This window comes from Pseudopipra pipra, chromosome 1, assembly GCF_036250125.1.
Source record: "Pseudopipra pipra isolate bDixPip1 chromosome 1, bDixPip1.hap1, whole genome shotgun sequence".
Lineage (NCBI taxonomy): Eukaryota > Metazoa > Chordata > Aves > Passeriformes > Pipridae > Pseudopipra > Pseudopipra pipra.
This window is the reverse complement of record NC_087549.1, coordinates 72214967-72503324: the sequence shown is the minus strand read 5'-3', so window position 1 is coordinate 72503324 and position 288358 is coordinate 72214967. Positions and strand designations below refer to the sequence as shown.

At 38.0% G+C, this 288358-nt stretch overlaps 4 protein-coding genes across 12 annotated transcripts; 1 reads left to right on the top strand and 3 right to left on the bottom strand.

Annotated features, from left to right (window-relative positions):
• Window positions 1–13330: 13330 nt before the first annotated feature.
• MTRR (5-methyltetrahydrofolate-homocysteine methyltransferase reductase) lies at window positions 13331–45522 on the bottom strand. Of its 6 annotated transcripts, none has more exons than XM_064660956.1 (16): window positions 45332–45522; window positions 44540–44669; window positions 41551–41732; window positions 37778–37931; window positions 34788–34905; window positions 33499–33871; window positions 30601–30723; window positions 28827–28980; window positions 25260–25348; window positions 23511–23691; window positions 21942–21984; window positions 21313–21499; window positions 19125–19243; window positions 17539–17631; window positions 17272–17451; window positions 13331–16333 (listed from the first exon to the last, which is right to left on the bottom strand). In XM_064660956.1, exons 3-16 carry the CDS (start codon window positions 41692–41694, stop codon window positions 16189–16191), a joined length of 2103 nt encoding a protein of 700 aa, XP_064517026.1. In that variant the 5' UTR covers window positions 41695–41732; window positions 44540–44669; window positions 45332–45522; the 3' UTR covers window positions 13331–16188. The 6 variants fall into 6 exon arrangements, with proteins under 6 accessions (XP_064517026.1, XP_064517045.1, XP_064517036.1 ...); XM_064660975.1 differs by lacking the exon at window positions 45332–45522 and adding an exon at window positions 45068–45271; XM_064660966.1 differs by lacking the exon at window positions 45332–45522 and adding an exon at window positions 45072–45271.
• A 9-nt stretch (window positions 45523–45531) lies between these two features.
• On the top strand, window positions 45532–53112 carry FASTKD3 (FAST kinase domains 3). The gene is made up of 7 exons (XM_064661018.1): window positions 45532–45624; window positions 46133–47593; window positions 48661–48746; window positions 49331–49493; window positions 50613–50682; window positions 51951–52065; window positions 52826–53112. Exons 2-7 carry the CDS (start codon window positions 46162–46164, stop codon window positions 52922–52924), a joined length of 1965 nt encoding a protein of 654 aa, XP_064517088.1. The 5' UTR covers window positions 45532–45624; window positions 46133–46161; the 3' UTR covers window positions 52925–53112.
• A 2930-nt stretch (window positions 53113–56042) lies between these two features.
• CFAP90 (cilia and flagella associated protein 90) lies at window positions 56043–64253 on the bottom strand. Of its 3 annotated transcripts, none has more exons than XR_010431982.1 (4): window positions 64028–64243; window positions 59931–60047; window positions 59703–59834; window positions 56179–56356 (listed from the first exon to the last, which is right to left on the bottom strand). XR_010431982.1 is itself a non-coding variant. In XM_064661057.1 (4 exons), exons 1-3 carry the CDS (start codon window positions 64202–64204, stop codon window positions 59750–59752), a joined length of 375 nt encoding a protein of 124 aa, XP_064517127.1. In that variant the 5' UTR covers window positions 64205–64253; the 3' UTR covers window positions 56179–56356; window positions 59703–59749. The 3 variants fall into 3 exon arrangements, 2 of the variants coding, with proteins under 2 accessions (XP_064517119.1, XP_064517127.1); XM_064661057.1 differs by having other exon boundaries at window positions 59931–60043; window positions 64028–64253; XM_064661049.1 differs by lacking the exon at window positions 59703–59834 and having other exon boundaries at window positions 56043–56356; window positions 64028–64237.
• Window positions 64254–71155: 6902 nt separating this feature from the next.
• Window positions 71156–285497, bottom strand: ADCY2 (adenylate cyclase 2). Of its 2 annotated transcripts, XM_064660924.1 has the most exons (25): window positions 285187–285497; window positions 265184–265381; window positions 219547–219708; window positions 181536–181685; window positions 147556–147704; window positions 146170–146281; window positions 144998–145125; window positions 138839–138997; window positions 138357–138489; window positions 137851–138027; window positions 136482–136525; window positions 134060–134140; window positions 129301–129370; window positions 126242–126339; window positions 119812–119896; window positions 108644–108781; window positions 99771–99890; window positions 95275–95459; window positions 93729–93813; window positions 86051–86209; window positions 81612–81758; window positions 80369–80476; window positions 78185–78299; window positions 73160–73284; window positions 71156–71931 (listed from the first exon to the last, which is right to left on the bottom strand). In XM_064660924.1, exons 1-25 carry the CDS (start codon window positions 285412–285414, stop codon window positions 71779–71781), a joined length of 3309 nt encoding a protein of 1102 aa, XP_064516994.1. In that variant the 5' UTR covers window positions 285415–285497; the 3' UTR covers window positions 71156–71778. The 2 variants fall into 2 exon arrangements, with proteins under 2 accessions (XP_064516994.1, XP_064517003.1); XM_064660933.1 differs by lacking the exon at window positions 219547–219708.
• Between the last annotated feature and the right edge of the window lie 2861 nt (window positions 285498–288358).

Sequence of the window (288358 nt, the reverse complement as noted above, 5' to 3'; positions counted from 1 at the left end):
TTGTCAGCACATGGGCAACCAGATTTGTTACAGCTGTTTGTGTCCAAAGATTTCCTGAAGAGCTGTTTTGTGAAATGGGCCTGACTCAGGTGGCACACAGTTGCCAATATCTCTTACCAAAGAGAAGAGAAAAGAGTTCTGCTTTACCTCTAGAACATAAGTTCAGTGATTATGAACAAGACAGTCTTCAAATAGTAATTCTAAGTAGCAGAAAACTCCTAGAAGCAATGACAAGCTTAAGACTTACAGGCTGAAGCCTTGACCTTCGAGTAGAAATTACGACTCAGGTGGGATATTATTTAAACACTTGCCTTTGTTCACTGATCCTCTGAGGGAAAGAAAAACTGCAGAAGATGCTGCTTTTCATAACATACTTGACTTTTCACTAGAATAGTATGACTGAATGTCTAAGAGGGCCTTTTTCACATTAGGACTGCTAAAGTGAAGATAGCCATTTCAAGGACTCTGAAGTTTCAAGGCTTTTCATGGAGTACTTGAGGGAATATTCAAGAACAACAGAGGTCTTCTAAAGCTTCAGGTTTTGCACATAAAATGTTACACAGATTAACTTGAGTTGTACGCTGCTAATACTACAGTTGTGTGCAGAGTATTTCTCACTGTTTCATTGACAGATCAAAATGCACTGGCTCAAATAGGGTCTGAAAAACACAGCGAGAAAATAAGAAAGGGGGAAATGTCATTTACGAATACATTTGCCATAAAAAATAAAAACAATTGAGAAACACCAAACAAATAAATACGAAGTTGATGGATGTCTTCAGGTTATTTAGTGCCAAGACTCAAATTTTGAATTTTAGCTAGTTTTGCTGCATTTTAAAGACGTGCAATCATTTCATTACAATACAGGCAGAGAAATATTTAGCCCTTCATACCCTCAGAAAACTCAATTTTTTTTCCCATGTATTAAGCATGGGTTTTTCCTAATTCTAAAGGTGAATGAAAGCAGCATTATAAGCTTTACCACAAGAATTATGCTTAATACCTCCAAACCTAGATTTTTGTAAATAAGGGAGAACACCTAATTTCCCAAGTCATATTTAAATAAGTTTGGATTATCTGAATGCTTCTGAGTTTTAAGGGTAATTTTTCTTCAGAGTCTCAGCCCAATCTCCTACATTTCAAGGAACCAAGTATGTCACTTTCAAAAAAAAGGATACATGCATATGAAATTTCTCCCTGCTCGATGTTGAAACCTACAGAATCGTACACTGTACAAAACTATTATCATGAACTTGATTTAAGTATCTGCAGAGATATAAGCCTTAACAATTATACTTGGTAATAAAATAGATTGATCTATTTAGAGGGAATAAAACTAGAATGCATTTTAAATACTGGAATTTTCTTTCCCAGCTCTCAAACTACATGTAGTGAAGAAGGTACTTCTTTCTGTAAACTATCCATAGATTTTCTGATATCACCAATTGCTTTCTTCTTGTATCATCCAAAACCATAGCTGAGGAGATAATGGGATCCACTATAAGTGGGTATTTTCATTTGTTTTCTTTTTTTGTTGGATTGTTTCCTTTTGTTTTTTTTTAGTCAAAGTTAGAAAGCATCTGATTTTCCCATGTGTCCAAAGAAATAGGACTAACAACTAGTCCTCTGATGCTCTTCTGCAGAAATTTCTTCCACAAGACAGTGGTTGATTTTGATGTCTTTGCTTGCAAAAGACTTCAGTCCTGTTAAGAGCAAAGACAGAGCTCTAAAAATGTTACTGAAGACAGACAGAATAGCCATGTAATACCAGGGAAGAGGATTCAGACAACAATCTGATGCAGACTACACTTCTTCTTTACTCAAAAAGTGGAAATACAATCACATTGTAGGTGATTTTGTGCTCTCCTGTGTGAGAACAGGAGAGGCCACCATGGGTTTTGTTTGCCAAATGAAGGTGAATGACTGATGGCTGCCTTATTTCCCCCTCTATCTCTGAAGTAATCTCACTGAAAATTATGATCTTGCAGAGTGAAAGGGCTGCACCCTTGTATTCATCTTAGATGGATCAGGGCAGATTAGTTGAGCACTGAAGGAGCTCCAAGCACCTGCACCATAACTTTGTGCAATAGCAGGGCTGGCTCTGATAGAGGTCTCTTGGCCAGCCTGGGCAGTCTGGGAGAAAATCAAAGTACAGGTCCTTAAGTCCCTCGTGCTGAAGCCTGAACAAGCAACATTTTTGTTTTTGAAGAATTAATACAGGCTCAGATAGTCTATACCACAGAGATTTGATTTTTTGCATGTATGTTTTTAAGTACTTCATGAATTAATAATGTTAACAGGCAAGTACTGTTGTAAAGTAAAAATTATACCATCCTTCAGCTCCAAGGAAATGAAGAATTCCCATCATTGTGAAACCTGTTTAGCTGTTTTTCTCTCAAAATAAAAAAAAAAAAAGGTCAAATAAAATAGAGAATATCTGGTATTTCACCATTAGTATTTTCCAGTTTCCCTAGTAAAATGGTTCAAATTCCAACCCTCAAGGGCCTTAATGAAATCAACACTTTCTTTGCTTTTAGAGGTAAGGGAGAAACCTCCCCAAAGTAGAATCTGATGATACTTTACTTCAATAACAAGATGAATATTCAGTCTTTTCTTTGTTACCTGTGATCTGGAGAACTGATCCAGGGTGATGACCAGCCTTGCAGCTGGTCAATGGCAGCACCCTGCTGCAATGGCAGCACCCCAGAGCTGCTTGTCTTCATTCAAAAATAAGCAGAAGCTCAGAAATGAAACACAAGTTATTAGTAATTTATTCAATTTCATATCTCACTTTTTTCCTCTTTTTTTTTTTTTTTTTTTTTTTTTATAAGGATTAAAACAAAAACATTGAAAAATCAGGTTGTTGAAGCCAAGTTGGCTTTCTCATTTAAAGAAAATTACGTTATACTACCTTACTTTATTAGACAGGTTTTACCCAACCTGCTATGCATCCTTAATGACTGGATTCAGAAAACCAAAGCAACACAAACACACATACAAAATCCTTTTCATTGGCTCTCACCAAAGAATCAATAAATGTAGATAAATAGTCTTAAAATTTGAATGTTCAATTGCTTTTGTGCAGCAAGTACATGCTTTATTTATATTTACAACAAGTATCATGCCAGGCTGTTTTGCCTCAGTACAATCCTGCAAACATATATCAAATGATACAGATAGTCTGTAGCCATCTAATGGCACTCAGGAGGCATTATAAAATTGTATCAAAGTTGATTTGTTCCTGCAGTTTGGAATTCCCCACAGGAATTCCCTTCCTTTCTGGGAAGAAACAATGTTTGTCTTAGCATATTCATACTCTTCAGCAAACCACTTTCTTCATAAAGAAAGAAAAATCATAGCTAATTCCATCAATTAATATAATGATGAGGATCCAAAGTCGCCTCCATTGTGCTGTATTGTTCTCACATCACATTTCATTACAAACTATCATTAGATGCAGTTTTATTAACATATCCCAATTCATACATTATCATAGGAAACAGACATGTACACTCACATGAACATATATTGTGATAAAACAATTATCTTCATTCCCATCTTCAGGTGAACTGAACACCTTTTCAGAGAGTGAACAGTGACACTGATCAGTTGGTCAATTATGTCTTGTCATTTAAGAGACAGTATCTCCTGACAGTAGAATTCTGAAAAGCTCTCTGGCTTTGTCCTTTCCTTTCTTACCATAACGTACCATGCTACCCTGCCAAGCCCACAAAGTTGGTTGTCATTATGCTGCATACTTCTACCCACGTATAGCAAAAGGGAGGGTCCCTACTTCAGGTGGTTGCCCTGGTATTTAGACCTAAAATTTTGACCATGCAACACATGCCATGCTTGTAGGCTCATAAGATAATTTAAATTGGAAAGGATCTCAGCAGGTTTCTAGCCAAACTTCCAAGTCAAAACAGGGGCAGCTACAGGTCAGGCCTTTATCCTGTCCAAACTTGAAATAAACCAAGGAATGAAGACTGTTTCTCTCTGGGCAACCCGATCCACCACATGACACCACTCACAATGAAAAAACCCTTTCCTTATATTCTTCCTGAACCTTTTTTGTTTTCACTTATACCCCTTGTATTTTCCTCCCATTATGCAACACCACTTTGAAATAGCTAGATCCAGCTTTTGCTGAGTCATGAGACAGCTGCTACAAGTGCTGAATGGAGGGGAATAATTGCTTCCCTCAACCTGGCTGATAACAAAAACCAGGTAAGTGTTGGGCCTTCTTTTCTACCAGGGCACACTGCTATCTTATATTTAGCTTGGATCTTTGCACCATTGTTTTGTGGGGAGTTTTATCCACTTCTTTCCTTCACTTGTTTAGCTCTTTATCTTGACTGATGAGTTTTTTCACTTTTTTGTTCCTCATACTCTTTCTCCGCTCCTGCTGGGGAAGAAGGATTGTGTGGTGCTTAGCAGATGACCAGGGTTAACCCTGGTCATATTATGGACAACAGTGCCAAAAGCCTTGCTGAAGTTAAGGTAAACAATATCCACTGCTGTCTACTTATCCACAAATTCACTTATATTATTCTAGAAGGAACTTGCATTGGCGAAGTATGATATACTTTTGTTAACTCCATGCTGACTTTCCCAATCAACTTCTGTAGGAACTTTCTGTGGAAATGTATTCCAAGGAGACTTGGTCCATGATTTTTCCAGAGAACAAAGAGTGGTTAATCAGTCTGCCACTTCTGTGGTTGTTCTTTTAGTCTGCATTGAAGCCAGTGCAAGATTTGCTATCCTTCAGTGACTGGGGATCTTCTCCACTCAACACGTGAAAGATGATAGAAAGTAGCCTCACTATGACAAAGTCTCTCAGCACTTTTGGATGCAGCCTGTACAGATTTCTGGTCTTGGATGATTTGAACTCTCAAGTAATTCCTGACCTGATCTACATTCATGGCTGGTAGTTCCTTCTCTTTAAGGAGAGAGGCCTGGAATACACTGTTGGTGAAGACTGAGGTAAAGCGGCAACTGAATATGTAAACCCTCTGTGTTTCAAATGGCAACAGAACATCTGCCCTACTCAGAAATGGGCCACATTTTCCTTGCTCTACAATTTGTTCGTAATTTAGAGTTTTCTTGACAGCCTCAACATCCCTTGCAAGCATTAATTCTTGATGACCTTTGACTTTCTGTATAGAATTCTTACATAAATGGGCAAGGTCTCTAAAATCCTCCTTTGTTGTTTGTTCTTGCTGAAAAACAAATCTAACACATATTTAAATACTAAAGCAATAAGAAAGAGTGGGTGGGAAAGGAAAGAGAATAAAAGACAACCAAATAAACTCAGATGCTAAAGTGCTAAGGATAGGGTCAATTTTCTACATGCACCCAAGACAATTAGAAATTTAAATAATTGAGCTCACTTGAAAAATCCTTCCAAGATCTGGTATGTGTCTGACTTTGGGAGAGCAGAAAGACCAATGTTCATAAAGGTTACCCTAAACTAAAGCCCAGCCAGGCCCAGAATTCCAGCTCCCAAACTCTTTCACTGCCTGGCTTCTGAGTAATTTTTGCCAAAAAATGCAAACGCTACAGTTAAGCCATACTAAGAAGTACAGATCCAAACCTGGAACAAAACCACGAGTTTTGAAAAATAAGTTGCTGCTCTAAAATATTTTCAAAATCATTGATGGTTTGGTTGGAGGGGTTTTTTTACATCTTATTAACACCAGTTTCACTACAAAAGATAGCTCTTTTAAAAAAAAATTAAACAGAGCATCAAGACTGATGAATCTCCTTTATAAGATATGACTTTGTGGCTGTGCTAGGAATTTGCCTTACCTTCTGTTGGAGACCAAATCTCCCATAGGTCAGTAAAAAAGATTTCTGCTACAAGAGTTTTAAGAAGATATTTAAGGCCTCAGTCAAAATATATCATAAATCAAGAAGTCTATCTGTCATTGCTTCTGAAATGAAGCTAATTCTACCAGCCAAAAATGATAAATAGAAGTGCTTGAGTTAAATTTTTTAAACAGTCTCTAGACTTTGCAATCATTTTCAGCTCTTTTAAAACTGTTCTGACCTTAAATCAATGGACAGTCTCATTTTGCTTTCTCTCCTACTGCCTTCTTTTAAAATGATCTTTTATTTACTTCTGGATGTGATACTTTAGACTCTCCTTACAAAGGTCATCAAAATGAGTATCTCTTTATGTGCACTCCGCTTGTCTCTGTATAGTACAGATGCTATTGAGACATGTCCACATGAGCAGAAATACTGCAAAGAAAACAACCACAAAAATAAAGAGAAAAACTAGCTATAGCTTCTGTGTTCTTTCTCTCATCCAATCAGTGAAAGAAAAAAGAAAAAAAAGAGTGGACAAGTATATAGTTAAAGGCAGATAAGTGCAACAGACTGAATGCAAAAATTTGCAGAAACCGCATGTCAGGTACTAGCTAGACTAGAATGCAAACAACAGTGGATCATAGCAATAATTATTCCTTGTGGCACAATGAGGATGGGATACTACAAATAACATGTTTGATCATCTGTAATAAAGACACAATGGATTTCTTTAAGGCTTCATCCTTAACATTCTGATTTTTTTCCCTGATGATTGCACAACAGACTTGGGTTACAGAGATTGTGCCATCCACCTGCAATCCGATATCCAAACAGAAATTTCTGCTGATTGACAGCATTATTTGCTCAGCAGTTCCATCCCTGTTCACTTTTGATATTCATATTTTGCCTTATTTTGAATAACGATTTCCTCTAAAGCAACTAGAATTTTTCCCCCTAGTAAATCTGTGCTATCCTTAGTTTTTTCTTTCTACAGGATAACATCAGACAGCTTCTTTTAACATCACACAGGCTGCTTTTTCCAAAAGCATTTTGCCCTTTTCATCCTTCCACACTTCAAGGAAAGTAGCTATTACAAACACCATCAAAATTATTCTCTGGTGCTGCAGCTGGTCATGGTCCTGGCAATGAGTGATCAGTGATGCAGTCTTCATGTAACAGGGCAAGAGGGAAGCAGGAAGCTACTGTTCATATACTCAGGAGTATGCAACATGGGGACACACTTATTCTCCTTAAGAGATCAAAGAAATTACTGAAGGCAGGTGCACATGCCACTATCCAAAACACTAGCTCACCAGGGACGTTAGTTGGCCAGGAAACACTCATCCTTCAAAGCAGGTGATTGATTGACTGTGTTAGTTCAGCACATTTCCCATATTGCTGACTTTGGTGGAATTTTTATCTAACTTCAACCACAAACTAAAGCTGACTGCAAGACAGCAGAGTCCGCAGCAGCTGACAGCAGTGAAAGCATTCTCTGCATCCTCAGAAGTGCACCTGTGGCAGAACTGTCTTCATTGTATTCCTCTGCTACAGTCTTCTAGCGGAGATAAACTGGGCAGTCTGTCTCAGGAAAGCCACTGTGTTTACTACTCTGAAAGATGCAAGCAATGAATCACAGGCATCCTGTCAAGGAATCTTCTCAACCCTAGAATGAAGGAGACAAAAATGTGAGACTGAAAATCAGGTATACTGAAAACCAATACTCTTCAGATACATTATACCTACTTTAATGATCCTTCTCCTCCTGTCTTAAAAAAAGGCTGACTGATATGCCATGGGCCAATTCACAGCAAGAGAAATCTTTGTATGCTACACTGATCATTGATTGCTTATTTGCTGGTTTGCCTGAGGATGACTTCCACACACCCCATCTGGGTGATGATAAGAAAGAGGATCAACATACGTTTTTCTGTCATCTTACCCATGACCAGTGCTGGAGGCATGTATATCTTGCATGTATGTTTCTTCTTTCCCTTGACAGGAGATTTTTTTGAACTAGAATTAAATAAATGCAGAGGAAGACACGAATATCTGCATCATATCCACTAGGAGTTTACCAGTATCAGTGCTAGGAAAAAGAATAATATTTCCATATATTTCTCTATTCTGAATGGTCTGTCAGAGAAAAAGAAAGGCATATCCTCTGCAGAGGACAACCCAAAATCTTCAGAAAGTCCATGGTATAAATTCAGAGACAAAAAAATTAAATCAAATAATTAAAGAAAAGCAAAAAGTTCCTCCATTGCTGACTCTTGGCTTCTTTACACTTTATTGCAACAGAAGTTTCAAAAAAGAAAGACAGAATTCCAACCTCGATGCTGCCATTGGAATTACTACCATAAAACAGAAAAATGCATGGAAAACAAAATATGTGCATAACTACAGGGAGTTGCTAATTACAGAATCACAGAATCAATTAGGCTGGAAAAGACCTCTGAGATCACTGAGTCCAACTTATGACCAAACACCTCCTTGTCAACTAGACCATGGCTCTGAATGCCATGTCCAGTCTTTCCTTAAACACCTCCAGGGACAGTGACTCTACCACCTCCCTGGGCAGCCCACTGCAATGCCCAGTTACTCTCTCTGTGAAGAACTTCTTTCTAATGTCTAGCCTAAACCTCCCCTGGAGCAGCTTAAGACCATATCCTCTCATCCTGTTGTTGGTTGTCTAGGAGAAGAGACTGACTCCCACCTGGCCACAACCTCCTTTCATGTAGTTGTAGACAGTGATAAAGTCACCTCTGAGCCTTCTTCAGGGGGGCAGAATCACCTTTGGAAGTAGATATGTTCAAAGCAACTAGCTAGAAGGTAGGATAGCTTCTAGCATGAGAAACACAGCCACAAAAATGTGCAGAGGAGAGAGGAGAGGCTGTCAGAGGAATATATGCAACTGCAAAAGAAGACAAGCTGATGACAGAAGTGTATACCTGAAGGTGCAAGAACAAAGAAGCAAGAAAGAAAATAAGAAATTAGGAGAAATCAGCTAAATCTTTTCGAAGATTCCACATGTTTACATGGTAGAAAAAGATCTCTTTAGTGCAGCTTTTTCACACAATTAATGGTGGGAGTTGACACTGAGGTATCTGACATGAGATAAATTGTTAAATTGTAATACTATATGACATTTGAAAAACCTTGATTTACAGTGCCTCACATGTATACTCAGAACTACACAGAATGTGAAAACTAGTTATTTAACAAGAATTATATATTTTTGGCAATTTTATAGATTTTAATTAGAAAGTAATTTAAAGCAACTGTGTTGCTCCAAGTAACCACAACTCATCGTTGAGAGGAGTGAGAACTTCATGGAGGTCTTTGGCAAAATGAACCAGAAGTCCTATGAGTAATTTAACTGCTATGTTATTGTATATGATAAAACATGTTGCACATACAAGGTAATGACAAATAACTTGTGAAACAGTTAATTTTTCTGTTTAGCCATCACCAGGTCTTAAATAAAAGAATTTACAGAGTCCCTCATTGATAAGAGCACATGGATTCAATATCTGTGTCTCACTTATTTCAAAGTATAGTATTGTGGGTTAGTCATGGTTGGTTTAACCATACACTAACATGTAATTTCTACTTGAAACTTTCAGAGTTGTCTACCCTGCACATCAACATTGCAAGTAATATTAACCATTCTCTTATGCATTAGAAATTTAATTATAAGTCATCATCTGAAACTCACAATTACCTGGATCTCTGACCAGATCAAAACTGACTATCCTCCAGTTCTGCAGAGTCTGAAAAATAGCAATGTAATAATTCTTTGCACAAGGCCAACTATAAAAATATAAAACAAAATTTGTTTTATTTGGCCGGCCGGCATGTAGACTTTGTCTTTCTGAAGCCTGCATACATCCTTTTTTGCAGCCTGACTCACAGTAAGTCAACCAGTTTGTTTTTAATTTAGCTCTGCTGAGGATGAACTTGCCCAGATGTACTGAATTGCTGAAGTTCATACCATGCCTTGAATATTTTCTTTTAGGGGATTAATCTGGCTTTGGCCCAAAACAAAGCAGGAACACATATCATATGTAGTCACATACCAGCACTTAAGATGCTGCTGCTGAAAATCTTACAATGGAAAAATACTGCTGCACTTCAACAGAAAGTTTTATTAGGAAACAAATGTGATAATTTTTAACACAAACACCAGGGAAAGGGAAAAGGCTCTACTGGATAGACTGTAGCAGTGGTCCATTAAATCTCCTCCCCCTTCCAAATATGTGTAATATTGAACATTTCAGAAAGCTCTCTCAGGAAAACAAAGTGCAGACCACAGACCATCACATAATGCTGTAGATATCAAAGCCATCAAAAAACACCTCAAAATCCCTATTGTTCAAGCTCTGAGTAACCTCTACAGGAATTCCTCATTTGCAGGTTTCCTTGGAGAATATCTTTTTATTCGCTGAAGCTCAATTCAGAATCTTTCTATCTGGGTGAAACTATACTCCGTATCAGAGAGGTGCTAGCAGTCAAGCTGGAGACAACCACTTGCAAAGGTCACTTGCAAGTGAGTTTCCTGTTGGCTCTGTGCTCCAGCCTGTCAGGGCCCCCAAAAGGGCAGCACAATCATTTTGTCTATCAACCATTACTGCACCCCCTGTTCTGAATCATTTGCCAAAGTGCTGAACCAGCACTTTGCCCCCATCGTCCAGGTCATTAATGAGGATGTTAAACAGCACTGGATCCAATATTGTCCCCTGGGGCACAGCATTAGTGACTGGCACCCAGCTGAGCTAATCACAACCACTGGAGACCAGCAGTTCAGCCAGTTTTCAATCCAGCCCACTGTTACTTCTTTAGTCCCTATTTCATCAGTAAGACAGTGTTAAAAGCCTCACTGCAACTGAGATCAAATGATATCCATTCCTCTCCCCCGATTCAGAAAGCCAGTTTTCTTATTTTGAAAGGCTACCACATTGGTCAGTCACTACTTCCTCATTATCCATGATGACTAATTTAGGTCACCAAATTACCCTCAGAAATGGTTTGCAGGGATCAAGGCACAAAGCTGACCAGACTGTAGTTACTCAGATCTTCCTTCTGGTCCATCTTGAAGTGACATTTGCTTTCCTCCAGCCCTCAGGAACCTCTCCTGGTTGTCATGACCTTTCAGAGATAATCTAGAGTGGACTCACACTCTACACACTGAATACATATAGAAACACTGGATAATAACCAATGCAAAAAATACACAGTTTCTCTCGTTCCCTTCTCATTGTATTTTGACAGCAATGTCAGTTGGTAATATGCAACTCTACAAAAGCCTTTACAGTTAGTGAGATTAATATGAACTAGATCAGTTGTATTTCTTCATGTGTTTGAAAGCCCCTAGCATGCTACAGGCACTGTAAGAAACGATGAATGAGAGAAATAAATATTTCCACCATATCTGTACAGCAATTTAGAGATTTATGCCCTCCTTTTTATTTACCATTTGTACATTCATGCATTTTTCTTTCTCTCTGCAAAATGAAAAAGTAAGGAAAATCCTATATTCTTCTGATAGCAATAAATGAATAGAGGGAACTACCCAGCAGCTATTTTTTTTTCTTGGAAGTGTTAATTTGACACTTTCTGAATAAAGGTCTACATATATTTTAATAGTAAAATACAGTTGTGTAAACTGAAGGACACAGTTATGCAGACAGATATTTCAAAACATGTTATATCTGTGGAGCAAAGACAGAAACTACATGGAGATCTTGGCAGTGCATGTATATCTATACTAATCAATCTACCTATATTTAGATTAAGATATATACATGCATCTGCATGAAAAAAACAAAGATGTTTTACACAACCCATTAAAAAAAAAGTAGCAGAACAACTACTGCTGAAAGAATTATTATCCCCATTGCCTATGAGTTCTGAACGGACTTCCGTAGGAAGTTTTACAAACATAACAAATGTTTCCATTTACCTCAAAATGCAATACTCTCTGTGTGCAAAGCTGTAAGACCTTAAGAAACTTGCCCATCGGTAGATAAATACAGCCATTTCTACTTAGGAATTAGCTTTTTTGGGGGGAGTTTTTCAACAGTAACTTAAAGTATCAGTGCATTCTGCTTCTCATAGGAACAGATGTTTTAAAAACCAACTTGTGTGAAATTCTTGGGCATCCAATAATTTATTTTAAAAATGTTACAGGATTCCTTTCTCCCTCTCCCATTTGTGTTTGCTCCAGCTGTTCTTAGGTAAGGAAAATGTAAACATTTACTACTGTCAAGCTGTGCTTCTGGGGCTTCTATTGGCAGCAATGCCACCCCCTTCCAGCATGTGTAAGAACTGTAACATGAAAAAGAGATTCTGCTCTTAAAACAGTGTCTTCTGAGAGCCACGAGCTGTTGACTGCAGTTTTGATAGCTCATATACTGCTCCTTTTTCATCCTTACAGAAAACAAAAAGGAGTGCCAGTGACATAAAGAGTGGCTTATTCTAGAAGAATCTGTTCCCACCAAAAGAAAGAGAGTGCTGTACTATCTTAATCTCAAGAAGCAGTGGTCTGTAAGAATCACAATCAAGGAGCCGGCATTTAACTGGAAACAAGGAGTTTTTACAGACACATGGAATGTACAGATGTACACACGAGTGCCTGTTTCAACATCTGCCTCCACCTAAAAATGCTGAGTAGTCACAGCACTGTAATTCTGCTTTGGTTTGGTGATGTTCATAAATCAAGGGCAAATGACACTGTTTTCTCACAACACCTTAAAAACTGAAAACATTGAGGAGAAAGTACTGGAAGTAGCCCTATTGATCTTCTAGCAAGTTACAATAAAAAGCATTAAAAAAAAATAAGGAAAACCAATCAATCATCCAAGCAATACAGTTAAAAGCAGCTTAGAAATGAATACTTCTGACTGATGGAGCCTTACAAAACTGCTGTTTTCAAACCAACAGTAGGACCTCTTTTTTAATAAGCACAATTGGCTTGGAGTGCTTTGTCAATGTGACAAACCTTTTCCACCACAAGCAAAGCATTTATTCAAATGCTAATGAAAGTGAACGTAATTTGCGGTGGTGCTGAATCAACTTTTCAAGACTGTAATTTGCATTTGTATAAAACTATGATTCTTTCAATATGAATTATATTTGAGTAGGGTTTCGAGACTAAACAAATTGATATACTGTTTCTGCCATCAATTTAAAAGCATTTTGATTTCTTTATGCTAGGCAACTTTAATAATACTGAGCAGCTTTTTATATTTACACATTTTCTGCAACTGGAAAGCAGACTCTAAGATTCATTAAAATAGTCTACAGGTCTTACATTAAACCATTGTATCAACTAGCTCAATTTTAAAATCCAAATCAATTGCTCTCATACCATTCAGATTCATCTCTCAATTCACCATAACTGTCCAGGGCCATTTCAGCCATGTAATATTCTTCCTATAACCACTAGCAGGCATGCAGTGATTCTCCCATTTTTATTTCTTCAAGACACCCCACAATCCAGAAAAAATATAAAATAATATTAAAAATATTCTGTTGTTTCTTATTATATAATCACTGTCATGTCTGAAATCAGACTACTGGATTCAGTTTTGATCTTCCCAATTCAGATGATGGATGGATCCACAGAAGGAGTAATAAAGTTTCCATTTGAAGAGCAGGGAAAAATTTGAAGCTGTCAGGTTGAGATGACAAATCACAAAGGTACTCAGAAAAAAAAGATCCTTTTATACAAAGGATATCCAGTGAAACTGAGATCCCAATAAGTTGGTTGTGCAAAGCCATCAACATACCAAACTGCTAAATGCATGAATATAAAATGAGAACACAGTTTTTTACATTACAGAAAATAATAGTTGCAAGCACGACTTCATGGGAACTGAAAAGCTCAAAGTTGAGTTTCAGGCAGGTCATTTCATATCTGCTCGCTGTAAGTGTTCTTTTATTCTTCCTTTAAAAAAATCAGCTACAGAATAAGGGACTGAATAGATATGGTTTCTTATGTGGAATTTCACACTACGTACAGCTGCAGCTGAATCTGCCCATTCAAACGGGAGATTTGTGAGCCAGAAACATTTAAAATTATTTATGGCTTGGTGCTGACCAAGGTCTTAAAAAGCTCAGAGTCTTCAGGTACAGGCATCTCCTACGCTATCCACCATGGACACTACTTTAGCCAAGCATGGAACCTGGCAAAATACTTCTATCCTCAACAGCACAGAAATACTGTCATCTGGGGAGCAGTTTTAATAAGGCTACAGGATAACATTTAGATAAAACATACAGTGTATACTTTCCATATGGTTTATGTGACAGCACATCTTTGTATAGCAACAGTAATTGCTATTAGGTGACATAAAATATAACTGCTGGAGAAGAATTTGCATAACATTCAGGGATGGTTTCAAAAAAGTTAGCATTTTTGGAGTACAAAATACAATAACTCATAGCACAGTAAGCCACTAGTTAATGGAAGACTCCACATAAAACCTGCACTGCTGTCACTAACTTGAGCATTTTATCCATCTCCTGCTCTATGCAGCAATACAAATGATGGCAAAGAAAACAAGCAGGAAACTGAAGAACACCTAATAAGCAGAAGTAAGGTGGTTTTTTTCATTGCATACAGCTTGATACCACCGACAGCCCCACACCAACACGTGTCCCACCCACCCTCACCCCCACATTGCTGACACCTCTTACACACCAGCCCCATGACAGAATTTGTGTAGAGCACAGTGGGACCTACCGCTTCCCACAAAGTCTGAGGCTTAGCTTTTCCATTTCACTAAAAAAAGTTACTCAAACGTATTATTAAAAAAATACCCCTGCATTTTTGGGAAGTAACTAGATTTTCTGTGACAGTCCAATTATTGAGGAAATGCATGAGAAAGATGGATCTGTAAGATAATTAGCAGCACAGAACTAGGAAAGACAGAAGCTCAAGGCTCTCTTCATTTCCTTCTTTACATTAGGCTCTCAGATAGAATAACAGAAGCACGAAAGACAGAAAGGAAGAGACTTATGAGAAGGATTTCTAATTACAGCACTGATAAGACTAATTTCCTCTTTACTAATACAGTTATTCTCCACTTCTGGTCACAAAGTAAAACTGGAATGCAGTTAAGACAAAAAATGTGGCCTTGAAGCTTAACTTCCAAAGGAAACAAAGAGACAGCAAAACACTACACATTCCCCAGGAGCAACAAAAAATACAACAAGGCTTATATGTCAAACAGATTCAACAAGCACAGCACACAACTTGACCAATTAACTAATAATCACTAGACAACCACAAGACTTGGAGTAAGTGATGTGGTTCTGACTATGTGTAAATCAAAACAAAACAACAACTTTTCCCAGGAAAAAATGATTTGTCTAAAATATTCTCTCATACTTTGTTTTTATCCTTTAAGGATGACAGGGAACTGAGAAGACAACATGGATATTTAGAATTTAGAAAAAGCAGAGGGAAGAGATCTGAAAAGAACCATGAATAACTTACACTTTTACTCTTCCACCTATTTGTACACCAAATGTCCCTTGTTAGAAAGATCAGACACTTGAAAAATATGCTTTCAACAAATTAATTTGGCAGTGGATTGTCACATGGGCAACTCCTTTCAAAACGCTGTATTTTACTATGTCTTCGATTTAACAAAATTAATTTAGTAATCTGAGAAACTATTTATTAAGCAACCAAATTCAGCCCAACTGGTTGAGTTTGCTCATAAATTAAACCACAAACATTTTAGAGACAGGAATGAAAACACTTTCAGGAAAATCTAATAATGATAGCACAGAGTGTGGCAAACTTCAAGACACAAAGTAATGATGTCATGAAAAAGCTAAGTATTAAAGAGAATTTTGGAGCTGAAATTCTTCAGTAACCTTTTGGCAGTTACTGTCATTGTGCGAGCTGAAAAAATATAAGTAGTCTCAGGAAGCATCTAGGAAGTATTCAAATAAATCTTGGCAAGTCAGTAATGTATTTGATAACACACAGATCACTGTGGAACATATTTACTCTGTAGTTTCATTATGTGTACATTATAGGAAAAGATACATGATGTAATGTCAACATATAATTATGCTTGTACAGGTGCAGAAGATTTTAATTTATACATTAAATTAATCTTAAAATGAGAGAATCAAGGCACTGAGACAGTCCATTATGTAACATCTCTAAAACCTCAGACACTTCAAAGGCCAGCCTGGTTTGCTGTCATTTAAAAGGTTTCATGTTCCTGTTTAAAGGTCAATAGAGAAAGTTAACATTTGTGTAACTACTCATAGCACTTCTGACAATAACTTTTAGTCAAAAGCACATGTGTGAAAAGAAGTATTCTGTGTTACAAAGGCATAGGAAAAGCTAAATATTTAGCTCCACACATCCTGTAAATAGCGTTTTTCTTCTCGAAGCATGGCCAGGATTTTCATTGCTTCCAATCTGTCAGCTTCCATTTCCATGCTCAAAATTTCTACTACAGCATCGCTTACACCATCAGCCATGTGCTTCTTATCTCTGAAAAACAAAAATTAGAGGAGGAAAATGTGTATTTTTCCATTTATCAATAGCTTCAGAGGCAGGACAGTATTGTAAAAGCAGCATTAAAAAAAAATCTAAACAAAAATACAGCTTTTATATTGTACAGCAAGATTCTTACTGAGTTTTCATGTAGCTGAGCATTGATGAGTAACGAGGGTTTCTCTCAATCAAACATTACAAAGTTTTCAGCACTCTGTAATTTGTAAGTAAAAAAGCTTGCAACCCTAGTTGAGCTCTCACAGAATAATTGGTATCTTTTAGGAAGAATTGGACCTGCTGAAGTATTTTTTATTATTATATCACTGTGTGGTTCCAATATTAAAAAAGAAAAACAAAAAAAGCTACCAAACCCCTCACTTATTACTAATGCTATTCCTAATATAAATAGCTGACATTTATATCAATACATATATATTGACATTGGGCCCTATATTCAAACAGTTTGCGCATTTACCAACAAACTTTCTAAAAATCTTGAACTTCCAGATAAGTTAGCATCCAAATAAAATTTCCCATTATACAATATATAACTATTACAGAGCTTTAGCATTCTGGAGCACCCAAACCTGAAACACAGCAGAAGGCTGCTACTATCTCACAGCTAAGCAGTTTTTCATCACATGCATTCATATATCTCATTTTCTAAAGAGAAATCTATTAGCTTGAAAACCCCTATAACTTAAAACTAAAAAAAAAGGAAAATAATATAATCAGTGGAACTGTGTCATTACAAGCTATACTTTCAAGACTATATTGGACAAGAATGGACATATGAATGAAACTCTAGCTTTCCAGGAAGGCTCTTTCAGCATCACATTCGTCCTTTCTTTTAGACAGCTCTTCATTTTTCTAAAGCCTCAAACTTCTGCTAATGCTGTTCTCTTTCAGAGACAGTCCATCTCCACTCTACTCACCCACATATATAGAAGTAACCTTTCTCTTCCAGCAGGACTCTGGCAACTTCCCTGGCATAAAGCCTAATGATGTCTTGCACATATTTAGGTGAAGCTACTTCTGCAGTTGAAGAGTCTCTTGAGAAACAAACCTTAAGATGAGTTAATGTGCCATTTTCAAGAAAACATCTCAGCTCATCTCTGAAAGGTAATAAAAACCTGTTAGCAATGGCTCAGAGATAAGCATTCCCTCATGAATACAAAATGAATGTTAAATAGTGAACTTGCTTGAACAAATAGTCTCGATCCTGATGCCGACAACCAAAAAACAGCCATGTTTCTCCAAATTCCCAGTCTGTATGTTGTTCTCTGAGCTTCTGCCTAAACAGACAAAAAAAATCCAATCCTGTTTTATCAAGTGCAGAATCTAAAACATCTATAACCCAATTCTCATTTAAAGTAGTACTTCAAAAAAACTCTGGATTGGCAGAAATGTGAAACGACTTAAGGTAAATCAAAGTCAAACCCTTCTTATTTGATTTTCTTGACTACTCACTTTTGGACCAGCTCAAAAATCAATCAACTTCAAAATTGTTACTTTTTTTGTCAACAGTTTCATATTGGAATAGTCAAGACTGACACATCCAAACATCTCACAAAACAATTCTGACTGCTGAATAAGATCACTTCCTTTCATCCTTCATTGGAAGCCCTGTAAAACCACCTGGGAAAACTCAGCAATCTTAGCATGCTTTCCATTTAGCTGTAGAAATCTGCCAGATTTTATGAATAAGAACCTATTAACTATCACATCATCAGAAAAGTTATTTCATTTTCTTTAAATAATGCTGAAAGTATTACTTTAAAGGAGTTTTAGCTGCAATTTTCCACTTGAATTTTGAGAGACAGATTTCATTTAACCTTATAATAAAAGGCAAAATACTTCTGAGAGATAAAGGAATATTTAGGAATTTAAATTAAGGAGCAAGGATGGTATATAATGATTTGGTAAAGGTAGAAGCATGGAGTTAGAAACATCAAGTCAAAACTTCACTTTTCACTCAAATAAATGTTTTAAAAACAATTGTTACAGGACCCAAGAAACTCCATTATCTTACTGGAACTAATGAGTCATCTAGAAATTATATGTGTTGGTTATCTATAAAACTTAGAACCATTCCCAAATACTCCACTCTTCCTGTTCTTTAATTCCTCAGAATGATCATGTTTTTACATATTCTTGGCGATGTGCTGTCACTTTTTAAACAAAGATCTCTTCGTCTTGCAAAATTACGCTGCTGAAGCTGGAGGGAGAAAATAAGGGATCTACCTTCCCTCAAACATGAACTCCAAAACCCCAAGATTACCACAAAGTTGGTGGTTTACATGCCAAGCTCCTCATCTTAAAACATCGAAATGTAAAACACACAGAAATAATGGAATGTGGGAGAAAACTTGACATTCATCATGCCAAGACTTTTTATACATGTGCCTCTTCTGAAGAAAATGGATTTGGAATACCAAACTTAAGCAAATCAACAGTTCTATTTCATTTGCAGGACTTCCACCAGCAACACACAGATAAAGGATTTAATTTCTTATTACTCTTTCGACAATTCACTCAATTCCTCATATATCTACTATAGATATTAAATACAGTCAGACAAAAGTGTAAGTTTTACTCATTTAAAAAACAAATAAGTACACAAGCAATGCTTTTTGAAATTTAGTAAGACTGTTTATAATCAGCATTCTACCATTACAAAAAGGAGGGAAAAAAAAGAAAATATTAACTGCATTTGTACTCAAAACTTGAGGTTGTATTTTTCCTCAACAGAAAAAGACTGGATTCCAGGTAACAACTTGGTACATACCTGTGTTGTAGGAAACCAATGAATGGTGAAATTCCTGTTCCTGGACCAACCATCATGAATGGGACAGATGGGTCTGCAGGTAAGTGGAAAGTATTGTTTGGACGAGGAAAAATAGATATCTAAAATGAAATTAGATAAAATATAACTGAAGAATTTTCTTAAGCAGTGAAAACACCATGACATTTTTCTGAACCTTCAGGATATTGCCATACTGTATATATTGCCATACTGTATATATCCACATACTCTTTCAAATCCTGAGTTTCAGAGTTTAAGGTTATATAGACATTTAGAATAATAGCTCACACAAGTTTAAGGGAAAAAAAAAATCTCATACCATATTTACAAAAGCTATTAATCCATCCGGAGGAAACCTGAAGAAAACCACATAAATACGGAAGTTGACTGAACCACGAATTTGAGGAATACTGCTACAAAAGTCATAGAAAGTTTGGTGTTGGAACTCAAAGGGAATTAAAGCTAGTTTACTGTTATTAAAAGCAACTCAACTTTTTGAGTTGTGGGCATCTAAAAATAGTCCACTGGAGGTTAGGATTTGTTTATAGTGAATTGAAGCCTACTGATACTGAGCTTGCTTTCTTAATTTTCATAAAACTTTTACATGATGTCCAAAAATGTATATGGGTAAGGGGAGGCAGATAACAACTCAAAGATCTTGGAAAATGTTTTATATAATTCCACTGATAAACTGTAATTCAACTTTTCAGATCTGTGTCTGAAAGGAAGCCTAAACATAATTTTTTAGGAGCTCCACAACTATCCTATGAGACATGGTTAACGTGATGTACAGAAAACAAGAGAGGACTATTTTTAATTCTTTAAAAGATTATTCAAGACTCAGTAGCAGCCATAGCAGAGCTTCATCATCGATTAAAGGCACAAGCAAACATCCAATTTATATTGCACATTAATTATGAAACGATTTGAATTTACTTTCAAGTTTAAGGAAGAAGTGAGGCACAAGACCAAGTTATTTTAACTTTGCTCTGTAAACCTGAGTGGTTTAGGACTACTTATTTCTTATACTCTAATTCAGATATTGAGGCGCTGGAGCAGGTCCAGAGAAGAGCAACGAGGCTGATGAAGGGACTCAAGCACAAGTCCTGCGAGGAGTGGCTGAGGGAGCTGGGGTTGTTCAGCCTGGAGAAGAAGAGGCTCAGGGGAGACCTCATCACTCTCTACAACTACCTGAAAGGAGGTTGTAGCCAGGTGGAGGTTGGTCTCTTCTCCCAGGCAACTAGCAGTAAAACAAGAGGGCATGGTCTTAAGCTCTGCCAGGGGAGGTTTAGGTTGGATATTAGGAAGAAATTCTTTACAGAGAGGGTAATCAGGCATTGGAATGGGCTGCCCAGAGAAGTGGTGGATTCTCCATCCCTGGAGGTTTTTAAGATGAGACTGGATGTGGCACTTAGTGCCATGGTCTAGTAACCATGGTGGTAGTGGATCAAGGGTTGGACTTGATGATCTCAGAGCTCCCTTCCAACCCAGCTGATTCTTTGATTCTGTGACTACAGATACAACAAAGTTAAACAGGATTATTTTCCTGGTTTCGCGATGATAAAAAAATAGTATAATGCTTGTTGGTGGGGAACAGTATTTATGTATATACTTCAAACCACACTTGAGTTAAGAACTATTTTCCCTATTAGTAATTCCAAACTGGTCATTCTTCTAAAACAGAGTGCAAATGGTAAACACATTTATATTGCGAAGTGTATTCAATTAATCTATGGTATTTTTGCATAAGATCACAGTCATCTATTCTGTATTGTTATTCCACATATATCTGCAATCCATGTGCCTCTCTCTTACAATACAAGCAGTCATAACCATTTAATTGCACAGTTGTAGTTTAGTCCATGAAAACATCCTCCAAGATGTGCTTAGAACTGCCATGGGGTGGAAAACAACTCTGTCCTTTCAGAAATGGGAAGTTTCCCAACTCAATTATGCACAGATAAGTAAAATTTAAGTTTAGTACTTAGCAGTGAAGTTCTAAACATGGTACAGAGGGGAAGGTAAACTTAAAAGCAGGGCAGAACTGCAAAATTAAAGTGTATCCTGCCAAAACATCTGCATTATGTCACAGCAGCGAACAAAGAAACCTGCAGTTGTTTCAAAAATGCATAAATTTAACAATTAATGAGTTTTGATTTAATATTCATACCTTTTCAGTTGAAAAGCTTTCTCCTTTTGTATCCAAAGTGTTTTTATTGGGGTGCAGTAGAGGTGCAACTAATTCAGCAAGCCACCCTGTACACACTCCTTTCCGTGAGACTGGTCTAGCAGGACAGCCAGGGAACTCCACAATATTAAATACAAAGCACAGCTTTCCTGGCTGATATAAGTTTGAACTGCGAAGACAAAAATATTAAAAAACAAACCAAAACCTGAGTGTCAGCTGTACAATCTTGCAGTAGGTCCATTTGCAGCCCAAGCCACTTCAACGCTGATCAAGATTCTCAGCGTTCAGCTAACTGCATAATATCTATATATAGCTAGAAAATGTCTTAAGGTTGGACTCAGAGGCCAGTGTCTACAGAAGAGAATCCAAATTCCTACTAGATCCATGTGTGAGTGAGCTTGTCCTTGAGAACTTTACCAAAGCCTTGCCACATATTCAAAACAATGTTGTTTGAAATACTCAAACATTATGGTTCTTTGCAGTAGGGTCACAATTACTTTGTTTCATCCTTCACTCCTGTCGTCTCTAGATTATAATGTACACAAACACATACGAGAGAAAAAAAGAATATCTAAATAAACTGACTAGACATAATTTGAATATTTCATTACCTTGACACTGAATAGGATCTGGCTTGTAATTTTGGAAGATGTTCTGTAGAAAAAAAAAAAAAGCATCACTTATTTGATTCACACCAATGAAAATATCATGAGTGTTCACAATACATCAGAATATAAGATATTTTAATTTAACTGTAATTTTGCTCTATTAACATTCAGTGTTTGTGGTTCAGAAATAAGCTATTAAGACTTGAACTCTATTTTAAATGGGGTTTAGACTTTGCAGAACATTAATTAGAGATCCTATACAATGAAGCTCCAACAGTTATTTTATGGGATTCTTGGTCAATTAAAAACAACTGTAAGGTGCATAAAAGAGATGCCAGTAGCTAGTAGGTATGGTGAAGCCTGAAATTTAATTTTCCCCACCTTTCATATATAAGCTCAAAAGCTCTCACAACAGGAATTGCTTGACTGAAAGCTTCCTATATATAATGTCCTAGAAGCAGATGTGCCAGTTCAATTTCAAACCACTGCAAGTATCTATGTGAAGTTTTGAAAGCTCAGCTAAAAAACAACAGATACAGTTTACTGAGCATTTTTTCAGCAGGAAACCCACTATATACCTCACACACACATTTATATCAACATATGTATGTATATAAACAGAACTATCCTTTTTCCCAGTACATGGATACCCTGGCATATTTTAAAGATGCTCTGCTACATATGATAGTTGCTAGGCAGTTAAGAAAAGCCAGTACAGTGAAATCACTTAAAGAAGATGCTACACCAGTCAGCACATTCCCTTGGGAAACACATTTCAAAAACTTTCAAGATTTCCTTTTATTCAGTTAAGTTGCTACAGCACATTCCATATCACCTTTGAAAAGCTAAGTGTATTTGCTTTCACTGTGAATATTTGTGTATTTGTACAAAGTGAAACAGAGCTTATATTTACTTTTTGAAAACCCCACAGTGTACAAAGAAGGAGAAATTTGGGGTAGGTGTGGAAAAGACTGCAAGAACACAAAAAGCAATTTCTTTGATTCATATTATGAAGCATATAAAGAAATTCTGAATTTCAATTTGGAAAATGACTGCCAGTATTTTCAGATGTATATGAGATGGTTACAGTTGGGAGTCTCATTCCTGCAATGTTTTACATCAGGAACCCAGTGACTGTGTTAGACATTATGTAAATCCAAATATACTGGGAAAACCATTCTGTTTTAACAGGAAAAAGTGCAAGAAAAGAACATGTAGGCAGAGAAATCAGGAGTTGTAAAAACATGTCTTTTTTAATTGTAAGCAGTTGATAGACTAACCTGTAAAGACCCTAATCCCACAGGCACCTTATGCTTATTTTTTATGTACAGTATTAATCCAGAGTCAATTAAAGCATAGGTATGAACCCAAGTGTTTGCAGAATAAAGGTCAAAGGCTACAAACTGTAGAAGAGAGCTGTGTTCCCCAACAACAGTTTCAGCTTGATCACTATAGAAAGCATAATATTCTTAAAGCAGTTAACTGAACTGTTCCACTTTCTCGGGAAATCGAACATTTAGCCTGATGCATTTTCAGAAACAAAATCTAATTAAATCTAAATCAGTCAATTACCAATTAACAGGTTAAGTGAAGGCCTGCAGCTTGGAAAAGCATAAAGTAAATCCAGGAAGCAAACATTAGAATCTCTAATAAAGCGCATGTAATCAGAGGCTCCTTGTCTGCTGCAAAGCTCTTGAAGCCTCCGTTTTTCTCCTGCATCACTGGTACATTCTGCAAGAGCTCGCAAAAATGCCTGTAGGGAAAAAAATAAGAGGGAAGAGTAAAAAAACTTGTCCTTTTGGGAAAAGGGTCACAAAATTGGGAAAAACTTGAGTTTCCTGGGGAGAGGAAGCAGGTTAATGGATAATACATTTTATTTCGTAACACACACTTTCACCTACTATCAAAAATTTACCTTTTTTTTTTTTGACTGCTCTTCTAAAGTCTGTGACAAGTTAGCAGAAAATCCTACTTAGCCTGAGCAGGGTAGAGACAAACAGGCACAAGCCATTCCCTAAAAAATTCCAAATTTATGAAAGGCCTTCTTAATTCCCATATTTACACTTTAGTTAGGCAGCTCCATAACACAAATTAAATTAAGACGCAACACCACTTGCTAAGTTACAAAAGCCAGGAAACAAATAATAAAAAGTCTTAGAAGAGGTATAACTATAAATAAAGCACAGTATTTAATGAGTCATGTAAGTGTCGCTGTGGTATATAATGGTACTGTAAACTTTCCTTAAAAGAAAATTGAATTGAGCATTAAAAGATAAAGCAAAAATCAGATGTAAATAGTTACAAGTTTTTTTCCAAAATGAAAGATAGAAATAGACACAGTGCATAAAAGAAAAGTGATCCAAAACACCAAATGCAATCAGATGACACGTTCTACACAAAAAAATACTTGGAAAGTAATGTGAGTGCACTCAACCACTGAGCTTCCAGACAAAAGTTTTGAGAATGGAGTTACGTAAAGTACATTTTAGGCTGAACAGTTAATACAGCAAAACTGGCTTTGGCCATATTCCCCAGCCAACACTCTCTGCCTACTCTCATTGTCGAGACAAATTTTCAGAACTGTTAAATGAGGTTTTGAAAAGGCTGAAACAACTGGAAGATTCTCTTCTGCTGCAAAATCCACTAAATGGAATAAAAAGGTCCTTCTAAAAACTGATTTCCCTCAGAGACCCAACAAACACAACCGTTTAGCTTCATCTTTCATACAAAGTTATCTTTAAAATGTGTTTTGACAATACCAAAAATACACTTGCTTTTCCAGTTACAAGCTTTCAGTTTTTACATGCACAGAACGAAAGGAAAATAATATTTACATGTTGTGAGAACAAATACTACACAAGCAAAAATCTTTCTTTGAATTCTGCTAGGTTACTGAAATGCTAAAGAAAAGCTTTAAAATAATTTAAAGGACACTATTATATTTCCATATAGCAGTATGTGTCTTAAGTGACAGAACTTGACTTGATATGGCTCCCTCTGATTAGAAGAATGATTTCTCTAAACCGACTAAGGGGCCAGGTTCAGTCAGCCTTCCAGTTACCTGGCACCAAATTATCTAATACTTTTCTACTTACTTCCAGACTAGTTATGAATCAAGGTACTGCAGAACAGGAATGTTTGCCAGAAAAGCACCAGAAGTGACTCAGAGTAAAGTACAAACAACAGCATAAAAACTGGTAATTCTTATTCATCAAGAAACATAGTAACCACACATGAAGCAAAGCAAGGACAGATCTGTAAGAGCCCATAAAGCATAAAGTTACTAAGAATTTCTCTTTAAAAGAACAAACATATAAACACCTTTTTGGGAACTGCTCTTATTTCCAGACACCAGGTTAGAATGAATTTCAGAGTGCTTCTTTCAGGGATGTGCTGTGGACGAGATGCTCCTAGTTCAGTGGGAGGAAAAAAAAACAAAGCAAAATGTGCATCTATTAATATTAAAAAATGGAATCACAGAGTGCTTATTTCTTCAAAAAATATGAGAGCTAAACTGCATTTCATTCTGTATGTTTAAGCCCCAGCTGGTTGGTGGAAATTATAAGCTAAAGAACAAGACAGTGTTCTAATGAAGCATCAATGACAGTGTTCCAATGAAAAGTCAAAACTAGTTAGTAAAGCAGAAAACAAAAACAGAAGAATACTACAGTGTGTTCAATTACATTTCATTGCTAAACCACCTTTCTATTTTCCACCTTGAAGAAATTCAGTGGAATACCTACCAGAAAAGGAACATCTACATTTTTCCCCCTCCATCAATAAGCACTCCTGAAAACCAAAACATGTTGAAGCTTTCTAATTAGCCATTCAAAGGTGTACCCAGCCAATGCCACACTGGAGCTTGAGGCTCAGCATATCCAAAGGGTTTCTGTACAAGCAAATAATCTCTCCTCTACTCTCTACAGGTTCCATTTCTGGGAAGGAGGTACAGTGACATTCCATTTATCCCTTCATGGTGTCAGCCAGGCTTATCAGCCTCATTGCGTGTCATGCTAACACAGCTATTCCAAGTTAACTCCAAAAGCAATATAAGAGCATTTCTGTGACAAAAACCCCCTTTAATTAATAAGCTCTGTAGCTCCCAAATTGCTTTCTTATAGATCCAACTCACATGCTACTCTTGACAGTTAGCTACTGATTGTTCTACGCTTTTTTTTCATGCTCAAGAGCCCTTTAATACTACAGAATTTTTGCTCCAAGAACACAACTATAAACTTGCTAAATTACCTCTTTGTTACAGCATTACTTGACTGAACTCCTGATACAAAGAACAAAATTTACTTTTGGAAGAGGATTGGCATAAATATAATGCAGGAAAGAAGTGTCTGTTTTCATATTTGTATACAATTTCTTTTCTTGAACACACTGACAGCATGTTATAAGATGTAATTCATCCTCTTCCTAGGATGCTGATACACAAAATAAAAAAAAAAACCTAAAGAAATCCAGTATTTAAACAACAGACTTTGTACCAAACTTCAAATAATTTCTGTTTTTTCCTCTCAACTTATCTCATCTACTTCATCAGATAGACTGAACATAGAGAGGTGGTAAACAAAATTCAATGGCATCCCTGGTAAATCTTAAAGATGCAACAGAGGCACAGCATGCTGTTCAAGCTCTTCTCCCACGTTTTTCAGCTCTCTTCATTTAGTTTGTAGTAACTATTACAAATTCCTCCCAAATGTGAATAAAATTGAAGGACAACCATCTCAAAAGGAAAAGAACTCTGGAAAATTGCTAGGAACAGCTGAATTCTTTGGATCAGATTGGTAGCAACAAGTAATTAAGTTATAGCAACTTAACGAGTCTCTGTTCATCAGCACAGTAGCAAAGAATGAATTGCTCTGGGTCACATGGAAGACTCAAGAGCAGAACCAAGAACTTCGATTTTCTGTGCTGCAATCCAGTGTTATGATCTTCCTTTCCATTATCATCCATTAAGATTCACAAACAGGCATGCCATTTTACGTATAAGATACAGAAAAATGTTGCATAAACAACACAATTTCACCTTTTTTCCCTGATTAGTGCTACATTAGGCAGCCAGAGATATAACTATCTGGGTTTACACATAGGATGAGAGCACTGATATTCCAAGTTTCACTCAATTATTTTACCAACTTTGCCTTGGAAGGACAGGTTTTTTTGTATACAAGAATAATCAGGAGGCTAAGCTATGCTCACTTGGCTATATGGACTCAGTTCCACATGGAAACTGCTCTGACACTGATGAACTCTGTAAGGGCAGCTTTACATCCTTCCTGCAACAGCTGTGCAGCAGAAAAAAGGAAACTACTATAGGCAAGAAGGAGAGAATACCTCTCCGTGCCTATTCAAGGAGACCTTCACTTTAAACATGCTATTGACACTGTCTTTACCTTACAGAGAGAGTTGTGTTTTATGCAGTTTTTAGCAGGGCTCTGATTTGAAGGGCTCTGATTTGCACAGAAAAACCTATTGGCCTTTAGGAGGAAAAAAATTTTAAGCCCACCTTCCTATGAAAATCTGATGCTTTTTGGTCTCCATTAACTCCTCCTTTGCTATATCCCTCCCTTTTAATTGCTTCCTTTGTTAACGTGCTTGATTCTGTAAAATCTGTAAACAGTGTAAACAGCAGAAGCAGCATACCTGAGAAATCCCCCACACCACCCAGTCTATGGCTGCTTGTCTGTGCACAGTTGTTAGGCCCTGGATGGGGTGACACTGCCTTGAGCTTGAGGGTGCTCAGGACCAATCCTGATCCAAATGCAGATTGTTAAAAAGCCAAGACCTTTCTAGGACCTTTGGTGGGAGCAGGGAGGGAAGCCGGTGTGTTTGGAGGGTGTATGTTCCAGAGGAACAAGGATGATGAGGGTTCCCCAAGAGGGAGGTGCCAGGGGAAGGGGTTTATCACAGTGGGGCTGGATAACAGCTAGACCAGCCCTGCAGATGCAGGGCTTATTCCCAGTGCAGGAACCAGGCTAAAACTGACACTGGCCCTGCACCAAATCTAACTTGTGACCCTGCCCAGCAGAGGTTAGTTATTGGCATGGGGGTCAAGGATAAGATCAGCTGCATCTGGATATCCCATATGATATGTTCCAACATGGCCTGTCACATGAACTCACCTCATTAAGAAATTACTTGTGTTATTTGTGAATTCCAAGAAATGGGCCTATTTACATCTCATACTTAATGGACAGCTTGTGTTGCCCTTAACAACAAAGGGAATCTCACCATGAGAACTGATTTACATACAGACCAGAACAACAAAGAGCCCTATCCCATCCTGCGGAAAAAATGTCACAACTCAGCAGCCCCATTAAGACACCAACTGCAGTGCAAGGTGGAGTAATTCGCACAGATCCACAGGCGTACCTTCGACCTGCAGCCACTCAAGCATGGGATCATAAGACTCAGCGGAACAGATCACATGGACTTAACAGCCCCTTAAAAGGGACCTTGCAACAGCACTGATGTTTCTACTTCAGGAGTGCGGCCCTCTTAGGATGCAAAACAGATTGATATGAAGCACTGTGCAAGGAGATTTTACTTTCAAGTGGGGGATTGTAAGGTTATGTGATTAAAGCCTCATCCATAAACGTAAAGGAGCACAGAGTAAGAATATGATGGATGCACGCCAATTTCAGGCTGAAGTTCCCAGTCAGTAGCTAACTCATCTATAGTAAAACCAGCAGCAGCATGCTTATGTATCCTCTCTTGTTTTAACACATCGCTGTGATTTCCAACATGCCTCCATGAAACAACAGCTGTGTTCCAACACTAAAAGTAAAAATGTTTGAAACTATGCATACTAGTTACTACGAACACAGAAAGGAGTCCTGGTCCCTGACAGGACCAATGCATCAGTGCATCACGCCATACCTTTCTTTCTAGTGCCCTGCTTAACCTTTACGCAAACGAAGTCATCTCCTTTTTCAGAAAGTCCCAAGATATGAAGAAGCTCTTCCACCTCGTTGGCATTGTTGGGACATATTACACAGAAGGCATCTCCAGGTTGGTAGTCAAAGACTGTATCCTGTTTTAAAACAAGAAATCCTTTCTATTAAATCGTACCACAAACCAAGGCTAACAGCATCCCCATTCCTGACAACAGTCTTCCTACTATTGCACTCTCATTAAGTTTTTTTACTCTGTACTAACACTTCACTCTTTGGAGTGCATCAGAAATGAAATAGTCATGTTTTCTTTCCAGGCTTAACCTTACTAATTAGAAAAATCTTTCCTTATCTGGTTTAAATATTTGGATGCTCTTTAATGAGAACTGCTGAGCAGCCTAAGCAGAAGGAAAATAAATACGTATTAAGAGGATGTGTTATATAATCAGCCCAGATCATTAATTACTGTTGTACCTTGTTTTCTGGTTTGAGAAGAGCAGAGAAATGAAGTCCTCATAATTATGCAACTTTTTATAGAGATAAATTATCACTAAAAGAAAATTTGCTGGTTAAACTATTTGATGAACTGTGACTGCAATTGCCCAGCTGCTTTTATTTTCTGGAGGAAAAAGAAAAATAGCAAGATATGAGCACAGTGAAAATTCAAATCTTAAGGTCTTAAGACCTAGATTCTACTTAGTTGTCTGAGATTCTCATGTGCAAGTGCTGAAACCCTACTCAAGCTTCTGCCTGTTAAAGGAACGTACAGAATTATCCTTGCATCATTATGTTTCCCTTGTGCATCAGGTGAGGTGACCTGCACACACAGACTGTTAAGGTGTTAGGTGAAAAAGGCAAAAAAATGCTTACATTTCCAGTGGGTGCTGATGACAGAATGTATGTACACATACAAATATAGGCAAAAAAATCTGTTGCTTAGATAATCAGTTGCTCAAAACTTAACAGACTCTATTTATAACTGGAATTCAAAGATGTCCCACATATATTGATACAGATTAGGTGAAGAGAATCCATTAAAAGTTACTGTCAAAAATCAGATTATCCCAAAAGCAATATTCTACAAATTTGGGAAACCACTCAAAAGCAACATACTTTCCTTTCAAAGATTTCTTATAAAGTAATATCGATCTGCCTGCTTTTAATCTTCAAACCAGTATATAAAGTATGATCTTCATTAAATAAACTAAACCAGTTTTTTAACTGAGGGTAACTGAGGTTGACAGTTTGAGCAGCATGCTAACAAGTCAGAGAAAACCAATGCCAGAGGTAGAAACATTGCTCAAGAGCTAACAATTCCTATAATACCAGTCAAATTACTACTTGTGTAGATTATCCATCACAAGGAACAGTCACAATTTACTACAGTTTCTGAATATTCTTCAAGTTGTATACTTATAAACTGAAAGATTATTCATTTTCAACATTCCCTGATCACCTATCTCCACTGCAAATTCCCTTCAAAATGCTATTTCAGTCAGTACAATATCCACGGAACAACAAAGAAATTAATTTGACACCTTATTTCTGTTTTGACTTCCAGGAAGTCCTATTTTTCAGTGAATAAATCAAACTTCCCATTTACAAAATAGATCAGTGTAAGCTAATATTTTATTGTACAGGGAATTATTTTTTTTTTAAACAGTCAAATAAATAATTTTCCCCTCCAGTTATTATATATAACACACATGCTTTCCACCCTTTATTTTCACCCACTAAAGAAAAAGCCATCACTAACTTACTGAAATATCAAGTTCTAAGAGCAAAGCGGTTTTTATTGCATCTTCTCTAGTGAGTTGAACTGCTTTTGTAACTGGCACTTCAAAGGTTGTTTCCTCAGAGATAAGTGAGGACAGATGTGGATTCTGAAAAAGAAGATACAAAAACTTACACTAAAAATGCAAATCAGCTGAATGACAGCTTAGTATGACATACAGGAATTAGTATTGATACAGGTTTTTTTTTAAACAATCTTGGAAAACAACTCAAAACGATGAGGAAAACCACGAATCTTCTGTATTCATAGAGTGTTTTGCTCTACATTTTTAGAAATTGCATCTAAGTAGCAACATACATATATTCAATTATAAAAAGTCAGTAGGCTTGAACAGTCTAATGGGTCTACTTTATTATCAAATGCAGCTAGCTGTTTCATTTTTCACACGCTGCCCTGAAAATAGCCAATTAGAGAATGGCATTTATGTTAAACCCCAGAAAACTCCTGCCTAATTAAAGGATTACCAGGTGTGTAGAATGGACATAAAAAGTAAGAACAGAAGCTACATCACTGCAGATTCACAGCCTAAGACTTTGGGGTCAATATGGGGCTATTATTATGGGCAACTTATAAGAGGACTTAAATTTAGAGCTAATCAGCAAACCCCACACTACAAATCAGCATCATGTTATACCACAACATTTCTACACAGGTAAAAATGTGCCCCAAGAATTGCAAATGCGCACCAAAAATAATTTCAGATCACATCTGTCAAAGGCTGTCACTTGAAGATCAGACTGCAGCCCTCATTTCTCCATCACTGTAGTCAGCAAGTTTGACTTGACATCAATGCTGACAAAAAAGAAGAGGTGGGAAAGATACCACGTGTCCATAACAATATTCTGTGAAATGTAAAGGAAATATTCTACCAACAAGAGAATATTTGTGAATCTGAAGATTTCCTATTTAAAAAAAGAAGATAAGAGAATCACTTAAGACCAACAGTTGGAAGTTTTTTTAATTCTCTTAAAATTTTGGTGATTAATGGCCTGGGCAATAATCAAGTCATTGTGCATCAGCTGGACTGTGGTAATTGTCTACATTTGTATTCCCTCCAAATCAAGTTCAAGGCATAATGAAATCAAGATTTAAGCTAAACTGTATTATCTTACACTAGCCACAAATGCTTAAGTCTATTACTGCTCTGGCATTAATAAGCAGCAGCTTGTTAATTCAGCCCTGAGACTCAACAGTCCAAAACACAGATCATATAAGTAACTAGAGAGATCGTGTACCCAGCCTTCTTTAAATGACAGGGAGCCTCTCTCTGGAGATATCCAAAATTCAACTTGATGCATTTCAAAACACACCAACTTCAGCTGTACTTGCCAAAAAATACCCATGCCTGTTCCAATGTGATGTAACAAGAAAGGACTTGCATTGTTTCATACCTGCAAAACCAAACATGACCCTATACAGAACCTAGTTGTTGACAAGATCCAGCCAACTGTGTCAAAAATAGTGCCAAAACAAAAAAACCCAAACATGTATTTGATTCTTTCCAAGGCTCGAGACAATCAACCAGCTTTATACGTGAAATCTGGACTATAATCTTTTTAATCTGCCACTGAATTCCAGACTAGAAGATTCAGTTTTTTCCATCTGCTGTTCAAAAGTAAAATTTACTTTTCTCTACTTACAGAAAATTTAGGCATCAATATTAGAACCTGATGAATTATTTCAGAGATCAGTCTGAATATATACGGACTTTAAGAAAATGGGCTCTTCTAAGCACTGTAGCACCACTTTCAACTCAACTATTAGTCTTTAATTGACGAATACCTCTAAATCATAAATCTCCAAAAATTTAACTGGGATTATTAAATTCAACAACCTGAGCAACACCAACCACAAAATGAGGTTTATAAAAAAAACCCCAAAATTATCAAGTGTTTAAATCCATACACTCTAAACTAATTCTATTAGCTAGACTAAGTGATTCTCTCAGCATTACCATTAACACTCAACAGAGAGTGTCACACTAAAGGGCTTTCATGAGCAGCCACATCAGAGGACTGGGCCCAGGAGCCCCATCTCAGCTCAGTCCTGGATCTTCAGCCCTGTCTGAGCTACATTACAAGAGAGCTGATTCAGCGGCTCAGTCAAAACCATGTCTATCATCGGACACAGATCCTGTTGATCTAGGCCTGGATCTTGAGACCAGACCAAATTCTTGGGTTGGCCCCAGACCTGCCTCATTCCCACAAACTTGCCTGATGATCTGCATTCTTGGCTGATCCTGGCTGCAACCTCCTGGTTTGCATTGCTTGGGTATTGCGGGACGGTGCTGGCTGTGCTACCGCACTCAGCTTCTGATTCCCAGTCATTTAAAGAACAACCAGACTTCACTGATTCCTTGCACGGATAACCGAAACACCTGCCCTTTGCAGGCACCCAGAAAAGTCTGAGTCACGCTTGACAACAGGAGATAGTTCCCAGCTTGTGCTAATTCTTCCTTTTGTACAGTAGGTCTCTGTTTAACATGGCTTCATAGGAAAAGCATACTGGTTTTTGGTCTATAGTTCATCTTCCATTTCCAATAGTAGAATTATGATCATGTTTTTACAATGGCCAAGTTTCTCTGTTGGTAAGTATGCAGCAAGACTTTGAGTAATTTAGAGCATCTTAATGCATTCTGAAAGTACTAAAAATTGAACAGAAACTGTACTATACTCCTTACTACAGGAAGATGTTTTCACCAGCATAACATAAGCCACTGATGACCTGAATTCTTGCCTTTCTGACAGTGCAATGCCAAATTACTATTTAGCTAAATTTTATCTCTTTTGAGCTGCATGTAGGAGTATACACTCATACTCCTACGAGAGCTGGAGGCTTTTACCACTCAAAGTGAAGTCCTTACCTCACCATGGGTGCCTTGAAACTGCACCTCTATGTATTCTGGTGGCAGGGCAGGAATATTAAGAGCAGACTGGGAGAGAGGAGGGATGGAATTAACAAGTGAAGGTTCAGTGCTTCTAGCTGGAGTCACAAGATTAATGTCATCCACTTTCTGTGACAGAACATCAGAACTCTTCACTCCCTCATCTTCTAGCTTCAAGTTCTGTACTTCAGAGCTTAAGTTCAGTTCATGCACAACATGTGGAGCTGGAGAGAGAGAGCTAGTAACAGCATCAACAACATTGTTCATGCCTTCTTTTTCTTTCTGCAGTAGCAATACTTCCTTGAGAGCAAGCCAAAGTCCATCAATCCAAGGATCAACCACTAATTCCAAACTGGGAATGGAGGGAAAAAAAAAAAGAAGAAATGCGTGGATAAATTATTATGACTTTCTGGACTGTTAATTTAGAAATAATGAAAAGACAACAAAACCTAAAAACATTGCTAACTTTCTATTTTAATATATAACTGTGGCTGTTATCAAGATTATTTCTTTGTTTTAAAAAATTATTTAGTTGCTATCACTATGTAAATTTATGGAGTCTAAAATGTATAACGGACTCACTCTTCTTCCAGTTTCTCATTTTTATTTTCATACGCTGAACTTTATGACAGGAAGTTGAAGGAATGGTACCAGAATATACAACTTTTCATTGTGCTACAGCAACATCAATAGCTTACACTAATGGTCCATTTTTATTATTTTAGAACACAAGATGTAAGTTTTATGGTTATGAAAATGTTGCATTCAACTGCCTTGCATCAGCATGCACAGAACCAATATAAGCTGCAGTTCAAAATAACTAAGACAAGACTGCAGCCTACTGGCCAGAAAGAGCAGCAGAGCAGTGAGGGAGTTGTTTTCTTACATAATTCCTCTACAGCAAACAAAAAAATCTTGTTACATAATTCCTCTACAGTCATCCTCCCTCCACTTCCCCCCCCTCAAAAAAAGAGAAAAAACAGGTTACATTTATAATCCCTCCACTTACTCTGAACTACATAATTTCTAAAACTGCTAAATATTCTCTATTTTTCCAGGTATTACAAATGTTTGCTCACACTTTAAAAATAGTTTTACTTAATAACAGTTGAGATGAAAAGGCATACTGTGCTCGAGTGGAACTCATTCCTATGAGGTATTAAGTATCCGGGTTTAACAGATTTCAAATGGTTCAGAACACTTAGCCAAAAAACCATGCAAATATTGCATCTTGAAGAAATAAAATCATAAACTCATTCAGCTCTTACCCTACACAATCATCTGCTAATCCTGTGTCATAGAAGTGCTGGGCACCAAGTTCTTGAAGTCGTCGGTCTACTGTCTTTCCACCATTACAAAAGAACATGTACTCTGAATCTCCCAGACCTAGGAAATTCAAGGAAAGAGGAATCATGTCAATTAGGCAGCCACCCAGGCTACACAGACAAAGATCTGCAAAGATAATACAGGATTTTCTTGCAGGCAAATAGAAGAATCTGATATGTTGGAGCGAGTCCAGAGGAGGATCATCAAGTTGATTAGAGGGATGGAGTACCTCTCCTATGAAGAAAGGCTGAGAGAATTGGGACTGTTCAGTCTAGAAAAGAGAAGGCTTTGGGATGACCTAATTGCAGCCTTCCAGTACCTGAAGGGAGCCTACAGGAAAGATGGAGAGAGAGGATTTACAAGGGCACGAAGTGATAGGAAAGGGGGAATGGCTTCAAACTGAAAGCAAACAGGTTTAGATTAGATATTAGGAAGAAATTCTTTACTGTGAGGGTGGTGAGGCCCTGGAACAGGTTGCCCAGGGAAGCTGCAGATGCCCCATCCCTGAAAGCGTTCAAGGCCAGGTTGCATGGAGCTCTGAGCAACTCGATCTAGTTAAAGGTGTCCCTGTCCATGGCAGGAGAGTTGGAACTAGATGATCTTTAAGGTCCCTTCCAATGATTCTATGACATAATTACATAAACACTTGTGTATGTAACTGTATTATTCAGATGCATGGAAAAATACTTATGTATATATGAACTTCAAACAAAATTGTGTTTGTCCCAAAATAGAGCTGAAAAAGTGGCTCCTCCATCACAAATATAGGACAGAGAAATATTCTGAAAACACTTTGCTTTCAGTATTTCACATTTTGGAAGAATGTTGCTTTAGTTTGAGGCTTTTAAAAAACACAAAACTCCTCTTACAGGAAAAATGTAAGGAATCAAAAAAAATGAAAAATAATATAACTGATAAGAAAGTAGGAAACTCTGAATGAAAGAATCTGGCCCAACAACCTCCTCCTCAGGAATCTAAGATTTCTTTGTAGATCTCATTTTAACTGCACTGGGTTTTCTGCCCTTTAACTATTGTGAAGATGTTCTATTAGAAGATGCTGAACAGTCAGTCAGGAAGTATGTCCATGGAAGATTTAAGAGGTCAGCTAAAACACTGACCCACCTTAAAAGTGATCAGTAATCCTTAACAGATGCTTGTCTAACAATCCCAAAGACCACTGGTTAGGTAGTCTTCACACATTCTGTAAGTAATCCACACCTCTGGTTCACTATCACTGTCAGAATTTTTCACAGCCTGACTCTTTCTCATGTGCAATTCCAAAACACTAGATCCTTATTATTCCCACTTGTGCTGGTTTCCTCATCATAGCTAGTATGAGGCCATGTTTTGGACTTGTGCTGGAAAGAGTGTTGATAAATCAGGGATGTTTTAGCTATTGCTGAGCAGTGCTGATACACGGAGTCAAGGCCTTTTCTGCTTCTCACTGCACTCCACCAGCAAAGAGGCTGGCGGTGCACAAGCTGGAAACAGCCATGACAGGTGACCCCAACTGACCAAAGGAACATTCCATACCATATGGCATCATGCATATAAAGCTGGGGGGAGAAGAAGGAGTGATGACGTTTATTTTCCCAAATCACTGCGATGCATGATGGAGCCCTGCTTTGCTGGAGATGGCTGAAATACCTGTCTATCCATGGAAAAGGGTAAATGAATTCCTTCTTTTGCTCTGCTCGTGTGTGCAGCTTTTGCTTTCTCTATTAAACCGTCTTTATCTCAGCCCATGAGTTTTATCACTTTTACCCCCACAATTCTCTGCCCCACCCCAAGACAGAGCAGGTAGGAGGAGTGAGAGAGCACCTGTGGGGGGCTTGGTTGCTGGCTGGGGTTAAACCATGATGCCACCTAATAATGGACTATTCCTCTCTCCTTACAACAGCCTTTTTTTCTTTTAAGAAGGATTCTGCTCTTGCTCAAGTAAACACTTCATTGGACCAGCTGAAATGAATACCATGAATGTATTTTAAGACTGGCAACTTGTTAGACTTGAATCCTGTTATAACTTATAGACACTATAATTTCTGCTACAACAGAAGTCAGTATTAATACAATGCTTATCTTCATACATGCACATATGCGTTTAGTAAGCTATGAAAAACCTAACTATTTCACAAACTGTAATGTATAACTAGGCAATAGCACAACATCTCAAAACTCTACATGACTGCAATGCATATATTTCAGACTTCCACATTATGTGTCCAGTAGAAATTTCCTTCTAGTGAGTACCTTCCTCTCCAGACACCTGGAAATTTTCTCACTCCCAGCTATCAACTTAAAACTTGTCAGATAAAAATAACCTAGGTTCAAACAGATGTTTCTGGAGTTTGTTTATAAACACAATCTGAAAACTCAACAAACTGACCTTATCATCAGCTCAAGATACATCACATGCATTTTGCCTAATCTGTATTTTGCTTACCCATGTTTAAGATAATGTTACATTCCTTCTCTTGATAAATATGACATTCAAAATTAAAATATTACTGCAAATTTAAAGGGATGGGATGATCTTAAAAACCTTGTTTTTAAGAACATTTTATACTGCCTTTCCCTCTGTATAGAAAAATGCCCAATGACCCACACAGTCAAGTAAACTAATCTAGTTCCTAGAGATCTGACATGAAATTAAAACTTTAACAGTTATAGATAGCTTACATCATATGTTTTTTTATGCAAAGAAAATTAAACAATAAAAAATTACATTAGTAGCTTACATTCAGATAATTTCTGTGACATTTTTCCTTTACTGGTCATAGAGGACATTACACAAAAAAAGTGTTTATATTTTAAAAATTAATGTTTTATAAGCACTTAAAAAAACAACCAACCAACCTATTCAGAAGTTAAAAAGACAAAAATTACTCACTGACAGAGAAGTTCTGCAATAATATAGAAAATACTAAATCACCTAGCAATCCATACTGGAGATGTGCGAAATGATCAGGTGGCAAGGTTGAGTCTTGAATTTTCTTTACAAACTTGCGGGCAGTGTCTGGTGGGTCTCCAGTACCAGTAGTGGAAATAACAATAACCACAGGATCCTTTTCTGTTTCCAGGTTATACTACAAACAATAGGACAAGTTAAATTAAAAGGCGCCATTTGATACCGCTTTGTGGCCTTAGATAATCTATCTTCCACCCTTCCTCTACCCAAAGGTATGCAGAAAAACAATTAATTTCATTTTTACCTATATTAAACCACAGAAAGTCTTTAAAGTAATTACAAGTCATTTTGGGGATGCAATTTATAATCTTGTTCGGAATTTTCAAGATCAGATTGGGTAAAGCCCTGAGGAACCTGCTCTGACCTCAACTGACCCTGCTGCAAGATAGCCTCATGAAGTCTCTTCCAACCTGAAATATCCTACGATCCCATACACAAATGTCAAACAGCAGCATTTTGAGCAGGCTAATACACACATGAAGAATACCTCAAAACTGCACTCAGGCAGCTTAAATATGCAATCCCTACAGTATTTAATTTGTCAAGTAGAAAAAGTATTTCTGTATATACGATCAAAAACCACCATAATTTCACACAGATAAGTGGAATGTGGCCATACGAACTGTGGGGATCACTTCTAAGTTCCATTAAGTATCATTTGGTTCTGTTGCCACAAAAACATCCTGTGCTTTGGGAGAACTAAGGTAGCTCTGAATAGTGATAATCACTCACCATACTCTATAGTCTGCCTAATTTTGGCCCCTTCACCCTGCCCCCAATTCACTTCTCTCCCCTTTGCTAATAGCTATCTTCCATATTTCCCAGTTTCATAGGGGCTACTCCCACTATACCAGGTTGACAAGAACTTCCTGTACCAGGGACTGTGTGTCAGTTCCATAAATTCGGGTCTCATGCAACCATTTATTACTTCTCACGTAAAAATCATTCAGATTCTTTGATTATTCCAGCTTTCCACCAATAGTGGGCTGGGCACTGTGCTAGCATGCTATCGGTCAGGTCACCCACACAACTTGCTCTCAAAGGACCCCTACGGCCTATGGGTTTTGAACCATGCAGCCAACCATTGACCTGGGTGAAACACAGCTCCACAGACACCTTGTTCAGGAGTGACCTCTGGAGGTTACCAACTCCACCCCACACCCCAAGCAGGACTAACTGCCAGCGCTGCACTTGGTCAGCTACAACTGTGGCTGAATTTTGAAAACTTCTAAAGGGTAGAGATTCCCCTTTTCTTCTTTCATCCAGAAGAACTTCTCCACTAGTGTCACATCTGAGTTTATCAGATGGCAGTCAGTGGATTTGTCCTCCTGTTATACAGTTTTCTGCTGCCAAGAAGAGTTTGGCTCATGAAGGCTGCTATTAGATCACTCCTTAGCCTCATTTTTGCCATAATAAGCAACCTAAGCTCCTTCTACTGCTCCCTGGAGGTTGCAGTTTAAATTCTCTTCCAGCATTCCAAGTTTAATAAAAATAGTAGGGTTATGAGAAAATAAAGATTGCAACAGATGCTGTGTTTCACTTAAAGCAGTTTCAGGACTGCAACTCAAAACTTCAGAGTTTGAGGAGTTATGTTCTAAACATTTCACTTCATAAATCATTCAAACATTATCCCCTTGTCAAGCCATGTAAAAAATTATCTGACACCTACAACCCAAAATATTAGAAATACAGAGAAACAGAGTATAAAGGCGTTTTGCTATTAGCAGTGTTTCCAAATCCTTTCTGAAGAACCTAAAAGCAGTTGTATGGTCAACTTAAATTACTACTGGAACAGAGTCCCACCTCTGACAGTGGCCTACAGCAGATGCCTAGAGAAGTGTAAGCGAACAGAGTAAGCATGCAAGGATATTCCCCTTTGCCAGACTTCAATGAGTTGTGGTCCAGGAACATTCCAAACAGAGGTTTTGTCTTTTACAAGTTCAGGTGAACTCCAAGTACCCACAAAATCCTGTGACTTCCAAAACTGAAGTATGAGTTGTACAAAAAAAGGCCTTAAGGGTCCTGTTGCAATAAGAACCCTGATTTTCAAAACTTCCACAGCTGATTTGATAAGTACAAACACAACAGCTTCTGCAGTGCATTGCCACAGGTGACTACTGCATTAATAAACAAAAGCAAATTCTTCAAGTAAAGAAAGTAAGAGTCTAGTGGTATGACATAAGAATTCACTAAATTTACTAATTTACTGAAGGAAGATGACAGAATCAGACACCCAGGTTTGTCTTATCCAGAATAATACATATAATGACAAATGCACTTATTCAGGTAACTCATCCAAGGCTGACTACACACACTGTGACCCAAGACGATCTCCATTCAGCCTCATTTTTCACTGCTACTACCTCACTTCCACTTCATTTCAGTCTTCCATAAAAAGTAATCACCATAACCAAGCAAAGATTTATGACCTTTTCTCATCCATGAGACTGTAGGTGAGAGACACTACTTGGAAACAGCCAGTGTTTCTGAGATCTGAGCAGTATTTGACCATCCACTTTTGTATGGCAAGAGGATCACATTTATGAGTACTGACTCTCTAGTCACCTACTCCATCCATACACCATCACAGCAATCCCTTTAAGAGATGACAAAATCTGAAAATACCCAACAGCTACATAAAGACGGACCTTCTAACTGACAAACAGGGAAAAAGCAGAAGCTTATGTGATAAAATCTACAAAGCTGTAGAAATTACTTTTTTCCGCAGTGCCTAATTCTCAGATTCTCAATTCAGTACATATTTCTAGCTCATCATGAACTTGTAGCTCTGAGTTGTCTTGCCAAATTTGACAGAATAGATTTATTCAAGAGTAAAAATAGCCTGTCTACCACCTGTCAAATGCAAAAGAAATTAAATAGAATGATATAAGGAGAATCTTCACATTCCAGGCTGGCTGCGTAGAAGTATCTTTGTAACATTCAGCTACATACTTAGTGAACATTCATTCAAAATATCTCACATTTTCAAGTGCATGAAAAAAAATCTTTCAGGTGTTATTTTCTTCTTGTCCCATATGAAATACCAGGCTATCAGTTTTGATTGTTTTTTATGGTTTTTATATGTTTTTGTTTGAGAACATAGTTGAAAGTACTTTGTGAAGGAAATTACACTCCATGTTGCTTTTAGTTAGACACTAATAGTTTTCATATTCTTACTCTTGGATAACAGCAAGTAACAAAAAGCCACTTCCTTGCTCCAGACAAGCTTTTTGTTTTTTTTCTAGAATATAACTTGAGTGAATCCTGTGGGAAATGAAGTGAGCGCATATGCTAAGCAACACAAGAAGACCCCACAAAAGATCCAGGCCATTCTGGAGCCCACAGTTAACAGCACACAGAACATCAATGCAACAAAAGAAACAGAACAAAGAGGGGGGAAAAAGTGCATCATTTCTAACAACACAAGACCTTACCCTACTGCATAAATAAATAGTTTTCAAGAAATCACTGAATTATTGTTAGAAGAGAGATAAAGATTTACAGTTCTAATAAAAAAAGTCACAAGAAACATGTATCTTTGGCAGAAGGCTACTAAGTGACTGTGAGTATTGGTCCAAATTACTGATTCATAAGGAAAAAAATTTAAAATTCAATGGTATATTTTAGGTGGGTGCAATCAGGTAGCCTTCATGATTATAAAGGGCCACCACTCAAGCACATGAAGAAAAATGCAGTTCTTAAATACTTATTTTTCAAAACAGTGTGGAGTATCTCACCTTATCCATTTCACTTATACAATGCATATCAGCTTCAAGTCCATGGGTACCTGCTTGCTGCCATATTTCCTCAGCTATGGCTTTTGCCTGCCCCTTTTGTGTTGCATAGAGGAGCAAAAACCTCCTTTTTGAATCACAGCACATTTCCCAAAACACAGGATTTTTACTTTTTTCTATAGACACTGCAGGGGAAAAAAGAATTAGAAAAAGTGAATTTATTGTAAGCAGAACAGCAAGATTTTACTTCTAAAGAGTAAAGATTTACTCTTTACATTTAAAAGAGATACTTTAAAGATAGCAGTACTGGTGTTTAACTTGCAAATGAGGCATCTACTCTGAAAAGAAGCCATTTCTCACAACTAAGCTTTGTAGACCAGGTTTTGAAGGACTCATAGTATTGGTCCTGTGTGCTCTAATGCCTTGATGTTGCAATAATATTGCAATATCCCCAGTATCAAGAATCTAGCTTGTAAACAATACAACACAAAAACTATTTTTATGAAAATATGTATTATCTTTATTACATAAGTTATATTTTCCATTTCAAGTCAATGACTGCTTTGTTCACTTTTCTAAGATGTATTTGGAAACCAAACACAACATACACCTGGTGAAGTCAAACTACGAAGCCTGAGAAAAAAAAATAGAACTCTTAGTTTCTTCTTTTCTGAAATCAGTATTTTTTTCCCAAATGACTTTACTGTACACTATGTCTGTACTTTGGAGAAAAACCATTGATTTTTATTTCACATTTCAAAAAGGAGTTTCTTACACAAGTGCAACTTGACCATGAGATTAGCTCAGCTAGTTAGAGCGTGGTGCTAATAACAGCAAGGTCATAGATTCGATCACCATATGAACTATTCACTTAAGAGTTGGACTGCATGATCCTTGTGGGTCCCTTCCAACTCAGACAATTCTGTGAACTACGGAATTTACCGTTTGAGGTTTTTTCTCCTAAAAGTCAGAAACAATCTTAGAGAAATCCGCCATAGTGTAAAATAACACTCCTTCACAAAGTTCTCATAAGCAGTAGGATGAATGAGATGCATAACCTTATCCATTCACCTGTCCCATGAAAGTTTGAATCCAAGAAGTTTTCTTCCATGATTTTGACACAGAGAACACAACAGATGTAAGAAAAATTTCAAGCAGCAGTAAATAAGAAAGACAGAATGTCTTTCACATGGACATTACAAATTAATCTTCTGTCAATATTTTGTCATTGCTAAGGAGCTGCAGTAGAACTCAGATACACAGAATTACAACTGAGTAATTTTCAGTTCCCAAGTTGAGATATTTTTCATGTGTCTGGGTCTCATTTGCTGTACTTCACCTATTGCCCCCACAGAGCTTCAGCTAGAGAAAGCCACACGCGCTGATTTATGGAAACCTGTGGCTATGTAATTTGTGGCATCTTTTTTCTGTTTCTCTCAAGGGAAAACAAACATGGCTCAATTCTATAAGAACAATATTGTACTCCATTGATATGGCAAGATATTTCCCCCCACAGTACTGTGGAAGTTTTCTCCTATGGGAATTTTTTTTAAAGCATAATTATACATCAGAAGTAGCAAAACTAAGTGATAGTTCTTAAGAGTACAGTGCCTGTAACACATGTGAATTCCATGAAAAGTGTATTTAATAGAAAATTTTGAGGTTTTCATTGTATTTTCTTCTACTACATTTTGCGTTATAGTTTTCACCTTAAATTGATTACATGTATTACCTCAAAATATTAATGATTACCCTAACAGTCATTTTAAATAAATTTGTTTACATAAACAGCTTCACGTGCATGTGCACAGAAGATGCATACAACAAAACAATACACACAATGATTCTTCACCCTCCTTTTCCAGAAGAAATACAAAGAAATGTGCTGACATGATAACTATGAAGATTCATATAAAATAGTGTAAATACAATTTAAATACCCTCAGATCCCTGTTGTAATGCAGATTCACCCGTGTGCTGTGTTTTCACCTAATTCTCTTGTCAGCAGGTGGCATCGCCCGACTAAAATTGGATAAACCCAATAAAGATGAAGCGGCATTTCATTACTATATTCTTTCTCACACCTCAAAAAGGGAGACAGATAATCAGTTTTCCACTGGGACCACACCGTAGCATAGAAGCCTTCTATACACAAAAAGCTGAGGGGTAAGCTGCCAACATCATAACCAAGGGACTACCAACAGACTTCAAACAAGACTCAGCTTGGGAAGACGTTCGTGCTTGAGCAGCACAAAAATTTTAGTAGGGGGAAAGGAGAGGGCAACAGAAAGAACACCAGTCACAATGTGGTCTGACATGGTCAATGCTGCTCCAACACTGCCATGACCTCCGCCCAGGTCAGGCAGAGCAGCCGCGGTCTCCATAAGACGTTGTAAGCTTATTCCACTCCACACACAGTAACAATAAAGGGTGCAAAAAGTAATCATACCCATTTTTGGTGCATATATGTGAACTTGGGGAGAGTTTTTTTACTGGTGAGTGGACTAGTAGATTGCATAGCAAAACTGGAGCAACTGCACTTCTTTCAGAAGGCATGTGGAAACAAGAGAATCCATGTGGCCAGAAGAGCGGATGATGCTGGAGATGCATATGCATCCTGAGAGGGTACTGTGTGTGTATGTAGCAGTGTGAATGCATCTTTGTGGGAATGGGAGAGGCCACAATTAGACAATTCCTCGGAATTAGATACAGAATGCTGTTTAAATATTTGTAGGCATTTATTTATTAACATTTTGTAAGTGCCTAGTATCCTATCTGTTGCATTGTTGCTATCGATCTTGAATATGTAATTCAATCAACTGACTAAACAGTAGTTAATTTAACTCCCTAACAGTTAATTATGTCATCAATAGACCAATAAACTCCTTTGATTATGATTCAAACATGTCTTCTGTCAACAACCGAAAAGAGCCCCATGCACAAAATGATCAAGGGATGCCTGCTCAAAGAAAGAAAAATTAGTCATGCCTACCTGCAGATGAACAATCATAAACCAGCAATACGCTGTTAGATGAACATGCTGCCCACACTTCTCCTGCTTTGCTGCACTATACACTCTTCAAAGATGATATGCCATTTCCACTTACAGGATGCAAGTTCAACTGGAATGAAGAGGGGGGAAAATGGTAATTCTTTACTATCGAGCTTTCTAACTCGATCGAGAGAATCCTTCTAACTTTAACAGTATTACTACAGCAGCAGCCTTTAACATGTTGTGTTGGTAGCTGCACATTTAAAAAACAATCTTTAAGCCGAGAAAACTACCTGGGATTTGCTGGATCAAAGCAGGGTTTAACACGAAACTAAGGATGAAATTCTAAATTACAGCTCATCTGATCCAGTATTTGGAAAAGTCAAAAAATCTAAGAGTCCACAGAAGATTAGCAGGGAGTCTATCAGACTCGTAAGTCAACACACAACAAGCCATCCGTGAATGCCACTGCACGACACGTGCTGGCCCCGGCAATTACTGCAAGGCCAGACCATGCACGTCATGTACCTACTCTGTCAAATATGTCGAACTGGGTGCCGACGGACCGGATAAAAAAGCAAGAAACTTAGGTGCAGTGGTTTTACATTCTCCCGTGTGGCTTTGAACCGGGTTGTGGGACGGTGCCTTCAGAGACATAAACGCCATTCCCAAGCCCCTTTTTCAACACCTGGTGACTTGCTCAGAACCACTTTCACTCTACCGCCAAGACAAATATAAACACCCCCGCGCATCTGCCCCGCCCGGTGCCCGCTATCCCCCGCAGCGGGGTACGGGAGTACTTGCGCTGGAGGACGCGATCCACAAATCCCACTCTTGAGGCAAAGCGCCAGCCCGCGCTCCGCGACCGTCCCGGCAGAGCCGCGCCAAGCCGGGTGCAGCGGCGGCGGCGACGCGGCCGAGACGAGCCGGGGAGGGGCGGGGAGGGAGGGGGTGGGCTGAGCCGGGGCGGCGTGAGCGCAGCCCCGCGGGGAGGGGGCGGGGGCTGCTGCCGGCGCCCGGAGGTGCCGCCAGGAGAGCGCCGGAAAATCCCGGCAGGCGCCGCGCTGGCCGTCATGGCGGCGGAGGTGAGGCTCCAGCGGCGCTCCTGCCACTGCCGCGTGCCCCCGGGACGGATGGAGCGCGGCCCCGTTCCTTGGCTGCAGTGGCAGCAGCAGTAGCAGTAGGCGCTGGGGCGGGAGGGACGCTGGGGCCGTGAGGCGGAGAGGGATGGAGGAGCCCCGCCGGTGCTGTCCCGCCCGTGTCAGACTCGCCCAGCGCCCGGGCCGCAGGGTGGAGGGCAAAGCGCCGCCCCACAGTTTCTGCTCGGGGAAACGTCCGTGTATGTTCCCCGCTCCTCTCCCGTAGCGATCTTAGGGAAACAAGGGGCAGAGATGCGCTACAGCCTGTCGCGCAGGTCTCGCCGCTCCCGGCAGTTTCTTTTCTTTGCATTGCCTTGCGCTGATGTCTGGGGCAGAGGGATCGTCCCAGTCCTCTCCAAGCCGCCTAAAGAGGTCTTTTTTTTTTTTGCTGCGTTTTAATGACACTAGTGCTATTTCCCAAACTATATATTTATATTTTTTTTTCTTCCTCTAGGTATTATTTCAGAACCTACTTGATTCAATATGGCTTTGATTAGCCGAAAAACTTTCCAGTTTTATTCGTCCAGCACACCAGCAAGCAGGTCTGTTTTGATGACCCTAAGCAAGAGATTGAGCTTCATCAAGGGGCAGCAAAAGCCCCAGTGCTGTAGCTCTGTAGCCATGAGGATGCTATGTGTCAAAGATAAATCTCAGTATATGTTCTGTAGAAAAAACCACATTCAACTACGGATGCAGTCACTTTCTGTTAAAGAAACTGTGCGTCTCTGTGGAGATACTGAGAACTGTACTAAATCTGATAACATGTGGATGGATGAACAATTATTTTTCAAGAAGTTGAACAACCTTTGTACATCAGAAGAGATTTTTGACTTTCTTAGCTCTCTAGAAGTCATGTCTGATACTATGGCCGCAGGAGCCCTGCAGAGGATTTCTGAAGTTGAGGTGGATGACAGTGGTCTGAAAAACCCTGGAGTGTTAGAGAATGAAGTTTTCAGGGCATTATGCTTGCAATTTGAATTCGAATCTTCAAAACTGTCAAACACTGGGCTGTTGAACGCGTTGCAGGCTTTGGTAACGCTATGTATAGATCCGCAGAGCACGTTGATGGTGAGCTTGCTTTCAGAGAGTGAGGAGAGACTTGGTAAGGCACAGTTGACTGTTGAAAATCTATGTGCTCTTGGAGAGAGTTTGCTTGAGTTGGAAAGCCCAAGTTGTGCGATGCTGGAACAAATTGTGAACCACATGCAAGAAAAAGACATTGAGAAGTGGAGTCCAAGGGAAATAGTGATGGTTTATAAGATACTGCAGTTGACTGCCAGGGAAAGGAAACAATACCAAAACTTGCTCAACAGACTGAACAGTGTCACTTTACCTGCAGTTTCCCAGCTAAGCCCAAACTTTGCAAGTGTAATACTGAATTCACTGGTGGTTCTTTGTCAGACTCAGGCAGTTGCCTTAGTTACTGCACTGTGTAAACATTCTGCTAAACATGTTCCATATTTCACGGATTATGAACTGGTAAATGTCCTGGACGCCTTCCTATACTTTGGACATCGTGAACAAATTTTTACAGAGGCACTGGAAATGCATGTCCCTCAGTCCATCCTTACCATGCATCCTCAAACAGTCTGCAAAGTCATGCAGTATTGCTGCAAAAAGGCGATCCTTTCAAAGCCCATCTTTGATGCAGTGGCAGAAAGTTTCATTTCCAGTGCTGACAGACTTACCACTGACCAGATTGCTGAATATATTGTACCATTTGGGACTCTTAACTATCTGCCTCCAAGTGCTTCTTCCTTGTTTAGGAGGCTTGAAACTGTACTGCACACTCGGCTTAGTCACTTTCAGCCTCACACCTTGGTGAACCTGCTACACTCGTGTGTCCTTATTCAACGTTATCCACTAAATTTTCTGCCAAAAATATTTAGTCCCTATTTTCTGCAAAAGCTTCAAGGTAAGGAGCCATGTTTCTCTAGGAATGTTCCACATTTTTTCTACTCTGTGGTTTGTCTCTTGTCAAGCATAGTTTTTTATCACTCTCTGACAAATCAGCAATGACTTGATGATACTTATAGGTCCCTTCCAACTAAGAATATTCTGTGATGTGGCTTTAAGTGATTCAAGAGAATAGTGATAAGGAGGCTAAAGAGTGATGCCTCCTTGTCACAGTTGCAGTTATCTTTAATGTTATATCATTTAGATGAGTTTGAAAATTTGACTGTACAATCTTAAACAGAGACTTGAATTCCCTTTAAAAATTTATTTCGGTTAATCCTTCAGCTTTTCTAGAAAATAGTGACCTGGTTTTCCCCATGTTTGTCTCATACAGGCTGCTAGAACATCTCCCATGTGATAGCCTGACCTTGGCTCTAATTATTGCATATTCCAATATTTTTGGACACAAACCTATTATGAACAACACAACATTTTAAGAAATTCTGTGTTAGATAGTAAAGCATTTTTAGTGTCATTACAGAGAGATGTAAGCTATGCCAGAAAGGTGAGTGACTTCTTAAGATCTCAGCTAAGATTGCTCTGTTAATAAAACTAAGGTCAAATTTTCAAAGTGATTAGAAATTTGGTTACTTTATTTTTTGTTAACATGAAATACCTTAAGGGGTTGATATTTATGACACAGACAAATCTCCAGAAGTTATTTGGTATTATCCACTACTTGCAGATTAAAAAAAAAAAAAAAAAAGGCGAAACAATGAAATTCTGGTATTATAACTTGGGGAGAAGGGGTTATTGGAAGGGGATATTTATCCAAGACCTCCACTCAAAGTTATTCTCTATAGAATATTCGCTGTTTCTGAGATCCTCATTTCTTTTGGTGAAAGAATATGACAGTTTTAACTGTTCATTCAAACAGTTACTGAGAATTGTAGTGATCAAGTAAATTGATCGATTGTAAAGATCTCTGCACATTAAACTGAATAGCTTTCCCTAACTTCTGCGTGGTGGCTTGTGAAAGATACTTTGTTGAAGGTACACCTGAAAGCCTGAATGTTGTTGTTTCAGCTCAGCCACCTGGTTTGAATGGAGTTGTTACCTCCCAGCTAACCCAGCTTTTTCTGACTGTCACCCTGGAGTGCCCATTTTATGAGGTACAGTACACGTGAAACCAGAATTGATGTTAACAAGAGGCGATAAGTTAATTGGGACCCTTTTTATAATTAGTTGAGGACTGTCTTTCCCATAAAAATATTCAAATTGGACAAAATAGTTTGTTTTTTCTTGGTGAAAATATGAAACATTTCTACCTGATTGATTGACTTGATATATTTGTGTGTTTGACAGAACTAACTTAACTCTTAAGTTATTAAAGTACTTTTTTTGTATTTACAAATACTTTTCCAACAGCTGTTTTGTTTCTGTGTTTGGCTTGTGAAGTTGTGAAGCACAAAAAGAGATCAGGCACACTTTGATGTTGGCCCGACTGGAGAGGAATGGAAACAGTTGTGCATTTCTCATGAGCATATTCAGCATGACAGTGTGGAAGCTTGATGAGGATGTTCTGGTGGTTGTTTGGGGGATTTTAAGTTTCCAGCAGATCATACCTCAGACTGTAGGTCTCTCAACAGACTTGGCTTTGAAATGCACAGAATACATTTTGCTACATTAATGAGTTAATTACAAAAATGTTATTTCCTTTTTCTTTTGTTTGATTTGGTGTTCTGTCCTTATGTAGGGTCCGAAACTCCTTCCAAAGTATCGAGTAAAGGCCTTTCCAATGCCTCACAGTTCTTGTGATGTTCACCTCCTTAAGAGGGTGAAGACTGGATTACTTTATTTACTAAAAAAAAGAATATATTTTGCATCAAAAGTATCAACACCATATTTCTATGCAGTTGGTAAGTAACATTTCTTTAGATTAATAATTAAATGTGAGTTTATCCTGCCAAAACTTTAATTCCCTTTGTAAGCATTCTAAATTCTGCAAATATAGAAAAAGTAAACTGGAATACAAAACTCTGTAGAAGGTCTGAAATGGGGAAACATCTTGGGAACTTCAAGTAAATCCATTTTTACAGTCAGAAAGAAGAAAAGGGGGAGAAAAGAACTACAGCATTTCTTGGGATTCACGCAGCCCATCTGTACTGAAAATAGCTGCTAACTCTTGCATTCTGTATTTTTACTATCAGCTCCTTATCCTTTAAACAATTTGTATAATGTAAAGCAAAATGAGGCAGTGCCACTTGCGTGCTCTCCCCGCTTTAGTGGTGAGTAGAGAAAGGGAGAACTGGAAGGTGGGCAGCCTTGTGCCCTGCTGGGCTTCTTTCCCCTCAGCAAGAACAACTGACTACATATAGTTAGTGGGGGTTTGTGGGCTGAAGGAGAGGAGTGAGCAAAAGAGTATTTCATGAAGCAGGAAAGGAAACAGAGAAGGTAGTGATGAGGAAAGATGTGTGCCCAGGAGGGGTGGATGATAATACAATGTTGAGGGAAGGGCCTCTTGGATGCCATGGATGTCAGAGGGATTTTAAAAAAAAATTAATAAAAGAGAGGGATGATTCCAGAATTTTTCTGCCTTCAGCTTCCACCTGGGTGTTGAAGTTGGAAGGGTTTAGGTCTAAAACTCATGTTTGCAAATTGACATAACCTATAAAACTAGGGAATTAATAAGAAAAATAAGGGATGGGAGCAGAGAGAGAGAGACTCTTCACAAAGCCCTCAAATTCCAGAGGCCCTAGCCACAGCAGCAAGGTGCCATTTGACTACATTATGGTTTTTAGTGGACTTGGAATACTAATTTGCTGGTTAGCATTAGGAAAGGCTGAAGTCTTGCTATATATCACTCACGTGTTTTAAGTCTACATACATCTTCTGCAAGCCTTTGTGATTCAGAAAAAAAAGAATTGTGATAGTATTTTAGCTATTTTATAAAACAAAGACTGAGAGGATGAGAATTAGAGTAAACAGTTCATTATATGAATGAGTTTTAATGTCACTTGTTTTTTCATTTGTACTAGATATCGAGATTAAATTAGATGAGGAAGGTTTTGTATTGCCTGTGGCCCAACACGAAGAGGTACACAAACGGTAAGAGAATAAAAGAAACCGTTGGTAAAATGTTGGTTAACATTGACAAAGAGCATCCATGGTGAAACATTGGCAAAATTTAAACTATTTGGAGTTTTTTCATTGACTTCAGCTAAGTTAAGGTTTCACAATAAAACGACTGGCAAAAGGACAAAATTAACAATCTGTGCTTTTTGCTTATTGTTTTGCCACCTGACTGTGTGGTGTCAGGCAATAAGTCTCTTTACCCAGTGAGAGTCAGGATCAAGTGATCCTGTTTGGCCTCTAGTAATGTATTTAGATCTTCTGTAATTCATTTTCAAATTAAAACTAAATTTTAATCAAGTGTATTTGCATAGATTTAATATAGTTTAAGCTAGTTCACAAATTTACTTCTGTAAGGAATCCTGTGTAATGAGGATATTTGCTACAGATGCTGGGGGTTTTAATTGACAAATGCATAGATGTTTAAAAAATATGTTAAACAAGGGTTATTTTGAGAAACCTTAGATAAGGTTAAGCAGCCTCCCTGTGTTATTTGCAACAGCACTTCTGTGAAGAAAGCAAAATACTTTGAAAAAGTTATGCTTTCTCCAGCTTAACTTTCACAAGACTCAGAGACTAATATAGATTTTTTCAAAAATCCCATGCTTAAATGCTTAAGAATGGGCTTTACTGGTTTTTTTGAAATAACAGTTTTCATCTGTAAATAAGGTCACAATATACTTAACATACTGAAAATTAAGCAACTTTTTAACAGTAGATATAGAAACCAAGGAGAAAAAATTTAGTTATAATCCATGATGCTGCCAATCATACATACAGGTTTAACTTAAACAGATTTAGCTTAAACTTAACTTTGACTTGAAGTGTAATGGATTTCACAGGTAAACTAGTAAGTTAAATAAATTTAGCTGCTGAAATGCTGTCAAGCTGAGGCAAGTTTTTTGTGTGTTTTTCCTTCTAAAAGAAGTCAAAACAGCTTACCAATAGTAGTATTAAAAATATCAATCTCTCATTAACTTGTATGGTAATTTTTGTTCAGAGCAAAAAAAACGCTTTTCAGATCAGTTTCACTAAGCTTCAGGCTTTCAGCTCCTGCCCTTATATTGAGTGATTTAAATTGTCCTGAACTAGGTAACTCCCATCCTGCAAAATCTGATTCTAGGTGGTATAAGGAAGTAAGAAGGGAGGTATTGTTTCATGCTTGTTAGGAACTGCAGTATTTGTGATTAAATAAGTGGTTGTTGGGAGTTTTTCTTTCATACTACATTTATGCTTGATTTTAGAATTGCCCTCTGTGTTGATGGTCAAAATAGATTTTGTGCCAATAGCCACAATCTGTTGGGAGAAGAAGCTATTAAACAGAGACATCTTCAGTTACTTGGTTATGAAGTTGTGCAGGTAAAGTCCAAAGACAGTAATTTGCTTTTGCTCTGGCTATATAAACATGTAAAACATTATTTTACAATGCTTAAAACTAGTTTCAAGTAATTTCTAAGGCAGATGTAGTCTTGTCCTTACTATATTATGTTCTCTCTGCTTAGCTTTTGCCTCTTTGAGGGTGTATAGAAGGTCCTTTTTCTTCCTTGGATCAGTTGGTATATTCTGTCTGTGTTTTCTGCTAAATAGTGGCTGCTTGAAAGATTACATCTCTGCAGTGATTAATTCAAGTCTTGACTTACAAGCAAATGTTGTGTAAGAGTTCTGTAGAATTGGCATTTTTAATTAAATTCTTTTTTAAAAGGTTTGAATTTGGGGTTTAAAAGGAAGAGTTAAAAAAACCCCAAACTGATTTGTATTGTAAATAAAATGTTCACAACAAGTATGTCTTTATTTTTCCTGTTGAATTAAGTAGAGGTATTTTTACCTTTAAACATACTTTTAGTTTTTCAAGATTTTATTTTCCATTTATAATCACTTATTATATAAGCCTAACTCCATAATATTTAACTTAGTTTAAACTGTAATGGATTTCACTCTTTGTTTTACAATAATCTCTTTTCAGGTGATTTACAGATCAGTAATACACTTAAGATTAAATGTTTCATTTTAAAGCAGAAAAATCTTTGATGTGTAATTTTTCATCTGCTTAATGAACATCTCTCTTACCCAGTTGTTTATTAAAAGGTATTTCCAGCAATCATTTTTGTTTTGTTTCCAGATTCCATATTTTGAGATAGAGAGTCTGGAAAATTGCAGGAAAATGGCAGAATATCTGCACAAAAAAATCTTTCCTCATACATGCGGACTCAGCAGATGACACTGGAGAATACCACTAAATCACAAGTTGACCTCCTGTACTGCGGAGTGTAAATACTGTGCATGGAAGAAAAATGGTGTTTTCTAAATAACTCCACCGCAGATAATTTGAGCTTCTGAATTTGAAACCTTCCAATATTTGGAACAATTGACATGTAAAGAGTAATAAAGAGTATCATATTTTTTTAAGTTTTGTGTCAGTATTTATTACAAGTTGACAGATGTGAGTGACAGACAGTCAGTGCTGCTTTTGCCTTGTATTTCACTCATTCTAATTCGCAGCTGCAAACAGACACGTGACTATTCAAGGATACTGGCCAGTCTGAATGTAAAGAATATGCCATGCTACCTACTAATTGGGGCTTTTCTTGGCAGTATAAGAAGAAATTGTGCAATTTACTTATAGCTGTTTGTGTAATTTTACGAATCTTTCATGAAGCTAAAATTTGCAGTAGTTGCTGAAGCAATATTGGCTTATTGCTTTTAACAGATGTAGAATGCTGTTCAATAAGTAACAATGCCTTACAGAAAATGAGAGCGCTTTTAATAAAAAAAAGATTTGCTTTACTTTGTAAAGTAACAGCTGCCACAGGATAATGGACTTGCCAACTGTCTCTGTGGGGGCACCCAATGTTCTGGATATATTCTATCTGTAGTTTTGTCTTTGGTGGCAGTTTTAGCTAAACTGTCTAAATAAGGTCACATATGCCCTCCAGAGTTCCTTCAGTTTACAGAAACTCTATGCTCTGAAGCTCAGAAGAACTATGTTCTGTGGCAGTCCTTTTTTATGTATGAGTAGAAATACTGGAACTGAGAACCAGAGAACCAGTACCCACTTCATCCGGAACAAGTGTGCCCCAACTTGGGTCAATATATTACTTTGCAGATGGATGAAGGCAAAACAACACAGCTTTAGTTCTGATCGTATTATGTATACTTGATGAACTGTCACGTAAAACACATTTTCAGGTGAGCTTATTATTTATTAGTAGCAAAGCAGAATTCCCAGCATCACCTAGTTTGATATTTAGCTGTTACGTTTTGATACAATAAAGGCAAAAATTTTACATCATTGACATTCTGTGTATTTTACCAATAGATACAGGGTGTGGCCTTTTTTCCTTCTGAGGCTACTGTTAATAATTTGTGAATTGCAGGTGTGTCAATTTTCCCAACAATCCTTGGAGATTACCAGATGCAAAATCGAGATGCAGAATATGATTTCCCCTGTGTCATGCTGTGCATTCTGTTCATGATAATTTTTGCACGTATAAAACCCTTACTCACAGTAGGATATCAGTGCAGACAGGTGAGGGAGCACCAAGAGGTAATGAAATGTTTTCTAATGGTGTAACAGTAAGCTTAGAACATCAATAACCTAACAGTTCATCATCCTAGCAAAAGAGAAATTGAAGGAGAATAGAGGAAATGTTTTTTCAGACATTTATAAGGAACTTATCCCTAATATGGAAGAATTTGTCAAGGTATTCTTTTAACAGTGAGCACTGAAGGGAGAAGTCAGCCACTCAGAACTGAATGAGAAACAAGTAGTCAGAGGAACAACCTCTGAAAGGCCTTCAGAAGTGAGGAAGGATGAGAAGGGGGTGATGTAAGCGAAGAAATGAGATGGGAAAACTCAGGTGTTTTTTGATGACTCAGTTTTTCTCTGTGGTGAATGAAGTGGTGGTGCCTATTTATCACACAGGCCAGAAGGTGGTGGTGTTCTCAAACAAATTTGATTTCCAGTAGTTTTTCAAACACAGATGGTATGTAAATATAGTAAGGCTACTTATAAGAAGCAATTTGTACTGACTGTCCCAAGCTAAAAATAACCTGCCAAGAATGTGGCTGTATTCCATCTCATTCTTTACTGGTATACATTTGATACTGATTTTTGAAAAAACGTTCTATTATTAGAAAACATTTCCTTCTGACTGTTCTTACCGTGATTCCTTTCATTTAATGCTGCTGGACTTGTTTAATGTAATATTTATTGTTGAATATAGCAGTTAATGTCCTTTTGTCCCTAGCCCATTGAGTACAGAGGAACTTGCAGGTAATAAATAATGAAAGTAACAAACACCTCTCTGAATGGGCTGCTCTATGTGCTCTGCTTCTCACACCATGTCAAACAAGTGCTATTGATTGCCTAATTTATTACTTATCCAAGCCCCACATTAAGAAGATTTTGCCTCTGTTATTTTTTCACTAGAAATCTCGCTGTGTTCAAAAATGACATAGGTTTCCTGTGTGTAAGTACTAACAAAACTAGTGTCAGTCAAAGCTGTGGACTTCCAGTCCTTATTTTGGCATGATCAATCTGACTGTTGTTCATTTCCAAAGAATACTGCCTCAGCTTTAAACAACAGCAGGATCAATGGCTCTTGAGAACCAAACTGATGCATATGCTGCAGGAGAAACTCCTTCTGAAATTTCCTTAAAACTTTAGTACTGGATTCAGTGAGAATGCAAGGCATTAAATATTTAAGGAAGTTTAGGCATTTGCTCTATTTAGTGCTTGTTCTGCTAGTATTACTTTTTTTCCCTTTTTTTCAGCATTGGATACAGAACCAATGATGGTTTTTCTTGTCAGATCAATCTGTTAGACACCATTCCTATAGTGAAAGTCAGTGAAATGAATGTCTGAAATCAGCTAAACCCAGATTTTGTCTATTCAAACGGTAAGTGCTCAGAAGTTCTTTTAACTTGACTTCCACTTGAAGCCTACTGGAACTGCTAAGCCCTTTTGGAAGTAGATCACTTCTTTATTTGCCCATTCATAGGTAAGCCCATCCATTTTAGAAAATTCTGAGCTGAATCTCCGTTTCAGCTGTTGTGCAGATAAAATGATGGCTCACAATTCTGTAGCAAAATCATAAGGATTAAGAAGTTCGTGACCACTGATACCTTGAGGGACAAGCTTGATTAAATGTTAAGTCTGTGAATAGTTATGTAGAAGCAGTGCCTAGAGTTGCAGAATGAGCTTTTGACCCAACAGGTCTCAGTTGCAGTTTTACTGCCTAAAATGTTCAGCTCTTGTTGGTGCTGCTGTTCATGAGATTTTTGTGAGAATGTAAGGAGAAGACATGCATTTTAATTAGCATGAGGAGAAGTACAGCTGCTCTTTCATCCTATTTTTAATTCAGATAATTTTCATTAACTAAAACGTAGAGGAAAAGGCAGAAGCACCATATTGCTTTTTGATGTGGTTTTTTTTTCTACATAAATGTTGCTGGCAATGACAGATGCAAGAGATTTAACATGGATCCAGTCTTGGAGGTTATTCCAATAAGCGAGTGCCGCGCTTTTGCCCGTATATTGCTGCATGGAGGTGATTAGCCCTTGTATGTTCTTTGGTTGGCTGCTCTAAGGGCTTGTTTACACGTTTCCCATACTCTGAAGATGACAACACAGGAACAGGTCTTGCCATTTCCTGTGAAAATATAAAAGTCATCTTATAAGAAAATAACTGAATAGAAAACTTGGCAGTTTTCTAATGCTAAATATGCTGTGGCCAGGGTCAAAATAACTGACAAAACTGTACAGCACTTGCTATACGGATGTATATTTATTTAGCAGTGATCTACACCCCTACTGTTCCATCCCTTCCCTAGTTTTTTATATATATGAATAAACCATTAGTGTATCACTAGATGACATGATGATAAGATATGGAGCTGTGGACTGATAACTTTTTACACACATACGTACACACGCGATTACCATGTGATTACTGGCAAATTAAATGCTATGGTACTGAAAAGCACAGATTTTATTTTTATTATTTTTCTTTTGCACTGACTTGCATGATTCATTTGAAAAATGGGAGACATTTGTGTCCCGTGTTACAGCAACACCTACCCTGCTTACAGGATTCAGTGAAAGCACAGCATAAAAAAAATCAAAGCCTAAAGAAAAACCCTGAGCAACCACTAGTCCATGCAAGCTTTCCCTGAAGGAAATAAAGCATATACTACTTTAATTCTGCACAATGAAAGGTTTTACTAAAAATGCTTGTATCTGTAAGATTACAGAAATAACTGTAATGATAGGAAGTAGACTGGTTGAAAAATAACCTGGGAAAAGATAATTTTAAGCTTGTTCTTAGCTACACTTTAAGTGACTGTGCAATCACTATCTAAAATCTGCAGTTCCTTCCTGTGCTACAGCAATGGCGAGCTATGGAGTCAGAAGGGAAAGACAGGATTTGTTTGTTTTTCCCTAGCCAAAGGTCTCAGGCTTATCAGGCTGCTTGTATGTTTGTGCACTGGCTAATACAGTAAGCCTTGGTCCCCGATGTGTTTATCTAGTCTTATAAATAGTATCTAAAGGGAAAATCAAAATGCAGATGCCACACGACTGTTCAAGTGCAAACAAATTACTTCTTTGCTACAACAGACACAAGTCTGAGCCAAATCAGAACTTGGGTCCTGTGAGGATGCACGTGGGACCACATATTGGAGGGGTATCATAGCAGGGCAGTCAGCTGAGAGACATTTCCGACATTTCCAGACTCATGAACAAAACTTGAGATTCTTGGGAAGATGCTGTTAACTCTAATTTTTTTTTTAAATCCCGAAGAAACCTCAAGAGAAAAGCCTATTACAAAACAACCATTCATCCCCCAGTCCTCCTGCCCACCTTACTCTATCCTATTAGAAGCTATTCAGTACACCAGCTTTTAACTCCACGAGAATGAAAATCAAGTCAAAAAGAGCAGCAGGCAAAATTAAGACCATTTTCTCCCCTGCCCTATTTGTGGATAAATGTTGAAAAATGAGAAATGACAAAGTCTTTGTACCATCAAGAAAGACTTTGCTAGCAATACAGGGTTTACAACGCTAATCATAGGCAGCAGTATGTAATTTCAATAGTTTGTGTTCCTTTTAAACAAATAAGAATCAATTTTCTGCATCCTCAGTAGCACAGCACTGACTGTGCACACTGGCATTTTATCTTTGTGGGTTTGGCATTCAGCGGATTTCAGATTTTCCAACAGTTGGCTGGGAAGCGTCCTGCTACACGCCTTCGCAGCGTGTAATTCTAGCACTGCTAACACTTGAAATCAGCAATGGCAGCCTGGTGCAAACACGCTGCTGCAGTTACTGTGCTGCATGTAGCTAAACTGAGTATCTGTGACTGTGCTCTTGAATTCCCTGTGTGCACCCAGGCTCTGCAGGAAATGAGGGGCTTACTTGCAGCATTTTTTATTTTTTTTTCCACTTCAAGTAAAGCAGTGTACTGTGGTGGATTCAGCCTTTCTGCTTTCAGTGTTGTACTAGAAAGATGTTGATTGTGGTATTTTTATTTATTATATTTTATAATATAGTTATATAAAGTCTGTGAGGGCCACAATGATAATTAAAGAGGAGTTGAGTACATGACCTGCACTTAGTTATGGCTACATCCAGTGTTGGGTGTCATCACGTACAGCAGGATCATGTAGCATTAAACAGGCGGGGGTTTGATGTGTCTCCATGCTAATTAAAGGGTTGGATTAAGGGACACCTGTTCAGACAGAATCCCTAGTGTGCACTGCCCAGCAGAGCTGGTATGAATTCTGGCCCATTCTGGCTTTAGGAAGAAAACTGGTAGGAAAGTGAGTTTTCTTGACGCAAGCACTCAGTAAAAAATCTGAACTTTACATTACTAAACCTTCTACACAAATTTCCCAGTTGGGGTTGGGCTTGGTAGTGAGGGAGGAAAGTTGTCTTTGTTTTGTTGAAATAAAAAACTTCATTTCTGATTGGAGTCGTCACTCACTCACTTTTAGCCTCACACAGATTACAGCTGACAGACTGGCCTCACAGATTTACTAGGCATGAGCACATGATGGTAATGGGCACTCCTGGGATTCCTTTGGGAGCATCTAATACTGCCTGCACTGTCTGATAGAGTGGAAGAGTATTATGGCTATGCACTTGCGCTGAAATATCTGGCATATGTGGCTTCTAGTGAGACAAATCACAAGCAGTGGCCTTTGTTATAAAATAACAACAATTTTATTACACAGCAATTAGAGTAATTTTAACTTTTGTCTTTCTCTTCCTTCTTCCTTATCATATATAATCATCAAGGCAACCAGCCATCCCTAGCCTACCCATCACTTTACATCCCATGAACCCATTGGGATTTTGAGGCCAATAGCACACAAAGGTTACATTTCATTTGGGTTTTTTTGGCAGCCTCTCCCTCTGTGTTTGGGTGAATTTGTGTGTGTGTATATAAATAGATATATAAACACTTGTGTATGTAGTTGTATTATTCAGACACTGCATGGAAAAATACATACATATATATTTATGTATATATATTATCGTATTTCTGTTTTCAAGGCAGCTGTGTAAAACCATGGCTGTATTTAGCCATTGGGCTGCACATCAAACCCAGATTCTGCTGGCCTTGAATACTTTGCCCATTCTTTTTGAGGCATGTCCATGGTGTTCTGATTGACCACTCCTTTGCACTAGCTCCCAATGAATTTCCTTCCTGCGGGGCAATCTGGTGTAAGTTTCCATAACAAACTCAACAGCTTCAGAAGCTTGGACTCTCACAGCAAATGCTGGTGTAGGGAGGGTGGGTGTCAGAGGACAGTAGTGAAATCAGGGCCTCTGAATCCAGTCCTCTCAGGGAGAAAAGTTTTCAAGCATCACAGGAATAGCTGCAGGAGCACCTGAACTACAACTCTCGAGAGGCACAGACATTCAGAATTCTCCCTAAACTCTGTAACAGAAGGTTTGCCTCTTTCCCCGTGCTTTAACTTGCATATGTCTTGTCACCTGGAAATCTTCAGGATGCCAAAGAACAACAGCTAATTCAAGTGTCTTCATGGGCTAATGCTTTCTTCTAAACCTCCAGGCTGAGCACAATGACGTCCTCCTTCCAATTCCTTTCCTACCATATAGGGTGCACTATAAAGGGTAAAACAATGCCTGTAGTGCCTAGCCACTACAGAAAAATAAAAATCAACTTTAACAAAGATAATTATGAATTCATCAAAGGGTTACCTCCTCATTAATGTTGAGACCATGAGCTTTTGCATTTTTTCTGTCACAGCGAGGAAGATACTGGTTGTAACCTTCTGGTATTCTAAAAATGGTGTCATAGGTGAAAACATGTTCTGTCTTGAGAAAAGGGGAAAACATGGCTAATTCACAGCATTACTTAACTTTACAGATTACAGAATATATGTAGTCAAATCAATACTTGTATTAGATTATGACAACTGTAATATTACTGAGCTTATTAGCAAGTTTGGGCCACTCCTTTGTAATAGTTTGCAAAATTGCCTAATGACACATGATACCTTTTTTTAAGTCTGGTCATCTCTGAAATTTCCCTTGTGGCAATTTACTTCAATTTCCACATCTCACCCCCCCTCTCCCCAGCCCCAGTCTGTTGTAACTTTTGGAAATTTAACTGCTTTATTTGCTTTCATTTTCTGAACTTAATATTCTTCTTCTTAAGTTCATATATTTGTCAGTTGAACTGGCACAATTATGTAAAAGCAAAACAGGCAGTTTCCAAATTAATTTGGAATGAAAAGGACAAAGGTATCCTGCAGCATAATCATCGTTTAATTTCTGATTAAAGCAGAACTGAGAACAGTTCTGAAACATGCCACAGTGATAATTCTGTGATCCAGTGGTATGAAAATATAGCACACCCCAAGACAGAATATAATTGTATAACTGTTGATATAGGTGTATCCAAAGAAGCAACATTAAAGATCTGACCTGCTAACAAAGGCATTTGTGGAATCCAATCAACAAGTTGTCGTGAATGGAATCAAAGGAATTTCAAAAACAAAAAGAGTTTTCAAGGAAAAAGCAAAAGCCCCTACTGAAATATACTGTCATATGTTAATGAGCTTCATTAAAAGGTCCATATTCAGTTAAACATCAATCCATCCCTGTCTTTGTGCATGGCTGACTAAAAAAATGATGCATTTTGTTGGGCTTTTTCCCCCCTCTAATATAGTGTGTCCTATTTAACCTTTGAAAAATTCATGTATTTCGAGTCTTACAATTTACAGTGCAATCCTTCAAAAATAGTCAAGTTAGGGCAAGTCAAGAAGGCCATAATGGTTCTGTTAAAAGAAGACCATAGTTAAGAGCACTAGTAAGACACTGTTGTAATCACAGGCTTAATTTATAAAGATACCACCATTACTTGGTTCTGCCAAGAGGAGGGATTATTTGGTATTTAACCTATCTACCCCTTCATTTCCCAGAAACCACTAAGCCTCAGAGATTTTCAGTCACATTCAAGAGCATCCTGCACCTGATGTGTCACCTTCATGATTATTATTATTTCTTATTTCCTTACTTCTCCTTTACTCCCCATACTACCAGTTTCATTCAGAATTTCAGTTAGCATCCAATTTGTGCCCACCACCAGGAGTGTTATTTGCTCTTTGGTTTTATTCATGTGGCATTATTTGTCCGTTATTTTTACTTGTGTCAGAGCAGAAAACTCATTCTTTCTGGAACTCACAGATAGGCAGCCAGCCTGTTATGTGAAAAACTAGCTCTCTCCCAGATGATCTGTTTAAGATTTTCTGCCGGATGTGTAGAGGCAACAGTTCTGTTCTCAATACACTGATAACTTTCTGCTACTGTTTCTCTTTGTTATTAAATGATAACTTAGTTGGCCTGGCTGATGGTGGTGGTATTGAGCTGTTTCTTAAACCTTTCTGAGCAAGTGAGTCATGCAGAGCAGACAATAAATATGCACTCAGGGTGGGCATCCTCTGTGTAGTGCTACTAAAGGTAAGTGCTTTGCAAGCATTCAGTAATATTCCAGACACACATAAAATAAGTAATGGCCTTCTCCACAGCTCAGAAGAGGAAACATCAGGCAAACTGGCTACAGTAACATGTAAAACAATGGAGGGAGCAACTGTCAGCCAAGGGATTAAAAGGCAGGAATTTCTGGCTTATGGTCACATGATGAGCACATCATCTTCCTATTTTTTCTGCTTCAGTCTTTGATACACAGTTGGGTTTAGGTATTTAAGCTGAAAAAAGGAATGAAATTATTTTGCTGTATAAATAAAAAAAATCAAATTATTTAATTCCTTAATTGTGCAGAAGAATGGTTTGAATCTGCTTGTTTCCTCCCCTGTGGCTGAGGCCTGGGCTGTGAAGAAACCTATTAAACAGCTGTTACCATGTTTGGTTTCCATGCTACTGGAGCAGCATTTTCCACAAACCAAATCATCGTGAGTGTGAAAGCAGACTATACCATAAGCAAAAGCTCTACTATGTGGTTGCTAATTCTGCTCAGACTGGGTAGACTGTGAGCTCCACCAGACCCAAGTGCACCATGCCAGCCCTTTGACTTGCCCTAGCCTTAATCTTGTTGTGCTCTCCCTATCATGTTTTGTTAAGCACGGGACACCAACTGTGCTCGCTCACCTTTGGCTCACAGCACCATCCCAAGGTGATGCTGGAATCAACATGAAAGAGTCTGACATCACAACTCTACTTGTAGAGTAGAGTTTAGCAGGGCCACCTGGTCAATGCAGGAAATTTGCTGTTCATCTTAAGAATAGAATAGAATAGAATAGAATCAACCAGGTTGGAAAAGACCTCCGAGATCATCAAGTGCAACCTTTGATCCAGCACTGCTCTGGTTACTAGACCATGGCACTAAGTGCCACATCCAGTCTCATCTTAAAAATCTCCAGGGACAGTGAATCCACCACCTCCCTGGGCAGCCCATTCCAATGTCTGATTACTCCTTCCATAAAAAATTTCTTCCTAATATCCAACTTAACTTCCCCTGGCAGAGCTGAAAATCATGACCTCTTGTCCTAATTCCTTTAATGCCCAGCACTGTGCTTTGGTTTGCACCCTGCCCACATCCCAGGGACACACAAGATATAAACTCACAAATCACCAGTCAGCACTGTCCAGTGCTTGGCACATTCAGCAGCCTGTCACTTGAGCAGGAATGGGATAAATATATGGGGTGTATTTATTGTTATAAATAACTATACGTTGCCATAATATCGCTATATTATATTGATATAATAGACAATTCAGAAATTTTTAAGGGTAATTTTTTTGAGGAAAAGGGTGTTAAATTCAATGTCTCATGACACTTCGGAGAGAGAAAAGTTTGCCATCCAGGAAGGCTGAGGCTGAAGGTGTAAGATTTTTTTCATTTCTGATGTTAAACATGAGGACAGAGAATGAGGAACAAGGGTGATACAATGCAGCAGAGAGTGAGGAGTGAGCCTCCTTGACTTGTACGTGTTAAGTGCCAGTGTAACACCTTCAGAAGCATTCAGTTTTTGAGGCATAAAATGATGTTATTGTTTTGAGTAGGTCTATTGATTTTCATTATTAAAGCTCAGCATATGGAAAAATTGTGCAATGGACATTGAAAACTTTTTGCCTCATCTGGAAATGGAGAAGTTTCTTGTTAAAGAATCCCCAAAAGTGTGTGTTACCAGAAAAACCACAGGTGCTGCAATCCAACCCCAGTGACAGACGGGGTTGGATTGCACATGTGGATTGCCTCACATTTCATTGATACCACATGACCTGTCAGTCCTCAATCCTTGACAAACCATGTCTCTGCCTTCTCTTGCTGTCCAGTAAAAGACTTTACCCTCGTTGGCCATCCACAAGTAGCAAACATATTTTGCAAAGGCCTCTGAAGATGAAACCTGCTATTTTGGCATTAGGCTAGCTCAAGATTAATGTTCAGCATTTCTATATTAGGAAGACATTTTTCACTGTGAGGTTGGTGAAGCACTGGCACGAGTGGTCTAGAGAAGTGGTGGATGCCCCATCCCTGGAAGTGTTCAAGGCCAAGTTAGATGAGCTCTGAGCAACCTGGTCCAGTGGAATGTGTCCCTGCCCATGGCAAGGGTGTTGGAACTAGGTGATTTTTAAAGTCCCTTCTAACCCAAACTATTCTATGATGATTTTAGGCACCTGCCTGACCAGGTCCCTCATGATGAGGGCCGAGCCCTTGCAGAGGGACGGAGAATAACGTCTCTATGCTGCGCAGAGACCCACGGGGAAGGCTTGTCACTCTGGCCCCGAGAGGCTCCCCGGCTGTCCCCGCCTCGCTCTCTTCCCCCCCTCACCTTGGCCGCCCGGTTGAAATAGCTGAGCTCCGGAGGCCCTTCCCGTCTGGGCGGGATGAAGCTGAAGGCGGAGAAGGCAGCGAGGGCAGGCCGCCTCCTTGCCGCCGCGATGCCGAGAGCCTCCTCTGCCCACCGCGACCCTCCCGCGCCCGGCGGCCACGGGCCGGGGCCGGCCATGCTGCGGGGCGGCCGCCGTCGCCCGGCAACGCTCCGCCGGGCACCGGGCCCGGCCCCGCCCGGCCCCGGCCTGCAGCCTGGGCGGCCTGGCAGGAACAGACCCTCGGTCGCGGCTGGGCTCCGGTGCTCGGGGACTCTGGGCGTTCCACAGAGCGGTGTTAAGGCTGAAATGTGGATTCTCGGACACTCGGCCGTGGGGTTTTGGTCCCGGTTTTGAGCAGCGGCTCCAGCATCACCCACTCTCAGGCTAGCTCCCTGGTCCCTTGTGTCCTTGGAAGCTGGGGTGGGTGCTTAGAGCAAAGCTTGGCTGAAAGGTACTAGCTTTTTGCCGAATAAAAAATTTTGTTCAATAAAAACACTCTGCAGCATGGAATTTCCACCAGAATGAGGATCCCGAGTCTTGAGGACCTTGGTTTCTTTGCCCAGCAGCTCCTCACCCACTCGGGCACAGGTTTTAATGGGATGCTCAGCCATTTCAGGCAATGCGGTTGGAAAACTCACACACTTGTGCTGGGAGCACTGAAAGTAAGCATCTCCTGTGTGTGCATCTCAGACTGACTGTAAAACTGCTCTGCCCTAATAGCACCTGGGTTCACCCCACAGATATCCCGGTTTATTACATACATGTAACTATGCCTGTGCTGCTTCTTACCATGCCTCTTAGGGATCTGTGAGGGTCTTGGTTTGGTTTATCTTTGTTTTCTGCAACCACAGTTGTAGAACTATTGTGCTATAGGTACAGCATTACAATTATTATTGCTACCAGTATCTTTTGGTTAGGACTTTCACAACAGCATTCTTCCAGGCACCTGGAATTTTACTGAACATCCCAAATTTATTTTAAAACCTCCAACATTCAGAGTACCAGAAATCTTCACAACTGATTGTTTCAGGCATTTTGGAGCCAGGCCTACAAAAGTCTTGTTCCTACTATGTTGCTGCTACTCTCCCATCACTAATCCACTGAATAACACAGACTACTGCTTCTTTGCAAGTGCAGAGTGGAGGCATTTATAATCTGCAGACTTCTGTGGGGTTTCTTTAAAACATTTGTGACAATTTCCATCTGCTTATCTAATAATGTCCCTCTACCAATTAATATCCTCTTCTCTCTGTAGCACGAGCCAAATTAGAGCAGCGTAAGCGAGCAGTGGAATTGAAAAATCCAATAGCTGCCTTACATCAGCTTCCTACGCAGAGACCTCTTGCCACTGTGCAAGTACTTTTTTTGTAAATTAGTCCAAGCACAAAGAGATAGCAAGCCCACTTTATAAAAAGCAGCTCAGCCGAAACTGCAGCTATAAATAGAGTCACAAGAAACTGTTCACCAGAGATATAAACTAAGCTAGGCAAGAGCTCTGAAGTCAGACCTGAAAGGTTTCTCTCCCGTTTTCTTCCTACCTCATGTTCTCATGTACCTCATTTTGATTAATGTTAAATTGATGGCATTAAATTGAATTACAGCATCTGGATGCAATACAGATTGTTAAAAATACTGCTGGATGCTTGTTATAGATTTGCCATACTCCCCCCTCCATCCAAAATAATTTAAAACTATGGTTTTCACTATTTTTTTCCTTCGCAATGAAGGTATAAATCCTTTTAGAATCATTTGAAACTTTACAAAAGCTTTTTCTGGTTGATTTTAGCAGACTCCCCATAAGCAGGATATGATTGTCCGGGGGGGTTTGTTCCAATTGCAACCAGACTTTACTAATATCCTACTGTTAAGTGCATGTTCCTGTTATAGAGTAGCATGGAAGGTCGGTCTGTTTCCTTAGTAACTTAAATATGAACATGTAAACAATGAAGCAATTTTAGTCTGTATGGTGAAAATTATGCATTCAAATACAGCTGAGCTAGGAAACCAAAGAGTTAAAAATTGCTTTGAATTTGGTGGCTTAAGGCTGAGAAGTTCAATTGCCTGCCTTTTTAGAGTAATACCCCTTCACGTTCCACTGCTACGGTTCCTGAGGTTCGAACATGTTGGTATGCATTTTTATAGCAATTTTTCACACCTAAGTGTGTCAAAAGCAGGGTCACTGTTCTAAAATGTCAGACTGGCTTATGGAATAACTTTGAAAAAAGAATTCTTAAAATGAATAGGTGAAGAAAATAGTAATGGAGGCAGGTAGAGGGGACACAACAGAGACAATGACAACGGGTGAAGGGAGACAGGATTGACACAAGAGGACAGATGACATATAACTGGACAGGTCATTGATACACAGAAAAAAACACAAGTAGCTGTTTTCTTACTACAAGCTGAGGTACCTGTTTCAAGCTTATGTCACTTAGAGCTGAGAGCCTGCTGTCAAATTAAGGTTTAGCAATCCATCTCCTGTCCTAGTTGTTGACCTCAACATGTATCAGATTGCCATGTGGTCCTGACCTCCAGCTGAGCCACAAAGGAGAGACAGTCTTTGCAAAAAATGTTCCATTTGATGGCCCTTGAAAAAGGCTGAAACAAAAACGGCTCAAAACTCTCCCATTTCCATTCCCATAGCTTTAGGCCAACCCAGTTGTTTCACAGAAGTGCTTATTTCTTCTAGATTCTAATTATTGACTGCTCATCTCAAACAGGAAGGCTCTTCAGAAACGTGGGGTCCCTCCCACAGGAGACAGTCTTCCATGAACTTCTCCAATATGGATTCTTCCCTCGGTCTGCAGTTCTTCATGAACTGCTCCAGCATGGGGCCCTTCCACGAAATGCAGTCCATCAGAAACAAGCTGCTCTACTGCAGGTCACAAGCCCTGTCAGCAAACCTGCTCCAGCATGGGCTTCTCTCTCCTTTGGGCTCACTGTTTCTGTCAGGAGCATGCTCTAGTGCAGGCTTCCCACAGAGTCACAGCCTCCTTCGGGCATTCACTTGCTTCAGCATGAGGTTGTCCATGGGCTGCAGATGTATCTCTGCTCCACCATGGACCTCCACGGTCTGCAGGGTTACGACCTGCCTTACCATGGTCTGCACCATGGGTTGCAGGGGAATCTCTGCTCCAGTGCCTGTCTGCGGAGTTGTTTCCTCTCTATGGCTACTGTTGCAGTGTTTTTTTCCTCTTCCTAAATACTTTATCCCAGAGGTGCTACCACCATTGCTGATGGGCTTGGCTTTGGCCAGCCAGCTGGCATTGGCTCATTGTCAGACATGAGGGAAGCTTCTGGCAACTTCTTACAGAGGCCACCTCTGTAGCCCTGTCCCCCTCCTTGCTACCAAAACCTTGCCACACAACCCAGTATAGCTGCACAACTCAATATAGCTGACTGATATCTGCTCCAATTCAGATGAATATTCTGTTCAATAACCCTCTTGGTAAGAAGAGTAATACACAGTTTTATACATGAGGTGATGTTACTTTCATAACAATTTCTATTTGTAACACTGTTTTGGAATGCAAACATGAAAAATTCTAGTCCAGGAATGTCAACCTTTCAAAATACTCCACTTGCACTTTTTCTTGTCAAAACCGAGATTTTCATGAAGAGCATCTCAGTGTCTACAAATAGATTTGAAAAATGCTGCACAAAAAAATTTTCAAACAACTCTTGGTAGAATCTTTGTTTTAAACAGGGCATCCTACAACATAAAGGAGTTCATATCGTCACAATTACAAACATGAATAAAATGCCCTTATGTTGCATTTTGACATACCAAAAGCTACACTGACCTTAATAATTCCTGCCCCCAAATTTGAAAATACTTAAAATTAATATGTAGCAAACTTTAGGGTGAACAAGTTACAGACAATTTATATACCATTTTTGACAAATCCATCCAAACCTGAATTACTTCAAAGAACAAAAAATACTCTTTTAATTACATGTTTTATTTAAGGCACATATATGTGACATTTGTTTCCTTCTCAGAGTCACTTCACTGTTTTAGACAAGAAATGAAGAATAAAACTAAAAAGCCCTAGGCTTAAAATTGTTTGGGGCCCACCTGTAAAAAGTGTTGAAGGAAGGAGAATCTGCTATCTGAAAATGAAAAATTAAAGTATGTTCATACCTAACCAAAACCAAAAGGAAAACTACATATCAAAGTACAAGATAATAATATCTTTTAACAGTAAATCTTCTGCTATTTAAAGCATCTTGACAACATAGCTTATTATTTGTCCTGATATGAAGTTCTGAAAACAAAACAGGACAGACTTGAAACAGCTCTACATTCACATATGCACAGCTGTAGCTTTAGAAACAGATTGAACTACCTGTGTCTCACCAGAAAAAAGGAAGGTCTGTAGAAATTTCACAAAATGGAGAAAACATAAAGGAATTTAAAAGAATGAAAAATGCTTTTCACATAACTTAAGTACTACTGTCTGTCTTTAGAAACAGCAGCTAAATAGCATTATTTTCAGGTAATCCCAAATACTTTCATAGTTAATAAAAATACCTGCAAGTCTAGTCTTTCTTCTTGTCCTTTGGTAGTCCTCCATAAACTGGAGCAAAGCACTGACATCAAAAAAGAATTTCAGCAAGCTTCCCAGGTGTTCCCATTTGAATTTCTTTTTTCCAGACCACAGTGAATCACTCTTACATTGATCTTTTGGCTGCTGCTTCACAGTGTGAAATGCATTTGCATTGTACTTTTGGAACTCACACTCTGTGGTTTCGCTAGCAACCTATGTCACCAACATGGAAGTTGTAGAACTTTATGAACCTTACTGTAATGTGGAATATATGGAATGTTAAATACTATTTGTATGATTATCATAAAGTTTTTCAAGTTACACACTGATACATGAGTAGCATTATATCCAGTTACTGAGGCTGAAATTGCTGCAGGAGGAGGAAGAAAGAGGATACAAGAATTGTGGGTGAATCTAGAGCGGAAAAATAAAACATTATAAACAGTAGATGTAAAATGCATTGGAAGACAAGAGGTATGTATTAAATACAAATAGCTTCTCGGCACTAGAAAGATAATAATGATGCTCAGTAACTGAAGGCTAGAGGGAGGATGGTATGCACCTTTCTTTGGGCATCATACTGCATGTATGATGTATGTGTGTTGCCCCCTTTCTTGTTCTTTAGCAGGATTTGGCTGCAAGAATCGAAATGCAATTACAAAATGAGAGAAGAGCACCAGTGAAATATGAGTGCTCTGAACCATGAGCATTTTCAACATGCTCTTGGAGAGCACATATATCTCTTTCTTTATATTTCATTGGACTAGTCAGCTCCCCGCCATTCAGATGTTTTAGCATTTCATAGCTTACAGAAAAAAATATTGTTTAACTTTCATAAAAATCAAAGAAACAAGTCCATTGAGCTAGGTACAAGGTTTGTTAATGATGTGCAAGAATACAAATGAAAGCAAAATCCTGAATGTACAGGTTATACCTAAAAGCTGCACATATATATGACAGTATAAATAGAATCAACTTTACATAAAGGGTTTTCATCCACAGTAAGAAGTGATTGTGTTGACCTGTGGTAATGCCACAATGATTTTAAATGCCTGGAGTACATTCAAAGTCTAAGAAGGAGATCAATAACTTTTTAAAGTGTTCCTAAGGAGGGATTTAGCAGAAGTCTTAAGCATAGCTAAGTGACAGCTCGCTTTAGGCAGCGACTGGGACACTGGTTTTGCTGCCACGTGAGCTATTTGGAAAGTCTTTAATTCCACTGGAAAATATTTATCTTAATGTATTAATTAAAAGGAAGAAATCATAAAGACAACAAAAACATTTTTCATGAGATTTTATTAGACTGAGCACCTATCTTGAGAATTAATGATTAAAAGTCTCCAACTCTGGGAGAAAAATGTGAACATAACTGAAATAACTTATATTTTGATTTTAGACTTATTTAAGGGGACCAAAATTCAGATTTTCTGTTTTACAGCAAATGTAGGAACTTAGAAGCCTATTGTCATTGCAATTTACCAGTGGGCAGATGGCTGCTGTGAATAAACTGTGCCTCGCTCAGTAAGACTGTGGCCTGATGCCATGTACCTGTGACCCACAATTTTGAGAACTTCTTCTGAAAGGACACCAATACTATACAAATGTGTACATATATATATATATATATACATATATATATATACATATATATGTTTCATGAATGAGAAATTTGAATACTTTTTACATTTCAACAAGCCAGAACTAATAGTGCATAAGTTGACTTCCATATTCATATGGTATCAGTCAGAAAAAAATCTTGTAATTATATGCTATTTTGTAAGTAGGACAATTTTATTAATTTTGGTCTTGTTAGGATGCTATGACTATAAGAATATGTTAATTTCAAGTACTAGTTACAACTAAGCAAAAATTAATTGTTACTATGCTTCAAAGAGCATAGATAGTACAATTACCTGCTTTTTCTGTCTTTCGCCTGGATCATCTATGAAACTCTGCAAGTGTTATACTTTTTATTTCAGTGGGATTTAAATTAATCTCAAATATCCACAAAATAGCATTTTTTACATCTTTTGCTCATACTCATATACTGAAAAGTAAGATTGTTACTTGAAATATCCCATGAAATCCAGCATTGCGAAGGTTAAGTGAAAGGCATGCAAGGTCAAAAGAGGTTGTCAAAGTGCAAAACAATCAAAACTTTTCTTCCCTTATACAGCTTTTCCTAGTTATTATTTAAGCACTGCAGGCCAGCTGTGAAGTAGGAACTCTGCTACCGTTTTCAGTATCTCCCACTTTGCTTGTGTTTATGGATTTGAGGTTAAGTCTTCTGTATCATGCCTGCAAAGTGTCTAGGATGCCACCCATGACTGAGGACAGTAGAGATGATTTAGTTTCTGAAAGGCAATAATAAGTCTAGCAGATATTATTGACCAAGGCTATTGAGACAGCTGGCCATACCCTGCCTCAACATCTAACTGCTGAATAAAAAGCAGCAGCAGCAGCAAAAGACACGCAGGTTTAGAGCGACAGAAGCCATGGAAGGAAGCATAACTAAGAGACAGCAACAGTAAGACAAAGTACATATAAACTTTTAATGAATTAACCTTACAAAAGACAATAGCTTCAAAACATTTGACACGTTTGTACAAAACTATTCCAGCATTGTTAGTTCTCTCTTCAGAAAGAATGCCAGCAAGCCACCCAACGTGTCCCTGGCTATGAGATGCAACTGATCACATCCAAATCATGGACAGAGTAAACTTATTTACAAATACTGTATACTTTAATACCAGATTAGTGGATGCTATTGGGGAGCGACTGTATTTTCCAGAAAACACCATGCATCAGAAAATAGTATGCACCCCTAGCTTTATTGCCTTTTTTCCCCGCATTTGTCACTAACATCTCTCTCAGTCCTTTCAGGATGCATTACCTCCTTTTGATTCCTATTCCTTCTTTTCTTGTCTTGAATAACAGTGCAAGTAGCAGTACAATCTTCCAGTCCTATAGCGTACACCGCAACTGTCCTTGAACATAGGAATATCAAGGTGCAAAATGATGGCTCATGGGACTATTCTGCAGCCATATTAAAATAAGTGCCACATACCAGAAAATAGCACGCATGTTAAGGGCCAAAATGTAGTTAAAACGTGCGTGATACTTTCCTGAAAATATGGTATTGATGACACATACAAGCATCTTCAAGATGCCACGTTCCCTTGTGAAAGGGATCTTGTCATTTCAGTATGTACAAAGTATGTCTTCAATTCTCCTTTTCCTTTTACATTTATTATTCCTCTGCAAGTGCTCATGTATCCCAGTGTTTGCAGGACGTTGTTCGTCTCCTCTGTAACCTGCAACAATACATTAATACAACCAGTGTTGATAACAAAGCAAAGCAAAATCTTCTTCCAGAGTGTGAAGAGAACATATGTTCTGCACAATTATAAAGGTTTTGCTATAATGCTTGTAAGGCCTTTAATGGTCTGAGGTGAGGTTTGAGCTCCTGAGGTTTCAAGTAGTCTGTTGCTGGATGCCCATTCTAATCACTTACATCAAGTATCAAATATGATGTAAGCACTTCTGTACCTAAGGCTGTAAACACAGAGCTTGTAGATACTCAAATGGCACTAGGGACAACACTCTTCCTCATAGTGCACTTTTCTCAACTTCAGGTGCTTATTTTCACTTCTGCAGACTTAAGCCTCCTTATCTTTTTACAAATACTAAGGCTGTGTAAATGAAGTGATAGTAAGATGTTAGCATCACCTGTCAGAGCTGCTGTTGCCAGTTTCTCACAGAACTGTCAGTGAACCCAACTCTAGGTCATTCTGCCATTTTAGGTTGAAGCCCACTAGGACAGAGGTAGTTCAACAGCATCATTTGTTTCAGACTATCCATGTTTCTTTGTGAAGCAACTGTTTGTAGATATCACTGCTTTAACATTCCATTTTCAATTTTAACTAACAGTTGGTAACGTTACTTTTCCATTACTTAGTTCTGAATAATCTCAGTGACAGATTTGAAGTGCTCTCAATTGCATGCTGAGATCCCAAAGTGCTAGGCAGCATACTAGGCATATACTTAAAATGTGATCTCTGGCTATGGAATCACTAGAAAGTTAGAAAACTGAAGTTCTTTTCTATACAGGCCTATCTATAATCGATACAGATAATAACCTACAAAGATTATTAATCAGCATGGTTCATTACAAGGGAAGTTTCAGGATTGCTTTATGGATTTAACTTGATGTACAGTTATAATAATTCCCTTTACTTAGAGATTACTAACATCAGGATTGTCCTTCAGAGATAAGGTAGTTAGTATTCTAGGAGTTTAGAAATTCACAAAATCTCTCTTAATGTAGGGATGCATTTCCAGGCAACCCATGACTTCCTCCACTGCATGCCTCTTTATGGTCAAGACAAAGTTTTGATTCCCCTCCCACTTTCCCTATAATTTTCTTTTAATTCTTTACTTAGCTTCAAAACAAAGATCTATTTAGTGTACAAATGATATGATGTTTTTTAAGAACCAAACTCAAAAGAATAAGATGAATTTTAGCACAAAGTCAAGGCTTACCTGTATTTTATCTAAGATACCAGTGCTGTCCATCCTGCTGGCCACATTTACCGTATTGCCCCATATATCATATTGTGGTTTTTGAGCTCCAATTACTCCAGCTATTACAGGTCCATGGTTTATACCTGGAAAACATCAGACCTTTACATTAGGAATGAAGAGAAAGGCAACAAAGCTGGTGAAGGGTCTGCAGCACAAGTCCTATGAAGTGCAGCTGAGGGAGCTGAATTTGTTTAGCCTGGAGAAGAGGAGGCTCAGGGGAGACTTTAACACTTTCTACAGAGGTCTTTTCCCAACTTAATTCTGTGCTTCTGTGAAGATCCACCAAACAAGGACACACAGTGCATCTGGCAACATAGCAAGTCAATCAACAGAACATTTGGCTGAACAGTGAGTACAGCAGTGAATAGTCTGTTCATTGTGGTTTTATCCACCATTTACAGCAGGAGAATGTTAGTTATAGAAATGCCAAAAGTCAGCTCATCTAATTTTAGTTTTAGTTAGAAAACAGACATATAGGAATTTCTTTTCATTTCTGCTTGTAGTGAAAAGAGCCTCTCCTCTCAACATTTGATGGCTGAATCAAATTACTTTTGTAGTTATCTTTGCTTCTTAAATGTAGAATAAACTAATACGCATGAGCTGAAAGGATTTGAAGCCTTGTTCTGAAGGCTGGATTGACCATAGAATGGTCCTAAATAACTGCAATATAAAAATATGTATTGAAATAATTTGATTAAGCATAGCATAGAACAATATAGTATAGTACCTCATTAGACTCTGGGTATTTTTTTATCTTGCAGTCAGTCTGTTAGCCTATGTTACATCTGTAAAGGGAGTAACTCTGCTAGCAGGGAAAGAAACCGAGAGGCAAAATCAAAACTAATATTGTTAACCAGCATCAAATGTACCTACCGATGAGCAGGAAAGTCAAGTTAGACCTAGTGAAAAATAAACCCTAAACAAGAGAGTAGTTTGGATTTCTAAAATTACCTCGTAACTGACTTCTATTAATTCCTTAACTGAAACCATCACTAGGGATATAACTACACAGCAAAATTGAAAGTGTGATTGTAGGACGGAGAGGGATCTCAGCATTGACTCATCCAGTATGTAACACGGCAGCAAGGGCTAGCAACAACACTATAAGCCCACTTGGAAACCCTGGAAAAATTGACTGTACAAGTAAAATCTAGAAAATTGGGAAAACATGCAAACTCTAAAGGATAACAAATAGAACAAATCCTTGGGACTAAATGCACAAAGGGACTTGGGCCTTGCCAACACTCTGCATTAACAACCAAACCACAGATGGGTCTTTCTAATTCATGGCATCCAATGTGCAGATTAATATTTTAGGGGTTGAGGAGTCAGATTCAGATTCCTCCTACTTTGAGTAGACTTCTACCTGTATCTCTCAGGAATGTGTTCTGGCCACTCAGGCATTCTGAGATGTCCTACTCTATGTCATTCCTCGCATGACAGACATGAATGTTTGTTGGGGCAAGGCTGGAAGAGTAGTACTCTCACTACAGGTGAATGCTCTAACAGAGGGTGACACCAACTGTTTCTTTCTCTCATATCCATGGCTAGGCTTCGTGAACAAATATTTAGGAAGGCTCTATCCACATTTCTTACAAGCACGCTGGTGGCTAAAAAGGCCAATACGAGACAGGCATGTCCGATTGCAAAAGGCACAGCAGAAAGACTCCTTAGGTGGTATATTCTGCAAGACACGGTTCTTTCTGCGTTGCCTTTTCTCCTCGAGAGTGATCCTGCGTGTGTTCTCAAAGGAAACAGCAGCATTATAGATGGCATGTCTCCAGGCCTCCCGATTTGAGGTCAGAGTAGACCAGTTATGTTGATCAATATGGCCAAGGCTGAGATGTTGTTTCAGGGAGTCCTTGTATCTTTTCTTCGGGGCTCCTCTCCTGTGGCAGCCAGTGGCAAGTTCACCATAAAGCAGGATCTTAGGGAGGCGGTGGTCCTTCATCCTGGAGACGTGCCCTGCCCATCGCAGCTGTGTTCTCAGCAACATGGCCTCAATGCTTGTGACTGCTGCCTGTTCTAGAACAGATGTATTGGTCACATAATCTGGCCAGTGGATGTTTAGGATTGTACAGAGGCAGCGTTGATGGAACCGTTCTAGGAGATGCAGGTGGTGGCGGTAGATGACCCATGATTCGGATCCATATAAGAGAGCAGACTTCTCATATCCATAGCGATATTTAATCATTTAATGAAATAGCAAATACTGTTCCACAGGAATGACAGAGACTATCTGTGTATCCTATAGCCTGGCCTCAGCCAAAATCAGGAACCAAATTAAGTCACTTACAACATGAATGTTCTAACTATGAAGTATATGGAAAACAACATATCATCCTCTCTTCTGAGAAAAGCAGTACCTGTGCAAAACTTGCTGCAAAAGCATATCTAAGCTTGTCTAAAAAATCGAGTGCCTCAGCTAACAGAAGGGGAGGAATGACTGAAATATCATCTAGGTGACGATATTGTCCGACAAGGTCAGAGTGGGCTGTGTACCTCTTAAGGCACACTAGCATTTCAGGCACTCACAGAAAATTATGAAAGCTGAAACCTCTAGTGAGTTGCAACAATTATGGTGTCAGATGCTGGCTGAGAGGCTTTTAAAAATGGCACTTGGAATATAAGTCGATTATGTTGGAGGTAGATGTTCAAATGTTTCTGTGGCTATAATTGGTATGGATATCAGATGCTTTCATCATCAGGTTGTGGTGAGAAGTGGAGAAGAACTGAAGTGAAAATGGGAAGTGAAGTGGTGCTTAAGTTGGATTAAGATGGTAAAAATACCAGTTTGGGGCCTGTGTTCCTTTTGCAGAGTTAAACGTTCTTCATTTCATGAAGCAAAGGAGTCTGAGTTCTCTGGAACCTTTAGCAAGCACTTTATCAAGAAAGTATCTTTTTTTTTCCTTAAACAGTTTTCTTCATGCTCCCCAGTTTAAAGAAGTCAGTATTGCTTTAACCAGTTTGCAGATGTAGCACTGACAATCAGCAGCTCTTTACTTGTACTGACACTGCTGATATAAGTATGTTTACAAGTGTTATGTCATCTTTTATTCTGTACAGAAATATGGTATCTCTACACATTTCTTTTAAACCCATCAAATTCTCTAACACTCTGAGAAGAAAGCATACTTCAGATTTGCTTTGTCATTTTTTTGCTCTAGCAAGGAATACCAAACTCCTGGTAAAGGAATGCCCTAAGGAGCACCTATTTCAAGTCAGAAGACAGCAAGTTTTGCCAGTGGGTGGCACTGTGAAATAAACATGAGAGGAGCAGCTAAAAGAAAAAGCAAGTGGCATAGAGAGAAAAAATACAAGACAGGAGAATAACTGTTGAAAATCAAATACTTTTGACATGTTTACAGGATTTATGGGTTTCCAATATTTGTTTACCGTTTTCATTTCACACTTTCCATGTTACATATTGCATTATAAAACTGCTGTGTACTGCTATCAGGAAATAAACATTTTGGAACATATGGTTCTTGATCAGCTCTGAATTCATTTATTTCATCATTCTTTTCATCGCTTACCGCAGCTGTCTATTTCTTTTTAGAAATACCATGAGGCACAAGTAGAAACAATTAGAAACTAAAACATAAGGGGATATCCCTTACAATGGTAAATAACCAGTCATCTTTGCTCTTATCTGAATAACAAAGCAGATAAATACTCTCCCTTGTCTAACATTGCAAAGGAAAGGGTACATTTTTGTATGCTTGTTTGAGTTTAGTACATGTAAAATATTTCAAACTTCAGCCTCATTCTCCCATTATAGCTCTTGTCCTCTGAAACCCTTTATACAGTTTTGCAAAGCCCAGACTAGAGTTTTCTTGTGTCTTTTGGTATTGGTAAACTTAAAAAATGTATGTAGCTAGCAACCTCTACAATAATTTTTACAGAGTTATCATAAAACCATTCAGAGCCACACAAACACATTTTTTCAACCATTCTTTACTTAGGAATATTGCCTTGAGTCCTGCCTTGAAACACTCCCTGTGACAACGGCAGCAAAAGGTGATGGGCAATACCACATAGGCTGCTTTTAAACAGGACAGTGCTGTTTACTATCATGGCCCTTTTGGTCAGTTCTACTAATACTTTAATAAGCTGGTACTTCCCACTGAATTGTCCCCCTCATCCATGATATTCTGTCTTAGTTTAATGACAATATGTTCAGGAGGTGCGACCTCTGATGAGGTAAAACCCTCCTTCTCTTTGTTTATTTCCCTCCCCCCAAATATTGTCAAGTTTTTTGAAGTTAGGAGGAGTCTGAATGAAGGAGGGAAAAGATAACAATTTTACTAAAAAAAAAAGGAGAACAAACAGGAAAAGAAAACCAAACAACAGTAGGAAAAATGTCACCTAGCCATCTCCCTCCCCTTTGGTTAAAATGAGAAAAACCTGGAATAGTATTTCGTTTGAAGAAAAGTCCTAATGCCACCAGCGCGGATCTCAACGGAGACCACGTGATGTGACAGTGATGGAGCTGGAGCAGCACCCAGGACTGGGTGATCATGAGCCACGTGCAGCTCACAAAAGGAAGTTCCCAGGTTTTTTCAACGCGGCCCTGGCAGCTGCTGGCGATGGTGCTTGCACCACTCAGGGAGCTGATGGCGGCTGCCGTGGCAAAAGCCATGGATGTCACGTGGGAGCCACAGTAAAAAGCGGCAGTGGCAAGAATTCCTCAAAGCACCCATCAGGAAGCCATGGCAAAAAGCAGTGGGTGTCCTCCCTCACTACCCACACACAGGAACAAGAGAACAGTTCCTGAAATACTGGGGGGGTTTATCCTCTCCCCTGTGAATTCTCATGGTGTTTCACTTCAGGGACATCCCCCACCTCCCGGTGCAGCCCTGGCAGGGAGGCAGGGGGTCCCCTACACTTTGAACTATGTGATGGTATGAAAACTTCAGCAAATAATCTTTCTTATTTAACTAAAACTATAATATATTCGCATAAAAATCCTGTGATACTTACCTACTCGTAACTTGAAGTCATTGAAAGAATGCTTGTTTATGACATCCAGTTTTGCCACCAAGGCAAATGCGAACTCCACCATGGTTCCTATGTGCATGTACTGTCGTTCAGGTTCCTGAATTTAAAAGAAAAACAAATAGAGTAAAATCATTTTCCTGAGCCTTAGTTGCTATGAGAATACAACAAAAATATGCTGAACACTTGAAAGCACTTAAACCTTTAGGGGTGCCTACTGCCAGCAGGAATATGCAGGAAAGTCATGTCAAAAGTGGTACCCTGCCCAGCATCAGTTAGATCAAACAATGGCCAAGAGACTAGGATGCATTTTACTTATACAACCAGGCAGTCCAGAGATGATAGATCCAAACCATGCCTAAATTAATGTTTCAATTGTCAAATAACTGATTAGCTGCTATCTAATCCCACGGGCAGTCGGTGTTTATGTGTGCCTAGGATTTGTTAATTCATTTTCTCTAGGTGTCCACTTCTATTTATGCCCTTTCATAATAAATAACGCTTATGGACAGCCCCACAGAGACTCCTCCATCTCACTGTTGCACAGCTGAGCACCCTTATTAAATGCTTATGATCTGGTGAAATTCACAATTTTAAGAGTTCTTCAACTGATCTCATCCGGCAGATAAGCAAGCATCTCTGAGAACATCTAACAGATATGAAAATGAATAAAACACAAGAGGAAGACAGGAAGAGAGTAACCCCACTCTGTCCCCTAACTTACTAGCTCAGAGCTTTTTACCACTTATAAAGGCTGTAGACTTAGTTTCTCCTCATACATCAACAAAGTAACCTGATTTCTAAGTACTGTTTTGAGTCCCTTCAGATCGAGGAGAAAACTGATTTTTGGTCTCCTACAGCCCAGGGAAGGACACTCACTAGCAAATGATTTCATAAGAGATAGACCCACTGATCTCTCTGAGAAATTACCAGATCTTCCTCATTTCTTCAGATAAAGTGACAGAAGAGATGGACGGATGACAACTTCGGAGATGGTTACTAGAGTGGATGCATTAGCCTAGGATGGGACAGTAGTGGTGCTTGCTGGAGCAGCTGTTTAGATGAAAGAAGCCTGTTTCCTTTGGAGTTCACTCCTAACTAAGATGGTTTCCTGTTCAGTTGACATATTCAGACCCCCTCCTCAGGCACTTAATCTTCCTTGGATGCTTGCTTTAAGATGGGGGTGGTTCCCAGCAGTATGTCTACCAGTCAGTCACTATACTAGGTATTGCAGCACCTGTGTATCTTTGGGAATCTGGACTGAAGGCTGCTGAGTTCTTGTGGATTTCTTTAGAAAATGTCAACTAAATCATCAAAGGAATGCTGAAACGTTGATCTCTTGACTAATAGTTTGTGGAAATAACTCAAATGATAAATTTCTTCCTCTGCATACACTAGTTTTAGTAATGACTGAGAGCTCTCTGTCTTCTCATCTCCAGTCTCCAGTTCTGCATTTTCTTCATTCCTTCACCTCCCTATATTAAATGTCAGAACTAATTTAAAATAATTCTCTTTTTTTTTTTCTCCTCAGAATCCTTAGGGTCTGTAGTTCATGTGGTAATTGCTTCTGTCTAGAAGGAACATTAGTTTGGCAAGAGCACATTAATCCTTAGCACAGATTGTGTTGATTCGTAATTGCTGTCTCTCTGTTGCTAACCTGTAGTACTCTAAAGATCATGGCAAATGCAAGGTTTTTGCTTAAAAGTTATGAATTGCTTCTCTGAACTTAATTTCTACTGACTGCAGTTCCTAATCCTATCATAATAAGTAAACTAGAAACAAAGGAACACATTCTCAATGCTGAATCTGAGGGCTCTGTAAGTGTATGGTTAGTGAAGCTACTCAGCCCTCCCACTTACAATGGAAAACGTTAATTCTTGCAGTTTTTGTACATTCTATAAATCCAGTTCTGATGCAGCATGGGGGAATTAAATCCTGTATTGTATTTAGACTAGAAGGCCTGTTTTAGCAAATACGGAGGTGGCATTTTCAAACTGCAATGTGAAGAACAATTCACAGAGACTACTAAAGTATACACTTGTCCAATATAATCTATGTTAATATTAAAAAAACTAGGTCACAGTATTATACATAACATGGATTTTAAATAACAGAATTTTAGCCTTCATTTGAACATGTTTTTTATTAAGCAAGAACATTTTCCTGTACCTGACACTGTTCTTGGTTGGGTGTAGCACTCAGTCCTGTTGCTGCCATGTAAGTACTTCCAATGGTCTTTATCTTTTCAACTCCACTGAACTTTGGCTTTGACAATAACTGTAAAACAAGGATGGTTATTCATAATTCAGATCAGCAGCTTTGTTACTCTAACACCACTCAGAGCATCAATTCTTAGAACAGTTTCAATCTAGACCTCAAATGGCTTCACAAATATATAGAGGATGAAGGACTTAAGGATGGATAAAACAATGGTTACAGCCTTCAACAAAAGAGAATTTCTGTTGTCTGAAATATGTTTTTATTATAAAGGCACTAAATTTATAGGAATGAGAATAAATTCCACCTTATTGTACATACACCTCTTAGAAGTCAGCATACTTTGCACTCATGCAACATTAGAACTGAGTCACCATGAGAGCCAACAGCTCAGCTTTAAGCAGCTTTCTGAAAGTAAGCATCTCTTCCGTGTCAATGGCATTCTCCATGTCAATGGGACTAAAATCCAAGGATTTTAGTTCACATCCTAGGTTGGTTTGGACTTTGGACACGCAGTTCTTCAAACGGGTGTGCTGTTAAAATGCCCTTTATAGCTGCAGATCCACAAATCCAGACTCTGTTCTGTCTGAGTCATGACACAATCTTCATACCTTTTACTAGTATCTTCATTACTAATAACTTTCTTAAAGATAAATACCGTTCTCAGTGAGGCCTTTTCACATTCTGTCCAACTGCCTTTTCACAATCCATCTGTAGTCATACTCTTTACTTGCTTCTAACTTCAAGGAATGGAACATTAAAACCTACACAATCCTTTGATTTGCTTATGTATCAACTGATCAATTATCTGTGTGAGACCAACACAGATCAAGTATAACACAAAGTTGTATTTGACTTTAGAAATTAGTATTTAGAACTTGTAGTTAATACATGGCACGTAATGTGCTTCATGAGCTGCAGTTAAAGGGCAAAATTTTTCTATCAGATATACACATGGGGGACTTATTATAGCAAATCAAAAGCAATTGAGTGTGATGTCAGACCACTATCTGATTTATGCCACATAAATACCTTCTTCCTTTAATACTCCCTGTAAGTATTTACCATGTGACCAGGCACACAAAATTTCTTTTCTGACAGGCCTTCCACTCTCCCCTTCAAGTGTATTTGCTTATTGTTGCATACCCTGAGTTATTAAGATTGAAATCATAAGTCGACTGTTAGAAGTACATACATCATCAAAGTCAGCAATGATCTCATTCAGAAGCCTGAGACACTCCAAGCCTTCCTTATTTACATCAGATTCTGTGTAAAATTCCTTGAAATCCGGAACAGAGGCAAACATGACACAGACGCAGTCATATGACTGATGATATAGATCCTGTCCAAAAGAAAACAGAATAGAGGGGAAAAAAATTATCATACTCAGCTGTAAATAAGTTTCCTTATTTACATGGAGTGTCCAGGTTCTGAAAAGGGAGGCACTGAAGTTTTTGGAATGCCTTGAGACTGTGGTTGGGTGGGTTTTGGATTTAGTTGCATTTATTAATTTTAAACAGTGTATAAGCCAGCTTTTTCAAACATTCAACATATACAGCTGAAAACATTTTAATGATTTTTTTCTTCTTGGTTCTTTCATTTTGCAAAACAATATCTAATTTATTATTAGTTGTTTGTGCTACTGTAATAGCTAGAAAACTGAAACAAAATCACAAACCGAAAGCACTACAAATGCATAATGCAACACAATCCTGACTGATAATTTCTAACCTAAAATGACAAGATGCCGAATAGGACAAAATAATTGACATTTCTTTTCCATAACAAGATGTTGAGGCAAAGGGGAAGAAGTCACCTGAACTAAAACTTAGTTATGTCAGATTCTGTGACCACTGAAATGAGAGAGAGCATATCTGCTCCCCAGGAAGATTTATTGCTAAAAATCACCACCCTCCCCCCTTCAGTTTCCTCTCCACTGCCCTTAAACATTAGAATATCTCTTCTTTCAGGAAAAATTCATGTCCTAGAAAGGAAGGAAAGGAAGGAAAGGAAGGAAGAAAGGAAGGATGGAAGATAATATTAAACTAATACTTAAAAAACACAAAAGTTGCCACATGAATAAAAGATGCTGCAAACTACTATAATGTAAAATTATCTTCAGGTTATTATTTGATTAAAAAAAGGATTTTAATACTCAGGTGAAAAGATGAATAGGATTAGCTCTGAGATTTCAAGAAGCATTGGATATTATTTCCCTTTTTACCTGGCAAAGCTTGGATTTTGCAATTTCATTGATAGTGTTTCTTTTTGGAAGAATGTGATGTGCCTGCACACAGATGTGTACAGACATAGTGGATCTCTACTGCTAATGTTCAACTGAAAAATAGCAGAAGTAGGGGAAAACTGTTGACTGAAAACTGACTCATCCTAGCACAGGTGCGAGGGAAGCTTCTGGGCAAACATAAAATAATAGCCAACAGGGAGGAACACAAGCATCTGGATGAGGTAAATTATTTATTACTAGATTTTGTCTGTATTTTCTAAGGATTCCACAACCAGAGCATCACTGAAGCTCCACCATGACTGTGTGCAGTAGGGATGGCATATACTGTTGCAGTTCACAGCTTGAGCTGTGACTCTGTTGTTGCACCATGAGTTAATTGTTTTAGGGATCCAGACGTCTGAGAGTCTGTGGTAGGAATCCCAAGGGTTGAGCCGGTAAAGAAGCCTTGTCTGACTGGGAACATGGTGTGTGAAGGGAGTCAAGAGGGGCACCCACTGGCTCACTGGAGCTGCCTGCTGTGAAGGGACTTCAGTTCCAGTTCAGGTGGTGCAAGTGTGACTGCCAGAGTGGCTCCTGGATGGTTGGACAGGGAAGTTTCCTTAATAAGGTACAGAGATTACATTCTGTAGTTAACTCAGCTTTCCTTCTACTTCCTTAAGTCACCTTCCCTGTAACGTGATTTCAATTTTGGGTGAAGGAATTCAGCAACAGTATCCCATTCCTCTTCCTTCCTCTCTAATACTGGGGCAATATCCACACCCACTAATGCTCTATAGCATAGTACCAGAACAGAAACAACAACTAATGGCACTGTTTACAACCAGATGAGTAGTAATTGTGACTGACACAATAAATGTCAGAAAATTCTATGAAGATATTCCCAGTTAGTTTATTGTGATCATTCATAATAATAAAGGCTGTGGCAATCGAGTGTCTTAATTTTCCTATGAGTATCTCTCTTGAAACATTACTCTCAAAAACGTTTAATCAGAAAATTAAATGCAATATCATTCCAGGAAGGAATAGCTTTGCTTCTTTTAACAAAAATAAAATCATCCTGCCTTCTGAATTCAATCCTTTTTTTTTCCTTTTCAATAAAATCTGCAAGTATGTTCCTCTTTCTGTCCCCTCATCTCCAGTGCCTGAAGATCTTCTTGGGATAGAGAAGGCAAAGTAGTCCAATTCTACCTCTTGGAAGGGTATGGTGGTCAGCTTCTCTGCACAGAATTTTTGCTCTAAGTAGGGTACTAGTTCCATCCTGCAGCTAACAAAACAGAATTCCTCTTGCTCAGTAGCAGGTTTGCCAGTTAGCTTACAGCACAAAAGCTCCTGAGCAGTTCTCACTAATAGGGAATCTGAATGCTAACAGCATTTAGGAGAATGCTGCACAAGCCAGGCGCAGATATATTTAATCCTGCCCTGTTTCCTGCTTTTCATCTTAGATTTTTTCCTATCTTTCTCTCAACTGGAAAGTAACTTGTCTGGTACCCAGCATGCAGACTACAAGCAGAAACCCAGCTCTGGAGGTTCTGGTAAAGCAAACAAACCTTTATGACAGTTTGCTCTGAAGAAACTTTTCTTTTTGCATATCAGCATTAGACAGTGTGTATCCTGTTATAAAAAGACCTTTGCTGGTCACCTGAAAGTACAGTCCCTCTGCTCCCAGTTAGCGTTCATCCACTCATTTTTTCCTCTTTCATTTTTTCCCCCTGCTCTTCAGCAGCACACTTTGTTTTCCTTCTCTCCATATAGCTGCATGCATAAAACACTAAGGGAAGTAGTATTTTGAAACAGACTATTCATCCATTAGCTTAATTTTAATCTCAGAATCTGTGCTAAACAGAAAAGAACATACATAAAATCACGTTAACATGAATGTTTGCAACTAAGGAAAATGTGGACAAATTTCAATTTACTATCTGTTGACCTACATATCCACAAAAAGAAAACAAAGGCCTGATCTGCCCTAACATCTTTAGGTGTATATACACACACATGCAGAATGTCCATTAAGGCTCAAAATAACCTTTCTGACATTGAAACAAATTTGAAGACATGACAGATAGTTATATTCCTGAACACTTCCAGGGATTTGAAAGGATCTTCCTTCTTTGAAAACTGTGTTTAAAGAAACAAAACAGGAAACAACCTCAGGTTGGGGAGTTATTTTTGGTGTGTTTTTTCTTTTTTTTTTTTTAATGGATGCCATTAAAATCATGTCAAATCATTTTTATTTCAGTTGACATGATGTATTGGAGAGCTCAGCATATTACAATTTATGTTCTTCATTACAATTAATAAAGCTCATTCCAATCTAAGAATCTTGAGGGATGACAAGATAAATCCAGTTGTCAAGACAAAGGTAAGCAGATGTTGTTGTTCTGCTGGGGAGCTGAGGTGGAATAGCACATAAAAGAGAAAGCAATCTCCTGATGGTTTGCTGTGTTCAATGCCTTAACAAGAACTGGAGCTGAGTCAACTTGGCTTCCAGTCAAAGTCTGGAAGCATTCAAAAGAATCCCACAGCAATTTTCATTTGATGTGAGCTACCAAATGAGTTTTTGCAGGGAATACTGAAGTATTGATATGAAGTACTGATTAGTACTGCTTAAGGCAAACCACAGTGAAAGGGAAGACATCCTTTTTGACACAGGAGATCAAAAATGAATCCCCAAAGCTGCCTTCTCCCCTCTCTCATCAGTTTTGAAACAATTATTTGGTATGCGAAAGTAATTCAAACTTTTGCATTTAAGATGTCTAGAGCTGTTATTCTCTCTAAATAGTTTTATATTTTCATTCTTTTCTGCTTTATTAATACTGTAAAGGAATACTAGGAGCAGAACTAATTTCCACCAAAGTAAAGATGGATCTTTTGGGTGACTTTTCTGGTGCTTAGATTAGGTCCATAAGCAGTGAGTAAACAGGTAATTCAGTGTTCAAAACATCTTTGCAAAATTAACACAGACACTGTTTCAGGGAAAAGGTTAATTTTCACTCCAATAAGCAAGCTCTCCAGTCAACAGAAGAAAATTCAGAACCTGGTTGCAACTCCACTCTGATCACAGAGGAAAAAGCATCTGAATGCATATGATTTAAATTTAAATCCATGTTGATTCAAGCATCCTGTTCTTCCTACTCCCCACCTTTTTTTTACCCTCCTTCAATAGGCAAAGTGCATTGCCACTTAAGATAATGTCACATTTTTTACTTCAAGGTATTAAGGTGCATTCAGTGCTGCAAAGCAAGCCTTTAAGGTAGGCAAGGGGGAATGAAAATGACTGTAAATCTATAGTCTATCGGTATGGACATACTGTTCAAAACAGCATCAAGGATACACTTCCAGGATACACTGCTTTCTTACTGAGCAGAGGATATACAGAGACAGCTGACCTCATTCTTCAGGTTTCTTGCCAAGAAGTGTTCAGCTACGTGGGCTGGAAGCACATTCTCCAGAAGCACCCGATTTAAGTTCTCCATGGTTTCAATCTCCTCCCGCTCTTTTTTGAACTTGTTCTTCCACAGGAAGTCTAACCTACAGTAATATTCATTCTGTTACAAGAGGACACAGAAGTAAAGAAACAATAGGCATCTTGTCCTGCTGGAGTACAGGTTTAAGAGACAAAATAAGCACAGTACAAAACCCCTACAAGGCTATTCTTTGGCCACTCAAGTATAATTCCAGATCCCGCAGAAATCAAACCCCAAGCATGCACTATGTGACATGCATTTCATCAAACCCAACAAAAAGCCCCAGGAAAGAAAAAGAAAAGTTGCAAGGTGCCTTAAACAATGGAAGATTCATTTATTTACTATCTGCCTTTAGTAGATTCATTCCAGAAATCAAACACTGTAATTGAAAAAAATTAGTTTTGCAACTTAATATGGTTTTGTTAGTGTAGAATTTCACTTACAATAATGGGCGTTTCAGGAAGACCCTAACTTTTACCAACTTGAAATCATGTCAAGTCATCAGCCTGGTAAAAATAAAACAGCCCTATTCATACAATATATGTTCAGTTTATCAAATAATGATCTGACTATCAAAAATGGCCCAATCAGTTGGACCAACCCAACTGAGTTTTGGTTTTGTTGCTTGTTTTTTCCTTTTTGTTTGTTTGGTTGGTTGATTGCTTTTACACTCCTTTCTATAATATTTTATCTTTCTTTTCTTTTTGTCCCAGAGTTTTCATAATAGCTTTTTAGTATCTACAACAACAATACCTAGAACTATATCTAAAGGTGTAACATTTTTGGAATATCAGTACGTTTTGAGATCCAATCTCATTAAAAAGATGGTGAAAAATTCATAAAAATACATTTTTGTGGAACTCCATTTTAATATTGTCAGTGTTTTGTCATAAATTCTATGGCATTATATATGCAATAAAGCCTCCTCTGGCAGACCTCATTTGAGCTGATATAAATCAAGAGCTATTTCAATGTAGTCTAATGGTTTAACACTACCATGCAGTCTCAATGAAGACTATGTTCTTAACCAGGAGAATATGATTATGATGACAATCTTATTATAGAAAAACCTAAAAATGCTAGTTAGTGTTATTAGCAGTCAGTAAGCATTCACATCAGAAATGAAAGCAGTCCTTCTGACTGGACAGTGGCTGTCATGGCGCATAATGATTCACAGATATTCTGTTGAGACCACAGCCAAAGATAAGAGTAGAAAGTTCAAATTAGATGATATCAAAATGATTTCACAAGATTTTAAGAGGCAGTGAAAGTAAAAACTGGTGAATCAAAAAATGTATCTGCCAAATACTTGCAGGATGAAAAAACAGTAAGAGGAAAATGATGCCTCCTCTAAATGCATAGAAAGCAACACACTCAGGTTGCCTTTAAATTGGTTGATAAGGGTGTCATAGTTTGAAATTGGCCCCCCTGAGAGGCTGGGGGGGCTCAGAGGTGATTGGGTGCCAGGACAGTGTTCCCTGGAGAACCAATCACCACTTGTGTTGTTCGCTTCTGCTCAAAATCCTATATCACAGCACCGTAAGCTGTTGGCAGTGCAGTCTTGGTTGTTTTGCTGTTGGTGTCTGCTGCGTGTAGGTGGACAAGGCCAGGGGGTGGCTGGGCTCCCTCTCTTCCCCTCCGGGGCGGGAGAGGGGAGCCCTGCGACCCCCCAACTCAGCCTTTGGCTAGAGTTAGAGGCAGCATTTGGAGTGTGTGCTGTGAAGGAAGAGATTCACAGCACCTGAGGTAAGAGGAGAGAGGCAGGCTTTGCAGCCAAGCCCTCTCTTCCCCCTCCTTTTCTGCAGTGAAGCTGTAAGTGGAGGAGGGGCTCAGAGTTGGAGCTGAGCCAGGAGACTGGGCTGTGGAAGTAGGCCCAGCCCTTGGGAGAAGAGTCCCAGGCGAAATTGGAGACGAGCCAAGAGCTCGAGAGGTGCCTGTCGAAGCTGACCAGGGGCAGCCGAGAACTGATGTGGAGGAATGAAGATTCCAGGACGGGTACGCTTGATAAGCTAAGCTACACTACAGCAGCCTACGAACCGAGGTGGGACACCGAGAGGGAGAGATCGCCAGCAGCAGGAGAGCAAGGACTCAAAGCTATCTTCTCAGACTTCATGAGGAGGAGAGACTACAACAAACAAGTGCTGGAACTTGGTGAGGAGGGAGTGTTCAGGAGCCCAGAACACTCCCACAGCAAAAGACTGTGCTACATATCAGCCTTAAAGGCTGCTCCTGCACTAAAGTTAAAGGAGGGGCTTGAAAGGACTGACTGATAGTAATGTAATATATATATATGTATAGTTGCCTTTAGTTTGTATAGTATTTATTTGTGTAAATAAATGTATCTACTTCCCCCTTCCCCTACAGAAGCCTCTGGCCTGAAAGTTTCTCTCTGGTGTTAGGATAAATTGTTGAGAAGGGGTGGGGGAAGCCTAAAAATTGGATTTTAGATTTCTAATGTGGCTCAAACTGCTACAAAGGGTCAGGTACTATTTAGATATTTAATTACAAAACTGAAAGAGAACACCCATAACATGAAATCCTTGTTCCTTTGTTGACATACTCACTCTGTGCTAATATAAGGACAGAGTGCAGACCTCAAATGCACTGCAAGAAATATTCTGGCTCTTCTGACTCAAAGATAACATTCTTCTGAAAGTAAAATGGGTCTTAACATCTTAGAATGGATCACCTTGCATCCCAGGAATCTGGACTTGGAATGTCAAATAAGCAAACAAGCTGGATATTTTCAATAATTACATGTTACTAAAGGATATTTGCAGATTATAAGCAAATAAAGAATGGGCAGAGACTTAAATCCTTGTAAAGACAAACGTGAAGGAACAGAGAACCTGACAACAGATTTCTGCAGGAACTTGAAAATACGATTTTATTGTTGCTCTGTCATCATGCATCTATTAAATGGCAATTACCTCTTATAAAGCTTGAGGTCATAAACAGGTTTTTTTCAAAACTTTCCACATAATGCAAAATACATGCAGTATTTTTAGCATGTCTTTTTTATATGTATATTAGATATTTATACATCTAAGTATTTAGCTGTATAAATATACATACACATAGATGATAAATTCAAATGCCACCAACTGTATTCATGCAGAAAAAATACAATAAAAACCTGAGATGTCAAAATTTTTGGCATAAATGGACAGAAGTAAAGTGGATGCCTGCTGAAATTAGATATCCATACATTGTACCAACTTTGTATTGAAAAGAAAAGGTGGAAGCTAAGCTGAAGTCTTCAAAAAGATTTTTCTTTTTTATGAGCTAATATTAAATAGATAATTCATTTATTACTTTACTATTTAATGAATGAAGTTTAATCTGCTAAAAAAAGGGCAAAGAGAATTCAGAAATCAGAAAAAAAATCAGAATGTATTCTACAATTTGCTTTGAAATTAGAAAAGTCAACATATCATTTTTCAAAATTTATAATCAGACATTTAAAAACGAAAAAGCAATAGCTTATTAACTTACTTCAAATTGTGGGATTTTTTTTTCATGATATGAAACTTGTGGGGGATAGCCTGATCATTCAAAACAAACACAGTGTCAGAGAACTGACAAATAAATGGTAAGGATATAATGCAAATATTTGGGAAAAAAGTGGAACAACAGACCAAAGTACTTTGTAAAAAAACAATGATAAGGAAAAGAGCTATATAGACATATCGCCTAAAGGTGATACAATTGGAAGAGCTGACACCTCTTCTGTAAACATGCCTCCATCTATTACAAAGAAGTTAAAGGTCATGTGATTAGGAGCAAAATTGGAAATAAGTTTTCATTAAATTCTTCCAGAAAAAGCTCTTGAAAAGACTACGTTGTCCAAGAAGAGAAGGATCCCCTCACAGAAAAATGCTCACCAAAAAACAGAACAGAGTTTTCACAGCTGAGTAAAGTTGCCATAAGCATCTCAGCAGTAAAATAGCCAATGACATGCAGTGTGGATAAACACAATATAATCAATAATGAAAAAAATACACAGCCAGCCTACAGAGTAATAGGATATGTATTTTAGGTACTGTTGAGAAAGGATTTCTCAGCACGTATAGGCTACGTCAATACAGGTAATTCAAAGCAGGTCATAAGAGATATTTAATGCTCAATAGTGTTTAAATGGGAGCACACTTCTTACACAGTCAAGCCCACACCAGTCTCTGCCCAGTCTGCATTCTCCTGGGCAGGGTGCAAGAGTTGCCATTCCCAACATATTGTCTGCCTGTTGCCAGCCTATTTTCAAATAACTCTAGGTGTATACATGCAAAATGAAATGAGTCACTTGGTCTCAGTGTCAGGAAATGATTGTAGCTTATCCTGGCATGACCATTAAAAAAAGCAGTTCTACTTTCTCCACCTCACTTCCATCCTGTGCTCATTTTTTTGGCACGAGCACTACTGCAGCCACGTCATGAGTCCTGGAAATAGATCTGGCTGGAAACCAACCATTTCTCCAGGGTTAATTTTTAAGCCTGATCATTTCCCTGTTTTGGTGTAGAATACAGCTCCACAGTGAGCTGTGCCAGTACAAATGAGGAGACACAAGGAAAAGAATGAGCAGCTGATGGAAGGCCTACTTCTTCCAGCAGGGATACTGGATGTGCAGCTGAAAGTTTCTGTTGAACCTAAGTTGGCTCATAAAACTTGTAATGATATACTCTCCCTCTCTTCATCCCCATTGAACCAGAGACACATATTCCCCACCTCTGCTTTTGCATCAGGACAGGCTGACCCGTGGTGAGCAGGTTCACAGAGCTAGGCTTGTAGGAAAGCATTCATTTTTTGTTTGGATGAACATTTTGGTTACTCACTCTGGGGACAGTGGCAGCTTAAGGGAAAGGTAAAGGCCACCCTTTTCATCAGTGGCTATTATCTTAAGCATTTTTTTAAAAAAGCAGATATCAAAAGAAGAGAAAAGACATATTATCTGCAAAGTAGAAAAATGCAATAACAGAGAAATTACTTGTATATTACCCTCTGTGGAAGATGGGTAAAGAAGAATTTCCCTTTGCCTACACTGCCAATATGGCTCAAAAGTGTCCTGTAAGTGCCACTCAGTGAAAGCAGCAAACAGAAAGTTCAAAAGCAGAAAGACAGACACTGTCACATGACTTTTTATCAAACTGTGAAGTTCACTATCAGTGTTGGGAAGATCAGGAAGATAAAATAGGTTAAAAAGGGATCAGACAACGAAACAGAAAGCAGAGCAGCCAACAGCTGTTAAACACAGCCACAGGAATGCCAACAGACAGAAGGTGGGAAGTATATGTTCTGGAAGGATCACTCTATGCAGGTTGATTTCCTCCCCTTTTCATTTTCCAAGCATTTGCTACCAATAAGTACAGCAACAGTACACCAACAGTAACTTAAAAGGGCAGGTCTCACTCCAGGTATGTATTAAAATTAGTCCATAATATTTTCTTGTAATATTTAGACTTTCCTTGAGAGTGTTTGAAAACACAGGTTTTTTTCTCCTTTAAGGGAGAATAAATTAGTAGGAAAAATCAAAGCGTAAACACTGATGAGTTACAAATAAGTGGTATCATGACAAGGATTCTGAACCTACAGCTCTGAAAATGAAGACTTTTTCCATTACAAGATCATTTCTCAGTTGCCATGACAGAGAACACTTGTAGTTGTATGCAAAACAAACTTTCTTCTTGATGTGCCCGAACCCACAAAGAAATCTCTCCTTTCCAGTGATGAAGATAGCCTTTCTCTCCTTTTTTTTTTTTTTTGGTGTTGTGCCCACCATCTCCATCTGACACTTTGGTTGACAGGAACTAAAGATTCTCAACTGGTGCAAAGAAGCACTTTTTCCTCTTTCCAAGTGGAAGTAGCTGTGCTCCAGCCCTACTCTCTGTTACCATCACCAAATGAGCAAACTCTAATGCTGTGCTAGCAGCAAGACAGATGAAGAATGTTATTTCTAACTCCAGAAGGATGTTCCTCACTACAGCAAATACTACAGAAGCTGCCAGATAACAAATTTTTGTGTAACAACCTGCAGGGCCTGCATGGCAATTTAAATGACAGTCATTACATTTCGAGGAATTGTAATGTAAATTAGTGATTTATGAACAGTCTGGGATAGGCTGTTCATGAGATCTTTCATGGATTGTCTCTTCCATCTCAGAGTCCTGTCTTGTGCACTGTATCCTTTTGCCACAATGGGCTGGAATTGCAGCTTTTAGCCATGGATCATTGTGGCAAGATAAACCCACCCTGATAAGACCTAAAATCCAACCAAGCTATCAATCGAGCTATCATGCAAGATCAAATGCTGGAGCCAGGGTGTTGTCTTGGTGTTAATTATGCTGAAACCACCCTGTTTCATCAAACTTTGAATACATACCCTGCTTTTTGAAGTATGATTTGACAAATAAGCTGATAGCTGGCCTGTAAAGGTGTGACTAACAGTCAATCACTTTACACTATAAAAGTCCAGTCCCCCTCATGCAGTCAGGTTCTTCTGACATAACCCTTCTTGGCATGTATGTGTGGAGATCCCTCCCTTGGGCTGGAGATGCCCCACAAGGATACTCCTCTGAGCGTTGGTATGGGTGAGTTACATCAGATCTCTACTTAATAATTACTTCTTTTTGCTAGTTTTAATATAGCTGCTTCAATAATTGCTTTGTTATAGTGCACTATACTACTTTATGCTATATTATACTCTATAAATAGATTTTCAGTGTTTATATTGTGTAGTAAATAGTTCTGATTAAAATCTTTTGTCTGATCATTTCTATAAAATAAATTTTTATTTTATGTAAATATTCTCATTTTGCCAATCATTAAAACCTGCAGAACAAAAGTTTTTCAATCATAGCTCTATAATTCCTTAAATTTAAACGATTAATATAATCCAAGGCTAAAACTGGGTTTAGCTGCAGCTAGACTCCTCTCTGAGAAGAGGTCTAGAAAGCAAGGGAGTCCTTTCTGTACCTCAAGACTCACAGGTAAGGCTTTGCTTTTTAATAACTTTGTCTAAGCCTTCCACTCCCACCCACGACAATCATGGACAGGCCTGAGGATTTAGAGAAAGAACTGCCCTTGCATCTTTCCTCAGCTTAGTACAGGTAAGACCACTGACATCAGATTTGTTCTGAAAAAGCACAACTGGGTAACAAAAAGAGTAGTTTCCTGTTGGGTCACAGTTTTAGTGCAACCATGGCCTCAGCATGTGGTACACTTATGTGTGCATGCTACATTGTTTCTGTGTCTGCATCAACTTGCAATAACTGTGAAGAAAATAGCTTGTAATTAAGCAACTATGGGAGACAGCAGATGGATGCAGACAGATGGGAGCAAACCAGGAAGCTACAAGACAATATCGGTCAGAGTGACAAGCAATAGTCACAGTACACTATCAGCATAATGTCTCAATGACAGTTATTGGTGAGTTTTGAGGACAAACTGGAAGGTAACTAATAAAATAGCTTTATAGATGCTTCTGACACTCCTTTGAAAGGGTATGGGACAGAACGGAATAAAGGTGTTTCTTTGGGAAGGTGACAGGCTGCATGTGGCAGCTGGCACTGTGTCCACTGATGCACAGGAAGAGAATCATGCATCTTACCTGTCTACCCAAAACCAGTAACGTGATAAAGAATATGAACAAGGAAATTGAGCCCATTGTCTTCAGGTCTTTCAGTATTCCTGGCCTACAAAATAAAAACAGAAGTAAAGTAGGCTGCTCAAAAGTTAAACCAATATTTAAATAAGACCACAATTTATACTACTTGCTGGCATGCAAACTAAGAGCATTTAAATATTATATGCTTTATTACTTGATGAAACATCATTACGTGTATTATGTAGCTTGAATTACTTCTACTACATTCTGTGCAAATATGCCTAAATTTTGAAGTCCAATAATAATATGAGGATTTACTAAAAACAATATCCTTGTTTGCTTACAAATGGAGAGAACTGGGGGCTTATTCTATACAGGCAGAATAAAAAGAGATTTTTAATGCAACAACACTATTACCATAATAGAGAGCTTGACCATATCCAATGAATATGGAGAAACAGAAACCAAAGCACCTAACTCCTAAGATACCTTTTCACCTGAGAATTACAGGAGGCAGAAAGTAGATATTGTACAAAGTTTATTAAAAACTCTACTTTGGCGAAAGACCCTAAAGCTCTCCTCCGAGGCCACTGGAAGAAGAACCTCGGTGAGAAATTTAGGAGGGAAAATACCAACAGAGAGCTTGACTGGCAAAATCAAAACTGCTCAATCTATACCATCCCATGGTTCTCCATACCATCCCACAGATATCCTTTCCACTAATGCAATGAAAACAGAGACCTGGGTTTGTTCATTTAATCTTTTAGATTTAAGTGCAAAGAAAACCACACTTTTTTTTTTTTTTTTTTAAAATTCAGATCCTTTTCCATGAATGCTATATAGCACAGGAAAAATTATACCGAAACTCTACTCTGAATATTCAGACTCTCTGGTGTGGCATATGCCACACACTCAGCCTACACAGAAAAGAATCACCTCTTTGCCTTGAAAATGAGGTAGAAAATACATGTGTCCAAAAATTATTTTACGATAGTTGGAATTGGGAGTCATAAGTTTGGTCTTATATATTATCACCTGTAACAAAGATTTCAGCAGTCTCATGGAAACTTAACATACAAATTCACAAGTATAGCAAAATGAAACAAAAAAGAAAAACTGTTGGTCTACTAATTTTTTCAATAGCTCAGACTGCATTTTTAAAGATTTATACTATGTACTAGTTCTGAGGAGGTTGATTTTATTTGGCTTCCAGCAAATATGCTTTAGCAGCCTTAATGATGTACAGTCTGAGGCCCTAACAACCTTGATGACAACTTCTTTGTAATGTCCTTTATTATAAAAAAATTAATATTAAACCATACTCTACTTCCTACAGTATTTGCTTTAAATGCCTCATCCAGACTTATTCTTTTATTCTAATGCTCTGGGGTGTGACATTAAATCATATACTAACTGCAGCATGACAATGATTTTAAATTTTGACTCATAGATTACATAGCCAAACACAAAGAAAAAAAAATCTGCTTCACGATATAAGAAGTGCCAAAGGTAGTATTTAATTTCAAAATGACTGGAGTTATCCACCTACCTTCTAAGAGGTGCCATTGCATACATAAATTTGCTGTAGTCATCCAGCATGGGCCCATGAGTGTGCAGAAGGATAACATTGTAGCCCACCAATGCAATCAACATTATTACCATTTTCAACTCATAATTTATCCTCAGGAAAACAGAACAGGAAATGAGCCCTAATATGCAGCTGTATATAAAATACTGGCAAAGAAAAATCAAATGGAAAGTATTTAGAATTTGGCTCTTGAGTAGGAAATCATGCATAATAGAATGCTCAGGCTGGTTTAAAAACCAAGTTATTGACTAACCACTGAAGCATGCAATCTATCACAATCTGGGACACTATAGTTTATAGACAGCCAATAACAATCAGATGCTGGTATTTCATGAAAGAGACCCATTTTTTTTATTAGGCTTCAATTAACTGAAAGCTCAGAAGAATCCAGATTACACTCCTAATTTATACTCCCTAATTTTCACTCTGTGACACTTTTGATTTACTCATCTGCATTCATGGGACATCACTGTTGGTGTTGAAACCTAATGTAGGAGTCTACTGCCAGCAGACTCACAAAAGATTTATTCCTGTGCCACTGTAGAGTTTTCACTCATGCTCGAGTCCAGCAATTACCCTGTATGTATTGTTAGCACAGGGGTCAAGGCAAAATGTCTAATGATCTAAAAATAACAATTCCATTGCCTATATTTTCAGTAATTATAAACTGATACAACACACAGTTGTTATGAACCTCACAGATGTGCAATTTTACAAACTCTAGAAATATAGCCAGGGTAGGAAAAATACAAAGTTATTAACAAGGCCTATGCATATTATAAAAACCCTTCTGTCAAATCCTCTTGAGTTATGACTATATAAGAACACGTTCAATTGCTAAAAACAAGCCTTTTCTTTTTTGTCATATATATATATATAAAATACGTATGGTTGAAGTTAAATTCATGGAAAAATATTTTCTCTGGATGCCTTCTGGAAAAAAGGAATAATACATCATCACTAGAATCATTATCTTAATCTGTAATATGAAACACCTTCGCCAAAAATGCTTCCTGAAAATTACAGTCCTGCACTTTGTAAGGAAGTTTCCTTTCTGAAACTACAAAGCATTCTATTTCTAGACATGTTATTTTCAGACTGCTGTTGACTTGTTGATGGCACTGCTTTTGACAACCTGAATCATTAATTTTGGAGGATCACTAAGAAGAATAATTTTCACGGCACTCATCAGACAGAATTGATCTGCCATCTCAATCTCTCCTGTTACTGCAATTTGATTGAAGATCTGGTTGAAATAAGAAATAGATAGAACTATTGTTCAGAATCACCAAAAATAAAACTACTCTGATGGCTGCAATTCACAGGAGGTCACACTCTAATTTCAGTGCTGCATAAAAGTAGCAGCATCCATTTTTGACTCTGTAAGGCATTCAGTTTTCCAAAAAGAAACAAGGGAAGGCAGTCTTGAACCCACAACTGGATGCTGTTTGACAAAGACCAAGAAACTTTCAAGTGGAACAATCTCTGACAGTGTTCCATAGGAATACATAGAACAGATTGAAAATTTCAGATAAAATTCCAGACAAGGGTTGATGGAATAGAGAAGCGTGGTACAGCCACACATTTAAGATGCAGACTGTGATATTGTGTATGCAATGCAATATTTCACTAAGCAACAAGCAGATCTGTAGAGCTGGCAAGACATATAGCAGTGAGGCTGAGTGGGTGCAGGCCCATAGTCTGCTTAGCATGTCCCTTGGCTGCAGGATAATCTTAGCCAGCTCAGCCAACTTATCACAACCACGGAGCCTGCAGGCAGTTCCCATTCTGTAGCAGCAGTGGTGCCACCTCTGTGACCTCAGCTTTGTCTAATAGTGCATCAGGAAGTTCTCATGGATGTCACTTTTGTCTCAGGGCAGAAACAGTGAATAGAAATATTTCCTTTTAAGAAAATCCTCTAATAGCTCAAAAGAGAGAAGTACTGGGTAACCTCTCCACAGGCAGAATCTGCATCTCATGTTGTACAATTCAGGGTTCTCAGCATCTGAAGGGGCGTAACTCCATCTATCCTGTTTTTCCCTCTCGTGCTAGCTCAAATAAAGGGTCTTTTAATCTATACCTTACAGATTCTGAGTGCCTTTCTTACTGAGATCACAGGTCTGGTGCCTTGCACCCTTAGGATCCAGCCCAGTGCATTTGGTCTCTTAAAATTTAACACCTACAGCAGTTCTGTGGGTATAAAGATCTTTACTGAAATAAGAAGGGATTCTACACTCATGTCTATAGAGAAAAACTTGAGAACAGACATTATTATAACTTTTATTTATTTAACATTTGGAGAATGGCAGCACTGACACCAGACTGTATTTTGTCACAGGAATAGATATGTATATCTTGAAAGGTTCAACCTCTATTACATGGAAACTACAGAAGCATCATAGCAAAACTACACAAACCTAACCACAAAAATGTCCCTATAACATACTGTGGAATCTTTGCTAAGTCTTTAAAAAAGCAAGCAATACAAATCAGAACAGTTATTTTCAGAGGTGAAAGAGGAGGAGCATCAATTACCTTGCTTCAAAATGAACTTATTTCAATTGGCACTAAAACAATTCCCAAACCTCTTATTTGCTCATTTTAAATGACATAGTCAATAGATCTGTCAGGTCCAGTATCATAAATTGCACAAAGTTTATTGACAAGAATAAAGCTTATACCTAACACACAGACTCAAAATACTGAATTTTTAATTTAAGGAAACAAACATTTGTCAGCTTAAGTATTCAATACCTCATTCAGTGAAGACAGAGGAATTTTATTTCCAGATTAAAAAAAATTAATATCAAAAGTGGTAACTAAAAAGGAATTTACAGCTTTTTCAAGCTAGAAGTTCTGCAGTGTGTGAGGATGAAAACAATGTGTATTTGAGAGATGTTTTAAAGTTTTTAAAAATTTTGGCTAACCTAAATTTTTCATTTACTATTGTCAGAAGTGAAATTTGAATATAATTTTTTGGTGCCAGTTTATCAAAAGTTTCTTAGATGAAAGATTGTGTTCTAATACTTAAAGACAATATAAACCATTACTTGCTAGAAATGTGCCAATCACAAGCTGACAAACATCTTAGTTATACATGGGAAAACAAATGAACAAAGAAACAGCAGATTGAATCTTAGCAGTAAGTATAATTTATGAAAACTATATCCTTTAGATGTTTGTTGGAAAACTTACTGGTAAAAAAGAAAACAAAATGCCTTTCAAGATGCTCAAAACTATAACAAGAAATACAAAAGAAGATGACTAGAAAACCTGATAACTAAAGAAACAAACAAATATAAATAAGCACTGGAAAAATTTATTTCTATGTGCTTGTGAGTGTGAACACATGCAGAGGATGGGAGAAGGACTGCATAATTTCTTTGTCAACAGGATTACTTGATGTCAGACCAAAACTAAACATAAGCACCTATCCATACCTGGCGGCATTAAGTTAGCTAAAGCTGAAAATAAGAAACAGAAACTAATCTTCCTCTGTAACTTTACCAGGGAGATGATGAAAATCTGTAAGTGCTGCAGTTACTGCTTTTTTTCCAGGAGAGTTCTCTACATAGTTAATATCAACATCTTGCTTTTTGTGTGTGCCCAGGATTGTTTTGTTTGACCTAGTGAATAGCTGTTCCATTTAAAATATACTGTGTGGAAATCAGCATACACCATTTTGGTAATGGTCTCATTATTTCACCATAGAGATACAATCATCTCCCTTCTCTTGCTGACACCAGCTTATTCATCCAAAGACTGTTGACCTATTTTGACGCAATATACAGCTTGTTATATTCAACTGGAGGTCTTTTGTGATCCTTTTAAGAATAACAGCTCTCTAGAAAATAGTTCCCATTTTTTGCAGCAATGTCTTCCCCAACCTGGTCTTGCATGTGCTGTTACGCTTTTGTTCACACTAAGACATCTTCTACAGATCAGTTCAGATCTTTTAAGCAGTTTATATAGTGGTTTATATGAGTGTTTTATTTTCATCCCTCTTACCCCACCTCTTAATCAAATATGCAATGACAGAGGTGTGACAATCACAGATTTCACACTTACTGTCAATGATGAAAATGGTGAATCTTTTCAGGTCAGCCACTGGTCCTTGTGAAACCTGTCTGCAGATCAACCTGACTTTCAGTGCTTTGCAGACGCTGTGTGTTATCCCGATATCTTGTAAAGCGTTGACATGGGTGAGCTATACTTCCTAGTTATTATGCTGTTTCCTGCTTTTTTAATCTGACATTCATTAAAACCTCTATTTTTAGAAGTACCAACCTCCTTTAACTTCCCACTTACTTCGAATGCAGTTGCAGGTGACTGAAAAAAAAAATCAATCTTTTACATCAGTCTTAAAAACTGGTGGGTGTTTAACTTCAAGCAGATCTGGCAACAGTCAATTTAGTGTAATTGTTGGAAACAAACAAAGAAATGTAAAATGAACTTACCGGTAGGAAAAAACAGTTGTTTTGTATACACCACCGTGTATGATTACTTGAATTAGGAAAACTTGCATTTGATGAATTAAGAACTGAGGGAAAAGCTATCACAGCACTATCCAGGAAAAACTAGAAAAAAACCAACATACAATCCATTAGCTTGACAGCTGCTTAAGGTCAAAATAGAGAACAGAAACGGAGAAGCAGAGAAAGCCTTGCCAGTAACCATTCAACTTTGGTATTTCACTGAAAACTTAAATAGTGAAGGGGAAATGACATCACACGATTACTTATTCAAGCATCCTCAAACAAAAAAACTTTGTTAACCTTCATCTGACACTTTCCATTTGAATAAAAGACAAAAGGCTCTTTGTTACATTACTTTCATATATATCAGAAGCTCACACACATAAGAGACGATGAAATAAATTCAATATGAATAATTCCTTGGTTTACCTCAATTGAACGTCCTATTTAAACATAGGAAGAACTAAAGAAAGAATGAGAAGTATTAATTGAAGTTGGTTTATGCAGATGTAATAACATAACAATGTTGGTAATAATATTGGAACTAATGTCATTGAAACAGAAAAGTGGATCCGGTATCTCCCGGGTCATCAAATTCAGTCAGTTACCACATGGGAAATCATCATCATACAGACTCCCTTGATGTAGTGATCCAGTGCTTTCTTAATGATTTAGATTTTGGTGACTATGTTAATACCAGTAGTTTGAATCTCAACATTTAATTTCTTTCTACATTTAACCACTATTCATGGCCAGTTCGCATGTTTTTCTTCTCGTAATAATCTCATGCTTTAGCTTTCAGATAGCTCCTTTCTCTCCCTAGTATTTACATTCCTAATACTTAATGCCATCTCAGTCTTCATTATGTTCATCAATCTATGTTTTTCTAGTTTCTTTCCTGAAAACAAGCTCTTCATTTCCCTAACTGTTCTAGTAGTCCCACTCTGTACACACCTCTTTCAATTCCATCTTCTCGGTGACCAAAACTGCAAACACACTTCCCAGATTTTATCAGTGAGTCATGCAGTAGCACTAGTGCTAATTCTGCAGAAAATATGTTTTCATACATCCTAGAATCATAGAATCACAGAATAGTTAGGGTTGGAAGGGACCTCTGGAGATCACCTAGTCCAACCCCCCAGCCAAGGCAGGGTCACCTAGAGCAAGTTACACAGCAACATGTTCAGGTGGGTTTGGAATGTCTCCAGAGAGGGAGATTTCATGACCTCCCTGGGCAGCCTGTTCTAGTGCTCTGCCACCCTCAATGTCAAGAAGTTCTTCCTTGTGTTGAAGTGCAATTTCTTGCATTTTAGTTTATGGCCATTGCTCCTTATCCTGTTGCTGGGCACCACTGAAAAGAGTCTGGTACCATCCTCTTAGCACCTACCTTTGACATATTTACATATATTGAATAAACTGAATATATAAATTGAACCTGTACATGTAAAATTATGCTCCTTTGCTCACAGCTGCAAAACCTTAATAGCTCACTGTACCTCATGCAACTAGGGCTCAGACAGATCATGAAGCTATAGCTGTTTTAATACATTGCTGCACATTGACATCACCCCAGCCACTAACATCATGCTCAGCAAATGTGAGGTAGCTTTCCTTCATTGGGACTCTCTAAGGCAAATGCAGTTTGTACTTATCGTGAGTTAAGAGTAGCCACATGGATGGTTACTGTGATTCAGTTGAGTTGACATTAAACCCACATAATTAATTAAAATCCTGCACTCATCACATCTCTATCTGGTGAGCTTCCAACATGTATCAGAAATTCTTGACACTACTCTGTCAACCCAACCATAATCTTGAGCTCTGCACTATGAAATTTAATTCTAGTTCTTTTACTCAAATCCTCAGCTGACTTCTTCCTTTCTGAAATCCCAAGCCTTCCCTCACAGACACTGACTGTCACCTTAATTTCATTAGTAAATTTCACAGTCCCTCTTACATACTAAATATGAAAATCCACACTGGGTTGACCATATTAGACCATAGCAGACCACAGCAGAGCTCCACAGGTTGCCTCCCTCTCATGCGCTGTTCTCTGCAGGTAGTCAGTGTGTGACCCATCTCTAAATTCTTTCCCCATCTCTGGCTTTACCTACTATTACAGAGAAAATCAGCACAGTTTCAGCACAGATCAACCAAATACGACCAAAATGCTTTGTTGATTTACTAACACTAGAGCTGGTCAGCCACTGCTCTGTGCAGCCAAGTCTTGAAAACTTCCAAGGATAGAGACCCCACAATCCCCCCTGGCAACAGTCGCAGCACTGGACTACATGCACAGTAACTTTATCTTTTTAGAGACTATCCAAACTCCCATGCCACCGTAACTGGTGAGTGCCCTTTGATATGTTTTGTGGCACTGCTTAGAAGAGCTTAAAACCATTATCTGTTAACACCCCTTCAACACAAGTCCAAGGTTGTGGACTTGCAAAGGTTATCAAAATGCCACCTACTACCAATACCAAGTTGGCACACTTTGTACACTTGCACCGTCAGGTTGTGTTCCTTCACTAGCATACTACTCTGACTATATATGTGAAACTACACATAATTAACCCGCAATCGGTGAACTATACAGCCAGGATCAGTATCAGTAACACAACAGATCAACCATGAAACCAGGCTCTACAAAATCTTAATAAACACCTACAGATTTTGGAACACCCTTCTATAACTGATCTCAAAGAGCTCTAATGGCTCGTACATGCATGATTATATGCACATCTGCCTCTTCTCACAGGATGCGTGGAAACACACACACTCTTCTGGGAATGCAGGTTACCCTATCTGCACACTCCCCTGTAAGGAGATGTGGGTGCTCTAGTTCCATGTGCACTTGTGCAACTCCCTACAAACTGTTAAGGCACATGCTAGAGACAGAGCACCCTGTGAGCTCCTGCGCACAGACAAACCTGAGGTGTGGGTCCCTGCTCGTCACAGCCAGCATTGTTGTCTGCCAGGTACAGAGCAGGCAGCCCACAGTATCTGACAGGGAGGCTGCTCTTGCTGACTGGGGCAGAGGTGTGATGGCAGAGGGGTGACTTAGGATTCTTCTTAAACCAGGTTTGGACACTCAGCTGTTTCCACTCATAGCTCTATGTCCGGTTACACATTTCTGTGTTTCTTTTGTACTTCTTTTCCCACGATTTCCTTCTTTACTTCAGAATTGTTTCTGAGGTTGCTTGGTTACTTTTTAAGTCAGCTCAGGCCACCCTTCCTCTTTAACAGGAACAATTTTGGGCAAAGGCCTTTCAGACAGCTTTAAGCATTTAATCCCCTGCTTGCCTCCAAGTATTTAATAGCTGTTGTTAACAAGGGCATTTGCCAAGGGTCACCCACTAACAGTGCATATACTTTTTCTGTAAACATGAAATAACTATTTAGTTTTAGAATCCCACCCTATGCATGTCCACAGAGCAAAAAATTATATAACACAAAAAACTCAAATGCAATTATATTATATAAACATATATGGTACATATATATTTTTATATATATTAATTTATATTAAAGTATTTTGGTTTTGAACTTTATACAGGGCATTTCTGACCTATAAATGTTACCTATATACACAGAACACTGGATGAAATATGGTGTATCTATGAATACTTGAATAAATATAAAAATGGAAAAAAAGGATATGGAAACGTCGTCACCTCCCATGAGCTAAACAACACTTATTCTGAATGATGTGTTTGTACTTATCTTTCTTGTCTCTCATCACTTACCTACATGTGCTATGAAGCTTTGAAGATATATATTGTTCTTCAACATAGTATTTTTTGTAAAAGTCAATTCAGTCCTACTAAGCAGTCACACCTACTCAAATGACTCAAATGAAAGCAGTATTTTTTGTGAATACCTATGTTTTCCAGGGAACATCTGAGCATGCTACCATTAAATTCTCATTTTAACTTCACATATTCTAACAGCTTTTTCTTTTCTTGTGTTTGTATAATTTGCAATTCTCGGTTGTGAGTTTTTTGCTTCACATGATGAAAATACCTGCTGTGCTGCTATTTATTTCAATAGGAGCCATGTGGTAACAGACCCTCTCCCCAAAAAGAGGGATAAGCAAGTTAGTGCATCTCTCTTGTTACCTGACCAAGAATCATCAAAAGACAACATACATACATAATACACTAATATAGATCTCACAAAAGGAAAAAAAAGAAGCCATATTTCTCATTAAGGTATGAAAGTACTTGGATGTCAAATGCATATCACAGCTTCCTTTGAAAAATGCCAGTTGGTCTGGCAGTTGAATCAGGATTTTTATCCACATATCCTCACATGAATACCTCAAGAATACTGTGGAGGATCCCAAATTCTGGTATCATTTCTCCTATTCACAAGCTCATAAGCAGGAATTTAAGGAGAGCCTGGAATGCTAAGTACCTACCAAGACTATTAAGCATTTTTTAAAAAAAGAAGAGCTGATGCCGAGATATCAGTTAGCTGGAAAAGGATGATGAAGATCTAGAGAGTGCAGTGCATTTAGCAGAATTTTTAGAGCAGTTTGGGTTTGTACAAGATTTCTTAGCTTCGGAGTGTTCATGCATCTATATGAGAGACACATCATCGTCATGTGGCGTGTCTCTTGTTAACAGTCAAAATGTACCAAAGTCAATTGCTCAATAATTTCATGTTTTATGAAAGTTTGTGTGCCAAGTGAAAATACAGAACTACCTTTGTGCCACCACGTATTCAGGTCCCACCCTCCCTGTAGAGGCAATATGCAGTGGCAAGCCACTGCCTTGTTCAAAGCTTTCACCAGCACCAGATAGGAGAGATGAGAAGCCTGCTGAGCCTTTACAGACTCAGATACCACCATGGTATTTGATACATACGAAGAGATGCTCACTTACAAGGTTTCATCTTTGTTGGTCTGTGGAGCAAATGGTCATGTGACAGCAAGACTCTCCCCACACACCTGAAAGACACCAGAACTGCTGCAAATATTTCAGAACAGTGTCTCACCTGCTGCTGCATCCCTGCTAATCTCATGTATCTAGACTGATATTGCTTTCTGTAAGTTTCCTAAATCCTATCTATAATCTGAAATAGATTTGTGATGGGGCCCTGCAAGTACCACTTAAATAACGTGACTGCAGCTCTGCATTCCTCTTTCTCCTTCCAGTTCCCAGGCCAGGTCAATCTCTAGGCAGTGTCTGCTTATTGTCCTTGAAAGACATGCATTAGGTACCCTCCAAAATGGGGGCTTCAATGTGCTAGGCACTGTGGGGATATATAATTAGAGTATATCTGCCAAGGACCTTGCTTATTAAAAAGGTCAGCAACTGTATTAAGAGTCAGCTTCACTAAGTGGATGGTATATTAAAGAAACCAACTTTCCTCTATAAGAATGAAAGCAGGCTTGCTTAATTATTTGTCATTATTTAAACACATGATATCATTCGTGACTAGAGGGGGCCAACACTTTCATCATTTAAGGCAGCTCATGTTCACAGACATACATTAACGGTGGAGCAAAAATAGTCAAACCTCTGTCAGTCTTCACATTTCAAAAGACATGTTCTTTAAGAGGAAACAGTCCAGTTGCTAAAAATTCACTGAATGAAAAGACAGGAAAGCAAGTAATATCCAGAGGAGAGTCACAAAGATAATCAGAGGGCTGGAGCCCCGCTCCTATGAAGAGAGGCTGAGAGAGTTGGTGTTGTTCAGTTTGGAGAAGAGACAGCTCCAGGGAGACCTCCCAGTACCTAATGGGGCCCTATAAGAAAGATGGAGACAAGCTTTTTTGTGATAGGACAAAGGGTAATGGTTTCAAACTAAAAGAGAGTGGTTTCAGACTAGATATAAGGGAATATTTTTTTTTATGATGAGGGCTATGAGGTACTGGAACAGGTTTCCTAGGGAGGTGGTGGATGCTCCATTCCTGGAAACAAAGTCAGGTGGGACAGATGTCCATGCCCATGGCAGGGGGGTTTGAACTAAATGACCTCTTAAGGTCCTTTTCAATCCAAACTACTCTATGATCCTGAATCTTAAAGTTGGTAGTCAGAGAACCTTCCTAGGACAGTATAGCCCTAAGATCCTGTTTCTGTGTCAAGAACCATTCACGCATTTGATGCAGAAGTCACTGAAACCAAGAGCTGTTCCAGGATTCTTTCATCATGCCATGTTTCTTGAAATCACATGAATCCCAGAAGATGGTGAGGCACAATCATTGTATGCAGTCATTCATTCAGCTTCCAAGTATCAACCCCTTGCAGTCATGCAGTCCTATCATCTCTCTGAGACGTCTGGATTGTTCCCCGCAGGATACTTTCTCATGTTTGGTTTAAAGAAGGTCAGCTTGACAAAAACAGTTTTCCTCAGCCGCTGACTTTTGTCCTACTCTCTATATAGCAACAGATCTGATGCTCACCCTCTCCCTTCAGCTAAGAAGTATTTGATACCTATGTCACATTAGCTGATTTTTAACTTCCCTCCACTGATCATGACTATATACCTCTCAGATGCGAAGACCAGATTCAGATGTCTGTTGAAACAGCTAATTTGAAGTAAAATTGCACCCCCATTCTCTTCCAGTGTTCCATGACCATACAGACTGAGTTTTATTTGACATTTTGGTCTTAATTATGATTTATTAGGTGTGGGATGGTTAGACGCTTTCTATCTCCATTAAATCCTAATGGCTACATTTTGCCTTTTTCTACTAAAAGAGTTCATGGAAATAAATGCAGTTAATGGACTCCGCTATTAAGTACATGTTGCTTGGAGATATAATAATGATACTTCAGAGTCTCTCCCACAATTTGCTATTAATGTTAAGGAAATGCAAATTTCACAATCACATTTAAAGTCATTTTTGCTAGTCAAACTATTAAGGTTTAGTTTCAAGGGGGGAATTGTACTTAAAATTATCATCTCATGAATATCATGGAACACGATTATTTGTAACACTGTAACATTACTGATAAGGCACAAAGACTAAAATATAGCCTACTAGGTTTCACTATAACATTTAGTCCACCTAAAATTGGACTTGAGCCAACAAAATTAAAACCTTTTTCTAAAAATAATGTACTGAACAGATGCTTTTTTTTGCTAGAATGCCTTTTACTAGTTGAAGGCCAAATTTGAAGTGGGCTGTACACACTAGTAGAACTTTAGTCTAAGCAAAAAACAGTTGCTGACCATATTTCCTTTTACATTTTTTAACTTAATAAATAACCATATGCATGAATTCTAACTCAAAGTATACTTTAAACTCAAGTACGCTCTTTCTTCTCCTCTTATACATTTATAGAATTCAATATAAGAGAAAGTCTAATCTGATACTCATTTTACAAGTTACTCCATCTCTAGGTTTTATCCCGTTATATATAAATAACTTTTGCCTGGCTGAAGGTTATAATTCAAAAAAGCATCTAGTCTAGAGCTGAGGACAAAAGGTCATGGGGAATCAATAGTTTTTCAGCATAACTGTTCCCATTGCTTACTGCTTTCACTGCTGAAAAGTGAGTTTATTATCTCATTTCCAGCCATTGCTTCTTTGAGTTTCTCCTCTACCAGCCTTACACAGGCAATTAATTTGGTAAATTTTAAATGTTGAAAATGGAATTATTTTTGAGTCTACCTTCTCTCGTCCAAAAAAGTAGGAAAAAGAAAAATCAGAAAACCAACAAAAACAAGACTAAAAAAATTCAACAGTAAAAATGGAGAGAAGGTACTACCAGAATTTTCAATTGTTCACATTTAAAAGCCCACATTACACATAAAGCCCACATAAAGCCCTCGGATGACTCTAGTACTTACAGTAAAAAATGATTGACTAAGAGTCAAATGTTGTAGGGAAACAAAACAAAACAGAGTAGGTATTATCAATCTCTGAGTCCTTTCTGAGCCTCAAAAGTACTGGTAACTCAAGGAAGAGCTAGAGTTCCAATTTCAAAAGCACTGAAATGCAAATCTCACTCACTTGAAACATGATTAATACCTATGCATTAATGTTGTAATGAAAACATTACCTAAATAAGTATTAAGGAGTTCCTGTTTCGCAGATACAGAACTGAACTGGAACACCTTCACAGGTTTACAAACAGAAACAGCCCTAGCCAACAGGACAAAACAAAGGAAGTTTTTTGATCCCATATACTGCTCATCTCATTAGACAACACACCCTCAAGAACAAACAAGATCATTAAGATTCATGCTTTAGGTAAACTAATGACAGATCTAATCTATATTTGCTATAGTTACAAAAGAATAATAGAATTACATAGATTTTTCCTACTGGAAGAGAAAAGCATAGGTCAAATGACTAAAGTAGACATAAGCCCTAACAAATTTGTAGTTCAGTATATTTGAAGTTTTGATGTAACTTTGAATTTTTTTTCTTATTTAAAAAAAAAGAGAAGCATGTGAAATCAATAATGTTGGGATCAGCAGAGGAGCGTCACAAAACTGAACAGAACTTACTTTGTTTCGCACAAAGTCTTCTACACATTCTGTGAGGAGATACTTTACTCCTTCAGCAATGCTCTGTTTTTCTAAGGAATGCATAGATGATCAAAGGACTTGCACAATTCAAACCTGGGATTTAATTATTAATTATAAATAATACTTTTCTTTAACATATTTAGCCAGGTTCTGAGCTCTTGCTGAGCATCCTTTATGCAGAGGCTCTCACTGCACAGTATGTTTTCTGTTGCTCTGCTTTATATTTCTGTCTCTGGCAATCATTATCATGTAGGTTCCTGGCATAGCCACGGGCCAAAAATTCAACATCTAAACAAATACTGAACAAAAACAACAAAAAAAATCTTAAAAGAAAAAAAATCCAAGAAAAATTACTCCTTTTCCCTTACCATGTTGAATACAGCCATGGTTAATATTATAGCAGTGGTTGTCAATGTAAGAGTGATCCTTGGCCAAGGACGGTTTGCAATTATTCCAGATGATTTCAGGATCCACAACAAAGAAGTTGATGCTTTCTTGCTACATTGCTAAGTGCAAACGGTATAGAAAAGAGGAAAAAAATAGCTTTAGTATATTTAATTAGTATTAAAAAGAGTAGAATTAAGAAGGCTCAATATTGAGGGCAGCATTAATCTTGAAACAGTCTATAGAAATATTCAACTATTATAGTCTCACAAGAGTTACAGAACATGATTATACACAAAATTAAGGGCAAATTTAGTTAAAATATCTGCCATAATATCAATCCTGTTAAATAATTATAATTTACAAGTACCTTATTAAACATTTTATATATACTACTAATAATAGCAAATATAAAGTTGAGAGCAGTGTCATTACCTTTAATATCAGTAAAACCCATGAAAATGAACTGACCTGCCTCACCTCAATTGAAAGGGTCATATTTAGTGGCCTCTGGAGACATCAAAATGTAAATAATGACTCTGCAAAGTCTTTGATAGAGAATAAAGGCTATATACATAGATACATCCTTGGCAGCCCACAAAACAGAAGAGTGTCTGGGTTTTCCTTTCATTTGTTTGAAGTCTTGTTTGATAATTTTAAGTGAAAAATTAACTCAGCAAAGCAAATCCACCTTCCCTAAAGCTATCCAGAAAGTAAATAAGCACACAACAACTGGACTTGATGCAAAGACTATTTAACGAATAGAAATTTTTTTCTTACATAGTGACAAAAATTAATAATAAAAAACTGACTCATTTAATCTGCTTCCAAAAACACATTGCAAAGCCTCCATTCACACATGCATGGTGCCTAGAGGCACAAGAGGCTCACACAGAATAAACAACAATTCGTGACACATCCAATAAATATTAATTTTCCCAAAACTTTAGCAATGAAGAGATAAGGTTGCCTAGAAGCATCTTGTGCCCTTTCAAAATGTCAAATTCAGTTATAGGAAAACCTCTGTAAAAAAGGCAATGAAAAGTTAAGGAACATGACAGTCTCACAAAAGTAATTGCTTTTTTCAACTTGTTTTGTCTATTTACTTAATATTATCAGAGATCACTTTACATATTGTTTTTCACCCCAGCCACAGCAATCAGCAGAGATACAAGCACAGCTGGCACCAGAAATGGGAACTCAAGCACTAAAAACGAACAAACATAGGACTTAATCTGCAGCACTGATCCATCAGTTCAGGTTCAATAGCTATGGAACATCATGCTAAATTACATAACTACCCAACACACGTGATGGATTTTGCATCTGACATCTGTCATATGTCAGATAACTATTTCCCTCCTAATTATACACTATTTGAACAAGTCCACTATATATGCAGAACTTTTTTTACATATTGTTTCATAGAATAGAACCATAGAATCAACGGGGTTGGAAAAGACCTGTGAGATCATCAAGTCCAACCCTTGATCCAACACTGCCGTGGTTACTAGACCATGACACTAAGTGCCACATCCAGTCTCATCTTAAAAACCTCCAGGGCTGGTGAATCCAGCACCTCCCTGGGCAGCCCATTCCAATGTCTGATTACTCTCTCTGTAAAAAACTTCTTCCTAATATCCAAATTTCCTTTTATAATAGGGAGTTTTGCATACTGGATTGTACAGAATCTGAATTCAGTTTCTGAAAGGGTAAAACACTCACTGGAATCTTAAGGATGGACAAAGAAAAAGTAAAATGCAGGCAGCTTTTACACATACATTACTCTTTCATATTAAAAAACCACAAATACGTAAACTCAAAGGACCTGTATTTTTGAGCAAAAAATTCCTACTCAAAAGCTCTTTTAAACTTCCAAACTTTGTTCTTCACCCTTAAGTATACAGCAAATTTCAATATAATGGGAATCCACATGTAGATTTTAGAAAGGTTTTGTCATCCTTCCTACTTTAATATAGTAAAAAGCACAAAGCCTTGATTACTGCTCTTGCTACAGAAGGGGAGTGTTCCAATGGATGCAGGGAATGGATCTGTGTAAAAATGAATCATTCAGTTACCTGTCTAGTCTGCCTAAAACCCAGTAAGTCAGTGAGCACAGATTTACAGCAAATTAAAACAGTCATGAAATCGTACCTTAAATTGCGCTTTGTCTTTATTGTAGCTCACCTGGAGCTTTACTACAATTTCACCTACACTGTTCTGGGATTTTCTTGTAAATTTAAAAGTAATTGGGATAGTTTAAGCTGTATTAGGGACAAGACTAGGCAAGTATACTAAGGAAGTATGAGGAATATAAAGTGGATAAGAAATTCTACAGATAAAGCTGTTCACTGTGTTCTTCTTTCTGAATCACGTTGCAGGGAGCTATACTGTGTAAGGAAAACCTGTAGGATAAGAAATTCCAAGAAAATAAGCTAACGATGAAAATAAATTATCTGGTTTAAACCAGATATATTTTACTATGAATTCTACTGGTTTTAGGTTATCTGATGAGAGGCTAATAAAATTAAACACAAAGACATGGTGATGATCAAAAGAACAATGAGAGATGGTGGAATCAAAGTAACCTCATCAATGAAGAACAGAAGCCACTGAATCTGCTGCTCCTAAGACTATTGGAGGAGAATGTTGCAGCCATGGTTTCTTATGGGAAACCTACCAAGAAGACTCAATGAAAAAAAACTTCATTTACAGGATTCCCTCCAGACTGAGGGTGTTCTCTGCCTAAAAGGATAGTGGGTTGGCACAGGATACTTAATTTTGCAATGGAGCAGAGAGAAACTAGGGATTGCGTCAAACATTATGGTGTATTTTAAAGGTATTGTGGGGGTATGTGGAAAACTTACATGATGTTTAAGGGACAGGACACAGGAGAGGAAACAGAGGCATAAATGTGGATCAGAGAGGAACGGAGGTAAATGGAGAAGAGAGGAGATGAAAGGAAATGGTTGCAGGTGAACACTTGTCTAAATGAGTCTGTTGCATATTGTTATTAAATTCTATCCCTAACCATCTACTGTTTAAGAGCAGCCTTTGTTTTGAGCCTGTATGTGTGCGCATGCCAGAAAACTTCATGCTGGACTAGATGGCAAGAAGCACAGGATAAGTGCCAGCCATCCTGTGGAGAGAGATCACATATGTGAGGCACCTGAGGGCTGAGTAACACCAGCTGAAGTGTCTCAGATCAGTCCCTGGGGAGACCCATAGGGCGTGAGGGGGAGTGTGTGTGTAACCACCAGGAAAATTTAAACAGAACTGGCTGTCAAGCAGGAAATTTATGTTTGGAAAGACCCAAGATCTGAGCTAGTCACTCTGTAAAGCAGACTTTGCTAATGTATTTTAGTGAGAAGGAACTAACTGGACTGATTTTCTACATTTCCTTAAAAAGCTGTTTTTCTGCTACCATTAAAGAAAAAAAGAAAGGGAACTTTATCACTAAGAAAAAGTCTGGAGAACAACACAGGTTTCAGGAAACAATATATCATTCAGTCAATGTCATTAATCAATAAAGATATTCCATTCTTTAAATTGGTATTGCTAAAATTACAGATACTGTTGGCTCTGAGTGATGTTGGAGGGCAACTTCAAAAATGAAGCTGTAGAGAGTTATTTCCACTTGTCAAACAGAAACATACCATAGCTCGGCAATGTTTTTCTTACCAGGCTGTTAAATGCACAGCTCTGAGTTCTGGAGGGGGAAGACTACTGTTTATTTGGTACATCTGTCATGCCCACTGAGTTTGTTAAGCCAATGAGGGTCCTGAAAGGAAAATTTGTGACAAAACCCTAGAAATCTTTAAGCCATTGAGTAGACAGTCTTTGGAAAACAGAAACACTGTTGAACAGTAAATCTCTATGTGAATTAACAGATTTGCCGAACTTCTTTTCACTTTTCAGCAATCCAAATCCAGTCCATATGTAGTACAACTGCAGCAGTTCACTACTGCTGAAAATTCAGGGAACCTCTGGAAACAGAACTGGAGTGGAAGGGTGATCATTAAATTCAGACTTTTAATAGCACTGGCAGAATTATGCAGCTTTATTTTGCTGATTCAATAGCTTACATCATGTGCTTTTTGTTGTGAATGTTATGCCTCCTTGGCAATTTTCTGAATAAAATGGAGAATGAGATTACAGGAAGAAAGTAATCATTTCTTGGAAGCACGAAAGTAGGATAAGATACCAGATCTCAGTAGCATTAGATTCTGTGTTCATTTTAAGCGGAGCTGGCAGAATGTTGTTCAGTGTTTATCATTTACCAACTAGAAATAATAGTTAGTTGTAGTATGAGAGGTGACTAATGGATTACCTTTTCATCTGAACATGTTAAATCTGATATGACAGCTCAGCATGATAATGAGTAATAACTTATTTTGAATATTCAGGACATTAAAATGTATCCTGTGTTGTCTTTCCACACACAAAAACCTACTTCAGCATTTAATAAAATGAATGCTGTCTTTCTGAGTGAGATCAAGGAACTGGTGAGAGAATTAATTGTGACAGCTATGTTGTAGATGAAAGACAGTGTCGCAAGAGCTGTCACATTTCTTCATATGCTAGCCAAGGTTGGAACATCTTCACTGAAGATCTCTTATTTACAGAAAGCTGTTGAATCACATTTTCTATCAATCTATTACTGTTCTTTTCATTTTGCATTCAAATACAACTTGGTATTTTACCAATAGTGATGTTACAAAGAAAAAAATCAAGAGAAACAAAATTCATATTTTTTTCACATGCTTGTTTACACTCAGACTTGAAGAAGACACCAAAGTTCAAACCCAAAGAACTGGCTGACAGTGGATTTAAGCTTGGAGAAGGGGGATTTTGGTGCATAGGCACAAACCTTTACTTGACATACTTCTTAGTGGTCCTACTGTTGATAAAAAGGATTAAAATACTTCTAAAATGAGTACTGTAACAGCAAGCTTTTGAACTCAATTGTGGCACCTGTAAATCTAAGCCAGGCATTTTGAATCATATGGAATGCAGTCAGGTGAAAAGTCTACTCAACTTACATTTCCTGCAACTGGCTGGACAAAATCTAGAATACTGAATAAAGAAATAACAGCAAAAACGAAAGTTTGTATCACATTTTTAATTTCATCACACTTTGCAGTGTTTATTATCCTTCGCAAAGGGTCGCGTTAAAATGGCCACATGGTTCACTTCAACTGTGTCATTCAAAGGAAAGAACATGTCTGTGAGCTGCATAAATATGCCTTTAGGCAGTCAGAGTTCAGTCCCGGCACTTCCTGTGCTGCTTTCTACAGTCACTAAAATACACAGTCACTGTGCTATATGCTACTTTAAGGTAAGATGTTCTCGATCCCTCCCATCAAAGCTTTTCTATTTCTCAGAAATATTTAAAGAGCTACTGGGTTTGAGAAGAATCAAACTGAATGACTTTTTAAAGACAATACTCAGGGCACTAAAGTAGAGAAAGGAGTTCGAAATGCTACGTTCTATGCTGACCGACTCTTGATTTCCAAGTGAGATGCTACCATTCAAAAATTGTCTCACACAACAGGAGCCCTGATCTGTGATCATATTGCAGTACTAACACATCACAAATATCAACTTGCAGGTAATACATGTAAAAAACTTGAAAACAATCTGGATGCTCTCTGCTTTTGTCCTTCTAAAATTAACCATAGGAAAAATAATTTGCATACTAGACTTATTATAAAGAAGCACATTTGGATATCTCTTATTTGGAAGTAACTTACAATCTCATCTTGGGCAAAGACACTAAAAAGCAGCATTACTGTATTTAAAAAACTTTCAAGCTAGTCTCATCAAAAAGTATTAAAGGAGAACTTATTAGCAAAACAGAGATAAGAAACTCAATCGCCAAGATAGGCAAGTTCTCCAGCTGGTCACAATCATGTAATGTCATAAACATGGTAAGAAAGATTTTTTTTACTGACATCAGTACATTTCCAAAAATTCCTGAAGTCTGAACATAGTACTTTACTTAGTGGTGATGGATTTGCTGTAGTAGTGCCTGTGCTAGAAACTCATCAGAATGACATTTAGGTTTGATGAGCCTCTTTCATGGACCCTGCTGTAGGTGCCAAAGTGCCTCTCTAGGTTTTCCCTTCCTTCCCCCATCCCTGTTTTAATCTTAATTTACAAGCAAAGCCTTATATTGAAGAAAATAAAGGGCCTAGATCTTTCATCTGTATTGGTGTTAAGAGACACTCACATCAGAGATAAAATTCCGTGTCAAAAATAATTTTCAAGTAGTGCTGGTGCTGATATTCCTTTCCTTGCAGAGTTTTTAAATACCTTAAGCGTATACTGTCTTTCTGACTGTTAAGTACCAACACCAATTGCTTTACAGTAAAATACAAAGAAAAGGTAAAGATTGTGTTTCACTCTTTGTACAGTGGTGTGGAGTAAACAAAGTGCTCTCTCCAGCAGTGTTGGGAGAATAGAGATTGTGCGTGAACAATTTCCTTTGCATTTCTGGGAGCCTTGCCTTGGCATGGCTGGGTGCAGACAGTAAAAGAACTGCGTAACTAATATGGCTTCAGCCTCTGAAGTTAGAACAAAGAAGGCTCCCTGCCAAAGTTAAGGTGGAGTTTCAAGAGGGTGAACGTGTGCCCTCAGCTCATATGGACACCTGTTGTGGTCCAATTAGCAGTGGACAACAAAGTATGTTTTCCTTATGTATCCAATGCTGTGTGAAGAAGAATCCCGCGTCTGGGTGTAATAAGCAGTATATAAAGTGTGTTCTCCTTCTAATAAGTCTGACATTTTGCCAATCAAATTGGTCTGTGAGTGATCTGTCCGTGCCTCTCCACCGATACAGCAGGGACAGGGCTGCTCATGTACTGTCTAAACTGTCAGATGCTTTGGTGACCTCAAAGCAGAACATCTTTCTCAACTGTAGAGGTAGTTATTTTCTGATGTTTATTTTGTTGGTATTGTGTTCTGCTAATTCCATGGTTCAATTGGGTATTTAAGAGAGACGATAAACATGTTCAGATGAGATGGTATTACTTCTATCTTCCCTATTAGCTGAAGTAGTTAAATAGGTTTGCAAGTTATAAACATATACAGCAAAAAGCTATTTCATATTAGTGGAAAATAACTGGCACAAAGAGTATGTCACATCAATTAAGTGCACCCATGTCCTAGGTAATGCAAAGAGATTTTTGAGATAGTATTTGAATCAATGAACGTGGAAAATCTGCTTGAGACTAATAGTTCTTTGGCCAGCTACCTCAGCCACCCCAGAGATCTTTCCTTTACATGCTTGGTGTGGGTTTTTTCTATTGATTGCATTACATTTTCTGATGTATCATTTAGGTAACCAGATGTCTACTTCCTTGCATTCACATCAGGAGGTAAAACACATTAACAGTTACCAGGTCTGAGGCATTTCACACTCATTCTATGAATCTGTCTGTACTTAAGGAAGATAAAGAGACACAGAATACATATGAGCTAAAGGATCATCACTGCATGCATGTTTCTGCATGTAATTTGGGAAGGAAACCTCTCAAGGAAAATTCAAAGAAAATATTCAAAATTAATAAAGAAGAAGAGACTACATTTAAAATGTGAAAGTATAAACCATAAAGTATTTTTAACAAAAAGACTCATAATCTTCAGATTTTACTCTGAATACTGTGATTATCTAAAAAACTAACAACAAAAAAAAAGCATAGGCACAAAGAAGTAATTAGAACATAAATTCCTTTCAAGTTTCAGGACATATGCCATTTTAGCTAGGACTGAGGAAGGTTCAATGCCTATGGCCCAAGACTGGCAGGGAATGAAACACTCCAAAGGCAGGCTCTGGACATCTCCTTATTTGTGCTACTACTGTGCTGCATCCTTTGATGGAAACATTGCTATTCTTCTTTAATGACTGATATTATCACTCCACACTAGATTGAGCTGACCACACCAGTGCTGCTAAACAGTAGAATCAATTAAGAATAAACTCAGAGTGAAAGAGTGAGCACAAATCTCTTGGAATACTGCCATTAAATTCTGTAAGAGCTAGTAATTTTAGCATTACAATCTGGGTGGGTTTTTTTCTCTTGCCAATGAAATGAAAATTAGAGAAACTTGTTCAGTGTTGGGTTTTGTGTGACTTACTCTGTGGTGGTGACAGCCATTTGTAATTGGTGGAGACTGAGAGGGCAGTGTCAAAAGTACTGAGACAAGCACATAACACAGTGACAGCCAGATGTCCTAACTTGAACTTAGATTTTGCTGTCTTCACTGGCACTACAGGTACCATTCTATAATCTTGTTAACAGTCCTGTAAATATTTGACTGCTACTGCAAGTTTATGTACCAGATGCAGGGGCTCAGGTAGGGCCTGACCCTGGCCGGGCACCCCACGGGACAGGAGTGCAAGAAAGAGCCAGAAGTGTTGGGCAGAGAGAGGAGGAGGGAACAAAAAGAGAGAAACAGCAGAGGGAAGGAACACCAAGGTTGGAGGAAGAAGTACTTATGCTGGAGTAGATGGCCACACTTCAGCCCATGGAGGACACAACCTGGAGCAGGTGATGTTCCTGAAGGAACTGCAGCCTGTGGAGACCCTAAGATGGAGCAGGATGAAATTGTGAACAGAAGAAGCAGCAGATAGAAATGCCGATGTACCAACCACTCTCTACCCCCACTTGTGCTTCCTGAGGAGAGGTAGAAGAGTCTGGAGCAAACGAATGAAGCTGAATTTGGAATAGGGGGGACTAATGGCACAGCTTTCATATTTGGTTTTGTTTATTACTACCTAAATCTATTTGCATTGGTAATAAATTAAATTAATTTTCCCCAGGTTGAGTCTGCTTTGTCTATGACAGTAATTGGTCAGTGATTTCCCTGCCTTATATCAAGCCACAAGCTTTCTCATCCTATTTTCCTATCCCATCCTTCTGAGTGAGGCAGAGTGAGTGAGCAGCTGAGGGGGTGTCTGGCCCATAGCCAAGGCTAACCCACCACAGGTCATCTGTCAGTCAGTCAGACCCAAAAAATTCTCAGTTTTTTTGGTGCATTTTAGAAGAGAGATATTTGGTGAATTTAAAATCTGCAATTATGTGCATATGCATGTACATACAAGCAAATCCACATTTACTACATGCCCTCTATAGGGGAATCCAAAATGTACCTCTTTAGAAAAAAAGGTGTGAAAATCCCCCACTGGCAAAAAAATCCCCTAACAAACCCAAACCACATTAGCATTAGGATGATAAAGCCTGATTTCTGTTAACATTGACACCGTAGTGTGAAAACTCAGATATTGATACTTATATGGTTTGAAATTTTAGACTTATAGAAAAAAAACATTTATACTTATGGGTCAGATACTGCAACGAGTATGCTACTGAAATATAACAAAAGTTGTCTCTGTGGTTAAAGCTGCAAAACAATACTTGGATTTTGACATGAAGGAAGAAATCTTAGGGAGAAGACAAGGGAAAGAAAAACCTACTGCCTCTTTTGTTAACTCTCTCTCATCCATCACCTTACAGAACAACTTCCATGCTCATGAAGGAAAGACAACGCTGCATCAACTATAGTCATAAGTTGCTGAAAGGCTTCTTAGCAGCATAGTTTCTGTATTAGAATATATGAACTCACAAAGACATAGACAAAAGTAGCTCCTCTTCAAGTTATTTAGGTTAGAACGTGACATCTGGCAAGTCAAAAGAATTGCAATAATAGGACTCCATTTCTGGGAACTATTTACAAGGCATTGTAAGTAGGTGTTAGTCATTATTCAAGTGGCAAACTCCTCAACTCTGACTTGGGATATTTGCTTAGCCATCCCTTTAAATCCAGAAAAATATGTTTGTATTCCTCCTAAGTAACACCATAAATAAAAGCCCCAGGAGAGTGTATGTCCCAGCACTTCTTGATGCCATTTCATTAGCACCTCTATTATGTACAGGAAAAAGGCTGGCTTTTCCTTGAAGGATTGTTTTTTTTAATTTGCTAATTGAAGGGCAGTACACTGATATCACCATTTTACTCTTATGTCAATAACAAATAGCAATCAAGTATGACATTACATGAGAACTAAATTTTACTGTTAAGTAATAGCAACACCTCTAAGACCTCTCTTCAATGAGTAACGATAATTTAAAATATTGTTTCATTCTATTTCAGATTAATTCCTGCATCATCCGTAACTTATTGGAAAGACAACTGAAATGTACATTAATTATATTTTCTTAAAAATATGTCCTGGTTGATTATAAGCCTCACAAGAGAAGAGAGGGAAATTATAAAATCCTACTTCCACTGTTTCTTTCTTTAACTACCTTTTCTTACTGTTTTACTGCATAGTCTTTCCCATGTGATATTTTGCTTTTTTATAAAAGATATTTCAGTTTTTGCTATGATAGTTTATGGCAATGCAGAGAAGGAGAAATGGAGATTAAGTGACAGGTATACAGATAGTTTTATTTCAGATTATATGACAAATTCAGATTGTGTTCACTTTCTTAAAAATCCTGAAGCTCCTTGTTCTAGATGGAGTTACATGGTGGATCTATTTGAGAATAACTGAAAGGAGGACAGTAATACTTGGAAATTACATTGCGAAATGCTGAAAGGTTTGCCCAAATATTGAATTAAATTAAATTCTCAAATTCAGCATAATATTTCGTACACTAATAGGTATTACCTGGAGTACTCAACAGCAAAATTGGAAATTTACTATAACATTTTTATATCTCAAACCAATTGTTATGGTGAAATATTCTCTAAATTCAGAAAATGGTCTTACATAACACTTAAACAAATACACAGTTCCCAAAAGAAAGCACTCATGAGTCACCTCCTGCAATCAAAATAGCAAAAGATTTTGAAAAGGTAATCAATCAAATAATAATGAAAACCTTTCAGAGGATCCAGTTTTATAGCGGAAAGAGATTATCCATGTAGATACAGACAACCACTCCATTGGCATTTACTGGTTTTCAGATAAATGAGGACATTTTACAGAAAATTAACATGGACAAAACAATGTCCACAGAAGCCTCAGCATGCAGCCTTTCTCCTTTAACTGGTACTCTGCAAGGACAGAGTAACTTGGCAAAATCAGAACATGTTATTTAAAAGAAACCATCAACTAATGGATTAAATTTCCTTGAATACCTACCAAAAGCTGTCCAGCAAAACAGACAAACAAAATGAAGGAAAGGAAGAGAAATGCAGCCCCAAATGAAATTCCGAGAATAGATGTTCTAGAAGAAAAGGAAAACATGTATTAATTTTTCTGTTGCACAGTTGTAGCATGACCTTTCTTTGTCTATAATACCAACGATATGAAAAATTACTACGTGCAAGTTGCAACTTTCGAATATTGACACCATGGAAAAACAATTCTAATCCTTAATAGAATGACCAGGCATTTCCTCCTGCCATTTTCTCAATTCAGGAAATGTTTGAATTGGTATTACCTCTGACTTTGCAAAGCTATTACCATCAGAAAATAATTTCTACACATATAATTTAAATGACAGGGTACATTAACAGCAGCAATGTTTTGTTTTGTTTTGACTTTAAGAAGCCTGTATTAAAGAAGATGCTTATTGCTCTAGTTTTATGTTGTTGATTTTATATTATTTTTATATGATTTTTAATTATTTTAATATATATTTATTTTAATATATATACAAAATAAACTTGTTTGTAGTGTACATTCACCTCTAAAAAGTAGAAAATAGCACGGGATAGTGTTGCCTGGTTTTCAGTGTCCCTCAGGTAGAACCTGTGATATCTGTGATGCTGCAGAGTCTCAGTCAGCAAGGGCCCTGATAGTGACTGGTATTTCATGAATGGTCAAATTTGACTGGCTTGCCAGTCTGATTCTGAAGTATGGGAGGACATGATAGGAAGGAAAAGTAAACACCACAAAGAAAGAAGAACCAACAAGATATTTTAAATGGAAAAAAAAAAAAGAATAATCTGTACTCTTCTTGAAATCATCTTTACTCAGTGTTCTAATTCATGTTTTTCTCTTGTATTATAAATAGGAAGGTCTAGTCAAGATAGCATCCCTGGATATTCAGTAAACAGAAACAGAGATACAGTAACAATCTGTGCATTCATTCATTCATTCATTCTGCAAATATGGAAATGTCTCTATATGAATACTGCAGTAGAGCATAATTGCTTCATCAGGCACTCTACAAGAGCTTCTTAGCACATCTGCCTAGGGAAAGATGCAGTGGAACTTAATTATGCTTAATGAATTCCAAGAGAACACCAGAAGCTCTGGATCAACTGAATTGTTTAAGGAAGAGAACTAGATGCTGTCATGAATCCCTCACCTGAGTACTTGCCTTCAGTTTTAACCACAGATTTGATACTCTTACAGAATTAAAAAATATCTCTCAATTCCTTTGAGCATCAGCAAATATCTTATTTCATGAAACCTTAAATGCTGGAAATATTGGTATGACATTTTAGAAATAAGTTTTATATCTCCTGCATTTCCATAAAACTATAACATCTGTTATATTGTTAGTGCCTTCATAAACTTATGATTCAGAATTAAAATACATTATTAATAAAAGCATACATCTCTGTTCTTTAGAGATTCCATGTGAACTCAAACGTATACATTTTCAAAACTATAGTACTAACAATTAGGAGTAGAACCATATGGATCAATTTCTTTAGATGACATACAAGTATTGGAAAACATTTTGATCTGTTTTAACAACAGTGTTATACAAGCTATTTTCAGGAAAGAACAAAAAAGCATTAAGAGTATCAACCAATTTGATGCCATTAAAAGCATTTTGGAGAATAACTGATGAGCTTCCCTGCCAATCACTCAGAGAACTTCTTATATATTAAGCATTAATCATCAGATTTTGGGCTGATGTGCACAGCTGATGAAAAACAAATAACTGGCAAGTCACGAAATATATTAATATTAAAATAATATTTCTTTTAAAAATTATTTGAAAATCATTATTGTTTATAAATACATGTTCTCCAAAAATTTCTCAATGAGACTGAGACAGTAAGCTGTACATCAGAATATGTAAAACTAGTCTCCACTCTTTAGGAATTTAAAATCTAGTAAGCAAAGAAGAGGGAAAAAAAAGCCAATTAAGAAATTAGAAAGAAAGCCTGTTAGAAAACTAACAGGCTTAATTTTTATATATGCATAAACACTTCCAATCACATATGTCCTTCAGTAACATTCAAGGAACCAGTTTTACATTTCAAGCTACTGCTATTCTTTCTCTGATATGAAGGATAAAAAAAAGGAGCCTGCACACCTTAAAAAGTAATTCAACACAAGAATAGCCTTATCAGTCAAGTTTGGAGTGCATCCTTTCAGAAAAAGAAATTATGATGTTTGTGGGAGAAAGTGGAGAGCAAGGGAAATAAAATTAACATGGCATAAAGAGAGCTTATGCAAAAAGTACTTTATCTCCCAGGCAACACACAAGAACAAAAGGTCTTTGTAGCTGGTTTACATAATCAATGATGTTATTGAGGAGGCACAAGAAAAAGAATTACACAGCAAGGTGAATAGGGCAAAGAGAAAAGGACTGAGGATAACAAAAAGGAAAAGTGATATCTTAGAATCCAGATTTGAGGGATGAAAAGAGAGAAAAAAAAGTAGTATTTTTGCTCCCCACACCCCATACTTTTCTGGGAACAGCAGGACTTCTGTTTCAGTTAAGATAAAACAGTTTCATAGTTCTCCTAGAAGGAAAGAAGTGGGCTGAAAATGCTACAAAGGGAAGCAAAATACTAAAAATTAAGTGCTACCAAAACCAAGTCCCATTTGAAGCAATAACCATAGAAAATACATAACATGCATTTATTTTTTGTCACTGGAACATTACAAAACCAGTACAGATCTTTACAGTAAATTAATCTCATTTTTATTGTGTAGAGTTACCAAATGCATTGCACAGGTCACCTAATACATTGCATTGACAGATTCAGGCAAACTAGTCAAAAGAACACCCGAAATCACATCAGCCAGATAACTTTTTACCTGCCTCTTCAATGGAAGATGAATGGACCATTCAAGCAACGACCTGCTAGAGTGCCCCACCAGGAACCCTGACAGGACAACCTTTGATCATAACCTACAGTGAGACAGTTTAACATTGAGGAGACAGCATGGGAACTTCTCAGGCTTCAGATAGTTCCATTTCTAAATAATTTATGATCTTGGCTATACTGCTCATATTTTTCTGTGTTTCATCAGCAAATCTCTGTTTTGAACTATTCATTTTTATCAGGTGGTATGGGATTGGAAAAAATCTGTATTTATCCATACTTATATCTTGTTGGCAACATTTCAACTGGCAACTGAAAAATAAAAATTTATTTATGAAGGTAAAGATACCGAAAAATGTAGAAAAGAATAAATTCCTTCTACAATTTTGTAACTTTTAGGAAAATATGTAACTTATGGCACACGTTCCTTAGTGGCATGTGGAGAATTTCCTTAGCTTGCCAGGTAATGAACGTCCATGTTTTGAACTACAGAACTGCAAATTCTCTTGAAGTGATAAAATCATAATGAAGACATTGCAAATGACAATTATATAAGGCAATATTGAATTCAGACTCCTTTGGTATCTAAAAATAGCTATTTTTTTAATAATTCGACTGATGCTTTCTGTAAGCCATCAAAGGATTCAATAACTATGGAGACTGTATGGCAGTTTCAGTGTTAAAAAATACCAGTCGAGTGTTATAACTCCACTTGAGTTGTGGTTTTGTTTTTGTTTGTTTGTTTGTTTTATTTTTGTTTTGGTTTGGTTTTGTTTTTTAAATTAGATAGAACAGAAAGATAGCAAATAATGGTGGGTTTCTTTCATTTATATTGTCTTATATTTTACATGCCTGCTTTCAGACAAAGTTTTTAAGTACTACCTTTTCTATGAAGAAATTCAGCTGTGCCTAATTGGAAATACTATGTTAGGGCCTTCTAATAACCTGCCTGTATAGAATGAGAAGACTGGTAATTTGGCATGACTCAGGACAAAAGGACACAGTTTCTTGAACACAGCACCCTCAGAGAGCGAAGACTCAGAAAGAATCTTTAATGTAGCCCCTAATAAATCCCTTACTCGAGTAGCACAAGAAGTATCTCCCGTTCAATAGAAACATACTTTTGTCAACTCACCAGTTCGCATTTCAAAAAACCCAACACCACCAATTCCCTGTTAGTTGACTGTTTGCTTAAATAAAGAATGTACAGTTGTCATGAATTATTAAAGATACTTTTCTCACTTGATAAATGAAGAACGGTAGAGAGCCACTGAAGGCCTGTTCCAAGAAGATTTGCTTTCATTTTAATGTCACAATAAAGACCTACTCCTCATTATACATTTCACCCCAAGATATTGTTTCCTTGATTAAATTTATAGTTACCACTTTGTGTAAGGTTTATTATTAAAATACCACATCAGTTTATTGACCCCGGGAAAATTAACACATTAATAAATTATTTCAGCTTTGAAATAAATGGGTTGTGATCTTGAAGATATTACTTAGTACTTGCGACTTGCTGGATGTTATTCACTATCAAATACCTCCAAATCTACTTTTAAGTGGCAGGCGGTGTGCCTGCACAGAAATCAATGATATTACACTACTGCAAAACCAGATTAATGGAAAAGTGAATCAATAAAACCCAATGACAGATGTAGTTCATCTCCCTGTCTTCATTAGATCACCATTTAAAAATCCTGTAGAATTTTGGAAGAAAACAAAAAGGCTAGATAGAATTTTAGAAGAGAATAACATCTGCAGCATTGGAGTACGTTCAATTTGAGCTACATTTGTGATTACTACATACACTGGTGATTTTTCAACTTTTTTTAATTTATTTTTTATTTGCAATGCTCCCAGTTCTCCATCAAAGACACACGTGCCTGTATAACACCTTGACTTTCTGTTTTCCATTTTTTGCATCTATTTAAATAATCCACATGCCACTTGAAGCTGAATACCATTCATGTTGGTAATACCTGATTTTACACTTTTGCTTTTACAATTTAATATGCAGTCCAATAAAAGGACCATAAGACATTTAACATCTTTTTAATGAAAATGATAAAGTATACGTGTCTTTTGCTCTGATGTTACAATGAGATCATGTAATATCAGCATATGTTTTTACAAGCTGGAGGACACTTTCCTTACATCTCCCTAGAGTTCACTGATAGTCTGTTATATTTTAATGAGCTACACTATTGGTTTAAATGACATAATAATGATAGAGCAAAATGAGCTTCTTACTACATGTATGATAGATGATAAATGTAGATGAATTTTCATGAAAGAAATCAAAATAAAAACAGATTCAGAAATCATACTGCTGGAAGGGGGTAGTGAAATTCACCTTTGGTTTTTGGGATACCACAAATCATGAATTTCCCTGAATTAATTCCTGTATTTATCAAAATACAGTATGAGCTTGTAAAATAAAATTAGCCATGTGCCCTAATTTCAAATTTTTCAATAGTAATGCCCAAAGTCAGACTGAACCATGAGTAGGACACTGCTGAATCCTTGGAAGAGTGTCCCTTTGTGGCTTGCATCTCTGTTTTAGAAGCTAGCTGGGAAACTGCTGTAACATCTGAACAGAAGTCCATAAAACTTTATGCATGTTATAAAATAAGTCTGCAGTGTGGAAAACCAATTTATAATGACCTAGCAGTTCCTTCTGGCTTTGAATTAAAATGTGAGTAAATACTACAGAATAAGACCCGTCAACCAACTGTGATTACAAGTAATACTCCTGAAAGCACTGTACAGGAGAAAGGACTATGAGTTAAGAAATACTATATCACAGGGAATATACAGAGTTGTCTTTAGAAATTATTCCTATAAAACAAATATCAACTTTCCACTTAGTAAACAATCAACAGCAAAATTCCATTTTGAGAAGTCTAATAAAACATTCTTTATTAGAACTATCTTCCAGTTTTCAGCCTTTCTAGAATATGCACAGAAAGAAAAATAGTTGATTTATACGCACAAATATAAATCAGCACATAATATATAAATTATGATGAAATTATTATCCCAGAAACTGATTAAAATATTATAAAATTAAAAATATACACTTTATGAATATTAATTATATGTTTTAATGCTTAATACAGTAGTATTATCACAGTGATATGTTAAATACATTTATTTATCACAGTTCCAACTCCGTAATCCATTTTCTCCCACTTCAATGTCCATCACACATTTTACACATAATTTTAGTTGCACAAACTTATAGCTTGTATTACTTCTTTTACACATATGAATTTCATTCCTGTCATCATCATCATATTTTTAAATGCAAAGAGAAAAACTAAAATGAATGAAGAATTTAAACTAATGTTTAGCACAACATCATTGACAGTATTTAAAATTAGAAATAAGCCTAACTTTGAAAACGGTATGAAATCCTTGGTCTTCTCTGTTTAGTTTAATTTCCATGAATTGACCTCTGTAATCTGACAATTAAAACATTTTTTACTTATTTTTTTTAACACTAATGAGCAAATATACATAGAAATGAGTACACGTTAAATATCACTTACTTTGGCAAAACCAGAATCTGTACAACAAAAATGCAGAAGAATATGAGACAGGCACAAGTCACATAATACTTAAATGCAGGTAGAGTAGTTGCTCGGTACTAGAAGAAAAAAAAAATCAAATGTTAAAAAAACAATTGCCAAAGTCAACTGAAACTTCAGCTTAAAGATGCACATATGTATAGGCAGTCTTTAGCAACAGTAAATTTCCTGTTCTTCAGTGACTTCATATCCACTAACCTAGGGCTAGGGATTATCAGGTATAGTATTGAATCCTTTTGCTTCTTGAAGAACAGCCATGTCAAACAGTTTTGACTTGTCCCTTCACTGAACAGATTATCTCAAATTCATCATAAAAAGTTTAATTAACAACAACGGCAACAAAAAACCTGAAACATTTAAAAAAAATATTTTTAGGAATGGCCAACCATTCTTAACAGATTCCAAGATTCTTTGTCATTAATTCCTCAAACTGATTTTCAATTATTGATAAATACTGAATGGGCTGAAACAATTATAAAAAACATAACCCTCATTTAAACAGGAAATTTCTGAGCACAAAAAGTAGCAAATTGTAAACTGTGCTACAGAGCATAGCTAGCAATCACACTGATATTTACTGGACCTATATTATTACTTCAATTAAAATCTTTTATGTCTCTGTTAAAAGGCCTCCTATGTCTACCAATACTACTAAACACTTGATATTCTTAGGAGACAGTCAATTTGATCTGTTTTGTCATGAGAAAAATCTATTTATCTCTAATTACTCTGTCTAGAGACATGAGAATTAAGCCATGAAATATTTATCAGAGCTGTTCTGCTATTTGAGATAGATATATCTAGGTTGAAACCAATTAAGTACTCAAATGGAAATGATCTAAGTAGCTAATAAAGTTACTTACACTATCAAAATTATTTTTCAAAGGATGAAAGTTTAAGATTTAATTACTAAAAGAAAATACACCAAAGATTATTTTCACAAAGTGCTCAAAATGCAAACTTCAGAAAATGGAAAGTGTGTGAGCTGTGCCTTCTAACTGCAAGCACACAGCTATGTCTTTTTCCTTACTGCCAAGTTCTGTCCATGAAACAAACCAGTGTACCAAACTTTACATGAACATGTAGAAATTGACTTCGGCAACCCAACAGCTTTTTTCACTTTTGAACTATATAACAAATAGAAAGCAATTCTGATCACACATCTAACTGAATTTCAAGGTACAAATATGACTTTGCTTGATGCATAAATTTGCAGCAAGTTGTGCTCTTCCACCTGTTAAATATGTTTATAATGGTCCTGTTCAACAATTTTGGACCTTGAGCTGCTGTTAAATCTCATGGAATTCCAATCCACTTTCAAAAGTATTTCAGTGTTTCACACTTCTCCATACATTTCCTAATGAAGGCAGGCAACTCACTCCTTAGGTTAAGCTTTGTTTGCTTTATTACCTTGCTGTACTTTCAGGTCCTACAAGGCCTGAAAAGCTTCCATTTAAACCAAAAGCAGACTTCTTACTGAGTTGTTTAAAGTCAAGACTGGATTGGTGAGTCATTAAAAGATAATGAAAAGATATTGAAAAGCTGGATCCAAAAAGAACAATTAGTTCTCTGCCATTCCATAGCATTCTAAATCTAAAAGAGATTAGACTTCTACAGGGAGCATCTACACAGCTAAATAACTAAGCTCCCAAATTTCATCCCAAGTCATTGTCCCAAGTGCATGTCATGGTTTTCTCTCAAGTTGTCTTTCAGAATTTATTGGTTAATTCCACACACATCAAAATCTTAATGAGCTCCTAGGCACAGCTTTGATCCACTCAGTGTACCCCATAAACACTACAGACAAGAACACAACAGGTCTAGCTTCTCTATTCTTCTCTCTTATGAAGTCTTTGAGACAGGCTCAGGGAAGCCTTGAAACCTTTTCCACCCTACTGCCTTGCTAAGGGCATATAACACATGCCTTTGTCAGCTGGCCATAAGAATACTATTCTGCTGAGCTGTGAAAGAATCTGAAAATTATTTCAGATGCTTTGAACCGAAAGGTATCTAAAACAATTAAATAAGTATTTGACTACCACATGGACACAGAGGACACTTGCTGTACAGTGTGAACACAGTATGGTAATGCTTCCTCTAGCCCATTCTTGCCAGGTTCACTCAGTTATACAGCTAGTTGTGGTCAAACCTACCTCTTACTTCCCTGAAGGACAGCATAACTGTTCAGTTATCAGCTGCCCTATGCTTATGAGAAAGCAGAAAGAGGCAACTCTCCAGTCTTCCTGGTGAAGCTGTGTCATGCAGAAATACACTCAAGGTCCACAGGGTCATAAAACAACAAAAAGGCCTGACTTTATAGGCTAGTGGTCATGACAATCACCTAAAAGGGAGGAATCTTTCATTCTCCAACATCATTACTCCAAAGACAAGAAAAACTATCTGTTACTCCACCTGTACATACAGGTCTCAAGTGTTTTATCACACATTATTAGTCCGAAGAACATTTGGTGTTTTGCATCCAAGACAGCCAGGCATTTTTCTTAAAAAGACATTTATAGTATTGTTTCCCAAGACTGATTGTGAGCAGCAAGTGCATATGGAGAAAACTAATGAGCAACTGCTATCATTACAAGTCTATCATTACTACAGATGGAGTCTTTGAGACATTGGAAAAAAAAAACAAAACCAAAACCAGTGCAGTTCAATAAATGCCTTTTGAGAATGTAGATTATGGAACTTAGAAATTCTTTGCTCCAGTTACATCAAAATTGGACTATCAAACCTTTTCCCACTTCTGTGAGACCATAAAAATTTCAAGAAATTCAAGTGAAATGCAGAGCCCTACAAACAGGAAAGTAGTTGCAGACATCACATTCATAAAATTTCTTCTGTAAATCAGCTAAAATATTATTTTAAGGTCTGAGCACTTCTCCTTGCAGGAGAGGTGATGTAGACATGGCTATGTGTTACAAAAGCAAGGGATATAAGCCTCATTTAGGGTAGGTCAAAGAAGGAATCGACCAATGAATTTGCAATTGAACTTACTGAAAATAACTTACTTCTTTTTCCAGAGTCTTATTATAGAAAAGAAGTGATATTCTTTGAATGTCTTCAGATTTAAGCCATTGCCTAGAAGAGAAAGGGAATGTTATCATTGAGATAAGAATAAAGTAGTCCAGTCATTTTATATAAATGAAATGCAGCAATATAAGAAAATCAGTTGGAATAAAGCAAGGTCTTATGTATTGCAATGTATCTGGTGAATTTTCGCTGACAGTAAAAGTGGAGACTACAAATCCCCTCTCCTTTTTGACTTCTACTGCTAACATGAAACAAAAGCTCAGATGAACAATTGCTTTTCTGTGGATCACTCTTAAGCAGAATCAAGGGAGAGATTTATATGATGTAATTCTAACAGTGATATTCCACTCATGTCCAAAATACAGTGGTATATCCAGCAGGCAGAAGAGAACTTGAGATAAAAACAGTCCTTCACAAGTTTCTTTTAGGAAGAACACTGTTCCAATATGCAAAAGTGGTAGGTAAATTACACTTCACAAACTCCTATTGCAAACGAAAATGTAACAAACATTACTAAAAGAGGAGGAGTGATTTTGTCTTTGGACTGTGTCAGTCTCTTGACCACAGACAGCCCTGTACTATAGAGGTAGATATTGACCTTTTTGCTGATTATAAAAACTTCTTCCCTGCATAAAGATGAGAAATTGTATAAGTACTTGCATTGAAATGAAAGATGTATTTTAAACTAAGTGAATCTTGACAAAAGCTTGACATAGCTTTTACAAAATGAAATGTTCTAATATGAAAGTCTACATTTATTTTAATGGACACTTGAAAAGATATAAAATATTTAAATTTCAAAAAGGTTGGGCTGCTTGTACCTCAAGGGCACTACACAGATCTGAAAAAAAAATTAATTAAGCAGACTAATTCTGTGGACATGAAATATTTGAGCTTGAATAATAGTCGGGCCTGAGATTTTTTCCATTTCCAGCAATAACTTTAAATTAGGCTTCAAGTAGTACTTTCAGTCTCAGCTGACAGGCTGCAATGCAAATAAGTAGCAGTAATGAACCACAGTGGAACAGATCCAAAATTAAGGTCCTGGGAGAACAGCAGTGGACAGAGTGGAGTGTAAGCTATTAGCTTTGATTTATGACATCAAAAGTATTTGTTTCCTTGCCTGGGAGACTGTCCCCGTTCCTGTGCAATCAGTTTCATTATAATAAGGGGCTGTAAATATTCTCAGTTCTAGGAATGTTTAATTCCAAAATATATTTCCCAGTTTGCTCTGCAATGGCTCACACTTATATCTGATCACAATTAGGATTCTGAGAAGAAACACATCTGGTAGTCTGGTGTACCTATGGTATGATTTTGTTTTGGTTCAGCTGTAACCTACTGGAGAAAACATTCAGTTTGTGGAGCATTTTTAGTAAACTGTTAAAATTTAATGCAATTCTTTTTCCATTTAGTTATAAAAATCAAACTTAAAGTAACCCTCTTTTCCAAAGAGTTAACCAATTTCTCGTTTTTTTCCTATAATACCTGACAGGAGGATTGATTTCATTACCATCACCACACTGCTAAAAAGTTCTGTCTGCAGATCTACTCCCAAAAGCCTAATTTGGTTTGTACGCACTTGATCCCATGTGAAGTCAGCCTCATACTCCACACATCATAAATTCATGTTTTCAGAAGATTTTAGTTTTTCTTTAAAGCTCAGAAAAAACCCAACTATACTGGTTTTAGGTAGCACATGCTGAGAGGTCTGAGATAAGGGAATAGTACAACATATGCAAATGGAAGTGGAGAGCAAGTACAGAAGAGAAAGCACAAAGTCACATACCTTTGGCATAGAGACAAGGGCTGAAAATTCTGCCTCCAGTCTCACTCCCTGATGAACCTAAACTTACCAAAGTATTTGCAAGTACTTGGGGATATGTCTCCTGGGAAGCTAGGTACCAAATTTCATCTTAAATTCTTTTGCAATCCCAGGAACAACACAGACAGACAGCTGAACTCAGGCTGTATCCACAGAAGTATGTCATTTAATAGGCCCTGTGCTGGTTGACAGTGTACAGCAAGGAATTATGCACAGAACACAGCAGCCACTGTGACCAAAGACCAATTAGCTTTAGTTTAGCCCCCTCTGTAGGTGCACATTTAGCCAAGAGATTACCACCCATCCAAGTTCCTAACCACCAAGGCTCGGGATGGCCTAGCTAGGGCTTCTCATCCCCCTCTTGTGCAGGACAGGCCCTTGGCAGTCAGGAGTACTTTGCTGAAGGTACAGGAAAAGGAAACACACGGAGAAAGCATGATGTTACAGCCTAATGGCTAAGGCACTGAAGCTCTTTGTTTCTCACTCACTCTTTTAAATCTGTATTTCTGTATATATTAATGCAGTGCTCTAAGAGAATAATATTGAATAAACAGGTCATAACTTTCCTCATGCAACTTTGCAAGGGACATTGCCAACTAAGTCAACTACTCTGAATCATGCTGTAAAGCCCCTGGGCTGCATTTTAGATTCCAGAGTTTCATTTACATTCCACAAGAAGGAATTTAACCCAGATGCCCAGAGCTACTGACAGTGTGTGCATGTGGTGCTTGGCAGTTTTGCAGAAAGATCGCTAAGCCAGCTTGTGAACCGGCAGAAGAGCAGGGAGGGAGGGATCCCAGAGAAAACGCTACAGTGACTTTAAAAACTTGAGATACCATTTCAATATAAATCATACTATTTTACACTGAGTAAAGACAGTGATTCATTTGGACTACAGCATTGTCTTGGACTAAGAAGATACAGACTCTACATTCTCTTATCTTCCAGTTACTGGCTGAAAAGCACCTGGCCATGTAATTTCCAAAGACCCGCATTTTATGACCATTTTCTTGCAACCAGTTACTTTCTTCACAGAATGACATGTGGCTAAGAAGCATGGTGTGGATGAAAAAGTCAGAGCATGCTGACAGCTCAGGGTGGAAGAAACATGCCTCTATACAGTGAATGTTTGCTTTTGAATTCTTTTCATGCATTTTTCTAACTAAAAAGGTCAAAAGTATGGTACTTTTAATACCATATTTTAAGAGCAATAATTTTTTTTTAATTTTCTTTATTCAGTCGCAGACCTATTTGCTATGCAATCCAAACTTTACACTTGAAAACATTTAGAAATACCAGTTCTTACAGATTTTCTTAAAGGTTTGCTTCTTGGTTCACAAAAGCAAAAGATTTTGTTTCACAATAACTCAATTACTGTAGCTGATAATGTTATTTTCATTTTACAGTCAAAAAAATTGAGGCACAAAAATACATAAAATGTGATCAGTTTTGTGTTCTAAATGTAGGAAATATTTTATTTAACCGTTCTATGCGCTTAGCCTTCACATAGTTACAGTATTATTGAATTAACTTGCCATTTGAGGAATCAGGACTTTTGACAAGTTATTCTCAGGTATTCAGTTGAATCATAGCTTTTAAGTGATTGATTCAGCAAATCAATACAGAGATAGGCAGACAGTCTAGTTTTGGAAGGTGACATTCAACCTTTCTGATATATAAGATCATTCCTTATCTTGGTGCAATTCCTCAGTGTAATTCACAAAATGCACTGAAAATTTTTCAGAAACATTTTATATCCCAAAGTTTCTCTGAATTTTATGCACTAATTAGATAAGACAAGGATTCTCTGAGATAAAACAACATACAGTATGGTCACACCAATATTTTATAATGCATTTATACAGATGAATTACTTTTGACATCAAACCACCGTTTTTACAATCCACTTATCAGAGCAAGTGTACCTAAAGACATATTAAAACTACCAAAATTTATACAGCTGTTTTAGGCAAGTCTAGTATAATCAAATCACATGGCCTACTCTCTTTCACTCTATTCTTTCTGTGACCTACAACTCTCAACACTCTTTTCTAAAATGACTGAAAAATATTTTCCTAAGGCAAAATACCATCAATAGGACTAAAATATGAAAAAAATTCCAGATGTGACATATGAGCATTTAATAATTAGGTGTAATACTCAGATCATTAAGATTCTGAGTAACAGAAGTAGGGGGAAATGTAATTCATTGCAATTATTGTCCACATTTTTGAAAGGCAATTCCCTTATTTCATCAGATAAATATAAAAAGCCTGAACACTTATTTTTTCCAGCACTGATTTCTCTCTCAGTCTTATCTATTCACCAGCAAAAGGAAAAGATCAATACTGCCTCCAGCTCTTCTTAGGGCACAGAAAAAACACGTCAGGTTGTCTCCCCCAGCAATTCCAATATCCCAGCAAGATTAGCCTTCTCTAAGAAATCAACCAACTAGTTGAAACAGAGAGATAGTAAACTATGATTTTAGGGAAAGTTTCTAATTCTGAGGAATTGTTTCTGTGACAATTGTGAAGCATCAATTTTCACATCATTCTGATTCCTGAGCCAGTTATTTCTTGGGCCTTACTCCTCTGCTCTCAGTTAAGACAACTCTGTAGTTACGGCCACGAGTCTACAGATACAAACAGCTACAGAGCAAAAACCCCTTTGCCATGAAGACAAGTCAAAACCTCTGTCACACCATGATTCACAGGCACCGTCTTATCACATGTAGTAGAAAATGCTACTGTACAACCAGTCTTCACAATGTGCAGAGCTTCCTATCCCAGTATTAGTGACACCTTTTACTGTTTTCAGATTTGGTGTGCATGTGGGAACAAAAAATAGTAAACACTCTTGCAGATTTATGCCAAAGTTGGAAAGAATAGAAATAAGAGAGGATAAAGACTTACTTTTGAGCATTGATTCCATCAATGGCCTGGATCATTCTCTCATTCAGTTCCTCCTCAAACCTTCTTTTCTGTGATTTTGTTCTGAAATGAAAAATGTGGGAATTTACTTTGGAAAATCATTACGTTGCTAATAAACATTAAACAATAGCTAGCATAAACATGTGAGGAAAATAACAATTTTTTTAAAATTTATACTGTAATAGGAGCTATAGGCATCAGGCACACTAAGCCTCATAATAAGTTCTTAAAAATACCAGCATAAGCTACAATCTGACACACACACACACACACTCACTCGCAAATCTAGAGTTTAGATATCAGCGAGCCCTTAAAATACAAACATAAGAAAATATTTCAGAAACAAAACCAAAACCAAGAGAACTCAAGAAATTCTGGTTGAAGGAAAGTTTTCCACAGTATTATGAATTCATGAAAAAGAATGAGAATATGCTCAAATTCATAAAACATTCCTGTTTCTTGCAGTTATTTTTAAAAACCTTGTCAGAATTTTATGATGAGCACAATGTGATAGTGCACTGAGGCATAAAAGTACCCTCTACCAAAAGCCTGATAACTCTTCTTTTCTTGGAAATACTTTATTATTTTTAATAAGAAAACTCAGAACCATCCTAAATTAGTTTCAAACATACATCATGTTTCTCTATTTATAACCTTGTAACTCATCTGCAATACAAAAAGCACCTTTTCTTTTGACTGGACCGAATATGAACCCAAGAGAAGATCATCAGAATGGGTTTGTCTCTGCTAATATAAATTACTGCAAACATCATTAATCCTTTCAGTAGCTGTGTTCTCCTTAAAAATGAAATATTTAAAATATTAATAGATTATGTCTCTGTATTTGAAAACTTAAATCCAATGTTAACTTAAAACCAGTGTTTTGTAAGAAGTCAACAGCTAGATCTGAAATTTGACTCTATGCTTATCAAAATGTTCTTAACCTACAAATTGAACCCTGTAAAAGGTAACATGGATTTTCTTCAACATCAAGTTCTTGGGTTATTTCCCCAAAAGTGATAACCTGTTGCAGGATTCAAATTAATACAGAAATTATATTAGTGTACTTACAGGAATCTCAAAAAACACAACTGATTTCTTGCCTATTCAATGCTATTGAATTTAGGTAAGAAAGTGCTTATAACTTATTTTTCACATATAAAACAATCTAGAAGAAATATATAGATAAGGAGACATTGTCTAATTACACTTAATCCTCCTGGCAGATTCTTAACAACATAAGACTATTGTGTAACTACATAAGAGCTAAGATTGCCACAAACAGAAGCCTACAGTCAGGCTTCAAACCCTACATTTTCATATTCTAATAAAATATTGATTTTCAAAGTGCTTATGATCATTTCAGCTCTCTCATGTGGGAATGACTAACTAGCTTAGCTAGAATCCTAGTTACATGTCTGTCTCACTAAGGACATTATATGCCAGTAATATTTTATAGAAACTCCTTCCATAATACGGTATCAAGACACATTTGTACCTTTCAAATCTACTTTGGAATGGAGTTTAGAAACACAAAAGCGAGAACACTCCAGAAACTTCAAGAACTGCAGTATTTCCAAATGCCACAGTGATCTTTCATTGGCTGATTGAAGTTCTTTGGACATACTGTCCAAATGTAAATGTGTAGTTTTAAAATTAGACTCTTTTTATTAATGTCAGGAATGTTCAGTCAAAAGTTGTTCATCCTCTGGAATTTAGCAATATTTTAGGTAATTGCATAGCTCTACAGTAACCAAGGACAACGAAAATACAAATTTTTAAAGGTTCTTCCAAATGACTTTACGGTATTTATATCATCATCTTGCCCTAGTCATCAAAGTACCAAGCAGGAGCATGAAAAATTAAAGCTATTGAGATCTTACAAACATTTTGTGTAGCATGAGCACTATAGAAAGATCACAAAGTAATTTTTGAATGTCTATTACTGCAAACATACAATAGACTGAAATACTAAACCACAATACAAACACAAAGCAATTAAACAAATACATAAAATGTCTCTTTTTGTATATATTATTAGCTGTTGTAAGAAAAATTATTAACAGCCCTTTCCATCTGCCCTTTTCTTACACCTCTGTACCTCCTCCCAATTTTCCTGCATATAATTTTTTTCCCACTGATAGAGTAACTGGTTTATTAGAAGAAACGAATAGTAGTTCACCAACATACCAAATCCGAATAATGCTCCTTGTTAGCAGGAAGTGTATTTGCAATTCATAAGTAATATGTCTGCCCATCTGTTTCCATAGCCCTTCTCTACGTAAGAGGTATCAGCAGAAAAAATAGTTTGCATGAGAAATGGACCTCAATATTGAAAGCATATGAATGTATATGTATTTATATAGACTTTTGATGAATAAGTAATTTTTAAAGACTAATTTACCTCTCTCTGCAACGCTGAAAATGATATTGCCCCATGGGAACATCCTACAGAACAAACAATAAAACCTTATTAATTACAATAGACTTTGACAACACTAAGTTGCTTTAAAAACAGTGTGGAAAACACGGTCAAGTAAGGGGAAAAGTTTCCAATACAAATACTTTTAGCATTAGATTAAAACTGTTTAAAAGAAAAATCCAGCCAAGAGTAAAGATGAAGTGACCTGGGGAAAAACTGATCTATCATTATAAACACTAAACAACTAATACAACAGTCTGAATCCAAGAATGTTTTGCTTTACCAGAAAGAATTCAATGTCATCACTCTTTGGATGTAGCCCAAACTTTTGACAGCTTCAGCAAAAATGAATCTTAAGTGTTTTTAAAAAAAACAGACCTGAGTAACCAAACACAGACAATGGTCATTATTTTTTATCAATAAGCAACAGCAGCCATCACAGCCACATTTATTTTGTGATTAATAGTGATGGCTGGGTACTTTCTGTAATGAACATGCCTCAATCCACATTATGATGCACTGTATTTATTGAACAAGAATACATGGCTCAATTCTATGTTCCCATATGTAACAGGAACAAAACTGAATTTCAGTGTTGAAAGCTATTAGAATATACCTTTGTGCTTTCACTTTTTAGAAGTGGAAGATAATGAATGTACAAGCTGTAGACCCACAGTGTCTTACCAACAGCAGTAAAACAGGGTTAGCAAAATTTTAAAAAAATCTGTTCAGTGTAAGAGATGCAACGTTGCACTATAGTACTCTACGACTCAGGCCATCAACCATAGCTAATGAATGGTAGGTGCACCTTCAGAAGGTAGATGTAACAGTGAGTATGGATTTGGCTCCTGGAGTACTCTGAATAAAGTCCACTCCAGTTACCACACAGATCATCTAACTTCATAGCCTTTGCTCCAGGTTTAGCATGTTCCAAATGGAGAATGTATCTGAACAGCCAATGAATCTCAAGGAATTTCTCTGTGTTTAAAGTTTTCATTCCTGAAGGTGTTGCATTCTGGCTGTATGTTCAAAATATCTTTCCACAAGATGAATAGCAGTCACTACCTGTGCTATGCCTGAGGAGGGTCTGAGCTCAGAAGGTCAAATTGTGTATTTTAGTAAGTATGTTGGACTACTTATAATTCAGAGATGCGCTTATAGGAAGACATGGTTTCTTAGACCTAATCCAAAGCTCCCATGTTAGTGGAAAAGCTCCTAACTACTTCACTGGGTTTATGCCCTGGACAAACATAAGTATCTTCTATCAGAAATAACCAGGTATTTAGCAGTGAGCACCTTTTTCCTTTCAAATGTTACTAAATTGTATGAAATGACATAAGTAGGCCCCTACTGTTGTGCTTATCTTGCCATTTTCAGTGGTCATGCTGTCCCTGTGGTGCAAGTGTGCAAATGGCTTGGCTGCTCCCCAAGATTCCAGGTACCGGGTCATGCGGACAGAAGCTCTCATTTTGGCTCCATCAAGAGTGTGTCGAGGTCGAATGTGGTGCTGTGGGCTTCGCTTTTCTCCCTGGTTGAAAGAAAATAAAAGGTGGTATCAGCCTTTGTGTTCGTGACCTTTTGAAGCAGCAGTACATCATCTGGTACCACAGATCTGTGTGCTTAAGAACTTAAAAATGGAGAGTTACTAGGAACCTGCAAATCTTAATGATATTGCTGGGAAATATCAGAGACTTATTTCTGAAGAGCGGGAAACATTTGCAATGCAAACATTATGTATTTGTAGGCATCAGTAATAGCTCTGATCAATATCTTATAGTAGTGAATTATTCAATAAAGAGATTAGTGGTTCTGCTGAAAAATAACTATGACTGGCCACAAAATAAAAGTACTACTAACCTTAGGATTGATTACAAAGTAGGTCTTAACATTATGCTCTTTCAGATATGGGTCCCTCACATCTCCATCCCCATCTTCCACTTTGTAAGCTCCATTCAAATGGGCCAAGGTGACTGAGGTGATGTGAACACGGCTGAAATTATATTTTAAAAAAATGACAGAATCACAAATAGCAATTGAAAGCATAATTCGTACCCGATTGACCATTTTACTACCTTTTGGATATCTCTTATATGCTGCTCACTTATTTACAGTCCTTCTAATCTAATTTTTAGAAATTCTAGTATGCATAAATCTAAAGGTTTCCATATACAAAAAAAATACTCCTTAAACTCACAGAAAATACTGAGTGCCTCTTTTTTCTTCCCCAAAGACAGCACTAAGAATTAGTTCACGCATCTCCATGAAAGACATGGTACCTATGTGTTTTCTTCATGGCTGAAAAATCCATGTGCCCAGAGGTTAACACGGAAGCCTCTTACCCTGGGACTCCTCCAGCTTCCATGTGATTGGCCAGAGTAACATCGTGTGACCACACATCGTACTGCCACTTCTGCAGCCCAATAACGCCGCACAGCACATTCCCAGAGTGCACTCCCACGCGCATATTAATATCAACTCCAGTTGCATCTCTCACTTTCCTGCAGTTGATAAGAAAACCTCTGTTAATATACATAATCGGCCCTTCTTTTTTTTTTAGTTTACCAGTCACACTCCTGGAAGAGCTCAAGGCCAGGTTGGATGGGAGGTGTTCCAGCCTGTGGCAGGGTGATCTTTAAGGTCCATTCCAATCAAAACCCTTCTACGAAATTAGCAATATCAACTGTAATAACATTTACTTCTTTTTAGCATTACCTCCATTCTTTTTATGCTAGGATTATATATTACCTTTCCTATTAGCTATACTTGCAACAATTTGTAGAAATATTAATTCTCAAGTCCAGATCTGAAGCTCCTTCTTTTATATTCATCTGAAATTCTTTGGGAGGGCTGAGCTAAGCAGTGAAAATGTTTGGTCTCATGGTAGAACCTAAGGACTGCAGAAAGCTTCTGGAGACCTGGAACTACTGTTATGTGCCCTTCTACCTGAAGACCCTAATATTTGCATTGAAGACCTTCTCTTATCTGTCATATCTGAAGGGAAGGATGAAAAACACGGCACCTCAGGATATTCTACAGGCTGTGGCTTGTACACACTTCAGGAATATGGGCTCAGTGCCATTCAGGCTGTGGAGAACATGAGGCTCAACAGCCTTCCACATGCTCAGTGTGTGCTGTACCAACTACAACATTATATGGTGATTGAAAGGCCACCCTCACTGTCCAGACCACATCTAAACTTTTGACCTTTTCAATGACAGAGTTAAGTATTTCTTCACCCAGACCAAATCTCAGAAGAGCCCTACACATAAGATAGGCATTTACCTTTCCAGAAGAAGCTTTTCTGAATCATGAGTGGGTGACTAAGGTCCAACAGCTAGAACATTTTGAGACATATGTCATACGGGTACCTAACTACATATGTAAGAAGTTATAAAACTAATTCAGATATTGATAGGCTTAGACAGCTCTAAGAAATGGGAAGATCATAACTTAACTGCATTTATGTATTAAAATCCCAACTCACATGGACCCAAACCTAACCAGTAATAAGGAGCATGCACATACATTTATCTTGGAGAAATTCAGGGTGTTAATGGAAGAAACAACTATAGAATAAGGAACCCAAATAGCTCCTGTATACAAGTCAGGTACATAGTTCTAGCAACATCTTCAGTCTCAGTGATGAGAATCATCAGCTCTGAATTACAGAATTGAGCTGGCCCATTTATCTTCTTTTTTTTGTAATGAATGGGAACATAGAACTTAATAGGCTTAATTTGATATGGTAAATCCTACATTTAAGCATTAGTTCTCAAGTGTTCTTTTTCTGGGAAATTAAAGTAACAGGAGCATGACTGAAACTATTTTAATTCCTTCAGTCTCTATCAAGTGTTTATTAGTATCTCTTTTCACTTTGCCATCTTACACTGCTCTCATGTAGATGACACACATGAAAATGAACTGCCTGTAAATGATCTTTGTAAGCAGCTGGCAAATGACAAATGCCATTTTGCTCTGTACAACAAATATGACACAAGCTTAGCACTTCTGAAAACAAGTGTTTTACAAAACTGGGCAAAATGGAAGACGAACATTTATCCTCTAGGAGTAAATTGGTAAAAGGCTACCCTGCCATATTCTGCAGAGCAAGCAGAATAAAATCTGCTTTATAATAAGCTCTCAGGAGTTAAGGAGGGGAGCAATGTACCACTACTGAATCTTCTGTCTCACAAATTAAAGAAACCATAGAAGACTTTAAATTAGCAGTATATCTCTGGACCAAATTAGGGTTTACTACTACTTCTCTCCTGTGCTCCTTGAACAATTGCTATGATGACACAGACACAATGCATTTGAGAAAGTATCTGTCACATCCCCATAAGACACTCAACTTACCTACACAAGCGTATCTGAAATTTCCCATTTTTATTTCATTTTCTCTCCCATAGTCTCTCTAGTTTCCCTCAGCACACCACAGTCTGTGTGCCCACCCTGGCTAGGCAGCCAAAATACTCATCAAGACTGTATTTTTCCTATTGTAACCTGAAATTTGAGTTTGTAAGGATTCTGTGTTTTTCAAAGGCATGGTTAGCTTGCAGGTAGTTGTAGCAACTTCACACAAGTAAAAGTTCAGATCATTAGGAAAACACCTACTCTCTTTACCTGAGCTTTATTTCATCTCTAACTATGGACTAAGGTATCTAAGACACTACAACACATTCAGTGAGCCTTGAGCATTTATTCCCCTCTAAATTGCTAATTTTAAAAGCATATTTTCCTCTGGGATTAGACCTACAGGAGTGAAAACATACCTAAAAAACTATTTTATTTTGTATCTAACATTCAAAATGGTATAACCATCTCATCCAACAGTTTCTTTTACTTTCCTCTGAAATGGAACTCATTTCATGCTACCAAATCAAAGATAGTCTTTGAGAAACATGTGGCTGAGAAACAGGAAGGCACCAGAGAGACAAAGGAGTGGAGTTTGGGCTGAAGGAAAACAACCCATATATTCACAAATAAACATATTTTGCCTTAACAGACAAGCTCTAGCCTTAAAGAACCCAGTTAAGGTGGCTGGCTCTCAACATCGCAGGCAGCACTGGCATCTATGGTTGATAGGGTGAGCATCCCACTCCTGGGCAAGCAGGCTGCAGACTACAAGAAACATTGGATTTGTTCCAACATAGTGCAGAGTAGCAAAGAAATTAATCAATGGGACTATGATCCACATTTAAATGGAAACAATCCATAGCATAGTGAGGCTGAATTGCTCAAAATGGAGCTACACATCATTAGATAACCAGAATGAATAAGACTTTGTACTACAGATCACCCATCAATTTGGCAGAATTCCTCTTTTTTGCTTCAAAGAGAACTGGAACTGAAACCATACTCAGGTGGTAAAATCTATACAGATTTGTTAATCTAAACAGCAAACTCCTCTATTTCAGTAGCTTACACACTGAAGGGGCAGTTTGTATCTCAGTGAGTGAATATAGCAAAAATTTGTATCTGGCAAAAAAGATATTTTAGATAGAGTCAAACATATTGAGTTACACACTTCCAACAGCAAGAGTACTACTACTTCTCATTTTACAGAGCACAGAAGTATGTCAGTAGATGCTTCTATACAAAGATGAAGCAATTATACAACAAAATATGGAGTTGATTAATAATCAGCAATTTCGTGGCAGGTTGTTACACTTGACATAATACTTCAAAAGCATTTGAAAGCAAAGGGTACAGATTCCTCACTTCTTCTGTAAACAGGCTGTGGTAATGAGGCATCTATGGGAGCGTTGTGATTTCCGACTACAATAATAAAGTCAGATCATATATGCTATACAACTAACATACAATTTTCTAGTCTATAAGGCTGCTCTTACCAAGCAGAACCTGATCATACAGCATTAACAATGAACATACTTGATGGCAGCTTGAGCAGAAAGTTATTTCCAAGAAAACTGGGAAGTTCTGAAGTGTGAGAATCTGACAGATTGCTCTCTGAGCTCAAGTAAAACGCTGCATTATGATGTGTGATATTATACTTTCAGTTCTTCATGAAGGGTATTTTATGGTTTGAGCTTAGCATTGTTTTTCCACCAGCTTCCTATACTTTTTTCTCTTAAGTAACAAAGAAACAGGCTGATCAGAAACTATGCAAATACTTTCAACTCACATTTCTCACACAGCATACAGGTCTTTTGAAATCTAAATCAGAAAGCTTTCATTCTAGGCTGGGGAAAAAAATCCAACATTTTTAAGCCAATGAAGAGAGTGGGTCAGAACTTCAGGACTGACACTCTTTTACCACCTGCTCTACTGAAGGGATGGTAGCTTTAGTTCCTAATATGCTAGGGAAGCAAATGTTTTAATTATAGTATTGGTCTAGTATGTCTAAGTGAAAAAGAGAAAGAATCTAGTGAAAAAAACTGAAGAGACAACCAAATCTGTACATTTTAAAGCTTGTCAAGAAGTACTCCAAGTACCATCTAAAAAACGGGCTTTTTGGACGCAATGTAAGGTACAACCACATATGGATGAAAAAAACCCCCACATTTTAGAAAATGCAGCAACCTGATTTCTGTACTGACTCCCAAATATCCAGACCTCCACATGATACATGCTTTTGCAAAGTGTAGCTCACCTAGATTTACCGTAATTTTAGTCAAAGAAAACTTAGTTTTTCTACAGAAAAGACATTTGTGCCACTAATTATAACTGCTATAAGTAGTCATTTGCAATAGTTTAATCTCTAAAACCTAAAAATAACTTCAGGTATGAATTACAGACAATTATTTTAAGTATAATTTTCTGACCCTGGTTAAAAAAAAAAGAAGAAAAAAAAAGACATGGAAGGCTTTTTAATTGTTCTTTCCTCACAAAATGTTTTCTGAATAAGCTAACAGAATAAGACACTCACTTAACAAATAAACTACAACACTGAGCTGAAGTTTCAGTGTAGTCAGGTTTAAGATCCTTCAGCATGATATGCAGACATCCCTGAAATGTGGTGGTAGAACTCAGACAGGGCAGGTAGCTTACAGGAGTTATTTCAGCTCTGCATTGAGAGTTCTGATAGCAGTCAGGTGTAGAGCTGAGAGGGGGTAAAGCTGCCCTTTTGCAAGACTTTGAAGTGCCATCATCACCACAACTGCTACAGTTGTCTATAATCCGTTCCCAACCTACTCTTCAATAATAAGCTAGAGGATTCTTCAAGTGTCCCAGTAGCTGTATCCTCAGCTGTCTTACAAATGTTAATCCATCAGATACAACCATATTTCTTTTTCACAAGCATATCAAGTCTCCTGTTATTACCTGAGTTACTTGAAATAAGTTACAACTGCTATTTCAAATGCAATCATATTATGATTCACAAATACTTTGCTCTGTTTTCTGTTTCAAAGACAGAACGGGCACAATTTTTACGGGGAAAAAAAAAAGAGATATACAGAGTAACCCAGAAATTCAAAATACTGTTGATAAGCACAGAATTCTCTATAGTACCTCAATGTGTTGACTGAAACAAATGTTTCAGGAAGTCCTCATCTATAGAGAAAAGGTGAAATTAAACCTAAACATGGGGTTTAGTAAGGTACACATATTGCTTATCTAACAACATGGGAAATAGGTCTCAGTCCAGAAATCTCTAAGCCATTAAAAATGTCTTTGGTGGACATGCTCAATATCACTCCACAGGCTAAGGGCTGTGAGGTATCTTAATTGTGGACAGGTAACAGCTCCTGACCAGCACCACTGATTTCCAAACATAGGAGGAGCCAGGAGCTCTGGCTTCTCACAGCTGTTTGACTCACAGGTGGGTGGCAGCATCACGACTCTGCAAAAAAGCCAAGCTTCAAAGTGTTAAGTGATGTCTATTGGGATATTTACCATCTTATAATTACAGAATTACAGAATACTTGAGCTCAGAAGGGACATCTAGAGATTGCCTAGTTCATCCTTCTGTTTAAATCACAGCCAAAGCAGGTTGCTTAGGGCTGTACCAGTTGGATTTTGAGCATCTCCAAGGCTGGAAACTCTACAACCTCCCTAGGCAACCCATGCCAGTGCTCAGTGGCCCTCACAATGAAAAAAAGTGTTTCCCGAAGTTCTGAGGAAACCTCCTGTGTTTCAGTTTGTGCCCATTGCCTCCAGGTCTGTCACTGGGCACCACTGAACAGCCTGGTTACATTTTCTTTGTGCTCTCACTTCAGGTACTTAAATACAACGATGAGATTTTTCCCTTTGGCTTTCTCTCCTCCAGGTTGAACAGTCCCAGTTCTTTCAGCCTTTCCTCATATGAGCACTGTTCCAGGCCATTAATCATCTTTATGGTGTAGTGATGACATAGCCTTGCACAACACAACATTTTAAAACATTTCTTTGTTGAGGTCGAGTTCAAGATAACCACACTGGACCTTTCAGTGAAACACACCAACTACTGCAGGCCTGAATGTGTCAACCAGTAGCACAGATACAGATAAAAGAGAGATTTTTATTGTTGAATATTTAACAATAAGTTTGGCACTTACTTAATGGCTTCACACATGTCCAGTCCCATTTTCACACAATTCTTGGCATGATTTTGAAGAGATATAGGTAGTCCAGAAACACAGTAATAGCAGTCACCTAAGATTTTAATTCTCATACATTCATTTTCCTAGAGGAAAAAGCAAGGTGAGATGGTCACTTTCAACTTGAAATACATAAATGTAGGGTTACTGTTACAAAGTCTGATTTAAATGATGTTAGCAAATTCTACTTAATCTTGTTTCAGTAGAGAAGGATTTGGCTTGCTAAAACAGAAGTGCTATTAGGGTTTTGAGTAGATGAGCCCTCCACCTGTTATGGTCCTTAAGGGGCACAATTGGGAAGTACATACACTGCAATACATATATATGCAGTTGTACAGAGCTGAGATTAAAAAACTGGGCCAAACTATCCTATTCTCAATCAAAATAAAGCCTTTTTGTTTGAAATATGAAATCAAAAGACCTAGCCTTCCAACATTTACATCTTTGAAGATGTACTATGGAATACTTCCAGAAACTACCAGTCATAATAGTATTTCTATAATTCAACGTATTTTAATGTAAAGGTTTTTATGTTTTTAAAACTAATACTGGACAATAGTTTTTGAACTAATAACTCAGGAAATTTTTATATGCTCTGGTGTTTCTGATTTCACCTTCACACATAAAGTTTGATGTAATTTTTTAAAAATAGCACCTAAATAAACAGAAGAAAATTTTCTACTTGCTTTTTATTCTTTCCTTGAGTAATCAAGAGGCTGCGGTCAGTGATTAAAATTGCTTCAATCAATATTGTCTCTCTCCTCCTCCAGTCTCTTAAATGCTTTTCCAGAGATCAGAAAACTAACACTTTTCTCTCTTGAGTTTCATAATCCTTGTTATTGTAAAAAAGCTATTGAAAGAAGTATTCATCTGCCATTAAGCTTTACTGGTCTTCATAGGCTGTCTCTATTGGTCCTATTAGAGAGAGCTATCTTGAGTTTCACAGACTGTCACACTGATAGAAATACACTGATGCACTCAGACCAGAGCCAGAGTTTTCTCCTTCATGTTTCAAATCCAATCTTCCTGCCAAAGTCTCAGAAATACTGCTTGAAGATCTCGACAAGAAAAAAATATTTTAAAGATGACTTACTTACTTAAACTAACAGTAGCAGCCCATAGAAACTCACCTTTGCAATCTGATCAAACTTGCCAAACAGCTCATTTAGCATGTGCACCAATTCCCCTGGTGAGCAGTCACTGGCCAAGCGAGTGAATCCCACAATATCAGCATACAAGATGCTAGACAGAAACAGAATTGAACAGAATCTTGGTCACAGTTTCCTTCTGCAGGACTCAGATTTATCAAACAACAGCTAAACCTGAGCGTAAGCATTCTGGACTTCACAGGGGTATGCCTGTACCCAAAACAGCCACTGCTAAATGAAGAGCAATAAATACAACTACATTTATAGGCAAACCTACATTTACCTAAATAGGTGCTATGGTAATAATAGGCATTATAGGTAATATATACCTATACTGATCTTTATAGGTATTATCTTCTCAAGTATTACCTTTATAGTATACCTATATTTACAGGTATTTATAGACATTCTGTACCTATATTTGTTAGTGTATTAAAATATCTAAGAATGTAATTCAAACTAACTTGTCCAATCAAAAAGCCACGCAAAAGAAATTGTAAAGAAGAATGTCTGAAATAAATGGTGAGTTATTTTTCTAACTACTAAAGTTTAGAATTAATAAATAACTGGATCCTTCAGAATATTTTTTTCTCAGGTACTTTGTAAAATACATATGTCATACAGCTGTCTCTATTTACATGATATAAAGCCTGAGAAATCGTTCCAGTTAAGAAAACTACAAAATCAAATTAATACAACTGACGTGAATTACAATTTTGACTGGTATACATGAAAGCAAGATTTAGTATTTTAATTTGAAAAATCACAGAATCACAGAATCTGCCGAGTTGGAAGGGACCCACAAGGATCATCGAGTCCAACACCTGGCCCTGCACAGGACTACCCCCAAGAGTCTCACCAGGTGCCTGAGAGTATCATCCAAACGCTTCTTGAACTCTGTCAGGCTTGGTGCTGTGACCACTTCCCTGGGGAGCCTGTTCCAGGGCCCAACCACCCTCAGGGTGAAGAACCTTTTTCTAATATCCAACCTAAACCTCCCCTGATACAACTTCAAGCCATTCCCTTGGGTCCTGTCACTGGTCAATCAGTGTCTGCCCCTTCTCTTCCCCTCAGGAGGAAATTGTAGACTGCTGTGAGGTCTCCCCTCAGTCTCCTCCAGGTTGAACAGACCAAGAAGACATGAAAAGAGCCTGTTAATGTGTGGCTTTTTCTAAACAACTTCATTTTATCATCACCTTTGTGACTTTCTGGAACATGGAATTGTCAGCATTTGATCAGATTAACAGATAATAAACATTAAATTGTTGAAAATCATATTAAAAGGTTTGCTTTTTTAATTGCTCACTTAACACTTTCTTTTCATTTTTTTTCTGAATGTTGTTGATACATTTTGTTACAGTACAATACCTTACATTGGTGTGCCTTTTGACATACAAATTGTGGAAGTTGTTGGTGTTTTCCAGCTGACCCGCCTTCGGACCTTGCAACCTCTGAATGATCTCTGCTTTCATTTCCATGGCAATGTGAGCAGGCAGTAAAGAAAGTAGAAGACGCTCCTAAAGTTTAAAATGAAATGTCCACAATTTCTTTAAGGAGAATAAAATTAGTACGGTAGCAACACTGTGCAAGGCACCATTATTGTCAATACTGTAGAACATTCTGATGAGGTTTGCACTCAGACCTGGTATGGCCTCCAAAGTTAATCAGTTCCTTGAAGAATATGACAGGAATATATACATGCTTCCAAGTAATACCTAGCTTCTTCAAGGTTAGAAAAAGCTTAAGCTAAACTTAATATCAGAAGAAGTTATGTACAGTAATCTATTCAATATCTGAGCAGTACGCAGCAAATAAAACAAGAGCTGCAAGGCCAGTTCAGAGGACTTTAAGGGAAATGCAGTCTAATTCATGTAGAATAGGCTAAATCTCTTTTTTAATGTATTTTAAATGTTTAGCTATAATTTTAGCAGTTGTTAGACTGAAAATAAAAGATAAAATACAGACATGGACTATTGCAAATCTTGAAATTTTGCAGACCATTTTGATATGTACTGTCCCCTTACTTTATTACTGCATTTGACAAAATATTTTTTTAAAATATTAACTTAAAAGCAAATTGAATACTAAAAGAACCCCAAACCCTACATGTTTTTCATCATTTGTTGGCATTATGGTCTTCCTTTTGCAAAGGTCTCTTACATCAGTACATTTTCATTTTGCCCATTTTACTTGTGACAGCTTTAAACTCAGGCCCTATTTCTCTGGAAAACAGATCAACAAGAACTCTGAAAAAAAACCCTTCTTTCTTTGATCATACTCCATCTTGAAACTGAAAAAGAGCAGAGAGACTAATTCTGGCTATGCACAAAAACTAGAACCCTGAGCCAGTGAGGAGAGGGAAGGCATCTGGAAAAGCCTTAGTCAGAGTCAGAGAGAGAGACAGCTAAGCCAGAAGAAATGATGATCTCAAAATGTGCATGATCTGCAGGTGTTACTCAGAATGATGCATTCTCTTTGTTTCACAACGTGTATTTTTGCAGAGTTTGCAGTTCTATTCATGAAGGTACCAAAGAAATGCAACCATTAATCCAATTCTCTGCCTGGGATAATTACTTCTGTTCAGGTCTAATGACCTTGAGTAGAGCATGACAATACAGGGCTACAGACTCTTCGAATATTTGCAGCTACCTCAGCTATCTCTCATATATAAGGAAAACTTCACATTCCTCATACCATTTGTGCACTTGTAAGCATAGCACTAAGTTATATGAGGCCCTGTGAAACTGATCCTACACATACTTTGTAAAAAACCTTTATTTCAGTGAATCAAGACAGAATCTTGCTTTGTCGCTAAGTAAATACTGAACTAAAAATTTTCTTTTTTTTTCCACTCTGATGAGATCTAAAAATAATTTTGATTCACATAGGTATGGACTGTTCTTTATTTTGCATACTAAGGCATATCACATAAACAGTTACTCATGAAGTAAACATTCAAGGTAAAGCATACCTGTTTGTAGCCTCACTAATTAGGCAAGAATAAAATAAGAAGTACTATTTTCCTACTGCTAGGATCTCAGATTTGACACATTGCAACTGAGAAGGACATATACAATTGACTTTTCATCAAAATGTTAATGTAACTTTGTTTTTTAAAAGAAAGTTTTATTTAGTATGTTAAGGCATTTTAGCAAGTTTACTTCCAAGAGATCGATGTATTTTCATTGCTTATGTTCACTGGCAATGTTTCATTTGAACTGGTTCTTGGTGGAGGCATTTTGCTAATACGGAAAAAATATCTGTACAAACAACAGATTTTTTTTTTTCCATAATGAAAGCTTATTCTTCCGACTTGATCTTTATCTAACAGAAAAAATTGTTATTTTGTGATGTACTGGATGGGTCAGCACTTGTTAATAATTATTATTACACAGTTAATGAAGAGGTGAATGCTCTGAGCTACAATTGGACATTACCATACTCCTGTTGTACCATGGCTAGTAAATGCAAGCTAGTTCACAATCTTCCTATGACTGTTATAATTCCAGACACACAGTGATGCAGACACTCAACGTTAGGTTACTGCTTATGTGTCTGAAACCCAGAAAGGTTGGACAAAGGTCATAGGAAAAAGCAGCAAAGGTTTTCAAGGAAGCAAGAGAAAAAGCAAGAGAAAAAGTTTTCATAGGAAGAACTGTAAAGTCAACTACAAGCCAAAGAATCATATGAGAGAAGGGAAAAAAGAGAGGGGCCATCAGGAGAGATGGAATATTTCCCCTCCTTTTTCTCTCCAGACCAGACCACTATTCCAGTCTGCTTAAGCATCCTGGTGAAGCTGTTCACCACACCAGAATTCCCTCCAAAGAATGTTTTCCTTCCTCTGTTTCCACTGTACAAAAGAGAAGGTTGCAACCAGAGGTGGCTTTAGAGAACTGCAATTGGTGCAGCACTGTAGAATACTTTGCCATGCCCAGCTTGCACCTAGAGCCTTCAGCCACCCTCTCCGTCATGCAGGCTGCAAGCGCTCGCATTTCAATCCTGAAGTTATCACTTGTGTGATAACGTGGATTGTTAATTTTCATTTCTTTCACTAAAAGACAATTGTGAAAGAAATTGAATCTTAACTTCTTATGAAGACTGTGACTGGGCTAGTCAGCTAGACAAATGCAAAATGCTTGCTTGTTCCCTCTCTTTTTGCTAAAAGATCCAAAGATACGCATAGCACTTAAGAACATCTCTTCCTTCCTGTTTTGTCATCACCGGTGGCTTAAAAGAACATAATTGAAGCATCAAAACCAATTGCTCTCCTCTCAACCACTCAAGTCACTTGTAGCTGAGATCTTTTAAGTCCTAGGGCTAAAAGACAGAGCTCACAATCTGTACTGAATACAATGTTATATCGCCTTTCAATACTGTAGGGTAAAGTACTTCTCTCTTCTTCCTCTGGATCCCAGTAGAAGGATAGCAAGTACACATCCTCTCTGGATTCTCCAACCGAAGATTTTCCATGGTATATGTCACACTGTTATTTGAGTTCTCTTCTCTCAATCTCATATCTAAGTTGATTCAGAATTTTCAGAATTTTCCCTGAATTATATAGATGACTTTAGGAGTGATTCGCAGTTACACATCATTCCTCTACAGCTTGATAAACTTGTTTAGTTAAAGTTAGTTTGGTTCATTTAAAGAACACAGGAGTCTGTTGTATTCTGCAAGGTGGCAATTGTGTTTGAGTATCTTGCATAGTATCATGATGCTGCTATGCAGCAAACAAACAAAATATCCTCAAATGCTTGGTACAGTACATTTTTTAAAGTGCATGTTTCACAAATCAACCTCTTCTTGGCTTGAGGCAATAACAGTTTATTTATTTGCTCATTCCTGTTTTGTTATGTAAACTACCAATACTGATTCACTCACATGTACAGGATTACACAACTAGCAACTCTTTACTGCAGAATAATTCTAAGAATTTATAGATTTAAAGGCCAAATACTCTTCCATCTAGTCTGATCTCTTGAATAATATTGACAACAGAATGACATGGAGAAATAAAAGTAGTCTGATATGACTCACTACATTAAAATTAGCTTAGTGCCTTACTCTCAGTAGAGAGAAACACTCCTTCAAGGCAATTCACAGAATCTAATACTGAATTCCTGAGGGAGCATCTCTCTCTCTCTCCCTCTCCCTTTCTCTCTCTCTCTGTTTTCTATGGAGGGAACTGCAGGCCTAAATCTTGGTCTTACTGGAAGAAATGTCCATCTTTGTTGTTAAGCTTCTTCTGATGTTCAAGCACCCTGCAGAAAAATTATATATTTGTAGATCAGTAAAGGACTATAGGAATAGTTTTGTCCCTGTAATCCCATATAGGGATATTTTTGTCCCTTTCAATGTCATTTAAGGCACTGAATCATAGAATCATAATGAAATCTGATTTCCTGTGGGTTGGATTTTGTTTTCAGATTCCTCTGGCATATGTTTAATCATCTATTTAGCAAGTTTGACAAAACAGGTCAGGAAGTCAGCAGTAAGAGCTCAAGAAGCAATTAGCCTTACATGCATTCCGCTTCACAACAAAGTTAACAAATAAACAAATAACAAATAATTAATAAATATAATTAAATTTTCAACTGCCCTTGAAATGTATAAAGAGATAACCTACAGGAAAGGAATCTTGTGACTCCTGATCACAAAATGATGAAACAGCTATGAATCTGATAGAGATGGGGATCAACAGGGTACTTGTTTGTCAAATTATGGTACTGTTCACCCAGAGCTCATGATCATTCTCTTAAATACACCTACAAGGATAAATAGTTGTAAATTGCTTTTTCTTCAAGCTAACTTGGATTCTTGACTGTGAGAGGAGATGATTTTTAAAAATTACACGCTATTATCCCCTTAAATTTAGCCTATGTTAGTAATCTCCACCAATCTTATTAGCTGTGCTAAGACCAATAAATCAATTTTATTCATACACACCGAGAAAGGTATTCAATCTTGATTACAGAGACATAAAGAGGTGAAGAATTCATCAACTCCTCTGCAGTTTTTTCTAGTTGTTAGTTAGCTGAACTGTTAAAACTGTTAAAAACTGTTAAAATGTGTTGTGTATTTCTTACTTTGAAGTCTTGGCCCTGTTATATCTTTCTCAGCTCAAGATTAATGTCCATACCCTGTTCCTTGTAAACACAGTTAACTTTGATCAGGTAAACAGCTCCAAAAATCTCTTGCTCCTCAGTATTTTCTACACTCTCTTCTCAAAAACCTAAACAGCCTTCAATCATTTTTCAAAGTTTTTTTGACACAAATCCTAAAATTTTGCTCCACTAAACAAAGACATGCACACACCTACCCCCCTGCTTTATTCTCTTCAATATGTCCATGATTTATACTGCACAACTTTCTGCTGTAACATTCCTGGAGTTCCCTGTCTGCCGTTTCATGTCTCCTATTGTCTCCAAAATATTTTTCGAAGTTGCAGCCTTGAAATATTCTAGCTCTGACCCATACTCTTTGCTTCTAGAATTATGACTCTTCAGACAGTTATTATAAACTCTCTTGATTAATATAATTTATAAAGTATTCCATATTACAGTATTTACTGTCAGACCAATATTTGTGATTTCTGCAAAAATGGTTGCCTATGAACGTCTTCACATACCTCCTAGATCATTAATACAAAATACATAATAGCATAAACAAGAAGATGTGGTTCTTGCAGAACATGAAACATATGCCAATTCATTGAACATCTCCACTGCTAATTTCCAGTTACTCCAATCAAAATCCATTAGACTGTGCTCTTTTCATGGGGAGTGTCAGTACTTTTACGCTGTGCACATTGCATCAAACATCTTACTGAAATCTTCTGATTTTGGAAAGTTATTTAACCCAAACCTATTCCCCATTAAAAACTGAAAAATATTTTCATATGACTTGATTTTGTACCAAGTTGTTGAGTACATCACTGTATTTCTTTCCAAATGCAAAACCATCACAGTAGCATCTTTTATTTCATACTGATTGTTCATATTTTTTTTGTCTAGTGGCAGCCCCTTCGTTATGATGACTTTTTTCTTTGAATACCTCCAAAACACTGCTATTGACCTTGACAAAATCAGACACAGTTTAAGGATTTTTCCTGACATCTAGAAATCTACATATCACAACTTTTACCATACTGAACCCTTTTTTTACATATCTAATTGCTGCTTTTGCTTCCAGTTGCGGCTAGCACAGACTTTATGCCACAGATAACATCTCTCCTCAGGACAGAACTATGAACTCTCATCTGTTCTCGTCTGTTCTCCTAAAGGGCCCTCCATTGCTAACAACATTCATTCTTGATTTATTTTTTTTTCCCGTGGAAACTGAGTTTTTTTTAAAATCCCCAAGCATGGCACTGAAAGATGTTTTGTTTTGATGATCCTTTTGGTGAAATTTCAAGGCAGATAATGCCAGGAGCCAGAATATCAACACCAGAAAATCAATACACACAGGAGAAATGAAAGCACCATCCTCTCAGTCCTCACTATTTCCTCAGCCGTGGAATGCAAATGCCCTCATTAAGTTATCTTGCAGAAGACAAGTCACAGGTGTCTGGGAGCTGCTCCCACAGGAAAGAGAGCCCTGAGAAAGGGCTGCCAGTGGGCAGACTCATGCTGGCTGCTGGAGGCCCAGGTCACCAGCTCAGACCATGGTGATGAGAGATGTTCACCCAAGTGCCGGCATCGGGCCAGGGCCAGGGTGAAGCCCAGGGAAGGGCCAGGCAAGCCCCCATGGTGCTGCCAGGGAGCCTCTGCCTGTGGGTGAGGGGCTGCCCTCCCCAACCTGTCCCTGAGTTCCAACCATCCCTCCAGAAAGGGGTGAGTTGTCTTCAAACAATTTTGCAATGACAAAACATCAGTGGTGTGACTTGCTTGCTTTGCAAGAACAGTGCAGTCAATGCAGGCTTTTGACTGAAATACACTTAATGGTTTTCAGGCTAAATAAACAGTGTTGTGCCCAGCTCATTTGCTGCTGAGTAGCTCTGTGAATGCAGAGCTAGCATCTAGCCGGTCACCTTCATCTCCAAACAACATTAAAGCTACCTGGAAGCACTGCTTCGCTGTCACGTTTTTTCAGGGTAGGGATCTGAAAGCTCATTTAAATTCAGAGGCTCATCACACATTTGGCAAAGACAAATTCCTTCACGGAACTTAGGGGGTGTTCAATGTTTATGCATAGATTACAGTTTGCATATGCAAGCTTTTTATGACTAATTTTGCAAATGATGTTCACCTTCAGAATACGTGCCTATCCTGCGGGTGGTCAAGTGACGAGTCATCGAACAGCAAAACAATAGCGCAAACAGAACATACTGACATACACAGCCAGAGCTGCTTAATTACCTGACAGAACTTCAAGGTTTGTTTCCATCTGATCCTGTTAACTTTTGCTTTAAGTTTTATATATTTCAAGAACTGATGAAAAGACAGAAGAAGCATTTTGGAAATAATCAGTTTGAGGAGATTAACATGTTTAATACTATATCAGCCTTTAATAATGGTGAAGTATTACACTGCTGGAAATTGCTCAATGCCATTCTTTTAAACAATAAACCCTTTAACTCCAGTCCATCTTGCTTCACATTTTGAGAAGAATTTTATGCCATTTTTTCAATAGAAACGAACAAAACCAGACTCATCTCTCTTTTCACATATTTCCCTTCTTCTGAACCATCCATGCAATGTCAGGGAAGACATTCAAGACTACTGTTTGAAGTTTCCTGTTCAGCTACCCAGCTCAGAGCGAAACCTTGTGGTTGAAAGCATCAAATCCAAAGCAAAACAAAAAGCATTTCTAAGCCACAGCACTACACTTAAGTTAGATGATTACGTCTGAAGCACATTGTCAGCATCACCCCTCTATGCTCTTCTAGTTAACATGAAACTGGTTGCTTTTACCTCTGACATCGCCTGCTGATGTTCTAGTCATCTGCTTACAGAATACCAACTAAGCATGCAAGAATGAATTTCTTTCTGTGTGTCGCTGGTGATTTTCCAATATTTTATTAGATATTATACAGATATCACACATTTGTGTGATCAAATGTTAGTCACCCCACAGAATAAGGATCAAAACCAAGGATTGGTCACCCAGCTATACCTGTCACACTTCAAAGTGAGTCAGACAGAGAGGTCAGAAGCAGGGCCAGACAGCAATCTCTGAATAGAATACTTCTAGAATAGAAGTAACTAAACATAGGTTTGGCCCATAAAACAGCCTATTTAAATAGAGATAAAAGTTTATTCAAACAGAACCTAATTGCAGAAGTTTATTTCACCTGTATATTAACGAAAAATGAAGCTACAGTAAGGATCTGTCCTACTTCTTGTGAAACAGTGATAAATTTTAATGTTGCAAGCTGTATATTTTAACACCTCTTTTCTGAACAGCAGTAAGCATCACTGTTCATTCAACAGCTCGCTTTCTAGCCTTGCAGACAGAGGAAGCTGACTCACACTAGGTAGAAATCAAAGAACAGGCAGATGTCTGGAAAGTATACACTGTTACTGCATTCATAAAGCAGACCTTTTGTTTCCTTACAATGGTCTAAATAAAAGGGAGCAAGAATGATTTGCATTATATCTCTTGTCTCAGGAGTTAAAGCTTCTCTTCTGCTTAGTCATTGAACATGTATCTTGTAGAAATCTCCCAACTGCTCTTTAATGATTATATTCACCAGCTACTAAAGATAAAAAATTTTAAATGAAAAACTTTGGTCCCACTGGAAAACAAATAAAAACCCCCAGAGTTCTGAAAACCAATTCTCTTTATTTTGAGGAACCTGATCAGGAAAAAAAACACAAACAAGAACTTACAGTATGGCAGGTATATGCTAAACTATTCCTTAACACTCATTACTAGGCCTAACCACAAAACAAAAGTTAGCATAAAATATAGCAACAGTTAAAGCTTTCAGAATTAGCCTGGTTTCATTTTCTAAAACTCCTGAACAACATTTTCCATATTACTGTCAGTACATTTTCCAAAGGATTTTTTATGGTTCCAGAAGTACTTAGGTAGGTACTGTAGGTATGCAGACAGAAACTCAGGCTTAATCACAGAAGGACAGGAATGGTAAATACCAGACCTTCAAGTGCCTTGTCACCCATCCCACGAGGACAGGCACTAAGTCTATGTGTGCAATGCATAGAGAAAATCAGAATCCTAAAAATGCAACTGAGAAAAATTAGAGCTGCCAGAGGAGGCCACATAATTGGAATATACCCAGAGAAGGGGTATTGGTTATGATTCTGTACTAAGAGTCAGCAGGTGCTTAGCTCCAGGCTGGAAAGAGGCACCTCTATGTGCCTGGGACTCTGTTGTGAGCAAAAGTCTAGAGTCAGGCAATCTTAACTGAATTAATTTACTGCAAACAAAACCAAACCTCTCATTGCTTATTGCAGCTTTGAAAAAAAAAAAAAAGAAAATAACTGAGGCAGACACTTACACAATCATCTATCCTCCACACTTCCTGATCTCAATTTTCCCTATTTTTGCTGTGGATTCTACTCAGTCCATCAAAATTCTTGTGATGAGGAGACAGGCAGTGTAGGAAGCTGAGAGAGTAGCGTGATAGTTTCTTCTGTCACTGTGTGCTTAACCACTTCTGTTGCTCTGTGCTTAATGGTTTCTGCTGCCCTTTTCTTCAGTATCCCTCCTCTGGCCTGGGACATTGATGTGCTGCAGTGCCCTCAGGTGTGTCTCTGCTCCAGCATGGGTTGTCCATGGGCCACAACCCCTGAGAGGTGAGGTACCCTACTTGGGTGTAGAGGTCCTCTACACAAAACAGCTTGTGTCCAGCCTCCAGCAGTTGTCTGTTTCCTTGTGAACTGTGTTTGGGCAGAGGCACCATGGGTCCCTGGCTAGATAACGTTTTGATGCCTAATGGGTAATATTTTTATACACAAAAGTTTTTTTCCATGGCTGTTTTTATATTCCCCATGATAGGCTGGACACAGCTCTGGCTGACAAGTACTGATTCACAGTGTCCCCCATCAGGTCACCACATCAGCTGCCTGCATCTGTGGCCACTAGCATAGGCTCAGTACAGAGCCACAGTGACCAGTGGTGCAGAAATGGGATGTCAGCTCCAGAACTTTTCATGCTTTAACAGGAGATACATGGGTTAGACAATGCTCTCTGTAAGCAACCCTTGTTCAAAACAGTCCTCTGCCAAAATGAGACCTCATCTCTCTTCCTATCCCCATGGAGAAATCCTTATCAGTGAGCATGAGGTTATTTTGGAGGTAGAGCCCTAGCAGCCTTTTCAGGTGAAACTAATTACCTCCAATATGAAACCATTTAAAGATCACTGAAGCAAGTACTAGATTTCCTGTCACTGCAGCACTCCAGGTGAATCTCTAATCCCCAGACTCCTGCACAAGGGCTGCTGCTCTTCCTCTTTCTCTCTCATGGGATGTGCAATCCAGTGGGGATATTTGATAAATGTCCTTCAGCACTGGAAAAGATGGGGTCCAGTTTTTCCCCTTGAGATATTAGGTCTGAATTCTTGTCCTTACATATTGAGGGTTTTAAAATAGTTCTATGTCTATTGTTTTGGAATCCTGGTTTACACACTAATGCCTGCAAATTTGTACATGTGAATATGAATAGTGTAAAAAAAATATGAAAGCTGCAGCTGATTGATTGTGGCAGTGTTATTTCTAAAAGCAAATATGGTATGGATGAATTAAATCTATTATATGATTACTGTACTTAAAAAAATCCAAGCTTTTGAGAAATTTGGAAATGGTTTGTGACTTCACCTAAAATTCTTTTTGATTATTTCCAGCATACATCATCAATATACTCCATGCCTTTATTTAATTTGATTAATTTTGAAACTCTGCATTTTAAACACGGATTAATAGATCTATCTATCAGAAAAATGTGTTGACAATGAGGATTGTGTTGCTGTTCAAGAGATAAAACTAAAAGAAACCAGAAGGTAATATATAACCGATAACATTTTACCATGTAATTCACAAGATCATAATCTATTATTCATCTGTGAAACCTCAGCAATACAGGCATAATAATGCCAAATGTTTAAGCTACAGGAACCATAATTCCTGAAAAGGATGGAAGAACAAAAAATTTAGATCTTCAATGTAACAAGATGTTTATTTTCATACTTGGCTCCTGTTCCAGTCCTCTTGGTAAAATTTTTTTACTGCTTCAAAACTCTTTCTATATGATATTAGCAAAAATTACAGAATATGTACTTTTTTAACACTTACATTGCTTTTTGTACCATTTACTCTATATAATTTTGAAGAAAATGGTAAAAAATTAGACTTCTATATATTTCCAGCCACTTGTAATAAGAAACGTTATAAAATACACTTTCTGATTTTTATTAGTACACTATTGTTATTAATAAGCAAGAGGGAGGAAATTTCCTTCTCAATCCTGCCTCCAAGGTACACCTTAAAATAGTTGTCTTCCCCACGACAGCACTTGCATTGCCACGTTCAGCACAGCTTAGCAACATGCAAATATTAAGTCCTGCCAAGAATCCACAGAACATGTGCTAAATGCACTGTTGTGTTCTGATGAATCAGGGCCTTCCTACAGAAGGCCCTATATATTCAGTTTGGGTCGTCGTTGCAGAACTTGCTTGTTTGCACTTTGCAATATCAGTATTAAGAATAATTGCCTTTTTTTTTCCCCCCAAGGGTTGTGACTGGAAAGGAATGCTTCACTCTGAATCAAGCAGATCCGTCTAAATGAGAGTCACTGAGAGGTGCAGCAGAAAGAACCTTTTGGAAGACTGGTGGAGCAATCAGGGAGAAAGCATGGAGAGATATTACTCTACCACAGTGCAACCGACTTCTGCAGAGCAAACTGTCGTGCAAGTGTAAAGGTGACAGAAGATTTCCTAGAGACCCCAAAGGGAGTTGCTGAGGTTGTTTCAATGCTGGAAGCCACTGGAAGCTGTTAAATAGAGGGGCTTTCTAGAAGAAGCTGGAGGAAACCTTGCTCTGCAAGGACTCAATAAGAGATATATTTTCAAGTTTGCTATTTCCTCTGTTTCATTAACAATTCTGAGCTTTCCTTAAGTAAAGAGTTAACTTATTCTAACTTATTCTAAGTTAACTATGCTGTAAATAAAACTCTCAGGTTTGAGACTGGTAGCTATTCCATCCAAGGACCTATGAGTCATGCTCTGCCATACCAAGTGTGGTTTAAAGTTTGAATAAGCTCTCTCAGTGATTCAGCAAGGTTAAGCCTTTGCAGCCATGCCTACCTCTGTATGGACTGCAGCCCATGCAGTGAGCAAATTCTATACATTATTTGGGGGCAAAAGGTTCCTTCTTATTTGGGCAATTCAAAAGAAACTTCCATTGCAGAAGCTCATCCCTTAGCTTGTAACTGCTGTTCAAAGAATGACACTGCACATACATAAGGTAGTTATTATTTAATGCTTGACAGATAAAGGTCTCCATCATATCTCTCTGCTATTCTTCTGTATCCTTTTCCTTTTGAAGTCTCCAAGGAAGCCTGGTGCTTTGAGATTGTATGCTGAAATACTGACAGCTGATTCAGAGCAAATGCTCCATCTTTCTTTTGCAAACCTACAGCTCCTCCAGCAGACCAAAATTCATTGGATTCAGGGCAGTAATAGATATTCAGACCAATCACCTCGCATCTTCCAGCAGAACTTCTTCAAAGTTCGTTTTTCTCTCAACACTAAGGGGAAGGTGACATTCTGATAAAAACTTCTGCTGGTTTCAGCTAACTTTCCTCATCTATAGGTTCATATATGCATTTTTCAGATGTTTCTAGTATCTAACAGCAGCACATTGAAAGAATGGTTTCACAGATATACTTTTTCTATTCAAGTGGTACAGAAATCCAACAGCATATGCAATACAGAATTTTCAAGTCTCTGCTTCCAGTGCAGAAGAAGAGAGTAAATAGATAGAAACAAAATATGGCCCAGGAAGAACTGGAAGACCAGTAATAAAATCATGTTTCTTCAGTGTGACATAGGAGACAGAAAGGAAAGATGGCTGGGCCAGCTGCCCAGATTTAAAAATACCTTCAATTACCTAATGGGATGGTTTTATTTTTTGGGGGGAAATGGTCAACAAGAAAATGTGGGTCTACACCAAAAACTGGGGCCCAAGCTACACTGCAAGTTGGAGTAGCAAACATAGTTTGCTACTAGTAGCAAACTAGACAAGAACAATTCTATGAAGAAATATGGAAAATGCCTGCTGTTAATATTACACTAACAATTGGCTCTACCCTCAATATCCATGTTATTTCATAAACAAATCTATCTGGTTACAGTAAAGCCAGAAAAAAAGCTCAGTAAATCTGTATCTGTACCTTATGAATTCCAGTAAATTACTCTTTTTGTATTCTTTTCATCTTCTAGAAACGTACATAAACTCTGTATACTCTGTATACTTGCATACTCAGGCTTTATTTTATACATGAATAGAAACCTAAAACTATCTTATATAACAAATTAAATTTATTTACGGCTTTCCTTTGGGCAGCATAAAGCTCACTGTAGAAGCTGACAAATCTTCATGCTACGGTGTACTATGTTACACTAAAGCACTTCTGTGAATAACACTGTGCAGACTGGTGGAACACGCTCCAACAGCAAAGTATTCTTTCTGGGACTTGAAGATATTTTATGGTTGATAAGCAACTTTTACTGAAATCTTTATTTTTTTGGAGCAACACAGAAAGTTAGTTAAAAAATAATCTGAGCATAAAAGAAAATTGAAGGGACATGAGGGATTTTTTTAAAATAAATTTTTAAAAAATTTCTCAAAGGGGAGAACTAATAAAATTTTAAATGTTTGGTTATGCAAAGACATTTTTTCCTGTCCCATGACTGCTTACATTCTTCAAGACCCTTTTGTGAGGGATCTTGTCTTCCAGAAATCCAGGTAGCCCATATCAATGGATCATTTTCACCCCCAAGATTTGAAACGTTCAGAGAATTCCTATTGTTTCCTCGACAAAATCTGTCTTGACTTTTCTTCCATACCTCGCCCTCAACAAATGTGCAGTGATCTTGTATTCTACTTCTACTAATATGCCCAAAACAGACAGTGGGTTTCTAAGCCAGCAGTCCTCTGGCCTCCCTTGGAGCTCTGCTAAAACTCTTATCACAGTTGTCTCTCTCTTGCCCTGCAGTATCAGCACAACTCTTGGTGATTTCAGTTGTTCCATTCCTGAGCTTCTTTGGATCTCTCTGCTGAATACACAGACATGAGGATTTACTACCACTTATTTTATTTAATCTATCTATTCCTGGACCTCTCCTCCTCACACTTCACCTTGAGATAAATGCTGCAATGAGTTTTCCATAATGTAGGAAACTCCCTTCTTCCGCAATGAGTGCAGAAGCATTAAAAAAATTATTCTCTAGATTTACTATAGGGAATTACATGGCATAGTTCCTGAATATGATCTTACTCTGAAAGAGAAAAATCAATTAATTTCTGTACAGTGTTTCTTTCTAATAATTTTTATTTTTTCAGTAACGTCTCTTCTTGATGCTGATTTAATTTTCCAAAAAGAGAAAAAATAATTTTTTAATTTTTCAATTTTTTAATATCCCCTTTCATCTAAGCAAAATTTCAGATGCTTTTGTACTTATTTAAAATTAATCTATTACCAATTTTCATACACCATAACAAAGTATTAAACATTAGGAATGAATTAAATCGAATGGCTTTTTATTCCTTTCTTTTCAATTTTTTTTGGAGGGTGGGTGGTCGGGGGGCTTTTCGTGACTGAGAACAACTAGCTGGTCCAGAATAAACTAAATTAATACTTTACTTTCAGTGGTGGAGGGCAAGTAGCTTTCTCATGATTTATTTTTAACATTTCAATGAACTTCCAAGAAGACAAAGCAGGCAAGCTACACAACACAGCCTAGTCCTTTAAAAATTTTGCTATTTCTTTTTGTATGTATTCTCTATCAACAGGTACCTGAACTCACTCAACATGACTTACAAGGGTAGGAATTTAAGTGTGTTTAAGGCATATCTAGACATACCTTCCTCAACGAGTGCCTTTTTTCTATTTGTAATTTATACAACTAAGTACTACATACAAACATAAAATTTCAAAGGGCAAAGATATGTCTTAAATTTTTATTTTTCCAACTTCTTAAAGCTGTGACTTGCGTACTAAAATTCAAATGAAATCAAAACACAAATTAATGAAATCCTGCCATGCTATCTTCTTATTCTGCTGTAATTCATTACAAGAATACTTTCTAAAATATCTATATATAAAAAAAACCTTTCATTTTAATAATACAGTGCATTTCAACAACAGATGCTACATAACATTCAAATATAAGTTATCCTACATCATTCAAGGCCAGATTGGATGGGGCTATGAGGAACCTGGTGTAGTGGAAGGTGTCCCTGCCCACGGCAGGAGCATTGGAACTAGATGATCCTTATGGGTCCTTCAACCCAAACCATTCTACGATTTTATGTCCACTCCCTTTGAAAGAAGAACCTAACATTGTAGCTCTAGAGCTGAAAGGCTAAAAATCTTCCTTCTGCAAATGAAGAAAACTTGTGAGCATATTGTCCTGTCTAGGTATTGCCCTGCATAGGGATATCAGATATAAGACAGATAGGAACTTGTGGCAGTGGGGATACAGTGGCAGCACTGCACCAGTTATAATTAGCTCAAAGCAATGGGTATGGTGGGGTTACAGCAGTCCCTGCAGTGCTGTTTGTTAATTTGCTCAAGAGCACATCTTTTGCAAGGAGTAAACAACCCTTCATGTCTGTTAACACAGTCAGTGACTCAGAAGAAGCTCTTACTGCACTCACCCTGCAGCTGACGCCAGAATGTTCCCAATGCCAAACCTACCTCACAAAACACAAAGCTTTTTAGAGGACATTTTCATTATTATTTTTTAAATATGTGGGTTTTTCAGACTAAGAAACCAATTAATTCAATAAGGTTATGCTAATCGCCTGACCAACTTAAGCAAACATTTCCATGGAATGAAAAACTTGCACCATATCATATCAGTTACTTTATTTTCTTTCCTGCTTCTTAAAAACGCGTCTTATTACCTACCCCTATTAACAGGTTGAAATTCTAGCACCATTTAAGAAAAGCCACTGTAATGCAGGTACTGAAAGTGACTTGGTGCGTTTCTTGTCAACTAAAGCTATACTTTTCAGTTACACTACCCACTGTTCTCTCAGTGAAAATGTGTTTCATTGCAGATAAATGCGTAGTTGTCCTGATACTTTCAGGGTAAAGAGTTTATTTTATGAAAGAAAGTGTCAGATATTACGCCTGGAAACGGAGGAAGGCAGTGAGTCACTTAAAAGGCAACAAGGGTGTGTAGAGTCTATGCTTATGCTCAAGAAGAGACAGAAGAGTTTTGACAATGGTTCTCTGAATCTGGTAGCAATACAGCTCTTCTCTAAAAAATGTGATATAGTAGACAAAGAGAGTGACTGAACCATACGCTAATCTTGCATCAAAGTTTTCCTGAGTATTAAGAAAACAAAACTTTCTTGAAAATTACTATTCTACAGTAAATCTCTTTCCCAGAAGAGGAGGTGGTAGAATGCCCTTTGAAGTGGACATATGAAGACAAAGAGGCTACAAAAGCTGACAGGAGGAGGATGCAAAAATGAGTACCATAGCTTGTTGGGAGAACTCTGGTCAAGGACTTTCATGGACTAAATGATTGGCCTGTCCTATACAGAGCAAAAGTACCCAGGCTATAGGAGCAACAATCTTTCCAAATCTGAAACCACAGACTAAGGCAGTTTTGAAGTCTGCTGTGTGTGCACATTATGTCCTTTCCCCCCTTGCCCCTGCACCGCAGCACTTAATTAAGATTTAAATAGGGTTTTCTGAATGTCCCAATCATTTTCAGTGAGGATTGAGTATGTTCACATTTTTAAATTCATGATCAACTTGAAACTTTGTGAAACAAGGTTTGCGGGATCCCCTATAATACTCTGTCAGGATTAGTCATCTTGAGGATATTTGACAACACCTGTAGAGGATAAAAATCCTTTGATGTATGCTGTATGCTGTTAGGGATTTCTTAATTTTTACAGTGACATCAGTGAGCAGGACCACATTTAATGTGATTTGGGGTTTAAAAGGATACTGAATCTCTTTTGAAAACATGCAGTGTACTTTCAGTAGTGATGTACACTGTGGCCATTCCTTAAGCTCCCATCAAGACAAGTTCAATATGTCTCTCATGGCTCTCCATAGTCCACAATTCCATTGTCCAATTGTCCTGCCTCATTGATTATGCAAGATCCCAAAAGGGTTGAAGTCCTTACCTATTTCCATAGCATTGGAATTTTTTATCTTGTCACCGAGACTGATTACTTAGTTTACTCCTACTAGTATGGAAAATAACAGCATGCTTTTTCTGGAAATCACCATAAATCCTCACTGCTGTGACTAACAGACATTTATCACGTGGCTTCTACTTTTTCATCACAATGTAGAAAAGTCTCTCTCCTTCTCAAAATTGATGGCTATTTTCCTACACATATTCATACAACATACACTTTTTTTACCAAAGTCTCAACAAACAACACACTGACTTTTACTTTTTTTTTATAGTACATCCCAGGCAGCATAGAAGAAATTTTGCAGATCTTACAACTGCATGCATTTTAAAGCATCTCAAACATATGTGGTTCTACTTAACTCTCATCAGAGTTTCCTGAGGATCACCTACTGCATCCACATTTGCATTATGGGCATATTATACTATGGTGCTGCCCTCTTCCTTTTCTCTTCAGTGCATCATTATTTATACTCTTCATACCTGTCAACCAATTCACCTTCAGAAAGTGATATCTTTAAAATGCTAATGTATTCTATGCTATGCGACAACGCGCTTCTGTCTTTTACTGGCTAGATAAAAATTTTAACTGAATGAAAAAATTAGGAAGAAACTGTGCTACAGTGATTTATGTAAGTTATAGTACATCTATTTATAGCATTACACAGCTTTTTAGTCTGTTGGCATAATTAAGACTCCTTGCACAGAGTTTGAACAAAAACATAACAACAACAATAATATTTAATTGCATTTTATATGCAAAAATCAATGGGGCTTCAGCTAACAGCAATATGTTTTTCATATGCTACTGATTCTAAATTGGGTTGTGACATACCATTTATTCCTCAAACTCATTGAAGATGCACACATTAATTTACGAGAACTCTACAAAATGCATATGGAAAAGAAAAATGAGCCCCACAGTTTACACAAAATGAGGAAAAACAGAGAGAAAGTTTATCACAGGACACATACAAGATAAGTAATCAATTTGCATTAGAAAGGCATATATTAACAGAGCAACAAAAGATTATGTGACAGTTAGGTATAAAAGAAAGGTTTCACCTAAAAAGCTGGTATAAAAAGAAAAACAAAAGCTTATGATTTTGATTAAATTATCTTGTTAGAACATAAATAAGCCCAGACATCCTTGGGCATATTCACAAAGTATTTGCATGTCACAATAACAGTTCCAGGCACACTAACTTCCATCTTCTATTTTTATAACTCCTCTAACAAGCTGAACATATTTTTTCCCTATGGTACCAGAAAACAAATGTTCCTTCTTAGCAAGTGCAAGGATGTATTTTAAAAGAACCTAGAAGAATAACTTAAAATGCAGGAAGACTACTGTTTTTTTTCAAATATGGAGAGAAAATGGAGTTGTTATCAATTTAAAATTCTGTTCAGCACAGACAGATTTTGGCCAGCAATCTATACACTGAAAAATCAGTGATGAGCAGTTAGTGATCTCAAGTAAACCTTTTTACTGTACCTGTACTTTTAAAGAGTGTTGTCAGTGTGGACAGTATTACAGCTGCACATAATCCCTGTGAGCACTAGGCCTTTTTCTTAATTATGTAAAAAAAAAAAATGCAGCTCCAGTTGCTGCAGCATATCAGGGCTGCCTGAGGGCTCCCTTTAATGCACTAAAGGGCATTATTAAAGGTATCGGTGATGCACTGACTCATGAACAAAACCAAATGTGACCTATAAAGCAAAGGGAATTTAACAAGACCAATTTATAATCTTATTTTCCCTTAGTCCTCTCACATTTGAAAGATCACAGTAGCCACTATAGCTTAGAGGTGGGGTGGAAGGCAGGCGTCAGGATCTACTCTGGCTAGAGCACTTCTAAAAGATCACATATATAATTGGACGTAGGCAGTGTTCCAAAGATGACATTCTTTCCAAATGTAAGGAACAGAGAAGAGCATAAAAGCATTAAAAAGCATGAAAAACAAAATTCTGGAGAAATAACTTTCTCTGAGCAATAAAAACAAAGGATTCTTGTTCTTAAGGAGTTCAACACAGAGCTGGTAGGGCCAAAGGAACTTAACATCTACTGCAGAAAGACTGCTAAAAAACTACATAACTTTTCATTCCTATCAAAAAGAGGAGACTGGTAAGATGCAAAGGTCTTAATTCAGGGCTATGAATCAAAGAAATTGATACAAATTAACATTGCAGTAGAACAGGTTTTAAAGCCAAGTGACAAAATGAACAGGAACAATTATCAGGGCCATTTTTTTTTCTGACAAGACAAAGTTACTAGTAATAACCAGGAGAAAGATAGGACTGAAAAGCTGAAAATTGGTCGCAGAGGACCATGCCCATGGTTTCACAGTACACACAACACAGTGCATGCAGCAGCTGTCACCAAGATCTCCCTTCTGCCTGCCTCACCACTGCAGCTATTATGGTCCCCATGTCCCTGCTGAGAGACCTCTGTTTCCACTGGGCATGGGTAGCAGCGTTTTGGCAGCACAGGAGCTGCAGAGGTGGCCTCTGTGAAAAGAGGTCAGTGGCTCTTCCACAGACCCACTGCAGAAACAACCAACTCCATCAGCAAAGCTGATGGTATCTCCAGGAAAATGTGTGGGAAGAAGGGCAGGAAAAGGCAGACAGAGAGAGAAAGAGGAAACAAAAGGAGTGATACAGAAGAGGGAACATCAAGGTCAGTAGAGGAGGAAAAGCTCCATTCTGGAGCAGATATCCATGCTGCAGCCCATGGAGAACAATACCAGAGCAGATGGATATGCCTGATGAATCTGCAGCTTCTGGAGAGCCCATGCTGGAGCAGAGGAAAACCATGAGGAGGAAACAGCAGCCACAGAGAGGAATTCCTATGTACTCCCCTCTATTCCCCTCCATGCTGCTTGAACAGTGGGTAGGGGAACTGGAAGTGAAGGAGTGAAATTGAGTCTGGGAGCAGGGGGAGGAAGGATATGGTTACACTATCTGTCTCTTTTGCTTCTAACTAGCCAAAGTTGTGTTAGTTGTCGAGAGATTAAGTTAATTTTCTCAAAGTTCAGTCTGTTTTGCCCACAGTGGTAATTGGTAAGTGATTTGCTTGTCTTGACCCACAAGCCTTCTCATCCCTATTTTTTTTTTCCTATTTTCTCCCCTTTTCCTGCCGGGGTTGGGAGAAGGTGAATTAGTAGCTAGGTAGGAGTTTGGCTGCAAGCCAGAGCTAACCCACCACAATATTACACTGTTCTCTAAATACTACAGGAAACTTCCTATTCAGTGTTGGAAAAAAAGGTTGGGCTTGTTAGACACCATTAGAGCCTGAAAATTCATTATCTGTGTAAAGTCATCAATACAGTAATTTTCCACTATCTGCTAAAAGCAGAAAATTAAAAAAGGCTACACAAATTTAGTACTGTCTTACTGCTTGAGTAGTCACATTTGATGACATATAATGAGAAAGCTGATAACTGCTGAACTTGAAAAATCTAATGAAAATAGCAAGAAAGAAACTTTAAAACAGGCACGCAGTGATCTAAGCTTTAGATTATTTGAGACTGACTTAAGTAGCCATCAAATAAAACTACACAGGCAATGACTAAAACAAACAAAAGGAAATTATTTTTCACACCTTATGCAAATTATTTTTCACACCTTTTGCAGTTGAGCGGAACGTGTGCCATAGGACTTGTGGATATCAAAATCAGTTAAATGCCACATCAGTTCTGGTTCATTAAGTAAATGAAGCACAGACTTGCTTGTGCACAGAGAGATCACTGCAAAAGACTTTCTTCTCTTTTTCATAGGCATAAGCTACTGGCTAGCAACAAGATACTGGGCTAGGTGGTCATTTCCTTTGCCTCAGTGTGCCTGTTCTCATGAACTTTATTCCTAGCAATGTCTTTAACTCTGCTTTTGAACAACTTTTTTTGGTATATTTATAATATTTTAAAAAAATGTCCTTGTCCTCTAAGCCTCTTGTGGTGGTTTAAATAATCTCTGTGTCTCCTTCCTGACTTCAGATTTCAAATTATCTCCTTAATGTTGTTTTCAATCAGTTTCCTGATTTTTGTGTAGTTACCTTTTTTTAAAGGTAATATTATTTTTGGGGTGTTTTTTTCACCCTTTTAGCCATGCTCATATACAAATACAATGTTCAGGAATAAATCAAGGCTTAATCTCCTTATGGTAGCTCAAAGAACCGAGAAGGAACTTAGCTTAAAAATTTGACCCTAATAAGCTTATGTCTGCATGGCTACACATGCTGTATCATGACCCATAAGAGACCATGACCCGTAACAGTTTCTCAGCCCGTATGTGTGTGACCGAAGCCTCCTGCTGTTGTTATATTTGCCATAGGCAAAGATACTCTCATGTGTCCTTTCTCTAATTTCTCTCGTATTTCATGAGCAGTTCCTCGTACTCAGTGAGAGGCTGAGAATATTGAATAGCTGGGACTTGACTTTAGCTTTTGCATTTTAGTGTTTTCAAAAGAGTTTATCCTTCTTTTCATAGACTATCTAGGGGGGAGTAGCAGGCAAGTTCTTTTACATTTTTGAGGTTTTTACTGAACAGTTATCTAAAAAAATGGAAGTGGGGATAAGGATGCTGAATACAGTTTGAATGGGACCAACATATCAGATATTCACAAATATTTAAAAGCACTAATCTGACTAATCACACAAAATAAATCCAGTAGTAGGAGTCAAACCTGCTATTTTTCTGAAGAGTAAACCAGTCCTAGTTTTCATAGGGCAAAAGATATCCCTGAAAGGCTGTACAGGAAAAAAAAATGTACTTTGAGAGATATACATGAGGAACGTAAGAGCTGTCCCAATAGACGAAAAGAGACATACAAGAAGACACCCATTTATTGGCAGAGGGAGATACGAAAGAAGAAAATGGAATGATATTTAAGAGTATAAAATGCCTTTTGAGATAATTTTAACAAGAATATCTGAGAAAGACTAAGGATGCCACAAATGCAAATGACAGAGGAAAAGGAATGTTTCTTGATGAAGTTATTTAAAGGATGGTTTGGGGTGTTCAAAGTGATGAATCTCAGAAAAGTCAGATGCAATTCTTTGCTCCATCAGATTTTATTACTTAGTAGTAAAATAGAAAATCCAAAGCACTGGATAAAAATAACAGTGCAGAAGAAAGGCAAGTTGGTTTATTAAAATACAGAGCAGCCACAAATGCATGCTAGCCGGAAGAACAAGGTTCTTACACAGTCAACAGAATAAAACTATGGAAGAGCCTTCAAATACAACCAGTTGCTGAAAAAACCCTATATGGTGTTAAGAGGGAGGGATCTAGAGGTACAAAAAGGCTAGGAGAACATCTTCCTTGTAATTTCAGGGTACAAGATTTGAGGGAGGTTGCAGACTTCCCAGTAATTGACTAAAGGGCATCAATGTTGCAGCTATTTTTTTTCTTAGATCAGTCTAATATTGTACACAGACAGCCGAATTGCATTAATAATATTTAAAACACAAAACCATTTTAAATTGCAGTAGTTCAAAGAGCCAGAGGCAATTTTCTTTTCCTCACTTTAGGAGGAAAAAGATAAATACTACGTATTATATTAGATTTTGGTTACAGCAAATAAGCAAAAATAACTTCTCTATTTCAATTCAATGCATGGTGGTTTATAAAACTACACTCTGAAAGCAGGAAAACTACTATATAGAATGGAGCAATGAAACTGTGGAGACAGTTCCAGTCCACTAACGGTACTGATTTAAATGTGGATTTTATCTGACCTCCAATAATTTGATTTTTAAACAAACATTTGGAAATGTAAAAGTGAAAGGACAATAGCATATTATATTCCAAGGTCCTCTAAAAAGTCAAATTGTACTTAAAAAGAAAAATAACACTGCCAAAGCGTTTAACAGTACAGAAAATCACCTAGACTGACTGGAGATAATTAGACAACACAAAATATCAGAGGTCTAGAAAACATGTAATACAAGCCACAGTGGAGGAAACCGGGCTTGTTTGCCATATTAAAGGGCAATAGCCTTCAGGTTCACAGAAGGCTGTAATAAAGAGGAAAGGAATAAATCTCATTTTTATCCAATGCAATTCACAGGCCTAGACTGCATTGTGGGTTAGTTAAGATAGGTAAAAGGAAAAATATTCCCCAAAGATAAAAACTGAGGGAAACAGGTCATCTAGGATAGGTGTAGAAGATCCAGATTTTGTAGAGATAGTTAAGACAGACATCTGTTGAGGATGTTTCAAGTATCCTTGGTCCCATCACTAAGCAAGGAGAAGGATTTAAGTAACCTCTTCACATTTAAGACTTCTTTTCCTACATTGTACAAAAACATTCTAAGTAGGAATGAAACCTTCTATAAATTATATTTTGAAAATGGATCTAGTAGGGGCTACTCTACAATCCCGCTTCTGCTCATGAAAATTGTTCGAACATTTCAGTTAGATGCAAACCCCTACTTTTAAAAGGAACAAATTAATTTCAAGAAATGGATTTCAGTAGATACAGATGAGTTGAATATGGAAGTTGTAAGCAGTTAAATCTGTGGACTTCTGCATCCTCTCCCAATTATCTTTTTCCTTTTTATTCCTTTTTGAATCTCTGCCACCTGAAAACACATTAAAACCAGAGGAGGACGGAAAGGATTCATTAGTGGCTCTGGTAAGGATTTAAAATGAAAAGTGTCAGGTTTCAGTGAAATAAGGAAATACAGGGAGAGGAAGTTTGGGGAGGGTGTTTACTGTCACTTCTACAGCATTTTAAAAAGGTTAAGCAGATTTTTATCAAGATGTCAAATTTACTCTGACCTATAATCATTTCAATCAGATCTACCTCAAAAACCAATATAGCTGTAATTTTTGAGTTTGTTCCCTTACTACAGCATTCAGATTTATTTTTTTTTTTAATGAGAGGACATTTGTCAAAAATAATGACTGTTAATGTGATAATTTAGATTTATACAAACATATGACTTAGTGTTATTCAACATTCTGGTTTAAAAATTAGCACAGTAACACAGATTGAAGGGCTTGAAATTGAACTTCCTGGCATATTTCTAAATGCAATTTACTGAGAAACATATTTTTATGTTGAGTATTTTGTATAGCAAGTCTGAGACATCGCAGGTTTCCACAAAGCTAATTGATAATCCAGAAGAACAAGTAAACTTAATGCTTTTAACAAAAAATGACTTTTCTCAATGTCCATATATATTGAGAGCTGTTGTACATAACCACGCTGTAGGTATGTATATGCCCAAGCATCTGAGGTTGGACATGCACCTTTTAGCTCTAAGAGTAACAGTATAACCGAACCCATATCACCTCCCCCTCCACTCCATAAAAATTTACATTCCTCTCAATCTGACAGACTTTTTATTTAAAGGAAAACCAAAATATAATAAAACATAAAATATGGCTCTGAGAGTCAGCAAGGCACACAGGCTGTGAACATCTTTCAGGGCAACACAGTTCACAGGGCCTCTACTTACTAGCAAGTAATTTTTCTTCCTCATTTTGTTAAAGCATCCCCATGCACAATTCTTACCAAAACCTCAAAGATAAATGGGGTTGCCTCAGAAGAAGCCTGGTGACCTATGGGGAAAGACTCGTTTTCCTAACACCATCTTTTGAGTACAAAAGGCTGAATCCAATGACCACTCTAAATGGAAGGAAAGGAATTTTCTTTAAGAAGTCAAATCTGTGGGTGAAGTCTGTGACAAGTTAGATGTCAGTGATATGACTGCAGTGCAGCTGCAGTGCAGCTCAGGCAGGGACCAAAGGTGACAGCCTCAGCCAAAAAGCAGCTCCTAAAGGAAGGAGCAATGAGACCATACTATAACTTCTTACAGCTTTCTTCATAACAGCTCTTAGTAGCAACTTGACCTTGTACACAACCAGCTGAGTCCTAGAAGGAAGCAGAGTGGGCTCCTAAACTTGACATCTACCACTTGGTACATGCTTTTGGTTGAAAGCACCACAGAGTAGTATATTTTGCAGAGTTATTTTCTAGTGGTCTTTCCCATAGTATGAAGCCCTTCAGATCCAGAGAATTGCTAAAGGGATGTAAGGATTTGGTAGAAAGAGGAAGGTAAGAGAATACTACAAAAAAGAGAAAGGTAACTAATTCACAATTTGAAAAGAGTCGGAAGTAATATCTAGTTAGGCCATTGACAAGGACATGAACTTCCAGAAAAGTCTCGATTTAGCCAGACTGCTGAGAAGACCTTAAGACAGCGAGCACACCTTTCCCATTACAATCTATGTATACTAAAGCAAGGAGGAAGAACACAGTGGCATATAGGGTTCAAACACCCCCAGGTTAAGTTGTTTAGCGTACGTGCACTGCCAGTGTAAATGCTCATATGGAGAATCACTTAAAGAACAAAATGTACTAGAAGTGATGTAAAGAAGATATTTAGAAGTGATAGGGTTAATAAGAATGTTAGAAAAACATGTAACTATTCGTGAGCAGCAATACAGAAAATATTTAAAATACCCAAAGGAAATTAATTCAGAATTAAAATACCTGTTTACAGGATGGAAGCATGTATGTTGGAAAGCAGTAATTCTGGAAAGAATACAGAGTCCATGGTACTTAACCCAATCAGCAGGATCTCCCAGCATGATGCTGCTGCTAACAGCAGCAACATAGGCCAATGTGACCTACAGATTTATAAGAAGACTTTTTATCTATCTTTACCTCTTTATGAGACTTTCATTGTGAACATCATTGATAACACTGTGTTCAGATACGCTTGCTATAAAAATGATCCAAGAAATCATGAATGAGTTTATTAAAAGGTGCCAAGAATGATCAAATGCTTGGAAAATCCTCATCACAGAGAATCCTTTAAGACATTTAAGCTATTTACAATACTGTAGGAATATTTATGACATGACTGAGCAATTCTGTATGTGAAAAAAAAAAGACTGGAAGAGGCCCCTGGATTATCAAAATTTATGTATAGTTTCTGTAGGCACAATATCCTGTAATCCCTCTCTGTAAAGAATAATTTTTAATGTAGAGAGCTGAAAAAGCCATAGTAAGGTTAATAAGGACAGAGGAATCTAGTTGGATTTAAATAACTTTTAACAGAAAATAAAATGGCAATTTAAAAATGAGGTAATTAATTATGGGCATAATTAACGACTGAAAACTTTGGACTCACTGTCAAAAGACATTCTCTTTCTAAAAAGAATGAATTTTTAGCTATTAATTTTAGCTTTTGTAATGTGGCTGACAAAATTGCAGGTGCCATGAAAAAAATTAACATTTGCCTTCCAGCTATATATTTCATCCAAACTATCAGGGTATCTATGAAAATGGGGTAATTAGTATCTCTTAAACTACACATTTTCCTCATAAAACAAAGCAGCATGACTCATCGGTTTATCTATGTTCGATGTAATAAATTACTGCAGATCAACACACATAGAGGCAGCTGGAATCTCTGGTTGACTGCAAAATGTTAAATGACCTTTCTCACAATGAAGTCCTGAGGCAGGAAAAAATATTACATGCAAGAACTGCAGCGTCTCTATTGACCTGTGCAGTAGTTACTTGCAAAAGTCATTTGCTAAGCCATTAATTTCAAAATTGTGGGCAATATGAGTGTCTTCGTGTAAGTAACTACACTTCCAATAGTGGTATCTCTCCCCCTATGAATGAAATACACATTTCCTGGAGTGAAAGGCACAGTTTATAACATTTCAAAACATGACAAAGCCTTATTTCTACATTAGGAGTCTTTCACAGCTCCTGCAAAAAATTTAGCAGAGCAAAAATTGGAAAATAACAGTTAAGAAAAGTCATCATCTGTCAACAGTGTTTTGCTATAAATTTCAAGGTAATTTTTCAGATCCCTGAAAAAGCACTAAAAGGCAGTATTCCACACTTGATGGACTTCTGGAGTTTTCCACAATGGTAAACTGAGGGTTAACCAATCACCCCTCCTCACTACTCCACCTCTAAAGGGGAGTTCCTATGCAACTTTTGAAGCAGTGAGGTGTTATGGAAGAATAATTCGAGGGCTTAAAACGAGATGCAGGTTGCTGATGTAGCACATGATCCTTTTCCAGGTAAGGAACTGAATATATTTTCTACCTTACAAAAGCTCTGGTCAACAAGGCATTTGTGAAGCCTCTGCACCTCCTATCCTTACCCTTTTTATGGCTTTTTGATTTACAGGTCTCAGTTATGACATAAAGCTTGAAATGGAAGTTTCAGATTTTTATTAAATATTGAACCCTGGGGGAAAAATAATTGCAGACTCTTAAATAGACACCAGAAAATGATGATTACTTAGTCCATTTCAAATTCTTCAGTGACAGGACAACCTGAGCATAATGAAGTGACAAGTGGCACCTATGTGATTTTCAAATCACTCAACTTCTCATAACAAACATAGATTCCTCTTGCAAAATTATTATTATTCTCATCAATAAGTGGGAGCAAAAATAGATACATTATTTCTGGTGTAACATTCCTGTAAGCAAACAGTATGAGAAACTTGGACGCAGTAGCACTTGATAGGACTTTTTGTTGATATAAAAAAATATTCATTTGCCATTATGAGATATGATTCAAAGGAACATTTACCTTTTCATTTCTCTCTATCTGAAATCATAGTGTTCCTGCGTTTTACAGCACTCTGCTATAGGAAAGACATTAAAGAAAACTAGAGACTCACTGAGAAATTCAGGTTGGAAGTCACCTCTTGTGATCCATAGTCCAAGATCTTGTTCCAAACGGGGCTAATTTCAAAACTAGATGAAGTCACTCAGGGCCTCTGTAGCCCAAAAAATATTATTTTTACCATAATATCAAAAGATCTGTATTCAGCACAGGATACCTAGGCTTCTCTGAGCTTGCCTTGGCCTGATTTTTAGTTGTGGCAGCAATTGCCTGGTGGCCACATGCCTTTTGCCTCCCTATAATGGCTTTGCTCTGGAGCACCTGGGGCAGGACACTGGCACCCCTACCTAGTCACTGTGGGAAAAACAGACCCTCTAGGGTAACAGGGATGGGGACAGTAGCATACAGCCTTGAGTGGAGTAAAATTGAGGAAGAAGGGGGTTTAAACCATGAGCATTTACCTCGTCCTCATGAAGAACTTGAGACACCTTGCTGTGAAACCCTTGCTTTCTGCTCAAGTAACATCGATATAATTCACCTTAGGATCCAAAGGGACATATGAAGCATAACACTCAAAATCTTGCTCATAAATTAAAAGAAAATAAACCTGATAACACACACACACACGTACACACACACACACATAAAGCTAAGATTTATTTACACTAACATTTATTGTTAGTATAACAGAAATCTTAACAGTCTGATCTAAGAATTAGTACTACTCCTGCTCTAATTATTAGAGGGAAAAAAAAGAAAATCAAATAAAGAAAAAAGTACTTCTGTATTAAAAAGGCAAAGTCCCAGTAGTAATAATACAGCTTAAATTGTTATACATACAATTATTAGTTTATAACCCTTCTTCTGGTAAAAGGCACATGCTCTAACTGTTCCTGTGGGTCCCTAAGGTTGATGGCTTCAGCCTGGCAGTGGTGATGAAAGACTTTCAGTAAGTCATCAGCATCTGAAGTCCTTTGTGAGGAGGAGTATGATGCTGATGGGTTACTTCTTCCTCAATCTAAGATCTCTTTGCAGTAATTTTTAGATATATGACAACACACATTTCTACCCTGCTTTGTCTTTGCTAGTCTGCAAGTCCATACTATATCCACAATTAACATATATGGTGTTTTATATGTCTTAAAACTTGTTCTTTGTTTCCCCTAAAAACATTTGTGTCCAGGTTCAGGTCTGTATTTCTTGAAGTGACCAGTGGTGAACTTCTTACAGACCTGGAGTCTCCAGTGCCAAGCCTGTGAGTCATCTCTAATCATTGCATACCTGTATTGCTCTGCATGGCACTCTGTGTGTTCACTTCTTAAGGCTTCTACTATCATGTCAGGTCTGCATTTTTCCAGATTATGTTACAGTTGTAAATATCTCATTCTTCACAGAGTAGCTGTTCATTACTCTTATTTATATAATATCTATGGTGGTACTGTGCCATAAGAAAAGTAAAATTAATTAGCAATAGCCACCTTGTCAGAAAAATTGCTCTTACAGCAAAATCAAGTAAAAAATAAAAGCTCCAGGAAGGTCAAGAAAAATTCAGACAGCCTTAACTCTGAGGCCTTGCAAACTCAGCACAAAGCACATGGCAATGGCAGTACTGTACTGCAGGGCTATGTGGTTATAGAAGACTGAGGACAGCAACAGAATAAAATGAATATTTTCTGCATAACAGTTTTAGCTGTATTTATGCTTTTTTGGTGTTAATTAGATAATGTGGACTGTGATTGTTGTTATTATTATTGTAAATGAAGTATTACCAATAATTGGGTTTTGTATTTTTGTTAGATTGTTAAGACTTTAATTAGCCTAACAAGAGATTCTGAGCTCTATATTTATAGTGCTGAAGAAGAGTTGAAGCCTAACAACTGGTCCAGTTGAAACTTCACAATCTCCCTGAACACAGATTCCAGCATCTCTCCAAGTAGCCTTTTCCAGTGCTTAACCCTTCTCTTGGGGAAGAATCTTTTACCTCCTTCCAGCCAGGATTTATCCTGTCACAGCTCATGACTATTGCCTCTCATACTTTCACTGGGTGCCTTTGAGAAAAATCTAACTGCACCTTTTGTGTAAACTCCTTCAGATAGTAGGTAGATGTTAGTTTTCCCCTCCAAGCCTATTCTTCTGCACCTGCATTCCCTAAGTCTCATCATCTGTCATGAGCACTAGTCCCTCAATTACCCCTGCACCCCTTCAGTGGACTCTCTCCAGTTTCTGTTTGCATAGTCTATCCATCTTTCCCATGGTCTACCATGAAAAACTTGCACTTGTTCAGAACAGGCTTTAATTCTAGTAATGACATGTAGATTAACAGAAAGGATTGGCATCTGACCCATGTCTATGTGTACACACACTACTGAAGTAGAAAATCAATTCTAAAATTTAAAAGACCAAAGCTAGTTTTTGTTTTTCCTGTTTATTAGCGTTGAAGCCATGAGAAAAAAAGGAAAATGAGGAAGCTTAGAAAAACTATTCTGTGTTCATGAAAATATTAATAGCTTGCCTTTTAAAATGCATTAACTGAACTTACAGGAATCCACATTTTACATAATAATTACAAATAATGTACTTCAATGTTTCTGTTCTTTACTAATAGCCTCACGCCTCATAAATGTGTAAGGCTTCTCTGTTTTAGATTAATTTTAAAAATTTTGAAATAGTTCCTTTAATGAATGGTATTGCTTCACCTCGTTTCAGTGAAAAAATTAAAATCCCACTCAATGATTTGAAACCTCATTCATTTTCATCTGCTACCTGAGTGTTGTTTCTAAAACTGTCATTATACTGCCTCCTTTTCAAAGACAGCATTTCAGAGAACCCACTGAACACCAACACCTTACAAACACCTCCCTGTGATCTTGTAAGAATCTCCCAGTGTACGTTCCTGTCTCCTGATGCAAAGCATCATAAGAGAGAAGAGCAATTATGCTAACTGCTTGTCAGCATTTAAGATCTTGCACTCAGTGTGAGTCATTACCCCTACAAACTGTCAGCCAGACTGTATCACTGAGACAAATAACACTAGGAAAGGCTGTTTTAAATATATATGTTGAAATAAGGCTGCAAACTAAAAAGAGATCAGAATAGTTCCCCATTTCTCTTTTATAAACACTGAAAAGACATAAAAGCTGTGCGAGAAACACTAAAGTGTGCATTGAAAATACTGCTTTTTATTACAGGAGTTAAAAATGGCCCCTGTCCTGCTGGAGGTGTCACTACCCATAGCTTCCCATCCCTTTCGGAGCAGCCAGCCTTTGTTGTGCCCTAACAGAAGAAATACACAGTGGTATGGGTACAATATGTCCAACTTATACTTCAGTATATATACACACACCCCTATTTCACCAGATTCTAATGTACATTAGCCTTAATTCAAAACAATGAAATTGGTGTTTCTCTTGAGTTCTTTGGCATAACTGTTGAGTGGTAATTCAATATACTTATCTACTGATCTATCAAAATGGTGTTCTCAAAAAGACTATTCAAAGACACACAAAAAAACCCCTCTAACAACCTACATTTTTTATGAGCCTACTCTCAAACAAAATAAAAGGAAATTCAAGGAATAATTTAAACATAAATTGCACATCTTTCAAAAACAATTATAAAAGACATGATGTCCCTGATCTGGAAAAATGTGCAAACTTGACCTGGAGGCCTAACCATTTAGAAGCACATCCTACACTCTGCACTTGTACAAAACTAGCTTATGTAAAGTAAATTAAATTAAATTTTTTCCTGTTACAGAGATGTAGAATCAAGGGCCATGCTACAACCTTTTACAGGCTAATAAAGGCTTTGATCAAAACCAATGCTTTTTAAAATGCACTCTGCTCCTACTGTTTCAATGTATCCCAGTTCTCTAAAAATAGTCACCAATATGATTGACTTGCTTTCTGAATACTAACAATGTGGATTCTCTTCTGTATCTTCTTGGCAAAACAAGCCATGCTAAAAGACAGACTAAAGTACATCCACTTCTGAACTACTGTTTGCAAACAAAGAAGTATGTTAATCCTGGGGGAAAAAAATCCTTATCAAATGAATTCTCATTTACCTTTTCACATTTAAATATGTAAAAACCCTAAGTGTCATATACGGAGGTACACATCTTGTCTTTTTGGTTGGAAAAACCTTGACATGAGATAGAGGACATATTAAGGGGCTGAGGGCATAAAGGCTAAAGAAATCTATATAAGAAGATCTGAAGATCTAATTATTTCTTTTTGAGCTTATTAGAGGTCAAAAAGATCACTGACATCCACAGAACACTTCTCTTTACTAAGATATTGATCCATCTGTTATTGACACAGACCTGCAATACACTAGTTAGAGCTGTATAGATGTCTTAACTAATTTGATATTTTTATTCCTACCAAAACACAAATATGACAACACACACTTATATATACATATATATAAAATATATAAAAAAATTATGTACAATTTCCTTCATTATTCTATAAGAATGACACAGTTTATCAGTAAAAGATGGCTTTTGCTGCTTTCCATCTTGCTAGGCTACAACACTTTTGAAACACTACAAACACCAAAAAGGAAGCATCTGTCACAGAGTTCCAGAGCATTTTGCTTCTTTTCATTGTCAGGTTCTCAATACTTTCTGCAACACCTTCAAAAGTGACAGTAAACCAAAGCTACTTATTTATGTCTTTCCAAAGAAATTCGTAGTGTTTAGCAAATAATATACATTTGCAGAATATATTGGCTAGCACTATGTCTGCTGTAACTACTGTCTTCTTACAAGTAGCATCCTTACTCCTTTGAATTTGATGTCAAGTAACACATCCCTCCTGCTTCTTGCAGATACACCAATGCATTTCCTATGCTTGAAGGAAAATGCAACCAATAGTAGAAACCTGGGCCCTTACAACTGTGTTCAGTAAGAATTCAGGTCTCTCCTGAATAAGGCAGATCTCGATGCCTGCTAGGAATTATGCTGTTTGATTACAGTCTGCATACATGCTTCTGGCAGTGAAGGCCTAAGCACAAGGCCTAAGCACAGAGAGAAGTGCTAACCATTGTCTAAAATGTCACCATGAGCCTAGAAGCCATCAAACCAGGACCCACATCACTGGGGACTGCCCAGTCTGGAGCAGTATTTCTCCCAGATACCTGGCACTGGCTGCTCTGCACTCACAAGCTGTTTCACTGGAACAAATTTGAAGATACTCTTGCATATTATCAACAGATAGTAAAACATGCATTGTGTACTATCAGTTACAAAGCCTAACGATTCACTGCACACAGCTCGTGAAGGCAGAGATAGAAACACAAATGACTGCTCTGACAGACCTCTCCTGCAACAGTACCTTATGCAGATTTTGCATCTAATCATCAAAACTTGCTTTTACCATAAAACTTTCTCCTTAAGGAGTTGTAGCAACTTCAGCCAGTATGCAGTCCAAGTGCCAAGCAGAATCAGGATAGCCCTCCGAACATGCAACCTTTTGAAGTCCTGGTTGGGGCTTTTCATTTGCTTTTTCTGAGAAAACAGTGTTGGTGATGGATCTTGAAAACTTTAATTTAAAATGGCTACAGGTATTTGTGAGATAGACACGACAGTTAGGGTCAGCTGGGACATATGATGTATATATCAGCACTTTTTGTGACAACAGCAATGCGTCAGTGAAGACTCTATTCTCTGACCCAGAGACTCACAGATTTTGAGTCTTGGTGACCTTCAGAGCAAAATGCACCCATCTTCTTTACTACTTGATGAAATCATTTGTATTTCAAATTCTCTTAAATGAAGTACCTATCTGTCAGGATGATAGGCACTGTACAGAGCTGGCAAGGAGAAAAAGAACTATATAAAGCACTCAGAGAAGTCTTTTATTCAACTGCTACAATAAATGACAGGTATGTCTCATTATGCAATTCCCCTAGCTCCTCTTAACAAACCTGACCCCCAAAACTATATCACATGATTCATCAGTATTGTGGTTTCAAATATTTTTCAAAACCAGTGCAGTAATATCTTCTTGCAGTGATTTGCAGCATTGGTCTTGGGGACGAAGCACTGAAGATTTCCAAAAGCACATATGTACATCTCAGCTCATTCAGTGAGGACAACAAAAGAGATAGTGTGCCAACATAATCTATACAGCATTTTTAACTTTCTTTATCATAAAATATTCACATAAAACAAATGAGAGAAAACATAATTTGACAACACAAATAACTAAAATACCTTCCATATTCAGATGGAAATTGTGCACAACCATGCTCAAAAGACTTTGTATATTTCATTAAGTTTAAGTAACTCATTAAGTGATTTTCCATTAACAAGCTGGATTATATAGCGATGAATAGGGGGATAGTGTGAAAACAGAAGAGGAAACACAGACATGGGTGTGACTTTACCTGTTGCCTCTTTTCAAATTCTAACTTGATACGGGATTTGATGCAGTTGCATGTGTCCTGATACGTCTGCTGCAGTGCAAGTTCCATGAGGTGTTTGTGGTACGCTCCTGCCAAGTTTCCGCAGATAAAAATTATTACATTTGCCAATATCTAGGGAATTAAAAAAAAAAGGTGTTAGGAAATTTATATAAATAAATTAACAGAAATTAATTCTAGGCTGCAATGAAAGATTACTGCAGTAATGTATTTTGCTTTTGTTTGATTTCTAGCAAAGGTTAACCTTTCAAAAAGCTTTCACAATTAGTGGCAAAATCCCAAGCAATAACAGAATCATACTTAGATTGGATACTGTTATAATTTAGCATTAAATAAGAATGAAAATTAGCGACATGTTTGTCTACTAAATGAGGTACACGTTTCCTGAAAAAAGAAATTCAGCTCATGTTAGACATCCACTGTGGAGTATTAATTAGGTGGGATCATGATCTACTGATGTAAAACAATAGCTACGACTCCCAGTAACAATTTCGGAAGCCATACTATTGCCACGCTCTTTTGGCAAGACATTTTCTTTTGCAGTGCCATATGGTCGAGAGGTGAAAAGTTTCACCTACACACATGAACAGCCTGACCTGCATTTTACCCCAGCCAGACCAATATTACCTGTTAGTCAGCTACAAATATTATAAGCAACGTTTAGGTAGCGGGATCTGACATCTGCCTACTAGAATATACTTTTTCCTTCTACCAAAAAACTGCATTTGCTTAAAACACAGAACTTAAAGATTTAAGATTTAGGCTCAAACTTACAGCATCAGATGCCCTCTGTACACAACAACTCACAAACATGAGAAATTAGTTTGCTTAAAAAATCCAGACCTTTGCTGTGCTTCACCTTTGAAAAGGACACAACGCTGTGTGGTGATGCTAATACTTTTAACCATACCCAGTTTATTGCTGCAAATAAAACAGACGCATTTATTCATTCTAGCTCACTCAGAGCAAAAGAAATATGAGAGAGTAATGAAACAATTCCTAATTCAATAATAAAGATTAAAAAAAAGATAATATTAAATTGAAGGTGAGATGCAGTTGCACTCTGGTCAGAGCAGGTCTCTATCTGTAAGGCCCTAGTGTATCATACAACCTGGATTACAAGTACTACATGATGTCACAGTACTCATAGTCTGGGAGGGAAGATGGAAGAAAGGAAGCCAAAATTTCACTAATTATCCACAGTTTTAATCATGAGGCTTATGACAGATTTCCCTAGTGATCATTCACTGGCTGGTTTTTGTGGCAGTAGATCTGCACTATATGAGAAACTGTGGTTTCAAAATGGCTTTTCGTATTTCTGCAAAGTCACTGCTCCTTCTTCCCAACACCCTCTGTGAAGGACTCATCTCCCATGCAGGAGTGTCCTGGGAAGATGTCCTGAGGTCTCCTCATTGGCCTTTGTTAACCCCTTCCTATTGGCTGTTAACTCTTTACCTCACTGGTTTTTCTGTAAGACCCTGAACCTGTAATTGGTCCCCTTTTAACCCTCCTAAAAGCCTTATAAACCCCTATCCCCACAATAAACTTCCTCTTTCGTCCGTCCCTCCCTGGTGGTGTGTGTGAGCTCCTTACGGGGTCGCTAGACCACGTGGCGGGGGCGGGGGGGAAGAGCATTCACCTCCAGGTAATGGGCTGGATCCCAGAGCCTGAAGGTTCCCCCTCCAACTAATCCACCGTAGGTTTTGGTGTACCTATGGCAATCTTTTGTGAATAGCTGGTAGTGAAAGAGCCAAAGATCAGAAAAAAGTCCAACAGTATGCTACAGTGGTTCAAAGAAAAAAGATAAATTGTCCCATCAAACAAAATTCATGTTCTTGTGGAATACCTGTTATTCACAAAAAATACACGGGCATTTTAATGCTCCTTTTGTAAATGGATACTTGTCCTAGTTAGGACAGCTGAGACCAGATCATCATGGTATGGGTGTAACCCAAAACTGTGTATTCTATAGCCTTCCATGCCATTTCACAGAAATTGTTAGCAGTAGAGGCCTGTAGATGTTCCTGTCCTCATATCCTTTTATGGAATTCCCTGCTCTGAGGGAAGGACTGAGTATCCTCATACCCTTTTATGAAATTCCCCACTCTGAGGGGAGGACTGAGCATTCCTGCCTGAACTGGAGAATATATAAACTTGGAGTTTTGGAACCTTTTTACCACTCGTGGGATCCAGAGGAGGACTGCAGCTCACTGCTCTCGGCCAGACTGAGACCACCACACTCGACTGGACTGCAATCACCATTTTGACCGGACTGCAACAGCTCTCCCACCAGCAGGTTTTTTTCCGCTCTCCCTTTACTTTGGACTCAGGGGGGGCATGGGGAACACCGTTTTGTTCATGTCCCAGGGTGCTGGGTTGTACATTTGGGTTTTTGTGGATTGAAGCCGGTTGTTTGTCTGTATAATCATACTTGTTGTGTTGTTTTATTAAATTGTTATTCTGACTCGTGGTCTCTCTTTTGAGTTGAGTTCATTTCCCCTGCTGGTTTACCTTTAAACCAGCACAACACTTTAAAATGAAAGATTTAAAAATATACTTTTATTGACTTGTCTGATATGTCACCTCTCATGGTTCCACAAAGCTAAAAAAGGGAACTATCCATCTTTGACAGAAAAATGATCAATGTTTGCAATTGGATAGAACTTTTCTTTCTTTCCCTAAAACTTTAAGATCATGGCACTATAATGTTTCTAAAAGCAACATCTGAGTGATTTTGTCAATTTTTCTAAAATACATAAATGTCAATATAATAAGGAAAATGTACACATTTCACTTTCTCCAAAGAACCTCTATGAAGTAGAGGCAAAAGAAATATTTTAAACGAAACATTTCACAACAGCCAATAATTAATCCCATGAAAAACATACGAGAATATGGTGTACAGTAAATCATCTGAAATTAAAATACTTTTATATCTCTTTGTAAATCACAATTGTTTGATTCTGCTGTGATGTCAGCAATACCATAGCACTCTCAGCAGACATGGATTAGTGAAAAAAGATCTTATGTGACAAATAGCAGTGCACGGGTAGGGTGTCCCAACCGGCAATCATTTCAGGTTTTTAAAACAAAATTATAATGTATGAAGACTGCTGGGCATACAAAATGCTCAGATATCAGTGGGAACGTTTAGTAACAAAATGATCACTAAAATGAACTGAAAGCAACAGTGTGATGTGATAATCTCTAGGTAAATGTCGCTGTTGAAAGACGGCACACAAACTTACTAAATGTATTGTCCAGCTTCATGAAGTTATAGAGTATTTAAAGCAAAACTTCAGGAATTTACTCAATTAAAATAAAAAAATACTGTAATGGGTAGATAGAGGAGTAAATCATGAGTATCTTCTTCACCGTCATAGAAAAACAAGTTTGTTCTAAAGTCACATGGAGTCTCCCAAAATGGACAGGTTCAGCCCAAAACTATTAACTGAGCTTCTCACTTCTTAAGCAAGTACACTAATCAGTATGCAACCATAAAAAAGTTTCTTTTGTTCAGGTACCTGCTCTAAGAAGGCCCCATGCTGTGAAACCTACCTACACCAAAGCACTTGGAATGAAATTCTGAGTCAGACCAATCTTCTGTTCTCTACGCTAGGACTCTGCAGTCTTTTTTCCTTTTTCTTCCCCCACCCCCGACGCTCCATCCCTGCTTCTCCCCTGCTCAAGATGTATGTTAGATAATAAGAAAAGATGTGGTGGATCTTCTGGTAAGAAATTCTGCATCTTCCTGTGATAGCTCGATAACTGTGCAGCTAAAACTGTAACTGAGAACCTCTGTAAGGGAATTCGGGGACAACTGAATAGACTACACAACATAGTTAGGGCTTTGGCCCAGGAGGACAAGACTGAGCTGTGGAAAAGGGTGTAAATAATGATGGTAACTCAATAGCACAAAAAGACCAGGGTGACATCAAATACAGTGTTCATATCCTTTATAAACAGACACTGTATGACAAATATAAACAAAAAAAACCAAAACCCCCTCCCCAAAAAAAAAAAGACAACCAAAACAAAACCAAAAACAAAACCAACCAACAACGATGACAAAAAAACAAGCAACAAAAAATCCCACAATATAGATAAACCCTAGTAAGGTCCCACTCAATTCACCATATGAAAACACTGAGTGATACAGCAGAAGTTTCTATCTCTCTGTATAGTTAGAGTGGAGAGAGAGGCCAGTCCATCTCCTGGGCCATCTGCATCCCTTCAGACTGATCCACTAAAATATGTACTGTAGTGAAGTTTCTGCTTTATCAATAAATAAATTCAATGTCTAGAGAAGGTAATCTAAATATGAGTCAAAAATTAACACAAGGAACACCAAGGTACCACTGGGAAGTATCTCTAGGTACTCCAAGTACCAGCTTGTACCTCTAATCACTTAAGGAACATAATCATGCCTGATATCTCTTCCATCTCTTTTGACCTACAGAAAACTACGCACTTCCAGGCAATCCAGGCAATGGGGTAATTTTACATTCAAGCACATGTATTTTTCAGTGAATATCAAGTAATCAGATGTCTAGTGCTTCACTACGAAAATAGACTATTTAAAAGCAAATGAAGACAAAGCTAAGTAGCTATGATTAATTTCTCAAGAGAGTACTACAGAACCCCGAGCTGCAAAAAAAATGTATCATACAAAAGTTCAGTTGATGAAAGTTGCCCATAAAGACACATACATACAAATAAGTACTATGCTATATAAAAATAAAAGAATTATAATACAAGTTGCTGATTCTGATTCAAGAATAAATAATTTGTTAAATATCTTAGAAACTGTTGCTGAAATACCTAATACGAAAATCAGAATTCTCCATAGATTTTCCCTTCCAGCTTATGAGTTACTTTGTTGCATTTCTTTCTTCTTAGATATTGTACACATATTTCCTGAATTCTTGCATGAACAGAATTTTTTTTAAAAAAAAAACACCATAAAAAAATTAACATTTTTTTCAATAGTTTTCCACTTTTCTTCTAGGTAAAAAAGCTGAGGAAATGGAAGATGAGGGGTGGGCAAAAAAGGCTATCATTTATACTGTCTGAATGGAAATTAATGGGAGAAAAAACGATTCTTATGTCAATGCCAAAGTGCAAATTCTTCAGCTCTGCAAAGATGAATTGTCTCTCTCTCCATTTCTTTCATGTGATGGTTTGTGGTGTGACTAGCCAAGCTAAGGAACAAGTCTATACTTCTTTGGAACCCGTACAGTTTTCGACTCAGACATAATTCAGTTAGAAAGAACTATGTCAGGTAAAAACTGAAAAACAGCATTTAAAAAGGAAATGCTTAGCCACCATGTAAATTAGTCACCATGTACTATGCCCAATACCATTATTTTAAGTAGATGTGTTCAGAAGGTTCTCAAGCTATTCCATGCAAAATTCTTGCCCATGGAGCTCTGGCCAGTCTTACAATGTTGACTTTTTTTCTTTCACATTTCCAGACCTATGGAAGTCCAAAGTCCAACATCTTAATACATTTCAGTGTCAGCAAAATCTATAGCTATGTCATAGCTCACAAGAAGGATGACAAATTTGAAAAAGGGAAACATTTTGCCATATGGCAACCTCTGTTTCAAAAACAAGCAGTTTGGAGAGGAGCAAAATTAATGAAGTCTGGATTTCTATGGATTTGTATAATTTTGCGTACTAATTTCATGACTTATACAATACTTCCAACTCCTCAAATAGGTCAAAGATTTCTATAGCTGGCCTAAAACAAGTGATTATATGTTGCCTAGTCCACCAGCTGCTGTTACCGAGAGTAACAACTGGCCTTTTCCCATACGTAGTGAGATCACTAAGTTGGGCGTCTTTATTATGAAAGCTCCTGTGTTTCACAAAGAAATGTATCAACCTCTTGGATTTCTATTTCTGTTTCAGAGATGACGGTCAGGGTTCAATGAATGGTCAATGAATTAAGGTTATTTGGGTACAGAACAAGACAGGTTGAAGGAAAGGCAGATTATGGGCAACTGCATAATTACTTACTCAGGAATTAAAAGTAAATATCAATTTATTTAATCGCTGCATAATTATTTTACTACTCTGAAAGGTTAAAGATATTTAAATCCTTAAATACTTATGGAGGTGTTTCCGTTTAATGAGACTGAAAGTGTTTTGCTAAGGAGCGCGAGTTATGAGGTAGACCAAACTCCTTTTTCTCAGCAACTGTAAATCTGAAATTAAGAGGCTCCAATCGAGGAAGTATGGAAAAAAGAAAATAACTCTTTATTAAAGAATATGTGTGTATTGGCAAAAAACAGCAAAAGAACACAAAAACAACTAAACAATAATCCTGTATTCAAAGGTCCCCCCTTCAAAAAGGAAACAGTTTGATACTTCTCTGTCCTCTAGCATGATTCTAATCACAGTTAGCAGGGGGCGATGCTGGATCACTGGAGGAGCAGAGCCTGCAGTTGCTCAGTGTTGGTTGGCAGGGGACACTGTTGGACTCTGGCGGTTGCTGTGTGGGGGCCCCCAGATCGCAGGAGAAGCCGACAACGGAGATTTCCTCCCCCACTGAGGAGGGAAAGGGGAAAAGGGGAAAGAAGGGCGGTTTTTTTCCCACTAAACTCACAGTGTCTGCGGCTGGCTGTGGCCAGGACTCCCCTCTTTCGTCGATGAGCACAAACTCTCCGATGAAATTTGAGCAGATTTGGGCTGGAGACAGAGCAGCATGTAGGCAAGTCGAGGCCAGAGAGCAGCCAGATGACCTGGCTGAGAGCAAAACGGCCTCAGAGCTTTTCCAACACACACACCCCTTGCCTCTGTTAAGGCAAAAAGTGGAGTGCCTCTTTCCAAGGAGAGGAAGGGAGAAAAACTCTCCATCCCCCCCACCTCCCCACCTCCCCACCCACACACCTCAGCTTAGAGAGGGCCATCAGCCTGGAATGTAGTTCTGCCAGCCAGCTCCTTTGTGTAGGTCAATTACCCAAGGTAAAAAACTGTCCTCCCCATTCAACATCCCTCCCCCACACTGCAGTAGGGGAAAGAAAATTCACGTTTGGTTTTTTAGAACAAGTAAACCCATGATAGAAGGCCACAATAAGAAGAGACTACAGATGAAGAGAAGAACAGGAAGCTTCAATACCCTCAGACCCTTTGTCTGTATCAAGGAGAATGTCAAATGTTTTTCAGAAAGGTAAGCAGAAAAACAAGATGCAATTTTGTAAGAAACAACCCAATTAAAAAAAAAAAAGGAAATATAAAAAAACCACAAACAATCTAAGATTTCTCAAAGTAACTGAGAAACAACAAAAAAATAGTTTGAATTAGTCAGCATCCCAGATGGCTGCATATTTTCAGTGTTAAAATAAACTTGGTAAAAAGTCCCTTTGTGGGAGGAGAGTTGATGTCATTGTAAAAGCCAGGAAGTTTTGACGCTATCTTCTAATTGGTATGCGTAATTCTCTTTGTAGCTTTTGCAATCAGAGCATTGAGGACAACAGCAGGATATTCGTTTTTTGTAATATCTGTGTTATTTGACATGATTTTCTTTTCATCATTATTACAGATTGAAATTTCTCATAGCTCTAGGCTGTTCTGTGGAATGACTGGATTTATTTTACTCAGCTCTGTGCATACACAGACCCTGTCTATACACCAGTGTAGATGAAAACTGATCATAAACTCTAAGCTCTTTAATCAAACCCAGGGAAAATAAACTAGAAACAAGAATCAGAGTTATGGCCCCTTTAGATCACTTCTGAGTAATACATATAATCAATATCATTGACTCTAGTTAATGACTCTTAATATTTTGAATCTAAGATAATTTTTTGCCCGAGGGGGACTCATACTCTCTTCAGTCAGAAGGAACCATCCAAGCCACTGGGCTTCCCTGCTTGCCTGCAGAGAGGTCTTTTGTGTTTACATGCATCTCTGAGATCATTTAATTTCTTTACTACTAAAACTGCTCAAATATATTTGAATAGAGAATTAATTGAAAGAAACAAATAAAATAAAAAATTCAAATTATTCAGATATTTAAGTAAAACTAACAGTAACTTCGGGTTTGGCTTGAATTCTGGAAGCAAAATCTGTAAACAATAGATACTCTCATTGATCTTAAAAACTAAAATTTTCTCTCAAAAAGAATGAGATTAATTTTTAGGTTCTGGATCTCATATAAGGGTGAGCACTAGTGTGCTCTAAAAAACAAACAAACAAACAAACAAAACCCCCCAAAAACGCCCATGAAATTAAAAGTTTTCTAAAAAAAAAAAAATAAATCATTAGTCTTTGTTATATTACAGAAATAATCCTATGTCTGATTTTGAGATACACTCAGTCTTTTCCAATAGATTAATCTGTTTCACTCTTAAAACAAAAGAAGACTAAAATCTGTAATATAAGTACACTTACTTACAGGACGAGCAATACGCTGCTAAGTTTAATGTGTACCAGTAGATTTCTCCTTACTTTCCCTCATCAGGAGTATTACTAGGCAATCTCTCCTGTACTATCTACCAGTCTTCATGAAGTTTATTTCATACAACTATCTACCAGGCTTCATGAAATTTCTTCATATATTATATACGTCTAAGTATCTCCCCTTCTGGCAACTTTTACAGAAACTAATCAACAGGTTCAAAAGCTACCAGAAGAAGGGAAGACAAACAGATAAATGAACTACGTGCTCTTTATTTATGTACTTGTATGCTTAACCCTCAAAACCACAATAATGATTTCAGCTTTCTTCCCTAATTGCTAAAGTTTATACTGTATGTAACTGCACTGCATGCTAATATGCTACATACTCTCAATTATCAATATAAATGGAAATTAAAATCAATGGACAGTTAGGATTACATGGATAAATTACAGTAAGAACATATAATCAATGTAACTTTTTTACTACATTGCAAACAGTTGGCAATTGATAGACATTTTGAAATAGTATTTTTTATGATCTCTAAATGAAATTCTGATTTATATAAGAGTATTTTTCTTAGGTAATATTTTTCTCTATCAGTAGTCATAATCATCTGGATAAGCCTATTAATAAGAAATACTCAAGTATTTGTTCTGCTTGTCTGATGACTACGTCAAACTTTAATCAAGTTCATTTGTCATAATTTGTCAACCTGTGCTAGGAATCAGTGGTCTTTGGCTACATACTTCACAAAGAATGGTATGGAGCAGAAGGGAGAATAATGAAGTGGTGTGTAAGTGAGGAAAGTGATGACCTGTAGAATTGGATTAAACTGATTCCAGAATGTCCCCAAAGTCAAAGTTTTGAATTATGACAGTCTTACCTTTATTTGTAATGTTTTATAAAGAACTTAGTTATCATTTTGAACTATACTGAGATCTCTAATCAGTATTTGGGTTAATTCTCAATTGGAAGTAGTCTAACAGGAAAATTTGCTCTCAGGAAACCTGAAAGTTCTATTTTCTGGTGTCAGGCAAATGCTCTGAAGAGTCAGCAAGCCAGGACAAAGAAAATACTAAATTCAATTTACATTCAGGATGGAATGAAGTAACTATTAAAACCTGTTCAGGCTTTGCTGCAAATTCATTCCATCTTTACATAAGAAATGCCATTTTTCTCTCCTTCATGTCTCAAAACTGCCAAGATGTTATTTGTCAGATCAGGTTTTCTATTCCAAAGCCTTAGTGTGAAGCATGTTGGACACTCTGAAACAGTTTTTTCTAAATCACATGGTTTGTGGGAACACCTGGGTAACACCTCAAAAGTAAGCACAGTACCTCCCATTCAAAGAATAGAATCACAGTCATAAAATTGTTAAGGTTGGAAAAGACCTCTAAGATTATCAAAATCACCCTGCACCACTGTGTTCACCACTAAACCGTGTCCCTAAGTGCCACATCTACACATTTTTTGAACACTTTCAGGGATGATAATTCCACCACTTCCCTTGGCAACCTGTTCCAGTGCCTGAGCACCCTTTCAGTAAATACATTTTTCCTAATATCCAATCTAAATCTTGCCTGGCACAACTTGGTGCCATGCCCTCTTGTCCTGTTGCTTGTTACTTGGGAAAAGAGACCCACACCTATCTGTCTAAAACCTCCTTTCAGGTAGTTTTATAGAGTGATAAGGTCTCCCCTGAGCTTCCTTTTCTCCAGCACTTTCTATTCATACCAGCATTAGTGACAACTCCTATATAGCAGCATGAGGTTACACACAATAGACACCTAAAATACTACACAGCATTATTAGGAATAGGCTGTTACTCTTAAACTAGCTGAGGGCAATGATTAAACAAATGGAGGTATTTGTTGAGGGAAGAGAGATTTTCCATGTCTCCACACTTGTTCTATTCTTTAAGTCTGAATATAAGAACCTACCATTCACTCCTACCTTCTGTTCCTTGTATTTTAAAGAACTATTTATGTATGCACAGATCTTCCCTCCCAGCTTCTCAGATCACTGAAAAGGTTTGGGCAAAGGACTCTTTCAAAGGTCTTTTGGAAATCCAAGTAGAGCTATCAGCAAAATCAGCCTCATCTACCTGTTTGTTGATGTCTTCAGACAGCTTCAAGACACTTTTAAGAAAATAGCTCCTTTTACTTCTTTCAAAATAGAATGTGTTACAGCTTCATTTTTTAACTCATGAAGACACCGAGTTTACAGGCCTACAATCTCCCTGACCCTTTCTAGAACCTTTTCTTAAAGATTATTTTCACATTTTCTACCGTATGGTCTTCAGAAACCAGAGTCTATTTCAGAACAATCTATATGTGCTCTCCTTCCCCCATTCCTCCCAGAAGGATTTTAATGTGAGATTTTTTTCAGTTTCTTCTTCACTGAACAGGGATACAGAAATTGTTTCTCTGTGATGGCCTTATCCTCCTCCCTGAGTATTTTTATAACCTGGATGTCAATGTCCTTGTAGACTCTCTGAAAGTTCTTTTTGTAACTCAAGTGCTGAAACAAGGATTCAGCAAGCAAGGAAGGTAAGACTAGTTTCGTTAACCGCCATGGCTCTAGTTGTTATCTAACATAAATTACATTCTTGTAGATATATGCTCTTCAAACTCCTATCTGACCTGAGCACTGCATACAAAAGCGTTTTGCAACACTTTAAAAAACATTTGCACAGATGAAATCACTTTGGCTGATTAACTTCAGTGGAGCAAACAGATTCTAAAATTGCTGATAAACCATGCTAATTAGCAGAATGAATACCAGGAAAAATTGCAGCTACAACAGGCACAATCACAAGGTGAACTGAGATAGCTCCATAAGCTTTTTTATAGTTAGACTATTGTGCATCAAAGGCAAATGTTATTTTAACTGAATTACAATTTAAAGCTTCTTATGATTATGTAATATTAAAAGAAAAAATAAAATTCCCTTTCTATAATTCTCTGACACACTCTGAAATATCTTTAATGCTCATATTTTAATTTACTCATTCCTGTGCTCAGAAGGAACCTCTGTTGTCTAGAGGTTTTGCTTTAGGAATGAACCTACAAATTCTGTGCACTGTACAAGGAGCAAGTTTTAGTTTGTGAATGCTGAAGGAAAGATTAAATTCTGGCAGTAAATGTGACAAAGTTTTCCCTTCCAAAGAATGTACTGCAAAAATCAAATGGGTTTAATACTGTGAAGACAAACAGAAGTCCACTAAACTGGCAATAACGGATTTCCATGAAAAACTTGCCTATTATTACCTACACCTCTACCTTATTAGCAGATTTTGCATTTAACGCACTTCTTACAGATCAGTTTACAGTTTGTATACTACATTTCCACATATTTTAGAAACAAAACCTGTGAATCTAATATTGAAATACATCATGATGCTTTGCAAAAACTGACAGGCCTTCCTACATAAAAAGAGAAGTTACTAACAATATGAAGGAAATAATATTCCAATTTCCAGATGATTGCACTCATATTGTTATTATATTTATTAATTTCTGATTTCACTTTCAAATTTGACTGGAATAGTATTGGAACACTATGGATAAATTAGAAATAGTCTCTTTTTACAAATTCTGATGCACATGTGGCAACAAAAATAAAGAAGCAATTTCCGTTCTCTAATGATTTTCGCCTCCTGCCTGTATTTACAAAAGATGCCTGTGTTCAACCTAGTATGTTCTAATCTAATAGAAAAATTACATAATAGGTGCTCCTAAGCAGCAATATGAACAATGCAAAAAGTGCATTTGACTTGTGGGAGGAGGGGATGTTCTACATGGAATGACTATTTTTTTATTCTCCATAACAAAAACAATCCTGTACAAAAAGAAAATTACTACTTAAACCCCACCAGTTTCAGTTGCTTTTACAGTTATCTTTTACAGCAAAGTAAATTTCACCCTGCAACCTACCCTTTAATAGTACAAGCTGTCATTAGAAAGATTTGACAACACATCATGAAGATACAAAGTAATGCTACACTAAAAAAGGCCTGGAGCAGTATTTCTGACACACCACCCCTTCTCAGTCAGAGAAGGGTGCTGGAGCATCCACGTGTTGAGAAGTAATGTGCTATCTAAGGGAAGCAGATCTCAGCACCACACAGAATAGCACATTTACTTTGCTTTTCAGTTATGTTATGTTTAAAACAGTTTCCCAAATCTGTAAATTCCCATATACATGAAGTTATTGGTTTTTCTTCACTCAACATTTATCTCAGATGAATTTGAGTGGATGGGCACTATCCATGCTAACCACTGGGACTGGATAACAGTCCTTGCTCTGTTTTACTAACCAGTCAAACATATTCATGTAAGTGTTTCTCAGTTCTCTACAATGGGCATTCAGTACCTCTACTTTCAAAATCCCAATCTGACCAACAAACTCTGCTACCTTGTTACCCACCACTTTCTGCAGAAAAAGGTTTTAATATACCCTCCTCTTTGAGGAAGCAACAAAATTGCAGCTAGGAACCAGCAGTTATCCAATACCTCTAAGAGTGCACAAACTGACTCCTTTCTTTTCCACTCCCACTGTTTGTTAGACACATCTACAAGTCATGGGATGCTGAAGAAGAACAACACAAGCTAACCTAAACTGTTCCAACTCTCCCAAATTCATTTCAGCGCAAGTTTATCACTCTGCACAGAGCTTCTTCCAAGCAGTTTTCTCAGGCAGCCTGCAAACAGGCTTCACAGAAAATATCTATGGACACTGTTACAGAAGACTTCAAAACTAATAGGCTGGTCAGTCTCTGAATGGCTAGTCAGACAGGCAACACCAGTAGGTCTGGCTTTTGCAAGAGCACAAAGACAGGTTTGGCCCCTGTCATCAGGACTTCTCGAAACAGAAGCATGAGAAAGAAAATGATCAGCAGCTCACAGGAGAGCTCTTTAAATGCTGGATGCAGATCAAAATAAGGGAAGACACATGCAAGGGTCACACAATAGGACAAGTAGAAGACACCCTAACACTTGCTTAAAACACCAGAAAAGGGACAAAATGAGTAATGGCTTGAAGTGCCAGAACAGGATTGCAATGAGTAAGGAACTTTGCTTCCTCTGATCAAGGCTTAAAAATTCTTGAGTTGTCTTAGTGCTCCTTAATTCAGTCACTTTGCTTATATTTCTCAGCTTGTTGCTCTCAGTTTATTTGTTTTGCTGTTGCGTACACATTAAAAATTGTGACTTTCTTTTGTCTTCCCACAGATTTTTCATCTTCCTCCATGTCCACTTCTTTGCACTGTACAGGTAGAGTATATAGTGTCTGTGAAGGTAACACAAAAGTGGACAGTGAATTGCTTCAAAGTGGTCCTTTACAAGGCACTCTTCAGTAAAAGCAAGCAGCAGCAGGAGTAACAGCTATTAGGACAGCTAGCTGGACAGCACTGGAAAAAAGTTTGAGAGGCTGCATCCAAAGGTGGGCAACCAAGGGGGGAAGCTGTATGAGGAGTGATTGAGGTCACTTGGCCTGTTCAGCCTGGAGGAGACTGAGGGGAGGCCTCATTGCAGTCTACAACTTCCTCGTGAGGAGAAGAAAAGGGGCAGGCACTGATCTCTCCTCTGTGGTGACCAGTGACAGGACCCAAGGGAATGGCCTGAAGTTGTCTCGGGGAAGTTTAGGTTAGAAAAAGCTAAAAAGAAAAAGGTTCTTCACCCAGAGGGTGGTTGGGTACTGGAATAAGCTTCCCAGAGGCCACAGCACCAAGCCTAACAGAGTTCAAGAAGCACCTGGAGGATACTCTCAGGCACACAGTGTGACTCCTGGGGATGGTCCTGTGCAGGGCTAGGAATTGGACTCAATGATCCCTGTGGGTCCCTTCCAACTCGGCATATTCTGTGATTATGTGATCATTCTTGGAATCCTAAATCAGTGCTAACAAAGGCGTAAGTTGTGCATGAGGCCCCCACCTTTAGCAAGGAAAATGCAGACCCAGATGCAGAGTAAAATAGCAATGAATAGCTTGTCAGAAAATAAATACTTGTTACTCTTGATCTGTTCCTACTCTGAAACAGTGTTAATCAAAAGTACTTCATAAGTTGACAAAGAAAAGAGTGGTATGCCTTTTTACTGGTGTTTTGTGGAACTGCCATCTTTGGCCTGTATGGCTTGAGGGCAAGTGTATCCCCAGTGCAGTTACAAATGTGTATAGACCTTTCTATACTTACCACTGTGCTGAACATACTAATTGCCTGCCAAATAACTAAAAAAGGTTTGCAGGCAACACACTAAGGCAGTGCACACTAAAAAGCACTGCTACAGACCCCCAGAGATTATTTCCTGGAAAAGTGTTTTTTTCCTCTCACAAAATCTCAACATTCTTTCTTTCATCCCATTACAGATTGGGAAGTTACAGCATCTCAGGTAATATGTCTATCCTAAAGAGAGAAAGCTATTAAAAATGAAGTGCTCTCTATGTTAGCAAGAGTCTACCACTGAATGGGAGTTTCATTAGTTTTGAAACTGGAGAAGCATTCTGAGCCAATGTCTTACATCCAACATCACAACAAAAATCAGCAATTTTACATAAGGAATTAATTTGGTTCTCTCTTGTTAAGAAAATGGTGTTGTTTTCAAAAAGCTATCTGCCATTTCTACATCAAAAGCTATCTTTTGATTTATATTCTCTCCACATTTGCATAGCAAAGAATCCCAATCATCTTTTCTAAATCAGAATGGCTGGAGATGGTCTCAGATGCAAAGGACTCAGCACACTGTTTTCTCATTAGGTTGTTAGAGACCTCAGCAGAGATCCAGTTGACAGTCCAGTTCAAGGACATGATGGGATGCAGCCACAAGAACTGAGGGAACTTTCTGATATCACTACAAGGCCACTCTCAAGCACTTTTAAAAGCTCATGGGGATCATGGGAGGTTCTTGAGTGCTGAAAGAAAGCAAATCTCAATCCTGTCTTCAATAAAGTTAACATCACCTTGAATCCTGGGAAGGTGATAGTGCAAATCCTTCTAGAAGCCATTTCCTACTATATGAAGGACAAGAAGGTGACTGGGATTAGTCAGCATGGAGTTATGAAGACGAAATCATACATGAACAACTTGAATGCCTTGTGTGATGAAATGACTGGCTTTGTGGCTGAGGAGAGAGTGGTTAATGTGCCAGAGCCTTGAGCACACTCATAAACACTCACAGCCCTTACCAGCCTCACCTGGGGCTTCATGTAACATCCCCAGGCTCAGGAGCTCTATATAAGCACAACCTAGGGCCTTTAGCTCCTGCCTGTGCTATAGGAATGCTGGTCTCCAGTTAAGCTATGCCAACCACAGACACCCTTGAACCGGATCCTCAACCTGTGGACTGACTTGACTTCAGTCCTGCCTTGTCACTGTGGATGTGTCCAGCAATTGCTGGATGTGATCCTGACTTAAGGATTGGCTTTCTGTCTCGACTTTGCACCTGTCTGCTTGCCATGATTTTGTCTTATAGTCTTGACTCTCGGTTGAACCTGGTTACTGTCTCTGGACTTGTCTTGCTCAGCTCTTGCCTTGCCTTGCTGTGGGGCTGGGATCAAGGCAGTGAATCCCTGGCCATGTTGCCTTGTCCCTTAACTGCTTCCTTGCAAAGATCTCTGAGAAGAAATGCAATTCAATTCACTCAATTTTCATTAAAATAATATGATTCACCCAGGAACTTCAGTTCACCGCCTTCAAGGTTTTCAAGCAATTTCACTGGATTCAGGTATTGAAAACAAAATAAGTGCTTTATAAGCAAGCAACGACAGGGAAGATTGAATTTTTGAGATATATTTCTATTTTCTACCCATCAAAGTAGCATACTAAGGCAGGAGTAGGACATAATGTCAAAGCTATCTAGTCACTTTCTATAGTGTAGGTTCATCAGCAGGAACATTCTGGCCAATTAACACATCAAGTTTCATCCATGTCCCCTCCAGTATCTTTTATTTACTGAATAAAGTGCACTGAAACATTTATAGTTTCTAAAAACATAACTTCCAGTTACTGTAATTAAACACCAGGAGCATTTCATGTGTTAATGCTAAAAAGCTGCCTCTATATCATCATTTCTAGAACTCATCAAGGTCCCCAAACTTGGGCTTCAATCATTGCTTTCATATATGTTTTTATTAATAACAAGCTATATCTGTGCATCAGCTTGCAAAATAAATTATTTTACTATACAAAGATACAAGCATAACTATTAACTTTGGCATACATAAGCAAAATATAGTTTTCATTGTATATCCATATAGTGGTGAAAATCCAGAAGTTCATGAATTATCACATGAAGTACTACTAAGCATAAGCTCATCTTCTAAATTGCGCACATGATTACTGGGAACTTCAGCAAAGTGGAGTTTTGACTAACATCTGTGCCACCTACCAGGAACAGTGATTTTTTTACTTTCAGACTTATATCAGAGAATCACAGAATCAACTAGGTTGAAAAAGACCTCTGAGATCATCAAGCCCAACTTTTGACCTAACACCACCTTGCCTACTAGACCATGGAATTTCCCTAGGAAGGCAAAATTACAAAATATGTTGAAACAGTCCTTTTAAAGTGACATAAAATGACTAATACAGTTATCAAATCTTTCATTAATTTCCACGTAACTGCAGTAGCTTATGGTATGTTTGCAAACAATGGAGACAATATTACTATTTATAAATATATATTTAGACTTTTAAATGCTACATTTAGTTTGGGAAAACAAATGACCTATTTAAAATTGGAAAAGATAAAATTCTAAAACTACCAAAAGTAACATACCTGTCTAATCCCAAATATTTTTTAATGATCGAACAGTTAATACTGCTGGGAAGAAACCCTAAAATCCTAAAAAGCAACTCACATATAAAGTACTAATTTATAAACAATGGTTGTTTCATCTTAATCTAAATACATCCTGCTTAAAAAGCATTATTTTATTCGTTTGGTAAAAGCTCAAACAAAACATCACTTTAGCAAATAATGAGCTGTGCTGCCATATACTAAAAGACAGACACTACAAATCAGTTACACAGCCTGCAACTAATGAGTATGACTGATAGGTGAGAGACACTGTTGTATTGCAAATTGTACTGTATATCCTTTAAAGGCGGATCTGTATGGCAGATGGTTAACCACAAAACTGCAAGACCAAAACCCAAAGTTTAAAGCCTCAGGTAATAAATTTCTTTGACCAAGGACACAAAACTCAAAAGTAAAGTCGTGATCATTTATCACTGACAGCGCAGTACAGCATTAAGTGTCCCAGCAAACCTTCCCAAATTGTATCATATGCTCCAGTGCAGATAACTCTCAATTCTATTACCATTTCCCTATGCTTAATTCTGTTAGATGTTCTTTGGGATGTCACGGAGAACATGCTGGGACGCTATTATCTTCTCTGGGACACAGCCATAGCTGCATACTATGGTCATCCACTTTTGTTTTCGGGCAATGTAGTGGGTTGACCCTGGCTAGACACCAGGTATTCACTAAAGCCACTCTCTCACTTCCCTGTGCAACTGGACAGAAGAGAAAATATAACAAACGGTTCATGAGTTGAGATAAGGGCTGGAAGAGATCACTCACTGATCACTGTCATGGGCAAAACAGACTCAAAGTGGGGATATTAGTTAAATTAATTACTAACAGAATCAGAGCAGGAGAATGAGAAGTAAAATAAATCTCAAAAACACCTTCTTCCCACCCCTCCCTCCTTCTCTATGTTCTACCTCCTGCCCATTCAGGAGCGGCAGGGTGACAGGGAATGGGGGTTACAGTCAGTTGTTGTTTCTACCGCTGCTCAGGGAGAGGAGTTCTTCCCCTGATCCCCGTGGGGTCCCTCCCATGGAAGACAGTGCAGTACACTGGTGTACAAAACACTCTTACAGAAGAGTTACTTCAGGATCATGGGTGTAGTTTACCCTGAATCCCACTTCTGTCATACTAGAAACTATCCAGACTTGGAAGTGCTCAATGTAGCTTGTAGCAGTCAACCAAATATGCCCCTTTGTAAAAGCATAGCATGACCAGACCCCGAGTATTACACACAGTAGTGGTCTACTCTTCTCAAAAGGAGTGGAACAAGATAAAAAAGTTCTGGAGAGAAGAGCTTGGAAAAAGGACAATATCATGGGAAGATTATGAAGATTGACACACTCCAGGGTAGACATAATGCTCTTGAGTGATTTTGAGCTTATTGGCTCTTAACTGGTCTAACAGTAAAAGTTGTCTGCTAAATGGATGTAGAACTGAGGCAGCAAAACTATGTTTGAAGTATATTTAGACACTGTGCAGTCTTACTGCTACTAAATGAAGTCCACCTTCTTGGTTTGCTTTCTTTACAGATAATCCAGGCAATCAGTGGGTAAAAATAAGGGCTGTTAGGCAGGTTTTAAAGGGAGCTATTAGACTACCTGGTTTCCAAGAGCAGTTTTAGCTGCAGATTATAGGCAGGGAAATGAGACTATCTGGTATTTGTGATTGCCACACACCTACGAAATATCAGAAGAGAGAGAGGGCCATATATTGATCTATTCAGATTTTAAAAATCAATAATCAAACTTAGCCGAAGAGACATAGTAAGTGCTTCTATGCTTTTAAACACTGTAAGTTTTACTAGGACTTTTTCAACATTTCTTGCTAGTGAACAGTTGCTATACGTGTTCAATAAATGATTAAATGAATGGCACTTATACCACAATAATCAAAGAATAATCAAACAAAGAGTTTAGCAGGAATTAAACTAGTAAGAAACAAAAACAGAATTAGAACATTTTATGAATATATTTAATGACTATGCACTAAAAGCAAATTAAAACTTATTCTAAAAGCACTTCAAAAAAGATCTAGCAGTCTTTAACAAGCTTTTATTCACCAGTCTATTCTTTCACAAGCTCTTTAGAGGCTTGCTTATTTTATATTGTAGGCAATATTAATCTAATATTTAAATGATCCTCTACCAGTCTTTCAACATTAATTTAGTATTCAATACAGAGCTCATCACAAGCAATATACTTAGAGCCAGTTTAAAAATGCTCAAGAGATAAATCCAAACAATCACCAGTAGTCAATTCCAATAAGAATTAATAATAATCCACCTCACATCCCAAGAAATTATAATTTCATATGCTTAAAATACACATCAAAATAAACAAACTATAGTACAGTAGTTGGAAGTCCACTGAAAATGTCTAATGCGGATGAAGGAAAAGATTAGTCACGTACCGCCATTGGTACCAGATGGATAATTAAGGACTGAATACAACAGGAATACAAAGACTAGTGCAGGTAAATATACAGAACAAAGACAGTAAAAAAATGGTTGGAAATATTGAGAAATTAGAGTACAACAAAATGGATGAAATTTTAAAATACTACTATATTAACTTTTATATTATTCATACTTGGGAGAAATATTCAAAGCAAATCAAGTGCCTTAAAGACTTAGACTGAAACAGGATGCTGACTAAGGTGGTTATAAAAACACCAAGACTGTCATGAACATCTTTAATAAGACCCCTCACAGTTATAGACATGGCTGCAAGATGAATCCTGGATTCTAAACATCCCCCAAAAGTAATGCTTTGTAGCACATAAATAATTTTTTTGCTCTCCACTTTTGGTATTGTCTGCTTTTTTTTACAGCTTGATATTTGAAATACCAAAAATATTATATCCCGCCCTCCATTAAACAATCTCTCTTCTCCACAATCCTTATTTTTCAAGGAAAATTAATGACCTTACATCCACAACAGGAAAAGCAGAATAAAATTAGCAAATTACAAAGCTGTCAACCATTTTGCTCTGAATCATGTGACGGGGGCACAGCGGTGCCTACCGGCTGGCAGGGGAAGGGAACTGGAGAAGGTGGTCCTTGCCTCTGCTGCATGTCCTTTCTTCTGTGAGCCCCAGGCAGCCTGTACAGATCCCATGCCCGAGTGGGTCCCCAAGCAAGGAAGAAATTACAGGCTGCACAAAAGAGCATGTAATACAGGAACTGCAGAGGGGGAAAAAAAGAGCAAAACAAAAGGGAGAGTAGGTGGAAAATGACTAAATTTAATGTGCTGCATTTTGGACGAGACATGCCTGTTACTGCTGTTAAAAATAAACAAACAATTAAATAGTCTAGATTTGTCTCCCTTCTAGCATGTTTATGGTAGTTACAGGAAATTCTATCATATCATGGGAAATGTTTCCATAACTGAGGAAATTTATATCATATTTGAATAAAGGTGTTTTGGAACAAATTAACTGCATGTCTTTTAGCTTGCCTATGCTGTGCTCGGTTGCTATTTTTTTGAGGAACTACTGCAGTAAGGGACTACCAAAATACCGTGTGATGTTAACTGAGATGTGTTGATTTTGTCCTTAATTAGGGTCAACGTGACCTAGGTCATGGCAAACATCTCCAAGTGTTAATGATGACGGGCAAATTCATTCACAAGCTAGAATCAAATTTCCTCTACGTTAAGAGAAACAAATCCATCTGGATTTTAAAGCGCAGGTATAGCAGGATCAAAGCGGATGCAGAAAGGCCCCTCAGAAACTCTGTGATAGACGAGCAGAAACAGATTTTGCTTTCCTTCTTTCTGTGCTGCTTTCAGACGCTGTCAAAGGCAATCACCATCAACACTTGCAGCATGGGGAGGGAGCCAAAAACCTTTATGAGAATTGTCAGGTGAGGAACAGCAATTGATCTCAGCAACACTGGCACCAGAGGATCCTTGCAGCTCCTTCTGGCTTTGTAATCTACATAGTAGCCTTTACTTCTGCTTGAACAGCACACTTAAGACCCTAAGGTACTTTCTGGCCTTGGACAAGTAAGAGTTATAATGATTTCCAGGCTCATCTGATGATACAACCCACCTCATGTTTCAGGTGAAAAGTAATTAAATTCCCTACAGTGCAGGTAGAGACAACAAACAAACAATAAGAAAACCCATTAAGTTATATTGATTTTTTGAAAACTTTAGAAAGCAGGATGATTTTTTTTATGTACCATATAAAAGATCCTAAAATACATAATGATATTCATCAGAGCTGTTGAGAATAGACAAGAATATGGCCAAACATAATATGTTCTTTTCCACTCCAGATCTGAGCTTTTCCTTTGCAATAGCTCTCCTCATGCTACAAACTTTATATGTTTGAAATCAAACTGTATGACCTCAAATATCAAAATTAGCATTTAACCAGTAAGGAAATTGAATAAATGGAGGCATGCAGCATAACGATACTTGAAAGGACTTCAGATAAATCAGCAGGACTTCAAGAGTCAAAGCCAGAGAGACATAGGTCAGCTCTTCTGAATCCCAAAGCAACATACTGTGGTACTTTGGCACTGATGAAATGTTATCACTGCTCTAACCTTTGAAAACACAGAATTTTAAAATAGTTCTGTAACTGAATACAGCTTTGGATTTATTTTCTCTTTTTATCCATCTCAACAAACTTCTTAAAATGTAGAACAGAATTAACTTCTGTTAAATGTCTTTTAATTCGATTCTCTACAACACTGTAGGGAAAAGGGAAAACCAAACCACCCAAAACAACAGAACAGGCAGAGCTTGCTGTCACAGTACAGTATTAATCATATTTGTTGTACTATTTCCAAAAGCTTACTTATGTAAATGTAACACTGCAGGAGACTTACCAACTATTAAAAATATCTAGATATTTAAAAAGAAATTATTTTTCCATGTATATTGTGGTATAGCACTGTCCCTTTCCACAGCTATCTCCACCACTCTAAAATGCTGTAAAAGGCAGTAAAAGAAAAATGAATATCCACAGTCTCAATCTATGTAGGAGGTATATACACTACTTGTTTGTCCAAGCCTCTTCTGCTCCTCCAGATAGTCTGACTTTCAGAGGCAGTGCTGTGTTCATGTGCTCTGTGTTTTAAGCTGTGACTAATCAAACTTTATGGTCTGCTGCTCACATCATGACAAAGTACATGAAGTTGATGAAGAAACAGAATTTGTGGAAAGAAGACTTCTACACTTTAATACGGGTTTATAAAAAGGTCCTGTGATATTCAGATGTGTTTAATTGCAGCCGGACTCACTGAACCAAAATGGAAGGTACTTCTATGCAAACTTAACAAAAAAACCCTTGCTAACTACAGCTGCAACACAACACTGTAATCCACAGACTTTGATTTATTACTAAAATAATGTGTAGAAGAGGGGAAAAAAATATATTTATCTATATCATGTAAATCTCATATATATAATCTTGCATATTATATATATACACACATACATGCACTAATACTGTCAAGACCTTGTATAATGGAAAACATTTTATCACTGCTAAACTGCTGAATACCACAGAATATACCAAAAACTTTCCCTGAAAAATACTGGAACTATCTCATATCCATAATATGAACAGATTTGCAATCCTGAGTTCAAGAAAATATGTATGAGTTTCGAGCCATACACACTGCAGTTCTACTTTGATCCTTGTGTTGGGTACTTGTTAAGGGAAGACTCTAATAAATGAAACATAACCCCCCTTTGAGCCACTGCTTATTGCTCTTTTGTGAACTGACTTTGTCAGGATGAAGCACAATATCCATAATGCATTCTGAAAATTTTCTTATCAGCAGCTACATAATTATCATTGCCTTCTTTTGGCATCCAGTTAGTGAGACGATAACTGCAATATCATTCAGATACATTGCAATTTTTCTTTTTTTTTTTTTTAATTCATGTCCAATTATATGTCCTTTTGATGAATACATGTTTTAAAGAGGAATAGAGTTATCTTAAAAAAACAGAAATATCAAATTGTTCCTCCTGGTCTAGAAAGGATTCTCTGCCTGCTCCTAAGTACAGATATTCATTTCCTACATCCCTAGTAGTATGGGTATAGAAGAATATAATTTTTAATATTTAGCTTCTTAAATTGGCATTGTTAAAAAAAAAATCCAATAAGTAACAGCCCTGCAGAAACAATCCTAACTGCTCAGGTTTTAGCACAATACAGTATAACCGTAGCCACTATTTTCTCCTTTAGAATTATTTTTAGTACAAGCAGACCTCAACATTTTATCTTCTGACATGAAAAGCAAACATATTTATTTCTCTTACTTCACCCTAATAAATGCATAACAGTTCTTTTGAACCTCCTTCAGAAACTACAGAATCATGTGCATTTTGTTAAGCAAAATGTTCTGAGTCTTCACCTCAAAATTGCATGGGTCAGGTCACAGATTTTTAATTTCCTTCACTAGTAACATTTCAGCTAATTTGTGCTTGCTTTGAGCATCAGGCTCACCATTTTTTTCCTCTTTATTCAGGGTCATCAGAATTTACATGACCTACTTCCTTACTAAACAAGCATTTATGAAGTATTAATGGATTTTCTGTCTTATAGACTGTGCTTTTATACTGTGTAAGGAAAAACTTTCAGATCAGAGAAAGGCAACAAGGAAGATCAAAGGTATAGAATGGCTTTTCTAAGTAAGGAACGATAAATAATTTTCAATCCTCCAGCCTGGGAAAGAAATTATAGGAGAGGTGTGACAGAGGTTTATAATATCATAAATGATCTGAAGAGGGTGAACTAAGCTCAACTGTTCAGCCTTTTCCAATGTAAGAATTTGGGGGATGCAAACAAGCAAAAGATGGTTCTTCCTACAATGCAGTTAAGCTGCCGAACGCTTTGTCACAAGAAGCTGTCAAGCAAGATACAGTATACTGAGGGATTAGAAAAAAATCCTTAAATTAAAATTTTAAAAAGGCCTAGCTAGGTTGAAAAAAATTATGAAACAGGTTTGTAAGAAACAATAAATAAGAAATAAGGCAAAAATGGATTTCAAACAAAGGTGTGAGGGAAGTAGAAAGAAAAAATAAATCATGGGAGAAAACTTTCAGCAATTCACAAGGAAAAAATTTGGAAGGCTAAAATGGCAGACTTCACAGAAAACAGAATGTGTAGGGTTGGAAGAGACTACAGTGGGTTGTCTGATTCAAACTCTCTGTTTAAGCAAGATCATCCTAGAGCACATGGCACAGGACTGCATACAGACAGTTCTTGAATATCTCCAGACTTTTGACTTTGCTACTTTAAAGTCAATACAAACCAAAGGGTGCCACTTTCAGAGGTATCAACATGATGGCCCACAGTCCTAGTTTTCAAGAGGGGAGGATCTATTTTTCTTTCTATAGTGCAAAAAAAGCCAATTTAACTGCACACACTGCAACTGCAAAAGAGCACCCCAGATACAGAGAAGCACCATCTTGCAGCAGTTAAGTCTTTCCCTACCTCTTAGCTCCTCAGTTCTCTGAGATACCCCAATATGTCTCACATCAAATCATCCCAACTGAGCATGACTGAGAATCTGAACAACACTATCTTCCTTGTGCTGTTTTAACAAACTAATTAACAGGTACTACAATTTTTTAATCAGAACAGAAGGAACCATTTCAGATATTTTAGAGATGGAAAGAGCATTCACTACTGTAAATCCCTTTTCAAAAGCTGTATTAGTTCAATCTTTCTCAAAAAATTATCACAACCTCTCTGGCTTGACTCTAACACTGAGCTCACCTCTGTTCTTTACCCTTACATTTCTTTTGATGACAATGAAGAGGAAAAAAAATGTACACCACCCCCTGAATGCTCAATGTGTCTCTAGGGACAGCATTCTCTGCTCTGGCAGTTGGCATCAGAAATGCCTTTCTTTTCTCTTGGCACCCCCTGAGTGACTTCCTGCAGCAGTCCTTCACTGTCAGATATCATTTCAGTTCAGTAATTCTGGAGCAGCATTTCCACACTTACTCTTTTTTAACTCTGGTATTATTGTTGTTGCCTGGAACTCAGCAAATGTGATCAGTGAAAAATCAATTACCTCATCATGCAGTAATACATATACCTGCAACTCCCAGAAGGAAATATTAAAGTTTTACATTTTCTCACGATGACCATGTCTTATGGATTCAGGCTCACCACATGCCACATGAGAATATGAAGGGAAGAGACGCCCAGCAAAGAAATTGCCCCCATGTTATACACTGCAAAGTTACTAAAATCTAATTTTCATCAAGTTCATCAAAAAAACCCACTTCCTACACAAAAGTCATAATGCTGTTTACAAATATATGGAATTCTATTTGAAAATATGTGGCTCTGGTTTACGTTGGAGGTTGCTGAATCTCGTAGCCTGACAGAGGTAAAGCTGCTACAGCACCACATTCCCATATCCATCCAGTTGCGAAGCGTATGGGCACACCTACATACAACACATATATACATATATCCAAAGCCAATCACCCAGATCAATTCAGACTGAAAAAAACACAAGACCAAAACAGCACTTGGGCAAACACAAGCTGCACCAACTTTCTGATCCTGCTCCCCTCGCTGGCTGACCAGTATGAAAGCAATTTAATACAAAACACATACACAGATACATTATGTATCCCTCCAGTAACTGGCGACAGATGTGATCTGTTCAATAGCCAGCCTCTGGATCACTCACCCACCTGCACAAACAGATCTGTCTCTGGTTCAGTTTGGACTCCTGGTTACCTCCAGCAATCAAGCCACTAGCCTCTAGCCTCTCCAGTATCCATCCCAGACTTACAGCCTCATCTCCCCACTCACCAGCTAGTGTGGCCTGACCAGTGATCACACATGCTGAGACATACACCCACAAAATATATATGCAGTACAGTCTTTCCAGCTGCCTCAGCTCTCGAGCCCCTCTGAGCCACAGCCCCCTTGAGTACCAGCTGGCACTTAGATCTCTCCATTCTCTCCAGCTGCTCCACTACAGACACCTGGGACCCTGTGACACTTGGTTTCCATTCCGTGGTCCCCCTGCACACATAGACATGTACATGGACACAGAATACATGTGTCCCTTCATCTAGCTAGGAGTGGAGGTTGAGAAGACAGGACAGGCAGTGTAGGTCAGAGATAGGGCATGGCCAGATAACTGTACTGATCAGCAGCCCATTAACAAGTGATCAACCCCTTTTATTGCCTTATTCCTTCATTCTCCCTCACCTGTGCCTCCTCTAAACCACTATGACCCCTCCCTTCCCTCACCTTTGGTTTCTCCCCTAAATATCCCATCCTAAGTCTTGTGCAACCCAAAAAAAGCCCTATCCCTGCATCCACTAATGAGGCCCATGGCCTGCTGGGAGTGACCCTCTCTATCTGTAGGGTGAGCTAGGAAGCTATTCCCATTGACTCGCCTGGCTGCTGGTTGTCACTCCTACACACTTACTGTGACAGCCTAGCAAGGAGCTTGGGCAGGGTGTTCGATTTGCTCTGAGTAATTTACTGGGGTTCCTCTGTTATTGTTTCCCTGCTCCTTCGGAGTTTTTAATCAACTCTGACCTAAGAGCTGATCCAATCTAAGCCAGTGGAGTTGGAAAGCACAGACAATGGACATCAGCAGCAGGTTGAGACAAGGAAAATATCCAAATCTCTTGTGAAAGCAAGGGTACATTTTTTCCAGAGAGGACAGTTGGCTGCAGCTGCAATGATTAGCTCAATAATAGTATGAGAAGGACTGAAGTCACTGCTGAGGCTGCTCCAACAAGCCTGAACATGGCTCTCCAGCACACCTTCTGCTGCCTAAGAGGGAAAGTAGCAGAGCTCTGCCATCCAAGACCCATCAGCATCAGTTTCTCATCCAAGACCTGCAACAAGTGATTCAAATGCAGAGCTGGGTTTAACACCAGCTGAGGAAAGGAGTGTTGCAAAGTGGGATCTTTATTTGTACTCTGCTCTAACCTAGAGGGAGGTTACTGACAAAGCCCAGGACTGATGACACAGGTAAGTCCAGGGAGGACAGAGAACATGTTCACAAAGGTTAGTGCTTGCTCCCCCACTGTCCCAGGCAGGCCACCTATGCTTGTATTCAACCCTTGGATTTAGGAATATTTTTAGCAAATGCAGCTGAATTTCAACAGAAGCTGAAATAACGTAGTTGACAGAAAATAGCTATATAATGACTTAAGGGACTACGTCTGTACCATGTGCATGAGATCCTGAAGTGACTCGGTCAATACCGATTAGAAAGGGCATCATCTCTGCATTCAGAGATCATCAGTGCAGCATCAATAAACTGAACTGAGGTGAGAAACATTCACTGTCTAAGTGACTAGATAGCAGAAAAAAAGGTGTCATTGCTCATGACTGCAAACAAAAATATGAACAGCAAATGAAGCAAACTCTAGAGCAAATAATGGAGAACATTATTAAAGGTGCCTTATTACCCACGTTTCAACTTTTCAGTATTCTACTTTCTATTTATTAACATTTATGCTTTGGTCTCCATTTTTTGCATAGATAATTTAATCAGTTTCTTCTCTGTCTCCTTATCCTTTTTGCTGCATGTTCTTTTTTATATATCTTAGCCGTTTCTCCTCTTTTAAGACTTTCAAATTGTTATCCTATGCTTATTTCAATAAGCAGAAGTGTGTATGGGGGTAGTGGTGCAAGACAAGCCCTAAGGATCTTAACCAACCTAAGTGGATTTGATGTTATGAAATTAATTAAACATGACAAATGAGTGGATCTAAATAGCATGGTAGGGCAAAAGAACTGGAGCTGGAATGCCACCACTTCACTGCCCTGTTAGACTCAGAGGACACTGTCACTACAGCAACAGCCTCTCTGGGTGTCACACAGGGAGCACATCATCTCCTCTCTCTGTTCCTGCCCGCTGGCCTGTGTATGAGTTGGATGGAGAAGGCAGATCGCCTGGGAGTATTGCTCGTTGTCACTATGGGTTGTTCTTTCCACAGGCCAAATTTTAATGACTCTTTTTCCACAGGGCAAGTACCATGCAAGCATCCAAAACATCTCTCGCAGAGAGCGTAGGTGTGTGTACATGAAGGTCAGCATCAGTCAGCATTCAGAGACCACCAGCAAAACCCCAGCAGACTTCCATCAGAAGCTAAAACTCTGTGGGGAAATGAAAAGATTATGAATCCTGGAAAGAACAACTTTAGAAGCGAATCCGTCACAGCAGCAGCTCTCCAAGATCGAGCAGAGTGGAAAAACACCGATGATTCATGTTTTTATTGTATAGTTTTCCCTTGGACTGCGCCCCCCCCCACACAGCACCATGTTGTCCCCTCTCCCCGAACCGGCCCTCGCGCCTGCACAAGCAGTATTAGTTGTCTCATCCGCTTCTCCCCAATCCCTGGCTTGTTATTGGACCTTGGTCCTCCTGTATCCCCCACTGGTTAGCAGAGCCCTCAAGCCACTCCCTTTCCCCCGGACCTTGGCTCAATCACGTTTCTCCTTCTAAGCCCTCCCTCGGAGACCTTAAAAGCCCGCAGGAGTTTCAAATAAACCACTTTTCGCCCTGGAATCCAGAGAAGAGACTCAGTGGCTCTTTCCTCCTACTGAAGGGGGACCACGCCACTGAGACCCTCTCCAAGAAACCACGAGCAAGGAGTTGTAACCATCAATTCTGTTAAAACTCTATCTCATCACCTACATACTAAAGGAAACAGGATTATTGCACATCTCATATTTGCATTCAGACTGTGAAGCTCTCTCACACAAGCTGCTGCAAACCTCCTTGAACAATCTCAACAGTGTTACTAAAAGTACGTATGTGAGTAAATGCTCATCAGGACAGAGTCTCTTCTTCTCTGAAAAAAATTTGGGCAAGATCTCATCTCCATGAGTCTTTGGACAAAGTGTGGCAAATAACGCTGGTAAATAGGATGGACAAATCCTGCTGTGGTTAGCCTGAATAAATGTTTCTGTGACAGAGACGCTGCTAAACTAAGATCATGCAGAGTGAGACAAAGAAGATTATTCAAACGTGGCCCTTGGAAATCTTTTAAACAAATGAGCAAATCTCTTCAGAGCAAAACCTAGTTTATCTCTTCAGAGCAAAACTCAGTTTTGGCTTCTAAAAGACAAAAGTGTGTCTATGTTGAGGAAGTCAAAATCTCCTGCTTCAGAGATTTGTTATTCATTTGCATGGGAACTGACTGAAACAATTTCCCCTAGTTTAAAATTGATCCAATGAACTTTTAAGTTCCTCTTTTCATCCTCTTCCATAGTAGCACATAGTGACAACAATTGTTAGAAGGACAGGCACTGGGATCTTGAATAGCTACTATTTTGCAAGCATGGAAGTCTTTCCACTTACAGGATCAAAGGAACTAATTATTCTTGCTTAGGAGAGAGAAAATTTTCTCTGGGTCAGACTGATAAGTATTGATAAGGATGTAGAGGGCAACAGCCCCTTTTTTTAGTGTTGAGAACAAACATGTGGTGGGATCCTTTAGGGTGATTTTGCTCAGGTGTTTGTTTCTTGTCCTGCTGAGGCCTCAGTCACTGACCATCTATCAGCCTTAGTTCTGGGCATCCATAACCTGTTGAATCTTCTGCAGAACTATATTGTTTCAACATTGATAAGTCTTAATTATTTGTTAAAACAGTGTAGAGAGCTGTGGATTAACTGTGCTACTGTATATCTAAAGACACAGAAGCTGGCCTAATGTTGAGATTCAGACATCTCTGCACATCTTGTGTTTCCAGAGCAGCATTAAGTGCTTTCACACAGCCTGAACTCCCAATGCCTGTGAACCTGAGCTAGGTCAGTACAGAGCCAGCTCGATTACTTCCGACCTGTGTTCTTGTGGCTTCTGAGCTGACAGACTGCCACACATCTGTGAGAAAATACAAAGGGACAAAGAAATTAAAGAAAATAAAACTGCAAATAGATTAATGAATCTAACTTTAAGTCTGATAAACCACAGCAGATGCTGTTGCAGACTGCTGCAATCAAAATTGAAACATATAGAATAAAACCAGTTAACAGTGGAGGAGCCAAACACCAACTGTCACTAATACTGTCCCACTCAGAAACAGGTAAGAGCTAGCAGAGTCCAGGCAGGTGACCTTTCCAGCAAATATGCAGCATAGAGTCTTTAGTATACCCAGAACCAGTCTAAACTGACAGCAGATAAACATGATTTATTACACATGACTAGTGAGAGGCACGGGAGAGACATGATTCCCTCTCAGGCCCACACAGAACAAATAATGATGCCATTCACTGGGCATGCAGGAACACATGTACCTTGAGAGGGGAAAGCATATGCAGAGCAATTACCAAAGGTGCAATCTCTGTAAAGAATTAGGAATTCACAGATGCACAGAATCACTGAGGCTGGAGGAAACTTACAAGATCATCCAGTCCAACCCTCCACCTAACACTATGGCTGTAACCCTTAATCCACTAAACCGTATCACTCAGCACCAGATCCAGATTTACTTCAGGGTTTGCAGATGATGTCCTCCAGCTGTTTCCCTGCTGGTAAACCAGAGTAGAAGGTAGTTTTGAGCTCCATGATCATCACTTCTGTATAGCTGTTATCTTGCTCACTAGCACCATTTCAGTCAGGGTCAACCAACATTTTCCCAGAGCCTTGACATGTTTTAGGGGGCAGAATATGTCAGGAATTACTTGGAGAAAGTTGACACCTGACAATCCTGTTTGGGGAAGGAAGAAGAGGTCAGAGACTAGGAAGGTAAACAAAAGCTGTGCTCCAGGATCAGAGAACAGCTCTCCTTTTACCAGCAGCAAAGCTGTAGCTGCTCAGAAAAAAAATAACACGTGGCAGAATTTTACCTTGTTTGCATCTGGCCTTATTTGGTTCTTATTTGGTACCTGATTCCATCACACACAGCACCAACAAGATTTGCACTTAAGAGGCTGTAGTTAAGGCAGTTCTCTTTTACTGAAACACACTGAGGACCAATACATGCAGAGTGGGCCGAGGGAAACAAGGGCTACCCAAGGACTCGCATGACCAAGCACTGACAGGAATGCACAGTACAAATTTTGGAAGATAATTGGAACAGGAATGACTTCTGCTTCACCAGCGGCTTAGCACTGGGGGATGGCAGGATCTTAGATGACAAACAGAAAGACCACATCCTAGCGCAAGTATCTACAAAAAGATGGGGTTTTGAATTACTGCAAGGGAGGCATCTCAGCTGGATTCTGACTTGCCAAAGGCTTCTCTACACAACAAGTGTTTGTGCTCCCGATCCCTCTTACTTTATACTGCACTAAAAGTGGCTCAGTGTATGAGGAAATGTATCCACATATTGATAGTGAAAAACCTTTTTTTCAACTGAATTCTTGAATGTAACACGTAGGGTTGGATGATAACTCTGTGAGTACATAAAATGACAAAGCATCATGTCTAGAGTGAGTATCACTCAGAATTTAATGCTTCAGCTTCAATAAGAGGAGAAGTAAGTTACAATAAATTTGACAAATAATACCAAGCTGTAAAAGTACTATGCAACTGAAAAGGCTGGGCAATGTCTGTGAAAATGGAAAGGAATCAGCAAAACTAACTCAACTGAAGGATTAAGATTCTTTACTCAAGACAAATTATCTGGACAGACAGTATTGCAAAATTCTGAATGTATGGATTTAATCTTTCACTGGTAAGTTATTATTTACATTGTCATCCTTAAAAGGATATGGAACACAATTCCCTTGAAAAGGTATGCTGTACAGGTGAGAGTTTGGTTGCTGCTCAAGCCTAGAAGTACTGGGATTTCCAAACAACTGTTTAATTTTTTTACGTTTTTGGAGGTATAGCAGCCTCAAGATTGAGCATTCTGACATAGACATTTTATAATTTCATGAACACACTGAAGTACTGGGTACTTGTTCAACAAATTAATTTATATTCTGGAAAATTAAAATTTCTAAAAGAAATTGTCATTTTTATGATAATAAATGCAAGCAAAAGCAGTATAAAAGTGATAAACAAATATAGAGATGAAATCCATTGCTGTTAAAAATATTAACTTAAATGGAATTGGCACAAATGTCCATCTGACACTTTCAGTGAAGCTTAAGAATCAATGCTAACTGGAGATGTTTCCATGATGTTTTTCTTCCGTGCTTTGATGATTTCCTACACATCGCACCAGAACTATTTTCTATGCATCTCTTAGATGCTGATTTTGGACTCCAGGTAAATGCTGCCTTTGAAAACCCAGAACTGCCTGAACACATGATTGCATATCACAATGCAATTCTAAGACTTTGCTGAATCTTCCTTCATACTAAGTATTACAGGTCTTCCCTTTACAGCCTTAGGGACTTTACGGCAGATGTTCACATTCTCCATGTTAATGCTTCAATACTCTAAAACACAATTATGTATTCTCCTACGTATCTATATTCTTGTAGGCAAGTGGGCTCTTCACAAGCATATCAAAAACGTACAGATTGTCTTAAAAAAATCAGTGAAACCCAAAGTACATCCACTGATTGTAAAAATTAGTTAAAAAACCCACAGCAGATGGCTTTTTAATATCTGCCTATATTTAAGCATAAAATCAAGAGTAAAGAAACATGCAATAATAAAAACTATGACTAATGTATTGCTATGCAGGACATAGCACTCCTCTCTCTAACTGGCTTGCAGCTGCTGTACAACATGGTGAGCTACACTGCTGCCAGTGTGGGGACAGCAAAGGGAAAAAGGCACCAAGTATGGGAGACTGGCAGCTGCTGCTGCAAGAAATACAGCCTCCCTCCTTCGACAGCAGTCACTGCCCTCCATACCTGCAGCAGGGTCAACAGCAACTCATGTCATGTAACTGTGCAACAGAAAGCAAGAGTTGTTTAAGCTGCATTACCTTCAGGAATAATTGTTCCCTATCGCCTTCAAAAAAAAGGTTTCAAGGAAGAAGGATATTTTCAACCCACAGTAACAGCTTCTAGCCATTTAGACTACTAAAATTCCTATGTGCTTTAGAGTTTCACTGTGCAGCCATACAGCCTCAGGGGTTATACAGCAATGAATGTACTTAAAGATATGGTCTTTTTTCCCAGACTTTTTTTAATAAACATGATTTTTTCTTACACTGTGTGATAACAGCATAAACCAACTTATGTTTCTGAGCCCCAGAGCTGTACATTTTCTTCTTTTACTAGCCAGTGAATGCTGATGCTTTTTTTTTATTTTGCTGCTATGCCACTCTACTACATAAAACATTTTATGTAAATACCATTACCTGTTAAAGATATTCAGTTAACAGATGAGTTTAAATCAGTGGTCTAAACATATGGTATATGCCTATATATTGCATGTGGATTAGAACATCTAAATGTATATTACAGATGACATTATCAAAGTGGTCCATCTTTGAAAATTCTCCTTCACTTCTGATTATGAGCTTTTGGTATAATTTGTTTCAAGATTTGTAGTGACTAAGAAATTGGTAATTATTTTTTTAAATAAAACCACATTCCATTTTCCAATCCACTGTTGTTTGGTTCATTTGGTGGTTTTTTTCCTGAATAGGCCATAGCCATTTATTTTTTATTTTGTAACAGGAGACCTCAGGCTAGCTGATGGCAAATGTACAAGATCTTGTGGATGTAGCCTTGGAATTGTCCAGTTCAAACACTCCTGAAAATAAATTTTTCACTTAGCATTTGGTTTTTGCCCAGTAGGACAGAACATTATCTTAAAAATTACCCACTGCCAGATCACACAAACAAAGGCCTTCATACAAGTTGTTACAAATTGTTTCTTTTTTATATATGCATTCTTGAACAGAGTCCAAAACCAATATAAAATTGTATGTATGTACACATGCATTCTGCCTAGTTGCAATTTTGTGCCTCTAAAAGGGACTCCTTTTACAGTGCTGCAAGAAGGTGCCAAAAAAAATCCCCCCAAAAAGTTTGTAGTGATTTAGCTAAAGTTTGGAAAACACTTCGCCACAGCTCACAGAAACAGATTGCAAGAGCAATGAAACTGCTTGTTGAGAAAGTAAAACTAAAAGACTAAAATAAAAATATCACACTCCTCACATAAAACATAGGGGAAAAGAAAAACGGAAGCTTATACGATGTTTAATTATTTTGGTTAGCTCTTTTTTTAACAAATTGAGAACAAAATTACCTCTAATGATAATATCAAGACATTATGAGATCAGAATGGCTGAGCAGTTGATAGTAGAGCAGGAAAAACACAAGTATTTGATTAGAATCTGTTCTGGTTTAGGGAAAAACAGGTTATGTGTTTATAGCAAGAGATGGCAGTTAAATACTTTCCATTCCAGGAATAACTGAAAGAGATGTTAAAGTTGTGAAAGTCTTCTGAGCCAAATGCCTTAACACCATAATTTGAGTTATGTTCGCTTACAGCAGTCCTGAAGCACACAGAACAACATCCCCTGCTTGGCAGTAGGATCCTCACCTGGAAAGAGGGGGCAGAGTCTCAGATTCAAGAGCGTGTGCCTTGTAAAGGTTAGGATTAAAATTTCAACAGAAAAAAACCCCCAAAACCCACATACACTGTTATTTTTTCATAAACCAAAGCTGGAACACAGGACTCTTTTTCCCCCTTCCTGTCGCAGATCCCACAGCTGTGCATTAAATTCCCCACAAAACTGCATAGGGAGACTAACTGGGTATTTTACTGTAGAGTCTGTGTCTCTGTGCTGAGCACACAGCACACTAACCCCTTTGTAGATCTGCCCCCCTATTAGCATTTGGCAGTGCTGCAGCTGCTCCTGGCGTGCTCCTCTAAGGCTAATGCCTACGTTGCAAGAAAGATGATGATGAAGCACAAGTGAGGACACACAAAAAAAACTATGAAAGTGATGAAAGGCTTAGCTAGTGCAAAAGCAGGCAACTCATTTATTTTACTGACAAAAAGGTTATGAGGCAAATTCATGATAGTCTAGAAGTACTCTCATGGGAGAAACAGAAATTGGATACTACTGGGTCTGTCAGCCTACTGGCCAAAAAAATGAGATCCAGAAGCTGGATGCCAAGACTAGACAAATTCCTACTAGGAAAGACGAACAAAATTTCAACATGGACAGTCAACAACCATGGAAAAACCATGAAGGCTTCTGGATGCACATCTCCATCATTGCCAATTTTTAAAACCAAGGTGGATTCCCTCTTCCCAAAAGACATGCATAGGTCAAACAGACTAATTCATGTAACCAGTAGAGAGCTTGTTGAAGGATTCTTTATCCCAGCAGGAGGCTTTTATCTCAATATCTCTAACTGAAACCAACACTGGGTAATCAAGAGCATCCTAAACTTTTCAGCTTTGGTGAAGTCACTTTTTGGATGTAAAATCTTACAGAGGACAACAAAAGGAATGACAAAACCAGTAAGATGGGCTCTGCCAAATCTCAATGCTTCTGAACATCGATTTTTCCCTACTGATAGGCTGAAGCTATGATTAACTTTCAAAATGCTATGAGTTGCTAATCAGAGTCACTGAAAAATGCTGAAAAATTTAAGACGGTCCAGCAGAGGGCTATCAAAAGCATTATATGGCGGGAGAACCTGATATAAGAAAACAAGGCTGAAAGAATATTTGTTCAGACGAGAACAGAAAGCTCAGAGAAGATACAATCTAAGTCTTGCAATACATAGACAATAATTATAAAGGAGATACAGGTACTCTTTACAGAACAATACTTGCTATATATATGAGGTATATATGTTATATCAACTTGAGGTGTACCACTGACAAATATTATTTCTCTCTTTTAATGTAATCTATATCTCTAATCTAAGCTCTTATTTGTGGTCTCACTTTTCAAAAGCAAAGAACACAAAACAAACATTTTTTGCTTACACTCCAAAGTAAAAACAAAAGTAATCTAAAAGTGTACAGAGGGCAAATGAAATGAGATAGTGTCAATTAATCCCTTCCACACAGTCGAAAGAATGTAGTGCACTCAGTACTTCCAGTAACTGCCAAGCTACTGGTAACATTTCACACATTTTACAAAGACAGAATACAAAATTGAGAACAACCTGGAAATTAAATACTCTTAACAGATTGCTGAAAGACTTTCACTCCTTCTGAATGAAACCAGAAGTTACAGAAGAGATGAAAGACACTAATTGTACATCACAGACCATAATTTATTTCTTTTGATTCTGTAGACATGAAGTGTCTAAAGATACAACATCTTCTGAAAGTGCTGTTTTAGGTACATTAAATGTGAATAGTCTAGAAAGATAGGCAAGAAAAGTAAATAATTTTTGCAAACAGCAACTTTAACCCAAAATAGTTTTAGAGAAGGAATGACAAACATTAATGCTTTAGCAGTATATCCATGCCCAGAATGAAAGCCACAGGTTGACATAAAACAAAGAATAACATTCTCCCTGATTTATTCCACTACAAATATCAATAACTGTATTACTGAATTATTAAAATACTACATTAACTGCAGATCTTGCTTAACATACAGTGTAACTTTGCAACCTCCACAAAAAAACAAAACTAATCCAAATCAGCAAGAGAAGAGCAAACCTACTTTTCTCATAGTTTAAAATTTCTACAGAGAATTACATCTTAGATCATATTTTGTTTACCAGATTTCAATTTCAATATTCCATAGAACACAGATCTGCAGCCATGTCTGGAAATAAAATGTATTTTCCTGAACAATTTACAAGGCAGGACTTCTGTAAAATCACTGCAATTTCGAAGCTATCCTTTGAGGAACAATATTTTCCAAAGTAAGTCTCAAGTAACTTAAAAGATAAGTAGAAAGTACTATTTGCTTCATTCTTAATGCTATTCACAATAAACAGTATCACGCCTGTCTTTCTTGTTCTAATAATATGCTTATAAAAATGTGTTTACTTTAAGGTTTCAGTAGCATTTTGATGCAAAAGTTAAAATAATTGTTTCCCTAAGATTGCATAACTATATCAAAAAGCCAAACCCAAGTATTTGTTTTTCAAAATGAAATCTAAATGTTTCCTTAAAAATAGAGATTTCTATCAATGACAGCTGGGATTGTCACAATACTACAACTAAAACTGCAATATTTCACCATTTAAAAGACTTTCTGCAAAAGAGTGAGGAAAAACAACTAATATTTGGACTTTTACATATTATTAATCTGCACTATGTCACATAGCAGATTATCAGATTTGAGTTACAATCCAAAACCCGACTGCAAACACATATGGATTCCCTAAGTGTCATGGAGACTAGAGTTAATCACTGGGCACAAACAGAATGAGGCTGTAAAATTCATATTAATGGCTGAGAATTACAAAAGGAGGAGAAGACCTACAGCAGACTTGGAGAGGGCAATGTCTTCACAGCAGATCTTTAACCCAGTAGACCTCAGGGTATTCAAAGGGACAATGTTCTTTTTTTGAATCAAAGATAACACTTTGACGCCTGGATAAAATCCTTGGTCTTGCAAGCTATGTTTTAATAAGATGAGGACAGGAACAAAGTGGTTTACAAAACAGAGGGGTAACGCATCTACCACAATACAGCTACATCACATAGTTTTTCAAGCAAGTAAGTTTTTACATTGGTGAGAGCTACGAGGCTGTAGGTTCTACCATTTAAGTGTGCAATCCAGCAAGACATAACATTACTGACACCTTCATTTTAGCAAGTGAATTACCTCTAAATTAGCAATTCATAAATGAAGACAGAAATAAATTTATACTCCCGAGCACCCACTAAGGCACTCCAGGCTCATTTACCAGGCTATTCAGCACACAATTAATCATTAATTCCACAAAGCACCTACCTGCCAAACCAAGTGTTCCTTTACAACAGCTGTACCTGATAGACAGACGCTCAGCACAATCGTATGAGATGCGGAGGTCAAGACGCTGGCAACTATAGCGTCTCTCATGTTGAAGGGCAGCATGGTATACACCACAAAAATAATGAACAAGAAAAATGATACCTGTGCAAGACAGCAAGACAAAAAAAAGAAGCATGTCAAATTTACTTCATAACAACATTAAAATAATAGCATTTAATTTTGAAGTCTCTTCAGCATAAAGTTACACAACAGTTTTTTTACAGTAAAGTTATTCCTAACCACTCCAGAAAATCGATTTAGGAAGAATTCATTTTTAAAAGTGTTGGAAAATTTGCAATAAACTAGATTAAAGAAGTGCAGTTGCAAAATACTATATTATGGTTTCAGATCTACACAATACTCCAAACTTTTCAAATTTATCTTTTCAAATTTTATTTTTATTAACACCCTGTTTACCATTAAAAAGTAGTTTTCTCAGAACTGGTGGATTCTGATTGTGAACTACATTACAAAACAACCTGCCAAACCCCTCCATAGAGCCTTGATTTCAATACAGAGAGATTCTGTACATTCTGATGCAATAAAAATTCACAATATGTGACATAATGCAAAAAGAAAAAAAAAAGCCCAGGTTCAGCAAAGCATTTTGGCTTAATAAGATTGTATTTCATGTATTTCTACATAGCCTATGTCAAATTCCATCAAAATACTACATTTTAAGGAAATATATTGATTTAGTCATGAAAAACATTTTCAGAAAATTACAGCCCACATGCAAAATTTTCGGTTAGCTTCTTTTAAAGAATACTAGTGTCCAAACTAACATTATGGAACAAACTCTCCAAATGCACAGCCCAACCTGTAACAGCAAAAGGGATTCCTTCACTATACATAGAAAATACATATTTGATGGTATGCATATGTTCCAAACTCCACCACACACTTGAGAAAACATAACTAGATTTGGGACACAGGTTTTGTACACATGAGTAGGCAATTCTGAAAATGTGCCAGCTTGTGTATAATTATATCTCTAAGCAAGGTTTTCCATCAGTTTTAGTTGAGTTGCAAGCCTATTCACCATCTAGCAGTTGTACACACATAGTATGTAACTCAGAAAGCTCCCAGGCAGGCATGAGCAATAATAATTTGCTGCTTGCTTCCCTTAGTGTCAGTTTGTTTTCTTCACATCTGCATGTGCTGATTATATAATCAAACCTGAACCCTAAGGTATGTGTACCTACAGGACAATGCAGGTATTCTTTTCCATCATGGAGACAGAGCTGGATGGAGGAGGAAGTCCACTTCTGTTCTCTACTCAGCTTTCTCCCATTCCTCCTTTAAGATTAATCCAGCTCCTTCCAGATCTCTCATGCTCTTTTCAATGCTGCCTAACTATCCCACATGCTTGAGTTAAAAAGTTCAATGCCATGAAATTAAACAAAACTAAGAGGGAAATGAGGGATAATAAGAAAATACAGTAATAAAAAAGGCAAAGCAAAAGCTTTGCTTCTCTACTGTTTCAATCTGCCAGCTGATAGCAAAAGGAAACAAAAGTGTTTGATACCTGTTTGGTTTCAGTTCTTCCTAAAAGTTTTAAGTGATCAGATGTTAGTAAAACCAACAGCAAAGGGTATAAAAATTTGGTCTAGGTAAGAGAAGGGTTAAGCAAGTATGATGTTTTAAAATTGTCCTGGCTTCAGAAAAATCAACTGTGATACTGAGAGAACTAACCAGTAGTCTTAAAACTTGGGAAAGATATAGAAAGCTCTGGCAGGCTAGAAGAGGAAACAAAACACATACCTTTGAAAGGTTGGGAAAAGGGTTAAAACTTGTCAGCTTAGCTTTAACTCCTACAGTAGTACCAGAAAAAATAATAAAACAATTAATAATCAAGATTACTGAAAGTTAAGAAAACCACAGGTAACAGCCAATGTGATTTTGCTGAGAACAAATCATGTTAAAGCAATCACAACAGGCATCAGTATAGGGGAAAATCCAAATAATGAATTAGGCAGCAACAAGGGATGTGAAAGGTCTTCTAATATAGGCATAAGAAGAATGGATACCAGAGCCAAAATACCTTACCAGCATGTAAGACCAGCTGCCTAAGACATGTTTCCAGTTAAAGGCCAGGCTGGATGGAGCCCTGAGCAACCTGGTCTAGTGGAAGGTGTCCCTGCCCATTGAGGGGGGGTTGGAAGTGGACTTTAAGTTCTCTTCCAACGTAAATCATTCTATGATTAAAAAATGGTTTGAAGAAGAATCATCCTGGCCCCTAGTCCTGGAAGAAGGATTTCAAATGCTCACATTCCTAGGGATTTTTCATGAAAACAAAGTTTTATTATTTCAAGTTTAGCTTTCTCATTGACTACAGGGAAAATGGCATTCGAGTATTTGTGAAAATTTTATTATTAAAACATAAAAAAATTTCCTTCTCTAACGGTCTTGTCTCCAAAAAATAAAACTGGCATATTTTTTGATATCTAATTTTATAGCCAGACTAAATGATCCACTCCATTTGTGAGGTACTTATTAAAACTCATTAGTGGATATAAGATAGAATATGACACTTGTTTTTTTCAATTTTGATATAAAACAGGCTACTAAGCATGGAAAAAAAAATCGGCATTTTGTAATGCTTCCAGTGACATCAGCTGTATCAGCTTCAAATTTGTTGTATATCTGTAACCAACTATCCGTTCTTTAAATTACCCCACTATTTTCCTTGGTCAAAATAAATGGATAATTTCAACATTCCACAACTACAGAGAGTGCTTTTACAAGGTTCAATTCCCTTGGCACTACACTTCAAGTTCTCAATTTCTGAACATCGAACAGGCTGGGTTGCACTGGAACTGTGTTAATGACCACTTGACAAAAAATTGACCCATCAGTTCTGGAAATTTGGGTATCAGAATGCTGTTACAAAGCAGAAGAGCTATAGTCCTGCTAAGACAGAAACTCTCATCCAAAACACATAGCCAACAGCTCCTGCCAATAGCTCTTTGATTCTTGGTTACACTGCTTTTCTCCTATTTCCAGTAGTGGTCTAATGACCCAAGAAGTTGAAAGCTCCATTTATCACAGAAGTTGCTTTTTTATTTCCCCATGGCTCAAGAATATTTCCCCCTCATAGCCTGAAATAAGATGCTTCTACACTTCATCTTGATAGTAGATATGCATAGTGTGTAAGATGTGGGACCTTTCAACATACTTCAAAATGTCAGTGTATTTCAGTTTGAGATCATAGAAGTCAATACTCAAAGGCTTATGAGCAGGTAAAAAGAAGAGACAAGCCTTCTGGACTGTGTCACAGTCTGCAGAATGGCCAGTGGCCCTGACCATTGATCTATTTCATGAAAGGCCATTTTCATTATCCTTTTGTATGAATTGGCAGAACATTGGTGATAGTAACATGAAAAAGCAGTAATGACAAGCTTCGAAGGACTCCAGTATCTCATTGTAAGACCTACTAATACTAACGCTCATCACTGGATGCCTGCACTTGGTTTGTGTACCCATCACTAAACACAGCATTAATTTACAGTGCACAATTTTTGACACTATTAAAAGGAGTCTGTTCCACCAAAGTGTGCCATAATCACAAAGCCTGTTGCTGTTTTGAAACTGTGTTGGAAGCAATCTCTAATGTGAGTCATCACTATGACTGCCTACTTGAAACACACTTTTTGCCCTAATCTGAACTTACATTGCTTTAGGAATTTGATTTTCAGAGACTTTATCTATGAGTTTATGTTATCCATACCTTGGAGATGGGGAGTGCATGGGCATTCATGGTATGCATCATAGCACGTAGCGTTCCTTTTTAGTTAACATCGGTATAACATCTTACAGAGAAGTATGTGGCTTTCCTGCTTTGATTGAGGGGTATCCAGGACTCTGGTCCATCACTCTTGACTGTCAGAGCTTAGCAAACCCTGAGTGTGTTTGCTGCTCTCCATATTTCTTTCCCATACTTCAGTAGGGCCACATTTTCATCTACTATGTAAGCAGTTCTTTTCCACAGCAATTTAAAGGATGATGCAACTGCCATAGTGGCCATAGTGTAGCTGTGTAGATGGGTATGTAACAGACTATTTTTCTCCAGATTTTGTGTAGCTGCTTTCAGAAGGGCAGCAAAAGTCCTCATACAGACCGAGGTAGTCATGCCACTAAGGAGAGTTGGGCATCAAATGGTATAATGACACCATGGTGTGGGATATAAATGATGATCATGAACCCTCAAAAAACCTCATTCTTGTCACAGAATACAACACAAAACTATAAGTAAGCATCTTCATGCATCATGCAAAATGGAAAGACACCAGTTGACAAGATAGAGAAGAAGATCCTTCTTTAAATCAAACCTATTCTGAGTATTTGTCATGTTGGCAGTTTTGTCCCAGCATCTCTAGATGTATATTTGCTACTGCAGTCCCTGACCTACAGTGTTGACTATGACCTAGGAGAACTGGTATGAAGTTGATAGTACTGGGTGGTTCACAGACATTGCTGTTGGAAACATCACTAGTTTGGACTGTGACAGCACAAACTGCAGTGGACCCAAGTCATGAATCTATGCTGGTTTGGGAGCCCATGGATGCAACCTGTTCTCAGAAACCATGTCCCCCTGTTGTCACCAGTTTCTCCTCTGAGTGGTGTTGCCATAACTCTGAAGGGTATCTGAAGTAGAAATTTTAACATATTTTACACATTAAAATTGTCTTTCCTAGCACATAGGGTATCGCAGGGGATGTTGCTTTTGACACTGAGAACAACTGTACAAAAATATACTAATCATTCCTTTTGTACAAATTATATTCCAACAACTCACAATTTCCCATCTAGACAGCCTTTTTTAAAACTGTGTTAAGATGGTTAATTGAAACTGGCTTGGCATGTGTAAAATTCACTCAATTTAATGTTACTCTGACCAGAATTTCCCCTTGAGGAGTACAACACTTTGGCACTGAAGCTGGCATGCAAATCTGAATGCTCCATTTCAGTATGAGTTAGGGGAAAACACTGCTTTGATCACAGCCAGCAGTAATGCGGCTACAGCTAATAAAATAACTGTAGCTCTTTGGGACAACTTCAACAGGGCTACCTTTTCACTGTGTAACCAGAAAAGACCCTGTTCCCATAATTATAATGTTAGACTACAAAAATTCATACTAAGTCAGCCAGCCCACTACAGAATCACTTTCAGAGGTTTTTCGAGATCAGCTTCCCCCTTACAGTGTAAAGGGAGTAAAAATTCATCAGGTAATTAAAGAATTTTCCCTTGGAAAGGCACTTAGATTACAGCCACTGATCTCAAATGCCGTCTGTATACCTGATTTCATAGAAGACACTCTAGCTTTTCTAAATAAATAGTTAGGTTTTGTAACAAAATTGGCAGGACCTACTAATCTTAAAAAATAGTTACAAATACCATGTTTGTAGTTTAGTACAATAACCGTATGTTAAAGCTTTGTGTTGGTAAAGGTTGGAAATATGTAAAGGTCTTTGCCATTCTACTTCTGAATTCCATCCCTCAAAACTTCTGACTCAAACTTCTAAAAGCCAGGCAATGTTCAGAGAACAAAACAAGTTACCCAGATAAAACAAAAAAATAAGTACTAAAATCAGCTTCTTTTCTGAGTCATCTATAAAAAGGCTTAAATTATGAAAGTGTTGGATAAGATGAAGATGGAAATATTGTTCACCAAACCCTGAAACACCAAAAAACCAAACACTCAATGAAACTAGTAGAAGATTGGTTGAAAAAAGGTGAAAAGGAAGTACACCTTTACCTAGAGGACACCTGCCACAGGAGATCATAATATACCATAAGGATCAAAAAGAGATTAAACAAATTCATGGACACCTTGTCCATAAACCAATAATAAAAAGACAAGGCAGGGAAATGTACCCTTCAATTTTGCTAACACACCTGTGGAGGCTGGGCAAGGTATGAAGGAAACGGACCACAAAAAGTGATCAAGCTTGTGTGCTGCCTTTTAATAGCATCTTCTCTAGCACTTCTTGGAGACAGCATACTGTGCTAGATGGACTATGGTCTTACCCTGTAGGAAGTTCCTTGTGTTCTTGAGCTAAAAGTCAAAAGTGCTTCAAAGAAAGAGATAAAGCAGTTCTGATACAGTATCCTCCCTGACTTTAAAATAAAGCAAGGGAATTGAGAAAAAGAACTGAAAGTCCAAGGATACTATGAATAGAAAGCATTGTAGAACCATTTACTAGTTGGAAGGGAATTGTGAGAAGAAAGTTAAACTCTGAGCAACAACAGGATAAAATAGAGAAGATAAATTTACCCAACATTTCTCAAGTCCCTGGTATGCCATAAACCTCAAGAATAAAATCAACAAGGAAGATTTTGTTTGGAATTTACTCTATAAATTTCCACAATAAATTATAACTTCAAATATTTTTACCAAACGTAAGGTTTATTTTTCAATAATCGTCATAGAGATAGTAAACAACCCTGTAAATCGTGCCTTGTTCTTGATCATACAGAACTCTCAAACTAATAATCCCTTTCTCTTGTGCACAGGTCTAGGTTTAAATGTCATCAGGAAACTAACAGTCATCCCAACCTCTGCCAAAAAATTAACCACAACCATTAGCAAAATGGGACAATAAAAGCAAGTTGATTGCACTAAAATGGATATTTTTAAATAACTGTGCAACAAGAGACCTTCAAATGTGCTCCTAAAGTAACATATTAATGTGACAATAAAAGACTTCAGAAAAGGAAGGAAAATTCATATTTGAAATAAGATATAATCTGATTGCTTTCTATGTCACGGAATCTTTTCTTTCACTGGATTGGATCAGTAAGAGAGGAAGGAGTGACCCAAGGAACATCAGTAGAGAGTCAACAATCCATAATAATTTTTGGCCCTTCCTGCTACAGTAAGACGAAACTGAGCAACCATCATCTCTAGCAGATTTGAGATTATTCTCAAACTCACTGAGAATTTAGTTCACACTGTATGCCCGTTTTTACTGTCTTTCTCACTTAATTCTCTTCTTTCTGCTGTATCTTATCATCCTTGTTTCAACCACATTATAGCCAAAGCAGTCAAGAAGACAGATTTGCTGTTACAATGCTGATAAGTCCCTGCAAGCAGAAAGACAACATGAAGCACTATATAGCCCAACAATGGCATCTCTTTGCAATGATTTGAGACTCTAACTGGATCAGACGACAATATGCCATGTCTTCGGTATTTTCAGTGATGAGACAAGTGAAAAGCATCAGAGATAGTGAATACATTGTTCATCCTTGTTATTTTTCCCTCCTGTGTTTTCCCCATAAATATTAGGATCAGAAACCTACAATTGCAGCCTGATTATCACAGCTAGCATTTTCTCTAAAAGGGACAGTTGAGACCCTCTTTAATGTTACCTTAATAATTTGGGGGCTTTTTTTAATCTAAGGACAGTGAGAAAGACATGATAGCAGATTATTAAAACCAAAGTCTTGTCTTTTCATGACACCACAGAAGTAAAGCCAAACTGGCTAAGACCACACTGCATCCTATTCAGAACAATACTACACAATTCTAAACTATAATTAAATTAACACATTTTAAAAGTGGAAAATCAAAAGAGATCCAAATGTCTATACAGTATATGTAGACAGACTGAAGACCAAAGCAATAAACTTTAATTTCACTTGGACTGCTAAGGAGGTTATTTTACAATACTCAAGTACTATGCACAAATTTAAAAGGAGTTTAAGAAGAACATACATTGAAAACATTTTCAAAGTTTCTATGAAGAAACACAATACTGTGAAAACCAAAAAATACATAAAAACCTAATCTGGTTAGATAGGATGTGAAAATCCATGTTAAAATATGCATGCTCACATATACACAGAAAATACTAGCAATGACAGCAATTAATATAAATCAGAAATCAAATAAACTAGTAAGGATAGAAGACAAATACACCACATTTCAGGGAGAATACATTATATTTTCAGGAGATCAAAGGAGCTTTTTATACATGTTTGGCATGAAATAAGTCTAACACTGAATTTCATCAACTATTATAAGAGAATGTAAAACTTTTAATTCCAACAAAAGAAAAGCAGAACCATCAAATAAAAATGTCTGTTCTCTATTAAGGGAAAAGCTAAATGATATATGTACACCATGCTAAAGAATAATTGCAGTACAGTTTCATGTTCCAAAATATTAGCTCACAAGTATATAAAGCCACAGATAGTAATGTTGAGACATTTTTAAACAGCAGGTCCAATAAACCATGCTCGAGCATCTTACAAGAGTTCTGGATTATGTATGTTGATTTTCTGTACTTCCTAAACACCAGGTCAGTTCCAGAGAACTGCAGTAAAATTGGATTGTCAGAAGGTAAAAATAGGAAGTAAAAACAGCAAATAAATGGTCAGCTTTTATACTGGAAGGACTGTGTTATCGGATTCAGAGAATTTATGGTATGTCTTCCTAAGTGTTTTGTAAAAAGGAGAGGAACAGTGATGTGGCAATGATTGATATGATTTTAATATTGTTCAACGTATTCAAAAGCAACAAAACAGGGGAAAAGTTGCAGAAGTGACTCACACTGGTGTGACTGGGCCTTAAAATAGCAGATGAAACCCAACATGATAAATGCAAAATAGCAGGCATGGAGAAAACAACTTTAACTTCCAAAAGCAGTCTTCACATTAGTTGCTACATCCTCTGAAAAAGATATTAGACTCACTGTGACTAACTCTTTGAAAAAAATGAATGATAGCAGTGGTTTAAAAGGCAAATAAAAGGACAGCAATAATTAGGAAAAGAATGGAGAATCAAGTGTCATGATGACATTGTATGAATCCATGGTGGGCATATTTCTTGAATAGTTCATGCGATTCTTTTCTCCCTATCTTAAAAAAAATCCAAAGGAAAAAAACTCATGTTGGTAACACATCCCCCCCTCAGCATTCTCTTCTCTAGGCTGAAAAGCCCTAGCTCTCTCACCCTGTCGTCAAATGAAAGATGTTCCAGTCCCTGAGTCATCTTTGTGGCTCTTCACTGGACTCAGTTCATTAAATGTGTATTTCTCTTGTACTGGGGAGCCTAGGACTGGACCCTGCACTCCAGATTTAGTGTCACCAGGGCTAAGCAGTGGGGTAGTCCCTCAACCATTAGGAAGACTTATAGTTCTTCCTAATGTAGCCCAGGGCATGATCACAGACCAGGTCCAGTACCACCCAAAACTCTGAGGAAGTCTAAGCCCTGAGAGATCTATGCCTTTGACATACTGACCTACAGGAACATTGCAGCCATCAGAGGAGCCTCAACAATACACTGAGAAGCCGTGGAAATCTTCTGTGTTCATGGTTGTCAGAGAACCCATCAAGAGCGGTGTTTGAAAATGAAGAAGGAAGTAAAGCAGGAGTATACAGATGGTGGTAACAATGAGTAGTCATTTCCTCTAGTGATCAGAAGCATTCCATTCCTTGAGATACTCAAGTGTCAGCAAAGGGCAACACCCTCAGCAAGCTGACATTTGCTGTGGCTGGTGCCAGAATGAAGGGAATAACCAGACAGTGATAAAGGGTCATGGTTGGGGTACATCTGGTGGAAAAATTTAGACTTCTGAAGAGCCTGAACAGAGGAAAATTGGATTTCCTTTTCACAGATCAATAGTCTCATATAGCAGCTCAAGTAAGAAACTGCGACAAAGGAAAGACATGGTACACTGATATGACTCCACTTACAAAAACCCAATACTCTGAATACATTTTTTTTTGCAAATTATGGCTTATTGTAAGCATATATTTTTGGACAAAACAGAGAAGAAAAGCAAGACATTGTTATCGTTTACCTTGGCTGGATGCCCTGTGACCACCGAGACTCCGCCCAACCCCCTGCCAAGGGAAAAGGAAGAGGGAAGGGGGGAAATAAAAAAAAACCTTGCAAAACCAAGGCCGCTGAGAAAGGCAGGTTTATATTTACACAGAGAAGAAAAAGAGAACTATAAGCACTAAACACACAGGGAAGACTGACAATAAAAAATACTTCCCCAGGAGAGGTGTTTTCCTCCTCTGAAGAACAGCTGTCTATCCTATGTAACTGTCCCAGAAGAGAAGGAAGGAATTGTTTCCTTCTTGTCTCTTTATATCTGAGCTGACGTAACATCGTATGGAATATCTTACTGGTAAAATATACATCAGGTGACCTATCCTAGTTCTGTTTCCCTCCCAGGGAGGGTTACAAACCCACTACACCAAGGAAAGGAGCCTCTTAATAACTGTCCTCGAATACTGTGACTGTGTACAGAGTGCTAATAGCATGATGTTAATAGAAAGGAAGAAAACAGATTTCTTCTTTAGGAGATCTGCTGAAATAGGACATAACATCTCCTTGGAAAATTTTATTACCCATACAAACAACATGCCTAGAAGTGCATGACATCAAAAGAGTGGACAATGCCATGTTAAAATTATCTAAACTGTGAAGGGGAAAAAAAACAAGAAAAATTCACAGTATTTAACTGTCATGGGACTAAAACAGGTTTTGTAGCACTTACTCAAAAATCTGTGCTATACCCCTGTGACACCAGCCTTTCCCAAAGTTTTTCAAAACATCTGATAATACATTCCCAAAAACCTTAATACAGGGTGAAATTATTACTCTGGTTCTTCCACAGTGCCTTTAGGACCTCAGCCTTTCATATTGCTCAGGGCTTCCTATTTGCAATGTTGGCTGTTATGCCCATGGGTCTGCACGTGCCAGCCCAAACTGTTGCTGTAGTGGGTTCCCACGGAAAAGGATTGTCACTGACCTGGGTATCACCTCTTTTTTTTCCCCCTTTTCCCTCTCTTCAGCTGTGGGTTTTGATTTAAATTAGGGGATCCAATAATAAGAATGCACAGAGCTTTGCAGCTGCTGACATCAGCGTGTTCCAGTCAGCACTAACAGTATCCCATGCAGGAATGATCATCTGGGAGTCTAAACAGGTCCTGAAGAGAAGCATACAGTCACTGTGGGATAAGAACCACAGGGAGAACCACTTACTGGACTAGAGGAGACACACAAGAAAGGATGCTTATCTGGAGTGCCTCTGATGCTTCTCCTCTCAGCTGCCCCTGGGGAAAGTTTGTTTTTTCCCTTTTCTTTCTCTTTGTTATTTTGCTTCTGTTTCTTCCCACTAGAGTCAATGCATGCCATCAGCTACAAACCTTGCTGATAAATCTTTGTGCGTGTGAACTTGACCCAACATCTTTCAGTCAACATGTTTTCCCCTCATCTTTAGAAAACCACAAAGTGATTTCTAATTCAAAAAGTAGTCAGACTTTGGTAGCGACTAAGACAACAACTTTTACATGAACGCTGGGGACCAACAGTGCTACCAGCCTGGATGTTGCTTCCTTAGGAAGGACGTAGTGCTATTGTGAAAGGGCAGTCCAGGTTACCTTTACCCTTTCACTCCAGACAAACCTTCTGGTAGGGCAAAAGGCACAGGTGTGGGATGCAAAGGTTGAACATTAATGTAGGAATGGACATGTGCACCAAATCCAGTAATGATAAAGACAATAAAAATCATCATCATTTCTTCTCCAGTTTTGACATGTAAAAATTACGTGTGTTTTACTCATAACACTCTCCCAAGCAAAACAAAAAGAGGGAGAGAGTATTCATACATTTATTTCCTACTTCCCCATTTGTCAAACTGTCTTTTTTGGGAGCACTAATCCCTACTAGATTCATGGATATAGATCAAAGTTAATTCTCTTACAGGGATTTAATTTCAATTGAAATTCAAGAAAAAAAAGGGGGTAAAACAATTTCATGGTTATTCATAGGAATTCAACCTGTTTTGATAGCATAGATAGGCCTTCACTTGAGATCTGTCAGAGGTTTAACCTGTTTTACATAAAGACTGAAAGGAGAAAGATTAAACTGGAGAGTGGTTACACAGAAATTATATTAAGGTTTGAATTTAACCTGACAGACAAGCAGATTCACCATTATCACAGTCCTCCCAAACTTCTCTCGTTGCCTGCCTGTGTACTGTTCAAGGTCAAATGCTTTTCCCAGCCCAGGTTTTTCACAATTAGCTTCTTTTCCTTCTAAATCCAAACCCTGTTGTCACAATGCAGCTGGGATTTGCTCTCCAAAGATTTTTGTGGATTTCTTTTGAAATTGTGAATATAGCAATGTGGAAATCAATCAAAAATGATAATGATGTCTTTGAGAAATTCTCAGATGAATTTCACACATACATATATGCACGTACACTCTTTGTAATGGAAATGAAAAATAAAATACTGGTCATTTCAGTATATAAGTAGATATAGATTGATAATATTTTAATGTAACATCTGTATTTAAAAAAATATTTTGTAAAATTTAAAGTCATTTTTCAATAGAGACCAGCAATAGAGCATATCCTTAGGCTAGGTGATCTTAATAATCTTTATAATCCTGATTTTAAATACAGAGTCCATATTCTAAATATTGCAGTTACTTTTATGAAGTGTTTATTGATTTGATGAACAAGGTAGGCCCAAATATTCATGGACCAGTGATGTGATTTCATGTGCAGCTCTTAATTGTAGCTATCTTCTAATTACAAAGAGATTCATTATGTAGCTGTAGGATTAGTTAAATGTGGTAGACTAAATTAATCCCAGTAGGATGAATATAGAGGAAAAGTTATCCCAATCTGTTTTAACAAGCATGGGATTTCATGTCTCACTGTGTTTCAAATATTAAAATTAGTCAAAAATTAATTTACATACTATTTTGCAGAAGGTTCCACCATTGCTTGCTGAAAGGACTGTTGTTTCACACCTGCCATTTCACACCTTTCACACTGTAAAGCTTTTTCTTCTCAAAAGTTTTCAGTGGAACAATTTTTATGGAAGTCTGGGTCCCCAAAGGAAAAAAACAGCATACTCAAAATCCCAGAAAGCATGACACAACTTCCAAAGTAATCAATATAGCACCTTTTTGCAGTAAAATGTGCCTAAGAAGTGTATAACACACACACAACCAGAAAATTTATCTGAATTGAACAATGAAATATTTGTCACATTTCTTCACTTAATAATTTTAGGTTGGAAGGGACCTCTGGAGGTCATACAGTCCAACTTCCTGACTAGTTTCAAAGATAGATAATGGTCAAATTACTTCATATAATGGGCACAAATCTCGAAATAATTTATTGTTGTCTACACAAAACCATGTGTGCTTTACAGAGTGATGAGTTAATTAAAAGAGACAATAAACAGAAATATAACATAAAAACCTAAACTGTTCTTCAGTTTTTTTCTTACAGTAGGAAATAGCACTTGTATTATCAAAATTGGTATTCAATTTCTCAAGTGAACAGAACAAGGCAATTCCCCTAAAATGAGAGGAATACTTTTAACCTCTTTATTGACATACCCAATCTCAAATCGCTATTGAAGCCAGACCCCTAAATCCAGTCAAGTTCCTAACAATAGCAGATATAACTGAGAGAAAAAAACTGCCAAAATTACAGGAGTCACAAAATGTTTAAAAAGAAATGGTCACATTCTGCCTAAATTATGACACAGTTTATTGAACCACACAACTTTGCCCATGAAAAAAAAATAGCAGGAAAATAAAGGCAAGAATTTGCAGATACTGTTGGGAATGCAATGACAGAGATACTCCAACGAAAGTGCGAAATACAAATGTCCTCCTTACAGTTATTGCAAAAATACATCAGTGATCCCTCTTTTTTTTTACTGTCTGACTGTTCACAGGCACAGAAGTAGATGGAAACACAAAGACATCCACATTAACACATATGGCTGAACGCTACCTTCTAATAAATGTTTGTGGATCATACTATAGAAATCAATGGAAACCATGTACGCCATATAGAAGAACACAGTCATAAGATGATATTCTCAATATATTTCTGAGGAGACGGGTCAGCTCCAAGTAAGTGCTTTATATCAAATCCAAGTCAGTGCTGACTTGACTTAGTGCTAACAAAATAAATGAGGAAAAACCCCAACCAAACAAAAAACACTCATGCCATGCATTTCAGAAGCTGCAGGACTTCACATCTCTTTCATTTCAAAGCCCTGAGCATTTAAATAAGACCAATAAATAAATTAAAGTTTAAACTAAACATCAGTCCTGCATCCTGTATTTCTTTCCCAAGCAGCCTATCCATAGGATTAATACACTACCACCACCAATAAATCTATACCAACATACATTCTTACTAAGCTGCCTCGTTCCTTCTCTCTGAATGGATTCTCAGCTGCCTGGTCAGTAGTAGAGAGGAATCTTAGAACACCCAGAATGAAGAAAGCTTCATTTAGGCCAGAGGGAAATGTTTCCTCTGTTTTGCTGTGCTTTCCTCAGATGAAAAATAAAAAGGGTGGGACTACTCGGGAGCAACAGGATATATTTTTTCTTCTACCCATTATCATGCCAACTATCTGTCACTATTGCAGTGGCACATTAAGAGTCAGCAAAGGGACTGATGATCACTGTGTCTAATATACAACAGTAAGCCAAAGGTATTAATTCCACTTAAATGACTGGATACAGCAAGATTGACAAGCTACAGCTGTAACATACAATGTAAGATTTGAAGACTGAAAAGACTGTACAAGGAGCGTGAACACTGCCACGACCAGTGAAGGAGAGTGTTCCACCTCACATTAAGCTGGCAATTTGTATGCTGATAATTTAACACAGCACTGGGTCTTTGAACAGTCCAGTGAGAGGGGACTTAAAAACTCTCTCTGCCATCAGGTATGAACAGCTTTATCCAGGTAAGAAAGGAGAAAAGAATTATGTGAATCTAAACAGAAACATAGGCCTGATTGTGTGTAAAGAAAACACAGATGTCCAGATCAAATTTCTGTTCCATGAATAAAAATTTAGAGTTTGCGTAAGAACAGGTTTCTTGTGCATAAGAACATGATGCCCAATTAGATGGATGCTGCAAACAACTAGACAAAATGAGAGAAGCTTTGGGGTTGATCTAAGGATAACTCAACCTAAGTGTGATCTTCCTTTACTTGTTGCATCCCATCTCAAAAACATTTGCAACTGGATAGCTTTCTGTTTTCCCATTTTGTAAACAAATTAATTATTTTACAGTTATTTAAACCTGAATTGAGTTAGGGGTGATTGGTAGGTTATTGGCAAATACTATCCCTGCCAAAGCGGTAATCCTTTTGGTAAAGATAAGATACTCTCACAGTGCTCACTACAAGTCCAGAGAACATAAAAAAAGTGTCAAGCCAGGAAAAAAGTTTGAAAACTGGGTCAGCTGGAGTTTGTATGGAGGAGATATCTTCTGATGAGAAGCACACACTGACAACTTCAGAAACACGTGAGCAATGACTTTACCTCCAAGAGTCTTCCAGCAAGCTTGGAATACCTATGAAAATAATTCAGTTTATTTAATCTATTCTCTTGCATCAATAATCATTATTCACATCTGGTTTTTTTCATGCTAAGGATGTCAGTGAAAGCAACACAGTTGCACCAAAATGCCATGGAGGTGACTGAGAACAATTAATTTTAGCATACTGGATGTTCAAATCCACTGATAGTTAAGTATCTCCCAATTTTACAGATATTACTATTTTAAGGTGCAACATAACTAAGTCAGGAACATGATTTAGCAATCAGTAAGCTTCAAGGAGGTACAGACAGATTAGATAAATATCATTATCCTTGAAATAAGACAGTGTATGCCACTACAGCCTAACAGCAACTGAAGGAGCTATGTCAGTCCTTACCAAGAAAGGGAAATGGAGAAAATATCAGGTATCACAAGACTTCAGTGTTCCCATACTCATACTTTTAAACATTCATAAAAGTACTGCTGAACTCCCATTACAACATCTAATTATACACATCTTACAGACACTGTAATTATTTCACCAATATGACAGGAGAACTCCACAGCTCGGAGATGCAATTTTCTACACTTTGAAGCACTAATGGACAAATCTCATTCTGTGCCCAGTCCACCTCTGCAAGTAGCTTTTTCATAAAGGAATAGTTTAGCTAAAAATGGAAAGAAGCATGAATTAAAGATGACAGGAATAAAACTTAAAAACAGACCACTGTAAAAAGTGGGGCTTTCTGTGGCCCCTTTCACAATCATTGCTTATCTGAAAAGAGAGACAGCTTACTACATTTACAAGACAGGCAATATTTGTCATCACTGTACAGAATTTGAATAAAAAGATAATTTATGTATCCCCCTCACCTATTTTTAGGTGGAATTATCATTATCCCTATTACAATTTTCTTTTTTTTACCTCAGATATTATAATTTTTATTCTCAAGACATTTTTGGTGTATATAGAAGGTATGCAAATGCTTCTTTTCCAGATCAGGGATTTTCATTTACATCTTCGTATGAGACAGTGTGTTCTCTTTTATACCCCAACATACAAATTCTTCAAGTGGGAAACTCCTCCCAGTTCCTGGCATCAAAGCCTAACAGTACAATGTCCAGTGATAATACTACATATGTGTGCATGGATTTTCCCTGAGATTGCATCCTGGAGATTCATGGCCTAAAGAATTAAATTTACTGGTTCTTTTCACTCCTGACAATATTACTGGAAATTATAGAAACAGTGTACTTCTTTCTCAGTAATTTCTTTCCTCTTCTTAAGCGTTGTCAACATGAAAGTTCGAGTTTGTTTGTCAAAAACTATGCCCTCCAGAGTCAATGTATCTTTATCAAACATTAAAAAAGAGTACAGCAACTTGACTCTTCTCACATCACACAGAAAGGGGGGAAAAAGGTACTACTCTTCTGTTGCTGACACACTCTGACAGATGTTTCCATACTAGATAATGGGAGAAAAAAAGACACAATTTAATCCAGATGGGACTGACTAGGGCTAGGAAATGTTGAGAATCCAAGAGTTCAAAGTCCCTTTCCATCCTCATGCATGAAAAGCCAAATCAGTCATGCCCTTTGAAACTTTATAGTCAAGCTGTTTTACAAGCTTGAGTTATCTTAAAATGACAGTCAGACATTTTACATACTATAGTTGCCACTCTTCATTAAATAATAATGCTTTTTACTCCATGATTTACTTTTACACAAAAAACGAAACAGTAAATCTTGTTGGGGAGGGAAAAAGTACAAGCTTACTCCTGTTCTCACTTAGCTGGTTATACTAATTGGTAACAGGAGAGTTAATTTTGATATACAATAGTATGAGAGCTGAATCAAGTTCGAAAAGTTAGGAACTGATTTGGATTCAGGAAGTCAAGTTAAAATTTCTAAACTTTTAGTTTTTTTATTTTATTGACTTTGAATATTTTAGTATCCTATTTAACTAATTTCAGTAGCTGGGCAATAGCTAAAAAAAGCAACCTGGTGAAATCATAAATACGGGGAAATTGCAGCTAGGAGAGGCACGACCCCTCAGATCTTCAGAATTCAAATACATAGAGGAACAGATGTCAAAACTTTTAAGTTAAAATACTATCAGATGGGAGAAAATTAAGTTATAAGTCTAAAATGAATGAGAAATCACAGCATGCATTAGCTCGAGTGTAATTTTATCAACAAAGTTTTTCACAATATAGTCCAGTTATCTTTCTCCCATATTTTTACCTCAGGCCCATAGACTTATTCACTTAGGCACTGGAATAAACGAATGTACCTTGGTTTCTGCAGGTTTCTGCATTTTCAGTATGCTTTATTTTCTATTTTCTCTCCTCATAACTCTTCCTATTTCAGTTTGAAAACCATTACTGAACAAAACATGCAAGTTTCACCTAATCAAAAGAATAACTGATGGTCTGCCAAGAGACTGAAGAGCATCAGTACCATTTCCAATGTGAAGCCTGACAGGCAGCCCACAAAGCTGTAAAAGCTTACAGTGATCCACTCTGATCAAGGCAATGTCTACATTATTCAGGTAACTTATAATGTTAAATGGTTTCATCTGTATTGCAGTTTTTCACATACTGTGCAGAAAAATATCTTAAATATATTCAACATATTCTGCATATGCTACCAGGAGAGGAAGCTTTAAATGGAAAAGAACTGGCTGGTTTTATAGCTCTTACACAGCTACCTAAGATGGGTTAACAATATCAATCATCACAGTTCAAAGGTTCAATACATTTGATCCTGCTATGAAGAGACACAGGTTCTGATTTGTAATAAGAAAACAGGACTCTACTTTTTAAAGGACACTCAATAACTGGTTTTAGTTTAGGTATCTTATTCTACATATAAAGAAAATATCTCTGCATTTTCAGTGTAAGAGTATGAAGAACTATGACGTCCAGTGAAAAAACATATACTTTGTATTCCCAAATGCTCTATCTTCTATTCCCAAATGCCTATGTCATAAAAATAATTACAGACACAAGCAAGATCCCAAACCTCCAAAGCAGACATGCATCCCTCTTCCCACGGGCTGCCCAACCTTCATGAAGACATCAAGTCTTTGGGGGTAAACTGGGGGTTTTGATTGCCTAGCAGCAGCACATAGATACTAGAAACAGTTAATTCTGCCTTAAAAACAAGAGACCCAGGCAAAGAAAGTGAAATAATTTGCAGAAAATGGAAGAAAGTAGGTAACTGGGAAACAGCTGCAGTGTTAATGGACTATGACACAGTCAATGCAAAGAGAAATGTACATGCTTTTAGTGGCAGCATGTTGGACGTGAGCTACCTATGTTTCTAAGATCTTCTTAAATTTTGTAGCAGGCAAAATGGTCTCCACTTGCAGAGATCATTTTTACTTAATTCATTGCCAGCTAACACCAGCTTGTGATCACTGTTTTGGTTATCAGAGAAATAAAGAACAGGACAGTTAAGTGCTAAGACAGCACTGCCCTGACGTGGGCCAACCATGGCCACTGTTCCTCAGAGATGTCCATGCCCCAGCATGGGTCACTCAGCCACAGTCTCTTCTTAAACTGACAGAGGGTAGATTTAGAATAGATATTAGGAAGAAAGTATTTACTGCGAGGGTGGTAAGACACTGGAACAAACTGTCCAGAGAAGCTGGAAGCATTCAAATCCAGGCTGGATGGGGCTTTGATCAACCCAGTCTAGTGGAAGGTGTCTCTGCCCATGGCAGGGGGGGCTGGAAGGCTTATATTTAAGGTCCCTTCCAACCCAAACCATTCTACATATCTATGATTCAAAAGGATGCACATACTGGATGGAGTGCCTCCTTCCAAGCGGACACCTCCAGCCATATATCTCAGCAGCAGCCTCTCCCTTCCTGTATCTCTTCAAGAGCATCTTGCTGCCTGCCTCTCCCCCGGCAGCTGCAGCCACTTCAGAGGCACTGCATGCTGCTGTGGCTGACACACAAGAGGGTGCTCGCATTGGTTTCAGAGCTACCTGGACCCAGCTGTGACCAGCACAGGACACCCTGCAGCCTCCTACCAACCCTTGCCACCTATGCCTAGTACACTTCCCCAAAACTCTTGCTTTGGAGTTTTAGTTATTGTTAGCTTGCTGCTCGTAAACAAACAAACAAACAAAGTCTTTCAACATCATTTATATATAGCCATTCTGATTTATAATTAAATATTCAAAAACATATATTAACAAGAGTCTATACCTTTGCTAATGTTTGAATTTATTTCTAAGCAAGCTGGTTAAAAGTTCTCAAGTACTTCCCCACAAAGACTATTAGAATTACACAGCTGTCAATACCAGGCAGAAGAACACAAAAAAATGCCTACTCTACTAAATATGCTGCAACACAAATATCTCAGCATGCAATAGCAGAGTGCAGTGAAATGAAATCAAAAGAGGACACAAAGCTTTCTATTAAGGCCAGAAATGGAACACAAGGAGTGATAACAATTTAATTATGATGCTAAAGAAAGGTAACAAATATCACTGCCTATTCATAGGGCTATTTAAAGAAAAAATTATTAAAACCCAGTATTTTGAAACATTCCACTTCCCCCCTTTTCAGTGATTTGAATTGCAGAGAAGCTTAAAAATGAATGAGTGCTGGGGAGGCCAAAGTCTGCACCCCAGCTGCGCTCCACTGAGGTTCCTGGGCTCTGGATGCAATTGTTTCTCATTCATAACAAAAAGCTCCTCCTGGTGGATCATGTGAGCTAGTCTCACTCCCAAATGAGCAATTCCATATCGGAAATCCCACACTACAGATTTACAGAGCAGAAATACACATAACCAGCATGTCAGTGTTAAGAAAATACTAAGTAAAGCTAAGCACAGCCAAGTAAAGTAGCAAAGCCACAGGTCTTATTCATGTAGTTCAGTAATTATGACAAATACACACTAATGCTGTAGAAACAAACTTAAAAAAATGTTTTGACTTTTCAAGGTGAAATACTCTATCAATGTGACCTTATTTGTCCAGAGACTCTGAAATGAGCCATTAAAACAAGCAAAACCAAACGGACTTTCAGATTTTTCCTTAGATCTTAGTAAATAAGGAAATGAAATTCCAGATAAAAATTCCATTGTTTACAAAACTAAGTCCATTTGATTACATCAATAATAAACTAAGAAAATAATTTAAAACTTTGTTGGTTTTTTTTTAATGGCATTGTCCCTTTAAAGGCTTCCCTTGGAAAAACTAAAATGTGCTGTTTTAAGCACTTCCCTTGGACAAATAAGTAGGTCCACTGACCTTAGAAATAAAACACTTCACACTGCCTGATATGTCATTAATTCCATCCTCTGGGGAGGTAATGGAAAAATAATAATTAATGTACTGCCAGAAAACTGTCTCAGATTTCAGGTCGGTTCCTTAGCTACCAATTGATGCGTTAGTTATTTTCCTTTTATTAAATGTGTAAATCAATGGTCACTATTTTTTAATGGGGGTAGTAAATAGCTTTTTGATTTAAAGTGTCCACTTTAAATCTGGACCAGCATCTCCACTCAATAATAATATGCTCTTGAAATGCTAGCTTATATGTCAAACAAAAGCCTCAAAGAGATTCTGTTTTATTAAAAGGATTCTTCTTTTAATTTTCCTCTATGAAATCTAAGGTTTTTTACAAGAACTTTCAAATCCCTTAAGATTTGTACTTTGATCCCTGAATTTTCATTTTCCAAACCTTGAAATCTTGAAGAAAAATCGTAAGAATTATCGTAAGGTAGTAATGTTAGAAAGGTAGCTGAAATTCCTTAGGAATAGTAAATTGAGCTCTTCAGCCTTCTCTCTGTTACACCTTTCTCAATCCTTTTCTTTTTTTTTTTTTTTTTTTGATTTGCAAAGCAAGGATAAACAGACACACTGATTTCAGAATACCAGGTCATTTGGCACAATTAAAAATACTTCCAGAGAAATGACACATTGTGGTATGATTAGTTACCAGCAGCACATAATGTGGTTTCATTCCTGTTCTTATTTAAACTGTTTAACAGTAATTTACTTCTTCAAAGGCTTATTTAAGACAGGTGTTGGCTTTGAATTGGGCAGCTATACTGTTTAAACAAATCAAACATCTTTTTCTCTTTCTTGTCTTTCTCTAGGACCACATTTACCAGTTTTTCTCAGAAAAGAATGAGAACAGTGACAAGAAGACACTGCTACAGTATATCTAGTCTGTCGTATCTGCTTTCTGATGTACTTCCCTGTTCAAAAAATCTAGCAAGCCTAAATAATACAAGAAGCTGTATTAAAACCCAGGGCTGGAGTTGTGCAGAAAAAAGACCCCCTTCATACAAACTGCAAGACTAGATGCGTGGAGAGATAAAGAGCCTTTAGCAGTGAACAGAAAAAGAAGCCAGAAGTAGGGGAGCAAAACAATTTTGAGGGTCATCACTCTACCTTCATGAATGCAATCATATTCATTCCTCAGGGGGAGTTAAGAGCAGCAGCATACCAAATGCTGCCAGTTCAGTGGTGTATTTACATTTCAACAGCAGCTGTATAAAATTCACGTCACTGAGCCCTCAGTCCTCTTTCATAGCATATTCCCAAACTAACGTATGCAAGGAAAACCAGACAACCTGCAAAACTGCCTTTTCTGGGATATCATCTTGTGAGTGCAATAAGAATATTACAGTGCATTTGTATTGCTGAAAGAAGACACTGCTCACTGGAGTGAAAAGGATCCTCTGGACAATCCAATTCTTTTCCTTATTTACTCTGACTTTGTGAATGCTTGCATTACTGAGGCTAGAGCAGCTGCCTGCTACTACTGATACACAAGAAGAATCAAGTCTGGCAAAATGTCTTCTTAACACAAATATCAAGGTATTGCAGTAGTCCTGTTCGTTAATGAAATCTCACTGTAATTTTCCTTAAAAAAAGAGTGATAATGTGATGCAAAATTCTATTGATCCTTCATTTTTAGATTGCTGTCTCCCATATATATCTTCCAGGAATAAGAAGCTAAGATGCAGTGCAGCATTCAGAATCACTCATTCTGCCAGCAAGTTCCCTATTCATCTCTGCCAAGAACAAATTCATTCCAATGAAAATATTCCTTTACTTCCACTCCTGAGACAAGGTCTTACCTAGAACTTATGGCAACCAAGAAAAATTCTGTGCTGATTTACTTCTGAAGTAAAGACAAATCACTAACTACTGTGGAGTTTGCTTAAACATGCTGCATGCCACCATCTGCTCTTTTTGATGCAATTCTTTATGTTTTGTACTGTTTTATGGAAGGTGGGAAAAGGATGAACAATGTAATGGCATAGCATGGTTGCTTGTTCACAGGGTAGGGATTTAAATAAAGCTTTTCATACATCCATCCAACTTACAGTTTTGCTTGTGTGGCAGTAGAGTTGTACTAGTACGCTTAGTGAGTCTGTGCTATTAAAAAAGACTTCTCAAAGAGGGTGAAACTTCATTTAGAAGGAAAACTGGTCCCATTTCTCGGGGCGTTTTGGAAAGTGTTTTTTCTCATTAAAAGACTGGGCTCTTTTTTGCACATCCTGCACTTCTCAAACTGTCCTTTCCTAAGCATGTTATTGAAGTGTCCTTGCATCTTGAGGCTCAGCACTGTTCCCACAAATCTTTCTGCTGCCAAACCAAAGTTTATCTCTTATTGCTGTACTGTGTCTCAAGCAGTCACAAAAAAACAAACAAAAAAAACAAAACAAAAAAAACCAACAACCAAAAAAAAAAAGGCCGAACAAAAAAAAGCACACATACACAAAGAAAAACACACACACACACACAAAAAAACCAAACAACCAAACAAAAAAAAACCAACAAAAAAAACCCCCCACACAAACAGAAAACAAAGAAAAAAAGAATTCAGATTGGCTTTGCTTCAGACAGAAAAAGACTACTTTCTGCCTGATTTCTGGTTTACTCACATGAAGATTACACCCTGTACTGTCCTAGTTCTTCTATCTGTAGTCATTAAGGCCATAAATTTATTCTTCTTAGGTGAAAGCTAGGATTGTCTGATGCTAGAGTCTATGACTCATTAACTGAGAATCCTAGGACACAAAAATTAAAAATGCTTACATGCTTTCCTCCTTCTAAATTTGCCTTTTACTTCATTTATTTGTAAAAAACCTCACACCTTTTTTCCACTTGTCTTTTATCTTTCTCCCCAACAGTGTAAATGTTCCACACTGTGAGGGTTTTTTCCCCTTTCTGGTGCTATCTTCCACTGAAGGAAAGCAGTATCTCCCTACCTCTGAAAACGACTTCTCAGATTACAGTATGAGCTCTGAAGAAAGAGCTCAAGCAGCCCATCTGGAAAAAAAGCTACTGGACATGCACAACGTACACCTGTGTGAAAGTCACCATGTTGGGCAGAAAAGATGTGTCCCCAGAGCCTTCCAACTACCTAGGAAGATAAACCAATTCCTCCTGGTAGAGCACAATGCAGTTCCCCCCTTCCCCATGTGTCTGAATTTCTTTCCACAGGAAATGGCAATGTAGAAAGAACAAAATGCACCCAGGTCTCATCAAATCGTGCCATTTGGCCAGAACTCAGTCGTGGGTATCAGATTGACAATGTGTACCACAGGGTAATAAAATAAAGTCTCTCAGACCTAAACGATATAAAGGCTGACTTGCTTTCTCTGTCTCTTTCTCTGAGCCCTTCTTCTTAAGAAAAGAAATGGCAAAGACCATTTAAGAAACTGTTAGGCAATGTCACAATGGCCAGTCATTTGTCAGCAACAGGGAAAGTAGCCTCAAAAGAGCTTTTAACAACCTGAACTGCATAATACTGCTAACCTGCTGGTAGACTCGACCTGCTGTCAAAATGAAACTGACTTCTCGAAGATGAAAGACTTTATGAAATGTTTCAAACACAGAAGGACCCAGTAGGTCACATAGGAGGGAAAGGGTTTAAAGGACAGGAAAAGATGATAGCTCATCATCAAGCAGGAACACACCTGCAGCCAGCTCTACCATACCAGCTAGCCAGGGACATCCATGTGGAGAAGTATTATTTGTAAGTACCCTACAGACCAGAGAGAAAATATTACAACAACTTGACTACCTTTAATCATATGAAACCTCCTACTCACCTAGGAAAAACAGCTGTTTACCAATTTATTCCACCCAAATCTGGAAAAAATTAACTCCACATCTACTGAAAATATTAAAAACTCTATTTTCAACATAATTCAAGCAATGATATCCTTAAGATCAATATGGTACTGACACCTGCTACACTTCTGCTTCCCTTCCATTATTAATGTCAGTTGTGATCCCATTTCTCAGTAGGACTGATGCCATGTAGCACTTATTTTTCAACACTGACAAAAAATAGGTAACAAAAATCTGTAACACACAGATTGGTCTTCTTTTAAATAAAAGAAAAGCAAAGCTCAACTCTTTGCCTGAATCAGGCAAAAAGGATTGTTTTCCGTTAAGTAATCCATCTTGAGATGTTCCTGTGAACAGCATGGAAAACGAGTTTTTCTCTTACCCCTTATGCTAGCCTGCAAATGAATCAAGAAACTATACATTTATACATAAAATTTCATGAGAATATTCTCTTTAGAAGCCATATTTTGCAAGATAATAATTGTTTTGAAATGAGAAACCTCTTTTATAGGCTTTCCTAGGAGAACAAGAAGATCTAGTGCCTTGCAGAAAGCTCCCAGACATCTCTACTGTACAGGCAATATATTTATAGGGATGGTTTATCTCATGAAGCCATTACTCACCTATTGGCAATTGTAGAGAACAAATTCATTCCCTACTGTGAAGCATCCCCTAGCAACTTCAGGAGCTGATTATATATGGGAAAATAACACCAAGATCATATTTTAAAATTTCAAACTCTGCTCAGCCCATTTCTGGGTTTTGGAAAGACCTATGCATAAGTAATCTTCTACTCTTTATACAGGGATTAAAAGCCATGCTGATTATACATAAACTTGAGCAAAATGAGGCATGGAAGTATTTGTCCAGAAGAAAAGCATAGGCATAACATCTCTGCATATCAATAACATGAGAGTTTTGGTGAAAAATTTGCAATTATCAATCACTCAGATGGAAATAAAATTATGTTACTGAATTATTCATAAAGAGTTCTAAAATAGCCTCCTCATCAGTCCTGGTTGTTTTCTTGTTCCTTCAGCGTCCTCTAGATTTAAATCAATATATACTAGCAACAGTCAGTCTTATCCAGACTCACATGAAGCACTAACACAGTTCTCTCTGTTTATTTTGCTGTCTGGACTGCTGCTGCCCATGGTGAATGAAAAGATGCCTGTCTCCTATAAATGTTTGCTGTTGGCATAACTTCTTTCACTGACCCTGTTTTCAAGACTAATGACTCTCATTTCTAGTTCAGCACTTTCCAGTATGGTATTCACTTAACAAAACTACAGCAGTATATCAGTCTAAACATCACTTGGTGTCTGGCCTTCAGTGCTCATGCAACATGAATTTAAATACAAGGTAGAATATCTACTTCAAAGTCAGTCATATTTTACACTGATCTTTTGTTACAGAGGAATTCAGTCCTTAGTTGGTTGGGGTTTGGAAGACAGGTAGGCTACCATCTTAAGAGAGATTTGGTCTCTCAGTTTTACAAAAGAACATACATAAATTCAGGTAAGTCAATGACCCATATGATTTCTCTAAACAATTCAAAACTCTGAATGCACAAAAACCTCCCACAGGTGCCTGGGAACAACTCTATTTTAAGGCTGGCATTCTAAAATCAGCTTCAAATGATATCTGCAGTCCTGTTTTCCTCTAAAAACTGATATTTAAAATCAGTCAGAAATGTTAGACAGAATAATTGTTTAACCTTCAGACTTACTGGCAGGTTCTGAGGTTGTTTTCTCTCTGCATTTTTTAAGATAAAAGTTGGCTATCAAATAAATCATTCCTTGGCAGCCCTGTTTTTCATTACTGACCAAGTTATCTGGAGGAAAATGTCACCTGTCCTGCTAAAATAGGAAACTCAATACATCACATAATACAAAGTTTTTTTGAATGGTTGGGTTTACTATTTTTTATCATTAGGTAAAATAATCAAGTGGATGCACAGATAAAAGTCGTGATCCATAAAACATTTATAATAAATAAATAAATAAAACACTTTATAATAAAGTGTATATGCTACTCACACAGACACAAGTGGGTGACACAAGGGAGCAGCTACAGAGGACAAACCCAGAAAACAGCAAAAAAAAGGAAACCAACCACGCCTCATAATTTCTGTCTAGTTTGTGGGTTGGGGTTTTTTTTTCCCCTAAAATAAACACTATGGATCATTTGTAATGAACTTTATGTAATGAACTTAAGAATTCTGATCTATGATGTCAGAGTGCAGCTTTTACTTAAAAACTGTAAACCAGATAGCTCTCTGGCAGGAGAGCCTTCCAATAGCATCCAGTAGCTAAGGGGCAATTGCAAACCCTCAACTTCTGACACCACCTCAGGCAACAGTGGTCAAGATAAGGGGAATCAGAAATTTTTCCCAACCTCCTAAACATTCTCCATTCTTCTCTTAGGAGGCTAGGAAAAATTCCTGGCAGAGAAATAAGTCTGTAAATACTAAAGATACCTGTTAATCCATCATGCTTGTAGTAACAGAGAGAGCAGCAATTACAATTGGGAAATATGGGAAAAGCAATATTCCACACTTTAAATGACACACGACTTATGGACAGTGAAAATTCTGCTACACAGAATACACCTAGTATTTTAGGTTGCTTGCTAGTTTAGAATTACTGAAAGCTCTGACTGGTTTGTTTTTCCTGACACTATTTTCAAATGGGTTTTTTTAAACAGATTCTATATACTTTATTTTTAAAGTAGCACAGAACAAGGACAGATGTATTTCCCCAATGAGAATATGACTACAAAATCAAAATGAGTATTCACTCTTAATTTTTCATCTGCTGAACTCCTGACAAATCTAGAACAAGGTTCCCAAACAGCAAATAGCACATAAACCTCCAGGTTCCTAGCTGCTGCTGCTGTTGCCAGATGAGGCATTCAAGCAGGGATGCTTTAATACCCCTGACCCAGAGCTTTTGAAACACGTTTCTATACACTACAAATATACACTCAGATTGGCATCCGGAACATCAGCTGCTTTCCTCCTGCATCAGACACTGTCACTTCTGCAGCAATTCAGACACCGTTACATAAGGCAGCACAACAGCAAGACTCTACAAAGTGTTATTTCTTTCACATAGGTAAATCGACTAACCAAACACAACTGAAAGACATGCAAAATATTATTCTAGTCTACATTATATTGATTTTACAGCAGCATAACTATTAGGATGTTTCCAGATTGATTTATGATGTGCTATCTTGAAAGTAGTTCCTGGACTGGATTTAGATTTGTTCAGTGATGAAAATGAGAATTCAAAAGTACTCAAATGAACATTTAAAAACAGTAAAGCGGGGTGCAGTGGGTGGAGGAAGATCTGAATATGTGCCTACTTCATCCCATTTATCCTGCAGTGCTGGTGGTAGCTCTTTGAAGTGTCAGTATGGGGGAAGAAACTGCATTACCCAAATACCATTTACATAATCCATTTTTTTTCACATTTAAAGAAGACATTTCTCTCTGTTGTTACTTTAATTTGTTCCTTGCACTCATACACCTCTGACAATAAACGTAAAATATATGCTAATTTCCTCCATCTTTTCTACTTAAAAAAGAGATCACCTCTAGTAAAGCAACTATTTTCTTTATATGGCACTGGCAGGAAAACTGTACATTGACTGGCAATTCATTATTGTGTTTCCATCTGAAACCCTTTCCTGCCCTTGAGATGAAAGAAATCTCTAACTATTATTTAGATTTCTGAAGCTCCAATCAAGTAGAGACAGACAGATAGACAGATAGATAAATAGTTAGACAGACAGATAGATAGACAGACAGATAGATAAATCATGTATCTATGCCCATGTTCTGGGGACCATGTAATACAAAATAATGTGCGTATTCATATAGACTTTTGTTGCAGCTGAAAACAGAAAGTGTATATATGAAGACTATATTCACAAAGTACGCTTGAAGTTAAGGCTCTGAGGCATCCGACAGGAGCAGTGTCCAAACCTCTATGTATTATTCCATGCATATGGTTACTTCTGTGTTTATTATCATCCCTATCCAGTATCACACGAAGGCAGATGAACAAATAAAGTCAATGCTTTCACACTGTAGAATGATTTTATATTATCCTTACATTCACCAACACTACAATGGACATATTCATTTGTGCAATTTTTTTAGGTGTCAATGTCATAGCCTGGATCCTGTGAGGGAAACCTTCAGTGCAACCAAAACTAAGTAGAAATACCTTCTGTAGGTTGCTACACATGTCAATGTCCACATTCCGAGCATTCCACCCACTCTCCACAGCCTAGTGCTCTCTCCACCAGCAGTGAAAACTGATCAGTGCTGGTAATACAGAGAGGCAGCAAAACAGCTCCAGAAATGTGTGCTCTTCTCTCACTGTAATATCTTTAGATTGAGCACCTACTGCTATAAATCCTACTTAAGGTTTCCTCCACTAGAAATACAAACACCAGGATCCCCATCACCACTCCCTGCCATGCCCTGTGGCCCCTTCCCCACAATGCCCCTGGGTCACCATGCAGAGCAGCCAGCAGCCCTCAGCACTCCCGTGAGCCAACACTGAGCAAACTACACAATGCTCCCTCACAGCACTGAGGGCTGGTGCAGCACACAGCCTGCCTACTGCATAGGGGGGCACAGAGGAGGAGAACACATCTGGTCTCCTGTTTGGCAGAGATTGCAGCCAAACATCCATCTCTGCACATCCTCATTCACCAAAGGTATCCCATTTCTTGGTCCAGATAACAATTCAAATATTGCTGCCAATAAAACACTCTTCCTTTTCTCATTGTGCTGATGGCACAGAAGCTAATTATCACAGAATTGTTTAGGTTGGAAAAGACCTCCAAGACCATCAAGTCAAACCATTAGCCCAGCACATTAAACTCTACCACTAAACCATGTCCCTAAGTGCCACATCTACATGTCTTTCAAATACATCCAGGGATGGAGATTCCACCACTTCTCTCAGTAGTCTGTTCCAGCAGTTGACAACCCTATGAGTGAAGAAATTTTTCCTGATAGCCATTCTAAACGTCCCCTAGTGCAACTTGAGGCCATTTCCTCTTGTCCCATCACTTGTCATTTGGGAGAAGAGACAGACCCCACCTTGTTACAACCTCCTTTGACCTAAAACCCACCGCCTTCCCCATACCTAGTTCGTCTCACATGGAGTACGCATATGGAGTACAGCCATCCTCCAAATAACCAGCTGCACAGGTGTGCCTTACACAAGCCACTGAGTTACCTAGTTTGTTAATTTCCATGTCCTGCTACTAGCAGAACTATGCTGCAGGTGAGCAATCACACCTTTGATAACCCCATCCAAATGGGAATGCTCCGATTTCTTTCTTATGTCTTCTATTTAATTATTTCAGACAACACCACAAACACATCTCCTATGCAGCCACAAAGGCTCGTACAACTGGAAGAGTTGCCTGGGCTGGCTCCTGGTCTGCGGACTGGCAGGCAAACGGTGGCAGCACCAGCTGTATGACACCGCCACCAGGTCATCAACACTGCCCAAGCTCCAACAGCACCACAGGGTCCTTCCTCAGCCTGTTCCACACCACCTTTGCAGGCTCTTTCCCACTTCCTCCTTTCTCTAGGCTTGCCACCTTGCATATTCTCCCAAATCAACACCTGACAGGAACACTCTGTCTACAGCATTACCTTTATCCATTTTTAAGTGGTCCTTGGAGGTTCGATGCCACTATTGAACTGCAATAAAGTAGGATGTTGCCAAAATGCCACTGTGACAGGCAATCGATTCTGATTTGCAAGGGCTCCCTGAAAAATCTGAGAGGTAAACGCTTCTTACAGTCACTAATCCACAAATACAACCCAATGAGGAATTTTCAGTACTTCCACAAAAATTATAGCTGTTGTGGTAAGTACCTGAATTTGTTCTCCTACAGGTAAAACCTTCACTTTTGACTATAAGTATACACAAAAAAGTAATTTTTAGCCATAAAAATCTGCTTCTTTTGCACAAACATACAAAAGATAAAGTAATTAATTATTCCATATTACCTCAAAAAGTGCACTACTCCAGGGAAGAAAGAAGACACTTTATTAAACTTCATATTCTGCAAGTGGTAAATTGTTTCCTTCTCACATCAAAACACCTCAAGTGGGAAGCTGAGATACTAAGTGCAGAATCTGAGAGTTCTTGGCTTCTGAAACAGAAGGTTTTCTGTATCCCCTTACTGTTTTTAAAGGGCCAAAATAAAAATACAAATAAGTAAAACATTTTAAAAAATAATTGTAATATGGCATGCAATTTTGCCATGTTGTCTCTTGAAAATTGAGTGTAATCAGAGATGAACAAACATTATTGTTGATGTATTTAATAATCTGTCATTTTTTTATTCACCCAAAAGCAATCTATTGAAGGCTTCGTCACAAATCTGAATGAAGTTGGTAACAGACGGTATCTGTATCTCATTTGAAATGTAAATGAGTCATTCTTGTCTTTTGGGGAACTAGGATAGAAAAGACTGCTCTTCAGTCTTGTGGTTAAAAATAACTTTGCACTCGTCCCACACAATATCCCCTTTAATGATCCCTGCTTAGCATTACTTTCATGATGACCTATTAAACAAATGGGGACATGATGCAGCTTCCAAAATTTAACCAAAGTCAGATATTTAAAATAAAAATAAGCACATGGAACACAAGACCAGATGTTGCATTACATAAAAAAAAATAACATAGTAAGATTCAGGAAATAAAAAAAAAAAAAGACAAAATAGGGGTGTGAGATACCACACAGAAAGGCTACAAATTATTGCCAGTCTTGAATGTTCAGGAGAAAGACCTGCTACTCCAGGGAAAATCTGCTATTTGACTTCAGCCCTGCCAAACATTGGAATTGTTCCAGCTGGTACCTTGGCTGTTCTCCCTTCTCTTAGAGTAAGCTGAAAAGCCACTATTCTGAGAGCAAAGAGGCTAGATCCTATGTAATCTTTGTCTATATTCATGCAAATATCTTCTGATAATCATGACAAAATGCTTGCTCAAGCACAATGGATTAATGACTGCAAAATACTCTCAACTGACCTCTTCTACAGTATTTTGTCAATATTAAAACTATGTAAATGTCAAAGTGGACAATGGCAATACATCACCAGAGAATTTCTAGCTATAGTAATCTAATTACAACCTTTACAACGCTGTTTTCTCACTGCAAGAGGTTTAAGCCGTAATGAAGAAATCAAGAACAATCTTACAGGGTGCTTCCTTGCAGCTTTTAAGCCAGTTTTCTGGACTGGGGACAGAACAAAACCTTTTTCTAGGAGGATGGATACAGACAGATTGGATCAGAGATGCTGTTCTGGAAGAGACTTCACTCTGGACACATTGGTGGAAAGAACTGCAGTTCTACATCATGCTTGTCCCATTTTGGGGGTTCTGCACACTGAAAGGCGTGTAGAAACAGATGCTTCAGCTATATCTAAATTAACTCAAGTAACAGAGGCTGCATTAGTGTGCTAACTACAATATTATAACAGGGTTCGTTTACTGTGTTGATAAGGTCCACTGTCAGTGATTTCCAAACCTTTGAGATCAGATAGGACTTCCCATCATAAAATCAGTAGGCAGTGGGTAGGGAAGAATTTCTCACAAATCAGTCGTGATTATGTTTTAATATTGCATAATTGGGTATAGGAGTTGGGATGTGTTGGAGGAGTGAGAGATTTGCGCTTTCAAGGAAAAGGGGTGGGAGTTCAGGAGTAGAAGACATTTCTGGATAACAAGGACCTGGGTTTTCATGAGGCAGCTTGGCAGCTCTGCTTGCTCAGGCACCAGTGCTACTGTGGTTTCTCACCCCACCAGCTGCCTAGTGATGCCTTTTCCCTAATTCAGGACTTCAGTTGTGAAAAAGGTATAGCCCTAACTCTAGAAATAGTCCAGTATCTCCAGTCAGGAAAACAATAACACTAGCAAAGTATCATTAGTTTGAGAACTGAGAAATGGGATTTGAAAGTAGCAATTTATTTAACACTAATAAGAAATATAACTACAGCAACATTTTAATTGCATAGAGACAGCCATGAATCTTCTACTGTGCAGTTACAGTTTAGGTGATGGTTTCTTTTGGAGGATTTCAAGGGTAAGATTGCTCAGGATGAAGGCAGGGTTAGAGCACTGCAGTTTTAAACAAGTGTTAGGAGCTCATTTTGCTACCATATGGTTCAACAATTATTATTATACTTTGCCACTTAAGGGGACACTGAAAAATTAACCATTAAACCCCATTACATTGGATTTGTAAATGTTCCTTTTTTCCTTCTTTTTTCCCCCTTAATTCCAAGTGTAACTAAATACAGAAAATAAACTGGCAGAAAAGCAAAAACTTTGCTTTCATTACTAGTAACACACTGAAGCCATAACATTTTCAGCTACATTTCATAAGGAGAACATTTTTAGACAAAGTCTTTTTGCCCAGAAATCTCTTTGCTTTAAAATATATTCCAAAATTGTGACAAGTTTAATGTATTACTTCATATTGCATGACTTCAACAACAGACCCTGCCTAAAAAGAAAGACATCCTCATGCATATTCTGCATTAAAATGAATCTATTCAAAACACACACCCCCTCTTGCTAGTGGTTTTTTTTTTCAAACATCTGGGGAGTCATATTAATATTAGTATGTCAAGTGTTAAATTATATTTAAAAATATATAAGATAAAATATCCTAACTAAAATACTTGATGGTATGATGTATTGAAGAAACAATTTCCTTAACAGCAAGAAACCTTAGTAGAGTCATGTGATTTAGTAAGATACTGCAGCCTGAAATACACGATCTTGTTGACCTTCAGTACTTCAAAATTGTTCCTGTTTTTATAGCCCTGTTGTTTGCCATCCCATTTCTATCCATGGCCACTGAGTATACAAATAACAAGAGTTGAAAGTCTATCTTCTGTACAAACAAAATGCACACTGCTCCATGCCTTCTCAACCGAGGTTTTTATTTACCATCTGCTTACACTGACTTATCACTAAGGGTTGTATTTCTTTTACAGTTTTAACACAACCCTTCTTCATCTGTCCCTTCAGTCAGTCTCCATCCATGCTGCTAGCCAGAAACCATCTATTGTCCAGGACTGTGTGACCAACTTTCACAGCTCCCACAAAGAAGGCAAACAGCAGAGTAGCATGAAAAAACACCACAGGCACCACTTTCGCACAAGCCATTACTTGCCCGCATGTCCAAATCTCCACACTGCAGGAGCAGAGGTGCACAGCTTTCCTCACACTTTTAGATGGCTTTTTTCCCAGTACTGATATCCTAGGAACCTAGGATCAATTCCCAAGGGTTGTGGCCAGTGTTTTTGCCTCTGTCCTCCCTAACATCTTTACACAGCGACTCCAATGTTTCTGCAGCTCAGCCTCTGCACACTGAACTGCCCACGGACACAGGTCTCTTCTCATGGAAACAGCAGAGGTCAGACACAGTGGTGTTGGGCTTCTGTCCTGACTACAGTCCTCTCCCACTCTCACTAAGACTGCAGCCATCCTGAACAAAGGGGTACATCTCAGTTTTGATAAAACAGGTAAAAAAAAAGCTCAAACAACAGCCAAGAAAACCCTGGTGTAAGAATCGCAACAAAAATTGTAGAAGTACTGAAAACTGAAACCTGACATTTTACTAAATAAACCTCATTTTATTTATAAACCCATATGATATGTGGTTGCTCAGCATGGTAAATAAAAAAGAATACAAAGCCTGCGACAGCACAAGAGGCAAAGTTGTTTTGTTCTGCATTTCTATATTATGTGAAGTCACCAATCTGTGATTGCAAGTCACCAATCTGTGATCACAACTATTAGCTAAACAATAAGTCACAGAAATTATGCAAATTCTGTGGATCCAGAAAGATTTTCCTTTTGTAGCTTCAGTGGCCACTACATGTCCCTGCAATACTGTAAAATGCTGTTCCCAAAATGTTCATATGGCTTGAGAAAAGTAGTACTTACTGAAATGTCATTAAAAGTAAACAAGGAGAGATGAGAAGAAAAGGAATTAAGGGGTATTAAAGGATAGATTCTTCTGCTAGCCCCTATGGGGAAATATGTCCTGTAACCTTCTGCCTACATCACCAATGAATATGGAACTCTTGGAGTAATTTAGAGGAAATCATAGTATAGAAATAAGTATGATTCACATATGATAATATGCATTTATTGCACTTTTCTGCATTCAGGGCTTTGTTATCAATCAGGATTTCTCTTTCCACTCTTCATCTCACCAAAGAAACATGACCTTTCTCAATTTTTTTTGCACATCAACCCAACACTTTAAATGGAATTTAATATACAAATTAATGTCATTCAGACCACACACTTTCCTTCCGTTGTCAATATCCCGGGTCATCCAGCAGACCTGGCAGTTTATCTACATCAAATGGTAATTGATATTCTTAAATAAGTTTCTAAATACTGAACAAATTCAGGTTACTGCAAAAAGAAAATAAAAGGCATCCACATCTACCTTAGTAAGACTGTAACCTCATCTATGTGAAAGCCATCTGAAACACCAATTTATACTTGTTTGTATAAGCATGTAAGTAATATGTACACACTGACAGGAACCATCATTAGATAACATATGTAGTCATAATGGATAATCAGAGTGTCACATGGGGAAAAAAAAGACTTTCTCAAATCTCTGCCTCATTTAATAGTGATAAGATCTTTTTTTTGTGGTTTTATGGAAAGTAGAAGTTTTCAGACTTATGTACGTTTAATATGATTTTTTAGATGTAAACCTTTTTTATACGGGAGACTGTTTAATCCATTTCCTTCATCACTGGACATTATTTGAAAAAAAAAAAACCTTGATGATTTAGGCTAACAACAGCATAATAAAGAAAAATTTACTGCCACATTTACTTAGGATCAATTCCACCCCAAATTAACCAAAAAAAATTAATTTCCAAATCTGGAAGATAAAGTCTTAATATTTTGTGTGCTTACATTACCAACAAAGAAAAAAAAACCTTTCCACGCAATTTTTTTTCTTCCCTTTTTTTTGTGTGGGGGAGGGGGAACGCGGGGGAGAGGCAGAACTGCAAGTGTGGTCAAGCAGAATAAAACAGAACTCTAACTGAGCTCTCAAATATTTGAACTTGCAAGACTACCCCTGTCATAATGACACCTAAAAATTGTTATTTATGAAAATTCATCTGTATTGAATGAGGCAAAAACTATTCTTATGAAGACTACAGCTGGCTGTAAGACAAAAAATACAGTGTGATTACAAATATACTGAATTGAGGAAAGGCTGTCCTCATTAATAAGTGGGAGAAGAAACAACTGTCACAGTAAATGTGAGAAGGTGTTATAAACTTGGGAGGAAATGTATGAAAGGAAGAGCTGAAAACAGAATACAAAGGAATTGTGAAATAACCAAAACAAACAGAAAATAGTCAAAGGACATTCATACTACAAATGTGCAAACTGATAAATTACAGAAAGCATCTCATACTGGGTAACTACAACAAGTAAGAAATCTAGAAAGAACTAACATTGAAAGAGACTGTGCACTGTACAAAATGCAGATTACTGTGCAATGCCACGTGAAGACACAAGACAGGGAGATTGTAGTTACTAAGTCATCTCTTCCCCTGCCACTTTGATTCTTGGAAAACAAAGATATTTGCAGATCAGTAAAGCGTTACAGAAATCAGAACATTTAAGAAGAGATTCAGGTTTGCCAATTTAAGCAAAGATAATGCCCCGAAAAGTAAGATAAAGAATTTACATACACATATAACTTAGCTAAAATGGCATTTACAAGAAGCAAATAAGAAAAGTGCAATCTAGAATTCAACATAATTAATATGTGGTCAAGTTCTAAACCGTTCAAAGTAGATCTTCCATAACAATATAGTCCAAGAACTTCAGATATTGACACTATCGATAAATATGTTATTTTACAGCAAGTTTATTTTAAGCTAATAAAACAATATGAAGCTTTGGAGTAGTAACAATAATATTTCCCTAACTGGCACAACAGCAGATGCCACATTGCATGAAAACATTATTTATTTTTTGAAGCCTTGTTAATGCATTTATGTGGAGGGACAGAGGGTGGGTTTTTTTCCCCCAATAGACTGAAAAGGCTTCTTTTCCTGTGACACTGGTCCAGGAGGCCTAGCTTTTCTGCAAAACTGAAGCTGGGAGATGTTGTGTCCTTGTCCCTGATATGGATCTCGCAAATAGTTACTGGTTCCCTTTTGAAAGACTCCTCCTTTTGAAACCTGCCTTCTGAAAGTCCTCTCGCCCTTCCTGTTCTCAGCCCTCCTCCAAATTAGTCTCATGTATTACCTAAAGAAGAAGCAGAATCATAAAAGATAAATACCTCTGGGATTTTCCTTTATCAACACTGAAATGTTGTCTGAGAATTGACTATATCTTAGTCAGTTATCTTTCTCCTTTCTGTTTTTCTAGACAGCCTATTGCTGAATTAAACCAATATAAACATCAAAGCTATGTCCCAATAAACAAGCACCATACATTGGTTTGTATACAAAAAAACTGTTACACAGAAAAATAAAACAAAAAGTCACTAAATGAACATAAATAACCTCTTGAAAGAACATCTATTTTCTATTTCTCAATGAATTTAAATTTATAATGTATAATTATTTATATAACTTACATTTTAATTATACATTATTCCTAAAAATCTCAGCTTAACCACATGTGAAATCGTGCAATATCAGAATCCTCTGACATAATTATATTTGTGCATTTAAGATACCTTTAAAAATTAATTTACATAGATTTTACAAATTATATTTTTCTATGAATATATGAAACTTACATCTTCTGCAACCCGTATCGAATGGGCCTTACTACACTTCACATGTATTTCTACCTCTTTATCTCTTACTTTTGTAAAAGGTAAACTCAGCACCTTGCTCAACAACAAATCAGCAGACCATATGGCTTTCTTTCAAATATTGGTTAATTTAAGGTAATGATTCCTGATAGCTGCATAACTCTGCAGATGTGCATCCTAGCAAGTGAAACTGAAAGACATTGCACATCCAGAATATTACAAACTGCTGGCACATGGGGGAACACTGTTACCTTCCTCCTAGACTAAAAGAGAAGCCAACCTCTGACATTCCAAATACTAAGATTATTATTATGCCTACAGCTTTATAAAAGCTACAGAAACAGGGAACACTCTCAAACAATAAAATTGAGGTCTTCTAATGCAGCTTGTAGGAAAAATTTTCACCATCTATTTCATTTTTCTTTGTGCAACAGCTCACCAGCTAAATTATTACTTCAGTAGAAACCTGCAAACTGAATCAGATTTGAGACAAAAGACAAAAAAATTACCAAACGTCAGAATCTATGATGATATGCCCTTTCATCACCTAATTCACAGAAATAAAAGCATACAATATTATGCCCAATGGCCTTGTAAAGGTACATGCTTTTCCATGGCAGGGAGGTGTACAAGGTCAAAGAGCTTAAACCAACAGACTAATATAGTGTCATGACAAAACCTTCCCTCCTGGAAGTCAGGTAAACTGTTACATTTCTGAGTGAAAAAGACTAAGTGAAACACTTCCAATGAATGGTAAACTTGCATGGCTTCCCTAAATTAAACGTGCTAGCAAGAAGTACTGGATAGCTTCTTTAATGGTTCTCTGGTAGCTCTATCACACAAGTAATTTTTAACTATATATGTATTATGAAATTATTAAATGCTTATTTCCTAATGTCAAATCAATTATTAAGCACATAAGAAGCCATATAAATGGCTTAAATTATTCATTTCCATTTGTCATTTGGTGTCTTGACTTCAGCAACATCAGAATAATACGATGATATATAAAATTAGCATTGCTTAATTTCAGGACTCTCAAAAACATTAACATTTTTATTGATAAATGTTACTTCCCATCAAAGGGAAGAATTTTGCCACATTCAGTGGCAATGTCTCACATTTTTATTGTAATTCAGTATGTACACTTCCCTTAGCAAAATTCATTCACATGACTTGCACTGCAAGTATCATACCACATGTAAACTATGCAATATCTTGATGAAAACTACAATCAGTTCAGTCTTTGTACTTAACCATCCCCTCCAAGATGAAAAAATCACTACAGGAAATGGTGTCAACAAAAACAAACTAGCAGGAAAAAAAAGGGTTTCATAGGGTTCTTCCAATAATATCCAAGACACATCCAGTCTCTTCTACTCTATATTACATCAAACTTCTCTCATAAATGTTATAAAGAATGCCTAAAGAAAGAAACAGACCAAGATTAGTATTCTCAGATGTTTTAAATTTTGAGACTATTTCTCCAGAACAACACTGGAAGGATAAAAGATATTTAAATAGCAAAAAGCTGCACACTTTTATAATTCAGAAAATGCATCTCTTCAGCTTTTAGATGAACTTGAGGCACAGGTCAACGTAAATTGTAATTTAAAACAGCTCAATAGTTCCCAGATGTTCAGTAGTGCAAAGGATGCTCCTGAACCACTAAAGTCCATGTCCTTGTTACTGAACACACTGAATGACTCTCAGCTAAGGGCAGCATTCCACTGTGAAATCAATTCATTATTTTAATCCTTATTATTCTGAGGATATTAACCACTCCACAAACTCAGTGCCCTAATGGCTATGGGATTTATTCCAATTTTCAGTTTAATTTTCATTAATGGCCAGCTGATTTTTATTTGGAGGGGTGGAGGGTGGGGTGTATGTGTGTACGTGTCACTAATTCTTTATCTTCTGTAGCTTCTCCTCAAATCTGCTGCCTGCAACCATGGACTATCTGTAGATGGCAGTCACACCACTCTCAACATTCTTCTCCTCTGAAGATCTATACCCAAGATAAGCTTTTCTCATCTCCTTTCACAAAACTCTCCTTTATCCTGGTGATCTTGCTTGATGATCTCTCTATTTATTCCAGTTTCAGTTTAACTTTTAGAATAAAGGTAACTAGAAATGTACATAGTCATCAAGGCAAGGATTCATCTTTAGCTGGATACTTTGCCATCATAACTGAGTCTTTTCTGGATGCATGTCCTAATGATCCAGTGATCAGCTAATGCTTCCTCTCTTCATTCTGCTTGTCCTTGCTCATTTTTTACTGATGAACTCAGACTATAGCTGAAACTTTTTCTGTTATTCCCCAAATGCAGATACCTCACATTTCCTGTTATTAAATTTCATCTTGCTGGTATTACTGCAGTTCTCAAGGTCAAGCTTTTCTTCCCCATAACATTGTGATATTTCTCTGTATTAGAAATCCTTGAACTGGGTCATCGACAAATTCCATTATATCAGTGACATTCTGTCACCCCATCACTAGTAAAAAGCAGTAATAAAGGCAAACATTCTCCAGAGAGCTCCCTGAGAAATCCAGCCAGCAATCTTCCTCCCGCCTGACACCCTCTGAAGTCACACTATCTGCCATCTCCCCTCACCTACATGTACAGTTACTTTAACAATGGTCATCTCCTCTACCAGTGCTTCTAGTCTTCTGTTTGGCACTAAAAAAGAATTTTATCTTTTTTCAAAAATACATTCCCTATTTATAACAGTAATCAGTTCTCTTTCCACAAACCATCCCAATGCACTGCCATGCCATAGCAAAGGTTAAGAATGGCACATTAGTTGTGCCAACGGGGATTCCAAGGCTCCACACACTATTTTATTATATTAATCTACTATATTACTGATTTTAAGAACTCGTAGGCCTCTAATAGTTCATCTTTTCCCTGTCCTCTATACAGATATAGCCACACCAGACATGATAAACACACTTAAATGCCTTGCTACTAAGCCTGTGACTTCATATATCTCTAAAAAAAGCATTAAGATAAAAATCATCTGTTCTTCTCCTTCCTTGAATATAACTGAAAATATGGCATATAGCTGTGGATTGTGGGTTTCTTCTTTTTCTGTCACTCCTAATCCTAAAGATACTGCTTGGCAGTATCTTCCCTTTTCATACCACCTTCCTGGTTTTCTTCATGTCCTTTTCCAGGTGACTACTCACCTACAAGGTACTGAACCATGTTCCTACAAGATTTGGTTCCCTGTTCAGGATACTCATTCCTGAGAGTCTGATTAATCTTGAACTTAAAAAAAGTCAACTATTCTCCACACTCCAGGTCGTGAAACAGTGGTGTAGCATTAACTCATCCTCACTCTACTGTGCTGCAGGCACTTCGATGATACCTGCCTTGAATTACTCAAACATCTAATTTTTTTTTTCTTTTTGCAGTGCTTAACCACAAAACATTAGTAATTTATGGCAGGGTTGCCTTTAGATAGGGCAGGTCCCAAGCAAGATGTGGAAACCAGACCCAAAGTAATTCCTTAAAAAGACAATTCTTCTCTTTCTGCAGACCCATCAGCTCACCCCATGGCCTAATATAGGAGCTAATTACCATAACCATAGAAACTCTGTGCAGGCCCCCCTCACTCCGCAGCACACAACAGACTGATATCCTCAGGTGCTACAACAGTATCAAAAAAATCAACATTATAAATACTAGGGCATAAAACTTTGCCCACACTTTGTAAACCAGGACTGCCCCGAGGCCTGAACTGAACCGTTCCACATCAACACATTAAAACAAAACAAAAAAGTGCTTTAAATTCAGCTTAAAAAGTAGAATTTAAGCTAAAATAATCAAGCATATATTCTAAACACATCACTCTGGATAGTTTTTTTTTAAACCATAAGTGTCAAATTCCGCTTGAAGTAATTTTCTGTGCTGTAACTGAATATAGAGAAGGAGGAACACATCTGGTGCCTGTGCTGTGCAAACACATTTATAATTAAATAGAATTGAACACCAAAATCCTGCAATGATAGAATTCATTAGACTAGTATAATGCTGTATAATTACTCTTTTTTTATATCATCTACTGCACGCTTTAAGAGCTCTTTTTACCCATTGATATCAATGTGCTATGACATACTTACATACATCCTGTATAAAAGGCTGAGGAAGTATTACACATGTCAGAGGGTGACATGGAAAGGCGACTGTTGTACAGTAACTACACTGTCAGTGGAACAAGAAGAAACTAATTTCAATTCATTCCCTGGCATGAAACTCTACAGATAGAAACTGGATTTACATTTTGAAAGGAAAGGTACTTCATTCTATAGTAGGGAAGAGTCTTAACATGATAAAATCAATACATCACCTTTTTCGACCAGAACTCCTTACTCAGCTTGCCTGCCATGCATTACTGGCCCTCCACCAACACACCATCTAGAGATTTCCACATGGACCTTGCTAAGTTAGCATCACCCTCGGGTCTTTCCTCACTGAAACCATGTCCACACATTACTGCTCACACCTTAGATTTGAAAAAAGTTGCCAGCAGGGAATCACTCCTTCTGAGCCTCAGCATGACCGCCTTTGCTCTACTTCTTTCCTACTCACCCAGGTGTCTCGCGATTCCGAGCAGGCAGCCCAGTTTCCCTTCTGGGCTCTAGCATGGTGAAGCACGTGAAGGTCCTAACAAGGCAGCCGAGTTCCCTGGGGCACCAGGGAAAACCAGGGGCTACACTGTCAAGTATGGCAGTGACAAAAACTTGGGCTGACACCAGTAAGAGAGGGTTGCCACACTTCTTTAAAAAAATTTGTCAGGTACCAAAGACATTTGTCATCACTGTTCCAATCATGTAAAGCCACCCACTGCCTCCCTAAAGCACACTCCCCCTCAGTGTACTCGCTGTGTTTTGTTGTCAATACAGAGGAGTAAGGGAGCTTAGACTAACTTAAGAGGTAAGTTAGTAAGGCTGATAGTGCAAATATCCTGGCTGCTGTCATGAACTGGTTAGTGATGATGCCAAAGCAGTCCAGTGATAATAACAGCCTTTGGATCAGGCTCAGCAGGCAGCCACAGAGCTAGTATGGGGTTTGCTGACCAGACTAAGGGACAAAGTAACTGTCCACAGCTGCACTGTCTTCCCCCTTCAGTGGCCAGATACCTACCCGGTAACAGCTTTCTCTCCAAAGCTGTAGCTGCAGCCAAAGAAGAGTCAAGGAAATGGAGACTGATACAACGGGCTGCAGGGACAGCAAAAAGATAGCTGAAACCAATTATGATTTGCACTTATTTCACATCAGCCTACAAGTTTCTAATAAAAAAAAACCCAACAGTGGCCCTGATCAGCCAATTCATTTCCAGCCCTCTACTCATCGTGAAAGTTATTTGAGCTATGTGCCTGCAGGCTCTGGAGGAACTGCTCTGCATTAAATATATATTGAGTTCCTAACCAGAATAGTCTCTCTCAAGTGGCATTTTTATTGTAAACAAAAGCTGCAAAAGTTCACACCTAAGGTTCCTTAAGACAACAGAGAAAAACTATATTTAGCAGTCGCAAACAGTGGAGAGACACATGAAAATCATTAAGCCAAAATTTAAAAGATGCAGGGTTCTCACTCAGGGAGCAGGCTTGTGCACAAATGACAAAATAACAAGCTTTTTTCTATCAACTGTGGTATGCAAAAAATCTATCTTTCAAAAGTTACCAGTACAATTAAGAAACGCCATATTCTTAACAAGTTTAAGATTCAGAGGACATGAAAGTTATGATGAAAAGAGTATTTTTAAACTCTGTTGGACTAAAACAAAAGTTAGGTTGTAATTTGAAGAAAATTAAAATAAAGCACTTGTTTAGAAAGTAACTGTGCATGAACTAGCTCTTTCTTTTATTTTCATAATTTCCTAATTAGTTATGTTGACAGAGACATATTTGACTGAATTAATTCAAATTTTACATCACATGTCCTTTCTTTCATAAAATGCATAAAGGAACCACAAAACCACCCTAATATGCCAAGCAAAATGGTTTAAAGATTCACAAAACTTCAACAAAGCAGCTGTCAGTGATCACTGAGGAAGGATTTTTCAAATTTGCTTTCATGTAGGATTATAAGAGAGAACACCGATTATTGACCTGCACATTCTTGATGCAGAGCAAACAAAACACCAGCATCACAGGCATACATGGCAGTATTTTATTGCTCACAGCTCTTTTTCAGATGTTCGAAAACATCTAACCTGCAATTAGTCTATTGTGTAAGGTGTCAAATTCCCAGAAAGACTCCTATATTTTCACAGTTTACTCTTAACTGACACTAGGCAAAAGTATGCCTACAAAAGCAATCCACAAAAGCGCACTCCTATTCAAAGGAGAAAAATGTGGTTTTGGGGAAGCGAAGGGTCCCACTGCAGGGAGCCACAGGACCTCGGACTCCCAGCAGGGGCCAGGGGCCGCTCTGGCACAGCCCCTCTCCCGCCAGATGCCAAAGACATCTGCCGCGGGGTCCAGGCGTTCTGGAAAATCCCTGCCCTCTCTCAGCTGGAGCCTGCACAGCACTGGGAAAGGCTGCTGCCCGGAGCCGGCTGCTGCTGGCAGAGCAAGAGATGCGGCTCCCTCCCAAATATCCTTTTCTCCAAGCAACACTTGCACGCAAAGCAAGGAGCAGACTGAAACATCAGAGAAGTTGTGTCCTGGCAACCTGCAGCAAGACAATGCCTTTCCCCAGAGCTCTACAGCCCTTCCTGCCTCACATAGCCAGCCACGTCCCTGGGATGCTGTGGGAATGCCTACATTTTTCCTAAGAGGAAAGCAAAGCAGGACAAACCATCTTCATGGGCTAAACACAACCTCGGGACCGAGACATCAGTATCTCTCTTAGAGCTCTTTTAGGCCAAATGCTTTTGAAAATCATTATTCTATATTTCAAATACCAAAATTAAACTCACTACAATTTGTAATGGACAAATAATACAGTTAATTAAATATTTGCATCTAAGCTTGAAAGTCTGAAATATCCTGAAATGACTTCCCACAACTGGCAATGAAAATAAATCAGAAAAGTAAGACCATGTGAATTATCTACAGCTGATATCATAAAGATATAAGAACTCCCATGGTGAAATCTGTATATAGAGAAGAGTATTTCATGTTCTGATTCGCTTTTTATTACATGCAAGTGTGGCCTGATTTGGCAGTTTCAAATACTGAAAAGAAAAGAAAAGGAAAAAAAAAACCTGGAAGGAGGTTTCTTACATAATTAATCCCAGAACCTTCCAAGAAAATGAAAATATAAAGTCAAACACAAAGGTAAGGGCTCCAGAAGTATTGCCAACATACACCAGTAATTTAAATAATTTGAATTAAAGAGTTTAAAGGAACTATCCGCATACTTAAAGTTCAGTATTTGCATAAGTCTTTGCAAGATCTGAATAACAAGTGAGACAATTTGTGTATCTCAAAGACCTAGAAGGCATTCTGGATAGAGCAATACCATTTAAAGGTTATACTAAATTCATGGAACTAGTATGAAATTTTCAGAAGACATATTTATATGTTTGAAATATTTTTTTTGCCATCCTTTGAAGAGTTTTTAAATTATTTTATAAGGAGTATTCCCACATAGAGCTGTTTGGGGAAAAGAAAACAATACAGAGGAACACAGAAGAATCAATCATACTCAGCATTGGATATTGTACATCATTTATTGATGTTTCAAAAGTGCTGCCATTAGGCTGCAATTATATTTTGCTTTGTCTCCATTACAAAATTTAAAAAATGTGGAGGGTACTTCACTGCTTCTCTACTCGCTCATTTCCCTAGACAAGTAAGGAAACACCCAGTCCTTTTTCTCACACATTGCTAGAGAACATCTTGAAAACCACAGAAAGCCTACACTGAGAGCTCAAATGTTTTAAACTGAAGAAGATAGCATCAGCAGTGCTGAACAAAGCTAGCATTTCTGCCACATTAATTGGTCACTAGAATCAAATATTCACTATACAAAGAAGTTGGTGATTGGATTCACATATTCATTACACAGAGAAGCTTAAAAATATGAAAATAAAATCCTCCAAATATTTCCTAATATATCCTAAGTATGCACATCTCTGGTGTTTATAAAATAGACGCAGGGAGTCTCAGCATGCAACCACTTAGTCACAAAACCATTTTATGAAATGTCCCACAAAAATGAATGTGAATGCTTTTGTATAGAATGGTTCTTGGAAATTTACCCAACGGAAGTAAAATCAGTAATAATGACAGTCTTACCTGGTCCCAGGGACAGATGATTCCTCCAAAACACATAAAGAGATATCCCATGGCAACAAGACACACCCAGACCACCAGAGAAAATACACGAAGCAGCTTCTTAAATACAGGTTCTACGCAGACAAGGATAAATATAGCAAAAAAAATTGCTAGGGCAGTTGGAACGGTTATTAAAAACGCCACATGGTCTTCAACTTCCTGGAAAGAGAGGAAAATGAAAAGGAAGTTAAAAACTAATGTGTTTAAAGGTCAGACAGCAATAACGTAGTCTAAATTTATGGTACACAGAGATCCCAGAAAGACATGATTGGATATCAAAAGTGGTTCAATCAAAACAGAATTTCTTTCTCGGTAAGAAGCTGTCTGTAACTACTACTGTAACTATTAACCACAATACTGCATGCTACTTCTTTTACTAATTTGAGCTGCAGAGGGCTGTGAGAAGGCTGCACAACATCAGGGAGGCCGAGTTAGCTAGCTAGTTCCAAGCACATCTGCAGTGGACCCGCAGCCCGTGGCCAACTAGCCAACAACAGCACCACTGGTGCACACACACAGAAGGGAGAGGGGCAGATGATGCAGAACAATGGAAGCCTGCAAACAGCACGGACCCAAAGGAGGAAGAAATTTTCCCTGAAGCCTGGAATGCCCTTGCAGAACCTCTTCAGTGCTCTGCAGACCGAAGATGAAAGACTCGTCACATCAGGAGATGAGCAAGGCAGCCCCATCTGCTCTCTGTGTAAAAACGACCACAACTAAAAAAACATGATGGGTGATAGTAGTAGGCGACTTTCTTCTGAGAGGTATGCAGGCATCCATGTGCCGACCTGACGCACTCTAGAGAGTCATGAGGCTAACTGGGGACTTTTATCAGGGATGTCACCAAGAGACTACCAAGCCTCATAGAGTTCACTATTAACCACAGCTGTTGTTTCACCAGTGGCCAACAGTGATACAGCCAGGAGCAATCTGAGGATAACAAGAAGGATTACAGAGTGGTGGTAATGGACACTGGAGTGCAGGTAGTTTATGCACCAATCCTCACCAAACTAAAGCTGCCAAAGGAAGGGAACCTCAATCCATTCCACTCCACGTTTTGCTTCTGTTTAAAGTATTTGTCTGGTAGGACAGACTCTATATTACATATATACATTTTTTCCTAGCAACTGCTTACTTGGAAATGTGGCGACGACACCCAGAGCAAGGACTAGAATATAACTTGAAGTAAGATTCAGAATAATAAATATTTATTTACAGAACTTGGAAATTAAAACACTAACATCTTAAAATTATCTAATTATGGATGTATTAAAAAGGAATAAATATTTGATTTTATATTCCTGTATGTGTTCAGAAGTATGCCTGGTTGAAGAACAACAGCACTATATCAAAAGTCTGGTCATAGGATCTTTAGTCATTCCCCAGCTGTTATGAATTCTAACAGCCTCATTTGCAGCAACAAGGATTCCAAAATCAAGCACCAAATCCTACTGCTGCAACAGTATGAAATCCTCCACTAACCACACACTTCATGCAGAAAAGCCTTGGATTCTTTTTTCATATTGGTGAAATTTTCAGAAGAATCTAAAAGTACTTATTTGATGATCTGTAAGACATCTAAGCACGAAGAAACAACATTTCTTTTTCCCTAATTCTCAGTTGCTTTCTTAGTGCCCTGATAAATCTTGTTTATTGATGAGTTTTCAACTTAAATATTTCACATTTTACTTAAAAGCATTTTAATGTAGCTTTTTTTCCTTTCTTATGTGTTTAAGACTTGCTCCAACTAGATCAAAACTAAAAATTTACAAAGAAATTTGTAAATTTACAAATGCTGTCAGTATTTTTTCTTGGGATTTTTTCCCCTCTTATCTATTAAGTTTTACGACTCAATATCAAGAGACATTGTAAGAATCTGTCCCCCTCCTCTCTTCCAATATCTTTGTTTTCCTTGTGGCTCTGCCTACATGTGTACTGCACACTGTCACACACATCTGTTGCACCAGGCCAGCTCCAGCCCAGGAGCAGCCACTGCCCTGACAGGTTCAAAACAAGGGAAACACCACAGAGAAAACCCACATCTGCCTCTGCAGTCTGTAGATGATCTTTCATATACACTACTCTGCCCGACAAAAGTCAGCTCATCTTTCAACTTGAACTCACAAAGTCACATATTCAGGCAGTTATTACTGTGACACTGATGATCAGGATATAAGCAAAAAGAGAGCTGAAAAACTGAAAGTTATAGTGCTAACTTTGAAATGCAAACACTAAGCTTCCATATATTAAATACGCGCATGAGGGCTTTTAAGCATTTGGGTAGTTGTACTGAAAACAAAATTATGGTCTTACAATTAGGCATAGAGATAAGTGTTCATAAGAGTATAGAGCTGCATGGAGTAAGATACATGCAATCTTGCATAGTAAGAGAAAAAATACAAAGCCTATCTAGTAGTAGTAAGAACTACTGATTTATGTATCTGAATTTTGTGATTTTTGATCATTTTCATCTCTGAAATTTGTTTCAGTTAATTTTCACAGAATATTCTGAGTTGGAAGGGAACCACAAGGATCAATAAGTCCAACTCTTAACTAAATAGCCCATATGGGGATTAAACCCACAAACTTGGTGTCATCATAGAAACAGAATATTCTGAGTTGGAAGGGACTCACAAGGATCACCAAATAGCACCATGCTCTAATCAACCGAGCTAATCTTAGGGTCAATTGATTTAGTAATGTCACAAACAATGTCAGCCCAGATGACAGCAAAAGCTTTTAACTTTGACTTTTGACTTCTGCACTTCCAAGTGGGATGGCAAAACTCTTGTTGCAAGAGAAATGAAACCCCTCACAGGCGACAGGACAACATTAACTTCCTTGTACCATCTGTCACACAGCCAGGTCACAGCACTGAAGGAAACCGCAAGCTCCTGGAGGAAGCCAAGACTGTGGAAAACCACATATTTAAAAGATGGCAAAATCATTTCAGTGATAACAATCATGCTATAAATATACTAGCGAGAATATCCAGATGCACAATTAAAACTACTGTACTTTCTGGGAGGATCTGGCTTCACAACAAATCAACAATATTTAGATGTCAGTTTAGAGCACATGTATGCTCATGCGGCTACATATTCTTATATGTATTCTACAATTAGATCAACCCATCAAAATGTTTCTTCCAAATTAAAAACTAATCAATTTCCTCGCGTACACTGATCTCAACACTTACCTTGAGCCATTTGGATCACTAAATCTAAAATTTTACTTCTACTTTCTCCCCTTCTCAGGTTGCCTACTACACAATTTTACATTTTATTTTGGTTTAAAGATATGGAGGTAAAAAAAAATAAAATTGACCACAATGTATCAGCTCCTCAGCACATGTAAGTGAACACCACCTTATTGACTGCCATGGGACGTCACCTCTCTGGGCTGACATCAAACAACCTGCTTCTGCGGTCACAGGCTGCTTGCATCGCATCATCCACTGAACAAATTCTGAAGTTAAACTGAAATTTAAAGACTGAATAGTATACACATCAGGCAATTTATAAAATATATGAGAAATTAAAACTTATTACAATTTGAATTCTTTACAGAAAGCCTGAATGTGTACAGGGGGATTTTTCACAATCCTGCCTGTAAATTACATGCTAATGTCAGGCCAACAAAAGCAGGCCCTGTAAGGAAGAGGTTTATTTTGGAAACTGCTTTTAACAATATTTTCCTATTACTTCACAGGAACTAAATCTTTATAGAATTGTAACTTTAAGAGCAGGACATTTAGAAGTTGTAGCTTCCTGATCAATATTTGCAATCACCAGTGGGTTTAGCAGATTAAAAGCTCTACGCAAAAACAAACCCTGAAGGCTAACTGTTCTGTTACTTTAACCATTTCCCAAAGATGTGGGAGGAAGAATGAAAAAAAATCAAACCCAAACACTTTTTTTTTTGCTAGTTTCTGAAATTAAAATACACCAGAGGTAATGGAATTAAAATATCAGCATGACACTTGTGAACATAATGGCTAAGCCTGCAATAACATGGATCTTACCTGACAGCTCTGTCTTCCTGAGTGTTTTCTATCTTGCTGTCTTTTAATTACTGAAGAAATTAAAAAGTCTACTGTTAGAAATTTTTCCAACCCCCACAAATTCTTCCAAAGTGTGATAATCTTGTTATCACCACTAAAATCTGAAGAGTCACTTTCACTCATCTTTCCAAAACCCACAACCTTTTCTCATTCTACATCCTGTTCTTTTCCAGATAATGTCACGCCCTCAGTTTTAATTTTAAACAGCAAAGCTGCTGTAGAGCACTTCACTGTTACATATGTAAACATAGTCAGATGAAGAAATCTATAAAAACGAACAAATAAGAAGTTAAAAGACCAGTTTTAGCATAAAAATCTTTTAACATGGTCCCTTATTCTTTTGATACTTTTTCCTTATTCTTTTCATCTAGTGGAATTAAACAGCAGACTATATACAGAAAACTCCTGCTGAGATCTAAAATATCACACGCTTTGATTTAACTCAAACCATTTAACACATTAAATTCCTACTAAAATCACTTTTTGCTGAGATCAAGGAAACACTTTCCAAATGTAAATATAAAAACAAGGGAGTAATGTTCTTCAGACATTGATTTAATATTTTATTTCATACATCTATTCAATTCTCAATTTCAATATTCACTATCTTCAATTTCAATATCTTCAATATTTTTAAAAATGTTGAGTGTTAAAAAAAAGTTACAGGGCTCAAGGATTACTAGCTTACTGGCCTCTCAATCAAAATACAACGTCTTCCTTTAACCAGGAAAGAATCTATCAAGTTATAGACTGAAAGACTCTGTCAAGTTACCTTTGTAGCAAAAATTGCTCATTTTTCCTGTAAGGCCTTTTCCAGGAGTTGAGACAAAGATTTTCAGAAGAGAAAATCACTCTTGTCTTTTTAAAACCGGACAGCATTTAAATTCTCTAACACCTCAAGAACTAGTTCCCTACAAAAGCTGCAAAAGTCTTCTGGCTAACTGCTGACTGCAGTGTGTGCCATTTGCTAGACAGCTGGAAAAATCTCCATTTTACTAGGAGGTGCCACACCCTGCTCCTGGCCAAGTAGCTGTACAGTTTCATCTAGGACTTCATCATTTAGGACAACAACTGAAAAGTTTGGGCTAACAATCTCAGATTTCTTTTCCATCAATTCCATCAGTATTAGTCCATCTTCACTTCAGAAATGATTCAGTGTCTTTAAGGCCAGATGCTATTTCCAGGTCCACATTGTATTTTCTGGATCCACAACTTAGGAAAACTCCTCTGCCTTTTATGCTCACCATTTATCTTTCAGAATATAAAACTTTGCTTGTTTTTCTTGCTTAGGTGCCTGGTTAGAAGCTTTCTCGTGTTCCTTCTATATTTTTTTTTTTTTTTTAAATCTTTCATTGAGTCCTGTGCATCATGTTCAAGGACACTAGCAGAAAATTAACTGAACCGTATCTTTTAATCAAAGTGTCCTGAAGTTTGTGTCAATGAAGCTTTTGATTTTCACTAAGGCCCTCTGTAACTGCATGCCTGAATTTTTTTCCCCTCTGATTCAGCACTCCCTGTCTGGCTTAGTAGATCGATGATAACAGCATCAGGCTCAAATCCAGTTGTTTCATGATGTCTGTTGTCTTGAGAAATTCAGTTCTGTCTATTAATGAGTCTGATGTGCAGTCTACACTTGTTAGCAGTGATGTCTTGACTCCTCACTATACGCAATCAATCCAGCCATTTGCACATCACGCACATCAGGTAATTCTAACTGCTAAGCGGCTGTGGAATGTCACCTGTAACCACAAGAAACAGTTCTGCATTCACGGCCATATCCTACACCATTTCATATCTGTTGGTACATGGGAACATTATCGGAGCAGGAAGATTTCATCCAAATCCTTCAGATGACATTCCGGCCACCTGGACCTTTACCCAAACTTGAAAAGCCATGAACAATGCATGCTGTAAAATCCTCCCCATATGAGAAGTGTGTAATTCTGCTGAAATCCAACAGGAACAGTTCTTTGACTTTAGACAATCTGTCCTCATTAGCATGTGGGACTAATAGTGATAATATAGTGACTAACCATGTAGGTCTTATGAACACCCTTCTGACCACCCACATGCTTGACTACAGAGCCAAGTACTTTTTTCTGGTGGACTTTTTTTTATTGAGTACAGCTACATATAGATATTATTCATCTTCTAATTTACTCAGTAGAAAACAATTGTATCCATTTTTTTTCCAAGTTTTCCTGACAGCTAGGAGTGACCCTCACCTGTCTCAGTCTTGTAACAGTGATTATCAGGAACACAAAGTCTCCACATACCAGAGATCACAGACTTCTCTGTTTAACGCAAAAAACATCAGACCTCACAGACGGTTTGGAAAGGTTCCTTGGAGGTGCTGAGTCAAAGGCCATGGCTATTCTGCAAATAACAGTAACATGAGGAAGTTGAAAGAAAAGTTCTGGAGGCAAAATATTTGTTGCTAGTGAAGAAGCAGAGAACTATGGTAGCATTCCCAGAAATGCTCTCGAAACAAGACTGGTTGACAAGCAGAAGTTTAATAAGGAGCTAAGAAAATGTGTTCAAAAGGGAAATCAAAGAAATAGGGAAACTTGGGGAATAGGGAGGGAGCCTCTAGAAGGTATCTGACTTTAATCTAAACTAGAAAAGAATGAATTTGCTGGCACTTCAAAGGTCAGAGGAAAACATTCAAACTGAAGAGGTTATAGAAACACAGTACATGGTTTAAGAGAAGCAGTAATGTCAAAGAGACCTGAAAGTCTCAATTAAATGAAAGGACAGAAGTTGATTAAACTCAAGCAAGAAGGAAACAGCAAAGACAGAACAGACAGACTCTCTTCTTAAAGTTTTTCAGAGAAATAAAGCACCCATGTGAAAGTACTCTTCTCTATAAGCCTAGGAAGCGAGATGGAAGAACTACAATGCCCATTGTTAAAACATTATTTACACAATAGTCTTACTGAAAACTTGGTGGAAAAAAGACCATCATCAGAATACTGAAAAAGGAGGAAAGATTGAAAGGCATACACTTCAGCAGGGACTGAAGAGAGGCCTGTATTAACAGTATATATGAATTAACAAATAGTAACAAGTGGCTATGAACCAAAAAAAGAGACTAAACAGCACAGGATCATAAAAATAAACTACCGAGAGGACTAGTCATCCAACCACAATTGAAAATATCTGAGATTCTATGAAATGCAGATATAAGAAAGGCTGTCAAAGAAGAAACACAAGAGGTCAAGGGATAATTTAGTACATCCAGATAGATTTGCTGTGGATTACAGCAGCAGATGGAAGTTGACTGTCTATGTCTCATGTGCTGCAGAAAAACAAAACAAACAAGTACACAAGACAAACAAAAAACACCCATATGAGGAAAGAAAAAACAACTTGATCTCAAGAAGTAGAAAGAATATAGTTCACAAAATATTGCTATTGAGGAGCTGCTTTATAACAATGACAAAGCTTGTTAAGCAAACAAATGAAAAACAAAACTCAAACACTACAATTGAAAGGGGGAGCTATAAGCTTACGGATTAAAATCTTTGTAGGCGACCAGAAAACACTATAAAACTCAGAGGTACAGGCTAAAAGTTAATTAATTCCCCAAAATGACTTGAGAAAGACCAAACAACAACCAGAATGCCTGAACGGCCAAGTAGGGAAGGTTCTAAAAATTATCTTTAATAGAAAAAAAAAGCCAAAAGAACCCAAAACAAACCCCCAAACCCACCAAACAACAACAAAAACACACACACATAAAAAAAAAACAAACCTGGAAGGGTATAATAAAAAAGGATCATAACATTTATCATTATTAATATACAGACTCAATAATGCAGGCCAAGAAAAGAGCTTGCTTGAGAAATTATTTTTAGGAGTATAAAATAAGTAGTAAATTCTTTTTGAAATATAATTAGGAGTTGGCAGCCTGCTAAAGGACTTCTAATCAAACAGATGATGCAGGTATTAAAAAGAACAGTTAGAGAAGAGCAGACTGTAGCAGAAAGGGTTTGGCTGGGGTTTTTTTGTATCTGTGTTCAGTGCGGGATAATTCTCACTCCAAAATAATCTATACAGCAGAACACATTGGAAGATCTCCCTCAAATTGGAGCATTGGTATAATGCATTACAGACAAAAGCAGCAACATTAAATAAAAAAAAAAAAAATTACCACAGGCAGACAGGGTTCACCAGAAAAAGCCAACAAGCCTCAAAGGAGAAAGAGCTAAAGCTGTAGTAAGATGTAACCTCCACCGAAAGTTCCCCAGTATACAAAGATGGGAATGTGATGTGTCACCAGTCTCTCCTGGGATCCGTCTGAAAGACTAAGGGAAGTACAAGCAAGTCTGGCATCTATCCTGGCAAAATTTGTTAAAAACAAAGGTACCACAGTCCTCAGGAATCCTAGGGTGTATGTTGTTCGGCATATCCATAAACAACTTGGGAAAAGAGCTGGATAGCAACCTGACGAAGATGAGGGCCAACTCTGAAGAAACACAACAGGCTCTCCTAATAGTTACTATGGAGCAAGAAAACGGTAGATGGATTTCAGCTGAGATGTATTTGAAGGGATGTAGCTCCGAGAAAGCAATCCAAATTTTATACACATGACAACAGGCTCTTGATTGGCTATTAACACTTAGAAATAGAGATATTTGGTGTTTATCATTGGTAGACCCATAAAAACATCACATTGGTGCTCACTAGCAGTCAAAAAATAATCCAAAATGCAGAACATAGGAAAAGAATAAACAAGAGAGAACATCACAATGCCACCTCAGTGCACGATGAACACCATAAGAATTCCAATCACCACTTCCAAATGAATGTAAAAGAACTAGAAAAGATGGGTTTCTGAGGATAGTCAAAGCTGCAATACAGTGGCTAGATACTGAAGGAGTAACATTTGGTTTTAAGTTTTCTCTTCTCTGCATGGCGTGGGCACAACTGTGCTTTGATACAGCTCTTTTGATGTTTAAAGGTAGTATCCATCTCAGACCTATAGGAGCAACCTCCACTGGAGCTGTCTGCATGAAAATATGCAGCCGAAACCCCATGAGCCTGTGACCATTCCTACTGTATCATATGCCACAGAATAGAGGATAGAAACCTATCCCTGCCAAAAACATAATTAGTAGAATCAGAATGTGGTGCTTTTATCTTTTATATACATAAATATATCCTGTGCAAACACCACGTACTCAGCTTGAACAGTGAGCAGTTTCTTTACACACCCTTATTTGCCATATCAGCAGTTTTCTCTCTCTTGGTTTATTTTTCATCGATTTGTACCTTCTCGTCTTGTTAGCCATATGTCATATAAAATCTGTCAGTGCATACAACTATATATTTAACAAGCTTGGGTTCAGAGGGCCCACAGAGGGTTAGGAACATGAATGGGACTGTCATGTGTTTCAGTCATCCAGCAGCATCTCAATCTTCTTTTAGGCTGGCAATTATCGACAGTTTTATTTTAAAACACTTAAAACCTATGAAAAATGAGACAGTCCAACTCTGTTACTAGGGTAACTGGTGACTACAACACTCAGCTGGTGTACTTCAAAAATTGTCCTACCCAGTGGCAGTAGCTAGTAGCCACAGAAGAAAAGCCTTGTCCTAGAGAGCAATGACAGTTAATTACATTCGGCTCCCTGAAGTGTCCTGTTCTGAAGAGGGAAGAAGCAAGCAAAAGTTTGTACTTTGATTAAACTAATTATTTCAGCCTCCAGAGCTAATTAGTAACTACTCATATAATTTAATTATTTTTAATGTAAATATAGTGATCAACATATTTTTCTTGTGTGCTTTATACTACATGTATTGGTTCTGAATTCCTCTCCAAAAAATATGGCTTAATAACTTAGTTTAGCTTGTTCTCAAAATCCTTCCTTCTAACCTTAAAGAAATCTTAAAGAAACTCTCCAATAAATGCAACTACTATTTATGCAAATCCCATTACATGAAGATGAGTAGAACACTTATGAAAAACATATGTTTTGCAGTTAAATATATTCAAAATATGTCATTGTTGAAAGAGCTCCATCAGTTAAACACTGTGGATAATACATTACTTCACAAGAGTCAAAGAAAGACATGTTTTTCAGGTTAACTGCACCGTAACATGTATTAAAAGTGAAATTCTGGCCTTCCTTGTACCCATAGAGATCCATGGAATTCTGAAATACCCGTTCAGATCCATGGAATTCAGAAGTACTCATTCAGTTCTTTGAGCTATTTAATACCGACAGTCATATATCTCAGCCTTCCCTCACCACTTTACTCCTGACATAGTAATTTGTAATCAAGAACAAATGTCAAGATAAACTTGTTCAAAAGTAAAGATCACAAAATTTGAACCAGGGAGCACATGAGTTTCAGCACATAAGGTTCATTTTAAAGGTCTGTTTAATGAAGAAAAAGGTACACTTAGGCTTCTTTCTCTAATGGGTCTCTTAGAAACACACTTTGCAAGAATACTCCTCAGATTTAACATATAAGCATAATAGAGTAGCATGAAAAATAGTTTTAATATTGAAAAGTCACTACTGTCATTGTGTAATTACTTTTCAAGTGTCTCCTAAGGATTTGCAATTACATACGAAAAACAGTTATTATCACAAAAATATTCTAGAAGTTTACTCCCCTAAGGACACTTTCCACAGTCTCATATGTCTCTCAGTTCAACTAACTTCAAACCAAAGAGATTTCTTATTTCATTTTTGACCCCGGGATCAGGACCACATTCTGCAATGGGTATTATTTCTATAATGATAAAATTTCATATAAAGGTCACAAACAGGTTAACTTACATTTGAAACACAACTGTGCCAAAGAACATCTCAGGAACAAAACTTCAGACATATTCATAGGAAAGAGAGCAAAACTGACTGTGCAAATAGAGGCATTCCTATTTTGTGTTAGCTGAGGGCTTATTTAACCAATGCTGTTACCTCATTTCATTAAGGCACAGGTAAGAAAATATTAAAAATCAAAGAAAATAAAATCAATCTAGTAAATCATTTCAGTCTTAAACAGACATCACATCACTTGAAGAAACTTTTTAAAATCCCACCAGCTATCAGTCAGGTTTGGAAATTGCTAGAACTTGCTGGAGCAGGAAACAAGCCCCAGTGAGAGTCTGTGGCCATTTTCTGGCACAAGCTAGCAGGGTGCTAGTGGAGATCACAGAACCAGCTACTGGTCTGGATGGATAACCTACCACTTCCTGGGTCTTGACCAGAGTAGACTGTTCTCAGACCACTGTGCTACTAAAAAGGACCACCACAGTGCCTGCACCAAAGAAACAGAATCTATCCACCTGCCAGGGTACATAAAGCAACAGGACTTATGAGGAGCAGCTGAGGGAACTAAGGTTGTGTAGTCTGGAGAAACAGAAGTTCAGTGGGGACCTTAACACTTTCTACAACTATCTGAAAAGAAGTTGTAATGAGATGGGTCCTGGTCTCTTTCACCAAATAACAAGCAATAAGAAAAGAGAAAATGGCCTCAAGTTGCTCCAGGGGACGTTTAGACTTGATATTAGGGAAAATCTCTTCAGCAAAAGGGTGAGCAGGCTGCCCAGGAAAGTGGAGTCCCCATCCCTGGAAGTATTTAAAACACATGTAGATATGGCACTTGGGGACATGGTTTAGTGGTGGATTTGGCAGTGCTGGGTTAATGGTTGGATTTGATGATTTTAAGGGTCCTTTCCAACCTAAATAATTCTATGATTCTCTAAGAGCAGGAGCACTAGCAAGCAGGTGCTGAGTCAAGTTCAAAGAGCATCTGTTTTCCTAACACAACTCTTGGAAGAAATAAGGTGTCTGAGTCCTCAGCCTGAATTCAGTCTTGCTGGAAAAGGAGCTGGGGACAACCTAGTCTTCCTAGGACTTTCTTGCAGGACTGACCAAAGTACTAGCAAATTGGATACATGGATGTGGAGATTTTACCTGGAATGGGAGGACAGCAATTCCACTTATCCAGTAAGTGAGCATGTTCACTGGGCATGCCAAAGCATTTAGGGTCTTTAAAAGGTCCCACAGCACACAGTTAGCTGTGAGGAGGCAGGTGGAGAAAAGCAAGTTCTAGCTACTTTTGCAAACACTAGCGAGCAGATCTGAAAAGCTATCAGTCTACATAGGATCTCAAGGGACTATCCAATGATCGGCCCCGGGTGTGGAAAGGAGCAAGAAAATGGGAGCTTTGCCTGTGCAGACACTGCCATCGTGGAAGATGAGAGGGGAGCCCCGGAACACACAGAAGAGAAGGACAACTCTAAACCCGGGCAGATGGAGCTCATCAGCCCTGTAAGGCCATCCATCTAAGAGAAGGTCACTCTAAACAAACCTACATCCTGAGGACCTTGCTGCCACCGTCCAAGCTCGCTCGGCCCTGGCAGATGAACCTTAGGATTAAAGGGTGGGCTCAGTTCAGTGCATACTGTGTCTCACCTAAAAAATCCATTGTGCAGGCTTGAAGGCCTTACTCGCATTTGCAAAGCCCTGTATCACCAGCGTGCTTGTAACGAATGTGGGTGGAGACCTTTCCTGGATCTTCTTTCGTGAAGACTGGCCATGATGATCCAATGATCAAACTCCAGACTAAGTTGCACCTGAAGCTATATGGGAAACACATACAGGCCAGAGGACCTCTTACCCCAGCTGCTCTCTGGTGTATGCAACCAGAAGCCATTGTTCCTGCACTTTGGAGCACATCTTCCAGGCAAGAAAAACTTCAAAACTAGAACCATGGATGGTGGAAGAAGCGGATGCTCAGACTAGCAGGTTTGAGAGCAAGGCTGAGAGGTCAGTCATGATGGATGCTGTTTCCTCCGCCTCTCCCAGACACAAGTCTGGAACACGTTCACACTAGAAACAGCAAGGGGATTTTATATCATCTAGGCACCACTAAGAAAAAGAGTTCTGTTTAGAGACAAAAGATAACGTTTCTATATAGGCTGGAGAAACAGACAACTGGGAGGATAAGTGTAGAGACAGCCTCACACTCCTCTGCACATATGGTGCAACAGGCCCTTCAATTTTCAGCATCATCTGAGTAAGGTTGTGTCTGAAGGTTGCTTACTCAAAACACAAAAATAAAAGATCTAGAGAAGAAATGCATGGAGCTGGGTTTCGGATTTGTTTTTGTTTTGTTTATTTTTTTCCAAATAGGATCAGGACTGATGCTCAAAGAAAAAAAAAAGTCAGGGAAAAGGGGTGGAACTGTGTTAATTCACTTATTCTGGGGTTTGAATCCCCCAAAACAGAAATTTAACCTGTTGGCATCTTATCATCATCACAAATCAATATGGCTTGAGCTGTCTCAATTCTTTTTGATATATGCAGAAGCCACTATGGCAGCACATAATTGTTTGGGATCAAAGCTTGGCTATGACTTGAGATGCAGGCACAGGATGAAACACTACAGGTGTTCAGTTCCACTTTGTTCCTGTGATGCCCACACACCCAGCTGCTCAAGAGATCTATCTGTGTTAAGTGTCCATGCCACCATCAGCTTGGAGTGCATGTCTGGAAGATTCCAGTGACTGTTACCATTATAACAAGGAGAAGTTCTCTTAATTACAGCATAAATGTAGGGACTGTGATCTCTGGTCAATGTTCTTAATCTAGAAGACCTTTTGAAGGCTCAAAGAAACCTATTCACCATTTTTACATAAGTTTTAAGATCCCCACAAATGGGTCAGATATATTTGTTCACAACAAGGAAGTTGAAAACAATTTAAAAAAAAAAAATTAAGGAAGATAAGCAGACAGGTATTCATAGGTTCATGGCAGATCCACTATGAAGTTGCCAACATATGATTTGTGAATCCACACACCTGGCTTGATGCTGATAAAGACAGCAGACAATTGTAGCCCAATCCATTACCTGTCTTATTCCCATTGCACCACAGTAAACAACAGCTCTAGTAAGTATGTTATTTATCATTTCTGTCAGCTGCAGTAATGATTAGGAGTTGTGGATCCACCACTTTGAGTCACAATTTGTGACATTAAATAAGTTTTCCATTGCCAGGGTATTCATAAAAGTTTAATTTAAAACTTTAATTTATTAAGACTACAATTACAATTCAAGGCAAAGTATTTTTCCAGCATAGCCATACCCGTGATTTTATCCAATTCTTATTCAGAATTCAGGTTATTCAATATGAAGGATTAAACAGAGGTATGCAAAGTGAGGTTGCCACTAGCACCTCATTAACTTGACAGCTCTCTGTTTCCAGGCTTGTTAGGGACTGGCAAATGAGACAAGCTCTTAGCAGTATTAAAAGTAACCACAGATGTACTGGGAGTGTCATTAGTGAATGAAGAAAGAAGAAGAAGCCCAGACTGATGTAGTACTGAGGAATGAAACTAGACAGAAAGCTAGGCAATTTCTGCTTCAGACAGGAAGATACAGCAACCTTTCTGGCCTGGCTTACAAAAGTCACTCTCAGAGAACCAAAGATATTACTGGAAGGAACACTGAGCAGGGACAGCAATATCCTAAGAGTGTATCAAAAAACTAGCAACTATAGCTAGAAGAATATATTGCAATATGGTGTCTGGAGACAAGAAAAAAGAATTAGAAACATCGGATTTCCTCACACAACATTTTAATAGGGGACTTGAAAGCAGAACTGTACACTCAATTATAACCGAAATTATGAAAAGAAAAGGCATTGTAAATACACTGGTGTTTATTTTGAATTCTTTCTCATCTTGGTAGTTGCAATAATCTGGTGGAATGAGTTTAAGAAGAGGTAGGTACCTCCTGGGCACAACAACCAAAGCATCAAGCATGCAAACAACCTCTGCTTGTCCTCCAATTAGTGAGGATTTTCCTACTTCATTACCTTTCCTGTGGCTTAGCTTTCTTCTTGAGGGAATGGATATACTGAAGTTGGAAAGCAGCATAGCAGATGCTTTGGCTTACTTTCACTCTATGAGGATTCCAAGGAACGCTTTCAGACCTTGGGTATTCTTGGACTTTAGGAAAACAGTTGGTGCTCCTAAACCAAAAAAAGCTGTAATTTACACAGAGATGATCTCAAAGATTTCCTAAAATTGAGAGTACAAATGATCTTACATTATGGCTATATTATTCTATGCAATTAGGTTTCAGCAGAGCATCTCATGAATACAGATATAAAATCACATCGTCAGTGTGGTGACCTTTTGCTGTGGACGGATGAATTTTTCAGACCCAAGGCAATGAGAACATTACCAGAGGTATATATCAGATGCTCTTATACAGATACCTTATCACTTGAAACACTGCAATGAGAATGATGAAACATCTTCTAAAGCTACTTTTTCCACATGGACTTGGAAGACTTTTCTCCCTTTATTTCAGAATGAGATTATGATCCTGGAAATCTGGAAGGGCTTGGCTAATGCCAAATTTTTACCAGAAACAGCAAGGATTTATTTTAGGAGTAACACCAATTTGAGGGAAGGAAGATTTGCTGTCCTTCTGACTAAGGGCCTAAAGAAATGGCACATGCAGTTCAAGCCCCAGAAGGCTTAGAGGACTCTCCTGCTCCTGTTCTCTTTGCACAGACAGTTCCCTGCCAGCCAGGTTGGCAGCTAAAAAGTTTTCATGTACTTCTTCAGAATGAGGCAGCTACCTCTTCTTCCATGCAGATCAGCTGAAAGTAAATTCAGTCAGTCTGATGCCAGAAAACCAATTCCTGCAAAATGTACGTTTGTCATGTCAGAGGTACACCTCGCTAGTTAATTGTATTCCCCTCTTAAGCACGATTGACTACTCCCCTTTTTGCTACAGAAGATATTTGGGCATGTCAGTGAAGCAGCTGTGCAGCCAATCTTTAGTTTCTTGAATTTACGAATCAGTAAAAAGGTTCAGGAACCATAACTGAGCCTACCAGCATGATCGTGAGCTTTTTAGGAACTTCAAAGAAGTGGCTGAGGGGGTAACTAATACCTCTGCTCCACATCAGGCAGCTAACCCAAAGCCATCTCAGGTGCTTTAGAAGAGGGAAGGCAATAGAATGCCACACTGCAGAAGCACTTTTCACTCAACACGTGCTCCACTTGGATAATGATATCATCAAGAAGCATGCATCTACATACCAGCATCAACACATCAACAACTACATCTTAAAGGCTTTACAAGGTCACATGTAGCAGCAAGAATTTGTGAGGGAGATAAGGAGATAAGGGCTGCAGACTAACATTAAACATCACATAGGAAGCTTGCAGGTTTTGAACAAGAGGCATGGGCGTACACATGTATCTGGTAGCAGGCTGGCGAACCTTGAGTTTTGGGAAAAGGGACAGATAGAACATCTTGACAGACTTAGATCTTCTCCCACTTACCCCACAAGTGCTAAAAGATTCTGATATCCCTGAACTATAGATTTTTATTGCAGCCTGTATCTGTGGACTGGGCACTTTTTATGTCTAGAAAAATACATGGATAAAGGAAAGTTATGGCCTTCCAATAAACTGTACATTTTGGACATCTACCCTGTCTTCAGTCTGAGCTTCGTTTAAACATGTAAGAAACAAAACATCACAATTTCAGATAATTCCATTACACTCATATCTTGCATTAGGAATCTAAAAATGGCGCTTTTTTAATCTCCTACAAATTGCAGTTATAATAGATACGCTTCTGTCAGAGACAAAACTATTCCAGATTCCATTAAAAATGGTCATAAGTTGTTAGCACTAGAAAGGGAGAGAGGGGCGAATAATGAGTTTGTCCTACATATTATATTGAAAGAACAATACAATAGTCAGAGAAAAAATGAAGCTGACCTCTGGCATTTTTAAATGGTGGACGGTTTTCACTGGTTTGGAAAAATAATTTACTCTCTATCGATTAAAACAGCAGCTAAACATGGATGACTGATCTCATTTTGCCAGTTTGCAGTTCACGCCAGGTACAGAGAAATACAGAGGATACTCTGACACAGGAAATTCAAAGGTTGATACTATCAGTACATTATTTAAAACTACAAGCTGTGAATGGTCATCTTTCAAGCAGAATCTGTGAGTTTTATATCTAGTGTTTGAGGAGATAGAATGCTTAATTCCAAAGGTCAAAATCACAATAGTTTTCTGAAACAAAAGCAAAATCTCCTAAGAAACCTCTCTCAGTAATAATAGCGGCACATTGTCTGAAACAAAAGTAATCAGATTTCCAGGCACACTTTGTAAGTAATCTTGTTTACTGTAATTTTGCAACAGCTTTAATAAATTTTTCATCTGAAATCAGGAAGGCTATAGCTTGTATTCTGACAGGTTGAAATAGCTGAGTAAGTTGAATACATCCCTGTGTAGCTGGCTGTGTTTGGGAACACTTAAGAATACATTGCCACAAAAAAAAAAAAGGGGGGGGGGGAACTCATATCACAGTGATATATTTTAACAACTAAATTGGTTTCTGGAGTTTTTTTTAAGAAAGCCTAGATATAAAAATGGTTCATACTTCATGAATATCCATCTTAACAATGTCCAAACCCACGTTCCATGTTCTAACCTGTTCTTTGAAGCACAAGCAAGAAGTACACATTGAGTGTTATGGTTAGTCATTTTGGAGTTTTGCTTCCACAACAGGTTTAAATAATTTTCAGTAAAATCTTAATTGCTTTGTACAGAATCTAAAGGAAACAACTGTTAATACTTCCTTTAACTTCAAATGCATACCACAGACCTACTATCCCACTTCACTTCCATTGCACCTTCTCTACAAAATTAAATCTTCCGTCAAAACAATCACACTGTGCAAAATAGAAGACAAGGATATTGGTACTGCCTTTCGTGGCTCAGATAGTCCTAACTGTATGTCCCTTTCAAATCATCAGGCACAAAAAAATGACTAAGATTCCATTGCTATATAAAATGAGTATTCTTTATGCAGATGTGGGAGAAACATATCTAAACCTTCAGTGGTTTTCAATTAAAATTCAATATTTTAATCACAAATGCAACCAGAAGCTAGACTATAATAAAGCGCTTTTAGGTGAAACTCTGGGCAGGGCTCCAAAGGATTTTGTCCAACATCCTGTGGCTAGAAATTCATATAGGCAAGCTTTCTCTCTGCCTGAAGTTACTTTCATCTGTCAACTGGAAACTTTAAGGATGAGCCCCACCTCTTTCTCCACTCACCCATCCAGTTGTTAGCTACAGGAAGACAAAGGCTCAGGAAAAAGGTTTTAAAAGCATTTTTTTCCTTTTCCGGTATGTCTGGAATTCTAAGTGCAGACTGAACTATAAAAATTCACTCTTTTTGAAGTAGGAATGCCTGGCAAGATTCAGCCAGCTTACAGTTTTGTTTCCATAACTTTGAGCAGTCCTTTGACCCCAGCCCAGTGTTATGCCCACCGTTGTTACTGTAAATGATTTACCTCAAGAAACAGAATTACCAAAATAACCTCAATCTTTAGATCATACCACAACTGAAGGTACAAAATTTAATGCTAGCAACCCAAATTCTGCCACCTTTACTGTAGGTGAGTATGGTGTACGTCTCCACACCCACCTACGCCTCAGCACATGCCTGACGGACTTCATTTCCACCTTCCATTGGTCCCTTCAGCCCTGATGGACAAGCACTCAAGCACCAGAATGAGATAAGTGGTCAAACCTGTATTTTGTACACAGAGCTCCAAAACTGAAACACTTAGACATTAAGCAGCTGAATTATGAGGCATCACCATTATTGGCCTCACTTTAGCCCTTTTACAACTGTTCTGTACTTAACAGGAATGGCACTTGAAAAAAAAAAGCTCAAAATACAACTGATACAAATAGTTAAAAGGAAATAAACCACCAATTGACTCGAAGTTCAGCTAATCCTGCAAGCAGTTACTGCAGTTTTTAAGGCAAAAGTTTGGTCAAGCAAGAAAGCAGGATTCTCTATATAAGCAAACACTAGCTGCAGTGCCTCTGGAAGAGAATCCATTAGATTATACTAACCTACTCATCCTCTCCTTTAAAGACCACTAGCTCAATTCAATAAACATTACGCTTTTCAAGAGACCATTAGAAGACTTGTTTTTTAAAAAAGACTTTGAGACCACTCAAATCCTATTCTTCACTTCAGAAGTATACAGTAATACCAACAGCCTGTCTCTAATCACTAACAGCAGGAAAACTGTAAGGAGCAAGAATTTTACTGCTCTCTGCAGCTTTTCCTTTGCGTTCAACGCAAGGGCAAATGCCACCGACTTCTGGGGGAGATAAACTAATACCGACTGTCATCTGCCTCTGTGACATATTTTTCCTCCCAAAAGCTGGAAGCCTCGCACTGGTCATGTAGAAAAAGGATCCGACCGACCAAACTTCATCTTCCTTAAAAACGAGTGCTGCGCTGTCCCAAAAGCTTCCTCGAGAAAATGGGTCAAACGCTAGAAAATGGTATCGGAGAAGAGGGCGCGGGGGGGAAAGTGTAAAAGGAGGGCACGGCCCCTGCTTACTTGCCCTAAAAACATTACTTTAGATACGGGTACCGACTGCATCTTTGGGCGGCGATTTAAACCCTGCCACTACAAAGGCGACTACGGCCAAGCCGGTAGCTGGAAGAGAGCGGAGCCAAGGAATTAAGTGAATTAAACTCGATGCGCTTGTTGTCTCAGTTTTCGCTCCATCAGCCGCGCGGCCGCTGCTCCAGCGTCGCTTCCAAATATCGGGCAGCAAAGTTTGGGCGGGGGTTCCCCGGCCCCCGCCGCCACCTCGGCGCCTCCCGCCACGAACTTTCCGCCGCCGGAGCTGCAGCACCGGCTCTCCCCCGCCCCGTCCCGTCCCGTTCCGCCCCGCCCGCCTCGGTTCAGCTTGGCTCGGCGGAGGGCGCCGGGTGCGCGGATGCCAGCGGGAGAGGGGATGCCGGATAGCGGCAGCGGGGATACCCGGGGAGGGCGCGGGTCCCAGACTGGGAAGGTGTCTCTTACCAGCCCGGAGGCGAAGAAGACGGCCAGCAGGGCCAGGCAGGCGCCCATCACGATGAGGAGCAAGAAGACGATGAGCGGGTGCTGCTGGCTCATGCAGTAGTAGGACTCGTAGAGCCAGTCCCGGGAGCGGGACTGCTCGGCGCTCGCCCCGTAGCCGCCGCCCGCCTGCTCTGCCCGCTCCAGCAGGTAGCGGCGTCTCCTCCTCATCATGATCGCTTCTTGCCACATCGGGCAGAGCCCGCGCAACTCCCTCAGCGCCGCCGCCGCCGCCGCCGCTGCTGCTGCAGGAGGCAGCCGGGGAGTGGAGCGGGGCGCGCTCCCGCGCGGGAGGCGGAGAGGAGGAGCCGCGGCGGCGGCGGCAGCGGCATGGGCATGGTTCGCCGGGATGCCGCGGCCGCCGCGCAGCCAGCCCGGGGCTTGGTGCGCCTCCGGCAGGCGCCACCCCGCACGCACATGCCTTGCCCGACTCCCCCGGAGGAGGGGGCGGGAGGCGCGCTCCTCCTCGCCGGGGCGGGGAGCGAGCGCCCGCCCAGAGCAAGCGCCCGAGGGCGGCAGCGGGAGCGGGAGGTTCCTGAGCGGGCGGCCGTGAGAGCAGTGCCTGCCCCGCGCCCCTCCGCCCTGGCGCCTGGAGGTGCCCCAGGGGCAGGGCCAGCTGCGCCCGCCTGCGTACGGCCGGGAGCCCTCTCTGCCCCAGCGGGGTTCGGGGCCGCCGCAGGTACTGGTGCTGCCGGCGGCTGCGGCTAGAGCTCGGCGTGAGCCGCTCCCGAGCCCGCTCCCGGCGGCCCCGGCTCTGCCCGGCTCCCAGCGGGGACGCCGCAGCCTTCGCGAGGGTGCGTGGCAGCACCTCCCGGCGCCAGAGGGAGAGACATTTGGAAATTTCTTTGAAATTACTCCCACGGGCGGAGGGCTCTGCAGGACTGTTTCGCTGAGTACCTTTTCTGGAGGCGGAATCTCCTTTTTAGAAACCATACCTCGATGTTTTGTCAATGCCAGCATTAAAATTAGGAAGAAGCATAACATACATTTTCCCCAGCTTACCATGTTCTGAAGGACTTTGGTATTTCTAACAAAGCAGGCGCTGGAAACGTGCTGGACATAAAACACACTGAAGTTACATATCTGTCATGCACAGCATTGACCAGCTGAAGTTTTGTAAGCAGATACAGGCAGGTCTGCTTCCCCAGCCCATTTTGTCCCTGAGTGTCCCTCCCCACAGGACAAATCCCCCTCTGCTCTACTCTCCAGCCTCTGTTGTTGCTTTGCCACATCCTTAAGCTCCTAGAGACCACCTAGGTCTGACTTCCTTGCAGAGGAAGAGCGCAGAGCAACATGGATGGTACTGGGCCTGAATGTCCCAAGGGTGTCTCCTGGTGACGAGTAATGTTAGGAGTAAGACAGATTTTGGAGTACTACAATACTACAAAAAGTGAAAAGCTGGAGCTAACATAAATGGTCGTCATAAGTCAGTCATACAAGTCAGTCATCATAAGTGAGAGACGTAGAATAGAGAGCTAGCCACTAGCTAGGTGGAAGAGAAGGCAGTTAAGTAGGATGATATAGACCAAAACTATATGTACTATTAAGTAAATTGTATTTAATGCCTAATTTCTCTGCCAGTGTTCACATTTTTATCCAGAAGAAGAAGAGAGACATTATCCACAAGTGTAACAAAGCAAAGAATCCAATAGTACATATAGCTCAGAAGCCCTGTTCATATATTCGCCCTTCTTAGATTCCTTACGTTTTAAAGAGGGATAAGACTTGAGCTTTCCTGCCCCTTCTTCCTCTCCATTGGCTGGATGGAAGAAAGGCTCCTTGCCTTTCAATCTTCCTTCCCCTGAACTGTTTGCTGGGGCAGGAGGAACAAATGAGGCAGAAGTGGAAAGTTACAACTGCACCCACTGTTCTGGGAGAGAGAGAACAAAAAACTCTCAGAAGCAGCAGTGATATTATTGAAGGATGAACACATTTATGTGGGGAGAACATTCTGGCAGAATTAATTGCTGGGAAGGAGTTAGTAGAGGTGGGTGTGAGAACTTTTGCAACATGAAAAGGCTTTACTTGCAGTCACTTTAAAAATTATGGAGTTGGCCACCCTTACTGTCACACACACATATATAATAGGATAAGCATGGGGAGTTTAAAAAAAAACAATGGACAAACCAGAATTACAGCATAGAAATTCTTTTAAAATCAGATCTCAGTATTTGGTTTTTGATGGCATCTGAGTTTTGATCTCTCGAAGATGGAAAGGCCAATATCACATATACACTTAAGAATATTACAAGAATAATTACGTGATCCTGCATGTACTCACAAAAGTGGAGAAGATCCAAACAGGCTAAATTAAGTATGTTCTCTGTTCCATGTGTACAACAACCATCCCCACAAAAAGTATTTGAAACAAAATACAAAAGTATTTGAAACTTAGACAATATGATAATATAGATGACAGAACTGGTTGTCTTTCTTCTCACAGCTTATTCTGCTTTAATAACTTTCCACTACTTTCCACCTCCCTGAATTTGAACAGGAAAGGCCATTTCAAAGACTTTACCATGATGATCATGTAATTTGTTTGTTATTTCAGTAAGGTCTTATGCCTGTAACAACTAATTCCTCATTATATTAGTCTCATGCAATTTCTCAGGAAATAAAATTATAGTTCCACAGCAAAAACTTAATTAAGCCAAAGGTTGCCCAGTGGTATCTCATGCCTTTCCAGAACAATGGGATCAGCATAAGTCTCTTTCGAAAGACCAGACATAAGGTGCTTCAACAGCAAAGCAAGAGGAAGTAACAAGGTAACAAGAGAAAATAAAATAATCACTTTTCAAACATCACCTCCTTAAGGACACAGGAGAAGGCAATTCCTAAATATTGCAAGTCAAGCAGACAAGGCAGAAGGCCTTGGCTGAACAGAGATCTCCTCTTGGAAAAAAGTTAAAAAAGGAAGGTATATGGCCAGCGGAAGTAAGGACAGGTGACATTGGAAGAATTCAGAGATGCTGCTTGCTGCTGTATGGAGAAAATTCATTCAGCTAAAGCTCAATTGGAGATGAAGCTGGCCAGAAACATCAGGGACAATGAAAAGAGGTATTTTTCAAATATATTAATAGCAAAAGGCAGTATAGAAATATCATTGGCCCATTACAGGATGAGGATGGTCGCT

Bases quoted from the DNA above. Each gene is read 5' to 3' on its own strand.
- MTRR (XM_064660956.1), bottom strand. From the start codon at position 41,694: ATGTGCTGTGATTCAAAAAGGAGGTTTTTGCTCCTCTATGCAACACAA. The intron at 21,985-23,510 runs GTAATTGACTGA...TTTTTTCTACAG, and splicing joins TTCACTTAACCTGTTAATTG to AACATCTTCCAAAATTACAA. The intron at 21,500-21,941 runs GTAATGAAATAT...TTGTCTTCGCAG, and splicing joins AGATCCTATTCAGTGTCAAG to TTCAAACTTATATCAGCCAG.
- FASTKD3 (XM_064661018.1), top strand. From the start codon at position 46,162: ATGGCTTTGATTAGCCGAAAAACTTTCCAGTTTTATTCGTCCAGCACA. The intron at 50,683-51,950 runs GTAAGAGAATAA...GCTTGATTTTAG, and splicing joins CACGAAGAGGTACACAAACG to AATTGCCCTCTGTGTTGATG. The intron at 52,066-52,825 runs GTAAAGTCCAAA...TTTTGTTTCCAG, and splicing joins TTGGTTATGAAGTTGTGCAG to ATTCCATATTTTGAGATAGA.
- CFAP90 (XM_064661049.1), bottom strand. From the start codon at position 64,204: ATGGCCGGCCCCGGCCCGTGGCCGCCGGGCGCGGGAGGGTCGCGGTGG. The intron at 60,048-64,027 runs GTGAGGGGGGGA...CCTTTTCTCAAG, and splicing joins ATTTCAACCGGGCGGCCAAG to ACAGAACATGTTTTCACCTA. The intron at 56,357-59,930 runs GTAACCCTTTGA...ATATTTTCACAG, and splicing joins GTCTCAACATTAATGAGGAG to GAAATGGCAAGACCTGTTCC.
- ADCY2 (XM_064660924.1), bottom strand. From the start codon at position 285,414: ATGTGGCAAGAAGCGATCATGATGAGGAGGAGACGCCGCTACCTGCTG. The intron at 181,686-219,546 runs GTAGGTGCTTTG...TTAATTCCCTAG, and splicing joins AGGAACACTTGGTTTGGCAG to ATATTGGCAAATGTAATAAT. The intron at 81,759-86,050 runs GTCAGCTGTCTC...TCTTTTGGACAG, and splicing joins CAAGAAACCTGAAGAATGAG to GATCTATATCATCAGTCATA.